The 205,259-nt window shown below is 32.6% G+C and overlaps 6 protein-coding genes across 13 annotated transcripts in view; 4 read left to right on the top strand and 2 right to left on the bottom strand.

The window, feature by feature from the left end:
* The first annotated feature begins 22,329 nt into the window (after positions 1–22,329).
* LOC115885075 (calpain-11-like) lies at positions 22,330–130,275 on the top strand. Of its 3 annotated transcripts, none has more exons than XM_030903839.1 (15): positions 22,330–22,630; positions 82,413–82,488; positions 97,645–97,813; positions 98,120–98,319; positions 110,084–110,224; positions 116,964–117,138; positions 120,396–120,640; positions 120,911–121,083; positions 121,195–121,400; positions 122,667–122,824; positions 122,890–122,971; positions 127,993–128,217; positions 129,204–129,399; positions 129,456–129,511; positions 130,138–130,275. In XM_030903839.1, exons 1-15 carry the CDS (start codon positions 22,408–22,410, stop codon positions 130,162–130,164), a joined length of 2,352 nt encoding a protein of 783 aa, XP_030759699.1. In that variant the 5' UTR covers positions 22,330–22,407; the 3' UTR covers positions 130,165–130,275. The 3 variants fall into 3 exon arrangements, with proteins under 3 accessions (XP_030759699.1, XP_030759700.1, XP_030759702.1); XM_030903840.1 differs by lacking the exon at positions 22,330–22,630 and adding an exon at positions 66,057–66,203; XM_030903842.1 differs by lacking the exon at positions 22,330–22,630 and adding an exon at positions 76,818–76,837 and having other exon boundaries at positions 130,138–130,274.
* On the bottom strand, positions 23,708–27,507 carry LOC115885076 (protein D3-like). Its single transcript, XM_030903843.1, has 3 exons — positions 27,250–27,507; positions 24,376–24,531; positions 23,708–24,076 (listed from the first exon to the last, which is right to left on the bottom strand). Exons 1-3 carry the CDS (start codon positions 27,455–27,457, stop codon positions 23,814–23,816), a joined length of 627 nt encoding a protein of 208 aa, XP_030759703.1. The 5' UTR covers positions 27,458–27,507; the 3' UTR covers positions 23,708–23,813.
* LOC115885077 lies at positions 82,638–85,934 on the bottom strand. Its single transcript, XM_030903844.1, has 4 exons — positions 85,606–85,934; positions 85,284–85,415; positions 83,332–83,494; positions 82,638–82,679 (listed from the first exon to the last, which is right to left on the bottom strand). Exons 1-4 carry the CDS (start codon positions 85,831–85,833, stop codon positions 82,663–82,665), a joined length of 540 nt encoding a protein of 179 aa, XP_030759704.1. The 5' UTR covers positions 85,834–85,934; the 3' UTR covers positions 82,638–82,662.
* Positions 130,276–135,494: 5,219 nt separating the features above from the next.
* On the top strand, positions 135,495–146,829 carry LOC115885070 (toll-like receptor 2). The gene is made up of 2 exons (XM_030903831.1): positions 135,495–135,717; positions 144,082–146,829. The coding sequence occupies exon 2, from the start codon at positions 144,112–144,114 to the stop codon at positions 146,683–146,685; it is 2,574 nt and encodes an 857-aa protein (XP_030759691.1). The 5' UTR covers positions 135,495–135,717; positions 144,082–144,111; the 3' UTR covers positions 146,686–146,829.
* Positions 146,830–146,993: 164 nt separating this feature from the next.
* LOC115885071 (H/ACA ribonucleoprotein complex non-core subunit NAF1) lies at positions 146,994–158,674 on the top strand. 2 transcript variants are annotated; one of them, XM_030903834.1, is made up of 8 exons: positions 146,994–147,050; positions 147,166–147,713; positions 147,773–147,960; positions 148,019–148,194; positions 148,276–148,531; positions 148,588–148,833; positions 158,212–158,421; positions 158,543–158,674. In XM_030903834.1, exons 2-8 carry the CDS (start codon positions 147,201–147,203, stop codon positions 158,598–158,600), a joined length of 1,647 nt encoding a protein of 548 aa, XP_030759694.1. In that variant the 5' UTR covers positions 146,994–147,050; positions 147,166–147,200; the 3' UTR covers positions 158,601–158,674. The 2 variants fall into 2 exon arrangements, with proteins under 2 accessions (XP_030759694.1, XP_030759693.1); XM_030903833.1 differs by having other exon boundaries at positions 147,004–147,713.
* A 2,710-nt stretch (positions 158,675–161,384) lies between these two features.
* Positions 161,385–205,259, top strand: part of LOC115885083 (dual 3',5'-cyclic-AMP and -GMP phosphodiesterase 11) — a 270,581-nt gene continuing 226,706 nt past the window's right edge. Inside the window, exon 1 of one of the 5 annotated variants that reach the window (XM_030903858.1) lies at positions 161,385–161,609. In XM_030903858.1, the coding sequence (XP_030759718.1) occupies positions 161,576–161,609 (34 nt within the window). In that variant the 5' untranslated portion in view covers positions 161,385–161,575. Of the gene's footprint in view, positions 161,610–162,978; positions 163,078–166,050; positions 166,295–172,014; positions 172,204–194,023; positions 194,064–205,259 lie in introns of those variants that run through there. The other 4 variants (XM_030903863.1, XM_030903856.1, XM_030903857.1 and 1 more) reach the window with 4 other exon arrangements.

Below are 205,259 nucleotides of genomic sequence, written 5' to 3'. Positions count from 1 at the left end.
ATCGACTTATCGATTTATGGATTTATCGATTTATTTATTCACTTATTTACTTTATTCTTTAGTTTATTGGTATATTGATTTATCGAATTATCGGATTTATTGATTTATCGATTTATGGACTTATCGATTTATCGATCGAATTAATATCTCTGAAAATATAAATTATAAAACCAAACTTAATAATATCTTAGGAGTATGTAAAGTAATAAAGAAGAATGCCAAAAATGCAATAATATACCAGGTATTCCGATTAAAGCATTCCCTTGTCTATTTTTTGAGCAACAAATAAACAATATAAGTAAATATAAAAAAAAATATAAGTGAGCAATCTTGTAGAAGTTAAAATATTTTCCTAAAATACTTTAGGTATAGGCCCTAGCACATACATATATGCACTTAAACGATATAATTAAGGTCATTTTCATAGAACCTAGAGATGCCCGACGCACTTTTGCAGGACCCTGTATATGAATATTATAAAATATTTTTATAAAATTTTTTTGCGATGTTCTTTATCTAATGGAGGTCAACGAACAACGTTAGCTGTCATCTATTACATTCTACGAGTACCTGCGACAATGCGACGTTGATTTTTTCCAGTGAAAACCGACATTCTTTGAGTCGTTACAGTCCATCCAGGTTGACGTTTAGCAGTAATATTAGGAATGGCAAAGCTATATCGATATCTAAAATATATCGACATTATTTATCAAATACATATTGATATGCCTCTTCTTCTTCAGATGCCTACAGATAATTCTTCATTCTTCGCAGACAAGTATTCATTCCTTGATGATGTCATCCTCTGTAGGTGTGATCTCAGCCGGCAGTGGCCCGTGTACACTGCAGTGAGCGTACGCGCTCCATTCCTACCGGCCTTTAGGAGTTCTCCTGTTCTATGTTTGGATGGCCCTGCTAGGATTTTCTTGGCATGTTCCATTCCGGGACTGTCATTCCAGTCCCGGAACGTCGCACTCCTAACCCATTCACAGAGCCTGTCTCTTGCGAGATTTTTTGGAACGCTAAGTGTCGGTTCTGGGCTCACGAATGGCGAGCCTGCACCAATTTTGGCGAGGGAATCAGCACGTTCATTTCCCTTTAGGCCGACATGTCCCGGTATCCATATTAGTGACACTTTGTTCCTATCTCCTAATACATTGAGTAGTTTCTTACAATGAAGAATTGTCATAGACGTGCTTTTCGTTGCGTCAAGTGCTTTCAACGCGGCTTGACTATCCGAAAATATGCATATTGTATTCCCAGTGTATTGCCGTTCTACCAGCAGTTGCCACAGGTTTCAATAGCATATAGGTCAGCTTGGAAAATTGTGGTGTGTTTTCCAAGACTGTGGTAGATCTCAGTCTTTGGACTGCTGCAGTAAATTCCTGCGCCAGATCCTTTTTCGTTTTTGGATCCGTCCGTGTACCAACACATTTCCGCATGTAATAAACCGTTTCTTGGCTTATCCCATTCGTCCCTGTTCGGAAACTGGACGTTGTAGGTGCGTGTTAAGAGTTGGACTGGTGGTGTGAGATCCGAAACCATTCCCAGAATCTCATCCGACTGTAGTTCGTCTACTAGTCGGTTTTGTGTGAACATGATTGTTCCTTGGCTTGCTCGTGCCATATTTAGAAACCTATATGTAGCCCATCTCGCCTCTCTTTCCAAAATAATTTGAAGAGGAGGTAAGTCGAGTAGGGTTTCCATAGCTTTTGACGGCGTGGAATGGAAGGCACCAGTCACTGCTAAGCATGCTTGTCGTTGTAGTTTCGACAATTTATTCTTTGCCGTTGTTTGTTGGCTTTCTGCCACCAGGCAACTGCACCATACGTGATAATAGATCTGATGGCTGTCACGTATAGCCAGTACATATTTTTGAGGTTTAATCCCCAGTTTCTACCACAAATTCGGCGGCATGCCCATAGAGCATAGCAAGCCTTTTTTATGTTTTTTCCAGACGAGAGGTCCAGCTAAGTTTTTTGTCCAGGTTTAATCCTAGATATAACCTCCTCCGGAAACGGAATTGTCTCACCAAGAAAAATGGGCGGTTTCAGTTTGTCTATTTTCCTTCTTCTGGTGAATGGTATGATCACGGTTTTCTGTGGGTTTACACTTAATTGTTCCAGTGTGCACCAGCCCTGAATTGCATCTAGGACTTCCTGTATTTTTAGGAGATGTCCTCTTCTTTGTGTCCTTTTACTAGGATTACCAGGTCGTCCGCATAAGCTTGTGCTTCAACCTCGTATGCATCGATGATTGTCATCAGGCCGACCATACAATTGATATAAAAAATAAAAAACATTAAATAGAAAAATAAATATCGATATATTTTATTTTTGACCGTCTCTAATCAAACGGGTCTAGATCGGGTGTATCATCTGGTTGATCGGTTTCCCACGTGCCGTCATTCGCCTTGACGGACGACGGCTGAATGATTTGCGTAAAAATTTATACGAAAACAAACGGTGAATGAATGAATAATTGTGTCAACTGTCAGACATACCATACCCGATAAAAATTATATAATATGGTCAACAAACGGTTTTTTTTACAAATATTAAAAACTAACATGGTTCAAGCTTCACTTAGATCCTCGAAATTAGTGGAATAAATTAGTGGTTTCAATTAGCGTAGAAGTTTAATTGTTCCTCTAATTTCGTTGTAAGCACTGAGAACGTCAAAATTAGTGGTAGTTAAGTATAATAAGTTAAAAGTTTGGTAACTTTTTCCACTAATTGTAAATTCCTACCACTAATTTTAACGTTCTGAATACTTACATTCAAATTAGAGGAACAAACTTCTACGCTAATTGAAACCACTAATTATACTTCATCATAGTAAATAATAGTAAAATTCATTGTTTTTTTTTCTTTTCAACTACACTAAACACAAAAAAAAAATCTAAAGAAGAGGTTAAAACTCAAAAAAAATCTTAGTTTTTCCTTGATCTAAGATGGATGTTCCCATCGTGGTGCAGAATTTTATTTGCTAAATAATGTGGATGCACCGGACCAAGAAATAATCTTGGAGTAGCATTTCTTTATGGGAGTCAGCGAACTATAAAGAAAAATAATTATGACACTCACGTATAAATATATCTACAATTTTCATACGAATGGTTAGGTTGGCAGCCGTGGCCGTGGATAACTGTTTTTTTCTTTTAATAAAGCAACGGGTAAAGATGGTATTAATCAAAAAGCTTTAAAAAACAGGGAAGTGCATTGTATTCTATGATTTTTATTATAGGAAATACGTCAATATAAAGCAATAATAAAAAGCCAACACTATGAAAAGTTGTACAGAAATTAGGCTATAAAAATGTATACAGGGTCCGGCAATAGTGCGTCGGGCATCTGTGGGTCTTAGAATAAAAAACTTGAGCATTTTATTTAAGTGCAAACCTAAAGTATGTACCAGGATGTATTTTAGGAAAATATTTTAACTTCTATAGGGTGGCTCAATAAAGTGTGAGTGGACCTTGATGATTTTTTTTAAATGGAACACCCTGTATATTATTGCATTTTTGGCTTCCTTTCAGATCACTTTACATAACCCTAAGATATGAATAAATATATTTCGATAGTTTCAGAGATATTAAAAAATAAATCAAAAATATATATTTTTCAGCCCATTCTTAAAAAAATTATTAAAAATACAAGAACTGTTCTGAAATCAAAACTATATTAAGTACTTACTTTAGATGGTCTATACTTACTTTGCTATAAATATGAAAATCGTAAATTATACAGGATGTTCAAAATTCTACGCCAAACTTTCTAAAATATAAAATAATTTTTCTTTGTTTTTTTAAAAGGGTAATTTAAAAAAATTATATATGTGTATATTATTTTTTCAATAGACGGAGAATTAAAAAATGAACATTTTTTGTATTTAGAGTATTTCAAAATTTTTAACATGTGTTTTATCGTTAAGAAGTCATTTTTTTTATAACGAGAAAACGTCAGTAATCGCGATAATTTAAAATCTCAACTTTTAACACATAACAGGCGATAACTCAAGAACCACTTTAGATATTGAAACTTTTTTTATTTTCAAGATCGGATATTTTACAATATGTTTACATAAGAAAAATTCGATAAGGTTGTTTTTTCCATTCAAAAATTGCAAACATTCTCCATCCATTTACTTTCAGAGCATAGCAATTTTCAGCAATCGTGTAATTTTTTTGTTGATAAAGATTTTCACATACTGTCTACAAAGAAAATACAGCAGAAATATTAACAAAGTTCTTGAAAAAACTACAATCTATTATTTCTAATAGATTTCGAGATATCGATTTTTGAATTCAGATTTCTAATAGCTCGACCACTATCGAACACCCACTCAATTCCACTTATTTTTACCAAAAATGCAAGTGTTTCTAGCTTGCATTTAAAAAAATTCAAGCTGTAGGGAAAATTACAACGACTCGTTAATAAATAAACAAATTAAGTATCACGAGACGTAATTAAATCGTGAAGCTGAACGCTTGATGTATACACCTTTCCCTAGAACTTTAAGTACTGACAGAGGTATTGATTGGGTCGACCGGTCAACTGCGACAAATCTGCTATATCCCCTTCCACGTCTCTTAGCGATGTGCACAGTTTCTCGGTTTATTTCATTCGTTTGGCAACGTGTTTACTGTCCTCTCTTTGTTCAGTACATTATAAACGCTTTGTACTCTTCTTACATATGGAAATCTCGACCCAAGACTAACCTTTGCCAACCCTTAGTATTTTAAAATTTGAAGTTCCGAGAATATAATTCCCAAAGATACAAACAACGCTGATGCCTAAAAAGATGCTAACGCCTGAATATACGAATAGTAGTAGTAGAATACCTACTCCATCCTTAAAATTTTAAATCAAAGGTACCATTTTAATACCCACTCAATTCCACTTATTTTTACCAAAAATGCAAGTGTTTCTAGCTTGCACTTAAAAAAATTCAAGCTATAGGGAAAATTACAACGACTCGTTAATAAATAAACAAATTAAGTATCACGAGACGTAATTAAATCGTGAAGCTGAACGCATGACGTACACCTTTCCCTAGAACTTTAAGTACTGACAGAGGTATTGATTGGATCGACCGGTCAACTGCGACAAATCTGCTATATCCCCTTCCACGTCTCTTAGCGATGTGTAGAGTTTCTCGGTTTATTTCGTACGTTTGGCAACGTGTTTACTGTCCTCTCTTTGTTCAGTACATTATAAACGCATTGTACTCTTCTGACATACGGAAATCTCGACCCAAGACTAACCTTTGCCAGCCTTTAGTATTTAGATTTAGTTGTAAACTCTATTGATCTTTTTTTCTTGATTTTGATCTTTTTTTCTTGATTTTATCTAGTGCCCTTTGACGAAAAATGTCAACTAATATCATTAAATCAATTTTCTTTTGTCAGAAAAACAATTTAATAGTTATTTTTTATACAAGACGATAAAATGGTATTTTATCGTCGACCGAAAAGATTAATGAATTAATTTCGAGAGACGATAATGCAATTTTATCGTCGTGTATAAAACAATATTTTTTCCATAGCGAGTTACGTTTTAAAAAATATTCAGAAATTATTATTTCAAAGGATATATTACGAGTAAAAAAAATATTGTGCTGGGTTGCCGTTGGTTTCTATGTAATTTGAAAAATAAATAAAGCTGTCTCTTTAGTTGTCAGTTTTGAGTCAATATTTTGTAATTATCTTTCGTGTCGATTGCTGATTGAATTGGAGCTAGAAATGACTCAAACCCAAATACGTACGATACCAACAGATATTCAGGCTGAGGCGACAAACGCCATATCCAAACTACTTCCATTTAAATCCCGAATAAATCATGAAAAGGAATACAAAAATTTTCAAAAATGGAAGCAATTAAAAAACGTGCGAGAAGAAATAAAGTTTTTAACCTATCCTCGCTGTTAAAGTATTATTTAATCTACCCTTGCGGTAAAGTACTATTTTATCTACTATTTTTGATAGCTATAAAAGCATAGGGCAATTTTAACAGTTGCTATGGAAAAATGAATTTTAATAGAGGTGAACTAAGACAAATTAATATAATAATCAAATAAAAATTAAAATTCCTAAAACCCAAAAATAAAAATCAAATAAAAAAGCGAAAATAACATACAGACGAAAAAAAATTGAGACTCAATTTACAACAAAAAAAAACTAAGTAAATAAGTAAATAAATCGGGTAAGGCAGCGTTCACAGCAATCGGATGTCTGACAAAAGGCACGATTTCTTTGTAATTGGTAGCGGACTTGCGTTTCCTGCGTACAGGTGTCTGAAATCAGAATTATGTCCCGTTCATCTCTTTAAAAGCGCCGTTGCCGCGTTGTCGCTCCTATTTTAGTTTTCAGGATTTTACGAAAGAGTTTTTTTACTAATTCAAAAAATGAGAGACTTTTTGTGTTATAATATCATTAATATAATGGTTCGGATTTTTTCTCGAGGCAAATTTTGACTATTTTTCTTTAGTTTAGTTAGTTTTTAGTTTCAGTTAGTCATCCCAACTTATTTTTTTTGCAAATATCTACACATTAAAAATAGTATTAAGTGAAGACGATATAATATATTGTTAGAGAGAAAATATGCAGAAACAACAAAAACAATGGAATACATTCTGTACTAGTGTACTGGATAGTTCTGTAAGACTATTTTTTCAAAAGATTGTAAGCTTTCTTAATGTGTTGAGGATATTGTGAAAAAATAGTTTAGGGTGTGTGATAGGAAAAAAAAAGGTACCTGTTAGGTTAGATTAGTACAAAACACCACATAAAAAAAATCTATAAAAAAACTATTTCTTACTTTTAAACTTCAAAAAACTTCCGGCATTTATAATTACGTTAATCCAGTACACCTTATGTATAAATAAAAAAAAAGTTTTAATATTGCATAGGAATAAATAAAACACGATATAAATTAAACAAAATATTTTATTAATAAATTTTCAATAATTTACAAACACTGAATTTCATACCTTAAAAGTTAGTTAGTTGACTTTTTTAAAACTAGTATCTTTTGCCCTTCATTATCATACTAGGAATTCTTGCTTCAGCCATTATTTCAATGTGTCCCAGCCATCTTCTTTCCCCTAAAAATTTTCCTCAGTATTTTCCTTTCCCAAATCTCTAGCCTGGAACTTTCCGTTGCTTTGAACGTCCACGTTTCACATGCATAAAGCACTATTGGTCGTATCATTGTTTGGTATATTCTGATTTTTAAACTTCTAGAAATGTTCTTACTGTTAATAATTTTCTTTAGTGCGCTGACACATCTATTTCCTGCCATTATTCTTGGCATAATTTCTAGAGTTACATTTGGATTCCTTAGAAATACGGCTCCTAGATATGTGACTGTATCTACTTCCTCAAACTTGTATCGTTTACCACTCTCAGAATCAATTTGTAGACATCTTCCCTTTTCAAAATCCCTATCTGACCACTCCATAAATTTCGTTTTCTTTTCGTTAAACACTAAGCTTACTTTTTGCGCTTGATTTTCTAGTCTTTTGGTCACCGATATGACTAATCTAAAAAAGGCTCTTTCCGATCTCTTGCTAAGATAACTAAATCATCGGTAAAGGCTAAGCATTGGCGTCTTTTTGTATACAGAAGGCCCTCTCTGTTGATTCCCGCATCTTTTATAACTTTTTCTAATACTACACTAAACAGTACTGGAAATAGTGAGCCTTTTAGGATTTTAGAGGTATTATATATACCGGGTGGCTAACTAAGAATGGACGCCGGCTGTATCTCGGAAACTATTTTTCGTATAACTTTGGGAAAAAAAATCTAAAGTAAATCGACCAAGAGAAATCACTGGAAATTATTTTCAAGTTCGAAAAATGTCCCCTAGGGGGCGTTTCTCTGATAGCCAATCAGAAAACAGGATTTTTCTCAAAAATATGCCGGTGAACAGGTATTTTAAATATTACTATTGTAATCAACGAGAAATTTGTAATTTTTTTGATATAGAGTATTTTGCTCTATCTCATAAAATGAAGTGGTGGGAGAATGTTAAACTTGCTTTTATTAAAATAAGGATAACTCTGATTTAGGTTAGCCGATTTAAACAAACTAGGGCTCGTTTAAAAGAGCTTTTCTTCCTTAATGATCTCCAGTATAAATGTTGTTTCCATAAATTTTTTCGTGGTAGCTAGAGGGCGCTGTTTGACATCATAACAGATATTGCGCTTTTGCATAAAAAAATTAAATACAAGACTATATTTCTCTTTGCACAGTTAAATAGAGCACAAAATTTCCAAAAAATCAGCGCAAACCGCAACTTTCTATCTTCTCTCTAGCCGGAGATGTTAAGAGATCAAATCATGTTAGGCTGCCGCTTAGGATTATATGGTCTAAAAATTATACTAGTAGGCTAGGAAACAAAAAGAGAAAAATTACAAATTTCTCGATGATTATAATAGTAATATTTAAAATACCTGTTCACCTGCATATTTTTGAGAAAACCCCTGTTTTCTGATTGGCATTTGGGATTTTCTAATTGGCATCAGAGAAACGCCCTCTATCGGATATTTTTCGAACTTGAAAATAATTTTCAGCGATTTCTCTTGATCGGTTTACTTATTAGAATTTTTTTCCCAATGTTATACGAACAGTAGTTTTTGAGATACAGCCGGCGTCCATTTTTAGTTGGCCACCCGGTACATATATTATACATCTTTTGACCTTATCTCTCTACAGTACTAAAAGCTATCAATACTATACAAACTTTATTGGTGGCTAATACAACTCTCTGGGTCTACACTAAGGTCTACACTTAACTATTTTTTGTTCAATTTTTCCTCTAACTTTAAAAAAAAACACAGAAAAGAATGCAAACGCAATATAGAAAATATTTATCATTTTCCAGGACGCTGGTTATCTAGTATAATTTGATATAGTCTAACACAAATAACATCCTTTAATTTGACACGAGTTTGACAAGTTTCAAAAATCTTAAGTCGAGTTTATACATATCTGTTTATACGTGCGTCGTTCATCGTTCCGTCACTCCAATCATATGGCAATATAATCTGTAATTTTTGAAATACATCAAGAAGACAAGAGATGACGCCATGATATTTATATACAAACCCAGCCATATTTAATTTATAAAATATTACAAACCTTTTTTACCGAAAAATTGGATTGGTGTAGACATCTTCTGCCTTTTATTTCTGTTATTGTTTGGTCGAAATCTTCGAGTCGCAAAACAGAGTATAAATGAATATTGTACCTAGACTATTATTTCTGTGATTCTAACCCATAGTATACCGAAAAGTTCCTCCAGAGCTTTGGCAACGTCGCTTCTTAAATCTATCCTAGAAGAAGCGGACTTCGTGCAGCATTTTCCCGCAGTCTTCCGCGCTGTGTCGCAGGTAAACCGAAAAAGTTGCGATCAGCTGTGGTTAACGCGCGGAATGAAGATACCGCGGAAAACGTAAACAAGATTTTGTCGAATGACATTTGGTAGTTTTTGTCAATGAAATAATATTTGTGCGGTGTGCTAGACTAGGTGTTTGAATGAACTTGTAGGAAAAGTGTCAATTTTCGGTAAAAATTGAATTAAAAAAAAAATAAAAGTAAGTCAAAATAAATTAATTTTTTAGCCCCCACATTTTACTTCTTGATATAATTAGTTATTTAATAAATATAAATAGAGACACACTTAATGACACTTGCTGATTATTTTTGCATAATTACTGACATTTTTCAATAAAAAATAATCATTTCTTAGAAAAAAATACAAAAATTATTATCGAAAAAAAAAATTAACTAAAAGCATACCAGAAACATTTTTATATAAGAAACAATTTTAAAATATCCGGTTTCTTCATTTTTGTGTTCAAAATTGTTTTTTTTTATTATAATTTTTGTCATTAACTGTTATAGAAAAATTATACCTCAAAAAATTATAAACGTTGTGAACTATTAAAACACGCTTTATTATTTTTTTATTTAGGCAGAAGCAAAAGTCACTTTAATTCTCTGGACGATATTTAAAATTTTTCGACAAAATCTGACAAAAATTATAAAAAATAGTATATTGTTTTATTAGGAGTAAAAATGACACTTTTCGTGGTGAGGCTGTACGTTTGACATACAGGCGAGCCACAAAATGTCATTTTTACTCAAATAGAACAAACATGCTATTTTTTTTTCAAACGCCACAAATAATTTTTTAAACAATTTCAAACGTAAATCAATAATATAAAAGGATTTAAAAGTAATACCTTGTAGGTAATTATATTTCGAGAAACTATGGTTACGCTCGTTAAATTTGACACTTTATGTCAGTTTAATAATATATTTTCGTACTTTTATGCCTAGGCGTTAAAATTACTTTTTTCCATTGTCAATCACGTCGCAAAAATTAATACTTTTGTGACGTTTGAAAAAAAACATAATTGTAGCTTATAAAAAGTTGCGTTGATGGTGTACACGCAAAAAGAAAAAACAATCGCAAATTTTAAAATTGTTTTTGGAAAAAACGTTTCTGGTAGGTTTAAGTTAAATTATATTTTGGTATGCGTCCCATGCACAGGAAATTCTACCAGCCACCGATGTTCTATTTATACATGACAATATTTAAAATAAATTTATTTTGATTTTTTAAATAGTGTACCTAAATATTTATAAAATATTTTATTTATAAAATATTTTATAAATAAATCATTTATATTATAAAATAAAACGTAGTGGTGTCATTGATCTGATGTTATATTAACATACAAACTTGTAATTGATTAAGTGATTGACCTGTAAAGTTTTCGGTGTATGATTTGTCAAAAAGAGTGATTCGTTTATTCCCTAAAAATTATCTTAATAACATATTTTGGTCGCAATTCAGAAAAAAAGGTTCAGTACAGTAAGTCGATCCGTTTTGTAGCTCTGGGGCATTCATAAGGGGGGAAACAAAATTCTCTATATAGTGCTATAAATATTTTAAATAACATTACTTATATAAAAATTTCAAAAATACCAAATCAGTTTTAATTTTTTCAGCGTTTTTCTGCGTAAATCAGAATAGTTCAATCTTTATAAAAATTAAAAAACTAAGAAGAAAAACAGTAATAAAATCACTCAACTATTTTACCGATAATGACTGCACTGTTCTCTAGGCTACGTCTACTACCGTTTTCGTAAAAAAATTAGGCGACAAATTTGCAAATTGCCAATGTAATGAGTGTTTTGCGTGTTCTCTGTGTTCTATAAAACATATTGCTGTTTATTACAGTTGTGTTTTGTAGTAGGTTTCTAAAAATCGCAAGATTCTATCTCTACAAATAACAAGATAGGCCTGAGTGCAGTGCTGTAAGCCTTGAATTTTTATTTTTTTTTTGTAAACGGTTAGAAATACAATAGAAAAACATCTTATTTTGTAATCGAATATCTGTGGTCACAGGTGTCTAGTTATCTAGTTACTATTTAGTAGTCACATTCGGTTTGTAAATATATCTGCGAGACTTGTGGTTTATACCTCATATATTACGATTGATTGTGACATTTTTTCCACCCCAAAGTTCATAAATTAGTCAAGTATGGTAAGGATATTTCAAATATCTTTTTAGCAAGAATTGCATTTAGCAAAATAACAAAAAAAAATACTTTATATTTTGCTCGATTGACATAAAATAAAAACAGTTGCCTTTGGTTTTAGGTTAAACATATGAATTAAAAAAAACATTAAAAATAAATAAATAAAAACAGAAAAAATTGTTATTCTTAATAATACATAATAATAAACACTGAAATTCTTTTTATTCCAACAGAAAAGTATAAATTCAACTTTAAATAGCTTTTACATAATAATAACTTTTTTACATTTGTATTTACACGTCACCATCATCTATTTCCACTTCTTCATAATCTACTCCGGGTGCATTTAGACAGACTGGCATTTAGACAATTTAGACAGACAGCATTTTTTACAGAAAATGCTGCATTTCCGATTATAAGAAGCACAAACACAGTTTGCTGTGCAAAGATCTTTGCATTTGCAAAAAAAAGGTGCCATTAGGTGTTCGGGCCCTGGATGTTTGGTGTAAGTCTTTGGGAAAAGCTCATTGCCTCATCACTGGCACCACCTCCACTCAAGTGGATCTAACTCGTTTCCTCTCCAGCTTTGCACCTGTAAATATACTCTAAAAACGTGTTGATCACTAGAGTCTTCTGTGGGAGGAAGATTTGCCAAATCGAAATTAGATCCCAAACTGCTCTGAGCTGTGTGAGAACACAAGCTCAAAGTTCAATTTTGGAATCAAATTTTTTTGGAAATTTTCCTTTTTTGCCTTTTTTTTTAAATATCTCCCATATCCTTCATTTGTCTGTAATTAGTTATACATTATTGGATAGAGCATAGGTGGTGCTCATTAACGAGATCTTTTATACTTCTTAATACAGAGTGTTGTAGAAATCGATCCAAAGTCAAAAATTTGCAAAATCTAAAAATCCTAAAAATCTCGAAAATGATAAATTGTAAAATGATGGTTGACCCCTGTGTGGATAGAGCTTGTGGAGCCCTACAATTGTCCCATTTAAACTGTGAATGAACCCATCTAAAACGAATTGTTTGTGAGATATTTCGAATAACAGTTTTCAATTGTCGATTTCCTGAGCAAAAAATTTTTTTTTTTTTTAATTTCCAATTCTTTGTACTTTTTTCACCTGAAACGTGTAAAGTGCGTTAAAATATGAATATTAATAGCATTTTTATCTTTTTTTTTGTATTATCATGTATTTTAAAAAATTCCCTAAAATTAAAAAATCGGTTTTTATTTTTTTTTCTCGCCCTGTATACGACTTTTTGACAAACTTTGTTATAAAAATAGCGTCTCTTCTTCCTTAATATGGAGTTTGTTTGAGGTAAATCGGTTAAAAAATAAGAAAGTTCCAGTATTTAAAAAAATATTGTGTCGGCCATCTTTAATTCAACATGGCGGAAAAAGCAAGCCTCCTAGACTTTTTTTTACAGAGTACTATTGATGGGTACTATCATCTGTGAAAAAATTATCTTGATTGCAAAAACTTCTCCTAAAGGCCATTATTTCACCTAACTGCCCTGGCCTATATACAGGGTTGTTCACCACATACGACACGGAGTATTGTAGCTAAACGATTAGATTTTTAAAAATTGTAAGTTTTGGGTTCGTTGAAGGACTATTAGAGCTACAATTTAAAAATATTTTTACAAGATACAGAGTGTCCCAAATAAGTAAAAATATCATAGTTGTATTTTTTTTAAATAGAACACCCTGTATATTATTCTATTTTTCGATTCTACGATTGAAATAAAGGTAAATTTGATTAAGGTTTATCACAATTAAACCTTACCGTTTTTGAAATATTTTCAATTTTAAGAAATTGCAGTAAAAATTTTAATGCTTCATTTCTCCAAGGGTTTCAAAGTTTTTAATACTAAATATTTACTGAAGAATATTTATTGATCAGATATTGTGTTGCAATAATAAAAATTTTACTACCTTATACAGAGTGCCCAAAAATTTATATTAAATAATTACTAGCTTTAAACGGCAATAACGTGTTTAAGTTAAATGTAACACCCTGTATATTTTACGTGAATCATATGCACAATTTAATTGTCTATCAAATTTTATTATACCATTTTTTACCTATCTCTGCAACTTTTCGTAGAAAATGCATTTTCCTATAATTTAGACCTCATTTATCACTATACCCATGGAATATTGACATTTCAGATTTTTTTTAAGCAACATATATGCACAAAATGTACAGGTGGTAAATATTGCAAGCCTATTGGTATACCAAAAAAATTATTTAAATCTTTATAAAAGAGTATACGAATTAAATATACCACCATTATTTCCGACCAAAAATTAGTTAATTACATACTTTTAAATTGTTTTAATTAATAAAGTATTCTAAATAAATGTGGATTTGGCTTAGAAATCAATATAATAATAAATTATGAAAATAAACGTCTCTGTTTTTATAAAACAGCATTCGTCAAAAAATGAAATAAAATTTATAAGGCCGTTACTTTTTACCACACTGTCTAATACACACACAAAATTCAGTTTTTTAGTATTTGGAGCAATTATTATTAATCAACATAAACAGTCAATTAATGTAGTCTGAATACTGGGATCATATTAATTGGTCCTTTTTAACAAAAATATTTAAACAGTTTTTTTAATTTTTTTTATTAAATAAGCGAGCCATATCGACAATATTAGTATCTGTACTCTTGAAAAATTTGTTACATCTTTAAAAATAATCTAAAATGTCAATATTCCATGGGTATAGTGATAAATGAGGTCTAAATTATAAGAAAATGCATTTTCTACGAAAACTTGAAGAGATAGGTAAAAAATTGTATAATACAATTTGATAGACAATTACATTGTGCATCTGATTCACGCAAAATATATAGGGTGTTCAATTTAAATTAAACACACTATTGCCGTTTAAAGCTAGATTTAATATACATTTTTGGACACTCTGTATAAGGTAGTAAATTTTTTATTATTGCAACACAATATCTGGTCAATAAATAATCTTCAGTAAATATTTAGTATTAAAAACTTTGATACCCTTTTAATGAAGCCTTAAAATTTTTACTGCAAATTCATAAAATTGAAAATATTTCAAAAACGGTAAGGTTTAAGTATGATGAACCTTAATCAAATTTACCTTTATTTTAATCGTAGAATCTAAAAATAGAATAATATACAGGGAGTTCCATTTAAAAAAATACAATTATAATATTTTTTACTTAGTTGGGACACTCTGTATCTTGTAAAAATATTTTTAAATTGTAGCTCTAATAATCCTTCAACGAACCCAAAACTTACAATTTGTAAAAATCTAATCGTTTAGCTACAATACGCCGTGTCGTACGTTGTGAACAACCCTGTATATAGTTTTAAATAGAGGTAATTTAATCTTCTTTAAAAATCAGACATTTTTGATGACAATAAATTAGTGATTTTCTTAATTACCTCTGAATTTCACCGTAAAATAATTGAATATAATTAACTAAAGTGAAAAAAAAATGTTTTATATAATTGTCAGAGATATGGCACCAATTAACGTTAGTGTGAGAAAGTTGAAACAAAAAAAATAATTTTCAACAAGCCTAATTTTAAGCAATTATAATTATTATTGTGAAAAGCGTCTCTTGGTTATTATGACAGCTATTTTTTCTATTAATTATTATATTTCTTTTCGAGTTTTTAAAGTGTCTAACTAACTACTAATTTTTAACTAATTTTGTCGATTTTTGTTAAGAAACGTTCTAGACCTTAGGGGTTTTTAATAGACTGTCTGTACTGAAAAACAATAGAGTTACATTTACAAAAATTCTTGAAATAGTTCAATTTAGACATGTTAAATTTTAAGTAGATTGTATAAGCTTGGTGCATTCTCCGCCCGTGCTGCCACCACAGGAGAACATCGTAAACAACTAGTATATACAAATACACGGGTTTAAATCGGGAGAATACGAAAAATTTATTAAAAATTGTGATAAAAATGTTATTCTAATAATAAAAATAAAAAAGTAAATATTTTCATATCTTGAGGAGGTTTAATAATTCTTTATTATTTCAGCTAATAAAAACTTTTTAGATGAGTTCAACTACGGTAGCGAGCATAGTTTTAATCACCGGTTTTGCTAGTGGGGAATTGTGGCTATTTCGGCTATAACGAAATTTTTAAGGTACATAATTATGATTTTAGAGGACGTTCATAAAACATTTAATAACTAACTGATTAATAAAAGTATACCATTAATATTGTAAATTATATTTTATCCTCTCATATTCCCTATAGTCTATTTAATTTTTTGATTATGTAACAAGCACTTTGTTTACTCACTTGTTTCGTCGAACTGCTTGAATCCATTTTTGCTTTTGATCAAATCGGTGTGAGAAACAATAAAATCTTGTTTCGAGAGAGTTGAATATCCGGGAAAGTTGAATTATTGAATGTTATTCCACCCAACAACGCCCTAATTATGTTCTTTACTCGTTAACATTCTTTTGGCAATTTTATTAACATTTGAAATTGGCACATGTTTACGAAGAATACGGTCAACACGCTTAGTAAAATAAGATATTTTCCCAAGCTCATGGAATCTAGCGTTAGATTAAGTAGTTATGTAATAAATACTTCGTATTTTTACTCACTCCGACTTACTACCTAGATCGCCATAACGACTCACTCCTATACACGTAAACGCCGACCTAAAGGTTCGCTTGCCAGCAAGGTATACATCCATCCATAGTTGACTTAAAAAATGTTAGAAACTGTTTTTAGTAAAAGAAATAGATTGGTATGGCCTTTTTTCTGTCGAAATCTTACCTAAGTTGTAAAATAGAGTATATACAACTCTATAAGACACGTATGTGACACGTATCTGTTCCATTTTATACTCATTCACTTAAAATAGCATGCCCATAAAACATAATCGCACATTAAAGTTACATAATCTAAAATCATGCAGATATCAGCGCCGTAATAACGGCTCTGCGGTCGCCGTTCGTTCTCAAAGAGTAACTTAAGCCCATTACACACCAGTTACGACGTTAACTTTTAACCTAATTTCGGTCGGAATTAGATTGGACGAGGTAGAGAAAGCACCTAACCTCAATATATGACGTGCAAATCGATAGTCGAGTCGAATTACTCACTCATTATGGATTGCCGGTTAATTTTTAGCCACTTTCTAGCGATAAATAGCTGATGCAGCGTTAATATAAGGAAATAAAAGTGATAAATACTTAATGGAGGTAGTAGATGGGATTGACGACAGTTTTCACTTAACTTTTCTCTTCAATAAAATGCACAGGTGTTTAAATCAATTTTTTTTAGTTGCAAATTTAGACGACCTAGAATGTCCCAATCTAGAGATCCTTGTAGTATATGCGATAATTGATAAAATTTATTTTAGGTAAAGCTTTTTTTTTACTTGAAACCACTTATAAAAAAAAACAACGCCATTGGCCATTTTAAAAGAGATTTTTAGAGAAAAAGTTTTCGAATAAAAGTTGTAGATAAACACATCTCTAATGAGTTTGTGTTCTCCGATTTTTTCTAAAGCCTGTCATTTTTGACATATAACACAAACATATGTTTTTTTTTAAATGGAAACCATAGTTGGCCATGACCTCAAAAAAGCGCTATTTTTAAGTTTTTCAGCGATATAAGCTATAATATATTTTTTTCGAAAAATTACTGAGTTATAGCCAATTCTTATCTTTCTTGAATAATTTCACTTAGTTCGGATGGTATTCTTTTATTCTGTTATGATTTATAACTTATAAAAAGACAGATTATATTATTAAACGGTTCTTTACAATTTAATTTATATTACACAAAATAAAATTTAAAAAAATAATATCACGACATACACTTTAAATTATTTTCGAAAATGTTCAAAAAATCCGCCATTGTTTTGAGCACATAAATGCATATTTTTGAAACTGAATTACTAGATATTCTCACAGAACGACCGGTCGACAGTAAACTTTTTCCGTACCGTCTCTTCGACTGACTCTCTTAATTCATAAGTTCTTTTTTAAACCTTGTTATTAACCATACCGCATAAAAAATCTAAAATGGATAGGTCAGGTGATTGAGACGCCCATACAATTGGTCCATCACTTCCTATCCCTGAGTTTGCATAATTATGATATAAATCGGTCCCAAAGGGTTTCCCAAATTCCCAAAAAAACGTTTCTCAATCTAGAGAGCCTTGTAGTATATGCGATAATTGATAAAATTTATTTTAGGTGAATTGGTTTAACGAAATTTCACGAAATTGATCGAAACGCGCCGTGATTGGTTGGTTATTTTTTATTTTTAATCTGGCGGGTTAACAATTAAAAACAAAAAGCCAAATAATGGTGGAATATATATCATTCAATATTAAATAAATATCATCGTAACCACAGCTATTTTAGAAACGTCTATATTTACTTATTTCACTGAGATTTATCAAAAAAATCCTTTGCCTCGGGTACAGATACCGCCACGTTTTGGAAATAGCTCAAAACGACGCTTTTAAGAATCGAAAGTGGGCCGAGACAAACCGAAATGGGTCAAGTCAACTGGAAATAAATCGAAATGCGACAAACTTGGGCGAGGAAATGCTACCTTGACCTGTAGAGGCTGTTTAACACTTTTAGAATAATTATATAATAAATTTTTCGTAATCTCGTTATCTAAAACCCGTGTATTTGTATTTACCGGTTGTTTACGATATTCTCCGATGGCAATGTCTAATGCACTAAATAAATATAAATAATAATAATAAAAATAATATACTCATAAACGAGAAACCCTGTAAAACACACGCAACTGGGACACCCTGTACTTTTACATGTTAATAAGATAATTAATCTAGATCTTTAGATTCTTCTACATCGAAGAGTCATCAAAAGCAGCATTGTTTCAAAGAACTTTCACTGTACCACGGTACTTTTATTTTTCTACCCAAGTGGCAAGGAAGATTTAACATTTCACTAGCTACGACGTACAAAAGAGAGACAACACCCCAATTATATTTCTTTTCCATATCCAATTGAAAAAGAAAACGTGATTTCTACTTGAAAAAATACCAGGTAGTATTCGTTATTCAAAATTACAGTACTTCAACTCTATATACATTTTTGGTTGGTTGATTTTTTAACTGTACCTCCATATACGCCGCTTATTTTTGCCAAGTGAATTAGTTAATAACCGGCAATAGTATTAATTGATGCTCCTGTAGAGCATAAGAGTGGTCGCATGGGCAAGCAAGTGCTACCTTGTTGTAGAGATGGGCCTACAAAACAGAACTTCGATATACTACAGGGTTAGGCAATAGTGCGTCGGGCATCTGTAGCTCCTAGAAAAAACTTGAGAACTTTGAAAGTATGTATTACAGTACGTTTGTCCGTTCTGCAGTTACGGGGTATCCGTGAGAGGGGAAACGATATTCTCTCGATGTTTTTCGTAAAAAAATAGACGACGCGTCCCATCAAAAATGTATACAGGGTGTTTCGAAAAATCTGGCCATTGATTAATCACGATCCTGCTTAAAGCGCTTGACGTAAAAAGTTGATTTTTGGAAAACAGATTGACTTTAGAGTGTAGAGGTTCGATAAGAAGGGATTTTTCGAAACTCGAATTCTAAGGGGGTGAAACTCTCCCTCAAATATTAAAATATTTTTTATTTAAAAACCGGTGAGTTTTTCGGAAAAACTCTTAAACACGTATATTTTATTTTGTTGTTTTACATATTTTAAGATTTTTATAAATTTATACAGGGTGTTTCATAAAATATGACCATTGACTAATCACGATTCTGCTTAAACTGCTTGACGTTTAAAGCTGATTTTTGGCAAACGGATTGACTGTAGGGTGTAGAGGTTCGATAAGGAGGGGTTTCTCGAATCTCAAATTCCAAGAGGGTGAAAACGCCCCTCAAATATTACAATATTTATTATATAAAAAACGGTTAGTCTTTCGGGAAAACGCTTGGACAAGCATAATTTATTTTGTTTTTTTACATATTTTGAAATTTTTTAAAAAATCATTCAGGGTGTTCCAAAAAGTTGGGTAATTTCTTAACCACGATTCTGCTTAAACTGCTTGACGTAAAAAGCTTATTTTTGGCAAACGGATTTTTCGAAAGCCACATTCCAACGAGACGAAACTACACCTCAAATATTACCAAGTTATAAAATAATATCGCCATATTGTTTTTTCCCATGCTGACATAAATGTGAGAAAATCTTATCCGGTTTGTATGTTAATGGCAATTCTTGCTTTGCTTTATCATCACCATTACAAATGATTAATTCGACGCGAACGAAGTCGCTGGTACACGCTAGTTCTAAAATAAAATATTAATCTACGGCATAGTATATTCTTAATATTTTGACCAAAAAGAATATCACTATGATATTAAATATCACTTACCTTTACAAAGAAATAATTTTCAATCTATCGATATTTTAAAGATTTCGATGCAACTGAACATTCCTAATATCTAGTTTATAAATTACCATCGGGTGATAAACAGTATTTAATAACGACTGTAACTGAAAAATTTTAATTATCGATATTTTTGGAAGAAAGAAAATATCGATTCGACTGACCCATCTCAACCACTGAAAAACTTATCTATGCGTTATCTAAAAAGTTATTTATGCGCTTTACCACACCGATTAGAGTAAATGAAGAATAATTATGAACCGTTGATAACCATTAAAAAATAATCTGTAAATGAAAAATTTTGAATTATCCATATTAGGGCAAGAGAAAAAAAAATATCGATACACCTTACCCATCCCTACCACTCAGATTAGAGTAAGTAAAAAATTCTAAACTGTTGATGACTATAATCATTTGTAAATAAAAAATTGAAACTTCGATATTTTTAGAAGAAAAAAAAATATCGATACTTTTACCCATCCATATCACTCCGATTAGAGTAAATAAAAAATCATAAACTGTTGATGACTATAATCACCTGTAACTAAAAAACTGAAACTATCGATATTTTGAGAAAAAGAAAAATATCGATACTTCTACCCATCCCTACCGCTGCGTTTATAAAACGGTCATAAAGCACCTTCGCGTGTCCAGCGCTCGCTTATCACCCTAATAGCATCATCCGAAGATGATCGAAGGGGCGCGTTTGCCAATTTTTCCCCGCTAATTGACGGTGTAACATAAGAAATATAACATTCCTAGTCGTATCTCTCGCTATTTATGTAAATGCGTTTTTGCTCGGTTTTGACGTTCCCGGTATTTATTTCGTCACGAACTCGGTCTAGGGTTCCGCTGCTCTTGTACCTGTAAAGTCGAGACCAATAAAAAACATTAAAACGTCACTTATATAATCGGTGTTAAATTGGATACGTCAGTCGCCTACGTGGACTGCTCGCTCGGTTAATATCGGTGAATAATTGGGCAGTTGACTAATATGATATCGAATTGGTGAATTAATGTTGTTCCTAATCAGATATCGATACTTGAAATTTTTATTTCTGTATATCTCGGATAACTGTTGAAAGAAGCACTTAGCGTTTTAAGATTCATAGAAGCAAATTTTGAGAGCCACTGGATTTTTTCTGTATCTGCATCCCTTTTAATGTCGTTTAGGTTAGGTAGAAATTATAACGTAGAAAAATTTGCGGTGAATAGGCCGTTCTATTTTTTTTAAGATATAAAGGATAATTTAAAAGAAAATGCACGATTTTCAACATCCCTTTTTGCCAAAAAAGTCCCGTTCCTGGGGTCGAAATACCGGGTGCATCTCATAAGTGGCTCACCTCTATATATTTTTTTATTTTTGCCAGATAAAAAACGAGATTTGATATGTTAGTTTGTTACAGTTAATGTCGATATTAACAGGTTAAGGTTTGGGTTTGGTTTTGTTTTGTGTTATTCTCGAGAGATTAACCGGGTAATGTCAATATTAACCGAACATCGGACCTTAACCTGTTTCACCGGAAATGACTACAACTTTTGATTTTTAAATGGCACTTCCGGTATATTTTTACTTTATTCGATAGAAAATAAAACTCTGAATAGAATGACATATGATATGTCAACTTTTAACATTTTGGCTTAAAAAAATATTGTATTTTAAATTTCAATCTAGAGTTCTCTTTTTTAATCAAGGAGCCTTGAAAACATAGATTTGATCGTATAATGTTTTTCATGTCTTGTCCTGGCCGGTTGAAATATGCCCAAATCTCAAGTTTTTCCAATGGAACAAGGGTTTGGCATTGGACTCATTAGCATATTTGGAAAAAGCATTTTTTTACGAGTAATTTGATACCACACACTTGGTATTTCGAGTCAAATTGTCGTTATGAACAGCATGTTACAATTTCAAATAAACCATATGCAAAAATGTCAAAAGTTGACATATAATAATTGATTATATAGGGTTCCGCTGCTCTTGTACCTGTAAAGTCGAGACCAATAAAAAACATTAAAACGTCACTTATATAATCGGTGTTAAATTGGATACGTCAGTCGCCTACGTGGACTGCTCGCTCGGTTAATATCGGTGAATAATTGGGCAGTTGACTAATATAACATCGATATCGAATTGGTGAATTAATGTTTTTCCTAATCAGATATCGACACTTGAAATCTTTATTTCTGTATATCTCGGATAACTGTTGAAAGAAGCACTGAGCGTGCACCCGGTATACCACCCATAAAAATATTTGCACTTATTTAAGACTCCCCCTGTATAGTGAATACTTTATTTTAAGTAATATTTTTTTATTTTGTTTCAGGTTACTTAGCGGACAAAAATAAATTAATAACGCTAAAATGTGAGCCCCTAACTATCACGAAATAAATAAAACAATTATTTCTTATTAGTGTTGCTAGTGTTCAAAATGCCGCACACTATATTGCGCGGTTTGGTCCATAACGGACATGCGCAGTATAACGGTAATGGACATCTGTCAGGCAATGGACATCTCGTGGGCAATGGGCATTTGACAAGCAATGGACATCTCGTAGGCAATGGGCATTTAACGGGCAACGGACACTGCATGAACGGACATGCAGGGATGTACCAGCAAAACGGGCACGCTAACAAATGCAACGGACATACTGGTAAGTAAAACGAATATTGTGTATTAGTTAATAGTAGTCTTAGAATCGTAAGACGGCGTCGTAAGAAGTCTTAGAATAAGAAGACTAAGGAAGGAGCATAATGCTATCCATGTATTCATGCATGGTGGGAGGAAAAAGGATTCTAGGGTGGGGATAAAAGACAGTTCTGTTTGACGATTCATTTGACACATTTGAATTTGATTTGAAATTTTGTGGATTTGTCAGTCTTTACCGAGCTTATTTTATGTTATTTATTATTTATTCTACTACTGATAGTTGTATAAATGTAGTAAATCTAGATGGAAATTGTGGCAGAACTTAAATTAACAGTGACACTATCGCAATTTATCGAAAAAGACTCAAAAATAGTTGGTTGTGTAGCGTGCGGTAGATCTCGGCAAAAATCGAATGAAATAATGGAACAACTTTTCGTTAGTAAGTCACTATATAATATACATACGTGTAGTAAACCGATCATTTATGTAATTCACTTAAATTAACTAATTATATATTTTTTCTTGCATTTTTGCTTTTATTTACTACTTGTCAAAAAATTTAGATACGTCAATTCGACTTACCTGCTTCAGTAGCGTATCGGATGTTTGTGTTAATAAATAATTATTAAAACTTATCTTTTTTTATTATAATAAAATGTTTTTATAACAATTTAAATAACTACCAACATTTATTCACAACGTGAAATAAAAAAAATTATTGAGTCTACCCCACGTCTACCCTACATCATAGTTTTATATTTTTTAAATAAAATTAGAACGGCACTGATAAACCGGAATTTAAGTCGGCCATATTTGAGTCCCATAGCGGTGTACCTAAGATTTTTGATATGCTCCTTCCTTAGTCTTCTTATTCAAAGTGTTTTTCTAGCAAATTTCGAAGTATAATTACTGGAAAAGTTAAAAGTTTGATAACTTTTTCTACTAATTGAAAATGTCTACCACTAATTTTGACGTTTGGAAGGCTCACATTGAAATTAAAGAAGCAAACTTCTACGCTAATTGTAACCACTAATTGCGAGGTTCTGAATGAAGCTTAAGAGCTCAAAAAATATTATGTTTTGATAATAATATCTTTATTTTTCTTCAGAATATAATACCTACAACAATTAAATGAGAAATCAAACTAATACTACTAATATCGAAGACAGAAACTACGAAAATACTTTTTAACCCTTTAATTGTTCGTATAATTTGGGAACGTAGTCGTCCCATTCAGCCTGGAAGAAATTCCCAGCAATTGGCTCTTCCAGATTGTATTTCTTGGCCAGTTTCTTTATGGAGAACTTGGGCCTCGATTCGCTGGAAGTGTTGGAGGTCTTGGGTTCGGAAAATTTCACTTTCCCGTTTTGTTTGTACACCAGAATGACGTAGCGATGCAAGCCACTGCCTTTTGGTGGTCCGGCACCAACGTAACCGGTCAAAACTTCGCCTAATTCAATAAAATGATATTTAGTGTGGGGCTAAGCAGTACAAATGACTATTTTTCTTGCAAATATGTGTAATATATCGTCGAATTACCGTTAACAGTTATATCAACCAAAGACATCTAAATGGGTAGATAGAACACTTAAAACATTGATGTATTTTATTATATCGATGTTCATTTCCTAGCCACTGGGCGCCGTTTTTTTAGACGGTACTTAGGACTAAATAAGATGGAATATATTTTACAAAAAAGGTTGTAGTGAAAATCTCAAATAGATGTAGCGAAAAAATCAGTTGTTTTACCTTTGGATACGTCACTTCCGGGTATATTTCCTACCAGCCAATGTCTCCATTCTCTAAACTTGGGATTAGAACGACTTGGTGCATCTGGATCGGTCATGCAAAGCGTGTAAAATGCTTCGGGTTCGGCTGACCAAGTCACTGTAGGAGCATCTTTAACTGAAACAACAATTACAGCATTGCTAAAAGTTGCTGAAGGCTGGTATTGAACTTATCAACAAAAGCAGGCATAAGAAACATGTTGATTTAACCTTTATGTAAATAAATAAATAAATTTTACAATTTATAGACAAAGGTAAACTAAACAAACAAAAGAGAATATAAAACATTATACAAATAACGTTTTATTGTTCAAAATAGGCATTTATAAACGTTTACTATGTCAAAAAATAAAAATAATATTCAAAAATATTGAGTTAGTTTATAGTGAATATCAATGACCTCCAAATAAATTTATTTTGATGTTATTGGTAAATATAGCAATAGCAAACATTAGACCAGTGTTTACAAGATCAAATTCGATTATCAAAATATAAGTCATTTACGGCGTAGAAAGCCTTGTCTAGTAAATAAGATTTCAATACTTTACGAAATGAAGAAAATGATGTTATGGATTTGATTTCAAATGACAGGTGATTGTGAATTTTTTTCGAATTGTATAATATTGAACTTTTAACTAACTCTGAGCGTGGGGTAGGTAGATAAAGATCTTGCTCCGCGTTCCTGAGTGGATAAGTGTGAGATGGCCTTTCTTGAGAAGCTGATACATGCTTACGTATTAGGCAAACGGATTCAAATATAAATAAGGAAGAGTTAATATTTTTAATTTTTTAAAAAAGTCCCAATGAATATCGAACAGTTCTCTTCTGGAAATGAAAATCTGCTTGAAAATGCGGTCAAATTGAGTCGCACAACACGTACCTCAGAATGGAAGGGCATACCTAAGGTGCGACTCAAAAAGTACATAATAAACAGTTCTAGCCACTGACAAGTTAAGCTCCTTAGAAACAGATCTTAATGCAGAACAGGCAGAGCTTAATTTTTCGACAAAGCCTCGATATGCATGTCCCATTTCAGAGAATTGTCTACAACAAGCCCTAAGAATTTTACAGATTTTACGACGTCAATGGTGGTGTTGTTAAGTACAAAAGGCTGCAGCGAGTTTTTACACGACAAAGCTTTAGTTTTAGAAATGTTGAGACTCAGGAGGTTCGAATCGCACCAAGATTTGATGGTGATTAAGTCATTTGATATAATCCTATGAATATGTATTTAAAATTTATAAATATTTCCAACCTTTTTTATTCACTGTCAACTGACATCGAATCACTGTCACAATCACTGATAAATATTAAGTCATTATTTCTAGATACTGTTTTGTTGATTTTGTTCTTTAAGGCATATCAAATTCTTGGTTCCTTTTAAACATTCCAAGCGTGAAATCCAAAGTACCACGTTAAATAATGGTCCGTTTTGTCTCTAGGTTATAAATAGGATTTGTAGATATATAAAAAGTTGTTTCAAGCTGACAGGAAGTTCTGATGTTTACAAAATTGATCTTTTGTACAATTATGGTACAATTTTGTTGTTATATCATTTAATTAAATATATGTTTGTGCTTGATGAGCATAACAATTTTGTAGAAGTACTAATAGTAGATAGGGTAAGTGGTTTTAGTGATTTAAAATTAAAATAATGATTAAATAATAAGCTTTTAAAACCTATTTCTTTTTAAATAACAAACAATTTCCATAAAATTATTGCCTGTCTGTGTATAACAGTTTAAAATTTACTATTTTTTATATTTTATAAATTATATTGAAAACTCTAAATTCAAACAGTAAGGTTCCAACCCTCAACTGTAATGCACTTAAAAACTTGATAAAATTCATATTTTCTGCAGGTTACAAACCAAAAATGGCTTTTGCAATAGAGAGGCCTGTTATCTAAAAGCTACACAAGTTTTCTAAAATCTTCTGTTTTAACTGACTTATATTTTTGTTTAGTGCGTAGATATATTTTTTCATTAAAAATATTCATTAATAAATTCTTGTCAGAAATAAACATAAAAATTATTGTAAAAAAATGAAGATATATTATTATTTATTCAGCTTGACGCGAATTTTTCAAAAGCTCAGTCTTTATGTAATCATTGCGTAACAATATGACTGAAAATGTGTAATAAGCAATATCATTGCGAATCGAGTTGTGAATTTGAAGTAAATAAATATTGTCTACGCACTTTTTTAAACTAAAAAAAATATAAGTTAGTTAAAACGATTTAAAAAAAGAGTTTTTAATTTTTTTCATATTGTTCCACCACTTCAAAAAATTCTAAAAAAATCCTGAGTGTAAAGAAGTATAAAAGACATTTTCTGACGAATTTTAGTGAGTGACATATTTCAGAAATGTTAAAAAAATGAGATTTTAATTTTGTTTCCTCAGCTAAAAATCGACTTTTCGTTTAACAATCATGATCATATTCAATCAGATTTCATGTCTTAGAGTTCTAAGAATTAGAAAAATCATTAATTCATTTTTAATTTTACTATAAAAATAAAGATAAAATTGATAAAACGGGTTTTTTTGAAAATCTCGAAAACCGTTTGAGTTAAAGAGCTAAAAATTAAGGTGAATTATTTTGATTCGATACCAAATCGATCTTTGTGTGTAATAGCATCTTTAGTTTCATAAAAAAATAGGACAGCGATGTAAAAACCTCGTTTTTGTATCTCTATAAACGAGAAGTGCCATAAAACACACGAAAATAGGACACTCTGTACATAATGAATATTATTATGTTGAATATTAAAGAAAATCGCGCGTACTTGTTATGAAAATCAAACCAAAATAAACAAATCACAAATCCTGACCTACCTTGAGTCGGCGTCAAAACATTTCCCATTTCAGCTTTTACACCGCTTGGAAAACTCACCTTAGCGGTATCACCAGGCACTTTATCGATCACGTCGGGCACTACTTGCTGTTTTTCCATGTTTTCCAGCGAATTTTCAGCGAAAATTGAGCCAAAAAACGTTAAGAAAACGCACAAGAAAACGTCTAAAAATATCTGACGTTTACGCATTGTTGTTGTGACAGTTCCAGCGAATCCTGCGCGATTGGCGAGAGAAATGAAGCCGGGTACACATTTAGTGCAGCTGTGGTGTTTTTAGCGGGAATACAATACGCCGCGCCGATGACCTCGTAATTGTTTTTTTTTAGGATTAAAATAACAGATTTTACGGTAATTGAGCAGGATTTTGTTTCTAGAGGAGAGATGCATTGTTTTATTGCATCAAAAAGTATATTTTAATTATTATACCGAGTGTTTTTCAAAAGTGGTCCACCCCTATATATGATTTGGGCGTTTTTTAGCCGCCCAGGAAAAGTCACGATCAAATCTATTTTTCCAAGGCTTCTTGATTAAAAATTAGTGGTTTCAGCCATGACACTCTAGATTGAAACTTAAAATATATTTTTTTAAGCGAAGATGTCAAAAGTTGACATATACGTTATGACATTCTACTCAGAATGTCATTTCTAATTAAAAAAAGTAAAAATATACTGAGTGATCTTTTAAAAATCAAAAGTTGTAGTAATTTCCGGTGAAACAAGAAATTACCGAAACTAATGGAATACAACAATCGATCCTGATTTATATCATATACATATGTATATGATATAAATCAGGATAGTAGTAAAGTTTTATTTTATAAAAGTAGCAAATTTTATTTTATAAAGGCTGTATAAACAGCTATATGATCATTTTTATAGGATACCTCAATTCGTATAACGTGCTATAAGACCGTAATATGATAGCTTTACAACCAAAAAAGGCCCATTTTTATACAACAGTTTAGTAGTATAGAAGTTCTATAAAAAGGGTATACAACTCTTATGCAACTATTTTACACAGCGTTATATAACTATTATAAAACTAGTTTTATTGTGTATTACGTGGTCACATCTAAGAGACAGAACAATAAAAGCATTTGATCATTTAGCGAGGTAAAAGAGTATTTTATTTTGTACCGAAGAATATTAGGAGCAAATTATATTTTAAGCGTGTCGTAAAATGAATCTAGAGGATGTGGATTGTTAAAAAGGAGACTTTACTCGACGGTGAAAATGGCGGCTAGAGCCAAAAGGTACAACAATTATGTAATATAAAAAATCATTGATAGGGTTTGAAAAGTAGGGACAATTTTTGTTGCGCCGAAAATTTTACTGGTAGATTATAGGTATGTATTTGGCAAAAAATTAAAGCGCTTTAATTTCGATTAAGGTTTACGTATAAATTTAAACAATAAAATAAAATAAAATTTTCAAAAATTCTTGTTTTTAATTTAATTAAACAGTTTATTACTGTTATGTGGGAATCTTATCACAAAATAGTTCTCAAAAATAACATGTTACAATTTATTTTGATGTTTTTAATTTTGCTTCATATAATGGCGGCCATAGGCCATACAAAAATTCTGCCTTAAACATGGCGAATTATAATGCAACCATTTTATTATAAATGAATCCCTTAAATAAGTCTTTATTGTAAAATAAAACGGTATAGGATAAATATCTATCATTACGCAGAATTTCCAGGCACTATAGAACTATTTTTGACATATTGAGATTTGTGACAAATAGATGTTGCCAAATTTCACTTGATTAGTAGGTATTTAAACTAACAAACATGATCAGATTTTCATGGATTCATGCACGCAATACATTTCATGCATGACCGACGAGTGAGCGGCAACCTAAAGACTTGGAAAAACAACAATAAAACAATACAAACATTATTACAGTAAAACTTTTACACCAACGTGGCAACAATGCTTTGAAGAAGCCAGACAACCCGAGAAGATTTTGAATTTTTTGGCCCAGGGAATTCTCGGGATTATTTGCCGTAATTTCGAGGAGTTTTTTCTTACATGCTCTTTTATAACTACCACTGCGTTTGTTAACTTTTTTCCAACTTTGTCCAGAATTCATAAGAGCTGTGATTGATTATGCTCGTACGTAGATATTACTTTTGCAACAACAACAATAACAAAATAAATAACTAGGTATACCATTTAATTTAAAATGAGGTTATATTATACATTACCAGTTTTATAATGCAGATATTACAGCGAATTTATTTTGTTAATCACAATTTTATCATATAAGGCTATATAACTAGTGTTGTATACAGCACCGTAGTTTAACGCAATAAAATATTCATCATACAGTATCATACAACGTAATACAACTTTAATAAGACAAGTTTAAGTAACTATTATATGATCTTGTGACTACTAGTTATATGAATATTATAGAACTCTTACATGGTGGGTATAAGAGTCTAATAAAATAATATGTTTGTTATCATATAGCATTGTCTTATTAAGTGTTATATCATACTAAAAGAAATTATCGTTTAATGCGTTATCGGATACGTTGTAAAAACCACTAGAAAATAGTTTAATATGACAACTTTTATTAAAAAACAGAATGGTCGAAACCAAACGCTTAATAAAATCAAGCAGTCCTTAAGACAACGCTATTCGACTGTTATAAAATAATTCAATCCTTTTAGAATTTCATTTTGCTACTTGGGATACATACCAAATATTGTTTTTTTTAACTGAAAAAATAAAAAGGTTATAGGGGTGAGCCACTTTTAGAAAAAAAACAGTATATGTATAACCTCAGCTATTTAATTAAAATGATCATTTATGACGAATAAAAGATCATTTTAATCATTCAATTATTGATTCCTTTTGTAGCCGGATATACGATAAGCTAACAATCTTCTTATTCTAATTATAGAAGAGTACTTAATACTTCTAATCGCTCTTTTCTTCTGCCTAGAGTTATTAATTAAATAAAAATGAAGAATCTGTGAGCGTTTGTATGAAGAAGCGTTCCCATGATGACGAGTCTAGAACGAAAGTAAGATCGAGGAAAAGTTTTAATAAAAACGACCTTTTATTGTTATTGTAATTAATTGAAAATTGTTCGCAGAGAATAGACTTATTAATTTTGTTATAGAGAAGGTTCTTTTTTATTATTAATTAGCAAATAATAGTTATTTTTTATACAAGGCGATAAAATGGTATTTTATCGTCGACCGAAAAGATTAAAAGTGCCAAATATTCAATTAGGTACTCGAATATTTAAGGGTACCGAATTAACTAATATTATTATAAACAATTTAGCAGTCATGAACGGGCGAGTTTTTATCCACTGGGAAATCAAAAGATTGTAGTTCATTAAGGAACATTCAGATAAAAACGAAGAAACAATAAAGAATGGAGTGTAAAAATTCTTGGCTTTATAGTCTTTAAGTAGAGTGGGAATTTTTACCGTCGAGATAAAAAATAATTACTAGGTACTTGACGTGGAGTTGTTACACATAAACATGTACTTAAAGTGTAATAAAATTATACCAACTCCTTCTTGATGTTTCCTCATAATGCAAGGAAGAAGCAGGAAAGTTAGTATAAAATGTTTGACGTTAACATTTTTAGTAATGTAGAACCCTTGAAATTACAATAAAAATCCATCCTTAAGAGTCTATTTCACTAGCCCGAAAAAGTAGCAAAATAAGCGTTCGGCATTTAACGTTTTATGTAAAACTGGCTACGTATTTTTACACAAATGAAGAAGGAAATTAAAGATAAAGGATTATACTATATCCGTATTGTAGCACATTTTTAGACAACGTCTTTATTTTTAAGATTTTGATTTTCAAACATCAACAAAATATTCTTTATGTTTGGACTAAATTTTCTCGAAAATAAAGACATAATTTAAAATTCCGTTACAATACGGAAATAGAATGAAGTTTTGTGATTAGAGTGATATATAATTTATATGGTTTTGTAACAAATTGCTCGCCATTTTATGCCAAATCTTAATCAAGCCTTAATCAAAGCACGTGTGTTTGAAATTTTGGGTCTGACTTAACACGACAGGATCGGGCTAAGCCCTAGGCAGGTTTCTGAAATATAATATATATTTCCTTCGGCCACGCACCCGTTTTACCCGACCCCTGAGAGCGACCCGAAAGTACAGCGTAATAGACTCTATATGTCACATACCGATAATAAATTTACCAAAGAACAGCCATAGATAAAAAACTTATAATAGAACAGTTTATTCAACCTAAAAGTGAATCCAAATTTTCCCTTTCAAGATGTCATGCAAAATTAAAAAAATTGTTTAGGCTATGGGCGTACAAGTAACAGTACTTATGCTGGAAGTACACACTCGCCGAGGTGACCCGAGGCGCCACAATGAAGGCCAGTTTTAACCAATAACAATGTACATACTGTTAATTTTTTGTCGCGCCTCGGGTCGCCTCAACGAGTGTGTAGGCCGAGGCGACCCGAGGCGCGACAATGAAGGACAGTTCTAACCAATAACAATGTACATATTGTTAATTTTTTGTCGCGCCTCGGGTCGCCTCAACCAGTGTGTTGGTCGAGGCGACCCGAGGCGCGACAATGAAGAACAGTTCTAACCAATAACAATGTACATACTGTTAATTTTTTGTCGCGCCTCGGGTCGCCTCAACGAATATGTAGGCCGAGGCGACCCGAGGCGCGACAATGAAGAACAGTTCTAACCAATAACAATGTACATACTGTTAATGTTTTGTCGCGCCTCGGGTCGCCTCAACGAGTGTGTAGGCCGAGGCGACCCGAGGCGCGACAATGCAGGACAGTTCTAACCAATAACATGTACATACTGTTAATGTTTTGTCGCGCCTCGGGTCGCCTCAACGAGTGTGTAGGCCGAGGCGACCCGAGGCGCGAGAATGAAGGACAGTTCTAACCAATAACAATGTACATACTGTTAATTTTTTGTCGCGCCTCGGGTCGCTTCAACGGGTGTGTACTTCCAGCATCAGCAAGATACAGTAATAGACACAGAAAAATGCAATGACTAAAGAAACCCGAGGGCAAATTGCGACGATGTTACCAAACAGTGCCGTGGCACAAATTTTTCTTAACCTAGCTATTTGAAGAGATATTTATATTTTTTGATAAATGTTTTGACTACGCCTATGGTGTATACGGTGATATCATACTAATTAATTACAAAAAAAAAACGTATTGAAATGATAACAAAAGGTACAACACTATTATCGACGTATATCACACATCAAGTACATATAATATCAGAAAAATAATTATCGAATTCAATAAGAAAACTAAGAAAACGCTAAAAAGGTGAAGCGGACTGATTATTTACATATGAAACGTAACTCCTGACTCTTTCTTATCGCTGCTGCTTTTACACTTGAAAGCTGAACAACTAATCACCATTGTAATAAAGTTTATACAAAGTTCACTACACACAAACTATTAAAAATCGCTAAAATTGTCGCTGGTGACCAGATGATGACTCATTGTTTGCCACCAAAGAATGGCGTCTAAGGTCACAAATTCTGCTGCAGCCCGTATATGGGCGTTACATCTCCTTATATTCTTTAGTCATTGGAAAAATGAAACTCTAGTTACTGAATTTAATAAATTTAAGAAAATGAAGATTAAACTAAGATTTTCCGTTACATTACAATATATTGACGTCGTTACAAATGAGGAAAATAAAGATGAAAATATGAAGTTCCCTAGTAGATTATGTACTATACATTAAACAGAGAAATATATCACTCACTCTGGTATCGACCTAATGGTTTCTAATGTCTTATTTACGTCCTCAGGCACGCATCCTTACTGTTATAATTACTCGACCTATTGGACATCTGTTTATCAGAAAGATTCTGCTGTCTATATATATCATTCTGTTGAGAATCTTGAATAGATAAACCTGTATTTTTTTAGAAAAAAGTATAAAATATGTGAATATAATTGTTTTATTGTTTCTAAGAAAGTTATTATCCATATAAATCAATATAAATCATATAAAAATAAAAAAAGCGATGAAATTATAAAATAAAATCATCTCTGGTATCAAAGTATTACCAGTTATTATAATATACCAAGGTACCTTATCTACTACGTTCTTCTATCTACTTAAGACTTAGAAACTTTTTACCAATGACTAAAGAATATAAGGACATGTAACGCCCCTATACGGGCTGCAGCAGAATTTGTGACCTTTTTTTGGTGGCAAACAATGAGTCATCATTTGGTCACCAGCGACAATTTTAGCGATTTTTAATAGTTTGTGTGTAGTAAACTTTGTATAAACTTTATTACAATGGTGATTAGTTGTTCAGCTTTCAAGTGTAAAAGCAGCAGCGATAAGAAAGAGCCAGGAGTTACGTTTCATAGGTAAATAAACAGTCCACTCCAACTTTTTAGCGTTTTCTTATTGAATTCGATAATTATTCTTCAATTTCAATTAACATCTATATGTACTTGATATGTGTTATACGTCGATACTAGTTTTGTACCTCTTGTTAACATTTTAATACGTTTTTTTCGTAATTAATTAGCGTAGTCAAAACAATTATCAAAAAATATAAATATTGCTTCAAACAGCTAGGTTAAGAAAAATATGTGCCACGGCACTGTTTGGTGACATCGGCACAATTTGCTCTCGGGTGTTATTTGTCCTTGGATTCTTCAGTCATTGCTTTTTACCAAATCACCCTATGAATAATTTATGATAATTTTAATACACAGTAGTAGAAATCTACAATCCTCTCACTCCATATTGACAAATCTTATTTGAAATGTTAAACAGCTTACCTGTACGTAGATTAGAATAAACTCGTCATTTAAATACACTGTCTGGTATTGTTGAGTAAAATACTATCGAATAAGATTAAAGGAAAAGGATAAATGAAATTATTTTGGTAATATCTAATTAATATTCAACGTGAGAGTCATGACATAAAAGTCTGTCATCCGTAAGCAATCATACTGAGATTTGATTTATTTTAGTTTTTTACCATAAATAAACAAAATAAAAAAACGAATTAATGTTCTTGTCCAAAGGTATTTTTGTGTTTTCAACATAATTATTATTTTTTTTCAAATGATCTGTTTTTTTCAATTACTTAAAAACATGTTAAAAGCACAAGAACGGTAAACTAATAAGATTGCTCATCCTCATAAGACGTACGTTCGCCTCTTCACGCGCTTCAGCTGACAGTTGTGACGTCATTGTAGTCCTTGTCAAAGCCTTCGTGGCCTTGTCATGATAGTGTGTATTATTAGTTGCCTATGGTAAACTTATAAAAATATCAGCTGAGAAATTTTGAGTTAATTATTTTGTCAATTTTAAATGTGAAAAATGTGTCTTTAAAGTTTTTAGAGCTATAGAGTGTATAAATACGTTCCTTTTGTGTTGTGGATTGTGACAAAGTGCATACTAAGTGCCCACGATTTTGTTTATTAATTATTTTAAAGCAAAATATGGAAGTACTCTAAAAAGAATGCTTGCAAAAGGTGATGCTGGTGGAACTGCTGTTCTTAAAAATGCATTATCGGAGTATTTAATACGATTTATATAGTTAATTTTCTATACTGCATACATATAAGGTGTTTAAATAAATAAACTAAATAATGAACGTTTTGCATTCGGCAACCAATAATGCACGTGTGTGTATTATTGATTGCCGGATAAAGACTAATAACATGACATAACAATGACAAGGACTACAATGACGTCACAAAGCGAATAGTTTTCGCATGCACCTGGCGGACACTTTTGGCTGAATGAGCAGTCCTATTAGGTTCACTGTTCTTGTTAAGAGCCTATATAAATCATACTTACGTGGATAAGTAAATCACTATGGAAACTGTCGCAAACATATCAACGACTTCCATTTATCTTCTTTTTTTGTTGCACACGCAGTGCTTCTACTCTATCTATCCTTGTCGAGGACCTACCGTCCGCGCGCCAAATTTCAACATTAATTTTAAAAATTTAATGTGTAAAATGCTTATATTTGAACAACAAATTGAATGTTTACTGTCACGAAAATTAAATTATATAAAAAATACATTTAGCAACTCCGTACGAATATCAATATTCTTAGGAAATCTAACCAGAAAGTATGCATGTGGCTTAATATAAATAAAAGAACAACTGAATACTTTACCTGCCTATGAAATGATAATTCGGGGACATTTATATTCGATGATGACAATGAAAAGTTGGTTTCCATAGCAATGTATAATTTGTACTTTCTAAAACCGTATAAAATTGTGATTATTTTGGAACTACGTGCAACTTTTAATGCGCATGCGCAAAGTCAGGTCCTCGAAAAAGACAAACCTATTCAACGATTCATAAGTGCAATAAAGAATGTTTGAAAATGGCATGTCGTGAGGTTGGAGACATATTTTTTAATGCGCTAAACTTATGGCGTTGATTTATCCACGTAAGTATATAATATGATCTAGTGTTAAAAGTAACACAAACTTGACTCGACAATAACAATTAACTTTAAATAATAGACATAGCATCGTAGAGTTGTTTATTCATGTAGGTCAAGATTATAAATATTCTTTTTCGCTTTAATGGTACTCGAATAGGCAGTGGAACTGCAACTAACAACTGAAGAAGTGGATTATTTATAGTTTTTTACCGTTTTACTACACCATTGTTTACTAATTTTTTACCCAGTTTAGACAAAACAGAAGAGAATAATTAAAATCCAACCAAATCAACTAAAAATATTAATTAGGTATGGTTAACAGTATAGTTTGGAGTGTTTATTAGTTTTTCTTGATACTTTAGCTTTTATTTTTTTTAAATAATATTATATTCTGTTGCTGAACAGACTATATATCAGAATCTATTATGCTGTACTTTCGGGTCGTTCTCAGGGGTCGGGTAAAACGGGTGCGTGGCCGAAGGAAATATATATTATATTTCAGAAATCTGCCTTAAGTCACACCCAAAATTTCAAACACACGTGCTTTGATTAAGGCATGTTTAACGTTTGCAGAGCTTCAGCATTTGCCATAAAATAGCAAGCGATTTGTTACAAAACCATATAAATTACATATCACTGTAATCACAAAACTTCAATCTATTTCCGTATTGTAACGGAATTTTAAATTATGTCTTAACTTTCTAGAAAATTTAGTCCAAACATAAGGAATATTTTGCTGATGTTTGACCATCAAAATCTTAAAAATAAAGAAGTTCTATAAAAATGTGCTACAATAAGGATATAGTATAATCCTTTATCTTTAATTTCCTTCTTCATTTGTGTAAAAATACCTAGCTAGTTTTACATAAAACGTTAAATGGCGAACGCTTATTTTGCTACTTTTTCGGAGCAGTGCAATGAACTCTTAAGTGTTTTCTATTTAAAGATATGGGTGAATTAGACATTTATCATTTAAATCAATTAAAGTTAATGTATTCACATAATATTCTTTGCCTATCCATATACTTCCATTCCTAACAGCCTTAGAGGATCGTAATACCCTTTATCCCTTACAAGTATCTTACCTACCGATAGAGGCACTCCTCTGACGTGTATATTACCAACGGAACCGCCCATGGGAACCATAAATACGCACCAGGGGCCTTAATTCAATCCAACACTGACTTTTTGTATGTTTACTGCCCACAAAGGACCATAATCACTGCCTAATTGCTACTTAACGGCTCAGAGAGATTCGAAAAAGAGTTAAAAGAGAATGGTCAACAGACCGGGGTCTTGTTTGTTTTGTTTCCTATTAGCTTAGGTAATCTTTTTGTGTTTTTTCAATTAACACAGTGTCTAGTGTTGGTGTAAAATAGGTTATTTGTAGGTTAACTTAACAATTGAGACTTCTTATACTCCATTAGTAGACCTAAATAAATTTAAATACGGGTGTTATGTTTCCTGCAACCACTTAATGAGAAAAAATATCTTCAAATGACGTTACATTAAGAGTCTATTACGCTGTACTGTTCCGAAGGTCGAAGGAAATACGTATTATATTTCACAAATCTGCCCTAAGGTTTGGCCCGATCCTGTCGTGTTAAGCCACACCCAAAATTCCTAACACACGTGCTTTGATTAAAGCTTGATTAAGGTTTGCAGAGATTCAGCATTTGCCATAAAATAACAAGCAATTTGTTACAAAACCATATAAATTATATATCACTGTAATCACAAAACTTCAATCTATTTCCTTATTGTAACGGAATTTTAAATTATGTCTTAACTTTCGAGAAAATTTAGTCGAAACATAAGGAATATTTTGCTGATGTTTGACCATCAAAATCTTAAAAAAAGAAGTTGTTTAAAAATGTGCTTCAATACGGATATAGTATATTCCTTTATCTTTAATTTCCTTCTTCATTTGTGGTAAAAATACCTAGCTAGTTTTACATAAAACGTTAAATGCCGAACGCTTATTTTTTCGGACTAGTAAAATAGATTCTTAATAAGTCATGTTCATTACAAACCATCCATGAAAAACCGTGTCTAGTTATAATATGGTCCAAGATTTTTGTGATTTTTTTCTAATATTTTTTAAAGTTTTAGTTGAAGTCGACTAAAGATATTTTTTGCTAGAATCATACTTCTTCAGCTAATGGTAAACTGCTATGGATACATGCCATCCAGTTCAAAAGCACCCAGTCCAGGAAAGTTTTCTCGTTATAATTCGGTTTTAATATATTTTTTTGGTGATAACAATGTTATTTAATAATGAATTTATACCCCTAACTCAAGAATCATACTTCTTCAGCTAATGGTAAACTACTGATGGACACATGCCATCCAGTTCAAAAGGACCCAGTCCAGGAAAGTTTTCTCGTTATAATTCGGTTTTAATATATTTTTTTGGTGATAACAATGTTATTTAATAATGAATTTATACCCCCAACTCAAGAATCATACTTCTTCAGCTAATGGTAAACTACTGATGGACACATGCCATCCAGTTCAAAAGGACCCAGTCCAGGAAAGTTTTCTCGTTATAATTCGGTTTTAATATATTCTCTTGGTGATAATAATGTTATTTAATAATGAATTTTTACCCCCCAACTCAAGAATCATACTTCTTCAGCTAATGGTAAACAGCTGATGGACACATGCCATCCAGTTCAAAAGGACCCAGTCCAGGAAAGTTTTCTCGTTATAATTCGGTTTTAATATATTCTTTTGGTGATAATAATGTTATTTAATAATGAATTTATACCTCCCAACTCAAGAATCATACTTCTTCAGCTAATGGTAAACTGCTGATGGACACATGCCATCCAGTTCAAAAGGACCCAGTCCAGGAAAGTTTTCTCGTTATAATTCGGTTTCAATATATTCTTTTGATGATAATAATGTTATTTAATGATGAATTTATACTCCCCAACTCAAGAATCATACTTCTTCAGCTAATGGTAAACTGCTGATGGACACATGCCATCCAGTTCAAAAGGACCCAGTCCAGGAATGTTTTCTCGTTATAATTCGGTTTTAATATATTCTTTTGGTGATAATAATGTTATTTAATAATGAATTTTTACCCCCCAACTCAAGAATCATACTTCTTCAGCTAATGGTAAACTGCTGATGGACACATGCCATCCGGCCAGTTCAAAAGGACCCAGTCCAGGAAAGTTTTCTCGTTATAATTCGGTTTTAATATATTCTTTTGGTGATAATAATGTTATTTAATAGTGAATTTATACCCCCCAACTCAAGAATCATACTTCTTCAGCTAATGGTAAACTGCTGATGGACACATGCCATCCAGTTCAAAAGGACCCAGTCCAGGAAAGTTTTCTCGTTATAATTCGGTTGTCATATAATCTTTTTATGATAATAATGTTATTTAATCATGAATTTATACCCCCCAATTCAAGAATCATACTTCTTCAGCTAATGGTAAACTGCTGATGGACACATGCCATCCAGTTCAAAAGGACCCACTCCAGGAAGGGTTTTTCGTTATAATTCGGTTTTAATATATTCTTTTGGTGATAATAATGTTATTTAATAGTGAATTTATACCCCCCAACTCAAGAATCATACTTCTTCAGCTAATGGTAAACTGCTGATGGACACATGCCATCCAGTTCAAAAGGACCCAGTCCAGGAAAGTTTTCTCGTTGTAATTCGGATTTAATATACTCTTTTGGTGATAATAATGTTATTTAATAATGCATTTATACCCCCCAACTCAAGAATCATACTTCTTCAGCTAATGGTAAACTGCTGATGGACACATGCCATCCAGTTCAAAAGGACCCAGTCCAGGAAAGTTTTCTCGTTATAATTCGGTTTTAATATATTCTTTTTATGATAATAATGTTATTTAATAATGAATTTATACCCCCAACTCAAGAATCATACTTCTTCAGCTAATGGTAAACTGCTGATGGACACATGCCATCCAGTTCAAAAGGACCCACTCCAGGAAGGGTTTTTCGTTATAATTCGGTTTTAATATATTCTTTTGGTGATAATAATGTTATTTAATAATGCATTTATACCCCCCAACTCAAGAATCATACTTCTTCAGCTAATGGTAAACTGCTGATGGACACATGCCATCCAGTTCAAAAGGACCCAGTCCAGGAAAGTTTTCTCGTTATAATTCGGTTTTAATATATTCTTTTTATGATAATAATGTTATTTAATAATGAATTTATACCCTCAACTCAAGAATCATACTTCTTCAGCTAATGGTAAACTGCTGATGGATACATATGCCATCCAGTTCAAAAGGACCCAGTCCAGGAATGTTTTCTCGTTATAATTCGGTTTTAATATATTCTTTTGGTGATAATAATGTTATTTAATAATGAATTTATACCCCCCAACTCAAGAATCATACTTCTTCAGCTAATGGTAAACTGCTGATGGATACATATGCCATCCAGTTCAAAAGGACCCAGTCCAGGAATGTTTTCTCGTTATAATTCGGTTTTAATATATTCTTTTTATGATAATAATGTTATTTAATAATGAATTTATACCCCCAACTCAAGAATCATACTTCTTCAGCTAATGGTAAACTGCTGATGGACACATGCCATCCAGTTCAAAAGGACCCACTCCAGGAAGGGTTTTTCGTTATAATTCGGTTTTAATATATTCTTTTGGTGATAATAATGTTATTTAATAATGCATTTATACCCCCCAACTCAAGAATCATACTTCTTCAGCTAATGGTAAACTGCTGATGGACACATGCCATCCAGTTCAAAAGGACCCAGTCCAGGAAAGTTTTCTCGTTATAATTCGGTTTTAATATATTCTTTTTATGATAATAATGTTATTTAATAATGAATTTATACCCTCAACTCAAGAATCATACTTCTTCAGCTAATGGTAAACTGCTGATGGATACATATGCCATCCAGTTCAAAAGGACCCAGTCCAGGAATGTTTTCTCGTTATAATTCGGTTTTAATATATTCTTTTGGTGATAATAATGTTATTTAATAATGAATTTATACCCCCCAACTCAAGAATCATACTTCTTCAGCTAATGGTAAACTGCTGATGGACACATGCCATCCAGTTCAAAAGGACCCACACCCCAACTCAAGAATCATACTTCTTCAGCTAATGGTTCTTAATAAGTCATGTTCACTACAAACCATCCATGAAAAACCGTGTCTAGTTATAATATGGTCCAAGATTTTTGTGATTTTTTTCTAATATTTTTTCAAGTTTTAGTTGAAGTCGGCTAAAGATATTTTTTGCTAGAATCATACTTCTTCAGCTAATGGTAAACTGCTGATGGACACATGCCATCCAGTTCAAAAGGACCCAGTCTAGGAAAGTTTTCTCGTTATAGTTCGGTTTTAATATATTCTTTTGGTGATAATAACGTTATTTAATAATGAATTTATATCCCCCAACTCAAGAATCATACTTCTTCAGCTAATGGTAAACTGCTGATCGAAACATGCCATCCAGTTCAAAAGGACCCAGTCCAGGAAAGTTTTCTCGTTATAATTCGGTTTTAATGAATATTTTGTTGATATTTGACCATCAAAATTTTAAAAATAAAGAAGTTGTCTAAAAATGTGCTATAATACGGATATAGTAGAATCTTTTATTTTTAATGTCCTTCTTTATTTGTGTAAAAATACCTAGCTAGTTTTACATAAAACGTTAAACGCCGAACGCTTATTTTTTCGTTCATAAGTCATGTTCACTACAAACCATCCATGAAAAACCGTGTCTAGTTATAATATGGTCCGAGCTTTTTGTGATTTTTTTCTAATATTTTTCAAGTTTTAGTTGAAGTCGACTAAAGACATTTTTTGCTACTAAAATTACTATAGAAACTATGTAACTGTCATTGCTCATAATTACATGATAATTACTTAATAACTTCCTGTCATGTAATTATACAATCAAATAAAACCAAGCTTTGTTAATTTGCATAGCATTGCGTGTGCTTTTTAGCTTTTAAATATAATATACATAAACAAATTTAATTTCCTCTAACGTTGTCATTCTATATTTATTGCTACAAATTGTTTAAACATGAAAAATATGGAAATTTTAATTTACCTCTAACATGCATAGCTTACTTGTTTTTAATTTTAGAATATAGTAAAAGCTTTGGTGTATACAGGGTGGTCCAAACTGTATTCCGGAAACTTCGGCAGCATATTCTGCAGATAAAAATAAGTAAAAAAGTTCGTATAAATGTATGGCTTAAAATGCTTAGATTTGGAGATACAGGGTGTAGAAGTTTCATTTTTATTTCGATTTTTTCCAAATAGTTTCTGAAATAACGTCAATATTTGGATGAAAATTGGTGTCTGGAAGTTTTTTGACATGAGGAATTTGATTTTGATGTCAGTATGACTCTTACTTTTAGAGGGTGTCACTCACATATTTTTAACTTCATTGAAGTGTAATAATTTTTCGTCTGTACCTGTATAAAAATTCTGTGTAAAAAAATATACATTTACGACGTTTTTTATACGTAAAAAATGTCTCTTGGTAAAAATCACTACAAGTAATGGTTCTCGAGATATTTGGAATCGATTAAACATATTGACTAAATAGTTATTTGACTTAAATTACAAACTAAACGTTTTGTGTCAAAAGTTCAACAGAAACTGTTTCATCATAATTTTTTCGAAGGAAAAATTGGGATTATTTTGAAAGAATAAGAAGTTCCCAAATTTATACCCCATATTCCCATATTTCCCATATTTATGTATCTGCGTTCTAATAATGTTTCCATGACTTAAGGTAAGCGATTTTTAAGTACCAAATTAAAGCAGAGCCAGTCGGTACCTTATTCAAGACAGGAAATCGCCGTGAAACCCATGCAAATTTGCACGAATTTTGATCCGAACAAGTACCACATAGATAGTGGTACTTTCTCCACCCGCTGATCTGCGATAGCGCCGGGTTGCTCGCTGCTACCACAGTTCCTACCACGGTACCATTATTCTCTTGATGGTTACGACTTTGTTTCAAGTTCATGACTTGTGTGTTGCTCTTGCCGTTGTTTTTGTTGGCTTAACTGTTGTTTTGCGGTACCGCGCTTTTACTATCTGACGATGTAATTGTTTCGCGTCGTGTCCGCCATTTGAATAATCTCTTCTCGATGAGTACTACTTTCGTGGCGTGTACCCAAAAGGTACTACCATCGATTTTTGTTTTTTTACTGAATAAAAAAATGTGTGTGCACTATGTGCGCATATTTGAAGTGAAGGAGGGGAGTTAATCACCGCGACCTTATAGATCTATTGTGTGTTCCGTTTTCTTGAGTTATAACGAGTTATAACTCATCATACAGTCTCAGGGCTTTAACAAAAGCCAGTATCTAAGACGGCTCTACAGAGGCCATCTCTCCATCCTCGACAAAGTCCATGGCATGAACGATGGATACATGCCATCCAGTTCAAAAGGACCCAGTCCAGGAAAGTTTTCTTGTTATAATTCGGTTTTAATGAATATCTTGTTGATGTTTGACCATCAAAATTTTAAAAATAAATAAGTTGTCTAAAAATGTGCTACAATACGGATATAGTATAATCTTTTATTTTTAATGTCCTTCTTTATTTGTGTAAAAATACCTAGCTACTTTTACATAAAACGTTAAATGCCGAACACTTATTTTTTCGGACTATAGAAATGGATTCTTAATAAGTCATGTTCACTACAAACCATCCATGAAAAACCGTGTCTAGTTATAATATGGTCCGAGCTTTTTGTGATTTTTTTCTAATATTTTTTCAAGTTTTAGTTGAAGTCGACTAAAGACATTTTTTGCTACTAAAATTACTATAGAAACTATGTAACTGTCATTGCTCATAATTACATGATAATTACTTAATAACTTCCTGTCATGTAATTATACAATCAAATAAAACCAAGCTTTGATAATTTGCATAGCATTGCGTGTGCTTTTTAGCTTTTAAATATAATATACATAAACAAATTTAATTTCCTCTAACGTTGTCATTCTATATTTATTGCTACAAATTGTTTAAACATGAAAAATATGGAAATTTTAATTTACCTCTAACATGCATAGCTTACTTGTTTTTAATTTTAGAAAATAGTAAAAGCTTTTGTGTATACAGGGTGGCCCGAACTGTATTTCGGAAACTCCGGCAACGACATATTCTGCAGATAAAAATAAGTAAAAATGTTCGTATAAATGTATGGCTTAAAACGTTTAGATTTGGAGATACAGGGTGTAGAAGTTTCATTTTTATTTCGATTTTTTCCAAATAATTTATGAAGTAACGTCAATATTTGGATAAAAATTGGTGTCTGGGAGTTTTTTGACATGAGGAATTTAATTTTGATGTCAGTATGACTCTTACTTTTAGAGGGTGCCACTCACATATTTTTAACTTCTTTGAAGTGTAATAATTTTTTGTCTGTACCTGTATAAAAATTCTGAATGAAAAAATATACATTTAGGACGTTTTTTACTTAAAAAATGTCTCTTGGTAAAAATCACTACAAGTAATGGTTCTCGAGATATTTGGAATCGATTAAACATATTGACTAAATAGTTATTTGACTTAAATTATAAACTTGAAATGTTTTGTGTCAAAAGTTCAACAGAAACTGTTTCATCATAATTTTTTCGAAGGAAAAATTGGGATTATTTTGAAAGAATAAGAAGTTCCCAAATTTATACCCCATATTCCCATATTTCCCATATTTATGTATCTGCGTTCTAATAATGTTTCCATGACTTAAGGTAAGCGATTTTCAAGTACCAAATTAAAGCAGAGCCAGTCGGTACCTTATTCAAGACAGGAAATCGCCGTGAAACCCATGCAAATTTGCACGAATTTTGATCCGAACAAGTACCACATAGATAGTGGTACTTTCTCCACCCGCTGATCTGCGATAGCGCCGGGTTGCTCGCTGCTACCACAGTTCCTACCACGGTACCATTATTCTCTTGACGGTTACGACTTTGTTTCAAGTTCATGACTTGTGTGTTGCTCTTGCCGTTGTTGTTGGCTTAACTGTTGTTTTGCGGTGCCGCGCTTTTACTATCTGACGATGTAATTGTTTCGCGTCGTGTCCGCCATTTGAATAATCTCTTCTCGATGAGTACTACTTTCGTGGTGTGTACCCAAAAGGTACTACCATTGATTTATGTTTTTTACTAAATAAAAAAATTGTGTGTGCACTATGTGCGCATATTTGAAGTGAAGGAGGGGAGTTAATCACCGCGACCTTATAGATCTATTGTGTGTTCCGTTTTCTTGAGTTATAATGAGTTATAACTCATCATACAGTCTCAGGGCTTTAACAAAAGCCAGTATCTAAGACGGCTCTACAGAGGCCATCTCTCCATCCTCGACAAAGTCCATGGCATGAACGAGGAACTTTTTCGAGTGTCTTATAGACCGTTGGAGGACACCAATTCCAAGTTACGGACGGAGTCTTCCAGATTCTTCAGTTCCGCTTTCAGTTGGTTTCCATTTGGAAAACAGAACAGTTCTGGTCCAGTTATTGGAGTGTTCGCTCCTTTCCTAGCTAGATTATTTGCTTTTTCATTGCCTTCTATCCCTTGGTGACCAGGCACCCAGAGTAGGAGGACTTTATTTTCTTTGCCTAATTTGTTGAGCTTCTCTACGCATTTTTTGACCAACTTTGAATTGATGGTTACTGAGTTGATCGCGTTAAATGCTGCTTGACTATTTGACTGTTTTCGATAGTTCCGATCTAAGATAAATTGTACGCATCTTTCGATAGCGTAAATTTCTGCCTGAAGGATACTGGGGTAGGTGCCCATTGGTTCAGAGTATTTAGTTTTCGGCCCAAATACTCCTATCCCTGTCGCCGCTTTGGTTTTGGAAGCATCAGTATACCACGTTATGGTATGGTCTTTTATATGCTGAGTAAGCGTTTCTTCCTTCCAATCCTTTTTATTACTCAGTACTACAGTGATTTGTTTCTCAAAGTTGTAAATTCTTGGTATGCCATCCACTGGGAGCTGGAGAAGCGGAAATTTCTTTTTGAGGGTGTTCCAAGCCCCTGGCCTGAAAATTCTCCCAGTACTGTTTCCGTCAATGACCATTCTAATCATTGTCGCATTAGCATAACTACCGACGACAATGTGCAGTGGTGTTAGGTCTAGAATGACCTCCATTGCTGCTGTTGGACATGTCCTCATGGCACCTGTGATGCAGATACATACCAGTTTCTGTACTTTGCACGGATTTTGCCTTGCATTTGAAGAACATGTTTGTGAATTTAATAACAAACTATAGTATTAAATTTACCATCAGTTCTTTAATTTTACAACTCGTTTGTAAAATCGTTGTATGGCTAATTTCTGGCATGTATGTAAATATGTTATAATAGTCATAAGATACCATTTAGACATCCGATTATCTTTTTCGCGTTGATAATCGTTTTCTCTATTTCTCTGCCATCAGTTCTATAAAAATATTTTGATTTAGTTTATCTAGTCTCTTTAATAAGACTATATAAAAAGAGCTAAAAGAATATGTGTAAGGAGACCACACAGATGAAAATACCAACCCTTTAGACTAATTTGCATCTGTAACAAATCCAATAAATTGAGGATTTCAGGTTGCACAAGACACGTGTCATCGCAGCACCAATAATTTAGTACCGCATTTTCATTGGAATCCCTACCGGACTGAATATTATTTATTTATTGACATATTTCGCCAATTCACTTAACACTTAACTTACTATCAAGCGTTTCTTTCCCAACTTACCAACAGCTTGTGTGGTGGTAACAAAGTGAAACTAGTAGTCGGTACCACAACAACAAAAAATCGTCTATAAAAATTTGCTACATAGACAGATGCATTGAAATATCTAGAGAAGCGATATATATAGGGTTGTTACACATACAATACGACCCAATTAATGCAGATAATTATTTTCAGCATTATTTATACACGGTGTTCTATATTTCTACACATTTTATACACGGTGTTCTATATTTCTACATATGCTGTTAAGAAGGTGAGTTTTGTTGATGTAAATAATAACTGTTTATATATTTATAATTTATTTATTTTTTCCTAAAATATTTTGATTAAAAGAAAATATGTAAAGGTGGGCAACGCTGTGCCGGTCAAGCTTAATCACGCCGCTAAAAGTTTATTAGATGAACTATATATTTCAATCATTGTTGTACGATCCGTATATACTTTTTTTTCTGTCAGATCACCCTGAAAAGCACGAGCCAATCCGTAGAGAACTCACTTCCGCGAATCTGACAAGATCATAAATAAACATATCGAGTTGACAGCCGGCAGAAAATGGACATATAAGAGAGTAAACGAATGCGCATAAGACAATCCCCGTTTGTGCCGATTCCTGTTTTGTCTCTGTGTGTGTGTGGTGTGTGTACGAAGAAAATGGCAGTTATAAAAAGCGGAAACATTGTCCGGAAAATGGCGATGTATGTGGGCCCCTTAGATCATATAACAGCTAGATACATCTGTTGTCATCTTGACTTCAAAGCGAGCTTCAAATCACCATGACGTATTTGTTAGATGAAAGTATTTATTTTTAAGGTATCTATAACGGGTGTCGCATCGTCGGTCGGGACATAGGAAATCCCATGTAAATTTTAATTGGGTCAATTACTGGCTTCCCTAATTATTTTAGAGAATAATTCTATTTAGGTTTATTGAAGAGCACTAAAACCCACATTCAAAAGAATAACTTTAGATATTTTTGATTAGCTTGTTTACGAGTTATCGCCGATTTCTTTTAAAATATTTCTCCTTTCTTATGGCCCTGTATTTACTGATGAGCACCAGTCAAGGTAAAAGATAACTGTCAAATGTAGTTGTCATTTCAGAAATTTACCTATTTAGTGCTTTATTATTATTGAAAACTCATTTCCACATCGGAAATCTTAAAGATGTATTTATAAATACAAATTAATATGAATTAAAGTAAAATAAAGTAATCAATTACAAGGTTAATTATATTATTATTACAATATTCAATAACTTATTAATTTAGGTACTATTAAATTGTTAGAATTTTAGGATTTAAGAAGAGGTTCAAATATTCCTCCATCGACGGCTAGACAATAACCCAGGCGATCATAAAATTCTCTTCTTACATTCGCTAGTTGGTAAACTGAAATTCTATTGCATTCGGCAGAAATAGCATTTTTTAACTCGTCGAGATTTGGGTATTTTTTATCCTTCTATAACCTGTTTTTTAAATGGCCCCAGAGAAAGAAATCATTTGGCGAAATATCAGGAGACCTTGCTGGCCAATTTACTGTATGATTTAGGCCAATAACGTTTCCGTTAAAACTATTGTCTAAATATTCCCGAACAGCCAGGGTACTATGTGCCGGGCAGCCATCCATTTGGTACCAAACTTCCTGATTTTCCCTAGCGGCATCATGTAAAGCAGGTAAAATATGATTTTCGCGTAGTTCCAAATAATATTCTGCATTTAAATTTCGCGAAAGAAATAATGGCCCGATAATATTGTGTCCGAATATCCCTGCCCAAACATTTACTTTTTGTGGATATTGCGTCCTTGTTTCGACAAACCTGTGTTGGTTTTCTTTGTTCCAATATCGATAATTCTGAACATTGGGTTCATTAATTAAGGTAAAGGATTAACGGTATTCGTCAGTGAAACATATGTTTTTTTTTTAAATTCCCTATCCGTGTTTGCTCTTTCCATCATATCAAAACAAAACGCCTGCCGCCGTATTTCGTCCCCATCTCGTAGCTCTTGGTGCTTTTCATATTTGAAGGAATATTATTTATGTCGTTTCAAAATTCGAAACGCTGTAGTGTGATCTATTCCTATTTCATCTTCAAAATTCCTTGTGCTGATCTTTCCATCGTTCTCTTCCAAGCACAATAAAACTTCCAAGTCGGTATCATTTCTTGCATCTTCTCTTCCTGCCTTGCTTCACATCTGCAGTTATTTATTAGGGTACCTTTGGTCTCAAATCTCTGGATATTCCTTGCGATTGATTTTCCAGGTGTCGGTCTATTCGGATACAGAGCAGCAAACATGTCCGACACCTTTTGATAACTATTTCCCTGATAATACCATTTAATCATCAATACTTTTTCTTCGGTAGTGTAATTCATGGCTAATATTTTCGATTTAGGTATGAGTTTTCAATAATAATAAAGCACTAAATAGGTAAATTTCTGAAATGACAACTTCATTTGACAGTTATCTTTTACCTTGACTGGTGCTCATAAGTAAATACAGGGCCATAAGAAAGGAGAAATATTTAAAAAGAAATCGGCGATAACTCGTAAACGGGCTAATCAAAAATATCTAGTCATTCTTTTGAATGTGGGTTTTAGTGCTCTTCAATAAACCTGAATAGAATTATTTTCTAAAATAATTAGGGAAGCCAGTAATTGACCCCATTAAAATTTACATGGGATATCCTATGTCCCGCTCGACGATGCAACACCCGGTATAGTTACAAGATGCTTTATAGATATTGGGATATCCAATATCAAATCTGGAGATTAAAAATTTAAGTGTAACATTACTTCAGTGGCTAACAAATCTCTAGAATGGTAGAGAAACCCACCAGGGCAGAGGCAGGCAAACATTTTCATAGTAGCACAATTATATTATTATTATCTACAGGCAATACTCTGTAGACTATGTTATAAGTGTGAAAGTTAGTAAGTGTTAAGAAAAAGTACTGACACATCAATTGTTCATCATTAATGTTCTGTACGACGGTACTACACGTTGATCACGCGATCGATAAACAGCCCGAGGGCGAATTTTGATATCTTGATATAGGAATTTTCTTTGGTACGGACAGCGCAGAGTACCTATCCCTTCGAGCTGTTCATTCCTATAGTATTAAAATCAGTGTGAAAGGTTGATAGCTTAATGATTCAGACCTACGTCGATTTCTTTCCGGAATATCAGCTGCTTCCTCTTTGTTTATATCTGTGAAGAGTACCACTTGCTGTTTTTTGTTTCAGTAATTTTGTTTTATTCCTTCTTAGCGAATTGGAAAGAATTGAAAATGTTCAGGAGGTAAGTCTCCAGTAAGTATGATTTCAGAGCTTTGTGAAATGCGGGAAAGAATGAAAGAGACTTGATATTCAAAGGCAGATGATTGTACATTTTTTTGGCATTGTACAGGGTGGGTCAAATTCGACGCTTTTAAATGGAAACACCCTTTTCTATAGCATATAGACGAAAACTAAGATCGATGTCTGGAGCTCAATTTTCATCAAAAACATGATGGTGAAAACCGCGCATCAATATCTGTTACCATTTCGGAGTTACGGGGTGTTTTTCAAAAATGCGCATTTTTAACAAATCGCTGTAACTTTTTTGCTATGGAAAATTTTGTATTAACATAAAAACATTTTCAAAGCACCTTTTTACGTAGAATTTAATGGTTTAAGTATAATTTTTTTAAAATTAATAATTTAAGAGTTATCAACAGAAAAATTGATTTTTTATTTGGGACACGCTCTATATTTTTAATTAACTGAAAAAAAATTAAAATTACCTTGTCAAAAATATAGCACACTTGATATTTTATTATAATCCCCTTCGAAACACAGAATTTTAAAAGTTCGCCACTTTTAACAGTAAGCTTTGGACCCCTTATTGATGATATGCCCTTAATGGAACTCGAAAACATATTTTTCCAATAAGACGACGCACCGCCTCTGAACGCTGAAGTTATCAACAAATTTTTGCAGCCAATTTCAAGAATAATTGAATAGCTAACAAAGATCGCAGCCGTTGGCCGTCGAGGCCGCCTGACTTAGTGCCCATGGATCTAATCCTATGGATATATTTGGGGAAGAATAAATGTTCCTTATTCTTCCGTATAATCTAGACAAGAATTAGAAATACTTAGCAGTTATGAGAGGGTCTTTTAGGATCTTTCACCCCCACTGAGTTAATGAATTCCGCGAGAAATGTTCAAAAACTGCCCCGTCTGTCCATAACAGAAGACGGTCGATATGTCGAAAGCCTGTAGCAAAATCTCATGTCTTGGTTTGCTATTTATTTTTATTGTTATTAGATATAGTTTAAATGTGTTGATGTTGGTTAAATATATTTTAAATTGTTATAAAATTCTGCATCTCTCATAGCAAATATTATTTTCGTTTTAATTGATGCTCACAGCTAGAGTTTTTCTTTTCATTACAGCCGGTGCCGTTCAAAGCCTACTTATTTAAAGCGGGCGAATTTTTATATACTTTTATATCGAAGAGGAATCGAGCAAAATATCAAGTGTGTTATATTTTTGGAAAGGTAATTTTAAATTCTTTTCAGCTAATTAAAAATATACAGGGTGTCCCATATAAAAAATCAAATTTTCTGTTGATAATTCTTAAATTATTAATTTTAAAAAAATTATACTTAAACCATTAAATTCTACGTAAAAAGGTGCTTTGGAAATGTTCGCATAAAAATACAAAATTTTCCATAGCAAAAAATTTACTGCGATTTGTTAAAAATGCATATTTTTGAAAAACACCCCGTAACTCCGAAACGGTAACAGATATCGATATGCGGTTTTCACCATCATGTTTTTGACAAAAATTGAGTTCCAGACACCGTATTAGTTTTTGTTTATCTCCTGTAGAAAAGGGTGTTTCCATTTAAAAGCGTCGAATTTGACCCACCCTGTACAGTATTGAGCCTTTAACTAGTTCTGAGCTCGGGGTTGGCAGATAAAGATCGTGCTCCGCATTCCTAAGTGGATGGTTGTGAGATGACCTTTCGGGAATAGCAGATAATATGTGCTTGCGGATTAAGCAAACGGATTCAAAAATGAATAATGGAGGAAGAGTGAGTATTTTGAAATTTTTGAAGAAATTCTGCCAGTGAGTTCTACTGTTCAGTGCCAATAAATATCGAACAAAGAAGCAGCTGCTCTCTTTTGAAGTTTGAAAATACTATCAAATTTTGTACCCCAGAATGGAAGGGCATAACGAAGATGTGACTCAAAAAGAGCGTAATAGACTGGTTTCCGTCATATAAAAAAATATCCACTATCTAAATTATTTTGCATAATTTTAAATGTCCAGTTACCGCTACGGCTCTGTTGACTCTACGGTATTTTCTCAATTCCAGTTTTTGTCGAACCGTTTTGTTCGGCATCAATAACATTTTAATGATATCCTTATGAATAATTTTCCCATTTTACACGTCCGCGAACAGCTGTATATATTCGATTTGTCGCAAGGAAACACTCATTTTTTGATTGCCGACTCGTAGATTTTATTAATGGACCTATATTTCAATCTATCAGAACGGTAAAGTAGCTTTTTTCTAATTTATATGAACAGGTAACATACCTATTCTGACAGATCGATGTGTTAGGTTTTTTGTGCGGGTTTTTCTTAATTTTTTTTAGGAGAAGAAACAATTTTTCCACGATCATCTTCAGATATATTAATTGTTACATCGTTACATTCTTGTATAACCGTTATTCCCTTCTTCAAAACGATTTATCTCTTTGATAGCAGGACACCGCTTCAAAGTAAGCCGAATTCAGACATTTTACTCTTCTGCAACAATAAGTAATTGATTTGTATTGATTTATTTAGACTGGTCGGACGCTTGCTGTGTAGAGCGGTCGCCGGAGGTACCGACAATAGGCACACTGATAAGTATAGATCGGGCATGAATATTAGGTAGATTCTCAAGAAAGAACCTCAGAGATACAGGTAAACATAGATATATCAAATCGACATAGGTATTTTTCAATTGTAGATTATATGTGAGTGCAGTTAATCACCGTTACCATATAGTAGATCTATTGTGTCTCACATTCTTGAGCTATAACTCATGATACAGTCTTAGGTCTTCGACAAAAGGCAGTATCTGGCACAGTTTTTAAGCGGTTACTTCTCCATCTTCGATATTAGTCGTACCAAAGTTCAAGGCACTAATGGTTGTCGTCTCAGCGCATTCAGTGATGAGTTGTTCTGGTGGTTTCTCCATTTTTCTCACAGAATCTGCATTCACCGTTGTTTTTTAGCTTCATTCCACTGAAGTGTTCAATGAGGAGACAGTGTCCTGTTAAAAACCCCGTGAAAACCCGAAGATTGTTCTTAGTTAAATCAAGGAAACCTTTGATGTAAAAAGGTCCTGAAAAGTCCTGAAACATTTTTTGTAGTATCTTAGTTTCCACTTGGGAAGTAGACATATTTCTTTGTTTTAATTGGTCGAATGTTATTTACATTTTATGTAAGAATTATACCGTATCATCGAAAAAAATCGGCGTCTACTTGGCTTGGAAATGAACATCGATGACATTCCCTAAATAATTGTACACATAAAATAATTAACTGGAATTTTACAATCTTGGAAAATTTGATATTCTTGAACCTTGTTTCTAATTATTCTAAATTTTTTGATTTTCTTGGGATTTAGGTTCTGGAAAAACGCTGATTAAGTTTTCATTTGGTTTTTCATTATTTTTATTTGGTTTAAAAAAAAAATTTTCGGCTAACATTATAGCCTTCATCAGTGTTGTGTCATATGAAAAAAATAATGTCGAATATAATCCAAAAAATTACATATAAAATATTCACACCACGCACCACATAATGTTTACTGCGTACTCCATAGTCAATGTAGATAGTTTTACTAATAATTCTAAAAAATATGTGGTCATCTTTTGATAAGTTTATATTAGTTTATTAATTGCAGTAAACATTATGTGGTGTGAATATTTTATATGTATTTTTTTGGATTATATTCGACACTATTTTTTTCATATGACACAACAGTGATGAAGGCTATAGTTAGCCAAATCGTTTTTTTTAACAAATAAAAATAATGAAAACCCAAATGAAAACTTAAATCAGCGTTTTTCCCGAACCTAAAAATCCCAAGAAAATCAAAAATTTTAGAATAATTTTCCATATAAAATGCCAGCGATCTTCATTTCATAGCCATCGCTGACGCCTTTTTTTAGATGATATTGTATTATTTGTAAATATAATTTTTGGAACATTGATACTTGCAAAATATACATATAAATTTTGTGAATGCAAATAATAATACATCACTATTAGTAGATATTGAATGTTTTTTGTTAAATTAGATCGATTTTCAAACCCCAAAATTTAAAATATATTTACATTTTACCCAATATCTTATGTAATACATTATTTATATATTGTAAAACATTTGCTGCATTTGTATGGTTCATAGTTTATTTGCCAAAGTATTTATTACTATAAATAGGTATATATGTTGTAGTTATTAACTGTATATTATGTATATTTCATGTAAACTATATCATTTTTAAAATACAAACCAAAAATCTGAGGAATAATTATGTTTTCCATGTATTCTACAACATATTTATTAATCCGTAGTATCTAACTAGCGTGACGTCATAAATCTCGCCCCAAGGCTGTTCTATTAGAGACGGCATTGGCTCAGTGATCCATGATGACACTCTTGACAGACAGACGTAAACGAGGCCGACCTAAACTCTCCTGGAATCAAGGAATTGACAGAGCCATGTCGGAAAGGAAACTACTACCAGGAGATTGGGACAACAGAGGGAGGTGGCGCATGGAGACCGGAAGTCGACGAAGGACGCTGTAAAAACCGGATACATACATACATATTCTCTAGGCATTTTTTTGACCAACTTCGAATTGATGGTTATTGAGCTAAGTTCGCGTGACTATCGGATATTTTATTTTGAAAATGAGGAAATAAAGCATGCTAAACAATAAATAAGTTAAAAAAGATAAAAAGCAAAAGCAAAAGAAATGAGAGAAGAAAACGGATAAAGGAAATAGCAGAGACTCATTCAAAATTATAAAATATCAGTATTGTAGGTAAATAAAAATACTAAAATAAAGCCTGTCGTATCTCTGACTTAAAATCCAAACTCAGGTAATTCTATTTCCAAAGAAATTCCAATCGATAAAATTTAATTTCAAATACGATGGGTCGAATTGAAAGGCCGGTTACCGCGTCATTACCATAAATATCTCGTAAACTTCGGCTATAAATCCAAACTGTGGACCTCATCGGAATCAATCTACAGTGTACGTCTGTTCAGATAAGGCCGTTTTGGATGTCCGGTGTCATCATAAACAGTAAACTACACCAAAAACAGTTAATAGTCTATTCGCCGTACCGTTCGGGTCGCTCTCAGGGGTCGGGTAAAGCGGGTGTGTGACCGAAGGAAATATATATTATATTTCAGAAATCTGCCTAAGGCTTTGCCCGGTTCTGTCGTGTTAAGCCACACCCAGAATTTCAAACACACGTGATTTGATTAAGGCTTCATTAAGGTTTGCAGAGCTTCAGCATTTGTCATAAAATAGCGAGCAATTTGTTACAAAACCATATACATTATATATCACTGTAATCACAAAACTTCAATCTATTTCCGTATTGTTACAGTTGAGGGTTGGAACCTTTGGTGTTACACAGCAAAATAAAAACACTAAATCGCCACAATACACCAAAACACTTTTACTTTTACACTGGACGCGCGTTTCGCTAACCATGTTAGCATCATCAGCAGATGATTATAAACTGGTCAGTTTATAATCATCTGCTGATGATGCTAACATGGTTAGCGAAACGCGCGTCCAGTGTAAAAGTAAAAGTGTGTTTTGGTGTATTGTGGTGATTTAGTGTTTTTATTTTGCTCCGTATTGTAACGGAATTTTAAATTATGGCTTTATTTTCGAGAAAATTTAGTCCAAACATAAGGAATATTTTGTTGATGTTTGGCCATCAAAATCTTAAAAATAGAGAAGTTGTCAAAAAATGTGCTACAATATTGATATAGTATAATCCTTTATCTTTAATTTCCTTCTACATTTATGTAAAAATACCTAACCAGTTTTACATAAAACGTTTTTATTTTGCTACTTTTTCGGACTAGTGAAACGGACCCTTAAGGCAAGAATTTGATTTTATTTTTAAAGAAACACGAGTATGTGTTTTTTCGCTCAAAAATATTTTTGAAAATTTGCAATTTCTAAAAAATCTTTTGGATTTTTTTTAGTTTTTAGTTAAAAACTTTAATCCCTTGATAATATGGCAACGCAAGTAGTTGATTAAATTTACAGAAATGAAAATCCCGTAATTCTCAAAATTTAAGCAAAGAATGTTTTTTTAAAGTAAAACAACTCGGTTATTTTGAACTTATTTGAAAAACGGTAAAGAGAAAATATGTTTTTTATCGAGATCTACCAATCATCAAAATATTTTAGAACCACTTTTAGAAAGAAATTTACAAGATGCCGAAGCAGCTTAACGGGAGTTGCAAAAAACTCATCGAAACCTTATTAGAATATTTTAAACGGGGAAGCGGTAGTAATGGCCCTTTGTGTCTTAATGCCTTTTTTTACTTTACAAATAACTGAATGTTTGTCTTTAAAAGATTCAAACACAATACTACAACTATCCAATGTGATTAAAACAGATAGTGTACCGCCACTGATTTTACAGTAACTTTATACAGTAGCAAACGATTTTCCCCGTAAATACAAGAAATATCTATAATAAAAAGTACTCCATCTAGCGTGACACGATGAATCTGCATTTTTATGTTCAATTTTTTCCGCAGTTTCGTGCTTGTTCCTCCTAACGATACCCATCTTCAGGAAGTTAACTGAAATAAGTTAACTATTAATTATAAAAGAATATTCTACTATTTCGATTACAAAGTAAATCTAAACAGTATACACATAAGAATCAGGTTTTTTAATTAGTAGAATATATTGTCATGCAATTGCCAGCTCATTGTTGTTCAGCAAGATTGTTCCTACCTAAATCAAACAACCACAGTAATAAAATTTTGACTTGTTTTGTCATCCAATTTTTATGATTATGGCATTAGTTTGTATGGTAATCGCAAAACAATTTCCGATGCAGGTGATCAACTTTGAGTGACAAGCGATGGCGACAGCGCTGCCAGATTGTGATGGATTTATGAGATGAATCTTAATGTAAAATTGGGAAACAATATATTTATTATATCATTTTTTAAAAAGTTTTACGTCTTATTTTTAATTTAATAACTAATATTTTAGTGATTAATTGATTTATTTGTTTTATAGCTTATTTAACTTATTACATATTGGCAAAAACTAGTCCATTATGAAGATTATTATAAGCGTTATTATGGGTTATTTATTTATTGATGTTCATTCTTGTTTCTCTCTATGTTATAGGGCTTGTTTCTCTCTACAATTTCCTGTCTCACAATGTACCGTTTGTGTCGGGGAAGGGATCATAGTTTCATAGTTGTCGATTTTCGAAAGAAATCAGTACATGTATAATATTATTTCTTATATTTTTCATTTTATTGATTTTCTGGAAAGCACTGTTCATTAAAATGTTGTATCCTATGTTATAGGGCTTGTTTCTCTCTACAATTTCCTGTCTCACAATGTACCGTTTGTGTCGGGGAAAGGATCATAGTTTCATAGTTGTCGATTTTCGAAAGAAATCAGTATATGTATAATATTATTTCTTATATTTTTCATTTTATTGATTTTCTGGAAAGCACTGTTCATTAAAATGTTGTATCCTATGTTATAGGGCTTGTTCTCTCTACAATTTCCTGTCTCACAATGTACCGTTTGTGTCGGGGAAGGGATCATAGTTTCATAGTTGTCGATTTTCGAAAGAAATCAGTACATGTATAATATTATTTCTTATATTTTTCATTTTATTGATTTTCTGGAAAGCACTGTTCATTAAAATGTTGTATCCTATGTTATAGGGCTTGTTTCTCTCTACAATTTCCTGTCTCACAATGTACCGTTTGTGTCGGGGAAAGGATCATAGTTTCATAGTTGTCGATTTTCGAAAGAAATCAGTACATGTATAATATTATTTCTTATATTTTTCATTTTATTGATTTTCTGGAAAGCACTGTTCATTAAAATGTTGTATCCTATGTTATAGGGCTTGTTTCTCTCTACAATTTCCTGTCTCACAATGTACCGTTTGTGTCGGGGAAGGGATCATAGTTTCATAGTTGTCGATTTTCGAAAGAAATCAGTACATGTATAATATTATTTCTTATATTTTTCATTTTATTGATTTTCTGGAATTCATTAAAATGTTGTATCCTATGTTATAGGGCTTGTTTCTCTCTACAATTTCCTGTCTCACAATGTACCGTTTGTGTCGGGGAAGGGATCATAGTTTCATAGTTGTCGATTTTCGAAAGAAATCAGTACATGTATAATATTATTTCTTATATTTTTCATTTTATTGATTTTCTGGAAAGCACTGTTCATTAAAATGTTGTATCCTATGTTATAGGGCTTGTTTCTCTCTACAATTTCCTGTCTCACAATGTACCGTTTGTGTCGGGGAAGGGATCATAGTTTCATAGTTGTCGATTTTCGAAAGAAATCAGTACATGTATAATATTATTTCTTATATTTTTCATTTTATTGATTTTCTGGAAAGCACTGTTCATTAAAATGTTGTATCCTATATTATGGGGCCTTGTTTGTCTCTACAATTTCCTGTCTCACAATGTACCGTTTGTGTCGGGGAAGCGATCATAGTTTCATAGTTGTCGATTTTCGAAAGAAATCAGTACCTTAACCAGAAATCAAGTTCATAGCCAACTATGATTTCCATTTATTTTTTTTTAATTATATTTTTTATCAAACTTAGTCAAATTTTTAGGGTAATAGAATTTTGTGCCGGGGTGATATTTTTCTCGTGAAGACAAATATGACAAAAAAAAACAGTCGGTTTTTCTTAAATCAGCTCATTCAATTATTATAGATAACAATCACCGACTTTTCTAGTCAGCTTAGAAGACTTTCAGATGTTTATCAGTCTAACGACATGAGCTTTAAGTACGTGTGTGACAGTCTGTGTGAAATTCTTACTGTGTTAAATTTTCGATTATCTCCACCAATCGTTTGGTTTGTCTTCTGTACGACTTACCGGATTCATTAGTTGAGAGAATAGGGACGTATAACGCGTATCGATAAAAAAAATATCGATAGCTGTTGGTCGTATTGGTTTGGTAGTTAATAGAAAGGAACTACATTCCAAAATGGGGAAATACTTCATTACTGAGTGCGCCGAGTCGGCAAACTTTGGTACGACTGATATCGGAGATGGAGAAATAACCTCTATCAACTCCTCTCAGATACTGGCCTTTGTCAAAGCCCTGAAATAGTACGATTAGTTAGAACCATAGACAAACAAATAAAAAGAGACTGACAAATTAAATGGCAAAGAGAGGGACAACGTTCCGGTAGCGCAACTCAGAACGCAAAATGTCGTTCTATTTATGTTGATCTGCGCATTGCGTCTATTGGGCCCACTATCTCATTCTAATATAACAAGAGAGAAAGAAGCAGCCATATAAAACGTAATTTCTAAATAGAAATTAGAACAATCGCCTTTCGTTTTCGTCATCATGACAACCAAGATGACAACATCATGACAATTCGTCATGTTTGTTAATTTTTTTTGGTGATTTACCTTTTTTTCTAAACTCTCCATTTTGTTGACTTGTGAATATGGATAGGGAACAAATTCCTTTATTTCACATAGGTATTTATATTTTGTTACTTATAATTTTCGGTTATACTATTTGTTATTTTATTTGCTACAGGAGCCAGTATCATCTATTTTTCATATGTATTGGTGTCCCCTTTTTCTGATAGATATGTTAAAGACACCCGGTAAAATAAAAGTAAGTAGTTATATTTATCATCTTATTAAGAAAAAAGTAGAAGTAGTAGTGTCAAAAATATTTTGAACCTCTCTTAACATAAATTAATACAATTATTTTTTTTTCATTTTTTGGGTAGGTAGTTTATAGCTGGTTTATAGTAACCAGAAACTTTATTAATATACCTATTTTACTTTTGTTTTAGGATTAAAACTGGACTTGAAAATGGTTCAGGATCATGATTCTCGTAACGTCTTCTTTGCTTCGATATTCACTTTGTTATTGCAATTAGGTAGTTTTTTCGAAAATGAGGTTTTTAATGCCCTTTAAAAAAATTGGCCGATCGTTTCCTGCAACAGTCAGTTCTTCTGCATTTAAAATTGGTAGGTGGGTGGAATAAACACTGTTATTTTTTGTTATTATATTATAAAAAGTTAATTTATTTTTATGTATAAATAAATATGTTTATAAAACAGTACAATTTTTGCTTTTTTATAATTTCCCTTATAATAGTAGTATTCTTTCGTTCTGAAAGAAATTGCAAATTTTCACTTAAACTGATTTATTCCCTACACCACGTTCCCTTTACGTGGTATAGGGAATAAATTAGTTTAAGTGAAAATTTTCAGTTTCAGAATGAAAGAGTACTACTAATAATGGCTAATTTAAATTTTCCGCCAGCCAGAATGTGCGATAATGTCTTAGGATGTGTTTTATACCTATCTCTTTCTTTTTCATATAAAAAGCACACATAATAAAGAAAGATAGCAATAAAGACGTACGTCCTGCCATGGTCCTGCTAATTGGTTTCAAAATTGTTATTCCTGAGTTGCGCTACGGGAACGCGGTCCGACTCTTTACCATGGGATTTGTCAGTCTCTTTTTATTTGTTTGTCTATGGTTAGAACTCAAGATCTACCTGTAATTACCAGTAAAGTATAGCAGTATAAAGATTGATTCTCATTATTAAATATTAGATATTACACTATCCGTTCTATATCCTTTCCTGCCATACATTTTTTTGGCGGACGCACTGAAGCGTTTCGGAAACAGCGTTATCAAGTTCTTACATTTGTACAAGTTCTGTTAATAGTATTTTGCTGATATTTATTTATTCTTTCACCTCTTCACTAAATCTATTATCTTTTTCAAAAGATACAAATTTTTAAAATAAAACTTTCGTAATGATATAAATTGTAAAATAAAAAGTATGGAACTGATACGGAACGGAAGCTTACGTATAGCGTCAATACACAAAAAAAATACGGAACGGATATAGAATGGAAACGCAAGGTATAGTGAGAATCAACCTTAGTAATGAAAAGCAATATTATAGTATATTACATACCGGAAGAGGGAATTATTTACAACCACATCATTAATTAAAAAGTAGGGACAGTATTTTATTTTAAAAAAATTAATATGCGAAAATTTGTCGTTTTCTGTTTTGGCATTTCCATATCTATAGTTACCGGTACCAGTGGTTGTTATGGCGCAAACCTTCAACAGCAAAACAAACAACTAAGTGACAGTTTTGAATTTCTCTTTCGCTTTTTCGAATTTATATAACATAGAAAGCCAGAATGTTGTCAGAAAGTTCTGATAATGAAGACTACTTTAATATTGATACTCCACCAGAACTTACAGAAGCTGCAAAAAGAGCAGAAGCCAGTTTACTTCCAGAGAAAAAGTAGGGGGCGATATGAAATTGCATTGAAAGTACACGAAAAATGGTGTGCCGAAAGAAATGCTAAGAATATTGCTTCGGAGACAGTCTTGATGACATATTTTAGCGACGTGGCGAGGCAGAAAAAGCCATCTACTCTTTGGGCTACGTACAGCATGATACGGACAATGCTAGAATTAAGGGAAAAGACTGACATATCAAAATATTACAAACTCGTCGGTTTTTTAAAACGCCAGAATGTAGGTTTTAAGCCAAAGAAGTCTAGCATTTTTACCTTCAACCAATAAATGTATTAAAATCTTCAATTATTATTGTTAATGTTCTTGTTTATTTTTGTTGATGTTAGATAAGTATTTAATAAAGATATTACAAAAATATTTTGCTTAATTAAATGAGGCGAGAAATAAGAAAAACCGAGTGAGGGAAATGGAACAGGGAAGAAATGTAGATAATTTGACACTTTCAAATTTTTTAAAAGTCAGTAATGTCACTATTATATAATATGTGGTTGTAAATAAAATATTATTTCATAATTTTTTTAATATATCTCAATTTTTTCGAATATCGACAAAATGGATCGTTTGTATATATCGATAAATGTTTAATATCGCAACATCTCTAGGCGGTAATGGAGTATCTCTAGGAAGTAATGGAAGAAGCCAATACACACAACAAGTACTTTTTGCCGAAAGAGGAATGGTCTGACTGGCATACTGATAGAGAGATACCGTGTCTAAATAGCTACAGGTATGCTACTTACGTCCTGTAAGCTAGATTTTTTGTTATTGTCAGTCGTATATACGTATTCTTCTGTTTCTTTTCGTATTAAATTCTGATATTATTGATGTAAAAAGTCGTCTATGACTTTTTACGTCATATCATCAGTTATTTATAGCTCATTTGTCTTAGATATGTGTCTTTCTTCTTTATTTAATAATTGGTTTTATGTAGAGTGTAGAAGTCTGGAAAGAGATCTTGTCTGACCTGTTTTTTAAGAATTGTTAGTTATAAAACATACCGAATTTCTTGATAATATGGCAACATAGGTAGTAGATTAAATTTACAAGAAACTTTGAATAAGAAGACTAAGGAAGGAGCATATCAAAAATCTTAGGTATACCCGCGATGGGCCTCAAATATGGCCGACTTAAATTCCGGTTTATCGGTGTCGTTCTAATTTTATTTAAAAAATATAAAACTATGATGTAGGGTAGACGTGGGGTAGACTCAATAATTTGTTGTTTTATTTTACGTTGTGAATAAATGTTGGTAGTTATTAAAATTGTTATAAAAATATATAATTCTAATAAAAATAGATAAGTTATTATAAGTATTTATTAACACAAACATCCGATACGCTACTGAAGCTGGTAAGTCAAATTAACGTATCTAAATTCTTTGACATCTAATCTTTGACAAGTAATAAATAAAAGCTAAAATGCAAGAAAAATATATTTAGTTAATTTAAGTGAATTTCATAAATGATGGGTTTACTACACGTATGTATATTATATAGTCACTTACTAGCGAAAAGTTGTTCCATTATTTCACTCAATTTTTGCCGAGATCTACCGCACGCTACACAACCAACTATTTTAGAGTCTTTTTCGATAAATCGCGATAGTGTCACTGTTAATTTAAGTGCTGCCACAATTTCTATCTAGATTTACTACCTTTATACAACTATCAGTAGTAGAATAAATAATAAATAACATAAAATAAGCTCCGTAACGACTGACGAATCCACAAAATTTCAAATCAAATTCAAATGTGTCAAATGAATCGTCAAACAGAACTGTCAAGGATCCCCACCCTAGAGTGCTTTTATGGCGCTTTTTCCGCCCTCCATGCATGAATACATGGATAGCATTATGCTCTTTCCTTAGTCTTCTTATTCAAAGACAAGAAACAAAACCCCTAAAAGATCCAGTGGTTCTCAAAATTTTAGCAAAACATATATTTATTGCAGGGGCCCAAAAAATTTTGAACACGGACCCGCGACTTCCTCGCTACGTCACTGCGTACAAACATTGTTGTCAAGTCCTCTGATCGTCCTAGAACTGTTCCAACCTGACTCCATCAATTCTAACATGGCTTTTACTCGCGTTACTTTCAGAAGTGCTTCTATATCAATTAGATTTAATAGAAGTAGAGCGTTTAAGGCCTACAAAGAGCTAGAGAGAGGGAAATAAAAGGTAAAAAAAGGCTCTGTTCGGAGAGGAATTCGAACACTTTGCCGACATTCGCCGGCCAAAGAATAGCAAGGCGGAATATTATTGTAATTACGTTTGAGAAATTACAAGTTAATGTGTAGTTTCCGGTTAAGAGCATAGATAAAAAACCAGGAGAGCGACACACAGTCTACCAGGCCGTTCTCCGTTAGTGGAGGAATTCTATTTTGCGTTGGTTGTTTTATTTATGTACAGTATGTCTCGTAAATTACATCAAGTATAGTCTGCTACCTATACTAATATACATGGTGGGACTTAGCTAAGTACAGGGTGGCGCCTCTCATACGCCGGCACCGCGGGGGATCAAAGGAGAACCACAGTTTGTATTGAAATGAAATTTTGTGAGCATATGTAAGTTCAGAGCACTTTTTTAAAATATGGAGAGTTCTACAGGATGTCCCCCACAAAAGTTACATATCAAAGTTGTGATTTTTGTAATGGAACACTCTATAGATTAATTGATTTTCGGATTCTGGGAGAAAAATAAAGGTGAGTTTGAGTAAAGTATATGACTAAAATGTAAGGTTTTTGACATATTTAATATTTTCTAGAATTAAAGAACAATTTTTAAATTACAATAACAGCTACCTAAATTGGAATTTACCCGGTATAACCTAGTATATAGTTACATTAACTTATTGAACTTTAAATCAAATTAAAACTTGATCCAAAAAGCTATACAGGGTGAGACAAAATTAATATTGAACATCGGTCACCTTCAAAAGTATTTTACTCTTTTATTTTAAATGGAACACCCAGTATATTATTCCGATATTCAATGGAGAATTCATGTCTCCTCAAAATACTATTCAGGTTGCCTACCCCTCAAACAAAGACTTTCCTAGATATTTTCATTTACATGATTTGATCTGAGTAGATCTTTATTATTTGATAAAATCTAGGTGGCTGTGATATGTCTGACGTTATTTCAACATAGCTGTCTAATTAGTCCAACTTTAACAACTAGTTATCATTTTGTGTCAGTTAAAACAAAAAAATATTCTTAGAAATTTGCCGAAAATGCAAACTTATCCTACATCAGAAAGAACTGATATGATTCTATTAGTTGGTGAATGCTCCTGATTTTATCTAGTCTGTTTTTTTATGGGGATATGTTAAAGACAGTGTTTACAAAACTGGACCAACCATTGTCGACAACATGAGAGAAATTATTGTAGCTGCTTTTCGAGTTAAAGGGTTAAAGATTTTGCAATCATTTTTGCGTCAAAAGTTGTCCCCCTCACAAACAAAATTGACGTGATTTTGGATTTTTTGAAAAAAAATATACCCTGGTCGTTATGCCTTGCGGAACGTTTTCGATGGGCCACCCTGTATATAAATTCCCCATTGAACACCGGAAAAATATACTGGGTATTGCGTTTTAAATAAAGGAGTAACTTGCTTTTAAAAGTGACTAATGTTCCATATTAAGTTTGTCTCACCCTGTATAACTTTTCGGGTCAAATTTCAATTTGGTTTCACATACAAGGGTTACTGTAATTAAATATCAGGGTGTACAAGGTCAGCTAAAATTTAGGTAGCTATTATCGAAATTTAAAATTTACTCCTCATTTTCATAAAATGTGAAATATCTCAAAATCCTTAGGTTTTAATAGCTTCTTTAATAAAACTCACCTTTATTTTTTTCCTAAAATATAGATATTGGCTTTTGTCAAAGATCTGAGACCGTATAACTTAAGAAAGGGGGACACAATAGATCTGTAAGGTCGTGATGATAAACTTCCATACATTCTACATCCTACATTCCCAGCCGTCTTTAACGTCTTTTTTTTCGATCATATGGTATTCTAGGACACCAATACCGATTTTATCTATTTATAACGAAATATTTCTCGGTCAGTACAAATATAAAAGTTAGTTAAATATGTAATTATTTAAATTACCAGCAAAAATATGCAGGTATAAGCTGCAAATAGTGCAAAAAACTCGTGGTTATTATCCTTACGAAATTACGATAATCTTAGATTTAATTATGTAATAATTATCTTCAAATCTGAACTTGCGTATCTTATTAACCCAATTTTTCGGAAGACCCGTTAGATTTTAATTGTTTTTTAGTGGAATGCTCAAGAAGCAGCTACATAACAAGTTTAATTATGGGCTTGGACCAGACCACTCACAACAAATTAAAATATATTTTTTTAATAATAAAACATGGATATAGTAGAACTTGTTCTAATTAATTTAATGCTAAATATAAACATTTTCTTACTTAATATGGATAAGAATGTTTTTGTAAAATAAATTTAAAGTTTTTGACATGGATGACATTTTGTACAGCCCCTAATACACGGTGATTTGGTCCCTGTTTGATCAAAACATTTATCAAAAATATAAATATCCCTTCAACTAGCTAAGTTAAGAAAAAAATATGGCCACGGCACTGTTTGGTGCCATGTTTTGCTCTCGGGTGTTATTTGTCCTTGAATTCTTTAGTCATTGATATGAACTATATTTACCTATTATCTCTGAAATGTCTATGAGACCTTCGAAAAATAACGTTAAACGTAATAATTAGCAAGCCTATTGCATTAGACCCATCTCGACAATAATTACTATTCATTTTTTTCCTTTCAAAGTCCGACTTATGTTCGTATCTCGCCGCATTTTTTCGCAAAGACCTTGGCGTTGTTTGATTACAAATTATCAAACGGCGAAAAAATAATAATAGTTTACGGTTTTTTACGCCAATTTTCTATGCTCCTCGTCTACTAAACGATCCTCTTTCATGTCGTTCCGAATAATTTGAATAAAAAAACGAGAAAAGTATGTTTGAAGAAAACGAATGCGACGGGTTTGTGAGTCAAAAAGTTCAAGATTCGCACACGATGGTTTTTAGCGGTAAGTCCTTAATGTTTCTTTAATATTTTGATGTGTTTTTGAATAGAAATAGGTTGTTTTTGGGTAGAATATCAATAAAAAATTCGACCATAAGACACGTAGACACTGCTTGTCATTAACATCTTGTAGCCAACATAAATATTATTAATCAACTTTAAAATGCGACAACTTTATGCTCTAGCGCAGTTTATTATGTTATTATGGGTTAAATTATATACCTTGTTGGCGCAGTGTTCCAATAAAACGCTCTATATGAGTTGTTTTTATTAGATTTTTTGTCCAATCGTTTTTAAACCGGGTGCGTCTAAAAAGTGGCTCACCCCTATAACAAAGACTACACCTATAAATTTTTTATTTCTTCAGTTAAAAAATCGAGATTTGGTATGTTAGTAGATAATATAAATTAGAATTGATTGGACGTATTCAATTGTTTTTGGTCACTTCCTGTTTCACCGGAAATTACTACAACTTTTGATTTTTAAATGGTACCATCGGTATTTTTTTATTTTATTCGATAGAAAATGACATTCTGAATAGAATGACATACCATAAGTCAAATTTTGACATTCTCGCTATGTTAAAAACACTAATTCTTAACCAAGAAGCCTTGGAAAAATAGATTTGATCGTCTAATGTTTTTAGTGTCTTGTCCTGGCCAGGTTAGAAAATGCTCAAATCGTATTTATAATCATATCTCAATTTTTTCAACTAACATACCAAATCTCATCTTTGATCTGAAAAAATAAACAGTTATAGGGGTGAGCCACTTTTGAGACGCACCCGGTATAATATGGAGTCAATACGATTTTTAAAAATATTTTCATATATAAGGGGTGGTAGATCTCCATAAAAGAAACATATTTTTCCTTTACCGTTTCTCAAATAAGTCCAAAATAACGGAGTTATTTTACTTTGAAAATTTCCAAAAAAAATGATTTTTTGGTTAGACTTTGAGAACCACAGGATCTTTTCTGTATTTTCTTTCTTGTAAATTTAATCTACTACCTATGTTGTTATATTATCAAAAAATTATGTTTTTTAACTAAAAACTAAAAAAAATTCCAAAACTTTTTTCGAAAAATTCCGAATTTTCAATTTTTTTTCACTTATAATATCACAAGAGCTTAAATTATTTTCGGAAATTTTTTTGAGGGCACGAATATTTTGAAAATTATTTTTAATTAATTAATAATTTTCCTAAAATATTCGTGCTCGAAAGAAAATTTCCAGGAATAATTTAAGCTTGCGTGGTATTCGGTAAGAAAATTTCACACCTAAATTTGAAAAAAAAAATATTAATCCAACATGACATTTTAAAATAATTTCAATTTGTTAAGTTGGCCAAGATATTGATGTTTTTGACATATTATGTGTTTTGTCATTTTTGTTTGCGATTCTGTCATTAAGCTATTACTAGTTTTAAAACGTCTGTACGTAGAGTAAGAAGTGTATAGCGAAATGTCGCATTTTCGAAAAGTAAACCAACAAGTCATTAAAGAAGAAATTGAAAATATAAAACCAGATAACACCCGAAAATCAAAATCAAGTGTATGGAAACAGTTTGTTGAATTTTGTGATGAAAAGTCGTATAATATTCATGAGTGTATGAGTGTAGTACAGCTGGCTACTATACTGGAGGACTACGCATTTAATATGAAAAAGAAAAATATGAAGATTATAAGGAAAGTGTGGTCAAAGTGATGTGGAACTCTACTGCTAAGCAGTTGCAAGAAATTTATTACGAAAAATATAAAATAAAATTTAATCCGTTTTCTGATGTGGAATTTGTGACCGCCAGAGCTGCACGCGATGCTAAGCGCAAAATACTACAGAGAGATTCAGCAAAAAGAAAAGTGAGTGCTTCAGCCTTAACCAGTGACGAATACAAAAAAATTATTGAAATGTGGGATGAAAATACTCCAGATGGGTTGCAGCGTAAATTTTTTCACATAGTTTCACATGAGCTGGCATGGAGAGGAGGGGAAGGACATTCTGCTTGTATCCAATACTTCAAAGAAGAAACTGATAATTTCGGAAACCCAAAAGGTCGGATAGAATATAATCCAATTTTCTCTAAAACCACACAAGGTGGTTCTAAAAAACTGTCGGATAGTAAATGGTTGATTAGAAATTTCGAAAATCCACAAATGTGTCCGGTTCGCTTGTTTAGAAAGTTGATGGAAAAAAGGGGAAATCTTATTCAAACCGACAGACTATTCTTAACACCAAACCCATACTGGAATCAACCCAATTCGAAAGGATGGTACAAGAATAGCCCAGTTGGTAAGAACATTGTATCTTCATGGTTTAAATCAGCAGCTTCAGATATAGGAATTGACACTAAAAAAGTTAAAATAACCAATCATTCTGCAAGAGCAACAGCTGTTTCGAATTTGGCCAAGAAAGGAGTTGGTGAACAACAGCTCATTAAAATTACTGGACATAGTAATAGTCAGTCGATCAAACCTTACTTACAGTTGGACGCTGAACATCATCAACAGATGATTGAATCCATGAGGAGCATTTCATCAAGTACTAGCCAGTTCAATCATGATCAGAGCACAATGCAAAATAAAACAGAAAATACCCAGATTCAAACCACCAATTCAAGCCAGCCTACAAACATTTACAATAATTGTGTTTTTAATATTAATAAAACCTATAATTACTAAATGTGTTTCGTTATTATTTTGCTATATTAGTCGATATCATTAAAGATTTGGCATTGAAGATAATTCAACATGAAATAAATTCTAAAAAAATCATATAGATATATCCATCATATTTCGTTAAATAGAAAAATACCAGCTTTAGTTAAATAAAGGCGGCAGAACTATATTTTTTAGAACATGGCAATTTCGAAGAAATTCATATGTAACATATTTCCTTAAATAAAAAATATTACCAACCTTAGTTACATCAAATGCTAAAACTCAAATGGGTAATATTTCAATATATAGACATTGTAGTTCATTCACATTATGATTGTAGATCTTATGTTTACCTTTTCAACTGTCAAAAAATTTCCACTAAAGTTTCGTGGCGCCTCGAAAAAAATTCCGGAATTTTTTTCAGTTGCCATGGTAACTAGTCAACATTAAAGCATGTTATTGGTTGAAAAGTAGAGGTGTGAAATTTTCTCAGAAATTGCTGGAAATTATCTTCAAGTGTGTAGAACGGCTGCTAGAGGGTGGAACTGCTATGGAAAATAAGAAAATGCAATTTTTACAAAATTCTAGCTAGATAAAGGATACTACAAATAATAATAGCTTCATTATTTTAAACAAAATTTGGATTCTTTTTTGTTTGAAAAATTTTGCGCTATCTGTTTTAGATCTGTTTTTATTTAAATGATAGTAACTCCGGACTTTGTAAGAGGAATGAATGAACTAGGACTCGTTTAAAAGAGCATTCTTTACTCTATACTTTACCAGATAAATAATAATAAGCATTTAACAGTGGACGCTAGGGGGCGCGACTACAGGTAATGCACTAACTACTAATTTTTACAGAACAATAATTATTTAATTTTAACGTTTGTATTATAGTAATAAATATTTCTGTTTGAAGCAATATGTATAAGAATGAAGTAAAAGTTAAAATAGTAAAGCAATAATGATGCACTTTATATTAATTCAGTGTTTGTACACAAGCAGAAACAAATCTTCTCTTTGACAGTTGAATAAACAGTCTCAGCGTGAACCACATAATTTTAACCAGAACAGAGGGAAGGCGATATCGTAACAAATCGTACCAATATAGATGCAAATTATGGTCAAGCACGTCTGTAGAACCGCCACAGGTTCAACGGTATATTAAATTAATGATGACTGCTAATTCTCAGATACCATTTGATTCAGATCCATTTAAATCCATTCGTATTATAAGGAACTTTGTCATAATATGACATGTTTTAAAGTATGTTTAAACTTTATTTTAATAAGACTATACAGGGTGAGTCTTAAATAAGTGCAAATATTTTGAGAAGGCTGGTAGATCACGACAAAAGAAACATATTTTCTCTTTACGGTTTTTCCAAAAACGGTGAGTTATTTTACTTTGAAAATTAAAAAAAAAATATTTTTTTGCTTAAATTTTAAGAACCTTTTAATTTTTTGTGTTTTTTTTTCTGGTAAAATTAATCTAATACCTATGTTGCCATATTATGAAGATATTGTATTTTTCAACTAAAAATATTGGAAATTTCCAAAGATTTTCGAAAAATACCAAATTTTAAAAAAAAAATTGCTATATTTTTGGGTGTCCCCAAAAAAAGTTACACATCAAAGTTATGTTTTTTCTAATGGAACACCCTATATATTAATTAATTTTCGGATTCTAGGAAAAAAATAAAGGTCAGTTTTATTAAAGAAGTATATACCTAAAATATAAGGATTTTGACATATTTCACATTTTGTGAAAATGAAGAGTAAATTTTAAATTTCAATAACAGCTATCTAAATTTTATTTGACCTTGTATAGCCTGATATTTATTTGCAGTAACCATTGTATGTTAACCCAAATTGAAATTTGACCCGAAAAGTTATACAGGGTGAGACAAAATTAATATGGAACATTAGTCACTTTTAAAAGCAAGTTACTCCTTTATTTTAAATGGAACACCCAGTATATTTTTCCGGTGTTCAATGGGGAATTCATATATCTTTAAAATATTATTAAGGTTGCCTACCCCTCAGACAAATATTTTCCTAGATATTTTAATTTTTATGATTTTGCTTCAGTAGATCTTTATTATTTGAAAAAATCTAGGTGGCTGTGTGATATACCTTTTGTTAATTTAACAAAAAATAAAGATTGTAGAGTAAAATACTCAACGGTAATAAAAAGATACACGTTTAAAAATAAAATATTTTAATTATTACAGAAATAAAAGTAGATATAAACCTATAATTATATGACAAAAATTAGTTAGATGAAATCCAATGCTCAAAATGCTTCCTTTCCTGTTAACTGCATAAAATAATTGTCTTTTCAAAAGGATCTTTTCATTTTAAAAGGCATATATGTCGAGTTCAACCTCGCAAAGCAGCTACAATATTTTCTCTTATGTTGTCGATAATAGTTGGTCGAGTTTTGTAAACAGTGACTTTAACATATCCCCATAAAAAACCCAGACTAGATAAAATTAGGAGCATTTAAGTATTCTATTAATTGGTGAAGGCACACTGCTTATAGCCAAACTAATAGAATCATATCAATTTTTCCTGATATAGGATAAGTTTGCATTTTCGGCAAATTTCTGAGAAATTTTTTTGTTTTAACTGACACAAAATAATAACTAGTTGTTAAAATTGGACTAATTAAACAGCTATGTTGAAGTAACATCAGACATATCACAACTACCTAGATTTTATCAAATAATAAAATAAAAATCTACTCTGGTCAAATCATGCAAATGAAAATATCTAGGAAAATCTTTACTTGAGGGGTAAGCTTTACTTTTTGGTGTAACAGTTATATATATATATATATATATATATATATATATATATATATATTAAATATATATATATAGCATATATATATATATATATATATATATATATATATATATATATATATATATATATATATATATATATATATATATATATATATATATATATATAAATAAATTTTATCGCTACGACACTCTGTGTGCAAGCTCATAAATTATCGCAAATAACTATTATTTTTGCATCATGTTTACTATAATTTTATTGTTAAATATTATTTTATTTAAATTTTACGATTAGGCAACCAGATATACACCGCGATATTATACAGCTACAGCTACTAAAGGACGCGGCATTGGATCAAGTTTTAATTCGATTTAAAGTACGCTAGTTAATTTAACTACATATTAGTCTATACCGGGTAAATTCCAAGTAAGGTAGATTTTATTGTAATTAAAAAAATTGTTCTCTAGAAAATGTTAAATATGTCAAAAACCTTACATTTTAGTCATATACTTCTCTTATAAAATTCACCTTTATTTTTCTTCCAGAATCCGAAAATCAATTAATATATAGGGTGTTCTATTACAAAAACACAACTTTGATATGTAACTTTTTAGAGATACCCTGTAGAATTCTATATATTTTTAAAAAGTGCTCTGAATTAACCTAAATATGCTCACAAAGTTTCATTTCAATACAAACTGTCGTTCTCCTTGGAACCTCCGCGGCGTATGAGAGGCGCCACCCTGTACACTGTGTCCCTGTTTGGTTGAAATCATACGGTATCTCCGTTATTAGTGAAGATAGAAGGGTGCGGTTTGCACAAACCTGTCCCACTTTTTTGTCGAACGAAAGATGCTGTAAACAAAATTTTCATAGCCCTCTTTGTTTCTGAGCTACAGGGTCTTTTTGAAAATTTTGCAATTTGGGACACCCCCCGTATCTCTGTTACTGCGAAAGGTATCGAGAAGATTAAAACTGTTTATTGTAGAACTTTTTACGGAGAATACAGTGGCGTAGTATGTTATTCTACGAAAATAATATTTTCGAAGATATGAACTAAAGTTATGTTTAGTTAAATGGAACACCCTCTATATTTATAAATTATATGATTTGGCTTGCCATAAGCTTGTCAAAAATATATATCACTCTATATTTATTTTCACTATTTACTGCAATATTTAAAAGTTTTTATTTTTAAAGATCATATTTACTAGTAGGCCATGATTGATAACAAAAGACAATAAAGAATTATTAAAGGTATACTGCTATCTGTCCCTTCTTTTATTTTAGGGGCCATTGATATTTTTTTTATATATTAGGAAAACTTAACTCTCTACCGCTATTTGTAAATCTTGGAAGTTATCGTAACTTCCAAGATTTACAAATAAAACTTTAGATATTCCTTTAGCTAATTTACGTGAAATATACGTTCAGCAAGATGGGGCTTTCCCTAACGACTTTGAAAATATTAGAATTTTGTTAAATTATTATTTCACAAATCAATGAATTGGAACCAATGGACCCAGATAATGGCCTCCCTGATTCCCGGATTTGTCCGTTCTCGATTTCTGATTTTGGGGATTTTTAAAATATGAAATATATCGTGGCAACTACAACAATGTCGAACACCCGGAAAATGCTTTAATAATGCAAGCTTTTAGATATTTGCAAACCCATCCCGTTATAGTAAATTCCGTTATAAAGAAAGAAAATTATATTCAGAGATTCAGTGCTAACAGTTCAAAAGTAAAATATATCAATCCCAAATAACATGTTAATGTGTGTATGACTATTTTAGTAAATACCATTTTGATTTTTATGTTATTTATCACGGCCTACTAAAAAAAAATGATATATTTTAAATATTAAAGTAAAGAGAGAAAACAAATATTGAGTGATATATATTTTTGAGAAGCTCGTAGCAATACGAATCATATGATTTCTAAATATACAGGGTGTTCCATTTGAAAAACCATAACTTAAGTTCATATTTACAAAAATATTTTTTCTGTAGAAAAACAGACTACGCCACTGTACTCTACGTAAAAAGTTCGACAAGAATCAGTTTTCACCTTCTCGATATCATCCACAATAACGGTTTAATTAATTATTATTAATAATAGTAATTAAACGATCACCAAAAAGTTTGCAACCAGTAACCACTGACAACTTTTTATTATTGAGATATCAAGAAACCAACTCGAATGAAATGAAATAACATGCTCAAACTTCAATTTACTCAAATGAAACCAGTTTAGATTGGAAAGTGCCCATAAGGACAATATAAAAACTGTTTGGCGCTATTCTTGCAACGGTCGCGACCCAAAGCTTTTGAAAATTTCGGAGCGGTTCGGCTTTTTCCGGAATTATATCGCCAAATATTATTTAATCAAATTTATTATTATTTCGTTTTAATTTTATTAATAAAATACAGTGTGTTGCATACAAGAAACTTTATTTTATATAAGGAGATGTGGAAAATACCTATGAAACATTGAAAACCGACGTTATGCCACGATCCACGATGGTTTTTGCAGTTCTTTTTTAATGCCACTTTTTCACAATTATCACGGGTTTGAGTAAATAAAACTGAAATTAAGCTCACAAGATAGCAATAATTACTTTGAAAATGGACGCTTTAAACACTTTCGGAATTATTTCAATGAGAGCGGTTTGGATACCGAATTATACCGCCGAATTGGATACCGATATGAATAATGAATTTATACCCCCAAACCAAACAATCATACTTCTTCAGCTAATGGTAAACTGCTGATGGACACATGCCATCCAGTTCAAAAGGATCCAGTCCAGGAAAGTGTTTCCTTTATAATTCGGTTTTAATATATTCTTTTGGTGATAATAATGTTATTTAATTATGAATTTATACCCGCCAACTTAAGAATCATACTTCTTCAGCTAATGGTAAACTGCTGATGGACACATGCCATCCAGTTCAAATGGATCCAGTCCAGGAAAGTTTTTTCGTTATAATTCGGTTTTAATATATTCTTTTGTTGATAATAATGTTATTTAATAATGAATTTATACCCCCAAACCAAACAATCATACTTCTTCAGCTAATGGTAAACTGCTGAAGGACACATGCCATCCAGTTCAAAAGGATCCAGTCCAGGAAAGTTTTTTCGTTATAATTCGGTTTTAATATATTCTCTTGTTGATAATAATGTTATTTAATAATGAATTTATACCCCCAAACCAAACAATCATACTTCTTCAGCTAATGGTAAACTGCTGATGGACACATGCCATCCAGTTCAAAAGGACCCACTCCAAGAAAGTTTTCTCGTTATAATTTGCTTTTAATATATTCTTTTGGTGATAATAATGTTATTTAATAATGAATTTATACACCCCAACCGAAAAATCATACTTCTTCAGCTAATGGTAGACTGCTGATGGACACATGCCATCCAGTTCAAAAGGACCCAGTCCAGGAAAGTTTTCTCGTTATAATTCGGTTTTAATATATTCTTTTGGTGATAATAATGATTATAAATCTAAAATAATTATAAATTAATTATAATTTTCAAAAAGACCCTGTAGCTCAGAAACGAAGAGCGCTGTGAAAATTTTGTTTACGGCATCTTCCGTTTGACAAAAAAGTGGGACAGGTTTGTGCAAACCGCACCCTCCTAACTTCACTAATTACGGAGATACCCTATGATTTCAACCAAAATGGGACACCCTGTACATATACATATAACATTTTACTGTTTTTATTATTAGATACAAGCCAATAAAAATTCGAATTACTTATATTTATTAACAAACAATAGAGCAAAATCAGATTAGCCAACATTGCTGATAGCGTATTATTTGCAACATACAAATAAATCAGAGAAAAATGAACAAGACATAACGAAACTGGACATTGCTATAAACAAAACGGCGAGAATGGAGAAAAAATCGTGACGAATGGAGGTCGCCGAGCACTAACAGCTTGAGAAAATATTTAGATCAGATGCCTGTACGGAAAATTGCCGATGTAACTGCACATACCGCCATTACTGTTGCACAACTTAACTATATAGAATTAACAATAATTCCGGACATGCTGACATTCTTAATCTCATTTCGGAGAATAATTAAAAATGCAACTTGAGTAAGTCATTTTAATATTAAAATATACGCTGAAAAGTGCAATAAATAAAAAGAACGTGCTAAATCAATATCAAACAGCCCATACGAAATCAAAATTATAATTTTAGAAGATGTTCATAAAATATTTTTTAATCACTAGTTGATTAAAAAAGTATACCATTAATATTGCAAGTTATTTTTTTATGCTCTCATAGTATATGTCTATTTAATTTTTTGATGATTTCATTAATGAGCACTTTGTTTACTCACTTCTTTCGTCGAACTGCTTGAATTCATTTTTACGTTTGATCAGATCGCTGTGAGGAACTATGAAGCTATACTCTGTTTTTTTTCTCAGGTAAGATTTCGACAGACGATGACAGAAGAAAAGCAGATGAAGTCCCATACCAATCTATTTATTTTACTAAAAAAAGTTTCTAATAATTTTTAAGTTAACTATGGATGGGTTTAAATATAAATTCGTCATGCGTCGTCACTTGTTGTTTTTAACCAGTTTTATTGGTTTATTTCAAAAATGACAGATCGTAATTCAATTTTATTGGTTTGACGGAACGATGAACGAGAAACGGACGCCGATGCGTATGAACTCGCCTTTAGATTTTTGACGTTTGTCAAAGTCTTGCCAAATTATAGGTTATAATTTTGTGACAACTTTTGTCAAATACCCTGAGTTTTGGAAGATGATGCATTTTGATTCGTGTTATTACGTGTGTTTTGTGTCTTTTGAAGTCAAGTGGAGGAAAAATCGAGTGAAAATTAACTGTAGAACCTAAAGCACAGTTTATGGTTAATACTCGCTGCCCAGGAGGAAAGTCTTATACAGATACACCAATAAAGTTACTATCAATAAAGTTCGTATACCATCTCGTCGTAGATAAGTGCATTTCGAATATGGTAGAAGGACCATACTGAGTAGCTGTAAAATATTGACATCACACGATAGGTAAATAATGGATTTTAGTACTGCAGAAAAATAATGTCAAAAGCTACTGGATTAAGAAAATTAAGATTAAAGTTAATTAATCAACCTGTGAGGTATAAAATTTGGTAAGTGTTATTATTAATAAAATAGTTTGTTTTATTTATGTTGTTTTATTTATTCCTGCGGGATATTACAAATTTGTATTTGTAAATAAGTTATATTTATAAATATAATCATAAATGCGGGAAGTTTCATAAAGCTTGAAAGTAAGAAATAGTTCTTTTTTATATTTTTTGGTATGTGGTGTCTTGTTTTTGTTTGTTTTGTATTAACACATACCGTTTTTTATTAAATAAAATAACTCGATTACATTTTTTCAGTTTTATACAGTTTTTTTCACAACATTTTGAAGTTATTTGTCAGTCAAATTTTAAATACATATATTAATTTCCTTGTACCAACTTATTTCTTTGTAAAATAAAATAAACTACTTTGAAATTAAAATGACAGCACATCTATCACTGTCAAGGATCTTCTCGTTGAACAGACTATATAAAATGTTGTTTCGGGAGAGTTGAATATCCGGGAAAATTCAGCTATTGAATGTTATTGCACCCAACCACGCCTTCATTACGTTCCCCGTTACGCTTTAAAAATTTTTCGTTAATTTTATTAATATTTGAAATTGTCACAACACAACACAACCTAGTTCCGATTCTTTTTCACTTATTTTTTACTACCCGAAACAGCGTTACATTACACAAACCTCGAAACTGAGTGTTTTATAGTTTCTATAGCTGTACTAGCAAAAAACTAAAATACCAGGTACTTACAGTTGAGGGTTGGAACCTCTGGTGTTACACAGCAAAATAAAAACACTAAATCACCACAATACACCAAAACACTTTTACTTTTACACTGGACGCGCGTTTCGCTAACCATGTTAGCATCATCAGCTGATGATTATAAACTAAACCGGGTCAGAGTGCAGTACATAGTAAAAATTTGTGATTTTTGCCGGATAGAGCTCTGCGGTCGGAATTTTTTTAAATCAACTGAAATGCTCCAAGCCTGTATCAGACTAAGACACTATTTTGAGTCTCGGTTTTACAGTATTTTGATTCTCTAAAATTACATTAATCTACATACTTATAAGGCAGGATTAGTTTCTCAAAGCAACATCAACAAATCAGTATCTATCAGTGTTCGACACACTACTACAAAACATTAAAGGAATATCAAAGTTCTATTACACAAACTTTGTAAAACTACTAATATCTCTTGAATATCTCTCTGTACCAAACAGGACACCCTGTATATTTAGAACGATTCCAAGATTTTCTTCTTATATGTATAGGTATACTAGTGATGTCTATGCAGTTGGAATTTCCATAGCGTGTACAGTGGTGCACATAAAGTTGTCGCGAACAAAATGGCGCTTTTCTCCGGGAATTTTGTGTAGAGCGTCGTGTCCAATACCTAACCTATGTTTGTATAGGGGAGCTGTCTGAGTTATTGTAGCTCTTCACTCGTTAATAGTACACCGCTGTGAGTTAACAATAGTCGCCGTTACACATACATTTACGTATAAGAATCTTTCTGTAATTGTATTCAAATTCTTTAGTATAGTTTCAGAATGTATTCTAAATATTTGAGACAAAATGCACTCACCTTGAAATTTTCATGTATTTAAAAGTTCAGTATATTTTGTTCTAGTCGGCTGATTTTGATGATTTTTAAAGCAATTTGTAGGTAAATTATTTAAATTTTTTAGCATATTTTTAAATTAAAAATTTAACTCCCTATATAAAAATAAAGCTATTGAGATGAACCAAAAAACAAACTATCAAGAACAGATGCACTTTAATGACTAGGTGGTTTTCAATTCCTTACTTTACTAAAACCATCTCACAGGGTGTTTGGTTTAGCTCAGCAGGGAAATACCCTGGGAGTTTTTTGAAAAAAAAAACGGATTTTTTGGAAAATCAATTTTATTTTTTCCTGTCGTTACTTTTTACAAGATCAAGAAAATAATTACACATTCTCGTATCCACTTTATTAGGACTATCTGATCTGTAGTTTTAGATCTTCAAATTAGCTGATAATTCTTCCCCTAGGAGATGCAAGACCTTGTCGTTGGTGGGAAAGCTCCTGGTGCTGGGGGGAATCCCCTCTAGCACTTGGCTTGGTCTAAGAAGCATCTCACTCATCATCTTGTCCCTGACTGTAGTGTCGTGGCCAGGGAATTGCACCAAGACATATAACGATACCGGGCGGGGCTACGGACAGCCTCAACCTTGGGGCACCGGGGGCACCCCATTGTATTTACCCCCTTACTTCTACATGCGGGGCTCTGTAGAAGTGGACCGATAGCGACTCATATGAACACTATGAGATCTGATAATAATAGTAATAAAAACATCACCGGTGAAGCTGTGGGGAAACCCCCTAGCGACACTGGGAACAGTAACAATGAAAGTTCCAAGGGGCCAAACCCAAAGAGAACTACAGGAGAGGTGTCTGACACTTGCGTGAGACCATCCTCCGCAAGTGGTATACAAGCTACCACCTCCACCAAGGGTCGGGAGCCTACCTCCTACCTCTAAACCCAACAGGCGACACAAGCTACCGTTTCGTCTATCCGGCCTGGGTCGTAGCTACTCGACTGTGAGGGACACGGGTCTCCGTAGGAAGTCCTGGGACTGTATGATGAGTTATAACTCAAGAAAGGGGGACACAATAGATCTCTAAGGTCGCAGAGATTAACCCCCCTCCCACTTATTCTAATTCTAATTCTAGCTGATAATTTGTGAGATACAGATACATTCGGAAGTATAAGAGGAATCCTCGTACCTCGTACCTCGAATTTGTAGCAGCCTGTATAAATTTGTATTTTTTACTTTTCATCACAGCTGGAATCTGATAATATCACTCCTTAGATGCTGGAAGTTAAGGACCGCAAAAACTCATCTTAGGGCAATTTGGGGTGTAAAAACCTACAGTATAATCTAATAAAACGTGATATGGGGTTGACATATTGCTGAAATTTTATTTTACGCTGATCATTTTGGGGACAGAAATTTAAGGAAACGAGTTTTTAAACTTGTTAGAAATAATTGGATTTCCAGAATATCTCAGTGAAGAAAAAAAAAACGATTTTTTATGGTTTCTTTAATTGAAGAACGTTTTCCAATTACAATTTTTAGCAGACCATACCAACAGGTATGGTAGGCTATTAAGATCGGCAAAAAAAGTTTTTTTAATTTCACTCAAAATGAGTTATTTCGGTCATAAATGACCTAAATACAAAATATTTTCATGGTGTCTGTCTGTCCGTCTGTCTGTAAAACGATAACTCAAAAACCGCTAAACTGATTTTAACCAAATTTGGCACAAAAATACTGTGGCACCCGAGAATCTGGCCATTAGTTTTTGGTGGGGGTGGGGGGTTGGTAAGGGGGTATGGGAGGAGGTTAAAAATTTTAAAAAATCGTAACTCCAAAATTATAGTAGCTAGGAATAATATTTGCAACAAAATTTGTAATAACATCAAAATCAGTCGAAGTCGCAGTTTTTGAGATTGGAAAATTGGAAAAATTCCTTTACTTTGAAACTAAAAGAACTGCCTACCAACTTTTTATGGTTTCTTTAATTCAACAACATTTTCCAATTACAATTTTTTTATAATCATGTTGAAGTACCGAAATAACAAAAAATAATTAGACTATTAATTAATGTATAGTCATCATCATCATCATCATCATGTAGCCATCGTTGTCCACTGCTGAACGTAGGCCTCCTCCATATTTCTCCATGTCTCTCGATTTTGGGCCGTCATCATCCAATTTCCAGCAATCCTCTTTACATCATCGGTCCAGCGTGTCGGTGGTCTGCCTCTGCTACGTTTATCTGCTCGAGGTCGCCATTCTAACAATCTTCTAGTCCACCTGTCTTTAGATGTTCTCGCCACATGACCTGCCCATCTCCATTTCATTCGAGTTACGTGTTCCACTATGTCTTTAATTTTGGTTTTTTGTCTGATAGTGTTATTAGGAATTTTGTCTCTTTTAGTTATTCCAAGCATGGCTCTCTCCATGGCTCTCTGGGCTACTCTTAAATTTTCTGCTGACTTTTCGTTAATGTTAGAGTTTCCGCTCCATATGTAATTACCGGCAAGACGCATTGTTCATAAACTTTCCTCTTCAAGCATATGGGTATATCACTTTTAAAGGTCTCCCGCAGTTTGCCAAAAGCAGCCCAACCCAAACCTATTCTGCGCTGTATCTCGTGTGTTTGGTTGTTCTTTCCAATTTGTATTTCGTGCCCGAGATATTTATATATATATATATGTGTTTCTTTTATGTCAGCGTCACCTATTCTGATGTTCTGTGTCAGCACTAAGTTTGTCATTATTTGCGTTTTACTCGTATTTATCCGGAGACCGACTTTTAATGAGGCCTGCACTAATTCTTCGAGCATCTGCTTTGAATCTCCGATGTTATCTGAGACAAGGACGATGTCATCTGCGAATCTGAGATGTGTCAACCTTTCACCATCGATATCTATGCCCCTATTCTCCCAAGAGAGTGATTTCATTGCGTATTCAAGGACAGCTGTAAAAAATTTAGGCGAAATAGTATCCCCTTGTCGAACTCCTCTGCCTACCTCAATTTTATCTGTTGTTTCGTGAAGTTTTACAGTTGTGGTGGCATTACTATATATGTATTCTATAAGCCTTGTATACCTATAATCTACTCTTCCCTGCTCCAATGCTGCTATTATTGATGTTAATTCTACTGTGTCAAATGCTTTCTGGAAATCAACGAACACCAAAGCTAGGGGCCTGTTGTATTCCACAGATTTTTCTATCAGGACTTTAATTACTTGAAGATGATCGTTTGTTCCATAACCTTTCCTAAATAAATATGTATGTATGTATAATGTATAGTAGTTGATAGAAATTATGAAATATTTTACTACAATACAAATTCACAGGAATGGATTAACAAATATCTTGATTATGAAATTATCTTTAACACAGTTTAATAGAGAATTTATATCAACGTGAATAACCTTTTGTCTTGTACATTGAACAATATAATCTAAAGGAGTTATTTGGTAGAGGTATTTGCTAGATAAGCTCGAATATAGCATTGCGTGGCATGTAAAAGACGGCATTAGGAAATTATAGACATTAATTTCACCCAAAGGAATTAACTAGACAGAATAATACCTACACATATATACAAAACGGTCATAGTTATTAAAGATATATTTCGTTTAACCAAACTTGAAATATGGTTATGTGTTTTAGGTTATAAGTAGAAACTGTTAGTTCCCACACCTATTTCAAAGTTTAATAAATTTTGTTCTAATGCGGGCCGTTTCTGATTACTAAGCTAAGAAATTAAAGACTTAATTTGCGTAATATACGAAAGAAAATAAAATGTTGTTATTTTAGTAACGAAAGTTTGAAACACCACAGCATCTGCCATTCCACAGCATCTTGGTGAACATCCAAGGCGCATATAGTGTAGTTTTGTTTTAAATACATTTAATAAACACATTTATTTTTATGATATATTGACAACAAAAACGTTTTTTTTTTAATAATTTACTTTTAATTTTTTTTTTTGGTTCTTAATGAATATATATGACAACTGTATTTTTTTATCCATAACTCTTCTTTATTTGTTTCAGCATTGAACGGTACTGCTCGTGCATATCTAAACGGCCATGCAAACAAATTCGAAGACAAGCAATCCACAATTTCAAGGTAATTTATTTTTACAGTAAATTTATGGTATAAGTATATACATAACTATAATTTATATTTATATTGTTCCATCATTTTTACCATCTTCTTTATGACATGCCTGACATATTTTCGTACGATTTATCAGGTTTATTTGTCTACAATTTTTCTCTTTTTGCTGGTGCCACAGACCATTTACAGTACCTTTTCGTCTACAATAATATAATATAAATGCACAGTTAGAAAAACAGTAAAAAATACACTTATAATATTTTGTACGGTTAACTTAAACATAAAATTATTCAAACAAGAAGATCTGTACAGTATGTCACTCAAAAAGATGTTTAAAATCAACCACAAAAAGCATCATAGGTTTAAATATATACAGGATGAGTCTTAAATAAGTCCAAATATTTTTAGGGGTAGAATATTTCGACCCCAGAAACAAGTCTGAGATAATTTTCGGAAAAAAAATTGGAATTTTTTAAAAAAAATATATTTTTTTTAGTTTTTAGTTAAAAAACATAATTTCTTGATAATATGACAACATAGTAGATTAAATTTACAAGAAAAAAAAACTGAAAAGATCCAGTGGGTCTTAAAATTTAAGCAAAAAGTATTTTTTTTTATTTTCAAAGTAAAATAACTTTGGACTTATTTGAAAAACGGTAAAGAAAAAATATGTTTCATTTATCGAGATCTACCAGCCCTGAAAATATTTGCACTTATTTAAAACTCGCCCTGTATAACAGCTCTAATCCTACAAATATCAGTTATCCTTACAGTCTCTGTTTTTTTACTATAAAATTGGGTTTTATTTAGTCTTATTATACAGGGTGTCTCAAGAAAGACGGAGATGCATACCTGCTAAAATGGCTTTTTTAACAAACTCGTATCCATCGTTTCCAACGTTTCCTTCGATATTATTGAGCATCCCTGTATAATATTTGACGTTCTCGTTTACTTCTTCCCTTAAACGAACTTGGCGTTTCTTGTAATCTTCTATCTGATGTCTCAGTTCGTTGATCTGTAAAATTTTAGTCAAGACAATATCAGGATCATGCAATTAAAGTTTGCCTAAAGAGTCTGGGAAGGTTTTGACAGATGCCATGTAAAAATTGACAGAAAATAGAATTTTCCTATGAATTAAATTGACGAACATAACTGTCACTTAGAAATATCCTCTCTTTGAATAAACTACACACACCGGAAAAATCTAGGGATATCATTTTATTAAAGTTAAAAATAAATGTTTTGAATAAACAGCCACATATTTGTAGGCCGATTCTTTCTACTTCGATTGAAACGAAGTAGTCACACTAGTTATTTCTAAATTTGGGATATTTGCAGAAGTGTTTGTGCATTTTTTGTCAAATGTATAAAAGCACCTAGCATCAATTGTTCGAATTTAACCTGTACTGGCTATGTTTTTATGATAACTGGCCAGAATTCATTCAAATAACTCTGTTTAGTATTAAACGACATTATGGAGCGTAGACATCTTAACAGAGACGAAATGCTAAGGGCCATGGGTATGCTCGAAGCTGGAATGCGCCAAATCGATGTAGCTAGAGCATTAAATACAACGCAAAGTGTAATATCGCGATTAAGTACACGGTACCGTGAAAGTGGTGATGTTGCTGAAAGGCACACAGGGCGACATCGCATTACTACCCCTCAGCAAGATCATTTTTTACAATTAAATGCTCGACGCCGACCGACTCTTACAGCACCATAGCTTAGTTTAATTCTCCAGGAAACACATAATGTAACCGTTAGTCCTGACACTGTTGGCAATAGATTAAGAGAGGTTAACTTAAGAAGCAGACGCCCCTGGAGAGCTCAACCCTTAACGAGAGAAATCGAGAGGTACGATATTTGTGGGCTCAAGATCATGTTCAGTGATCGAATGAACAATGGGCAAATGTTCTTTTCACGGATGAGTCACGCTTTGGAATTCATCCAGATTCGAGAAGGCTTAGGGTATGGAGAGAACCGGGAAATCTTATTCGGTTGGATCATGTTCAGGAAGTGCACCCTTATCAAGGTGGAACAGTTATGGTCTGGGGAGGAGTTCAGTTAGGCCGAAAAACCGATCTTGTTTTTCTTGAAAGGTTTCTAACAGGAATCACATATCGTGATTTAATTCTTGAGCCTGTCGTGTTACCATATGCCATTGATTTTGGGAGAAACTTCATTCTCATGCATGACAATGCACGGCCTCATACAGCCAGAGTGGTAAGTGAGTTTATCAATGCTCATCAATTAATCTTACCCTGGCCGGCACAATCTCCTGACCTCAACCCCATCGGGCACGTATGAGACGCGGTCCAAAGAAGAATTTTGAGAATGGGTATGCCTCGTGAAACTCGTAGGGATCTGGTTCGGACCGTGAATGCAGCGTGGCCGGCTGTACCTCAAGAAGAGATCGACAACCTGATCAGGAGCATGGAGAGACGATGTAGGGCTGTAATGAACAGTAGAGGAGGCCATAGCCTTTATTAAGTAAAAATGATTTTATCTTTTTTTTTTAATTCACAGTTCAGAATAAAAAAAAACGTGTGTATTTTTTTGAGTTCAATAAAAATCAAGGTAAATTTGAAAAATTCGGTAAATTTCGCATTTTTATTTCCAATACGTCCTGTAAACTATTTGTTTATTTTAATTTTATTATATCAGAAATGCAAATAATAAAATTACTGACAATGGCTGGATAAAATTATAATATCCCTAGACTTTTTCGGTGTGTGTATATAACATGAACAGCAATATTAAAGTTTTTTGGTTGTACAAAAATGAAACTAGGATATAATTACTTCTGATTCCGATTTGTAGATTTCCGATTTGAGCTTGATATAATATTTCTTGATCTGGTTGGTTGTATCTGTCAACTTGTCCAGTTTTTCACAAGTTGCCAACTGTTTTGTCTTTGATTCTTCAAGTTCTTTCTAAAAAAAACACAAATTAATATAGTACCTAGACTAATACTATATGCTTGGTGCCCTCGAATAAAAAAAATTAAGAATAGAGCATAATGCTATCCATGTATTCATACAAGGTAGACGAACAAAGGGTTCTAGGGTGGGGATCCTTGACACCTCTAGATTTACTTATTTCTCTGAGATAACTAACTGATACCTCTTTCTCCTCCAACTGATTCTCCAAAAATTCCAACTGCATATCCAGATCCTCAACAGAATTCACGATTTGTCCAGTGGGTGTTATGATGGGCAGCTCGGTAATCCTCGGAGCCCTCTGTGACCATGTTTCCTTAAACTGTTTCAAACTGCCCGACGTGACGAATAAAAATATGACAATAGTCAGGCTGGTGGCAAAAAGTACAGATGCCACATAGTAAGCCAACATATTTTTCGATCAATTGAGAAAAACTCTATTCAAAGAAAAAGTAGAATTGAACAGAAATTTTGTTTTTGACTGTGTTTTGACGTTTTGAATGTTTCTGTCAGGGATTGTGTCAGATGAAAACTATGGAAACACATTTTGCATTATTGTTTAATTTGATAATGTCATCATAAGTCCATGTTATAAGGATGGGATCCATGATCATAGAATGATCGTAGATTCCATGATTTAAGAGTCTATTAGTCTGTTCGGGTGTGTGACCGAAGGAAGTATATATTATATTTCATAAAGTATATATTATACTTCAGAAATCAGGTTTAGCCCGATCCTGTTGTGTTGTCACCTCTAAAATTCCAAACACACGTTCTTTGATTAAGACTTGATGAATGTTTGCAGAGCTTCAGCATTTGACATAAAATACCAAACAATTTGTTACAAAACCATATAAATTATATATCACTGCAACCACAAAACTTCAATCTATTTCCGTATTGTAACGGAATTTTAAATTGTATCTTTATTTTTGAGAAAATTTAGTCCAAGCATAAGGAATATTTTGTTGATGATTGACCATCAAAATCTTAAAATAAAGAAGTTGTCTAAAAATGTGCTAAATGTTGTCTAAATGAATGCCTTTATCTTTAATTTCCTTCTTTATTTGAGTAAAAATACCTAGCCAGTTTTACATAAAACGTTAAATGCTGAACGCTTATTTTGCTACTTTTTCGGACATTCGAATGTAACGTCTATAAAACCCTGTATCTTCTCTAAAAATTGAGATATCAGAATGAATAAAAAAGGAGAATATTTGTAAAACTCTTTGAGCACAGATTAGGTTACTATATGTAGACAGATAAAAATCTTATCCCTAATTCGTGGTACGAAAATTGTCTTTTATGACGATGTGCAAACGAGTAAAATTTCCTGTGTTTTCAAAAACAAACTCGCGTCAATTCAACAATAAACAGCGTAATAGAGAGATTGTCTAGTAAACCGAATCAATGCGTGCATGGACGTTAATAAGGCCAGGTGTTATATCCTTTACGTCAGGTGGTATTAACTTTTCGAGTTGTATAACAATAAGCAACAAATTCTCTTAGAAGGGCTAAGCTAACATCTGCTGTAAACCTAAGCCTCTTTTATAGGTTCGATTGGAAGAGGTGGAATCTACATTGAGAAGCCATATTTATTGTTTAAAACTAATCCCAGCAACTTAAATATCATAAATACCTAATAAAACTCAAGTAATAATTAAAACAATTCAAACAGTCCCTAAATTAAAAGATCTGCCGTTTTAGGCCCCGGATGTCAAATACTCGCACATGCCCATTTAAGCAATTTTTAAACGTTATTTAGAAACACGTACCCCAGAATGGAAGGGCATACCTGAGGTGCGACTCAAAAAGTGCATAATAAACAGTTCTAGCCACTGACAAGTTAAGCTCCTTAGAAACAGACCTTAATGCAAAACAGGCAGAGCTCAATTTTTTCGACAAAGCTTCGATATGTATGTCCCATTTCAGAGAATTGTCCACAAAAAGCCCTAAAAATTTTACAGATTTGTGCGCAAACTACTAACCTAACTAGTACCCGATTCCGAAAATTGGAACCACGAAAAACAACAAAGAAAAAACAAAGTTTATAATCTGTATAATCTGTGCTTTGAGGCTACAGAATGTCTTCAATTATCATTTGATCAGTCTACACAGTGTCTTAAAAAACATTAAAAATTCCCGAATTTAACTGACTTCTATTAATACTACATTTCCATCGACATCTTCAAAAATAAACCACTAGAATCGTCCAAATGGAACAGGCAAAGGAAGAAGGAAGTGCCTCTTAATCATTTCAATATAATAACCGGCAATTTTCCAGATGGCGTCTGCCATTTTTAGCCACACGCGCCTTCAAATTGTTTTATTTTGCATAAAACGTAAATGGTATAATATAATACAGGCCGCTTAACTGTATTAGGGGACTTTGCCGTTCGGTAGTACTCCGTCATTAGCCTATCTATCCGGCAATGGAGGCGGTGGTTCTAGACTAAGCACTCCGTAATTGATTTTCAATTTTAAACCGTTCCTAGAAAAAAAATAGGTCACGTTATACAGAGTGCATCTTAGATAAGTGCAGATAATTGGTTAGAAATTTAGATGTAGCCCGACAGGGGAAAAAGCTTCATTGAGAACCTCCAATTAGTGGTTTCAATTAGCGTAGAAGTTTGTTCCTTTAATTTCAATGTAAGTCAATGTAACGTCAAAAATAGTGGTAGATATTTTCAATTAGTAGAAAAAGTTAAGCTTCATTCAGAACCTCGCAATTAGTGGAATAAATTAGTGGTTTCGATTACACTTTATGCTTTTTTTCCATAGCAACTGTTAAAGTTACCTTTATCAAAAATAGTAGTTAAAGTAGTACTTTAACCGCAAGGGTAGATTAAATGATACTTTAACAGCGAGTATAGGTTAAAAACTTTATTTCTTCTCGCACGTTTTTTAATTGCTTTCATTTTTGAAAATTTGTATTCCTTTTCATAAGTTATTTGGGATTTAAATGGAAGTAGTTTGGATATATATGGCTGTCTCTTTAGTTGTCAGTTTTGAGTCAACATTTTTTAATTCTCTTTCGTGTCGTTTGCTGATTGAATTGGAGCCAGAAATGGCTCAAAACGAAATAAGTAAATTACCAAGAGATATTCAGGCTGAGGTGACTAAAGCAGGGCGCTCATTGAGTCGGATCGGATCGGCACGGCATCGTTCAGTCCGGAAACACCCGTTCACCAAATCGGTATGCTTCAGTTTATCAGTCGAAATATAATTTTTGTGGCGTGTAGTTTATTTTAGTTCGGATTAGAATTTTATAAACAATACTTAATAATTTATATAATATGAGCTCTTCATCTTCTTCTTCTCAGGCATTTTCCTTTCGTGAACTGTAATGATAATAATTACTAGCTTGATCATAGAGGTGTGGATATTCTTTAACAGTATCAATTAAAAGTTCTTTATCCATTGTAAACAATACAGCACACAAAATAATCAACTACAAGGTAGTACACACTGTTTACATCAAACACAACGAGAAAAGTGATCGGACCTTCGGAATTTTTTGTTCTTTCTACCAAAAAAGTCTGATTCCGAAGCCAACCGATGATGGACGTTGCCGAGCGGGACTGAAGCAGTGCGCGGATGTCAAACGTATTTCAAATCATTCCGACAGGACTGTTCCGTGCCGATCCGATCCGATCCGACTCAATGAGCGCCCTGCTTTAGTCACCTCAGCCTGAATATCTCTTGGTAATTTACTTATTTCGTTTTGAGCCATTTCTGGCTCCAATTCAATCAGCAAACGACACGAAAGAGAATTAAAAAATGTTGACTCAAAACTGACAACTAAAGAGACAGCTTTATTTATTTGTCAAATTACATAGAAACCTTGAAATAATAATTTCTGAATATTTTTTAAAACGTAACTCGCTATGGAAAAAAATATTGTTTTCTACACGACGATAAAATTGCATTATCGTGAATTTCGCAGGGCGAATCAAAATTAATGTTGAACCATAGACTTAAAATAAAATATAGACTGAGCATCTCATTCATAAATAGCTGGAACATGCGGTCAGACACTGTCTTGTTATTGTTGTGTTATTGTTTTAGGTTATAACGAGTGCGACACGAGCGATAGATAGGTTGTCTCTGTCGTAACGGTCGTTCCCTGACGACTCTGCCGAGAAACACAACACTGTCTTTCGTTTCTCAAGTACACCTGAACTCTCCGTATCATAGCCGGGTAATTTTTTATTTTAATGAAGCTATAATTAAATTAAAAATATATCGTATTTAAACTTTTTTATATTTTATTAAGATTTAGGACAGGTTTTTTAAATAAAACTTTAGAAAAAACAATTTAGAGTCCAAAAAGGATAAAAATAATAAAATACACGTTATTGAAGAAATTTTATAATCGAAATTAGGTAATTTTTGAAATTAATAATAAATTATTAATTTTAGTCAAACATTTACAACCCCTAATATTAATCAAAACAGGATCTATTCCACAGATATAATAGAATCGGCGACAGGGAGAGAAAAAAAATATGATTGTTGTAATTTTTTTTCTGGTTAAGTGATGTCTTATTATGTAAATTAGAGATAACATAAATCTGTTCCATTAAAGCAAGGAAGGTGATAGGAAGTGGATAAAATAAAAACTACATTTATTTAACTCGGTACTGTCTTTATTATACCGGGTGCGTCTCAAAAGTGGCTCATCCCCATAATGTTTTTATATTTTCAAATAAAAAAACAAGATTTAGTATGTTAGTATATGAAATAAATTAGGATTGATTGACGCATTCAATTGTTTTTGGTCACTTCCTGTTTCACCGGAAATGACTATAACTTTTAATTTTTAAACGGCACCCTCGGTATATTTCTACTTTATTCGATAGAAAATGACACTCTGAATAGAATGACATATCATATGTCAACTTTTGACATTTTCGCATATGGTTTAATTGTAATTGTAACACGCGGTTCATAACGACAATTTCACTCGAAATACCAAGTGTGTGGTATCAATATATTCATAAAAAAATGCTTTTTCCAAATATGCTAATGAGTCACCCTTGTTCCATTTGAAAAATTGACATATGTATGATTAAAAATACGATTTGTACATCTTTTAACCGGCCTAGACAAGACACGAAACCTATTAGACGATCAAAACTATTTTTCCAAGGCTCCTTGATTAAAACTTAGTGGATTGAAAAAAACTGGATTGAAATTTAAAATAGGATATGTTTTTAAGCGACAATGTCAAAAGTTGGCATATGATATGTCATTCTATTCAGAGTGTCATTTTTTATCGAATAAAGTAGCAATATACCGAGGGTGCCTTTAAAAATCAAAAGATGTAATCATTTCGGTGAAACAGGAAGAGACCAAAAACAATTGAATACGTCAATAAATCCTAATTTATGTCATATACCTACTAACATACAAATCTCTTTTTTATCTGAAAAAATAAAAAAAAGTTATAGGGTTGAGCCACTTTTGAGACGACCCGGTATATTAAAAAATATTGTTTCATAATGTAATATCATTTTAAAATTCTTGTATGTTATTTTAGATTCTGAAGATAATTTTAGAATAAACCGGAATATATTTTTAATAAAAACATTATTAATTTTAACAGGGTTATAATTATGATTTTGTTACAATGTAAGTAAGTAAATAATGTAATGTAAAAGAAAAAATTCAGATTTTACATTTTACTAAAATATTATCTAAATAAGCGCCTTTCTACAACAACGCCACTGACTGCCAATGGGTAAATTGAGAGTTGCCTACCGGTCCAAAGTCGTTTCAAGACTTAAATGGATTATTTAAGTCAAATTTCTTGCAAATTTGGCACTGGCGAACCATATTTTATAGTTCCTGAACAGAAAAAGTCAATAAAATAAACACTTAAGGACTACAAGCTAAGAGAATGCGTTAATACAGCCGGGGAGATAGCGGCAACAAAGCTTTACCGCACACGTGCGACACGTACTACAAGGTAATAAATGAATGAATAGGCTCCCTCGCCTCTAATCGGTGTTGTCATATTGTAAAGAACTTATCCTTATTAAACAGTATCCGACTTATAATTTAGTAGTATAAGGACTATTTAATACATCTATGGAATATTAAAACCTACTTTATTAAACTGTAGTATTAATATCTCAATATATGTGTATAACAAGAAAAAAAATATTGATAATATTAAAGACGTGACAACATAGGCTGGATGAGGAAGGCTCGGTCGACTGTACCCAGAAGTAAACATGTGTACAAAAAAGGTTGTTTGTCCGCGTTGAGATGTAAATAGTGTAGTCTATATTTTATTTTAAGTCTATGTGTTGAACATTGGTCACCTTTAAAAGCATGTTACTCTTTTATTTTAAATGGAACACCCAGTATGTATAACGAAATTTAAAATTTACTCTTCATTTTCACAAAATGCAAAATATGTCAAAATCCTTGGATTGTAGGTATATTATGCTTCTTTAATAAAACTCACCTTTATTTTTTTCCTAGAATCCGAAAATCAATTAATATATAGGGTGGTCCATTAGAAAAAACACAACTTTGATGTGTAAGTTTTTTAGGGACAACTTGTATAATTCTATATATTTTTATAAAATGCTTTCAGTTAACCTACATATGCTGCCAAAATTTCATTTCGATTTAAACTTTCTTGGAGCTTCCGCGGCGTATGAGAGGCGCCACTCTGTATAAATTACTACCCTAAATTGTGCCGGTATGATTGAATAAACCGAATAATTTTTACACATTCTAAGAATACACGATAAAATTTACATACATTCTAAGAATGTGCACCGGTATCGATTTAAAATGCATCCCGTATCGATACCCCGGTTCGGTACGTGAGAGCGCGCGTATCGCTACGAATCCCAAACGATCGTCGTCAATAGTACCAATGGTGGTACCTGCTGCCGATCGATTCGGTTCCACGTCATTAACGGCACCGCGAACGGGACATTGATTTATGGTACCGCGATGCGTTTTTGCATGGGGATCGATGTGAGAAGCAGATAAGTGTGGCCGGTAATGGGGAAAGGTACCTATCCGTCGATATTTCAATTACAAAAGTACTAATTTCGCCCCGGCGCGATAAGGACTGGCCTACACGGATTCGTTGTTAACGCGAACGACGGGATAGCTTTACCGTAAACACTATTAGTTTTCCTTTGGAGTATCGATTTGTTTATGGTTCTATTAGGTAATGGATTATGGAGGTATAGGCAATAAATTGAAACACTTTTCAAAGCTCTCTTATCTTACCACAAATGCTGAGAAGCTGAACAATTCAGTCAAAGAAAATAAAGTTTTCCTACTCTTGGTGCCTGACCACAAAGGGATAGAAGATCATGAAAAAACAAACGTAGCTAGGAAACAAGCGAACACTCTGTTAATTGGACTGGAACCGTACTGCTTCTCAATTAGAGACGAACTTAAAGCGGAATTCAGGAACCTCGAAGACTCCATCCGTAACCCTGAATGAGAATTCTCCAACGATCTAAAAGACTCGAAATAGCTATTTATGTAACAAGTTGCGAAATGAGTGTGTTTTAAGCACGGGACGCAAAATTGACAATGCATCGAGTGCTTAAAACACTCTTTTCGCAACGAATTTCATACAAGATTTTTTGTGAAAGCGGATAATTTGAGATTTTCATGCTATTATTATTATTTATTTTTAAACATTTTTTAAAATGTTCTGGTAATCGGTTTCTAAGGTATTGTTTATGCATTATTTAATGACAAAGTTCCGTCAGATTCAAACGTCGCCGTATTTCCTACAAAGTTTTGTGAAAAAATGAATGATAATGACGAGTCTTTGGATATTCAACAAGCTGCTGAAACTGCGCTATCCACGTTAGTGCCCGAGAAGTCGAAAAACTTATACTAGACCACCTACAACAACTTTGAAACCTGGGTCAAAGAAAAACATGTTAAGATTTCATAGAACTAGCTTATTTCCTGAAGTTATCCACTACCTTAAAGCCATCAACTGTGTGGAGTAAATATTCGATGTTCCGCACCAGAGAGAAACTAATAACTAAAGCATAACTAAAGTGAGAGGGCTTGGGCATTTCGTAGACAAGTTTATTTTGTCACCGCGCATCCCAGACGCGCATAGCGTTTAGGCGGTCAAAAAGGGAAGTTTTCAACTTTGCAAGTTAAACATTTGACACGATTAATTAGATTGTCAGTAGCTTTTTCTATTTCTTAGTTCTAGAAAGAGATAACTATAATCTATTGATAATCGGAGCAAATCGGAGTAATAAATTGTTTTTGACTGAATGTGCCTGTTCTTTTAGCTTGTGAGAAGAGAAGATTATTGTCATTATTGATTATTTCAGATCCCACGATTATTCGGCATCTGTGTAATTTTTGTTTTGTGGTTGAGACCTAGACAAAACGTTTCCTTTGAAGGTAAGTTTTATTTCGGTAATTATTTTAACATACCTAATAGTAACAGTGAGTGCACATAATAATCGTACATTGCTAATTTAATTTTTTTTAATTTAAAACATCACATTCTTTTCTGATACCTATGGAACGACTAGGTATTATACCTGGTATTATTTCCAGTAATACAAATTATTTTCAACTGCTAGGTTCTTGTTATAGAATAAAGACTCTCAAAAACATTGAATAACTACGGGATACCTACTGATACTCTGTGCGAGCTCCCAACCGTGCTTCCCTGTTCACTCCCAACCAAGTTAGATAAAAAAGATGCTGAAGATTGCAGCCTTGAGTTGGAGTATGGCAAGGAGTATGGATGGAGTTAAATAAATTATTATGTTCCTACACAGTATTTTATTTATAGGTTTTAATGCTTTAAAGTCTAATAATAAAATTTTCGTTGTCAACAAAATAATCTATAAAAACTACGAAGATTTCTAATTATAAACTTGAAAGATTAAGATTGCATTTTTAAAAAAAAAGCTTCCGGATATCAGGCAAGGAAATCAAAAGTATTTACAAAACTAGAAATAGAACGCTTTATGAAAGAAGCCGATGACAAAGAATTCCTGTTAGCTAAAGTTGTCTTAATTTAACGACATCCATTTGTGCATGAATTTTGGTACCACTGATATCGGAGATGGAGAACTAACCTCTGTAAAACAGTCTCAGATACTGGCTTTTAGCAAAGGCCTGAGACTGTATGATGAGTTATAACTCGTTATAACTCAAGAAAGGGGGGCAGAATAGATCTGTAAACTGTTTGTAATGACAAAAACTGCATTAAGAGCTTTAGCATTTTTTTACATTTTATGTTTTTGACGGGATATAACTTATCTGAAATATGTAAATATCTCATTCAACGACTGTATTCTTGAAACACGTTTTAACAATCTTTAATGGTAATAATATCGGAAATGTTTATCCGTAGATTTTAGTTTATCTAAGTGTAATCACATACATTTATTAATTTTCCATCAGGAACTGTATCTTGCGTCAACGATATACCTTTTAATTGATTAATGATAAGGAAATGCTTGTGCTGCAAAACGGCAGATGCGTACGTATAAATAAGAGGAATAGTCTTCTCATTTACATCTTCTTCGCCGCAAATATACAGAGTGTTCAAGACTTCGCATTGCTCACTTAAAAATAAAGAAATAATATTATGATATACATAGGTATAGTTCAACCATAATAGATAGTTACGATACAAGTGAGTTAACAGCATCATTAAGAATACGTGTGTAAAAGTTGCACAACGAGTGCGTAGCACGAGTTTTGTAACCACACAAATATCGTAATGGAGTTAACTCGCATGTATTGTACAGGGTGAGTCAACGATAGAGTAATTATCTCATTTGTTTCGAGGTTTACAAAAAAAAATTAAATATAAAAGTTATAGGGACGGTTAAGATACACATTTTAAAATTATTATAGAGTATACAGGGTGCTTCAAAAAAGTGTGGCGAATATAACATATGTTTTTTTAAATACAACACCTTATTTTTTATTTTATTTTTAGATTCTGCATAAAATTTCATAACTTTTTTATATATCATGTTATATACCTAAAATTAACAGTTTTTGTAATATTTGAATTTGTTTAAACAAATGTTATATTGCAGTGTGATAAAAAATTGTCGGTGATGCCCTTGTTTCTTAAGTTGGACAACTAAAATTTGGTAGGAGAATTTTATAGAGATATAGAAAAAGACCTATGTAAAGATATTTTAGTTAGATGGTACAGGGTGTTCAAAATATATTTATGAATTTCAACTACTTAAAATTAAGAAATTTCAAATTTTTTAAATGGTACACCCTATATATTATTATTTGATATTTATTATTATGATAATGTATAGGGTGTCCCATAGTTGAAGTTCATAAATATATTATGAATACCATAACTTATCAAAGACTGTACATTGGAGAAGTACAAACTTCTTAAAGTTTCCAGAAAAAGTTCATCTTTTAAACGCCTGAACAATCCGCAATATTTATTGAGTTTTAATGAAACACTGTTTGTATGGTTTTGATATGATAGAGTGGAATCCAAATATATTCCCAGAAATTTCACACACTCCTGCTCAACTACCGATTTCCCGTTGAGTGTTACATAAAGAGACTCACTAGTCTTGCACCTACTGAACGTGACCAGTCCTGTTTTTTCTGTGTTTAGTTTTAGTTTTTTTTCCGAACACCATTGCCTCATCCGATCAGCTGCCAACGAGCACTTACGTGACAACTGATCTACTGTTTGCTCAGATGTTGAAGCCGAGCTATCGTCAGCAAATTGACATAAAATGTTAATATTCATAATTTCTTTGAGATTGTTCACATACAGCAAGAACAAAAGCGGCCCTAGGATGGATCCCTGAGGTACCCCCCGCTCAAGGGAGACAGACCCCGAATAGTGCCTAGCACCCAACTCTGTAATGCAAACTAGTTGTTTACGGTTTGCTAAGTATGACTTTATGAGATCGTAACATGTTCCCCTAATGCCGTATCTGTATAATTGCTCCATAAGAATTCCATGGTCAATAGTGTCAAAGGCCTTCGACAAATCAAAGTACAAACCTGCCACTTTTTGATTTTGGTCTAACTGATCCATAATAAATTCTACTGTCTTAAATACTGCCAACTCTGTTGATTTGTGTTGTTGAAAGCCGTATTGGGTATTACTTAATATATTATGTCTACTTATAAAAACTACTAGGCGGTTGTAAATTGATCTCTCGAAAACCTTTGACACTGATGGAAGGAGCGACACTGGTCTATAGTTATTTTTGAGCTGCGGGTCACCTTTTTTAAAAATCGGGACAACTTTTGCCATTTTCAGGGCTTCTGGGTAGAGACCCGTCTGGAACATTTGATTGATTATTAAGCTTAGAGGTTTACTAATATATTTTGTTACTTTTTTAATTATCATTACAGGCACGGCATCGGGTCCCGATGAGTATTTGTTGGGAAGTTTTGTTAAAATGTCATATATTTCGTCTGCGCTTGATGGGCTTAAAAATATACTAAGCGGTATCCGCTCCCGAGAGTAGGAAGCCTCACCAATCAAGGTGAAAATGATCGCTAAAAATATTAGCTATTTCAGCTGGGGTTTCGATCACTTCTCCAGTGCCTGATTTTAGCGACACGGATTTTAATTTATTTTTTTTTGTTAGTTAAATTGTTTAATAGGTTTAATAACGTTGCCTTCTTTTGATTTAAACGACAAAAAACTATAAGAGTATAAAATGAATATGAATGAACTTATACCATATCTTATACACTGACTATTTAAGATTTTCTTTATCATTGTAACTATTATTTACTAATACTATAATATGTGTTTACAGTTAATGATGGTTCAAGCAATTTGAGACATCCTGTATATTAATTTATAAGGAACAGGAAACGTCGATTCGATACCAAAACGAGATATAGCATCGTAATAAAATAATACATTTTCAGATAGTGTTGGTATAATTTCGTAATTAACTGGAAAGATCAGTTGATGAAACTTGATTTTTTAGGGGGTTATCAGGCCTAGTAGTAAGGATAATGGTAATACATCATTTCCGACATTTTACGTATTTGTATAAAAATATATGATTCACAATAATCTTATTGTAATTAAAATCCTGACAGAATATTTTCCAGATTTAAACACTTTGCATAAAACTAACTATACATATAATAAACAAGAAATAATACCAAAATTATGATCTTTCACTATGCTCAGTTTAAAAGTAAAAAAGTAAAATAATTTTCTTTCCAGGTATTGTACAACAGAAAAAAGAAGACCTCCATCTAGTTATGCGGCCATTAAGAGATCCTGTAGAGAAAGGGGGATGCTGTACGAAGATCCAGAATTTCCAGCTGGATCAAAATCGCTCTATCACCATAAAAAACCATCTTTGACTCCCATAGTTTGGATGAGACCTCATGTAAATAAATATCCATATCTTTTTTAATTTTTTTTAAGATTTTACTATAAATTCTACTAATAATTTCTTGCTTCTTAACTTACACTTAAGTTTGTTTTACACATTTTGTTTCATTCTGTACCATAAAACACACCTTTTCATACTTGATTTCAGTCAGGAAAATTGTGTTTTATAGTATTATGTCCTGTAAAATCAATTTGTCTCTAAGACTTTTCCGGCATGAAAAAAAAAGTTGATTTACCATACTTTTAACGTAAATATCTGTTATTATATATGTTATCTATATTTGTATCTCTCTATTTTCAGGAAATATGCCAAAGACCGACGTTTTTTTCTGAAGATTCAGATGAAGATTCGTTCAAATTCTCAATAGAATCTGGTGAACTAGGTGACCAATGGCTATTGGCAGCCGTAGCTTCTCTGGTACTAACACCCAAGTTCTTGGATAGGGTCGTACCACCTGATCAAGGATTTGACCCAGCCCATAACTATTGTGGAGCATTTAGGTAAGTTCGAGATACTTCCTGTTTCTTCGGTAAAATTCAGTTCATAAACGTTTAAACTATCATCGTCTTGAATTATCCTGTATCAGTGATGAGTAAATGCAAAACCAAGACCACCACTCTCTTGGTCTCGGTCTTGTAGTCTAATAAGTATAGAATGTACAGCCATCGTTCATCGTCACGTGATATACACACAACCAAACTTTATCCTTGCAAGAAATTTAGTCAGAAATAAAGAGTGATCCAATATAAGTTTGGTTGTGTGTATTGTCGAACTCTCTCAATCACTTGCCAACCAAATGCAAGAGATATTAGTGACGTCATTACGGCATTTCGTAAATTACTGTATATAATATTCTGTTTAGTAATTGTCATTGCCATTTGATTTGGGGTTATAATTTTATTGACGGACATCGATCGATGTCAAAATTATAAATCGACTGTTGCTGTCAATCAAAATTCAATTTTATATTGCAAAAATTTCTCAAAGATTTAATCGAAATGAACAAGAGTATGTCCGAACTTGTGTATAGTGCTAATAATAAATTACAACAATTATTAGGTAATCCGAAGGATAAAACACCTCCACCGGAAAGGTCGGGTATTTATGAAATTTCTTGTAAAAATTGTAATCAGAAATATGTTGGGCAAACTAGAAGATCAATATTAACTAGATTTAAAGAACATTTAGCTCAGATAAGATATGGTAGACCGGATAAATCTTGCGTTGCTGAACATATTGTTGATAAAGAACATTGTATAGATCTTAATAATTTAAAATTAATTAAACAAGTCTCAAATTACAGGCCATTAGATGCACATGAAAGCATCAGAATTAATAGAAATATAATTGTTACGCTCGGTGGGCTCTGACTCGGTTGGCTAGTGTAAAATCAAAATTTGTCTGAATAATTTTTTTATTCATTTTATTAGTAATAATAATTTCTTATTATTTTTTTATGATTTTGCAAAAAAAAACTCTTTAACGGTAACATATTATAAAAAATCTATAAGAAAATATTTATTTTTATTTGACACCGGAAGAATCGTACAAAGCCGTTTATTTGTGGAGAGAATCCTACGCAACGACGAGAATCCATTGCTAAGGACAAGAGAGAGTGGCACCGGCACTTCTAATCTCCGAAAAAGCTTTTAGAAAGAGCATTCCTCGTCCGATACTAAATTAACATTCGAAAATTTATTGGATTAAGTCCCTCTAATCCGGCTCGTAGCGTATGTTTAAGCTATTTAATTAGATTTACGACACATTCGCGGCCGATACAAGAGGCAGCCGAGTGGCCGATAAGGACCACTGTTCGTGGCTGGCGGCTCTCACCAATGGGCACATATCGTCACTAAGGAGGTTTAACGGTGCGTTATTCCAAAATCCTTATTTTCAAACTCTTTTAGAAGCTCTTAGTCCATAAGTTATAGCTTCAATAGTCGACAGGATTGGAATTAAAGGGATCATAACTGATGAAGAGCTTATAATAAATTTATTTCATAATGAGTGAAAATCAACAAAAATAAATTTCATTTTATACAGAAAATACCCAAGTAGCATTTTCACGACTTGCGACCACATGTTTACTAAACACAACGTTGGATTAGTTACAAAAAATAGTTAGCTCCCTACCTTGGGTATTAAAATAAATTTAAACGTTTTTATAACGTTGTGCCGACGTTGGACTAGTACTACAGCAAAGTAGAAGCTTCTGCGACGTCGAATAAACGTTGTCTTGTAACCTTTTTTGCTTAAGTGATCTTTGGGTGATTCGGACAACGTAGTTACAACGTTGGACAATATTGAGTTTTCCGACGTCAGTTTCAGGACCTATTCCAACGTTATGCAAACGTCGTCTGTTTTACTAATTCCAACGTTGTTTAGATTTCCTTATTCTTACGTTGGTAGGACGTCGAGTCACTACCTTTTTTTGCAACTGTATTGAACCATAACCTTAAATCTTAAATTTTCACTTCATTGTTCTGTTCAGTCAGACAGTTCAGTGCTGTTTTGTTTTATAAAAAAACTTAATTAAAATGGGACATAAGAAAGGTACATATAAAACTAAATTTAAATATACATCGACATATATTACCGATAGTTTATCCACTCCCTCGTTTATTTAGATTATAGAGGGCGGCACAAGCTAGACTCTAATGACTAAATTAGGCAATCTTGCGTCTAGTATACTACCTGTTAAGGCCGAACTGCGACTTTATTAGTCCAGTATGCGACTACTCGAACTACTCCATCTTAATCTCCAAAACAACAAAGTGAAAGCCGCCATGTTGTTAAATAAGAAAATGTTTCGTTCCTAAAATAGCAATTCCTGCTTTTTGAATACATTAACTTGAAATATTTGACCCCAAAAACACGCGGAAACAATTTTTCGACTGCGAATAAATTATTCTCATTTTACTAAAAAAAAAATTTAAGAAAATTTTTAAAACTTCTTTAAATTTTAAGGCCCATTAGTATTTTTCAAAGTAGAAACAATACATTTATCAATAAAGTTGTTTGCGTTTAACTTTTTTGCCTTGGGTAACGAGTTACAGAGTCGGTTAAAGTGTTTCAATAATTATGATCTTCAAACATCATCCACACTTAAATACTTTTGTTTTGTTTTCCTTCACTGCCATCTGACATATGTCTCTAACTAAATCATAAAAATAATATTTTTACTATAATTATCCCAATTTAGGATAAAACGCGACTTAGACGCCATATTAGTTTTGTATTTCTATGAATTAGGATTTTAAACAACGTTGCAGTTTGTACTAAATTAGGCTTCTAGCCAACGTCGGTATTCAACGTCGTTTCGACCCAAAAATTATTCTCCAAACTAGTGCAGACTAGGGTTGGCACGAGATTGTGCCGACGTTGCGCCCCGACGTTTGGTCGCGTGACACAACGTTGTCCCGACGTCCAAATGCTGCTTGGGTATTGAAAATAATTTTAATTATTTCTCACAACTAATAGTCTGTATTGCCTCCTCGAGCCTCAATGCAATATGTGAGATGACGTGGCATGCTCTCAATTAAGTTGTCCAGAAGATGTTGAGGATTGGCTTTCCATGTTTCGCGGATCATTCCTTTTGGCAATATGGCGTTTTAGCATGTCCCAAGCATGCTCGATCACATTCATATCTGGAGACATCGGTGGCCACCACAGTTTTCTTATACCCTCTTCCTCACAAAATTCGCGAACCGCTAAAGTGCGATGGGGAGGATCATTATCGTCCATGTAAACAAATTCATCCCCCACTGCCTCTCGAAATGGACGCATAATAGGCTCTAAAACGTCTCTAAGATATGAGGCACCTGTCATTGTGTCGTCAATAAAAACAAGAGGAGTTCGAGCTCCGTGCATTATACCTGCCCATACCATAATGCTTTCCCCTTGAAACGGGACACGGGGTTGAGCTGTATTCAAGCATGCTCGTCTTCCAGGCCAAAGTTCGTCGCGAGTCTGACACTAGGCCTATTCTTGTTTCATCACTAAACATGACGAAATTCCAGTTAGGTCCATTTGCTCTCATCTTCTTAGCCCATTGTAGTCGCGTAATTTTGTGCTGTAAATTAAGCTTCGGAACACGTAGAGGCCTCCTTAAATGAAATCCTCTCTCATGGAGTCTTCTTGCTATGGTCTTTCTTGAAACAGTAAGTAGCTACATTCTAAATCAATTCGCTGGCCGAGTCGTACTTTGGCACGCAAGCTTATCTTATGTACTTATGTGTACTCATTCACAACAAAATTCGACGCCAGAGTGCAAGTTGAAGTTGGATTGAAAGCTGGCAAGCTGCAACTTCCACTTCAGCACGGTTAATTAAGTTTTCCAAGTTTTTATGTTTAGAAAAATGGAAACAAAAACGTCACTTATTGATGATTTTTTTCTGAAAAATGTGTCTCAAGCACCCAAAAATGGGGTTTTCTCGCCATTATATAATGGCGGAGAAAATTTTTGGGTTTTTGTAAACACATTTTAGAAAAAATCAATCTAATAATTGAGCTGCAACAATAATTGCCATTTGCTTGACCGAAAACCAAGGGGTTTACCAAAACCCAAAAAATGGGGTGTCCGACCCATATTAATGGCGAGAAAAAGTTTTGGGTGCTTGAGACACATTTTAGAAAAAAATCATCAATAAGTGACGTTTTTGTTTCCATTTTTCTAAACATAAAAACTTGGAAAACTTAATTAACAACTGTCTCGGATTTTGACTCTTCCAAAATCAAAACCAACAACTAACCTAAAAAATGCCATGAGAACGTTTAAACACGCATGCGCAAAATTCGAATTGAAATTTGTTGTGAATGGTTAATTTCGTGCCGACTTTAACGTCAAAGTGCCACTCGGCCAGCGAATTGATTTCGAATGTAGCTTAACTCCTTCAAGGCGAGCTAACTCATTTTTAATAGCAGTATTAGAAAGCAGGGGATTGCGTCGTGCAATTAGGGATATTTGACGGTCTTGCACAGCAGTAGTAACTCTCTTTCTACCTCTTCCAGGCCGGTCTGTAACCTCGTTTGTCTTCCTGGTTTTTTTTAATATTCGCGAAACATTTTTTTTAACATTTTTTTTAACATTCGCTTTAGTTAACTCCTACAATTTCCGATATTGCAACTTGCCGGTAGCCCTGTAGACTGTATTAAACTAAGAAATAATGTTTCTAGGCATTTTAAAGCCCAAATAATGGTCAACTTTCTTCAGAAACCCAAGAGACCACACATCGAAATGTGCAAGAATTTGTAAAAATATTGGGTCTGAACGATAAACATTCTTTACCATATCCATTTTAACAAAAAATCGTTTATTACAGATTATCAAAGCTATGTATAAAAAAAGATTCTTTAAATTCCTTTCCGTATATTTTTAAACGATATATGCAATAATTTTGGCCATATGTTTAGATTTTTAGATGTTGTTGAAGAAATATATTAAAAGTTCATCTAGGTTAGGTTAAATTGTTTCAATGTGATAAAATTCGATATCGCTCTACTCTCGCCCTATTCACCTTCTTATTTATTCACTTCTTCTTCTCTTCTTCTTCTTCTTCGTTTTTTTCTCTCTACAGCGATTGAACTTTACGGAGTAACGTCACTTAGCCAGTGACAGATCGTGGAGTCGTTCAAGATATACACCGGTAGCGCTCCTATCTGAAATCGACCGCGAGCAATTTGTGATCTTGTTAAACAAATTGAACTAGAACACAATCTAGATAGCTGTTCGCATACCGACTTTGCCCGACGTAAAAATCCGCCGTCTAACATTATCTGTTATTCTGGGAAGTATTCGGAAGCGTACTAAGCAAGTCTTTTAGGAAAAATATCCGAAATCTGCTTTTTATCTAAATATACAGTGTGTACAAAAAAATTATCTCCAAGTGTGAGCTTTTAATTTTAATAGGAAGGTCCTTCGCCTTTCATTTTTCCATATTATTAGAGAGAAAAATCCATTTCTCGGTATCTACTATTTGGAAAAAATATCTCGTCTCATGTATTTGTAGAAAATTGAATTCTCTACAAAAAACGTCTCTTACAATTTTTTTGTAAACCTCACCGTTTTTACTAAAGGTTGAAATTGAAGTTGTCGATTTTCGAAAGCAATCAGTACATGTATATATTATTACGTATATTTTTCATTTTATTGATTTTATGGAAAGCACTGTTCATTAAAATGTTGTATTCTATGTTGTAGGGCTTGTTTTTCTCTACAGTTTCCTGTCTCACAATGTACCGTTTGTGTCGGGGAAGGGTTCATAGTTTAATAGTTGTCAATTTTCGAAAGAAATCAGTACATATATAAATGTATATTATTTCGTATATTTGTTATTTTATTGATTTTATGAAAAGCACTGTTTTCATTAAAATGTTGTATCCTATATTATAGGGCTTGTTTCTCTCTACAATTCCCTGTCTCACAATGTGCCGTTTGTGTCGGGGACGGGATCATAATTTCATAGTTGTCGATTTTCGAAAGAAATCAGTACATGTATATTATTTCGTATATTTTTCATTATATTGATTTTATGGGAAGTACTGTTTATTAAAATGTTGTATCCTATGTTATAGGGCTTGTTTCTCTCTGCAATTTCCTGTCTCACAAAGTACCGTTTGTGTCGGGGAAGGGACCATAATTTCATTGTTGTCGATTTTCGAAAGAAATCAGTACATGTATATTATTTCGTATATTTTTCATTTTATTGATTTTATGGAAAGCACTGTTCATTAAAATGTTGTATGCTATATTATAGGGCTTGTTTCTTTCTACAATTTCCTGTTTCACCATGTACCGTTTGTGTCCGGGAAGGGTCCATAGTTTCATAGTTGTCGATTTTCGAAAGAAATCAGTACATGTATATTATTTCGTATATTTTTCATTTTATTGATTTTATGGAAAGCACTGTTCATTAGAATGTTGTATCCTGCGTTATAGGGCTTGTTTCTCTCTACAATTTAAATCTTTAATTTTTTTTAATTTTTAAAATGAAGATATTCATCGTCAATGCACAATAATTTTAACAGTTTTTGATTAATAATTCCAATTTATTTTATGAGCTTGGGGAAAATTTGTACAAATTTGAGTTTCCATGAACAAAGAAATGCTTTTTTTAGTCCGAAGCATGTTTGGGTGCATTGAAACAAAAAATTATCGCATTTTTTCTAACTTGAGTCAATGTTCATCAAAATTTCACACCTCTACTTTTCAACCAATAACATGCTTTAATGTTGACTAGTTACCATGGCAACTGAAAAAATTTCCGGAAATTTTTTCGAGGCGCCACGAAACTTTAGTGGAAATTTTTTGACAGTTGAAAAGGTAAACATAAGATCTACAATCATAATGTGAATGAACTACAATGTCTATATATTGAAATATTACCCATTTGAGTTTTAGCATTTGATGTAACTAATTAAAAATATAATAATATTTGTTAATATTATTAACAAATTGAAATTATTTTAAAATGTCATGTTGGATTAATATTTTTTTTTTCAAATTTAGGTGTGAAATTTTCACTTATAATATCACAAGAGCTTAAATTATTTTCGGAAATTTTTTTGAGGGCACGAATATTTTGAAAATTATCCCGAGTCGAAGACGAGGGATAATTTTCCTAAAATATTCGTGCCCGAAAGAAAATTTCCAGGAATAATTTAAGCTTGCGTGGTATTCGAAAAAATTTCCGGAAATGTTTTCAGTTGCCATGGTAACTAGTCAACATTAAAGCATGTTATTGGTTGAAAAGTAGAGGTGTGAAATTTTCTTACCGAATACCACGCAAGCTTAAATTATTCCTGGAAATTTTCTTTCGGGCACGAATATTTTAGGAAAATTATCCCTCGTCTTCGACTCGGGATAATTTTCAAAATATTCGTGCCCTCAAAAAAATTTCCGAAAATAATTTAAGCTCTTGTGATATTATAAGTGAAAAAATCGAAATAAACATTAAATTTCTACACCCTGTATCTCCGAAACTAAGAATTTTAGGAAATAAATTTATACGAACTTTTTTACTTATTTTTTCTGTAGAATATGCTGCCGAAGTTTCCTGAATACAATTCGGACCACTCTGTAGAGAAAATACTTGATTTGTCTGGTACACGGTATACACACTGTATATTCTATTGCGGTTTTCATTTAAATTAATTTTAACGGATATCCTGCCTTGCTCTTGACATCATTCTATTTGTAAACAATACGTAAACGTTGTCAGAATATCATTATCATCTCAAACCTATAAATAGGCATTAAAATAATATGCATGCTATTATTAATGAGGTAATTACATAATGTTTTAATTAGGTTCATTCATTACCGCTACTTTATTTTTGTTGTAAAGCCTGAACATCGGTTGTTATCAAACTAAAGGAGGTAATTTGTCAAGAAAGTTGATTTTTTAACGTTTTTTTAATGAAAGAAAAGATAAAATTCGCCATTGTTTCCATCCAGTAGTAGATAAGCCGCCTCGTAGAGGCGCTGTATCGCAAATCTTATTGTTTCTAGGATTCTTGTTATGATACTGTTCCATACAGGTGAGATTCTGGTATTTTCTTCGTTATTTTGGATTTATTACAGTCACATATGTGAGAAAGAAAATGACTTTTGTAAGTTTATACCCTGAGTCTATCTATATATTTTTTCAGTTTAAAATACATGATGAAGAGATTTTAAAAAAAGCTTGTTATTTTAACACTGTTTACAATATATTCAAACTTGTGAACAAACAATTTCTTTAATTTTCAACATATTAACAAGAACGGACACAAAAATAAAGTAAAACGCATTTTTTTAGGAATTTTTGACAACAGAAATATAACTTAGAGGCTAAGAAACCCATAGCAATTAAAAACATATATATTTTATAATTTTACTGTATTATTAAAAGTACAAACAAATGAAATGTGAAACTAAAGTAGTAAACATAAATTATCTTCAACAAAATTGCAAACCTGGAATGTACATTACTTTTTCAAATACAGTTCATACTAATATAGGATCTGCATTTGCCGCACATGGATCGTGCACATTTGACTCATATTGATTTATATATATAAATTCGGGTCAGAACGTCCTACGACGTTGTCCGATGCCTAACTTCCACCCTGTGCGATTTTCCCATTGATCTTCGGTCAGATTTTTCTCGCTCATCGACCTTCTTATTCCTTCCATCCATGTTTTCTTGGGACGTCCTCTCTTTCGTTTACTAGGTGGTATCCAATGAATGACTTGTTTTGGAATTCTTTCATTGTGCATTCTCTGAACGTGGCCGTACCATATTAATTGTTTTTGTTCTATATCATTTACTATTGTTCCTTCTGTTCCCATCTGTTGTCTAATGTCTTCATTTCTGATCTTATCCCTCCATGAAATTCTCATTGCTCTTCTAATCGCGTCCATTTCTGTTGTCTCTAATTTCCGTTTATTCCTTTCAGTCAGTCGCCATGTTTCACATCCATAGAGTAATATGCTTTTAACCAGTGTCTCGTATATATTATATTTCCTGTTTTTTGTAATGTCAGTGCTCCATAGAATGCCATTTATGCATCTGATAACTCTTCGTGCCTGTATTACTCTGTTGTTTATCCCTCTATCGTCCGTTCCATCTCCTGTAAATATCGATCCCAGGTACCTGTAATCTTCACATGCCCTAATTTCCATATTATTGTCTAAAATAATATTTTCTGTATTAGCTCCAATTGGAAGGTATTTTGTTTTTTCTGTATTTACTGTGAGACCCTATTTAGCATATTCTTCAATTATTTTCCGCACCATATATTCCATGTCATCTTTGTCGTTTGCAATTATGGCCTGGTCGTCTGCAAATTGCAAGGTGTATAGGCATATGTCATTTAGTTCTATACCCATTCCGTTACATTTTCTTTTCCATAGATGTAAGGCCTTGGCAATATAAATTTTAAATAATGTTGGGGATATACAGCAACCCTGTCGGAGCCCTTTAGTGATAGAAATTTCCTCTGAGAGACCGTTGACCGTTTTTATTTGTGATTTTCCTCCATGGTAAAGATTTTGTACAGCTTTTATCAGAGCTGCGTTAATTCTTGATTCGTGCAATACTTCCCATAGTTTTATTATTGGCACTGTATCATATGCTTTTTGTAGATCGATGAATGTTATATGAACTTCCTGGTTCATTGCAGATTTCTTCTCGATGATCTGTTTCAATGCAAAGATATTATCTGTACATGATCTTCCGCTTCTGAAACCATTCTGCTCTTCTTCTTCGTAGCTGGAGTATTCCTTTTCAATTAAGTTCCTCAGTATCCTTTCATAGAGGCGACTCATAGTGCTTACGACCGAAATTCCCCTGTAGTTATTGGGATCCTTCCTCATGAGCCCTTTTTATATATAGGAGATATATGCTTTTTTCCACTGTTCAGGTACTGGATGACCATTTAAGCACTGGTTAACTATGTTTGTTAACATTCTAAACAGTTTTTTGCTTCCAGATTTTATGAGTTCGGCATATACTCCCTCTGGGCCACATGCTCTTCCATTCTTTAAAGACATTATAGCAGTCTTTATTTTGTTGGTATCCATTTCCTCTCCTTCAATGTTTATTTCTGGCTGTGGCGGTTCTTGATACTCAGGTCTGTTCTCTGACAACAATTTGGAATAATATTTCACCCATTCTTTGTTGGTTATTATTTCTATAGGGGCTGACTCATGTTTTTCAGTTGTTGTTGTTTTTATAAATCTCCATACTTCCGTATTCCTTCTTCCGCCTATATACGTATTAAAAATGAAAGTTTCCATCTGTCAATTATACGAGGGAAAACAAAGTGTTGATATTTTGGTAAAAGTTTGAAACACCCTGTAGAATATGCTAACAAAGCAAGGAATTTAAAAATAATTTTATCATCTAGGTACGTCTTTTCTCGATAGTTTGTTTTTGGTTCATCTCTATCGCTTTATTTTTATTGGAGATATTCGTTTTTGCATAAGACAGTAACAATTTACAGCAATTTTAGCAATGATTTTGGATCCTCATAGCCACACTTATGAAATAGTGTTTATTGTTTTTGTAATGTCACTGTCATTTAAGTCATATTATTATTGTTTATCAACGTTTACTCTAGTAGAGATGGTTTTAATTTCTCAAGTATCGGCTATTGTTGCTTTAATTGGTCATGCTAGAGATTAACTTTTGGACTTAAAACGTGGGCGTGGCAAGATCTAGCCAACCGAGTCAGAGCCCACCGAGCGTAACAGTTAGATTTCCGCCACTAGAGTAGTAGGAACAAAGAACTTGAAGAAATTGGACCGTTGTCTCTGTTCATACTATCTTTACATTTATTAATTCTGATGCTTTCATATGCATCTAATTGCCTGTAATTTGAGACTTGTTTAATTAATTTTAAATTATGAAGATCTATACAATGTTCTTTATCAACAATATGTTTGGCAACGCAAGATTTATCCGGTCTACCATATCTTATCTGAGCTAAATGTTCTTTAAATGCAGTTAATATTGATCTTCTAGTTTGCTCAACATATTTCCGATTACAATCTTTACAAGAAATTTCATAAATACCCGACCATTCCAGTGGAGGTGTTTTATCCTTTGGATTACCTAATAATTGTTGTAATTTATTATTAGCATTATACACAAGTTTATAATTGACATTCTTAAAAATTCCTTTTAGACCACGGGATAACTCTCTATCCAACGGTATTGAAAAATATTTCGACGTATCTTCATCCACTTGAAAAGTAGAATTTTCAGAAATCATTAACTTATACCTACGTTTTCTAATTATTTTATCAACTAGTGAAGGAGAATATCCACTACACTCCTAATGTAATCTCTTTCTATTTCATATTATCTTTCGTTGGTAAGTGGAAAATTAAGTAATCTCTGAACTAAGAAATTTGAACTAGCCATTTTATGTTCAACACTATGATATGATTCATTAGGAATATATTTGCGTGTAGTGGTATTTTTCATCAAAATCGTGGTGGAAAAATCATCAAAATCGGACCACTAGAACAAAATACCGTATGATCGAAAAAAAAACGGCGTCCAGTTGGCTGGGAAATGAGCCTCAATGACATTTCCCATATAAATTTACATATAAAATGACAGCGATCTTCATTCCATAGCCATCGCTGACGCCGTTTTTTCTCGATCATACGGTATATTAAACTTTAAAATACATGAAAATTTTAAGGGACCTGTTTTTCGTGCATGTGAGTGTATATGTTCTTATGTTAACATTTTTTTTTTACTTTTTCTTCAGGTTTCGTTTTTGGCATTTTGGAGAATGGAGAGAAATAGTAGTAGACGACAAACTCCCAACTCACAAAGGACGCTTAGTGTATTTGCATTGTTCAAACTCCACTCAGTTTTGGGCAGCCCTATTGGAAAAAGCTTATGCCAAGTAAATTAATTTCTTTTTTTTTATCTCTAAAGGGGCGACCAGACCGGATGAGCGAGCAGGAGCGAGCAAGAATTCGGGTATGTTCTATGGGAACGCTTAACTGGTGTGGACGGCTCTGCGAGCGAGCGAATGATTACTTGCTCGCGCTCGACGCTGTCCCACGCCGTGTCGGTACATCAAAGAAAATTCACGCACGTTCGGTTTGGACGGGATTTTGTTTAACACTTTGCTCGCGATCGAATATCAAAAATGGAATGGCCGAATGAAGTTGTTTTAGAACTAATAGAGGAGTACAAAAATCGCCAAAACCCGTAAGGTTATAGCTAGCCTTTCTCTAGGTGAAATTGCTTTTCGGTAATTGGTGTCACTTTTCATTAGTTTCATGTCAATTAAATCTAATAAGGTATTAAAATCTGTAAGTGTTCTTAAATTTTCCCGAATCTTCTGTTTCAACATCTTTTAGTAAATTGTTACCACCATGAGAAATTCAATTTATAAAAAGAGTTATGTTCCACCATCTCCTCTGCAGTCGTTTTCTCTTTTGACGTTTCAACAATTTATAAAATACAATGAAAGACGCACAAGCAATAATTTTTCCGACATTATGAACATGAAGTGTCACACACCGATCAACAACGAACATACAAATAATCGCTAGGTCTGGACCTTTGAATAAGAAGACTAAGGAAGGAGCATAATGCTATTCATGTATTCATGCATGGTGGGCGGAAAAAGCGCCATAAAAGCACTCTAGGGTGGGGATCCTTGACAGTTCTGTTTGACGATTCATTTGACACATTTGAATATGATTTGAAATTTTGTGGATTTGTCAGTCTTTACTGAGCTTATTTTATGTTATTTATTATTTATTCTACTACTGATAGTTGTATAAAGGTAGTAAATCTAGATGGAAATTGTGGCAGCACTTAAATTAACAGTGACACTATCGCTATTTATCGAAAAAGACTCTAAAATAGTTGGTTGTGTAGCGTGCGGTAGTAGTATCTCGGCAAAAATTGAGTGAAATAATGGAACAACTTTTCGCTAGTAAGTGACTATATAATATACATACGTGTAGTAAACCGATCATTTATGAAATTCACTTAAATTAACTAAATTATATATTTTTCTTGCATTTTAGCTTTTATTTATTACTTGTCAAAGATTAGATGTCAAAGAATTTAGATACGTTAATTTGACTTACCTGCTTCAGTAGCGTATCGGATGTTTGTGGTAATAAATACTTATTATAACTTATCTATTTTTATTAGAATTATATATTTTTATAACAATTTTAATAACTACCAACATTTATTCACAACGTAAAATAAAACAACAAATTATTGAGTCTACCCCACGTCTACCCTACATCATAGTTTTACATTTTTTAAATAAAATTAGAACGGCACTGATAAACCGGAATTTAAATCGGCCATATTTGAGGCCCATCGCGGTGTACCTAAGATTTTTGATATGCTCCTTCCTTAGTCTTCTTATTCAAAGGTCTGGACGGAAGCCGATCATGTGCTCGAGAGCAGCAGAAATCACGAGTGAATTTGAATAAATGTTTGCTCGCGCTCGTTACTGCTCGCTCATCTGGTCTGGACGCCCCTTAATACTTACATTTAAATGTATTAAAAAAAAGTTCCAAAGAGTGGTCATAAATAATAACGTACGGTGGGTTCGTTTTTGGAAAACAAGCTGAGTAGTTTTTTGTCTATATTTCATACCAATTAAACTTTTAGTTACGTAATCGAGGGCGCGATTTTTAAATTCATTGTTGCCAACCATGGACATATTCGGCGCCGTGCTGACTAACTGGAATTTAAATTTCGCGCTGGGGATTCAGGTGGTAGCTCTGCTGTAAAAAATGTCAAGTTGCCGCATTTATTTATTTATTTATTTCCTGACATTCGTTTTGGCACTTCAGTTTTGTTTTACGAGTCTTTGGTTTAAATCAGTAGTTCCCAAACTTATTTTTCTCGTGGACCACTTTCAAAATTTTACTGGTTTCGGTGGACCCCCTGCTGCTACATTTCTACCACATTCTTAAAGTCGCCAAAAAATAAAAATTGTGTCACTTCTGAGTTCTGTCCCTATATTCCGATATGTAAAATAAAAACGAAAAATGGTACATTTTATATCCACTTTATTTATTAAAAGAATAGAATTACAAGAAAAATATTAAGGTAATATAAGGTTCAGGTCATAATTTTAATTAATGGGAAGGATGTATCTGATGGGAGTGTCAGCAAACGATGATCAATGTTTGGCTTTATTTTTGTGAGAGCAATAACCGCAAATCCCCCAGCTCTGTGATGTTTAATTTGCTCTTTTTTTTGTTAAGAGGTTTGTAACGGCACTAAAACTCCTTTCGACAAGGTATGACGAGGGAAAAGCTATTAAAAATTTCCTTGCGATTTCCCACAGTCCAGGATATTTTTCGGGTATTTCTGCTTGCAGCCAAAATGTTGGGTAGCCTTTTCTAAATTTCACCTTCAGCTCCTCATTAGTGCTTAGCTCGAGCAGCTCCTCTTGTAATACAACATTGGCCACTTCCGTTTCATCAAATGGATTTATGATCCATGGTGGTATATCCATCGTCAGTATATCTTCAAACCTGGTTTTGAAGTCATCATGCAGAGCACTTAAATGTTGACTGTAGGTATGGATATCCTCATCAATACATTCTACCTGCGACAAGTTTGGAAATTGAGAGAATTCGCGCCGACTAATGTTTTGCTTCATAAATTTCAATTTCCCAAGAAAAGCCGAAATTATCCCCTTTGTTTTTATTAAATTCAGGCTGTCCCCTTGTAACTGCAAGTTAATATCATTAAATTTTTTAAACAAATCTGTCAAATACGCAATGTCTGCTTTGAATTTGATCAAGTTTTCTTTTAAATCTGGATCTCTACTTTCTAAGAACTCTAATATGGAATCGAAAACAGAGTAAAATCTCGTTAAGCATGCACCTTTCGACAACCAGCGTACTTCAGTATGTAAGAGCAGTCGTTGGAAGTCTTCATCATTTTCGTCGCACAATTGAGCAAATAAACGCGTATTCAATGCATTGCTTCTGATTTTGTTGACAGCTTTTATTACAAAATGAAGAGATTGGTTCAACCTGTCACTTAAATGTTTTGCCACAAGATGTTGTCGGTGGATTACGCAATGAATAGCTGTAAGTCCTGGTATAATTCTTTTGAGATGACTTATAAACCCACGATATCGCCCGACCATTGCAGGAGCTCCGTCTGTTGCCACTGAAATAATGTTTGTAAATGGGATCGATTTTTCCGTAAAAAAATTACTCAGGACATTAAATATTGATTCGCCTTTAGTGTCAGTCTCCAAAGTTCTGGCAAATAGCAATTCTTCGTGAATTTCTTCCTCAACAATAAATCGGACATATGCCAATAGTAATGCTTCATTACTGGGTAACGTTGACTCGTCCAGTTGTATAGAAAAATGAGTTTTTTGCAGATGATTGCACAAAAAGCTTTCGATATCAGAGCTCATTTCATCAATGCGTCTTTGTACAGTATTGTTACTTAATGGAATTCTTTTTAGTACGTCAAATGGAGATTTGTGCAAAACAGTTTTTAAAACCTCTTCAACAGCGGGTAAAATTAATTGTTCTCCGATAGTGTGCGGTTTTCCAGATTTTGCTATAAGTAATGAGATATTGTAAGATGCCCGCAAGCCATCATCGTTACTTTGAGATGTTGAAGCGAACATACTGTGCATGGTGGGTCTCTTTCCATATTTTTCTTTCAATGTTTGAAAATATTTTAAATCTTTACCTATTTTATCAGTATGACACCTTTTTAGATGATCTTCGAGCTTTGATGGTTTCATAGAGTCATTGCTCAAAACTTTGTTGCATAATAGGCACATGGGCAATTGTTTGTCTGCCTCTGATGGAACAAAACCATATTTCAAATAATCGATACTATATTGTCGACATTTTTTCTTTGCTGTAGCCATGTTTCGTGTCAGTTACCTTACCTGTAAAAAAAATGTTTTAGTAACCAAGTTTTTCTGAATATAGGTATCACACCGCAGCCTTTGTCAGCACGCGGAAATAGAATTACGGCTTGTAAAGGGACCAACTAATAAACCGCTGAGACAAATACAGACGTTTTCTACAAAACGGTATCAATTTTAAAGTACATAATTTACCACTAATTTTTAATAGTATAAATAAAAATTGGTGTACTCGGTATCGAATACTGATCATATTTGTGTAGGGAAAAATATAAAAGTCGAAATCCCAAAATTGTCCATAAAAACGATAACTAACATTTTATTAAATCAATGAGTTCACGCGCTCCGTGTATTTGCGTATTTTTGTCTGCGGCTTCATTGTTAAAACGTGACAAACTGGCATCGAAGTCCAAGCCCCGCCCTTTCCCGTCGCCCGCGCCGCTCGCTCTTTCGAAAAAGGAATAGTTTTGATAAAATAGTTACTTCCAAAACCAATTTAAAATGATTATGAAATTACTGTTTTATAAAATTAGTAGTTATTTGCAAGAAAAATTACAAAATTAATTGCTCTGCAATATTGCTTATTCGGCCTTTTTAGAGAGGCAGTGTTTCTCTCGTGAAAAACAATTGAATAAAACGTGCTGTGTTTGTCTTCAAATCCGAAAGAGGACAATTAAAATATCTATGTAAAGTTACTAAGTTACCTATCTATACAGGCCGTTGTGATCAACCGACTAGGTACACGTAAAACAAAATACTAAGTACTATAACAAAAAAGGTAGGTTACTTACTTTTCTCCGGCACTAGCAAACACAGATATAAATTTTCTCACAACTTTTTTCCAAATTCCGCCTTTTTTTCGAAATTCCAGGAAACAAATGAATGCGTTTGCCTTTGTGCATCAAGTATTTATGTGGTGATCAAGTTCATGTCTGAACAAGCATTAAGCATTGTCGGGCGGATAGCGCTTTGCAAGTCTGTACAACGAAATTGTACGTAATATCAACTGAATACCGCAAGTTTGGACAAGTAACAGTCGCTTGCCTTATTAAAATATTATCTGCTTAGATAGGTGCCAAAACAATGTAGGTAGGGCCCTTATAAAAATCTATGCTTACATTTTTGCTCTTTACTATCAAAAGCAGATAGAATTTTCAAATGGACCCCCCATTAACATCTTATGGACCCCCATTTTTTGTTCACGCCTACGTAGACCCCCAGCAAGTCTCCCGTGGACCCCTGGGGGTCCACCTGGACCACTTTGGGAATCACTGGTTTAAATAAATAGTGTTGTGATACTTTAAGCTTAAGAATGCTTACTAGCAGACCTTGCAATCGAACATTGTTTGTTCTTTTTAGAACCTCTTTTAGTGCGAAGTAGGTAAAAGATAGCTTAATAGTTATAAAAAATCATCAGCAACTTTAACAGAGTACTTTGAACGGAAAAGCATTAATAATGGCCCTTTATGTCCCTGAACGAGATAATTCTAGGAGTAAAGGCTAAGCTTGTGAGATGGAAAGAATATATCGAAACACTTTTTAATGATGACAGACCCTGTTCCCCACCACCGATAGATCACATACTGAATGAAAAGGCTCCAGCAATAACCAAAGACGAAGTTGTTCATGCAATAAAAGCGCAGAAAAGCGGAAAAGCTACCGGTCCCGATAAAATAAACGTTGAAATACTTTAAACTCATTGCAGATAACGAAAGTAGAAGTCTAGATTTGGTAACAGTATTATTTAACAAATTATATAGCTCAAACAAAATACCGTCAGATTGGCTTAAATCAACATTCGTAAACCCTGCTAAAGAAACCCAACGCCTCACAATGTGATGACTATCGGATGATAAAGTCTTATGTCCCATGTCCTCAAAACCTTTCTTAGAATCATCCACACTCGAATCTACAAGAAGTGCAGAAAATCAGATGGACAACACCCAGTTTGGCTTCAGAAACGGACTCGGAACGTGAAGCACTCTTCTCTCTCCCTTAAATGTAATGACACAGAGGTGTAGAGACATGAATGTGAATGTATTTGCATGCTTCATAGACTATCGTAAGGCGTTCGACTGTGTTAATCATCAGAAGATGATCAAAATTCTAAGAACAACGAACAACCGGAGTTGACGAACAAGACCTACGTTTCATATCGGAACTTTATTGGCATCAAACGGCGGTAGTTGAGACGAAGCAGTCAACATCGGAAGATATACAAATCAGACGGGGTGTTCGGCAGGGTTGCGTCTTGTCTCCGCTCCTCTTTAACCTGTACTCGGAGACTATATTTAGAGAAGCACTGGATCGAATCCAGGGCGGAATCAAGTTCAATAGAATCCCAATAAACAATATCAGATATGCCGATGATACGGTTATAATAGCCAACGATATACAAGAACTGCAAAGCATTATAGATTCCGTAGTCCACTATAGTGAGATGTTTGGACTGCATCTCAATGTCTCCAAGACCAAACTATTGGTCTTTTCTAAGACTCCAATAAATGCACACCTGCGTGTCAAGGGACAAACAATCGAACAACGCTGTGCCGGTCAAGCTTAATCACGTGACTAAAAGTTTATTTGGTATGAACTGTAGAAGTGCAGAATCTTATAAGTATAAATTATTATAAAATTTTAAATCTAACATATAAAGACTCAGTGAATCCTCTGCTGAAAAAGGCAATTCAAGAATTGAATTAAAATCTGTTGTTAAGTTTAAATACATTTTTTTATTGTTTATTTACAGATTTTATGGATCTTATGAAAATTTGTTGTCCGGATCCACGACCAGAGCGTTACAAGACTTGACAGGTGGAATAGTACAAAGTTTCGGGCTGACGCATCAGGACCGCTTTTTGACGTTTCAAGTACTCAACTCCGCAGTTCCTAGATCTAGTCTTCTTATTGCCACTATTACTCAGGTGAGGAAAAACCACAGCCTTTTCATAACCAGCCCGCCAATCATTTGCATGAAAGTCTGTCTTACAAGTCGGTCTCTGAGCTGTAATGAAGCTTCGTCGAAAGAAAAAGCCATTTGTTAAAACTCGATAACAGGACAGACTTTTCGTTGACGATACTCAAACGAACATATTATCATAGTAGAAGGCAAAGAGTAGTTACACTCCCCCAAATATTTTCTGCCAGTTTTTACAGTCTGTCGAATATCGGCAGATTGCAGAGCGTTTCAGTTGAGTTCCGTCCGTCGACCTGCGAGGTTCGAGCGTTGCGTCCCAGCACAGAGACGGATTGGCAAAAAATGAGTGCCTTACTATGTGCTGCTATTGGTTGAAGTAATAATTCAAACAATTGCGCTTTGAGTTTTTTTCAGAGTCATTTGTGATCATGTTTGTGTTCAGGTTAATTTTCTCATGACTGATTACTACTTAATAATTTGATATTATTTTCATGTAAACCTCAATTTTTTATCGATTTTACTTTTGACAACCATCCCTTGCTTGCGGTTTAACGAACTGCACCATCATATTGAACAAAAATTTGCTAGTACCGAAAGTAGAGGCATGGTACCGAAATTACCGGTTCCGAAAAACAGCTCCGGTTCCGGAAAGGCTATAACGTACCATAACCGTGAATCGCCCTATACAGGGTGAGTCTTAAATAAGTGCAAATATTTTTAGGGGAAGTATATTTTGGCCCCAGAAATATGAGGATTTTTCTGAGTAATTTTTTTTTTGAAAAAAATCTGGAAATTTTTTTAGTTTTTAGTTAAAAACATAATTTCTTGATAATATGGTAACTAGGGTTCAGAACCGGAAGTTCCCGGTTCTTTTGAGAAATCGAAGAACCCGGACTTGAAATTATTAATTCCCGGTTATTTCGGTAACTTCGGGACTCGGTAACAATAACTAAAAAAATATTCTTTTATTACGTGACAAAGTAGTGATGGTATTTCTCATTGTTCTTGCTTCTTTTCTCTTTTGAAATTTCTGTAATGTTTATCAGCAATAATTATTGAAGTTTAAATATGTTATTTTATTATTTAGTACAATATGTTGTTCAATGTATTAGTTATGCAATGAAAATCACCTAACCAATTTTCAACAATTTTCCTAAATACATCTCTGTGAAACTATGGCGAGTGCCACGACTATACCACCTGTTCTGTGACTATACTTTGCCTAGTTATAGACCACGACTATACAGCTACGTCAGTGGTCACGGGATGCGGGAGCAAGGTCATATAAAGTGGCAGAAAAAGAACAAAGGATTTGACAAGGAGTAAAGCTACTACTAGTTTCCTTATATTATGATATTATACCGTGCTGGCAACTCTTACTTTTGGGTCGATATTCACATGTGTGGAAGTAAATCGCATAGGGATCTATTAAGTCGGAGTGAGAGAAATGCGACGGTGTGCTGTTGCGGCGTTGCCATATTTCTTCGGTACGCCTTTCCCTATCAAGTAAAGTAAAATCACGATCGCAAACCGCTTATTTTTAAAATACTTTTTTTCGAAAAGTTAACTAGATAAAATCATTAGATATGTTTCTGAGCATTTGAAATGGAATTATAAGGATATTGTTAGGGTGTCCATTTTTTTTATAACGAGAAAACGTCAGTAATCGCGGTATTTTAAAATCTCAACTTTTTAACACATAACACGCGATAACTCAAGAACCCCTTTAGCTATTTTTTTATTTTGAAGTTCGGTTCTTTTACAAGATGTTTAAATAAGAAAAATTCGATATGCTTCTTTTTTTAATACAAAAATTAAAAAAAAACATCCATTTACTTTTAGTGCATAGCAATTTTCAGTAATCATGTAACTTTTTTATTTATAAACCTTTTCACATCACTGTCTGCGCAGAAAATATAGCAGAAATATTAAGAAAGTTTAAAAAAACGATGTACTTAAACAGCCGTTAAACGGTAGCCTACTAAAATGCCGTTAATAGATATTGTGACGTCGGCGGAAAGTAATACCTAGCTATAAGCATTTTGCAAGAGCACCTGTGGCTCCGTGGCTGAGGCTATCGCTTCGTGAGCGAATGGTCCGTGGTTCAAATCTCACGCCGACCAAGACTTTTTTATATTTATTTTTTTTTGCTTATAGCGTGATCTTATTGCATTGGTTTCACTCTTTTTGGTTGGATTGGTTTTGTTATTTGGCGGTTTGGTTAGCGTTGTTATTTGGAGGGTGTTAATTCATTGGTTAGTTGGTTATTTGGTGGTGTTGGTTGGTTTTTACTAATTTATATTTGTTTTTTATATTTTTTAACAGTGTCGAGGTTAGTTGCGTTGGTTAAGTTGTTTATTTGGTGGGGTGGATAGCGTTGGTTAGTCCTTATAAAATTCCTATATTTCATAAAGCCGTCAAGTGCGTCACATCGACGACGTCATACCTTTTAACGGCATTTTAGTAAGTTACCGTTTAACGGCAGTTTAAGTACAGCCTAAAAAACTACAATTAATTGTTTCTCTTGGATTTCGAGATATCGATTTTTGAATTCAGAGCTCTAATAGCGCGACCGCTGTCGAACACCAACTCAATTCCACTTATTTTTACCAAAAGTGCACTAACTTGCACTTAAAAATTTACAAGCTACAGGAAATTACGAATCGTTAATAAATAAACAAATAAAGTATTACGAGACGTAATTAAATCGTGAATTTCCTAGAATTTTAAGTACTGATTTGTCTCTGTACTAATTGGATCGACCGGTCGACCGCGACGAATCTCCTATATCCCCTTCCACGTCTCTTAGCAATGTGCACTGTTTCTCGGTTTATTTCATACGTTTGGCAATATTTTTACTGTTCTCTCTTTGTTCAGTACATTATAAACGCATTGTACTCTTCTTACATACGGAAATCTCGACCCAAGACAAACTTTTGCCAGCCTTTACTATAGGACAGTTATAATCGATCATTTTAATTCAAAACCAGATAGTGTTTTTCTGTCATGTGTTTGGACCTCTTACTCGGCAGACTTTACTAACATTGATAGCAGTAATTTTATAGAATGAATTTTGACAGATAGTTTTTATGATGAATTGTGAATTCTTCCGAAATTCTTAACTTTGAGGTACATTAGATCTTTGAGATTACATTGATGAGTCTCCAAAGGTCTCTTACTTAGTAATGACCAAAAATTATCTGTTGATGGATGGTCAGTTATTTATTTCATTTTCTGTTATATTAATTGTTATATTTTGTTTAGGAAAAAGATAGCAAACGTCAATTGCGACTGAGAAACGGACTGATAACCCAGCACTCGTATTCTGTGACGGGATTGGCTAGAGTCAGAGCTGTAAGTGGAGAAACACCACTGGTAAGACTGAGAAACCCATGGGCTAGAGGAGAGTGGACAGGAGCTTGGAGCCAAAGAAGTTGGGAATGGGATGGGTTATCCACTAGAGACAAAGACTTGTTGAGTGTCAGAGTAGCTAATGAAGGAGAATTTTGGTAAGAATTTTTTATAGATATAGATTCTATATTATATGTTCTGCATCTGCTGTCGATAGTTGTATCAGTCTCTTTAACAGCTGCTTTCATGTCAACTGAAAGTAGGAATACATATTATATATTGAATAGTTTCACTGAAATCGTGTTCTTCAGTCTTTTTGATCTTCTTTATAAGAAGAAGTTTATTAAGATATATTAAGATATTGCTCTGCCTGTAAATATTTATCATCACAGGCCAGGCCAGACTGTACAATTTAATTTTTTTTCTAGGATGTCCTTTGACGATTTTGCCAGACATTTTACCCAGCTGGATCTAGTCCACATAGGTCCAGACGATTGGATGTTGGAGAACGCTCTACATTCGAAACAACCCTGGAGAGCTGTTCTTGCTAGGAGAAGATGGAGAGCTGGCTATAATGGCGGAGGAGGACCCTGCTATGTAGGTAAGTGAATACTGTATAAGCCAATGAAAATGTTAAAATTTAAAGATCGTATAGATTGTTTTGGCTGGTTTAGCGAAACAACGTACTATAAAATATATTTTTCTCTTCCAGAAACAACATCAATGAATCCACAGTTCCACGTACAAATACCTCGAACGTCCACCAACAAATGTCACGTGGTGGTCTCGGTGATACAGTACTACGAAACGAATATCACAGACTCCAAAAAAAGGAAAGCCCCAGTAGCTATAGGTTTTGCCGTCTTCGAAGTACCTCATTCCATGCAGAGGTTAACACCTAATTTCGTAGCTGAACAAGTAAGAACAACATCCAATTTTACATCTTCAGATTGTAGTTTGTTTTGCTTCACTCCATGTTGAAGCAACGAATCGCAGTATACCTATAAAACTGGACTTATATGCATAGATAAAAGAAAATAATCTACTATTAAGATAGATATGAAACTTAATAGTAGAATTTTGGGTCAAAGCGCCCTTCCGTGTTTTTAGTAGAGACTACCTTTAACCCAGCGCCTTCGCCTTTTCTGCTGTAAATGTTTTTAATTTTTATATTTGAATTCAAAGGATTTATTTTTAAAGTTACATTGATATATTAGTATATCAGAGTAACTTTAATAAAACATAAGAATATATATATTTTACATTTTTTTTTATTTTACAGAGTTTCATGTAAATGATCGTAAGTCGACTGGCTGTCTAATGAATAGACCGAGATTTATAGATTTTAAAGCGAACGAAAAAAAAAATCAAACAACGAATACATACCATATATTTTTCTTTTATCTAAGATACATACCTTATCGTCTTTTGGAAACACGTGCATTTTGCAGTTTCGTTAGTTTCTTTGCAGATGCAACACAACAAAGAAAACACCATTTTTACAGTTAATAAATAATAAAACTATTTCTGACTATGATATTTAAAATTTAGATAGATAGAAAATTAAAAAACAAACCAGTATTTGCAGACGCCGGCCCAAATTCAATAAAAATCAAAAATTTTCCTGCGAAAATCAGGCTTTTTTCACTGAAAGTCATTGTCAAGTTGACAATATACAGGGTGTTTTCGAATTAGTCTAAAAAAATATGGTGTGATTCCTCATGTGTTCTTAAAACAATTTTTACATAACCATTGAGTCTAAAGTACTTCCTTTCTGATCTACAGGGTGTTAAAAATTAAAAAAAAATCGATTTTTTTGCTTAACATAAATGGTACACCACTGCTTTTTTAAAGAAAATATATTTCTTTCTTGACTGGCCATCCTTTTTCAACAAAATTGATCTTTTGATTTTTTCTTGTTCATCAAACGGTTGTCGAGAAAAAAATAAATATACTTATTAAGAACCCGCCTTAATTCGTTTTCTAAGGATATTTTATTTTTTAGATTAATTAGGAAACACCCTGTATATGCATATCACAGGCAACCAAATAAACTAGTAACCTCTAAAAGTTATTTTTCCTACCACTAGCGACATACCGTGTTTTTAGTATGTATTAAATTATTTTATCAAAATTTCACCATATAAGTTTCCAGGCAATGACTTTTATGGTATTTTTTTTCAGAAACCTCTTGACGTCACTAACCATTCTGTAGCCCGAGAGGTGGTGACTTTTTTTACCCTGCCTCCAGGTGACTACATTGTAGTTCCCCAAACGAATATTCCTAATATAGATGGCAAATTCTTGTTAAGGATACTTACAGATGAACAAAGTAATATCTGGTAATAAATTAACTTTTTTTAAGTTAATTCTTTGCTCAATTTACTAGATTAGAATATAATTTTAGGGAAGTTAACGAAGATAATATGTTGTTCAAGAATATATCGATGGAGTTTTCTGGTGATGAAGGAAGCTCGTCGCTTTTAGCTGTAAGTGATAGTTTCTTACCAATGAAAATTATTTCTTTATACTGGGTTCGCGGCAATCGTGCGTCGGGCATCTGTAGCTCCTATATAATAAAAAATTGGGAATTTTGTTTAATTACCCTGTGTATTATTGCATTTTGGCTTCTTTTTAGATCACTTTACATAATCTTAAGATATGAGTAAATATATTTCGATAGTTTCAGAGATATTACCCACCAAGCAAAAAACCTCACATTACATTTGCAACATTGCAGTTAATCCCCAAACAGTTTGCTTTGTAATGTTGATTTCTAAACGTTGTGTCGTGATTGATGAAACCTTGCTACAGAAACGTTTTGAATGGTGATTAAAACGTTTTTTCTGCAACATTGCAACAAAGATTCAAATGAAAGATCCGCGCAAGTGAATATTAATTAATAATATAACAAATATACCATATGATCGAAAAAAACGTCTAGTTGGCTTGGAAATGAATATCGATGACATTCCCCATATAAAATAACAGCGATTTTCTTTTCATATCCATCGCTGACGTCTTTTTTTTCGATCATACGGTATAAGAAGTTAACGTACTTGTTTTTTTGCGTTTTTGGTATCACATTTTATGCTTTTTGAATGAGATTTTAACGAATCTAAATGTGAGTATAATTTTATTATATGTGTGTTTTAATAATACTTAGCCATGAATAAGTATAACAAATTTTGTTTAGTTTAGTTTGTTTTTAAGCTAAATTTTATGTTTTAGGTTAGCTTTTACCCAATTGAAAATTGAAGTAGATAAAATCAGGATACGAGTATATCAATCTAATGATAAAATCACAAATAATATTCAGTATTAATTATTCTCAGTAATATTTTTTTAAAGATGTTATAATCTTTAGAAATTTTTAAAATAAGGACATCAAGGGGCCTCAAAGATTACTGTCACAAGAGGTAAGTTTCTCATTGCTTTATTTATTACAACTGATTGTTTTTATTTTTACTACTTTAGAAATGATTGGATACAGATTTCAAAACTTTACCGAAGAGGAATTTGAAACCACGAATAAGGCAATTCAACATGCGAAGACAAAATATGAAAGATCCAAAAAATCAATTAAAATATAAGTTTGCTTTTCCTTCTACATACATTTAATGTTATACTTTCCTTTTGTATTTTTGAATAAGAAATATAAAATAATGTTTATACTGTACCTATATATTTTGTATTATTTCAGACATTCAACTTTAAGATTTTTTTTAGAAATTCGACTCGGAGGTCAGAGTTGAATAATTCCTTATTTAATGAGCAGCCGAAAAGATCAGTAAGTTCTCAGTACTTGACAGTATTTTTGATATTTTTGTAACAAGTAAAAGTGATAAATTTCTAATTTTTATTTGTTTTCTTTTTCAATTTGACAAATTCGACTTTCTTGGTAGGGATATATTTACCGAGCATTTTTAATTTTTCTAAGTCAATGGATATAGAGATGTACCTACATATTTTTTATCAATATTGTTTATGTTTTTCGTCAATACAATATTAGTAAAAGTATATTATACCTATCTGAAAGTCTACAATTTAACCCATTAATGTTTCTGTTGATTATAACCTATTACTGGTGTATTATTGTTAACATAAAATTGCTAATATTCGCAAGAAAAAACTGTTTCATTAATTGATAAGTAAATATTAAAAAATAATTTTTATATTTTCCCTCTGATGAATGAAATGGTTTTTTAATGCAAACCTTATCTATTTTTTGCTATATTATTTTAGCAATAAGTCAGTTAATTATAATTAATAATATAATTTTACCAATATTGTATTGACGTAAAATTAACAATATTGCTAATACATCCCAAATTAGTACCTTCTTGAACGTTACATTAGCAACGTTTCAATAATATTGTGAAATGCAACCTTCCACTGCAATGTTATTTGGCGGAAGATTAAGCTACCCTGAAACCTTGCATAAACCTCCCTACAATGAAAAAAGCAATGTTACACCTTGCTTTGCGAAGTTTTGGCAATGTTCCAGCAATAAATTTTGCTTGTTGGGTAATATATAAATAAAAATATATATATTTCAGCCTTTCTTAAAAATATTATTAAAAGTATAAGAACTGTCCTAAAATCAGAACTCCATTAGGTTTTTACTTTAGATCATAGACTTAAAATAAAATATAGACTACACTATTTACATCTCAACGCGGACAAATAACCTTTTTTGTACACATGTTTACTTCTGGGTACAGTCGACCGAGCCTTCCTCATCCAGCCTATGTTGTCAAGTCTTTAATATTATCAATATTTTTTTTCTTGTTATACACATATATTGAGATATTAATACTACAGTTTAATAAAGTAGGTTTTAATATTCCATAGATGTATTAAATAGTCCTTATACTACTAAATTATAAGTCGGATACTGTTTAATAAGGATAAGTTCTTTACAATATGACAACACCGATTAGAGGCGAGGGAGCCTATTCATTCATTTATTACCTTGTAGTACGTGTCGCACGTGTGCCGTAAAGCTTTGTTGCCGCTATGTCCCCGGCTGTATTAACGCATTTTCTTAGCGTGTAGTCCTTAAGTGTTTATTTTATTGACTTTTTCTGTTCAAAAACTATAAAATATGGTTCGCCAGTGCCAAATTTGCAAGAAATTTGACTTAAATAATCGATTTAAGTCTTGAAACGACTTTTGACCGGTAGGCAACTCTCAATTTACCCATTGGGAGTCAGTGGCGTTGTTGTAGAAAGGCGTTTATTTAGATAAAATTTTAGTAAAATGTAAAATCTGAATTTTTTCTTTTACATTACATTATTTACTTACCTACATTGTAACAAAATCATAATTATAACCCTGTTAATAATTAATAATGTTTTTATTAAAAATATATTCCGGTTTATTCTAAAATTATCTTCAGAATCTAAAATAACATACAAGAATTTTAAAATGATATTACATTATGAAACAATATTTTTTAATATATCGGGTCGTCTCAAAAGTGTCTCAAAAGTTTTAATATACCGGGTCGTCTCCAGCTCACCCCTATAACTTTTTTTATTTTTTCAGATAAAAAAACAGATTTGTATGTTAGTAGGTATATGACATAAATTAGGATTTATTGACGTATTCAGTTGTTTTTGGTCTCGTCCTGTTTCACCGAAATGATTACATCTTTTGATTTTTAAAGGCACCCTCGGTATATTGCTACTTTATTCGATAAAAAATGACACTCTGAATAGAATGACATATCATATGTCAACTTTTGACATTGTCGCTTAAAAACATATCCTATTTTAAATTTCAATCCAGTTTTTTTCAATCCACTAAGTTTTAATCAAGGAGCCTTGGAAAAATAGTTTTGATCGTCTAATAGGTTTCGTGTCTTGTCTAGGCCGGTTAAAAGATGTACAAATCGTATTTTTAATCATACATATGTCAATTTTTTCAAATGGAACAAGGGTTACTCATTAGCATATTTGGAAAAAGTATTTTTTTATGAATATATTGATACCACACACTTGGTATTTCGAGTCAAATTGTCGTTATGAACCGCGTGTTACAATTACAATTAAACCATATGCGAAAATGTCAAAAGTTGACATATGATATGTTATTCTATTCAGAGTGCCATTTTCTATCGAATAAAGTAGAAATATACCGAGGGTGCCGTTTAAAAATTAAAAGTTATAGTCATTTCCGGTGAAACAGGAAGTGACCAAAAACAATTGAATGCGTCAATCAATCCTAATTTATTTCATATACTAACATACTAAATTTTGTTTTTTTATTTGAAAATATAAAAAAATTATGGGGATGAGCCACTTTTGAGACGCACCCGGTATAATAAAGACAGTACCGAGTTAAATAAATGTAGTTTTTATTTTATCCACTTCCTATCACCTTCTTTAATGGAACAGATTTATGTTTTCTCTAATTTACATAATAAGACATCACTTAACCAGAAAAAAAATTACAACAATCATATTTTTTTTCTCTCCCTGTCGCCGATTCTATTATATCTGTGGAATAGATCTTGTTTTGATTAATATTAGGGGTTGTAAATGTTTCTCTAAAATTAATAATTTATTATTAATTTCAAAAATTACCTAATTTCGATTATAAAATGTCTTCTATAACGTGTATTTTATTATTTTTATCCTTTTTGGACTCTAAATTGTTTTTTCTAAACTTTTATTTAAAAAACCTGTCCTAAATCTTAATAAAATATAAAAAAGTTTAAATACGATATATTTTTAATTTAATTATAGCTTCATTAAAATAAAAAAAATTACCCGGCTATGATACGGAGAGTTCAGGTGTACTTGAGAAACGAAAGACAGTGTTGTGTTTCTCGGCAGAGTCGTCAGGGAACGACCGTTACGACAGAGACAACCTATCTATCGCTCGTGTCGCACTCGTTATAACCTAAAACAATAACACAACAATAACAAGACAGTGTCTGACCACATGTTCCAGCTATTTATGAATGAGATGCTCAGTCTATATTTTATTTTAAGTCTATGCTTTAGATAGTCTTACTTACTTTGCTATAAATATGGTAATCGATGTTCAAAATTTTACGCCAAACTTTCTAAAATGTAAAATAATTTTTCTTCGTTTTTTTTTTAAATGGAACACCCTGTATATTATTTGTTCAATAGACATTTTTTGTATTTAGAGTATTTTAGACTTTTTAACGGTTTCACATTCAGGGTGTTCCATTTAAAAAAAATCCATCCCGATCCATTCACACTTTTTTGAGCTACACTATAGAAGTATTTTCCTGGACGTCGCGTTTCCTTATCGTCGTACATACTTCAGGTTTGCACTTAAACAAAATTCATTTTTCGATTATACTGCCGTATGATCGAAAAAAACGGCGTCTCTTTAGTTTGGAATAAAAGGGAATAACCATCGCTGACGCCGGTTTTTTTCAATGAAAAATATTGATTTTGTTAATACAGTATCTATAAACTGGATGATATTTCAATTTGATATTGTATATTAACTTCATAATTTCTTTTAGAAAGATTCCAAGACTATTACCTCCAAGTACCTGATGAAATATCCCCCAGAAATCGACGCAGGGCAGCTACAGAAGCTTCTCAAATCGAACTGGAAAGCCTTTTTAACAGAAAAACCTTCGTTAGAGTTGTGTAAAAGCCTCATAATGCTCAGAGACTACAACATCAGCGGAAGAATCAATCTTATGGATGTTCCAGTTCTGGTTCACATGCTTCAATTTTGGAAGGTAAAAAAAACTTTTACAACCATGTTAGCATCATCAGCAGATGATCAAGACTCCATTACTAATTCACTATTAATTGGTGAATGCACGCTGCATTCACCAACTAATAGAATCATATTAATTCTCTCTGATGTAGGATAAGTTTGCATTTTCGGCAAATTTCTCAGAATTTTTTTTGTTTTAACTGACACAAAACGATAACTAGTTATTAAAGTTGAACTAATTAGACAGCTATATTGAAGTAACGTCAGACATATCACCAGCCACCTAGATTTTATCAAATAATAAAGATCTACTTATATCAAATCATGTAAATGAAAATATCTAGGAAAATCTTTGTTCGAGGGGTAGGCAACCTTAATAGTATTTTGAAGAGACATGAATTCTCTATTCAATATCGGAATAATATACTGGGTGTTCCATTTAAAATAAAAGAGTAACGTGCTTTAAAACTGATCAATATTCAATATAAATTTTGTCTCATCCTGTATAACTTTTTGGATCAAGTTCTCATTTGATTTAAAGTAGAAGAGTTAATTTAACTACATATTAGGCTATACCGAGTAAATTCCAATTTAGGTAGCTTTTATTGTAATTTAAAAAATTGTTTTTTATTTCTAGAAAATGTCAAATATGTCAAAAACCTTACATTTTAGTCATATACTTTTCTTATAAAACTCACCTTTATTTTTCTCCCAGAATACGAAAATCAATTAATATATAGGGTGTTCCATTACAAAAAACACAACTTTGATATATAACTTTTTTTGGGGACACCCTGTAGAACTCTCCATATTTTTAGAAAGTGCTCTGAATTAACCTACATATGCTCACAAAATTTCATTTCAATACAAACTGTCTTTCTCCTTGGAACCTCCGTGGTATTACACAATTTCTAGCATGGATAAACTGCTCCCCAAAAGATGACTTATATAAAAAATAACTGTTATCAAATCCAAAATAAATAATATATTATTTATTTCTTGTAGTTTGCGTTCCAAAAATTTGAAAGAAGTCATGGCAGTGGCAAAACTTCTAGTTATAACTTAAGATCACTCCTTTGGGAAGCTGGGTGTACAGTCAGTAATAAAGTTCTCGAATGCCTGGTCCTGAGGTTCGCCAAAAACAGAATAGTAACCACAGAAAATTACATAATGGCCTTAGTGAGGCTGCATCTTGCCCATGGTAATATAATTACTTCAAAATAATTTTTGGTTTATTTATTTTACTTTATTTTTCAGAAAGATACCATAATTTGGACACCAAAATGAAGAGTAACCCTATATCACTTGAAGAGGTAAAAAATAAATGATGATAATTTTTTTTGAAGTACATACTGATTTTTCTATGTTAATATACGGTATGATCGAAAAAAAAGGCGTCAGCGATGGTTATGAAATGAAGATTGCTGTCATTTTTTATATGGTAATTATCATAGATCGTCATTTCCCAGCTAACTCGACACTGTTTTTTTTTTCGATCATACGGTAAAAATCAAGTGTATTTTTTAATATTTGAGTACTTATACAGGGTGTCCCAGAAATAAGTGCAAGTTTTTTAACTGGTATAATTCAACCCCAGAAACTAAAAAAAAATTGAAAATTCGATTTTTTTTAGTTTTTAGTTAAAAAACATAATTTCTTGATAATATGGCAACATATAGGTATTAGATTAAATTTACAAGAAAGAAAATCCAGAAAAGATCCAGTGGTTCTCAAAATTTTAGCAAAAAATCATTTTTTTGGAAATCATCAAATTAAAATAACACCGTTATTTTGGACTTATTTGAAAAACGATAAAGAGAAAATATGTTTCTTTTATCGAGATCTACCACCCCTTAAAACCCCTTAAAATACTTGCACTTATTTCTGGGACACCCTGTATAGTACTTTTATATATTTATAGAAATTTTTCATGTTTCAGATGATTCTAATGACAATCTACTCTTAAAGAAGCTATGAGACCTTGTTGTTCATCAAATGCCAAAGATTTTTCCTGATTTTTTTTATAATAAAAAAGTTATAGTCATTTTTATTTTTTATACCTACTGTATATATATTGTAAATATGTAAAATCATGTTAAAATATTTTATTTATTTTAAATAGAGTGCAATTACTTATTTCTTTTTAATGTCTACTGAGTAATATATTGTGAAACTTTTAAAAATATAAAGAATTGAAAAAGATAATGAGTAGTTTTAGTTTAAAAGTAATATTAATATAATTAATTATTTAAAAAATTAAATAAATAATCTATACTAATATATAAAATCCTTAAGTGACTGACATACTGATTAATCACGATCCTGCACAAACCACTCAACGTAAGAAGCTCAATTTTGGCATACAGGTTGATTCTAGGGTGTAGAGGTTCGATAAGAAAGGATTTTTCGAAATTCCAGTTCCAAGAGGGTGAAACCAGGGGGGTGACAGTAAACCGGAAAATTGGAAACAGTTATGGCGCGGGTCTACCCAGGCAGAAAGCATGGCCTTCTAGACTGTCCTAGACAAAAATCTGAATATTTCTATATGATTTCTGTCAATTTCTGCTACGGAACATTTTTATGCACGTCGGCGTCCTGTTCTTTTGTCTTTTGTCTGTGTGTCAGCGTCAGCTCCCGAGAAGTCCCGAGGCCTCTGGCAAGGTCGGGCGCCATTTTAATTTTTGCCGTTTTGATTTGATTGGAAGTTTGTTTCTGATATTTCGGCTCAAATCTATAAGTACAAAGATGTTTTTTGATATAAAGTTCCTTGTTAACACTTTAATAAAGTATATATGATATTAATTACATGAAGAAAATGATGAAATCGACGTTTCTGCGTGTAGTAGGTATGGGCCATATTATATGTAAAAATAGGTAATATATTAACTGTTTTTATATTTTTTAACTTTAAACCCAAGGATCTTGGGATATTCTTTGCCAAGGATTTTTCCGTATCTCTACTTTAAAGACTGATCGGTGATTTTGAGCAATTGAAAGCAAGTTATACAAGGTAAATTATGATTATTGAACTATATTAGCCTACATTAATTTTCTACAAGATGAACAGAAATGCGTAATTACATATCACATAGGTACCTATTATGTATTTTCATAGCAATAATGCTACAAATCTATGTATGTAGATTATTTTTAAAATACAAATGAGGTATTAGATGTATATGTATCATATTTTTTATTCATTTTATTTTCATTCAAGTCCTGTTTGATTTAATTCACAAAAGTCTTATGTACCTATATTTATGTTTTTTTACATATTTTTTTTTGATTCCAGGTTTTGTGTGGGTTCCGGTTGCCTTTTTCCTGCTTCCAGTTATTTAGTTTTATGCCCGTGAAGCTGTGAAAACATTTATTTATCTTCAAGTTTCTGTAAGTCAATGCACTCTGTTACTTTACTAATTCACTTTAACACAGCATCTCTGATATTATTTAAATATTTGATATTGATACAGTAGTTTATTGGTTTATAGCTTTTTAATTGTGTTGATTTGCATATTTACATTGTTCTAAATTCCAAATAAATATTTTTGAGTAATTTTGTTGTATTATTTACTACTAGAAAGAGTAAAAAGTATATTAACCCTCATTTAAACCTCCTGAACAGAACGCCATTAAAAACCGGAAACGGAAATAAATTTCATAAAATTGAAATTGTCATGTCTATGTCCCATGTCATAGTCATGTCAAATGTCCCAGCCGCCATATCTGAAAATTAGTTACCCAGGCAGCCACGCTGTTTCCATAATTTAACATTGACTTGACACTTCTTCTTGAATTTATTATTTTATGGGTGAAACCACCCCTCAAATATTACCAAGTTATATAATAATATCGCCATATTGTTTTTTCTCATGCTGACATAAATGTGAGAAAATTTTATCCAGTTTGTATGTTAATGGAAATTCTTGCTTTGCTTTATCATCACCATTACAATAAATGATTAATTCGACGCGAACGAAGTCGCTGGTACACGCTAGTTAATATATAAAAATTAAAATAACTTTATTGTGATTATTCTGTGTTTATTATTCTAGTAATTAAATGCTTCCCCAGTTATTTATAAACATCCCAAGCAGCATTTGGACGTCGGGACAACGTTGTGTCACGCGACCAAACGTCGGGGCGCAACGTCGGCACAACCTCGTGCCAACCCTAGTCTGCACTAGTTTGGAGAATAATTTTTGGGTCAAAACGACGTTGGATACCGACGTTGGCTAGAAGCCTAATTTACTACAAACTGCAACGTTGTTTAAAATCCTGATTCACAGAAATACAAAACTAATATGGCGTCTAAAGTCGCGTTTTATCCTAAATTGGGATAATTATTGTAAAAATATTATTTTTATGATTTAGTTAGAGACATATGTCAGATGGCAGTGAAGGAAAACAAAACAAAAGTATTTAAGTGTGAAGGATGTTTGAAGATCATAATTATTGAAACACTTTAACCGACTCTGTAACTCGTTACCCAAGTCAAAAAAGTTAAACGCAAACAACTTTATTGATAAATGTATTGTTTCTACTTTGAGAAATACTAATGGGCCTTAAAATTAAAGAAGTTTTAAAAATTTTCTTGAATTTTTTTTAGTAAAATGAGAATAATTTATTCGCAGTCGAAAAAATTCTTTCCGCGTGATGTTTAGGGTCAAATATTTCAAGTTAATGTATTCAGCAGGAATTGCTATTTTAGGAACGAAACATTTTCTTATTAAACAACATGGCGGCTTAAATTTTGTTGTTTTGGGAGATTAAGATGGAGTAGTTCGAGTAGACGCATACTGGACTAATAAAGTCGCAGTTCGGCCTTAACAGGTAGTATACTAGTCGCAAGATTGCCTAATTTAGTTATCCTAGAGTCTAGCTTGTGCCGCCCTCTATAATCTAAATAAACGAGGGAGTGGATAAACTATCGGTAATATATGTAGATGTATATTTAAATTTAGTTTTATATGTACCTTTCTTATGTCCCATTTTAATTAAGTTTTTTTAATAAAAACAAAAACAGCACTGAACTGTCTGACTGAACAGAACAATGAAGTGAAAATTTAAGATTTAAGGTTATGTTATGGTTTAATACAGTTGCAAAAAGGTAGTGACTCGACGTCCTACCAACGTAAGAATAAGGAAATCTAAACAACGTTGGAATTAGTAAAACAGACGACGTTTGTATAACGTTGGAATAGGTCCTGAAACTGACGTCGGAAAACTCTATATTGTCCAACGTTGTAACTACATTATCCGAATCACCTAAAGATCTCTTAAGCAAAAAGGTTACAAGACAACGTTTATTCGACGTCGCAGAAGCTTCTACTTTGCTGTAGTACTAGTCCAACGTCGGCACAACGTTATAAAAACGTTTAAATTTATTTTAATACCCAAGGTAGGGAGCTATTTTTTGTAACTAATCCAACGTTGTGTTTAGTAAACATGTGGTCGCAAGTCGTGAAAATGCTACTTGGGATCTGATTAAGTATATCAAAATAACAATTATTTAAATAATAATAAAAGGCCCTTTTTATTAACTGGAATATACCGAGTGCGTCCCAAAAGTGACTCAACCCCTATAGCTTTTTTATATCTTCTCATATGAAAAAACGAGATTTTAGAATGTTAGTAAATGAAATAAATTAGGATTAATTGACGTATTCAATTGCTTTGGTCACTTCCTGATTCACCGGAAATGACTACAACTTTTGATTTTTAAATAGCACCCTCGGTATATTTTTACATTATTCAATAAAAAATGACACTTTGATTATATTGTCATATTTTGACATTTTCGCATATGGTTTATTTAAAATTATTGTAACATGCGGTTCATAATAACAAAGTGATTTGAAATACCAAGTGTGTGGTACCAGATTAGTCGCAAAAAGAATATTTTTCCAAATATGCTAACGAGCCACCCTTGTTCCATTTGAAAAAATGATTAAAAATACCACTTGGGTATCTTTTAACCGGCCAGAACAAGACACGAAAAACCCTAGACGATCAAATCTTTTTTTCCAAAGCCCCTTCATTAAAAATTAATGTTTTTAACACAGTCACGGCCTTCTAGAATATAATTTAAAATACGATATCTTTCAACCGTAAATATCAAAAGTTTACATGTGTCATTCTAGTCAGAGTGTCATTTTCTATCGAATAAAGACTTTGAATAAGAAGACTAAGGAAGGAGCATAATGCTATCCATGTATTCATGCATGGTGGGCGGAAAAAGCACTCTAGGGTGGGGATTCTTGACAGTTCTGTTTGACGATTCATTTGACACATTTGAATATGATTTGAAATTTTGTGGATTTGTCAGTCTTTACGGAGCTCATTTTATGTTATTTATTATTTATTCTACTACTGATAGTTGTATAAAGGTAGTAAATCTAGATGGAAATTGTGGCAGAACTTAAATTAGCAGTGACACTATCGCGATTTATCGAAAAAGACTCTAAAATAGTTGGTTGTGTAGCGTGCGGTAGATCTCGGCAAAAATTGAGTGAAATAATGGAACAACTTTTCGCTAGTAAGTGACTATATAATATACATACGTGTAGTAAACCGATCATTTATGAAATTCACTTAAATTAACTAAATTATATATTTTCTTGCATTTTAGCTTTTATTTATTACTTGTCAAAGATTAGATGTCAAAGAATTTAGATACGTTAATTTGACTTACCTGCTTCAGTAGCGTATCGGATGTTTGTGTTAATAAATACTTATTATAACTTATCTATTTTTATTAGAATTATATATTTTTATAACAATTTTAATTACTACCAACATTTATTCACAACGTAAAATAAAACAACAAATTATTGAGTCTACCCCACGTCTACCCTACATCATAGTTTTACATTTTTTAAATAAAATTAGAACGACACTGATAAACCGGAATTTAAGTCGGCCATATTTGAGGCCCATCGCGGTGTACCTAAGATATGCTCCTTCCTTAGTCTTCTTATTCAGAGAATAAAGTAAAAAAAAATAAAGTAAAAATCAAAAGTTGTAGTCATTTCCAGTGAAAGAGGAAGTGACCGAAAACAATAATTGAATACGTCAATCAATCCTAACTTATGTCATATACTAACATACCAAATATCGTTTTTTATCTGAAAAAATAAAAAAGTTATAAGGGTGAGCCACTTTTGAGTAAAATCCGGTAAAATAAATAGCTAAATCACGTCTTCAATACGTCATTCTTTTGACACCAAAAGATGAAAAAACTTGTAACGTCACTATTATAGCCTACTTTCCCCCAAAAAGATCCAAGCCTTACCGATTATCGCGCGTTTTATTATGTCTGTAGAAGGTAGACAGCATGTTATATGCTAAATATGACAGTAGCGTATAGCGATTCAAGGAGTATTCCGCACATCTAGTAAACCTGTGATTCCGATTTTCGTTCCACTGTTCCGAGAGAATAAAAAAAATGAAGGATGCGTGCAGTGCATAGAGAGTGGCGATTTGAGTTTTAAGAAAAGATTTTCTTTGATTTTAAAGACGGGTAAGTTATTTAAATATTTAATTATTGAATAAAATATCATAAAATAATTATTAATCAAATTTTGTTTAAGTAATTTTGAAAATTTTTTATTTGAGTAAATTGTGTTTTCTAGTATTGGAAATCAATAAAATATAATTTTCTTTCTTACATTCCAATACTTTTTCGTAGTAGGAAATTAAAAAATAATAGTTAGAAAAAAGTAAGAAAAAACAAATGTTGTTATAGAAAATTTGTTACATCTATATACTATGTGGTATTATATGCGGAATTTATTTTATTATTATTCTCATTAACAAACTTACGAGCGAAAAAAAAACGGCGTCAAAGTGTGCTGGGGAACGAAATTCGATGATAATTTTGGCGAGGTCAATCTCTAGACGTCATTACTTGTCCTGTACCCTTCCTTATTTCTTAAAGGCACTCACTTACTGCTAGTTACCTTTAAGAAGGTGGTAACTTATTTTTATATTGACTACAAATGATTTATTTTTAATTAGTGTTAACTTTTGACAAGTTTTATCTCAATTTTAAGTAAATGACGTCTCAAAATTATCATTCCCGAGCTGTCTTCGACGCCTTTTTTTTCGATCATACGGTATTAATATATTTATATGGTAATTTAGTAAAAATTTCAAAGCAAGACCTTGTGTGATTTGGATTATATTAACCCTGAATTAAATACAAAATAATACAGGGTGAGTCTCAAATAAGTGCAGATATTTTCAGGGCTGGTAGATCTCGATAAAAGAAACGTATTTTCTCTTTACCGTTTTTCAAATAAGTCCAAAATAAACGAGATATTTTGCTTTGAAAATTAAAAAAAAGCTTAAATTTTGAGAAACACTCGATCTTTTCTAGGTTTTCTTTTTTGTAAATTTAATCTACTACCTATATTGCCATATTCTGAATGTTTTTAACTATAAATAAAAAAAATCCAAATTTTTCCAAAATTTTCGCGAAAAAAACTCATAGAAGTGTTTATAAAATATTTTCACTTATTTAAGGCTCACCCTGTATAATTTAAGAATTATAATAATTAATAAGAGAGTAAGAGTAATATATAAAAAAATAAGAATAATATACATCAAAATTAAGTAAAATATTATTTTCCATTATTTTACATTCAAAAAGAAAATTTAGAAATTATACTTTTATTTAAAAAAACATATTCTTAGAAGAGATATGAATGTGAACAATAGCTATACAGTTACCTGGGTTTTCTTTGTTCAAATTGACTAAACTTGTTAAATATCTTTAGGCAATATTGCCATATTTTCAAGATAGTTCATTTCGTTGAATTTATAACCATCAACTTTTTATTTTATTTCCAATACAATATTACCTACTTAGAACAGTAATTAATTTCTCCTAGTTTAAGATCCTTTAACAAGTAGCCTAAAAATAACCCAACTATACAGGGTGTCCCAATATTTCGTGCACATAGAACTACAACGTACTTTTGGAATCAATATAAGTGCTTTTAAAAAATAGTGCTTCAAAATAAACACATTTTTTAAAATATTTTCAGAACAGTTATTACGATTTGAATGAGATTTAGTGTGGCTTTGTTTTGCTAAGTGCTTAAACGTTTGATTTTCACAATAATCAAGAAAAAGTACGGGGAGAGTTAAAACTACCCCCACCCCTACATAAATGTTAGTAGAAATATTTTCACTTTAGTAGAAATAACACCACTGACGACTGTTTTTTTTTTCACATAAAATGGTCCACTTAGTATTTACCACTTGTAAAAAAACGCTACATTGCATATTTTTTTACCTAGCAGACCTACAAAATATACAGGGGTTCCAATATTCAATTATTTTCATGTTATACTGAAGAAGAATACTTTATTATTAAAACATTTTAGAGACATTTCTTATGAAAAATTCTGAATAACTGTATTTAAACATTGGCTAAAGGCCAGATGTTGATTTAAGATGTTAAAAAAACTGCTAGATAATGGTCTAACGAACCTATTAGATTGTTTGAGTAAACATTCAAGTAATAAAATGAACATATAGTTTAGAGAAAAATATGTCGTTAAAAACCAACATCCACTCTGCTAAAAAATTATCATTTAAAAATTTATATTAGCACAATCTGAGATGCTTACAGGAATTTTCAATTTCAGTTTTGTATATGACCCGGATGTAAAAAATCCACCAGCTTTTTTTACTGTAAATATTAATTAACAAGAACTATCTAATTTCTATTTTGTAATCAAATATTAACTTAAGAATTCCTGAGTTCAAAAATTGATATGTTAATAGCCGTTTTAGATAGTTAAACCAAATTAAATAAACATGTATAATTAAAATTTTCAGAACTGAAATAGGTTCTAAATAAACCCGTGTCTTTCATCTGTGGCAAGGCAAACAGAAAATGATTAAAAATACCATTTATTTGATTTGTTTAGGTGATTTTATGGTAAAAGCATAAATTGGTAATCAACTTTTGTTTAGTTCTTATTTTAATCTCTCACAGTGGCGCATCTAGAGATTGATTCTGGGAGGTGCCAATATTTAAAGAAAATACTGGATTTACATTAAATTTTCGCTATCGAAAGATATTATTGTGACTGTGAAAAAAATTAACTTGATTAGGTCTGGATATTCCATGTTGATTGGTATTATTAATTTCATTCGTAAGTATCTTCTTTAGACCACATTTTTTATCTTATTTATAAACTTCTTCCTGGGAGGGGTAATTACTAGTAGTGGGAACTATCAAATGAATACTATCGAAACATTCGATAGTTGCAATTCATTCGAATAATTCGATAGCTAGTAAGAAAACATTCGTTGAAAACTATTCGAATAAAAAATATCGAATAGATCCGTCAGTAGGAGATATTAGCCGATTGGGCTCCTCCACATGCGCAGTTCGCTTGACCTTGACATATGTGGCTTTCAAACCTCCTTGAGTGATTCCAGAAAGAACCTTGTTGTGAGACCTTAAACGACCTTTAAGGTTGACTTTCAGATGTATTTGAAATGCTCGCCCGGCGACGTAGGTTTCTTTCCGAGAAACCCGACAGCGGTTGGTGGCAATGCTAAGTGAAAGAAGCCGGCATCTTTGATTTTTGCGGAGTCAGATATAGATAAGGACACATTATTTTTTTATTGAGGTGCTAGTATTTACACAAAAAATACATTATGAAGGGCGCTGTTGCCATATTTTGGTATTAGTTGATATTAGCAAAGAATATTATTGTTTGGCTTTTTAGTTAGTTAGGGAAAGTATGTCTATATATTCTGCATTTTTTTTATTAATATTCTATTGTTACACTGCAATAATACTTGTTATTTTGGATGTAGGAAAATAAGTTTTAATGTTTTTAAGCAAAGACTGGTTTAATAAATAATAATAACAGTAATAATTTGTTATACCTATTAACAATAAAATTTAAAATCATTTAATATAAATATTTTTTTTTAGTCTCTAAATTTTTTGTGTGTGGCAACGTTGGTTTATTAAATAATAATAATTACAGAACTAATTTGTTATATTAACAACAAATTTTAAAATCATGAAATATAAACATTTATTAATTTTCTAAGCATGCAGTGTAATGGAAGAAAAATATAAATAAAAAATTAGAAATCAAAATTATTTATATTAGGTGCTTTATATTACTATTTAAAAATTATATTTACTTTTACTGGCATTTACTTTAAAAAATAAATGAAATATTTCTTCGCAAAAAACTACATGTAAGAGAATTAGCATAAACAAAATAAAAACATCGTTAACTTTTTTTTTAATTGGCACGTGTAAAACTTTCATTTTAATTTTCTCACCCCATAGTTTGAGTTCGATAACCATTTACTTAACCACATTACTTAAATATGATTATTAAGTTCAACTAATTCATATTATTAAAACATCTAAAATACAAATATGTATTTTTAAAATTAATTGTAAGTTCATCTCATCTCTCTTAAAAATTGCTACTTCTCAAAATTTCCCATTAAAAAATAGACCATATACCATATAAAATTAAATAATTGAAAGATCGGTCTACGGAAAACCACACAAATTTTCGGAAAAATTTTGACCACCCGCACATGCACACAATCATCAATAAATAAAATTAAAAAATAACTACTATTTTAATAAACGCAAAAATAGCACAGTATTTATACGGCGAAGTTATAAAAATTTGGAAGAACTAATAATGCACTGACGCATACAAAAATCAAACGAATACTAAATTTCATTTGTCAAAAGCATTCGATAGTCGTGGCTCAACGATAACCATTTAGTCGCACAGCGAGGTTGTCACATATGCTTTAGTATACAAATGAATGAATGATTTTATTCGAATAAAACCATTCGATAGTTGAAATCATTCGTTCATTAACCATTCGATAGTCTAATTCATTCGATAGTTCCCATCGCTAGTATTTGTATTAACCGCCGAACAGAACGCCGACTGTCAAAGTTGACGTTAAATTTTAAGGGCTCCGATAGTTTCCCGTAAATTTTTCGAAGATGATTTTTATCACTTTTTGATATTTTTGTGGGAGATTTTGTGTGTTTACTTAGTTATTTGTGATTTAATTTGTGTTTAAAATGCCGTCCCGTTTTAGTGAAACTGTTTACGATGTAATTGGACAACTACCGAGTTAATATTTTCTAAATAAATCGAAAATATTCACGAGTTTTTATAGAGAGCATCGGAGGCTTTAGGAATTTCACGCTCGACTATGCAAAGAATAAGTTCCAGAGTAATCGTGAAAGATCAAGAACAAAAAGCAGCAACAAGTTACACATACTGTGCGGGAATTCACTGGGGCTTATGTAACTTTTTATTTTGTACATCGTACTATCTATTTACATCTTACAATTATTGTAGATAGTGCAAAAGCCAAATTTAATGTTAACGCTGTAACACTATCATGAATACAATAGCTCCCTACTAATAGCGATAGCACCTTAAATGTTTACATCTAAAGCCCCGTTCTCAGAACAGCGACTGTCGCCAGCGACACGTCAAAAGGACCAATGAGATTTGTACAAAATTCAAACAGCTGTCAATTTTAAATTTAGTACAGCTCCCATTGGTTGTTTGAAATGTCAAACTGTGTCGCCAGCGACACGACGTCGTTCTGAGAACGGGGCTTAATGGATCAACTCAGGAATTACGTGAAAACCAATATGGCGCCGAAAATGATGACGAAAGTTCCTAAGTTCGCAAATTGGACCGTAGGTTAACTGAAAGCATTTTATAAAAATATATAGAATTATACAAGGTGTTCCCAAAAAAAGTTTAACATCAAAGTTGTGTTTTTTCTAATGGAACACCCTATATATTAATCGATTTTCGGATTCTAGGAAAAAAATAAAGGTGAGTTTTATTAAAAAAGCATATATTATACCTAAAATTTAAGGATTTTGACATATTTCACATTTTGTCAAAATGAACAGTAAATTTTAAATTTCGATAACAGCTACCTAAATTTTAGATGGCCTTGTATAGCCTAATATTTAATTACAAACCAAATTGAAATTTGACCCGAAAAGTTATACAGGGGGAAACAAAATTAATATGGAACATTAATCACTTTTAAAAGCAAGTTACTCCTTTATTTTAAATGGAACGCCCGGTATATTATTCCGGTGTTCAATGGAGAATTTATATATCTTTAAAATATTATTAAGGTTGCCTACCCCTAAGATAAATATTTTCCTAGATATTTTAATTTTTATGATTTTGCGTTAATAAAAAAAAATAAAGAATGGTCAAGCAAATGACGTCTAGGGGCTTTAGAGCTTGACCTCGCTAAAATTATCACCTATTGTCATTCCCAAGCCGTTTTTTTTTCGATCGTATGATACTTCAGAAATACCAAAAAGTCAGTTATAGAGATTTTTGACTAGAGGACCCTAGTCTACTTTAAACCAAATTTTAATTACAAAGTCTAGCAAAATGTGTTTTAAAAAATATTGCTAAGGGATTTTACAGTTTTTAACAGTAAATTTTTATCTACCTTCCGTTATCTAGCCAACAATGTTCATATCGTCAACATACATAATTTTAACTTTAAGTGATACTAAATATTCCAGTAAATTTTGTTGCTATGTTTCAAGCCTACTCATCGAACAAATATAAGAAAATTGTGATTATTTGACTTGGTATGAGAATCATAATTATAAACTAAACAATCCTTGGTATAAGTATATTCATTTAGGGTATTTATCATCTTAAATAATTAGGTAATTAAACAACAGCTATATACGAGGGATACCAAAGAATACTAAGGGTACCGTCTAAAGATATTCTATGGGCTGGCAAAGGTTAGTCTTGGGTCGAGATTTCCGTATGTAAGAAGAGTAAAATGCGTTTATAATGTACTGAACAAAGAGAGGGCAGTAAACACGTTGCCAAACGTATGAAATAAACCGAGAAACTGTGCACATCGCTAAGAGACGTGGAAAGGGATATAGCAGATTTGTCGCAGTTGACCGGTCGACCCAATCAATACCTCTGTCAGTACTTAAAGTTCTAGGGAAAGGTGTACGTCATGCGTTCAGCTTCACGATTTAATTACGTCCCGTGATACTTAATTTGTTTATTTATTAACGAGTCGTTGTAATTTTCCCTATAGCTTGAATTTTTTTAAGTGCAAGCTAGAAACACTTGCATTTTTGGTAAAAATAAGTGGAATTGAGTGGGTGTTCGATAGTGGTCGCGCTATTAGAACTTAAAATTCAAAAATCGATACCTCGAAATCTATTAGAAATAATAGATTGTAGTTTTTTCAAGAACTTTGTTAATATTTCTGCTGTATTTTTTTTGTAGACAGTATGTGAAAATCTTTATCATTAAAAAAATTACACGATTGCTGAAAATTGCTATGCTCTAAAAGTAAATGGATGGATTGTTTACAATTTTTGAATGGAAAAAACAACCTTATCGAATTTTTCTTATGTAAACATATTGTAAAATATCCGATCTTGAAAATAAAAAAAAGTTTCAATATCTAAAGAGGTTCTTGAGTTATGGCCTGTTATGTGTTAAGAAGTCGAGTTTTTAAATTATCGCGATTACTGACGTTTTTTCGTTATAAAAAAAAATGACACCCTAACGATATCCTTGTAATTCCATTTCAGATGCTCAGAAACATATCTAATGATTTTATATAATTATCTCTTGAAAAAAAGTCTTTTACAAATAAGCTGTTTGCGATCGTGATTTTACTTTACTTGATAGGGGAAAGACCTACCGGCAACGCTGCAACAGCACGCCGTCGCATTTCTCTCACTCCGACTTAATAAGATCTCTATGCGATTTACCTCCACACATGTATATAATGCCGACCCAAAAGTAACAGTTGCCGGCACGGTATATAATGTTTAATAAATAAAAAAAGTATTTTTCTTATTTAGTTATGCCTATGAAATTCTATATAACTTTTTAACAAAAAATAGGAAAGGTATAGTAAATATAAAATTTCAAAATAGCAAAGTAGTATGTATAATTAAATAAATTATTAGTCTCCAATACTTGTTACTGTATAATAAGTAATAATTTGATTTTAATCTAAGCTCCATAGGCTTTGATTGTTATAAATCGAGAATATATCTATATAGTAAATAATTACAGGAAACTAGATTTGCTATTATCGTCACTCAGTTGGAATTCAAAACACTAATTAATACAATTACATAATTTTTACACGATTGAACATTTTGTCTGTTATAATTCACAGCAGAAGCTAGTATGTTAACGCCATATATATTATTTTTAATTAATTTTTTAGGCATTTTTTACGTAAAAAACGTCGTGACTGTATATTTTTTTACTCAGTAGTTTTATACAGGTACGGACAAAAAGTTATTACTCTTCAAAACAGTGAAAACACATGTAGCTGGCGCCCCCTACAAATAGGAGTCATATTGACATCAAAATCAAATTTATCATGTCAAAAAACTCCCAGACACCAATTTTCATCTAAATATTGACGTTCCTTTAGAAATTATTTGAAAAAAATCGAATTAAAAATGAAACTTCTACACCCTGTATCTCCGAAACTAAATATTTTAGGACATAATATATATACAAACTTTTTAACTTATTTTTACCTGTATAATACGTTGCCGAAGTTTCCGGAATATCGGTAGATTTTAAAAAATATCCAGTAAAAGTTAAAGGGTGGTCCAATTTTCAAAAAGCTTCTGTATCGGGCTTCCTATTTGAGATATTCATTCCAAACTAATTTAATAAAATATGAGGGCAATGGTGTAAAGGATATTTTACAACATTACACTACATTTTTAGAGATATACAGGATGATTCAAATGATTTTTTTCTTTTTCATAATTTTATTATTAAATATCCTATTTTTATCTTTACAGATCTGAAGTCATGACACCCACGAAGAAATTATGCACTTCCTCTGGCTTCTTTTAGCATTTTCGAGTTTCAACTTGTCCAACTGCTACGAAGAATGCGACGAGGACATATGCCCCCCAGTGGTGATCAGACAGCAAATCCCCAACCTCGAACAACTACCCCCGCTGCTTGGAGAAGACAAAGCCACCGGTTGCCTATGTCGAGGCTTCAACGACACGCGTTCGGTATGTTTTGGTCGAAGCGGTTGCACTCGCATGCCCAAATTCATGAAAATACAATCGCCTTGGTTCAAACTCACCAATACCCACATTACCAAGCTGCTTCCAGGTGATTTCGACCAAATAGAGCATTTGAGAGACTTACAGATTGAGGGAAACTACGAATTGGAGTTTATGTCACCTGGATTGTTCCAAAACTTATCAAGCTTAGTGAATCTTTCCATTTCTTTCAACACCAAACTCAAAACTCTATCTCCTGACACCTTTACAGGACTAACAGCTTTAAGAAGATTATTTTTGAAGAAAAATGGCTTTGATACCATACACGACATCACTATAAACCTAAAACCAAGCATGGTACCAAATATAAAAACATTAATCTTGGATTGGAATAGTTTTGCCGCTATACAATCAAACGATTTTCTACCTATGACCAACAGCACTCTTCAAGAACTGAGTTTAATATTTTGCAGAATTGACAACATAGATCAAGAAGCCTTTGTTCCATTAAAGAACCTGCGAGCGCTAAGATTGGGAGAGAATACAATAAGCAGCGATCAACTCTCAGACCTTTTCGAGAGAATGTTTGAAGCAAACATAGACCTCAAGGTGCTTAATTTATTTTATATGGGTTTCAAAAAATATGTTCCTAAACGAATGATGGAAGTGATAGCTAAGATGAACGTATCACACTTGAACTTGTCAAGAAACAGGTTTGAAGTACTTAAAAACGAAAGTTTTCCATACATGCCCAACTTAGAGTACTTGGACTTAAGAGAAATTCTTCCTTCAAACATCAGTGAGGACGCTTTTTTGAATTTTCCCAACTTAAAAACACTTCTGCTAAGTGCTAACAAGCTAACATCAATTCCAAAAGCAGTTTTTGTCTTGCAGAATTTGATTTATCTGGATGCACAAGAAAATTCACCCGCAGTCAACAACGAATACTACTTCAGGCTTCAATATGAGCAGTTTTCAAACATGAAGAAACTGGTTTATCTTAATATAAATTTCAACGGGCTGTCTCATTTGTTCAATACATCTTTCGTAGGTCTCACTCACTTGGAGGTCTTGGAATTGAAGAACTGTTCAGTATTTCATATTGAAAACAACACTTTCCTTCCTTTAGAAAATTTGAAGATGTTAAACCTCGCAAATAATTATCTTTTACATGACGATACAATTCCTAATGTGTTTTGGAGTTTAACTAAGTTGGAAGTGCTACTTTTAGGTGGTTGTAAGTTGAAATATATTTCGTCTGGACCAAGCAACCCATTTAGAAACCTAAAAAACCTAAAATATTTAGGCTTGGATAAGAACTTCTTTACAGCAATATCACCCACAGATTTCCTACCATTAAAATCAATCATTCAAATTGATTTATCATCCAATCTGCTCAATTCTTGGGAGCACAGGATTCTAAGCTCTAACGAAAACATCACTAAGTTGATCGTATCCAGGAATAAAATCTCTGATATAACCTTAGCAATGTATCAGGACTTTTCCAGGCTAAATAGTGTGGATCTTGATCAAAACGTCATACATTGTAGCTGTTTTTTCACTTACGAAGCTTACAGAACTTTTACCAAAGACAACTATAGTCCAGGAATCAAAAATGGGTCGGTTTTTCAGCCTCCTTTAGAGTGTACTTATCCAGATAGTCTGGATAACGTTACCTTGATGGATTACTTGACCAGAAAGGAGTACGCGGAGAGTATATGTGTTCTAGTTCCCGAAGGAGTGTACTTATTCTTGCCTTTATCCATAATTGCTATACTTTTATCCATACTAGCTGGGCTGGCTTTTTATTACAGGTGGCATATAAAGTACTGGATCTTTTTGTCCAAGCTCTACTTGAGTAGAAAAGGAAAAATTCGTCCTAAAAGGGAGAAAACTGGATATACGAACTACGAATATGATGCTTTCGTGTCTTACAGCAACGAAGACAGGGATTTTGTAGTGAAAATGGTTACAATGTTGGAAAACAACGAACCATTCTTCAGACTTTGCGTCTATGAGCGAGATTTTCAAATAGGAACCATCATTTCCGAGAGTATTCTGGAAAGCGTGGCCAAAAGCCGGAAAACTTTGCTCGTAATCAGTGATAACTATGCTAAATCACAATGGTGTCGGTGGGAGAGTCAAATATGCGACCATCACAGGCTATTCTTCGAAAACGAAGATGGAGAATACGTAGATGATTCTTTGATTCTCATCAAACTTACTTCTGTGAGCGAACATCATCTCACACCCACATTGAAGTACTTGTTGAAAACCAGAATCTACCTGCAATGGGAATTTGATGAAGGAAAGCAACGGACCTTTTGGGATAGACTCAGAAACACTTTAGGGCCAACAAGACTACTGAGCGAAGTAACTCGTATGTAAATATTGTGTAAATAATGTGATATTTTTTTAAATAAAATTGTTTTTGTTTAAATTACTTTTTATTCAAAAATAAATATGAAAAGGTAGCTCACCAGTAAAACACCTGACGTGTATATTTAGTTGCCTATAAAAATAAATTTGCTGATTTTATTTTATAAATTAAATTAAATATATATTAGATACTTTACCATTATAAAAACACACTAAATCGAATACTGAAATATTTTATAATCTTTTAATGGTATAATTCGTTTTCACTTTAATATATATTTTTTATGAAGTTTCTCGTTTAAAATCTAACCTCTAAATTTCATTAAATCACGTTCAAAATGGTCGATGAAATGCCTTAATGGATCGTTTTTAATGTAAGTTTGCCGGTAAGGCGTTTTCTAATAATCTATTTCAAGTTTAAGCATAGTTTTATGCTGTCCTACTATTACTAGTGCTTTCTGCAATAACATACCATAATGTCATCGACAGAAACCGACAAAATCGAAAGATTCGAAAGTGAAATCATGGATGAAAACATGCCTTCAGAAAATCCAATTCTTGAAAATTCCATAGAAAATAATAGTGTACCTCATGAGAGAGAAATTCAAGAGCTTTCTGGTAATGTAGTTTCAAATAAAGAAGTTGAGGTTGATTCAGATAAAGTATCACAATGTAAAAATAACGAAAATTCATCTGAAGAAAATGGTGATATTCCGACAGAAAAACTAGTAATACATGATACTGTATTAGCAATGCCAGAAGAGAAAAATACTTTGCAATGTAATAGTCAGGCTGTACTAAACAATGAAGGCAAGACCTGTGATAATAATACTGAAGTTTCTGTACCTACTGAATCGAAAGTATTAAAAGAACATGATAGTACAAGTTTTAAAATTGAACCTGAAGTATTACAGCAGGGTATGAACAAATTAAACATAACAGAAGAGACTATGCAGCCGAAGTCAGAGGTGATTGTTAGAAAACAATCGGAATCTTTGAGACAAATTCTGGGTTATAATTCCGACAGCTCAAGTGATGTAGGAAATTTTTTTCTCAAATTGTACCTATATGTTTGGTTAAAATTAATCATTTTTAGGATGAGAGGTTTAAAGAAATGGATAAAATAACTGAAGTAAGTTGGAAGAAAGGAAAAAAAACTAAAATAAATATTAGCTCAGATAGCAGTGATTCCGAAAGCGATTCATCCACAGCTACTTCGATATCATCCGAGTCTGACTCTGAAACTGATTCAGCATCAGTTATTATCACAGATGATACATTTAGGTATGTTAATAATAATGATTTTTAAAACATTTGTATAAAGATATTGGTAAATTTTAAGAAACGGAAATGCTACAGATCATACCAGCACAGGAGCTGTCAAAAAAACTCATCAGGCTGGTTATGATCCCAATGAATTTCTATCCCCTGTACCTGATTTATCTCAACTAAGTATAGATACAGAGAAGGAAGAATTTTTACATATTGGCTATGTAAAAGTCATTATTTCAGAAATAGGTAATATTAACGTTTTTTTCAGTCACACTGTATTATAAAGCTTAAAAATGCAATATTTTTATGGTTTAATATATTTTTTAGTTACTATAGACGCCGTTCCTGGTAGTCCAGCCTTTGACATCGACACCTTACTATTTATAGACAATGAAAACGGTGGTAAAAAAATCTTAGGCCCGATTTTTGACGTTCTTGGCCCAGTGTCTGAACCGATGTACTGTGTACGATTTAACACAGCGGAAGAAGTGAATTTGTTCAGCTTAAAAGGCGGCGCAAAAATCTATGTTGCCCCTAAAAACGATTGCACTACCAAGTTTGTTTTTTTGAAGGAACTTTTAAAGTATGTTTTCAAATCAACACAATAATATTTTTAAGTAAAATGAATATTTTTTTTAGGTTGAAAGGTTCTGATGCTTCGTGGTTGAATGACCAAGAAGAACCGGTAGAAATGGGTGATTATTCTGATGATGAGAAGGAAAGAGAGGCGAAACGAGTGAATAAGCAAGGGCAGCTAAAAAGGAAGTTCGATGACAGCTTGGAGCGACATAAACGCTATGAGAAGACGATGAATCAGTGCAATATATTAAATACTAGGGTGTCGAAGTTGAGAGATGCCCATCACAATGTAACACAGCAAATTAGGTAAGGTTTAAAAACTTTTACTTGTTTATAATGTTGTCATGGCTATTTTTTTTAAGTTGGCTTTTGAACGTCAAAAAAGTCGTATTTTTTTCACTGATTTTCACCAAACATCCCCTTTAGAACATTTTCAAAACAAAACAAAATCTATACTGTGCGAACAAACACTAGAGGCGCTGCTAGTAAAATAAAACACTAAATCACCACAATACACCAAAACACTTTTACTTTTACACTGGACGCGCGTTTTGCTATGTTAGCATCATCAGCAGATGCTACTCGCATGATACTCGCTCAGTGGGCACCGAGTGGGCATAGCAAGATCTAGCCAACCGAGTCAGAGCCCACCGAGCGTAACAGTTAGATTTCCGCCACTAGAGTAGCAGGAACAAAGAACTTGAAGGAATTGGACCGTTGTCTCTGTTCATACTATCTTTACATTTATTAATTCTGATGCTTTCATATACATCTAATTGCCTGTAATCTGAGACTTGTTTAATTAATTTTAAATTATTAAGACCTATACAATGTTCTTTATCAACAATATGTTCGCCAACGCAAGATTTATCTGGTCTACCATATCTTATCTGAGCTAAATGTTCTTTAAATCTAGTTAATATTGATCTTCTAGTTTGCCCAACATATTTCTGATTGCAATCTTTATAAGAAATTTCATAAATATCCGACCTTTCCAGTGGACGTGTTTTATCATTTGGATTACCTAATAATTGTTGTAATTTATTATTAGCACTATACATAAGTTTATAATTGACATTCTTAAAAATTTCTTTTAGACCACGGGATAACTCTCTATCAAATGGTATTGAAAAATATTTTGACGTATCTTTCTCCACTTGAAAAGTCGAATTTTCAGAAATCAGTAACCTATACCTGATTTGTTTGAATATGATTGTGCAGTGGACTGTTGATTTTTGTGTGTATGTTGTGGATTGAAAGAAGTTGTAACTTCTATGAAACTTTATTTTTTTTTGTGTTTTACAAGAATATGTGTACATTTCTTTTTTTGAACATGGCTGCTATGTCATTCTCTACGTCACCAATATGGCGCGCTTTAGGCGCTAAATTCAAATTCTCTATTAAGTAACAAACATGGCGCCGGCCTTGAAATACTTAACTATTTCAATATATAAAATAAAATATTAATTTGAATTAACAATATTAACTTATACAATATCAAAAATGGCACATATTACTAACATATCATAACTTATATTAGTATATCTTAGCTTAATAATACATATCTAGTCTGCCTGAGGCAGCGGACAAATTTTATGTATCGCTCTTCTAACAATACCGCCACGGACACGCACCAGCACTACCCGAACCTTATCGTCTTTGCCGGGAATCACCTCCATGATTCTACCCAGTTGCCAACTCATGGGGGGAAGATTTTCGTCCTTGAGGAGAACCAGCGAGCCGATGATAATGTTGCTGTTGTCCTCCTTCCATTTAGAACGTTGTTGTAGGGTATGCAGATACTCATTTGACCAGCGGTTCCAAAAACTCTGCACCATTTGTTGTAGTTTCTTGTAGTGGGACAATCGGTTCAATGGTAAATCAACTACTGCTTGTTGAGGAACTGAGACCAGAGCATCGCCAATTAAGAAATGTCCTGGGGTTAATGGGTAAAGGTCTAAAGGGTCATTTGAAAGAGGGGATAAAGGTCTGGAGTTTAAAATCGCCTCTATTTGAGTCAAGACCGTGTAAAATTCCTCAAACGTTAAACTAGCATCGGTAACAACTCGTTTTAAATGATGTTTAAACGATTTTACTGCCGCTTCCCACATGCCTCCAAAATGAGGAGATCTTGCAGGTATGAAATGCCATTCGATAATATGATCTTTAAAATAGTTATAATACTTTTCATTATCGTTTAAGTTTTTTAATATCTTATAAACGTCTTGCATGTTGTTATGAGCACCAACAAAGTTAGTACCGTTGTCAGTATAAATATGTCGACATAGACCTCTCCGAGATACGAATCTCTTAAACGCGTTCATAAATGTTTCAGTAGTAAGATCGGAAACTAACTCAACATGTACGGCCTTAGTAGCTAGACAAACGAATATACATAAATAACATTTAACTAAAGTCCGTGTTCTTGATTTTCCGTCTTTTAAATTGTAAAATCCAGTGTAATCAATGCCACAATGATAAAACGCCCTAGAAGGTGTGATTCGCGATTCAGGTAGATCACCCATTTTTTGAACCGCTGTTTTTGGATTGGTTTTAAAGCACGTGAGGCAATTCTTTAATACACTGCGAACAGCATTACGACCATTAATTGGCCAAAATTTAGTACGCAATCGTGCAAGAATTAATTGACTACCGGCGTGTAAACATTTATGATGCTCGTGTTTTATTAAAAGCTTTGTTAATATGTGTTTTCCGGGCAACAAAATAGGATGTTTTTGTTCGAATGTTAGAGATGAATGTTTAAGTCGCCCTCCTACTCTAATAAGACCATCCTTATCTATAAAAGGATCTAATGATAAAATATTACTATTTTTATGAATCGACTTGCTCTGACATAAAAGAGCTAGTTCTACTGGAAACTCCAGTGCCTGAACCATTTTACACAATACCAGAGTAGCTCTTTCCAACTCGTTATGGGAAAGACCCTTATCTAGTTTATCCTTATTTCTAGAATTATGATTAAATCTTAAAATATAAGCTACTACGCGCTGTAGTTTAGAAAAACTAGAATATCGAGAAAATATTGAACTGTCAGTAATTGTATGATACGTTAAAATAATCTTTTCCTTGCGCATTTCGGGAATTGTATCTATTTTAATTTCACCTTTTGATGGCCAATGATCTATGGATTGAGTAAGCCACTCAGGGCCATGCCACCACAATTTAGAATGTATTAATTTTGAAGGTTGTAAGCCACGAGATACAATATCCGCAGGATTATCTGGGGAAGGTACATGATACCAATCGGAATGTTCACTCAAGCACTGAATCTCTGACACTCTGTTGGCTACAAATGTTTTCCATCTGTTAGGTTGATCATTTAACCATGCCAACACGATTTTAGAGTCTGTCCAAAAGTAACAAGTAACATCAAGTTTCAATGCTTGTCGAACCGTGTTCATTAATTGAGCTAACAATAACGCTGCACATAGTTCTAATCTCGGTAAAGATATGGTTTTAATCGGTGAAACACGTGATTTAGAACATATTAAATTTGATAAACTATGACCACTGTCATCGGTCGACACAATGTAAATGCAAGCACCGTACGCTACTTCTGATCCATCAGAAAATCCATGTAAATATAACCTTGACGGTTTGGTCAGTATAACATGTCTCGGAATCTGTATTTTATTTATGTCTGTCAGGGTATCGATAAAATCTCTCCAAATGTCTTGAAAATCGCCAGGAATTTCTTCATTCCAGTCTATTTTTAATTGCCAGAGCCGTTGTAGGAATAATTTGCCTCTTATAATGCATGGGCATATGAGACCCAGTGGGTCGAAAATAGTGGCTATTGTAGATAGTATAACCTTTTTTGTAATTGGTTTCTTTAAGTCTTTATATGTTATAAGATACTGAAATATATCAGTTTTTGTATCCCAATATATACCTAATGTTTTTCCTTTCATATCTGATGATATCACGTACTGAGATTGGCTTTCATTTTCTGACTCTTTCTTTAAACTTATATTAAGAACTTCTTGTTTATTTGATCGCCATTTCCTCAGCGTTAATCTTGAATTCGACAAAACTTTTTCCAGCCCTGATTTTAGCTCTATAGCTTCTTCAATGGTGGATGCTCCGAAAATTAAATCGTCCATATAAAAATTATTTAAAATTGTATCACTAACTATAGGCTCAGTATCCTTGCAATTAAGCCCAATTTGATGTAGAGTACGTGTGGCTAGAAAGGAAGCGCTAGCTGTTCCATAAGTAATTGTATTCAACTGATAATGTTTAACTTCTTGCGATGGTTCTTTGCGCCATACAATTCTTTGTAGATTGCACTGCGATTCATTGACAAATATTTGTCGGTACATTTTTGCAACGTCCGCTGTAATGACTACATTAAATATGCGTAAGTGTACTAAAATATCAAATAAGTTCCTCTGAACAGGACCTATCATCATCACATCATTCAAAGACAACCCTGATGCCGTTTTAGATGATGAATCAAAAACTACTCTTACACGTGTAGTACTACTATCTTCTTTTACTACCGCGTGATGTGGTAAATAATTATGTATTTCATTGGATTTATCCAATTCGATATTAACTCTTGACATATGTCCTAAGTCTTCATATACTCGCAGAAATTCATGATATTGTTTACGTAAGTCATCATTGCGTGCTAACTTACTTTCCAGGTGCTTTAAACGCTGGATTGCTGTACTTACTGATTCCCCTAATTCAGTATGATTGCTCTTCAACGGAAGTTGTACTGTGTAACGACCGGTAGTGTCCTGTTCAAAATGTTTTCGAAAATGTATTTCACAATCAAGTTCTTCATTTGATAACTTTGTATTATCAGATGACAGATCTTCAATTTGCCAAAAAACGCTCGAGTTGTTCGTTTAGAAGTTTATAATTTGGCGTAAAAAGACAATTGGAACTACATTAGAACAAGAGACTATTTCAGAAGAGCTTGACTCAGGAATTTGTAATGGACCGGCTAATATCCAACCTAATTTAGTTTGCTGTAAGATAAGACCATATTTATTTAGTTCGATTTTGCCTGATGATAGTAAAGAAAAGAAAACTCCGCTGCCTAACAGCATGTCTATCTTACCTGGTTTATTATATTCTGGATCTGATATTTCAATATTGTCTGGAATGTTCAACTCGGAAGGACTAAAATAATACTGTGGCAACTCACTTGTTATTTTGTTTAAAATTAAAAATGACAGATTTGAACTATACGAGCTATCAGTTGACTTAACTTTGGCAAAAACTCTTTTATTAATATTTAACTTTGTTTGATTAATTCCTGTTACCGGTATTTGAATCGGTAAAGCGTCTAGTTTAAGCACTTTGAATAATTCATGAGTCATAAAATTCGATTGAGAACCTGAATCTAATAATGCTCTACATTTGAGAGGCTTATTATTTATATCAAAAACATGTATTTGTACGGTGGATAACAATACTTGCTCATTTACTGATTTGGAATGTAACAAATTTTGTTCTAGAGAAGTCACGCTCACGATGGAATCTTCTGCATTTGACAGAATCTGACGTTCTTGTGATATGTGAACACTGGAATGTGTTGGTTGAACTGTAGATAATTCTGTGCAATTTGATGTAGGTGATTCTGTAACGTTTTTTTCTTTGACAATATAATTATTGAAATGCAGTACAGTGTTATGTCGTTTATGACATTGCTTACAAGCACTACTACTTCGACATGTATTTACTGAATGTCCGAATTTTAAACAATTACAGCATATATTTAATTTGTTTAATTCCGTATATCTTGCCTTAGGAGAAAGAGCTAATAATTTATCACATTTGTAAATCATGTGATTATCTCTGCAAAACCTACAATCAGTTCTAAATTGATCATTGGCTTTGGTGACTAAATGACTTGATGAACGCATGAATGATTTATCTGACTTAACTCCTACTACCCTATTTGTTTCACGAGTGTCTAATGTTTCGAGCAATTGTGCTTTATTTTTAAGAAAATCTAAAAATATAGTTATATCTGGTAGCTGATCTGACTTTAAAGATGCTTCCCATTCGCGTCTTGTATGATTATCTAATTTATTGCTTAAAATATAAATCAATAATGTATCCCAGGTACTGATTGGTTGTCCTAATGACTTTAAAGCTCTCTGATGTTTAGAAAAACCGTCTATAATTTTTCTTAAGATACCGTGATTTTCTTTGCTCATAACGGGGAGCTCAAATATGCCTTTTATATGATTTTGAACAATTACACGTTTGTTCTCATATCTGTCCTTCAGCAATTGCCATGCTATATCAAAATTGTGATCGCTGATTTCTAGTGACCGAACTACCTGAATCGAGTCATTCTTTAAAGCCGAAAGTAAATAATAAAAGCGTTGAATATTGTTGAGTGACGGATTATCAAGAACAAGTGCTTTAAATCCCTCATAAAAGGGTAACCAGTTCTCGTATGTTCCATTAAAATGCGGCAGGTCGATTTGAGGTAGTTTTATGTTCATTGACGGATTTAAATAATTATTAGGAACTACTTGATTGTTGTTAGAGTGTGTTTTATTAGTGTTAATTAAATATCTGAATCTTGAAACTAAATAAAAATATTTGTCTTCAAACTCATTCCTCTCAGCACAAATTTCGTCAGAATTGTCAATTAATTCTATAGAAAGTTGTACAGTTTGGAATTCGTTCCATGTTTCATCTAATCTTTGTAAACGAATATCAATTTCATCGATTTTCTTATGATTCGCTGCATCATCTAAAAATAGTTCAAACCGAAATAATCGATTTTTAAGCATATTGCATTGAACTTTTAATGTTTTGAATTCTTCGTCCGACATTGTTACTATTTATTATAATTGTTTAAATAAGTATGTAACTGATTTATGTTTAAATAATTATGTTTCTAATTATTTTACCTATTAATTTAAATTTTGACCCCCATGCAAACGTTAGCGTGAAAAATTGTTCGGAAGTCGTTTTGAAACCGACATGTAAACGAATAATATCCAGAAATAACCGGCTAAATTGAATGCTATGATTTTGCTTAAATAATTCACACTTTGTATGTCAAAACTACTGTAAATGCTTGAAATTATGTTAATTATACAACTATCCTACCTGATACTATGCTAGTTTAACGACTATAATGTGTTTTTTATGATATATATGAGATTAAATTGACTTTTATTGTAAAATCAAATATTAGCTTTGGTTTAAATGATTGTATGAGCTAGGATATAAAGGAATGGACCTACTTGATGAATTGCTGTGTCTTGCTGAATGAATTCTGTTATGATTTGGCTTCTTTTGTTTGTTGTAAATGTTAGGTTCAACTCCTTTTTCGTGTATTCTTGCTGATTTCTCAACCGCTTGATGCTATCCGGCTCGAAGGACCAATGATTTGTTTGAATATGATTGTGCAGTGGACTGTTGATTTTTGTGTGTATGTTGTGGATTGAAAGAAGTTGTAACTTCTATGAAACTTTATTTTTTTTTGTGTTTTACAAGAATATGTGTACATTTCTTTTTTTGAACATGGCTGCTATGTCATTCTCTACGTCACCAATATGGCGCGCTTTAGGCGCTAAATTCAAATTCTCTATTAAGTAACAAACAATACCTATGTTTTCTAATTATTTTATCAACTAGTGAAGGAGAATATCCACTACACTCAGCTACATTCCTAATGTAACCTCTTTCTATTTCATATTATCTTTCGTTGGTAAGTGGAAAATTAAGTAATCTATGAACTAAGAAATTTAAACAAGCCATTTTATGTTCAACACTATGATGTGATTCATTAGGAATATATCTGCGTGTAGTGGTATTTTTCCTATAGATATAAAATTCCAGGCAATTATTAGTATTTCTAATAACTAATATATTGTTACGGATTCCGTGGGTCCACTATTTAAACTCACGATAAAATACTTAACAATTTATTTGTCTCACTCTGTACACACAACTTATACTATTTACAACACAATTTATGCAACTACTATTACTCTAACGGTATTTCGCGGTATTATCAAACTTCAGACTTCAGACTATCTTCAGACTCGTCCAACTGTCAAAGCGCGAGCCTTATATACCCCCTGGCGATGGTTTCTGGGATTTTCTAAAGAATTATATAATTTTCTTTTACTTTCTGGCGAATTCGCCAGGTTCCTCAATGCACGTTGCGGTTATGTAGCAATAATGCAGTTATGCAACCAGTAATACACCTTGACAATATCTAGAAATAGTAATCTGTCATTGTTCTCAATTTCATGTGTAAATTTAATGGAAGGAAAACGATTATTTAACTTAGAAATAAAATTATCTATGGTGTCTGAATGTGTGTCAAAAACAGCAAAAATATTATCCACATACCTAAACCATACTCGTGGAAAATACTCAAACTGATTCTTAGCCTCCACTTCAAACCTGCTCATGAATAAATTAGCCAAAAATGGAGACAATGGATTACCCATTGCTGCACCTTCCCGCTGTTCAAAAACGTTGTTATTAAATTGAAGACAATTTTGTTTCATACATATCGACATAAAGTTAACAAACATTCATTTGTTGTTTAAATATGTCAATATTTTTATTTCGTCGTGTTTTGTGAGTATTCGGTGTGTGATTTTGGGAATTTCCTCATTAATTACTGGTGTATTTGTACTTATTTTACCAAGTCCATTTTATTTTAATTATTTTATTTTTGCGACAAAAGAATGGCAGTTTTTTTCGTTTTCCAAATCCCCGGAAATATTCTAATTGTTTTGTACATTTTTTTTCAGTTTATAGGTATGTAAAACACATAATTTATAATAACATAATAATAATTTTTTATTTTTTATTTTTATAAACGTTCGATCGGTATTGATATAAACATTTCTTTTTATTGTGACAAAATAGGTATATTAAAATTAAATTATTATATGTTATATATAAATTACAATTTTTAATTGTAATTTTTAATATATAATGTAATTTTAATATACCTATTTCGTTACAGTTAAAAAAATGTTACTATAATATTCAAAAAAAAATAAATTAAATATAGGAATCTATATTTCATGAATTTAGTGCGAACAAACTCAAGGGGGCGCTTTTTTAACTTTCATTTTATGACATATAAGTCAAAATTCTAAAGGGGGATGTGAATACATATACACATATTTTTTTATCTACATTATCACTTTGTCTTTTCATTATTTCAAAAATTCTATGTTGCTGAAAATTATAAAGTTCCCATAATTGGTTAACATTAGTCTGGGTAACAAAATTCTCTGTTAGGGAGCAATTTATGGGCGTTCTATAAATATTTAATATAACATTACTTAAACAAAAACTTCAAAAATACCAAATAAGTTTTTTTTTCAAGGTTTTTCCACATAAATGAGACATAATCTTTAAAAAAAATAAAAAATTAATAAGAAAAACAATACAAAATTAATAAAATCATGTAACTATGTTACTTATAACGACTGCACTGTTCTCCAAGCTCGGCCTACTACCTTTTAAATCGATGTTTCTTCTTAGAAAATTAGACGATGTTAGACGACGCGTTTAGAGATTTTTTTCGACTGTTTATTTAAATGTGTTTTGTAGTAAATTGATCATGCTCCAATATTCTGTCTGCATTCTTGAAATACCTTCCATAAACACAAATCCAGTAGACGTACTTTAGAATAAAATGTTTTTTTGTAGACCCTGTAGAAGGGATTCCAATGCAGCCCAATTCTTTCCATCGTTTAACCCATCCATACCACCTCCAGGATTTGGCAGGCCTGCCAACTACCATTTTCCCTCGTATACAGCGCCGCCACCAGTGTTTAGCCAGTCCCAAGTGTTTAGTCAGTTGCCTACTCTACCCGTGGTGGGATCCATGACAGATCAGTGGCGTTGGAATGACTTAAAGTAAGGTTAATTCATTTAATAGTTATTTAAGTTTGTTTTAGCAAAAAAATAGCATTGAACCAATAACTGAATAAAATTATTTTATTTAATGACAATGTAAGTAATCTGTTATTTATTTCAGCATGTCTGCCAGACCTCCTTATCCAGAGGAACAGCGCGATCTCAACAATAGTTTGTAAAATTATTGATTTTGCTGTCATTTTTTTTAGTTGTTTATGTCAAAAAGCCGCTTTGTTTTTATTGCTATATTTTCGAAAAATTAAAGTAAATAATAATTATACTGTTATCTTACTGATTAGTATCACACAAAATATTTTCTTAGAGGTCGGTAGAGATGGCAATTATCGATAAATTTTGGCAAATATCGAAGCATTTGTTACCGTAGGATTGAAAAAAACGGTGTCAGAGTGGTCTTATTGTCGAATGTCATTTCAAGGACCACTGTGACGCCGTTTTTTTTTCTCGATAATATTGAAATTTTTGGATTGTGAGTTAAATACATTATGTAAGGTTTTGTTAATGTCTGGATTTAATGATAGTAATAAATAAAACAGAAAAAAGGGTAGCTAAAACTGTTTACTTCAAACATATAAATATTATTTCAAAATATCGATTCGAGGACATATCGATATTTTAAATATATCGATATATAGCGCCCATCTCTATCGACCGGATGTTGTTTCTTCACACTGTTATTATCAGGAAGCAAATACAATGTTAGTTTATAGATACTTGAAGAATGTGATAATGAAACCATATAATGATAAAAAAATACAGTGAAGTAGGTCTTAATTTCTGATCAGACCCAGTATAACAAATGATCGAGAAAAAACGGCGTCAAAGTTTTACATAAAAATACAGTAATCTTCATTTCAAAGCTCACTCTGAGGCGTTTTTTTTCTCGATCGTATGGTAGGACAAAAAACGATTTTAGGACCAACTTCGTTATTTTTTTATGATCATCATATGGTATTAATTCTGATAAAACTAAAGATTAAGGTATGATGTATGAAAACCGACGCATGTATTATGTTTTCCAGTGGCGTTCTGAGGGTAATTTTGTAGGGTTGAAATACAAAAAAAAATCTTATGTGGAAGATAGTTTTGTTTATATGATTAGTTATTTTTGATGAAGGAATATTTATTTTTATATAGGCTTAACTGGACATTTTTAGTATATATCTTAGAGATAGTGTTTATAGTGTTTAAGAATGTTTGTTTTATTACACAGTTGACAGTTAAAAAATAAACTCAAAGAATTTTGGTGTTTTTGTGACAACCTGTGAACACACTGTATATAGTAAAAACTGAAATGACAATATCAATGACATTTCCCATATAATTTTACATATAAAATGACAGCGATCTACATTTATAAGCCTTCTTTCACGCCGTTTTTTTTTCTTCCATAGTATAGTACTATAATTTTAGTGCGAAGATGACTGAATTACCCTATATTGTAAAATTTTATACCGTATGATCGAAAAAAAAACGGTGTCAAAGACGGATAAAAAAGGTGTCAAAAAAAGGATAGAACGTTTCCAGAAAATGTTTTTTCTTGAATATAAAAAAACAAAATTACAACTTTCTTAAGGCCAACTGACAGCAAGCGCCATTAAAAAATAAAAAAAAGATGAGTAAGGGCTAAGTAATGACGTCTAGGGCTTGCCCTCGCCAAAATTATCATCGATTGTCATGCCTCAGCCTTCTTTGACGCCGTTTTTTTCGATCTTATGGTATTTTTTAAATATGTTGTACGACTGTTGGCATGAATTATTTTTAATCCTGGTAAAATAAAACTAACTTTTAAAATATCATGGAATAAATAAATAAAATATCAATTATAGTGGTCTTCAGACTAGATCTTGTGGTTTTTAACTAGTTTTCTTGTTGTTTACGCCAGTGGTTGAACGAATAGATATCATACATTTATCGCTGATATTTAAACAATAATTTTATTATACCGGGTAGCACAAAAATATGTATTCCTTGTAATATTTAATAATTCCTTTATATATTGATATAACTCTAAAAAAAGAAGTTTTTAAGCTATATACCACATCTAATATTGTATATCTTCGTGGTTAATTACAAAATCGAGATTTTTGGAAATTTTCAAAGGATTGAAACGAGAATAATGGGTCACCCTGTATAGGCAAGGACAAGACGCTTCAAGAATATAAAGCTGATGAATTGGAAAAGGTGTTGCTGTTAGGTGCGTACGTGTGTAAAGTTACGTTCAGCTTCATTGTTTTTAATCATACGTGCATTTTTGTTTGAGGTTATTTATTACTTTTACGTGGCGGCCATTTTTATTTACTGGAGTTTTTGCATTGCAAACTTTCCTTTGATTAGCGTTTGTAGTGTATGGTAACCAATAGCATGGATTCTCAATTTTGTATCATGGTTTAGGAGAAGTTTTTATACCTATTTTGTTCTGTATTATTAAAATTAATGTAATAATATGATACAAAGAGATATACAAGGTATCCCAAAAACACTAACCGAGAAAAAATGCTTCAAAGTTGCTTTTGAAATGACAATTAATTATTCACTTCTGTGAGGCAATCCTGCCTTACCATGCGTTGTTAGTAGACCCACTGCAGCTTTGAGTGTCTTTCTTTCTTTTTTTTATAACGCCTGGAATTGTGTGCATGTTCTACTATAAACTATTTCAATTATTCTAGAGATTTGTTGGCCTATCCACTATTTTGTAGCCATTCTTGTGACTGCTTTTGTGGCAAAAAAGTTCTGGTCCTACGAATAGCATGTATCAGAGCCTCATTTGGCTCATTTAATTTAAAATACCCGGTAAAGAAGTTATTTCAAAGGCTACCGTGACAGCGTTTTTTTGGCTTACGTTAACTTTACGAAACAAAAAACTGAATTAATTTATTCTATAATAAATGTTCTTTAAAGAAAAGAAAAAACGTTTGAATTGCATTGCAAAAACTCTATTGTCGATGTCAACTGCCCGTTTTAGTCAGTTCTTGTGACGTGTATTAAAACTAACTTGGAATACGTTTTGGCGTAAAGATCTCTCTTATCGGCCTGTTTGACGTAGAGAACGCGGAAATTTCAAGTGAAAAACGTTTTTAAGAAGGGAAATTATTTTTCTTGCGCGCGTGCATGGTGATTGACGGATATTTCCTACATGCTGAGACCAATCGAAGAAGACATGAGAAAACGTAAGTGGAAAATAGTAAATAAATTTAGAAAGCAGCTTAGAAACGACTTCATATTTTTGTCAGTCATGCAAAAATATCGAATTTGTATATAAAATGTCTTATATTGCATGAATTAATATCATGTACTTTCAAGTACATGATATATTTGCTCTACTGGGCTGATTTTTGAGATTTTTTAAGAAATTTGTAGCTAAATTATTTGACTTTTTAGCCTCCTCTCCTCCTCTGTCTGTTATGCCAGGAGAAATAAAATGTTATTTTGGTGAAAGTTTGAATCACCCTGTGTATTGGTTTAACAAAGTAAGGAATTTGAAACCCACCTTATCATCAAGACGCATCTTTTTTCGATACTTTGTTTTTTGATTCATCTCAATAGCTTTATTTGTACTGGAGATATTCGCTTTAAAAGACGACAGTAACGATTTAAAGCAATTTTAGCGTTAAGCCTTTGATGATTAACCGCCATGCCGTGGCTTTCGTTCTCATCAACACACCTATGAAACAATGGTTAATGTTTTTATAAAGTCGCTGTCATTGAAAATGTATATTAGAATTTTTTTATTGTGAGTTACTATCGCAGAGATGTTTTTAAGTGTAGAAGTTGATCTCTACAACGTAGATATGCGAAAATTCGTAGTGAAAAACGCTTTTAAGAAGGGAAATTACTCTTTTTGCGCGCGTGCATGGTGATTGACGGATGTTTCCTAGATGCTGAGACCAATCGAGGAAGAAATGAGAAAACGTAAGTGGGAAATAGTAAATATAAGTTTATAAAAGAGCTTAGAAATGACTTAATATTTTTGTCAATCGTGCAAAAATATCGACTTTGTATATAAAATGTCTTATATTGCATGAATTAATAGCATGTACTTTCAAGTACTACATGATATATTTGTTCTATTTTTTAAACAATTTGTAGCTAAATTTTATTTAGCTTTTTTAGCCTCCTCTGTCTGTTATGCCATGAAAAATAAAATGTTATTTTGGTGAAAGTTTGAATCACCCTGTGTATTGGTTTAACAAAGTAAGGAATTTATTTACCCACTGTATCATCAAGGCGCATCTTTTTTCGATAGTTTGTTTTTTGATTCATCTCAGTAGCTTTATTTTTACTGGAGATATTCGCTTTTAAAAACGACAGTAACGATTTACAGCAATTTTAGTGTTAATCCTTTGATTAAACGGCATGCCGTGGCTTTCGCTCTCATCAACACACCTATGAAGCAATGGTTAATGTTTTTATAAAGTCGCTGTCATTAGAAATGTATATTAGAGTTTTTTTTTGTTGTGAGTTACTATATCGCAGAGATGTTTTTAAGTTTTGAAGTTGATATCTACAACGTAGATATGCGAAAATTCGTAGTGAAAAACGTTTTTAAGAAGGGAAATTACTTTTCTTGCGCGCGTGCATGGTGATTGACGGATATTTCCTACACGCCGAGACCAATCGAAGAAGACATGAGAAAACGTAAGTGGAAAATAGTAAATAAGTTTAGAAAGCAGCTTAGAAACGACTTAATATTTTTGTCAATCATGTAAAAAATATCGACTTTGTATATAAAATGTCTTATATTGCATGAATTAATATCATGTACTTTTAATTGGATTTTTGGGATTTTTGAAACAATTTTGTAGCTAAATTATTTAGCTTTTTAGCCTCCTCTGTCTGTTATGCCAGGAGAAATAAAATGTTATTTTGATGAAAGTTTGAATCACCCTGTGTATTGGTTTAACAAAGTTAGGAATTTGAAACCCACTGTATCATCAAGGTGCATCTTTTTTCGATAGTTTGTTTTTCGATTCATCTCAATAGCTTTGTTTTTACCGGATATATTCGCTTTAAAAGACGACAGTAACGATTTACAGCAATTTTAGCGTTAAATCTTTGATTAAACGCATGCCGTGACTTTTCGTTCTCATCAACACACCTATGAAACAGTGGATAATGTTTTTATTGTCTCTGTCATTGAAAATATATATTAGAATTGTTTTGTTGTGATTTACTCTAGCAGAGGTGTTTTTAAGCGTAGAAGTTGATCTCTACAACGTAGATATGCGAAAATTCGTGGTGAAAAACGCTTTTACAGGGAAATTACTTTTCTTGCGCGCGTGGAGGGTGATTGACAGATGTTTCCTGCATACTGGGACCAATCGAGGAGGAAATGAGAAAACATAAGTGGAAAATATTAAATAAGTTTAGAAATCAGCTTAGAAACGACTCAATATTTTTGTTTTTGTTTGTATCGCCTTTGTATAATATGTGGCGTCAAGTTGCAAAATCCTTCTTATCCCAAAAACGTTTGTTACGAGATAACATGCAAAAACAGTTTTATAACAAAATTTTGAAGCGTTATTTTACAAAAAAACGTGTCCATTGAGTGGATAATCATTGTTTTGTATTTCATTTAAATAAAAATGAATATTTAAGAAAATTAATATATAATTTTGAAAGAGGAAAAGCACAAAAATAATTCGGATAAGCAGAAAAAACAGATTGACTTTAGGGTGTAGAGGTTCGATAAGAAGGGATTTTTCGAAAGTCGAATTTTAAGGGGGTGAAACCACCCCTCAAATATTAGAATATTTTTTGTTTAAAAACCGGTGAGTTTTTCGGAAAAACTCTTAAACTCGTATATTTTATTTTGTTGTTTTACATATTTTAAGATTTTTTATAAATTTATACAGGGTGTTTCGTAAAATATGACCATTGAGTAATGACGATTCTGCTTAAACTGCTTGACGTTTAAAGCTGATTTTTGGAAAACGGATTGACTTTAGGGTGTAGAGACAATTTTATATTATCAACGGTTACTCGTTTTTTTACCAAGAGACCTTTTGTACGTAAAAAACCACGAAAATATATATTTCTTTACTCAGTAGTTTTATACAGGTACCGACGAAAACTTACTACTCTTCAAAACAGTTAAAACGCATGTAGGTGGCGCTCCCTACAAATAGGAGTCATATTGACATCAAAATCGAATTTCTCATGCCGAAAAACTCCCAGACACCAATTTTCATCCAAATATTGGCGTTACTTCAGAAATTATTTGGAAAAAATCGAAATAAAAGTACGATTAGTGGAGATTCAATCAATAAATCTTCATTTAACAATATTAAATATTGAAAATGAAATGTTCTTCCGGATACTTCATTTTTCACAGACTTCGTTTTCAAATAAATTACCATTATTTTCGTAAAAATCGTTTTTCAACAACTTTTATGTGTTACGATTCTAAGCAATAAATCTATTTATTCATCTGGTTGTTTTAGGCTATTAAAAAATCTTGAATGACAGCCAAATCACATTTACAAATTCTACAAAATAATCAAAACAGAAATATCTAATGTAGTGTTTAGCGGATAACAAAGTCATGTAGTTTGTTTCTTTGTGCTAGTGTGTTATTAATTGTGATTTTTACTGTTGAATGTTCTTAAAGAAAAGTTGTGTTTGTTTTAAGTAATTTAGAATTTTTTTTTACTAGAAATGCAGCCAAATAATTGATAGATATTCCGGGGTTTTTTTAAAATGTGCTTACCCCTATAATTTTTTTATTTTTTTTTTCAATTGCAATTATTTTCGGTCACTTCCTGTTTCACCGGAAATGACTAAAACTTTTGATTTTTAATGGTACCCTCGGTAATTTTTTACTTTATTCGATAGAAAATTGACACTCCGAATAGAATTATATCACATGTCAACTTTTGATATTTTCGCTTAAAGAAATCATATTTTAAATTTCAATCTAGAGTGCCATGGCTGTGTTAAAAACACTAATTTTTAATCAAGGAGCCTTAGAAAAATTTATTTGATCGTCTAATGTTTTTCGTATCTTGTCCTGGCCGGTTAAAAGATGCCCAAATTGTATTTTAATCATATATCCCATTTTTTACAAATGGAACAAAGGTGGCTCATTAGCATATTTGGAAAAAGCATTTTTGTGTGAATAATTTGATACCACACACTTGGTATTTCGAGTCAAATTGTCGTTATGAACCGCATGTTATAATTTCATATAAACCATATGCGAAAATGTCAAAAGATGACATATGTTATGTCATTCTATTCAGAGTGTCATTTTCTATCGAATAAAGTAAAAAAATACCGGGGGTACCATTTAAAAATCAAAACTTATAGTCATTTCCGATGAAACAGGAAGTGACCGAAACTAATTAAATACGTCATTCAATCCTGATTTATATCATATACACACATACCAAATCTCGATTTTTTTTCTGAAAAAATAAAAAAGTTATAGGGGTGTGAGCCACTTTGAAAAATAAAATACACCATGTATAAATCGAAAAATATTTTTTTACGCATTTTCTTCAAAACAATTTGCGTTTACCATTACCCGAACAAATACAATTAAAGAATTAGTTTTATCTTTGTTACAGTGATTACATTACACTCGTTACGCTGTCATTTACTTAGATCTATCAATCTACCGTAGATTAGAACCGTATCATGAACTGATTAACGGACAATAATGACGAAAGGGCACATTTTTCCGTAGTGGCGTGGTAAATTTCATGGAAAGTTAGTGGAAAATGAGTTTTCTTTCGTGGTGATAGTGAAACTAGTGCGTTATTTATCGTTATTGGCGCTTAAAGGATTTATTTTAGTCTTGAGATGAATTCTAGGAGAAGAAAAGGCCCTCCTATGCCCTTGCTCATCATTAAAGGTGAGAATTTGTATTAATCTGCTACTAATTTCCGTTATAGTGATGATATTTTTAATTTAAAAAAAAATATATTTTTTTCAAAAGTTACGAAAGTGTTAATTTTTGCGACATGATTGAATATATAAAAAAGTCATTTTAACGCCTAAGCACAAAAGTACGACAATATATTATTAAACTGACATAAAGTAAAATAAAACACTAAATCACCACAATACGCCAAAACAGTTTTACTTTTACACTGGACGCGCGTTTCGCTAACCATGTTAGCATCATCAGCAGATGATTATAAACTCTAGATGATTAGAAATAGTGTAAAAGTAAAAGTGTTTTGGTGTATTGTGGTGATTTAGTGTTTTATTTTGCTGTGTAACACCAAAGGTTCCAACCTATGGTTCCAACCAAAGAATATACCTAGCTAGAAAAAGAATGGACTCTGCCATACTGAAAAATGGTCCTACAGAAGTGGCGCCATCTATTGAGTAGGGCTTGTTTTAAATAGATCGAAGCGCGGGCTTTTCAAATGAGCGTATTTATTGAATTTTGCTCTAAAATAATTAAATTTGATTATTAAATCTTATTTTTTACACAAATTCAACAATACTAATAACAAGTATCGTTGTGATGTGTAAAAATAAGATTTAACAGTATAATTTATACAATTATTAAATAAAATTAAAGCCAAACATGCGAAATATTATTTATTATGTAAAGTTTTTATTTATAAGTCAAATATTTAAACATCGATAATTATAATAAAACAAGACCAACGTAATACGCCCAAAGTTTTGTAAATGGAGTAAATATAAATAGGTACTTAAATGATGGCAAAAATAAAAGACTTACATTATAATTTTAGGGCCACAAACAAAAGGAATTCTCTAATTAAAACACATATAAGAAATTATAGTTTGAAAAACGTTTTGATAATCATTTATTTGATAATATTATGATTGACGCTATGACAACGACAATATTTTTTGAGAATTTGACAATAATATGACAATGGCCGTTGGAAACTATGGAAACTACAAAAAATTCTGATTTAACGCCATCTGGCAAAAACTAGTAGCAACTTCTTAACCTAAAAATTAATTGCACTACCACCTAGTGGCTAGGGCTGGAACTATTTTATTTGAGATTTCCGTGGAAACGGTGGAACCGCTTTTGCTATTTCACTTTCCCGCCCCTGGTTCCAACCCTCAACTGTGACATAAAGTGACAAATTCAACGAGCGTAACCATAGTTTCTTGAAATATAATTACATACAAGCTATGACCATGCTATGACTTTTAAATCTTTTTATATTATTTGGAACGTTTGAAATTGTTTAAAAAATTATTTGTGACGTTTGAAAAAAAATATCATGTTCTATTCGGAGTAAAAATGACTTAAGGCTCGCATGTATGTTAAAACCTACAGTAAAAAGGGGTGTAAAAATGACCCTTTTTACTCCTAATAAAACAACATATTATTTTAAATATTTGCAAAAGTCAAAAAACCATAAAAGAAGACTTTGCATTTCGCAGGTTATGAGCTTTCTAATGGCAAGTGCACACTTATCCAAAAAATGTTGTTTCTTTCTTTTTAATCAAGGCAAATTTGTTGGATTTTGACACAATAAAGTTAAAACCTGCAACAAAACAGTGCGCAATTTTTTTATCAAAATAGTTATTAACGTAATAAGGCCGATAAACAACAAATAACGGCCGGGCTGAAGTTTGTGATCCGAGGCGATAGCCGAGGATCATAAGCAGCCAAGGCCGTTATTTGTTATCGGCCGTGTTGCGTTCTAGATTTTTCGTCATACTGTTTTTTTTTAGAGCAATAAACACTACTATTTAATAACAAATTTTATTGAACAATAACACAAGTAAGGATAAAAATACATAATGTCTTATACTAAAATTCATTTTTCATGATAATGAACATGGAAATTAAAAAGTGCACTTAAAAAAGAAATCTGTAATCTTTCCCAGGGATTTACAGATTTTATAGAAGAAGATGATGCTACTGAAGAATGGCAAATATTTGTATCCACTAAAGACACATTATTTTTGGAGCTATCATGAAAAAAGTTGATTTGTTATTTTCATTCTTTTGGAAACTGATTTTTCTATGTAAGTTTCTGCCACTGTTGAAGACTCCCATCCTCCTAGCTCCTTTAGCGATAGTAAATCACCACCATTTTCGGCGAGCATGGTTGCTGATGATCTACGAAATGAATGCCCTGTATAACGTTCTGGGTTCTCCAAGTTCAAAAATTTTGCAATTTTCTGCGGTACGCTCCCGATGGTATGTATACCGACGATTTGCTTAACACACTTGCCTTTCTTGTAACCAATGAAAATTTTGGATTGTCAAAGTTACGAGGACGCAGGTTGATGTTTTTTTTGTATAAACCATAGGCATCAAACGGAAGGCCTGTTTTGGAATAAGAAATTCCTATCTTTCTTATTTTTAGTATTTCAATGAGACAAGAATATTTTTCTCCGAATCTTCGAAATCATCAACTGTGAGTGACCAAAGCTCGCTGCGCCTACAAGCTCCAAGAATACCAAGCACCAATACAATTTTTCGAGTAACCAGGTGTAATCATCGGCATCCAGTAGAAAATTATTTATGTCATTCTCCGACAGAACTTTGGCTTTTTTTTGGTGAATAACCTTCGTTTTTGCGCCTCAGAAACATGAACAGTTTACCAAATCTATGAACAAATATAATTTAGATGAGTATGATTAAATATCGAAGAATATAATGGCTTTTTACCTTGATATGTCGATGTTTTCATATACTCTCAACGCAAGCTTCAGCATGGATATCTTTGTCCACAGTGATGTAGGAGAATACATTTCAGACATTCTTTTAGCATAAGCCAGCAATACCGCTTCATTTACGCTGTTTATACTTCTATCCTGCCGCCACTTCAAAAAATTGTCATATTCCTGCTGATATCTCTCTCTGGTTATAGTCGGAAGTATAATTTTGAGTAGCCGCAGCCGCTTCCTCCTGTATTTCCAACGGAATTTCTCGCGACATCTCGCTATGGTCTATTTTCCCAATTTTTGAAAAGTCCAACTGACAATAAATAGTCATTGTTGCAGGTGACAGACGTTACGATTACCTTAGAAACTTAACGGCCGCCGGCCGTTATGATAACGTCCGGCGGACGTTATATGCATCTTTTCCATTCTGATTTTGCTTATGTTATAATAATATAACAATATAGTATGACGAAAATATTATTAATGTTGACAATACAACCAGTGTTATTGACTATAGAGGGTGTTCCAGAATAAGTGCAAGTATTTTAAGGAGTGGTAGATCTCGATAAAAGAAACATATTTTCTCTTTATCGTTTTTCAAATAAGTCCAAAATAACGGAGTTATTTTACTTTGAAAATTTCCAAAAAAACTGATTTTTTGCTAACATTTTGAGAACCACTGGAACTTTTTTGGATTTTCTTTCTTGTAAATTTAATCTAATATTTATGTGGCCATATTATCAAGAAATTATGTTTTTTAACTAAAAACTAAAAGAATTTCCAAAAAAATTTTTAAAAAATTTAGAATTTTCAAATTTTTTTTTCGGGAAAAAAATCTCATATGCGTGTTTCTGGGGTTGAACTATACGACCAGTTAAAATACTTGCACTTATTTCTGGGACACCCTGTATGCACCCTAGTGATGATCAAATGAAAGACCAAGTCTTTGTTTTGCAGTTAATAAGTAGTCGTAGTCTTGGTCTTGAAGGTCCAGTCTTGATCTTGGCCTTGGCCATGCTGCAAGTTTGTACAGGGTGGGTTAAATTCGACGCTTTTAAATGGAAACACCCTTTTCTATAGGAGATATAATAATATTGGTGTCTGGAGCTCAATTTTCATCAAAAACATAATGGTGAAAACCGCATATCGATATCTGTTACCGTTTTGGTGTTACAGGGTGTTTTTCAAAAATATGCATTTTTAACAAATCGCTGTAACTTTTTTGCTATGGAAAATTTTGTATTTTTATGAAAACATTTCCAAAGCACCTTTTTACGTAGAATTTAGTGGTTTAAGTATAATTTTTTTAAAATTAATAATTTAAGAATTATCAACAGAAAATTTGATTTTTTATATGGGACATCCTGTATATTTTTAATTTATTGAAAATAATTTAAAATTACCTTTCCAAAAATATAAAACACTTGATATTTTGCTCGATTCCTCTTAGAGATATAGAGTATATAAAAATTCGCCCTCTTAAAATAAGTAGGCTTTGAACGGCACCGGCTGTAATGCAAAAAAATTCTAGCTGAGAGCATCAATTAAAACGAAAATAATATTTGCTATGAGAGATGCAGAATTTTATAACAATTTAAAATATATTTAACCAACATCAACACATTTAAACTCGATTTAATAACAATAAAAATAAATAGCAAACCAAGACATGAGATTTTGCTACAGTTTTTGAAAATTTCTCGCGGAATTCATTAACTCAGTAGGGGTGAAAGATACCCTCTCATAACTGCTAAGTATTTCTAATTCTTGTCTAGATTATACTGAAGAATAAGGAACCTTTATTCTTCCGCAAATATATCCATAGGATTAGGTCCACGGGCACAAAGTCAGGCGGCCTCGACGGCCAACGGCTGGGATCTTGGTTAGCTATTCAATTATTCTTGAAATTGGCTGCAAAAATTTGCTGATAACTACAGCGTTCAGAGGCGGCGCGTCGTCTTGCTGGAAAAATATGTTTTCGAGTTCCATTAAGGGCATATCATCAATAAGGGGTCCAAAGCCTACTTGTTAAAAGTGGCGAACTTTTAAAAATTCTGTATTTCGAAGGGGATTATAACAAAATATCAAGTGTGCTATATTTTTGGAAAGTTAATTTTAAATTCTTTTCAGTTAATTAAAAATATAGAGAGTGTCCCAAATAAAAAATCAATTTTTCTGTTGATAACTCTTAAATTATTAATTTTAAAAAATAATTTTCCATAGCAAAAAAGTTACAGCAATTTGTTAAAAGTGCACATTTTGGAAAAACACCCTGTAACTCCGAAACGGTAACAGATATTGATGTGCGATTTTCACCATCATGTTTTTGATGAAAATTGAGCTCCAGACACCGATATTAGATTTCGTCTATCTCCTATAGGAAAGGGTGTTTCCATTAAAAAGCGTCGAATTTGATCCACCTTGTGCATAGGAAATCTTTAAATAAATTTCTTCTTCCATTAGAAATTATTTATTCTTCCATATGTAATGCATGCCAAATCAATTCTTCTGTTGGATTACATCATAATTGGACATTATTGAATGGTGATTGATAATTGTATATTTAGTTTGAATATCTTCGGTTTTTTTGTTTTGTACAATAGTTTGTCCGTTTGTATTATTTGCATAAGATTGCCACCATAATGTATTTAAAAAAATTCTGAATAGAAAAAAAACGACTTTTTGTTTTGTTTAGTTTTATTAATTCTGAATTAAACGACACACCTGTAGACACATGTCATAAAATTCCTCATTTGTACGCAACAAATACTACATCCTGCTAAGTACAACCTTTCATTGACACTAGATGCACTCAACTGATAAAATCGTGAACGAGGTACATACAAAACTCGTACAAAATAAATTATCTATTCAATTACATCGTTAACAACAGTACGCTAATTGTTCTAAGGTGAAACTATGAATTTTAATAATTTTAGTAAGGTTCAAGATACGTTGAATTGCTGCAGCTTGTGTGCTTTTTCGTGACAACAGTGAATACATCAGTGACTTTGTACCGTGTTTTTCTTTCAAAGACTTGTTTTGTGTGAGTTTTTTTTTTTGGTTTAGTCTGAGTGGTGTATGGGAAAACCAAAATGAACACTAGCAAGAGACGCAAGATACCTATAACACTGCAGATAAAACAAGGTACATTTTTTGTGTTTATTAAAAGGCCCGTTTACACTCACATAACGTTTTACCTTAAGTCATATATCTGTTCAGTGTAGATCGTGTGTGTAGTCGACAAAACGGAGCTTTAAAGGTCTCTGCACATTAGGGTGAGCCAAAAAACTAACCTATCGAATTTATGGGATAAAATGAACCTAATAACCGAGAAAAAAATATCTCCGGAAGGCAGGATTTTTAGCTCAATTTTTTTTATTCATTTAAATAACACGTAAAAAAATCTTTTTCCATTAAAACTACCATAACTTTGAAACGGTTTACGATAAAAAATTGTACATCGCGGATTCTTGTAGAGCATAAAATTTTCTGAAAAATCTATCTGAGAGCAATTTTTTTCAGTTCAATAATTCGTATACAGGGTTGTTCACCACATACGACACGAGTATTGTAGCTAAACGATTAGATTTTTACAAATTTCAAGTTTTGGGTTCGTTGAAGGACTATTAGAGCTACAATATAAAAATATTTTTACAAGATAGTGTCCCAAATAAATAAAAAATATCAAAGTTATAGTTTTTTAACTGGAACACCCTGTATATTATTACATTTTTAGTTTCTACGATTAAAATAAAGGTAACTTTGATAAAGGTTTACTACACTTAAACCCTACCGTTTTTGAAATATTTTCAATTTTGTGAAATTGCAGTCAAAATTTTAAGGCTTCATTTCTCCAAGGGTGTCAAAGTTTTTAATACTAAATATTTACTGAAGTTTATTTATTGATCAGTTACTGTGTTGCAATAATAGAAATAATACTACCTTATACAGAGTGTCTAAAATTTTATTTTAAATAATTACTAGCTTTAAACGCCAGTAACTTGTTTAATTTAAATAGAACACCCTGTATATTTTATCAGAATCAGATGCACAATTTAATTGTCTATCAAATTGTTTCATACCATTTTTACTTATCTCTTCAAGTTTCCGTAGAAAATGCATTTTCTTGTAATTTAAAACTCATTTATCAATATACCCATGGAATACTGACATTTATGATTATTTTTAGAGATGTACCAAATTTTTAAAGAGTACAGATACTAATATTGTCGATATAGCTTGTTTATTTCATTAAAAATTAAAAAAAAAACTGTTTAAATATTTGTTAAAGAGGATCAATTAATATGATGCCAGCATTCAAACTACATTAATTGACTGTTTGCGTTGATTAATAATAATTGCTCCAAATACTAAAAAACTGAATTTTGTATGTGTATTAGACAGTGTAGTAAAAGTAACACCTTAAAAATGTTATTTCATTTATTGCCAAATGCTTATTTATAACAACAGAGACATTCATTTTCATGACTTATTATTAATATTGATTTCTGATTTAAATCCACATTTATTTAGAATAATTTATTAACGAACATAATTAAGTATGTAATTAATTAGGATTTGGGCGGAAATAATGGTGGTATATTTAATTAATGGTATACTTTTTTATAAAGATTTAAATAGTTTTCTTTTTGCATATAAATGGACTAATAATATTATCATTTTGCTAAAAACGATAATATTACTAGCATGTACATTTTGTACATTTGTTGCTTTAAAAACAATCTAAAATGTCAATATTCCATGGGTATATTGATAAATGAGGTCTAAATTATAAGAAAATGCATTTTCTACGAAAACTTGCAGGGATAGGTAAAAACTGGTATAATACAATTTGATAGACAATTAAATTGTGCATCTGATTATCCTAAAATATACAGGGCGTTCCATTTAAATTAAACAAGTTATTGACGTTTAAAGCTAGAAATAATTTAAAATAAATTTTTAGACACTCTGTATGAGGTAGTATTATTTTTAGTATTGCAACACAATAACTGACCAATAAATGGACTTCAGTAAATATTTAGTATTAAAAATTTTGGTACCCTTGGAGAAATGAAGCCTTAAAATTTTTACTGCAATTTCATAAAATTGAAAATATTTAAAAAATGGTAGGGTTTAAGTGTAATAAACCTTAATCAAATTTTCCTTTATTTTAATCGTAGAAACTAAAAATGTAATAATATACAGGGTATTCCATTAAAAAATACAACTTTAGTATTTTTTATTTATTTGGGACACTCTGTATCTTGTAAAAATATTTTTAAATTGTAGCTCTAATAGTCCTTCAACGAACCCAAAACTTACAATTTGTAAAAATCTAATAATTTAGCTACAATACTCCGTGTCGTATGTGGTGAACAACCCTGTATTTGAAAGCTTTGAAAAGTGACAAAAATCACTAAATAAACTCTAAAACTGCATTTTTTCCCAAAAATTTATATATTTAATATTTTTAGGGTAGTATATTTCGACCTTAGAAACACGATTATGAGGTTTTGCATCATTCAAAATTATCATCAATTGTTATTCCCCAGCCGTCTTTGACGTCGTTTTTTTTTCGATCGTATTGTATAAGGTTTAATTTTTCCAATCTTTCTATAAAATGCGCACAATTATAGTAGCCTGTTTTATAAATGTTTTCATTACGGAGGCTAAAAAAGCTTTTTAAGCCCCCCATAGTTTTCATATAAATATGTACAAAGTACAGAATGAGTTAAAAAAACGAGAATTACTACAAATTGTTAAAAAGAAAAGTTCTAGGTTCTAGAGAAAGTTAATATACACAATTCAAAATTATTTTTGAGTATTTCAGAAAACTGTGGTGGCAAAAAAAAACAAAAAATAAGTACCAAAAATAGATCAGCAATTTTTGATACCCCTGTATAAATTTAAGGAAGCAATAACATTTTTCAGTAAAATTTATTTCTCTACCTTTAAACTCAGTACAAGAATTAATTCTCAAAAGTAATGTACAGGATGTATTGTATTGTAGCAAGCATAATGTACAGGGTGTTGATGTGTTGATAATCTATTGTATTGTAGCATGCATATTTACATATCTTTAAATATCCCAAAAACCAAAGCTTGTAAACATATTTAACTTTTATAATAAATGCCTTATTTTATGTTCAATAATTCAAAAATGAAATAAGTTATCAGGTGTTACACAAAAAAATATAACTTTGGTATGGATCTTAGTTTTGACACACCTTGTACATTTCAAAATAGTTTTAAATTATGAACATTGCCTTCCCACATATACCCATAAAATATTTTATTTCTACAGCTATCCATTTTTGTATAATTAACCGAGGCGAATGAGGTGCGCCACCACACAGTATATAAAATAAGTTAGAATTGGAATTGGTTTTTTTCGCGAAAAAAAAATTTGAAAATTTGGAATTTTTTTTAGTTGATAATATGGCAACATAGGTAGTAGAATAAATAACAAGAAAGAAAATCCAGAAAAGATTCATTCTCAAAATATTAGCAAAAAATCATTTTTTTTTTGGAAATTTTCAAAGCAAAAAATATCTATTAAATATAATAATATAAAAATAATATTTTAGATTTATTTGAAAATATAAAGAGAAAATATGTTTCTTTTATCGGGATCTACCAGCCTTGAAAATACTTGCACTAATTGAAGACTCACCTTGTATAGTGGAACTGTAATTTTATATGCTTTTTTCTATGACTGGCCTAGAAAATGCAGTTTGACACACGGAAAACTCGATCTGTTGTATGCTAAGGATTTTTTTTATATTTCGTTTAATATACTATTTTACAAGAAAAAATGGGAAAAAATCACTTTACTGAAGTAAACTGAAACTCTTACTTCTAGTATTTGTTTTATTATTTATCATAAACATAGTGTAAAATAGATACGAGGAACTATTTCTAAAAACTGTAAAAATTGCCATTCTTTGCTCTGTATGACGCACTAGAACACACGGTATAATGGGTTCATGTGACTAGATCTCGTGACGATCAAATTCAAATCAAAATATTGATTCCGCAACCACAATACAAACAGATCATAAAATTTGATTATTGCTATTGCCAACATCCTCTATTGTAGGTGCTATAGCGATAAGTAATGGCTATTTAAATTTTTGTTTTTCTAAATAATATTTTCTTTTTGTTAAGTTTACAAATCTTATTTAGCTAAGCTAGTTAATTTGTTAGTTGTTTATTGAAATTATTGTTTCTTTTGCGGACGCTAATAGTTTAATATATTTGTGGAAAACTTTGATGTTTATATTGAATTTAGCATAAAAAATATTTCAAAAGTATTGAATAAAAGTTTCATGCAGATAAAATACGAGTAAACATATACAGGGTGGTCGAAACTCTATTCCGGAAACTTCGGCATCATGTATTTTGTGGGTCCCATGGGACCCTCCACTGCGGCCGCGAGGGCTTATTGTGGCTCAGTTTCTACAAGCTCTTATATACAAGAGCGTCAAAGTTCACCCTCAAGACCCAGCCTCTTAATATAGGCCGTTATGTCTGAGGACGATATGTCTCCTAGGTCTGATAGGTCTAGCATCGGTTTGCCAAACATCTCAAACCTGGTCCTGCCCCCAGCGGGGCAGGTACACATAACGTGCTTCATTGTTTCGTCATCTTCCATACAGAGTCGGCATTCGGCGTCTTCCACCAGTCCCATCCTCTGTAGGTGAGATCTCAGCCGGCAGTGGCCCGTGTACACTAAGCGAGCGTACGCGCTCAATTCCTACCGGCCTTTAGGAGTTCTCCTGTTCTATGTTTGGATGGCCCTGCTAGGATTTTCTTGGCATGTTCCATTCCGGGACTGTCATTCCAGTCCCGGAACGTCGCACCCCTAACCCTTTCACAGAGCCTGTCTCTTGCGAGATTTTTAGGAACGCTAAGTGTCGGTTCTGGGCCCACGAATGGCGAGCCTGCACCAATTTTGGCGAGGGAATCAGCACGTTCATTTCCCTCTAGGCCGACATGTCCCGGTATCCATATTAGCGACACTTTGTTTCTATCTCCCAGTATATTGAGTAGTTTCTTACAATGAAGAATCGTCATTGACGTGCTTTTCGTTGCCTCAAGTGCTTTCAGCGCGGCTTGACTATCCGAAAATATGCATATTGTTTTCCCGGTGTATTGCTGTTCTACCAGCAGTTGCACACAGGCTTCAATAGCATATAGCTCAGCTTGGAAAATCGTGGTGTGTTTTCCAAGACTGTGGTAGATCTCAGTCTTTGGACTGCTGCAGTAAATTCCTGCGCCAGATCCTTTTTCGTTTTTGGATCCGTCCGTGTAACGACACATTTCCGCATGTAGTAAACCGTTTCCCGGCTTATCCCACTCGTCCCTATTCGGAAACAGGACGTTGTAGGTACGCATCAAGAGTTGGACTGGTGGTGTGAGATCCGAGACTATTCTCAGAATCTCATCCGACTGTAGTTCTTCGGCATCATATTCTGCAGATAAAAATAAGTAAAAAAGTTCGTATAAATGTATGTCCTAAAATGCTTAGTTTCGGAGATACAGGGTGTAGAAATTTCATTTTTATTTTTTTATTTCAGATTTTTTTCCAAATAATTTCTGAAGTATATTGACGTTACTTAACTACGTTTAAAGGTACGCGCACACTGACCAGAGCCGCACTCGCCGCACGCGCCTCACGAGTCGCACTTTTTTTTCTTGTCGCGCACACTGAGCCGCACCGAACGCGCCGCATTATTCGCTATTTTGTTTCTTTTTGCCCCTAACACACCCGTATTTGCCAATCGAATTTCTCATCAGTCGCTTCCGGAGTCCTGTTTGCGGTGATAAGCGTGTATTTTAATATTTCTCGACAATGAATGACAACGAACAAGAAATAATTATAAGCTCCTTGCTAATAGAAGAAGAAGAAATCACGAGAAAGAATCGAAAGTTATAGGTTCACAATATTTGCAAAAATCCACATTATATCCATATTTAATTGAGGATGAAAAATTTGCGAACTTTCTTAGCATATTGAATTTCTAATCTCCTCTTCGGCTACCTACGTAGAGTGGAAGGAATTGCGTGTGACGTCAGCAGCACTAGCCGCATTTATCGAAAATCATTCTGCCCCAACAATGCTGGCCGCATTTTCGTCGATGCGATTCGTGCGGCTCTGGATAGTGTGCGCACCATAGAATAACTAACTGAAAGAAATGAAAACTCCTATGTTAAAGCTTGGAAACACGCGCTCGCCGCGATCCAAGCGGGCTACTGGCAGAACCAAAGGTTCGTGCCATATTTTTAAATGGACCTTTACTGCCAGTTCATAAGTTTTTTACTTATATTTGGTAATTTCAATCTTGATTATTAATTTATTTGTAACAAAACATTTACAAAATAAAAATAATGTATTTTGATACAAATAAATTAATAATCTAGATTGAAATTATCCCTGAAAATAGAATAAAACACGAAAAATTTGTAACATGATTATTTTATTATAACATTTGTTAATAAAAATACATATAACACATTCAATACTATACAAGTATATATAAAAGTTATCAGAATTTATACGATCAGTTATAAATAATTATAAAAAAAGGTTATAAATTATAAATAAATAAATCATTATATAAAAGGCATATTAGTTAACGTGTATCTAATTTGGTATAACTTTAATCTAAACTTTAATAACCTATTCAAATAGAAACATCTTACAATTCGCGTTGTATAATACAGAAAGTAAAGGGATAAATTTGTTAGTAAATCTATTCTCGATGACCCGAAACATTTTTTTACACACAAAACAGGACATATAAAGCTTATCAATAATACAAGTGTATAGAAAATGTATAAATAAGTAAATAAAAATATATTTTCAAACTAAATGATTAATGATTATACTCGTTTAAATAAATGAATAATCTTTTTAAAATTACTTGTTTGTCTTTGCAAATTTGTATATTTCATATGTATTTAAAACCGTACCCTTCCCTTAAAATTACTGCACAACCTTAAAAATTAAGCTTTTAATATGAAATGTTATACAAGTTCTTGATTCGATCCTCATTTAAATAAAACTTTAAATTGATATTCTAAATTTCTGAGACAGCCATTTTGTTGAAAGAATTTGTTTTGATTATGCGAAATTTCATAAAAATTATCACAGGGATTAATTAATCTTATATATTGAACTACTTGGCTTTTAAATTTCACAATCCTATCGTCCAAAATACTCTAAATTCGCGAAAATCCGTAAAATATTCCCATAAAAACAAATCACAATTCACTTTCACTTTGAATCTGACTGTGAATCTGACAGACTGGCCCACGACTGGCCAAATATGGAATGACGTTTACTTTTCAATTTATTTTATTAATCTAACTGATCCGGGTCACTTAGAAATTAAATTTTTATTAAATTATTTAATTATAATTGTTTCTGGCGAAAGCAACTTTATACCAATATTTGTTGATAAGGTAACAAAGCACATCACTGTTAAATTATCAACATTTTATATAAATATTTCTATTTTTCAACTACTCCAACTACTCCAATTACTCCACAGAGAATCAAACAATTTCGTTAATTAAACTATACTCTGTGGATAACCTAATTAAATCATGATGAAATTAAAGTCCCTAGATGAATATCTAGGGACTTTAGATAAAATTTCTACGCAGCGCCATCTATCCCTCTACTGGCAGAAACTCCGCCGCGTTTTCAAAATTCAAATGCCAGTTTCATCCGCCTGGTGCGCACCTTCATTGAAAGTAACACAAACAATAGTTTTCTTCGGTCGGTGCGGCGCGTGCGGCTCTGGTCAGTGTGCGCCTACCTTAAATCAGCAGAATATGCCGCCGAAGTTTCCGGAATACAGTTCGGACCACCCTGTATTTTGACCTGAAATATAAAGAAAACGTTTTTTTCTAAAACCATGTTAAATTCAGTAGAAGTTATGTCTCGTTTATACAAAGAATTAAACCCAAATTAAATTGGGCAATTAATTTACTGAATGAACCAGAATTGACTACGGCCGTGGGTGTCGCAGACATATATTTTGACGGTAGACAAACATGGATATTTTCTTTCCATCGTATCCCTACAGAGACAAAGCAGGGAGATCCTCTCCAATGGGATAAGAGGTCTGACCCAATTCTAGCGACCGAGCCGTCGAGAAGTCTATTTTGGGTAATTCGATTTTGTTTCGCAAGTTTTACTTTAAAGTGGTTTATTCAAATAAAATATTTTCCGAAAATTAATTGAATTTCATTAATTTTAGGGCTTTAAATCTTATAACATACGATCGAAAAAGAAACGGCGTCAAAGACGACTGGGAATAACAATCGATGATAATTTTGGTAGGGTCAAGCCCTATGCATCATTACTTGGCCCGTACTCTATTTTCTAATGGCTCTTACTGCCAGTTGGCCTTAAAAAGGTAGTAATTTATTTATACCTACAGATTGACCTCGCCAAAATTATTCAATGTCATTCCCCAGCCCTCCTTGATGCCGTTTTTTTTTCGATCATACGGTTATCTTTTTCTATAGCGCTTTGCTGTTTATGTTTAATTTGTTTGTTACTAAATTAAATAATGTCATAATTTGGAAATATTTTATATTTCATAACTAAAAAAAAATACATTTTGTGGGAAGTAATCATAAAGGATATTATATATTCCCTGTATTTTAATAAGTTCATTAAAAAGTTTCACAAAAGTTTTTCCTTAAAATTAATGGGAAAACTTATATTCATTACGGCATTTAATTTATGAGATTTCTAATATATTCTAAAAAAAAAAATTGATATAAACATAAAATAATAGTGCAATATTTTTCATTGGTACAAAATTATTTCATCCTGCTTATTTTCAACACGTGCCTATTTTTTAAAACTTATTAAACCTGGACCAACTAAATTCCACAATTTCAATCAACAAAAATTCAGTTTTATTTCAAAATAAACTAGTATTTTTGAGATATTCTAAAAAAATTGCCGATATGTTTTAAAAATAGACACTTGAAAATAACATTTACCAGCCTAAAAGCCCCCACAGACGATCAATTCTTTAGCACAGGCGGATTGTGCAGAACAGTTTGCGCAGTTTAATGCTAAATTATTACTTTTAAGACTTTGTTTAGCTTTTTTTTTCTTAAAGAACTTCTTAAATTATCAATATTTTTGGTTTCATATCAATATCATTTAGTTTTTGTGCTATATATTTTATATTTTAGTCCTTATTTTTATTAACCGTAAACATGAAAAAAATTGACGCAACTGAGATGTACTGTTGGCGACGAATGCTCAGAATTCCCTGGACTGCCCGGCGAACCAATGAATCCATAATCCAAGAACTGAACATCACAGAACGCCTCTCAACTTCTATACAGTCACGTATACTTAAATATTTCGGTCACGTTATGAGGAGGGATAAATAAATAAATAAATAAATGCCTTTATTGTCAAAAAATTTTTCAATTTGTAGACAAAGGTAAACTAACAAACAAAGTAAAAAAAACAAGGTACACAAACAAACAAAAGATAATACAAAACATTATACAAATAATATTGTCAGTCTTATTGTTAAAATAAACATTTATAAATGTTTACAATGTCAAAGTACAAAAAAAATTAAAATAATATTCAAAAATATTTAGCCAGTTTATAGCAAAATATCAATGACCTCTAAATAAATTAATTTCGATGTCATTAGTAAATATAGCAATAGCAAACATTAGACCAGTGTTTTCAAGATCAAATTCGATTTTCAATTCAAATATAATTCATTTACGGCGTAGAAAGCCTTGTCTAGTAAATAAGAGTTCAATGATAAAAATGATGTTATGGATTTGATTTCAAATGGCAGGTGATTGTGCATTTTTTTCGAGTTGTATAATATTGAACTTTTAACTAACTCTGAGCGTGGGGTAGGTAGATAAAGATCTTGCTCCGCGTTCCTGAGTGGATAAGTGTGAGATGGCCTTTCTTGAGAAGCTGGTACATGTTTACGTATTAGGCAAACGGATTCAAATATAAATAAGGAAGGAAGAGTCAATATTTTTAATTCTCTAAAAAAGCCCCGGCAATGAGTTCTGCTGTTTAGTCCCAGTGAATATCGAACAGCTCTCTTCTGGAGCTTGAAAATGCGGTCAAATTGAGCCGCACAACACGTACCCCAGAATGGAAGGGCATACCTGAGGTGCGACTCAAAAAGTGCATAATAAACAGTTCTAGCCACTGACAAGTTAAGCTCCTTAGAAACAGACCTTAATGCAAAACAGGCAGAGCTCAATTTTTTCGACAAAGCTTCGATATGTATGTCCCATTTCAGAGAATTGTCCACAACAAGCCCTAAGAATTTTACGGATTTTACGACGTCAATGGTGGTGTTGTTAAGTACAAAAGGCTGCAACGAGTTTTTATACGACAAAGCCTTAGTTTTAGAAATGTTGAGACTCAGGAGGTTCGAATCGCACCAAGATTTAATGGTGATTAAGTCATTTGATATAATCTTATGAAGTGCCGCGATGTCCTTGTTGCTCCAAGTGAAGCTAGTGTCGTCCGCCAAAAAGACCTATTTTGCCACTGATGTTTATGTTAGCTATGTCGTTAATAAAAAGAAGAAACAAAATAGGGCCTAGTACTGAGCCTTGTGGTACTCCACATTCTATTGGCTTGCTAGAAGACAACGTGGTATCCACCCTCACAAGTTGACTTCTGTTACTCAGATACGACTTAAACCATTCGAGAGATGATCCCTTGAACCCATAGTGCTGCAGTTTATTAATTAGGATCTTATGATTTACACAATCGACCGCCTTAGAAAAATCACAGAAAATTGTTGTTGTAGAATGATGGTTGTTTAGGCTGGAGTAAACTTTATTAAGGAGGGAAAACATAGCGTCATTTGTGGACTAGTTGCTTAGAAATCCAAATTGATATTTACTAAGTATTTTGTACTTAAACAGAAAAGATACCAGCCTGCTTTTAACCAACCTTTCTATGATCTTAGATGGCGTTGGAAGGAGTGCAATTGGGCGATAGTTAGAAGCTTCATCTTTGTCTCCTCCTTTGTGCAGAGGAATCATTATTGCCGTCTTAAGACATTTTGGAATGAAATTAGGAATAAAGACAGATAGAGAAATATAAAAAAATACTACAAGAGATAATAAAAACAGAAAGCCAGGTTTCAAAAAAAAGTAAAACATCCAGCAAAGATATAAAAATTTTGTCAATAAGTATTTAGAAATTATACAGAGCATTTATAAACAGAAACTTGTATATTATGGCATAAAATCACCTTGAAATGGCGAAAATACGACGTCAAAATATAGGTCTGTAACACCCACGCTCGGATTCATTGCAAGTCCATTCAGCAACTCAATCGCCCCATTTAATTTGGGTTAAACACTTTGTATAAACAAGATATTACATCCACCCAATCGACCAGAGGATTAGAAAAGGTAATTTTTCATTGATTGCATAAAATAACTTAGAACGTAGTAAAAGTTCACTCCAAATTATTTATACTTTTATACAGAACAAATTAAAGTTTTTAGTTTGATTAATCAGTTAATTAAGATGGAAATACATTTTTTTACTTCTGTAATTGCAAAATAATTCTTTAAAAAGAAAAAAATTGTGTAAAGAAACCGTCTAACATTGATCTTAAATTGTTTGGCTACGTCAATAGATGGAAATTGTTCTATAAATAGACACCCCCTATTCTCTTTTCTCAGATAATTAATTTTTCTTTAATGGTTGTTGTATCTTAGAGACAATACAGAGCTTAGTTAGGTGTTAAAACAGTCTTACTATTTTAATTTAGCATTCTCTTATTGATAGAATATAAATATAAAAGTTTTGTTACGATGTAGCGGAGATGTTGCAGTTATTACTAGTTTTTTTTTCAGCAAAATTCTTGTTTTTTTTTTTACGAAAATGGGAAATGTTTTGTTGGTTTATTATTTTCCGTCAGGGTAAAATCAAAGTTGGCAAGTTTTAACTGAGTTTGAGTTGTGTAAAAAGTTTTTGGTTTGGTCAGTAGAATTTTAAGCGTCGAAATTTTAAAATTGTAGAAAGTTTCCAATTTAGTGGTTTGTGTTTTATTAGGAACAAAAAGATTAAAGGATTTATTAAATATGAATAAAATGAAATAAATGAGCATCAAAAAGGTATAACGAATTTTGAAATAAATTACTCAGAGGAAAAAAGGTAGAATATTAGATTTAACTGGTTGTTATCATAACTTAAAGATTTATGAGACACGTTTTGTATTTTTTTAATACATCTGAAAAATTACTAAATATTTTTGTTCTTATTTACATGCCGTCTTTTTCGTGGAGGTTGGCGATTACATCGGCAAAATATTCACGATTCTCGGCTTTCCTTAGAGTTCTTCAAAAGTTAGGTGAGTTCAATCTCTGATGTTTCTCTTCCTTCCGAGACCCCTTTTTCCTTCAATTTTACTCTTAACTATTAAGTAAGACGTGGTATTTTTTGTTTCTCAATATATGCCCTAAGTATGATGTTTTGCTTATTTTTATGATTTTGAGCAATTCTCTTTCTCTGTCCATTCTGTTGTAAACTTCGGTATTTGTGATATGGGCTGTCCATGGAATTTTAAGCATTCTTCGATATATCCATTTTTCGAACTATTCCAGGCGATTCATTTCTGGAACTTTCAGTGTCCATNCTAAAAATCATTGAAATAAAAAAGCCAAAACCCAAATCCCATTTTTTTTTAAATTGGTTAAAAATATTGTATTGATAAAAATGGCTTCGGTTGAACAAATTTGTTAGCATCAAAAGAATTAAAAATATCAATAAAAACTGTCTATTGAAAAAATATAAATAAAAAATGCATCCCTATGAAGGCTATGAAATTAAGGTTCTGCATATTTTTATTTAATATTATTTTACTTTTATAGGGAATTGAAACAAACCCAATCGTTGTATCATTTACCACTAAAGTATGTATCTGCTACTTCTTTACGTATCGTCTCTTTCGTGGAGGTTGGCGATCACATTGGCAGAATCTTCACGAGTCTCGGCTTTCCTTATGAGTTCTTCAAAAGTTAGGTGAGTCCAATTTCTGTTGTTTCTCAACCATGATAGTTTCTTCCTGCCAAGACCTCTTTTTCCTTCAAGTTTACCCTTAACTATTAATTGTAAGACGTGATATTTTTCATTTTTCAATATATGCCTTAAGTATGATGTTTTTTATTTATTTTGATTATATTGAGCAATTCTCTTTCTCTACCTATTCTGTTGTAAACTTCGGTATTTGTGATATGGGCTGTCCATGGATTTTAAGCATTCTTCGATATATCCATGTTTCAGTGTCCATGTTTCTACTCCGTATAATAGGATTGACCAAACATAACACCTGACGAGCCTAGTTCTCAACTCAAGGTCCAATCTGGGGTTCTGGAAAACGTTCTTCGTTTTTAAAAATGCATTTCTCGCTTGTTCTATTCTGGTTTTTATTTCCACGTCGCTGTTCAAGGTGTTAACTATCCAGGACCCCAAATGTTTGAACTTATAGACCTGCTCTAAGGTATTACCCTCTATTTTAATAGAAATTGGTACATTTTGGTTCTTTCCAAATACCATGACTTTGATTTTAGAAGAATCGATCTTCATCCAATATTTCTTACAGGAGCCTTCAAGTCGCTCCACTAAACTCGGGAGTCCAGTATCAGAGTCGGCAATAAGAACTGTGTCATCGGCAAATATAATATTGTTAATGACTTCGCCGTTGACTTTAATACCGCAATCTGTTGAAGAGAAAGCTTCCCGAAAAATCGCCTCAGAATAAACATTAAATAACGAAGGAGACAGCACACATCTCTGTCTTACTTCTCTCTGTATATTGACTGGATTGGAATTGTCATTTTCAATATTCATGTGGGCTGTTATATATTTATAGGCCAATATATATTTTTCAGAAGTGTTACATCTTTGCTATCAACTCCCAACTCATACAACATTTCGATAAGTCTCGTATGTTTGACTCTATCGAATGCTTTTTCGAAATCTACGAAACACACATACATTGGTTTTTGTTGGTCTGTACACTTCTGCGTCATCAATTGTAAACAGAATAAGGCCTCTCGTGTTCCCAATCCACTCTTAAAGCCAAACTGTTCATAGCCGCCATATAAACTATGTATCACTTAACCTAAAATATCTGACACGCTTGTTGACGCCTTTTTTTTCACTCCAGAATTGTTTTTCATGGAAGCCCTCGAAATATTTCGAGGTTAGTTTGTAGAAGATTTGTAGACATAGGTTCTAATTTTCATGATGTTTCTAGGGTCTCATAGGGTCCTACTCTTAGCATAGAAAGGGTACTTAACGATCAACATAACTTGTTAACATAAAATTGCTAATGTTCATGGATTAATCGATAAGTAAATATTAAAAAATCATTTTTAAGTTTTATATTTAGTCTCTTATATTCTGATAGTAAAGCATTAAATAATTCATTTTTTTTAATCACCAAAATTATTTAATACTTTACCTATTAGAATATAAACGAAAATAAAATAAAAAAGAGTTTCCCATGAGCCGGTATTGAACCCTGGACTTACAGGCTGAACATTTTCGCGCCGCGCTATGGAGACTTATTTTCGATTTATATTCAATACTACTATACATAATTAATATATAAACAAGGCTACTATTTAACGGACTAAACAAAAAAAATAGGATATTCTTTCAATACGCAGTAGTGACCACAACGTCTATCGACAGCCAGACGACTCGCACCCTGTTCCAGAGAGCATAGTAAAAGACATATTAAAGAGAATAATACAGTTTCTTTCTTAATACAGTTTTCCATCTTTCTTAATACAGTTTTCCAGAATAATAATAATACTTGTTTTCCAGACGTTGCTAACTCTCGTACTATATGGTGTTAAAGTGTTTTACCAGTGCACATTTTAGTAATAGAAAAATTTCAAATTAAAAATCAAAAAGTCAGAATTAAAAATTGTTTTATAGCCCAATCAAATTCTAATATTGACGTTGATCGATGTCGGTCGATCACAATTACTAAAAACAATGTGCAGTAATTTACGAAACGCCGGAATGATGAAGGAAATCTTTTTGTAAAATGTTCTTATATACAGTATAATATATATAGTATAATATATCTGCGATTAGCATATAATAAGTCTGTATAGGTATACCAATTATTGTATGAAGTTAAACTATAATTAGTTTTGAAATTGTTATGCGCTTGTTATGTTTGGTTTGGCTCTGAGAACTGAAGTAACTCAGTTCTCAGAGATCATTACTTTTAAATTTAAATATAAATGAGAGGGATTTAATCTTTGTATGTATTTAGTATCACGATATATTCTTTATTGCAAATGTTCTAGTGAGTTTTCTAATTTTACAAAATCAAATTTATAAACAATAATAATTATTGCATGAGGGTCTACAATTCAAAGAGTCAGAAGACTATAAAAAATTAATATGTGTTATTGTATAGGTGTTTGTACATAAGTCTAACTTGAATTTATTTGATCTTTTTTATATATCCCACTCCCAAATATTTCTTCTGTCTAATTATTTATTATTAGCTCTAATGCTTCGTTCAGAACCTCAAAACTAATGGATTAAATTAGTGATTTCAATAAGCCTAGAAGTTTGTTTCTCTAATTGCAATATAAGCATTCAGAATCTCAAAATTAGTGGTAATAATTTTCAATTAGCAGAAAAAGTTAACAAACCTTTAACTTTTTAACTAATTATAATTCAAAATTTAAGTAACTTAAGTACCGTCATTTTGGACGTAGTAAAAGTTCACTCCAAATTATTTATACTTTTATACAGAACAAATTAAAGTTTTTAGTTTGATTAATCAGTTAATTAAGATGGAAATACATTTTTTACTTCTTAATTGCAAAATAATTCTTTAAAAGAAAAAATTGTGTAAAGAAACCGTCTAACATTGATCTTAAATTGTTTGGCTACGTCAGTAGATGGAAATTGTTCTATAAATAGACACCCCCTATTCTCTTTTCTCAGATAATTAGTTTTTCTTTAATCGTTGTTGTATCTTAGAGACAATACAGGGCTTAGTTAGGTGTTAAAACAGTCTTACTATTTTAATTTAGCATTCTCTTATTGATATAATCTAAATATAAAAGTTTTGTTACGATGTAGCGGAGATGTTGCAGTTATTACTAGTTTTTTTTTTCAGCAAAATTCTTGTTTTTTTTTGACGAAAATGGGAAATGTTTTGTTGGTTTATTATTTTCCGTCAGGGTAAAATCAAAGTTGGCAAGTTTTAACTGAGTTTGAGTTGTGTAAAAAGTTTTTGGTTTGGTCAGTAGAATTTTAAGCGTCGAAATTTTAAAATTGTAGAAAGTTTCCAATTTTGTGGTTTGTGTTTTATTAGGAACAAAAAGATTAAAGGATTTATTGAATATGAATAAAATGAAATAAAGGACCCACAAAAAAATATAACGAATTTTGAAACAAATTATTCAGAGAAAAAAGGTAGAATATTAGATTTAACTGGTTGTTATCATAACTCAATGATCTATGAGACACGTTTTGTATTTTTTTAAATCATCTGGAAAATTACTAAATATTCTTCTTCTTCTTTACATGCCGTCTTTTTCGTGGAGGTTGGCGATTACATCGGCAAAATATTCACGATTCTCGGCTTTCCTTATGAGTTCTTCAAAAGTTAGGTGAGTTCAATCTCTGATGTTTCTCTTAACTATCTCTTACTCCCTTAACTATTAATTGTAAGACGTGGTATTTTTTGTTTCTCAATATATGCCCTAAGTATGATGTTTGCTTACTTTTATGATTTTGAGCAATTCTCTTTCTCTGTCCATTCTGTTGTAAACTTCGGTATTTGTGATATGGGCTGTCCATGGAATTTTAAGCATTCTTCGATATATCCATTTTTCGAACTATTCCAGGCGATTCATTTCTGGAACTTTCAGTGTCCATGTTTCTGCTCCGTATAACAGGATTGACCAAACATAACACCTGACGAGCCTAGTTCTCAACTCAAAGTTCAATCTGGGGGTCTGGAAAACGTTCTTCATTTTAAAAAATGCATTTCTCGCTTGTTCTATTCTGGTTTTTATTTCCACGTCGTTGTTCAAGGTGTTAACTATCCAGGACCCCAAATATTTGAACTTGTAGACCTGTTCTAAGGTATTGCTCTCTATTTTAATAGAAATTGGTACATTTTGGTTCTTTCCAAATACCATGACTTTGGTTTTAGAGGAATTGATCTTTATCCCGTATTTCTTAAACTATGGACTCCAGTACTAGTCGGCAATCAAAACTGTGTCATCGTTCTAAAACCTAACTACAACTATAATAAATATAAGTAACAAATATAAGTAAATATTACAGTTAATACAATTAAATATAAGTAAGAAAAATATTCGGATTGTAACGGGATTTTTACCAGGGCACTGTCTTATCAATATGAACATCTCAGTAGATTGAAGCTAAGAATCAACGACGAATGCAGAATCTGTGGGGAGAATGGGGGAATACCAGAACACCCCATCACTGAAGGCGTCGATATGATAACTATTTGTGCCATAAACTTTGGTACGACTGATGGAGAACTAACCTTTGTAAAACAGTCTCAGATACTAGCTTTTGTCAAACCGTCGAAAATGTTGAGTTATAACTCAAGGAAGGGGGATAATCTACAATATTATTCTTAGCAGTACATATTTTCATAAATAATCATCAAATATAATAATTAAATGAAAAAACAGACCTTAAAAACAGGCATATCATCTTAAACCTATAGATTTTGTAATAGCACACCCTTTATATTTACAGCCTTCCTACTTACGTGAAATATTATTCGTCAAAACGAATCCCGTTATACGATACCTACTTCTCCGATTCCACAGGGAAAAGAATCTTCTCCAATATCTCTTCAAGATCGACGGGGTGGGAGGGCAGAAGAGGGGGGAATACAAGGAGGGCAGAGGGTAGGGGAAAGTACGCGGAATATCGGGAAGAATGGCAGATGGGTTGAGCTGGAAAAAAGGGCCATTTGAGACAATCTGTGCAAATCGAAAATCGATACGAGCACCACCGCGGAGGACACGATACGATTTGAGGAATGCGGCTTATCAAATCGCAGTTTTATGGGGGTTGTACGTGAGCCAATTTAAAGTATTGTCGTGGGTTAATAGTAACTCAATAGAAGTTCACCTTAAAAAATATACCTTTTGTTAGCTAAATTATCTGGGGTGACGATATTTTTTTAACTGATGGAACTACAAAACGTGAATCATAAATCGTTCTGTTATGTTGTACCTTCACTGAGTAGACAGTCTTCTGTTAAAAATCTTGTGACAATCCGAAGATCGTACTTACTTAAATCAAGGATCCTATCCTTACGATATGGGCTAAATGATGACGTTGTTAAATTATACAATAATGCAAAATGTGTTTCCATAGTTTTCATCTGACACAATCCCTGACAGAAACCTTCAAAACCTCGAAACACAGTCAAAAACAAAATTTCCGTTCAATTTCACTTTTTCTTTGAATAGAGTTTTTCTCAATTTATCGAAAACTATGGTTGGCTGACTATGTGACATCCGTACTTTTTGCCACCAGCCTAACCATTGTAATTTTTTTATTCGTCCCTTCGCACACGCAGCAAAATGATTCCTTTAACTTGACAAAAATCGAAATTTCTGATAAAATCTGTGGATCTAATTTTAAATTTTCCGAAGAACTGTAACAAACGCTACCGAAAGTTGATGGATTCCGCATTTTGTGGGAAGAGAGTTAGCCTTGCACAAACATGGAGCGCAAAAGAATGTCATTTACACCCAGCTCAGCCATTTGATTATTGATTAATTTTTAATCATCATTATTGACAATATAGCTACATACAGACATGTAGTACAATTAAATAACATCAATATAATAAATTTGAACTGTTTTGAATGTAGATAAAATATATTTTAAACACACTATTTTGTGTTTATTTTTTTAATTTTTTTTATAATGATGTATAGTAATGAGTTCAACGGACACAGCTTCTTAACTCACGAATTTTCATTGCCGCATTCCTTGTTTAGATGACTACCAAAGAAAAAAAAATTGTAAAACATTTTGCACTAAATACCTACTAAATACAAATAAAGTGTTGTATTGATAATAATTATCAAAACATGAAAACTTATTTATTATAATTGTTAATGATACAGTTTGAACAGTCTTTCAAGTAAATGCCTGATGAAGCAAATATATTCATTTCAGATATCATAGTACGTATATCATTGAATAGAAAGCCCAAAGAGACGAAGGCTTATAGCGGATAAATTGGAAAAATATGTTATGAGTACCTTTCCATTTCCATAGTTGAGTACTTTTTTTCCGGTGCATTGTTTTTCATACTTAGAGTATGTATATTCATATTTCTGTTTCGATCTTGCTGGAAGCAATCCAGCAATGGCTCTGAATGCCTCTTCTTTAATGTCAGAGGGAATACTTTGCGAATCGCTCATTTTTTAACTAGTGATATTAATATCATTTATTGTCATAGTGACATTGCCACGCATGGTGTTATTTGAACAAATGTATTAAGGTAATTGATTTTTGGTTAACGAAACGTGGGATCCAGATCAGGAGATTAAATGCAGGATCGAACAAGCAAGATCTACTTTTCTGAGACTGCGAAGATTTCTCACAGATAGGAATTTGAACTTCGGCTTTAGATACAGAATGGTGAAATGCTATGTCTGGTCCGTTTTGTTATATGGTTTGGAAGCATGGACACTGAAGGTAGCAACAATAAACCGAATTGAAGCCTTCGAAATATGGACCCTGCGACGAATGCTAAGAGTGCCCTGGATCGACCGTGTGAGGAATGAAGACATTCTCAGAAGAGCTGGTCTGGAACAACGTGAACTCTTCGAAATCATCAAGAAGATGAAAATAGCCTATTTGGGACACATACTACGTGGAGAACGCTATCACTTTCAGCGTCTGATTCTCCAGGGTAAAATAGAGGAATAGGGGCAAAAGGGGAATAGGTCGAAGGAAGCTATCCTGGCTGAGAAATATTCGTCATTGGACAGGCATACAGGACTTCCAAGCACTCCAAGTCGCTGCAGTTAACAGAACCATTTGATGAGGAAGAAAAAGATGAACGCCTACGCAGGAATCTGCACGGCACCTTAAGAAGAAGAATTGATTTTTAGGATAGGTATATAGTTAAGTACAATAATTTTTAAAATTCGTTGTGTCTTTTTATAGTTAGACGTATATAAAATATTGTACAATACACGCGAGTTAAATCCATTAAGATACTTCTGTGGTTACACAACTCGTGCTACGCACTCGTTGTACAACTTTCACACTTAATCTTAGTATCTTAATGATGCTGTTAACTCATTTGTACCGTAAATATCCATTATACTCTGTTTTTTTTCTCAGGTAAGATTTCGACAGACGATGACAGAAGAAAAGCAGATGACGTCCCATTCCAATCTATTTATTTTACTAAAAAAAGTTTCTAATAATTTTTAAATTATCTATGGATGGGTTTAAATATAAATCCGTCATGCGTCGTGTCTTGTTGTTTTTAACCAGTTTTATTGGTTTATTTAAAAAATGACAGATCGTATTTCAATTTTATTGGTTTGACGGAACGATGAACGACAAACGGACGCCGATGCGTACGAACTCGCCTTTAGATTTTTGTCATTTTTGACGCTTGTCAAAGTCTTGCCAAATTATAGGTTATAATTTTGTGTCAACTTTTGTTAAATACCCTGCGTTTTGGAAGATGATGCATTTTGATTCGTATTATTACGTGTGTTTTGTGTCTTTTGAAGTCAAGTGGAGAAAAAATCGAGTGAAAATTAACTGTAGACCCAGAGCACAGTTTATGGTTAATACTCGCTGCCCAGGCAGAAAGTCTTATACACCGATGAAGTTGCCATCGATAAAGTTTGTATACCATTTCGTCGTAGATCAGTGCGTCTCGTATATAAGGATCAAACTAAACACATACTAAAAACTGGAGTAGCTGTAAAATATCGACATCACACGATAGGTAAATAAAGGATTTTAGTACTGCAGAAAAATAATGTCAAAAGGTACTGGTTTAAAAAAATTAAGATTAAAGTTAATTAATCAACCTTTAAGGTATAAAATTTGGTAGGTGTTATTATTAATAAAATAGTTTGTTTTATTTACCTATGTTGTTTTATTTATTCCTGTGGAATATTACAAATTTGTATTTGTACATAAGTTATATTGATAAACATAATCATAAATGCGGGTAGTTTCATAAAGCTTGAAAGTAAATAATAGTTCTTTTTTATATTTTTTTGGTATGTAGTGTCTTGTTCTTGTTTGTTTTGTATTAACACATACCGTTTTTATTAAATAAAATAACTCGATTACATTTTTTCAGTTTTATACAGTTTTTTTCACAATATTTTGAAGTAATCACTTGTCATCTTGTCAATCAAATTTTAAATATATCCTGCTATGCGTTGCAGTTGTACCAACTTATTTCTTTGTAAAATAAAATAAACTACTTTGAAATTAAAATGACAGACACATATATCACTGTCAAGGATCTTCTCGTTGGACAGACTATAGATAATTACTCTTAAAACTAGTAATTTGTAATTACAGTCAAATCGATATCCAATTTTTAATTTCTCTCTTTTTTTCTCTTATTAATCGAGGTAGATTCGTAAGAGACGTTCCGGATATTAGAGAGACATGACGTTTTTAATGAGGCATTTTATTATAATTATGAGTCGTACGCCACTGGGGAGGCATCTCGTGCGTCGCCATGTGACGACGCGGACGCCCGACGGCGGGAGGTTAGTAGTTGAGCGATCCCGCGTCGCGGAACTCCATGGTTTTGTCACAGTTTATTGCATTACATGCCTGTCGCGTTAACGAAATAGGGTAGATGCCGGGTTAACTTACAAATTGGTGGCTATGGAACGGTTCCTGTTTGAGGAAGGTGAGAAAATACACACACACAAATAAAATAATAGCTATTATATTTATGACTATTTACCATAATAAAATAATTTAACGAAAAAGTTATGTAAAACACGATATTAGTTTATACAGGGAGGTCCGAACTGTATTCCTGAAACTTGGCAGCTTATTCTGCACATGAAAATAAGTAAAAAAGTTCGTATAAATGTAGGTCCTAAAATGCTTAGTTTCGGAGATACAGGGTGTAGAAATTTCATTTTTATTTCGATTTTTTCCAAATAATTTCTGAAGTAACGTCAATATTTAGATGAAAATTTGTGTCTGGGAGTTTTTTGACATGAGAAATTTGATTTTAATGTCAATATGACTCCTACTGGTAGAGGGCGCCACCTACATATGTTTTAACTGTTTTGAAGCTTAATAACTTTTTGTCCGTACCTGTATAAAACTAACGAGGGAAAAATGTACATCTCTGTGATTTTTTACGTAAAAAATATATCTTTGTAAAAATCGCTACGGGCAACTGTTCTCAAGATATTTAGAATGGAAATAGTAAATACATGCCATTATTGACGAAAAATAAGCACGTTGAGTAGATAGTTAATTCACTGAAATAATAAATTTGGGAAATTTTTATGTTTTTAAATTCATCATATTTTTTTCTGCAAAAAAATGATGCTAAAACAGTTTTTGTTAAACTTTTGGTACAAAAACATCAGTCTAATAACTATTTAGTCAACATGACAAAGTATTGATAATTTCGATTCTAAATATCGAAATTATGAAAAGCGTCGCAAATGTATATTTTTTTACTCAGTAGTTTTATACAGGTACGGACGAAAAGTTATTATCTTCAAACCAGTTAAAAAATAAGTAAGTCGCGCCCTCTACTAGTAGGAGCCATATTGACATCAGAATCAAATTTCTCATGTCAAAAAACTTCCAGACACCAATTTTCATCCAAATATTTACGTTACTACTGTAGCGTTTTTTAAACCACTACCACTGCGAACGGCAGCTTTTCATCGGAGAGCAGTCGTGGATAAGGTATTTCACTAGAGAGAAAATTAATCAGTAATAATTAACAAAAGATATATAGATATTGGGCGCCAGGCATGTACAGAGAAAGAAAACACAGTTGTATAATACTTAAAACTAATGACTATATTTATTCATGACGTTCTTTGCTGATAGGTACATGACATTGTAGAGTTCTAGTAAATATATAGTGGTTATATGTCAAAGAAAGTGGTGGTAAGAGTCGTACTAAATATCAATGAAAACAACTACGAAAAATACAGGACATGTAAAGTTTAAGAGAAAATATGAAATGTAGCATTACTTTAATTAATTTGATATATTCCATATGATGCTAAATCGAAGATGTTACAACCTGTAGATTCTAGAATCTATGTTTGATTATCCATCTATTAAAATAGTGCAATAATATCTATGAAAGTAATACCATTACAAGACGTAATGCAATGAAACCTAAGATCTAAATTATATTTTAAAGATTATATCGACAGGAATGTTCTTAACAATCTAACCACTGAACATAGTCTGTACGATATTACTTAAGATGTACGTTATTGTTTTAGACTGAAAATGTTTTAGATGTTAAATGTAAAACTAGAACTTAAATATACACTTAGCTGTTCTTTTATGTAACCTTGCTTCAAACAGTAGCAGCGTGAGGTGGTCTCGCATCTCTGTACTGTCTGTCGGCGATCCTGTTGGTCAAGACAACAAAAAAGGGGCCAGATTGAGGACACCATGAATCCTTACAGCCGTAGCAACTGACTAGGCTTAGAAATGGGAGTGAAGCAGAATGGGACTCAAGCTACATCCACGCTGTGGCACTTAGATGTAAGAAAAAATCGTTCTTACTGGGGACACTCGTCCACAGGACATCTGTACATAAGATAATGTCTGTACATAAGACACTACCCGTACCTTGGACACAGTCCGTACCTTGGACACAGTCCGTACCTTGGACACAGTCTGTATCTTGGAAATAGTCCGTACCTTGGACACAGTCCGTACCTTGGACACAGTCCGTACCTTGGACGCAGTCCGTACCTTGGAAATAGTCCGTACCTTGGACACAGTCCGTACCTTGGACACAGTCCGTACCTTGGACCCTAAAAATATGAAACTCTTGTTTAAAACCAAACAAGGTCTAATAAACAAAATAAACCTACCTCGAAATACTTCCGAGGGCTCAATAAATAATAAACAACATGTCCTTTCTTCCATGTGACACTCCAGAAAAGGGATGCCAACGTGCCAGCAAAATACAAATACAAGTTGGGACATCCGTAACTCTACCCTAAAAATATTCAATAATAATATCGAATCGATAAAAGGTAATAACTATCTTTACCTGTAGCCTCGAAATAGCAGCTGATTCAAATTATACAGCAAGATTTAAATAATCACTATTTCTAAAAGCTGGGATACAACAGAGCGTCAAAACAAATTGAGGTTAAGCCCAGAGACAGTTGACAGAAGCGATGTTGACAGCGCCTCCTCAGAGCAATAACAGGGTTGTGTCGAACGATAACAGGGTTGGCGACTAGGGAACGTAAAAATTACGCGTCAAATAAACTATCCGGCCTGAACGAGATGGAATCCGGTGATGATAGGCCCAGACATCATATATTATATATAAAAAAGACATGTAACGAACTAAAAACGTTACACTACATAAATTATTTAGAAAAAATCGAAATAAAAATTAAACTTCTACACCCTGTATTTCCGGAACTAAGCATTTTAGGACCTACATTTATACAAACTTTTGTACTGATTTTTATGCTGCCGAAGTTTCCGGAATACAGTTCGGACCACTCTGTATAAAAACTCGAAAATATATTTTTAATTTATCACAATTTGATTAGTGTTTAATTACTAATTTAAGAATGTTTTAGGTATTGAAAATACCAACTTACTATTAGCGGAAAATACATTTTTATTTTTTACTTATTTTCCAATTGGCGAAGTTTTACGTTTTACGAGTTGAAATAAGACATAAAGTTACGTTCTAACAAACACTTTTTGTATAAAAATTCAAGGTACGTAGTCTAATATATAGGAGAAAGAACGCTGAACAAGTGAAGGGTAAATAATATAATAATAAAAGTGACAAACGAAGTTACTTCCAGTCCGCTACAGAATACAAATAAGCCAAGATTTATTTATAGTAAAAAACTAAACTGTCTAGGAAGAAAATATAAAGCATCTATCCAACTTTTTTACCAAAACAATAAATAAATCAAAAACATTACGTTGCGCATTGGTGAAACATCTAGACCCTTAAATGTTTCTAATTAGAGAACATAAAGATTATTTAATAAAGGGAGATTTTCACAAATCTAAAGATTTGTCAGCATTCATGGGACACAGGGTACAGAATAAAATTTAATAACGCCAAAATTGTAAAGAAAGAAGCGATAGCCTCAAAAAGAAAAATAAAAGTGGCTTTTTTAATACAATCTAATAAAAATAAATGTATTGCTCATGCATCTGTAGATGTTAGTAATGTATGACAATCGGTTCTTTGATTTTAAAGAACATAACATACCTACCTAAAAATTAAAAATAATCATACAGAAAGTTTGGGGCTTTTTGGTTTTACCTTATTAAGTAATTGTTATCAGGTAGTAATTGTTAATTTTTAAGTTTAACTAGATATAATGTCATTTTAACAGAACGTCAACAGTTTTTGTAGACGTATCTGTTTAAAAAAAACTAAAGTGTTCTCGAATAGTTGAATTTAAATATTTTAAATAGATTTTTTTCTTTATTCTTTGTATTTTTTTGACGACGGAAAGAGTAAACTTTCCGATACGTTAAGCTTTTTTTGTTCGTTAGGCAAATTTTTATAACTGTAAACCTAACTTCTGACAAGTAGTTTCCGTTTGGGTTTAACGCAGAAGTGTTTACAACAAGTAACTATTTTATTTTGTAGATTTTCTTGCTGTAGCGAAATACCTATAGAGGATTTTTTGGAGCAATAAGTAGATCGAAATTGTTTTAACAATAGTTATAACCAGTCATTGGCGTTTTTAGTTTAAGGATTTTCGTTAAAAACAATAAAATAGTTTTAAATAAGTATCTCTATTTAGATTGTATGGTAGAGGAGGCGCAAAAAAGTTTTGTCAAATCAAATTTTGAAATTTTTTAATTCTGAGTTATGTTATTTTAAACTATTGATACAGAAGTAGTATTATTCTGTATACATCTGTATTATACAGGTTGAGTATTAAATAAGTGCAAATATTTTTAGGGCTGGTAGATCTCCATAAAAGAAACATATTTTCTCTTTGCCGTTTTTCGAATAAATCGAAAATAACTGAGCTATTTTATTTTATTTTTTTTTTTCTACATTCTGACTGGATCTTTTCTGGACTTTCTTTTTTGCTACCTATATGTTTTACTACCTATGTTGCTACCTACGCTATCAAGAGATTATGTTTTTTTAACAGAAAACTAAAAAAAATCCAACAAATGTTTCAAAAAATTCGTCATAATCCTGTTTCTAAGATCGAAATATACTATAGTCTGTGGAACGAATAACTTTGAATTTGACAGTTCCCGCGGGCTTTTCTAGTATTAATTTTATTAGGTTAGCAACTTGCGGCCATGCTAGCGCAATGCCGTCTCTAATAGAACAGCCTCGGAGCGAGATTTATGACATCACGCTAGTTAGATACTACGGATTAAAAATATGTTGTAGAATACATGAAAAACATAATTATATGTAATAATAATAATAAATAGGTATATATATTGTATTTATTAACTGTATATTATGTATATTTCATGTAAACTATATAATTTTTAAAATACAAGCCAAAAATACGAGGAATAATTATGTTTTTCATGTATTCTACAACATATTTATTAATCTGTAGTATCTAACTAGCGTGACGTCATAAATCTCGCTCAGTGGCTGTTCTATTAGGGACGGCATTGCTCTGATAGAAATGTCAAAAGCTGATGACATTTTACTTTTGACAATTATAACATTTCGTGTTGATTTTTGTAAGAAGAGGAAGAACTGTCACTTGTTTTTTTATTTTCCTTTTCTACTTCACGAAAGTAAAAAGAGTTACCTATCTGATTCGTTCAGCCACTCAATTTAAAGAATATTAGTAACTTTTTTGACAGAGGGATTTTGTATTTGCCATGTTGGTAAAAAATGACGGTCAAAATTCAAAGTTATTCATTTTATAGACTATACCAACTAAAAATATTTGCACTTATTTAAGACTCACCCTGTATATCCTTGGATACTTTTATTTGTACAGTCCAGTAGTTTGTCTATATTATATGTCTGATATTTTAACAAAATCAAATTTCCAGATTAACAATATTTTTATCATAAACAAAAAAGGAAGATTCTCCAATATAATAATTATTCTTCTGCTTAAAGATTCATTCAGAACTTCGCAATTAGTGGAATAAATTACTGGTTTCAATTAACGTAGACGTTTGTTCCTTTAATTTCAATGTATGTAGTCAGAACGTCAAAATTAGTGGTAGACATTTTCAATTAATAGAAAAAGTTATAAAACTTTTAACTTTTCCACTAATTATACTTCAAAATTTGCGAGAAATGTCATTTTGGCCTTTGATTATCATCCGTTAAGAGAAATTGTGGTTATAAATCAAAAGTTTATTGTTTTATCGGCTAAATATTATAGTCTAAGAGCTAGTAACGTTTTTGAAAAAGTATTTTAAGACGTATTTTAAGACGCTCTTTGATATATCTTTTACTCTGCTCTTTGGAACAGCATGCGGTCCGTCTGGCTGCCGATACCCGTTGCGTTCACTACTGCGCATCGGAAAAAGATCCTATATTTTTTATTAATTTAGTCCTATAAATTCTAGTATTGAATATAAATCGAACATGTCTCCATAGCGCAGTGCGTTGAGTTTCCGACCACGAACCGATGGATAATTCTGGTAATTAAAAAAAAAATATACTTTACTATCAGAATATAAACAAAAATAAAATAAAAAAGTCTTTGCCCTGACCCGGATTCGAACTCTGAATCATCGGTTCATGGTCGGAAACTTTACGCACTGCGCTATGGAGACACGTTCGATTTATATTCAATACTAGAATTTAAAGGACTAATAAAAATATAGGATCTTCTTTCAATGCGCAATAGGAAAAGCAACGTTTACCAGCAGCCAGACGGGCCGCATGCTGTTCTAGAGAGCATAGTAAAAGATATATCAAAGAGCCAGACGCCTTAAAATACTTGTTTTTCCGACGTTGCTAGCTCTCGTACTACACACACCGGAAAAGTCTAGGGATATTACAATTTTATCCAGCCATCGTCAGTAATTTTATTATTTGCATTTCTGATATAATAAAATTAAAATAAACAAATAGTTTACAGGACATATTGGAAATAAAAATGCGAAATTTACCGAATTTTTCAAATTTACCTTGATTTTTATTGAACTCACACTCACAAAATACTCACATTTTTTTTATTCTAAACAGCGAATTAAAAAAAAAGATAAAACGATTTTTACTTAATAAAGGATATGGCCTCCTCTACTGTTCATTACAGCCCTACATCGTCTCTCCATGCTCCTGATCAGGTTGTCGATCTCTTCTTGAGGTACATGCCACGCTGCATTCACGGCCCGAACCAGATCCCTACGAGTTTCACGAGGCATGCCCATTCTCAAAATTCTTCTTTGGACCGTATCCCATACGTGCTCGATGGGGTTGAGGTCAGGAGATTGTGTCGGCCAGGGTAAGATGTTTAATTGATGAGCATTGATAACTCACTTACCGCTCTCGCTGTATCAGGCCGTGCATTGTCATGCATGCGAATGAAGTTTCTTCCAAAAGCATTGGCATATGGTAACACGACAGGCTCAAGAATTAAATCACGATATGTGATTCCTGTTAGAAACCTTTCAAGAAAAACGAGATCGGTTTTTCGGCCTAACTGGACTCCTCCCCAGATCATAACTGTTCTACCTTGATAAGGGTGCACTTCCTGAACATGATCCAACCGAATAAGATTTTCCTGTTCTCTCCATACCCTAAGCCTTCTCGAATCCGGATGAATTCCAAAGCGTGACTCATCCGTGAATAGAACATTGGCCCATTGTTCATTCGACCACTGAACATGATCTTGAGCCCACAAATATCGTACCTCTCGATTTCCTCTCGTTAAGGGTTGAGCTCTCCAGGGGCGTCTGCTTCTTAAGTTGACCTCTCTTAATCTATTGCGAATAGTGTCAGGACGTAGTGTAGTAACGGTTACATTATGTGTTTCCTGGAGAATTAAACTAAGCTCTGGTGCTGTAAGAGTCGGTCGGCGTCGAGCATTTAATTGTAAAAAATGATCTTGCTGTCACCTTGTGTGCTTTTTAGCAACATCACCTTAATCGCGATATTACCCTTTGCGTTGTATTTAATGCTCTAGTTACGTCGATTTGGCGCATTCCAGCTTCAAGCATACCCATGGTCCTTAGCATTTCGTCTTTGTTAAGATGTCTACGCTCCATAATGTCGTTTAATACTAAACAGAGGTATTTGAATGAATTCTGGCCAGTTATCATAAAAACATAGCCAGTACAGGTTAAATTCGAACAATTGATGCTCGGTGCTTTTTATACATTTGATAAAAAATGCACACTTCTTCAACACTTCTGCAAATATTCCAAATTTAATAATAACTAGTGTGACTACTTCGTTTCAATCGAAGTAGAAAGAATCGGCCTACAAATATGTGGTTGTTTATTCAAAACATTTATTTTTAACTTTAATAAAATTATATCCCTAGATTTTTCCGGTGTGTGTATTAAGCTTTCTCTTCACAGCTGACTAACACAAGTTTTTGCTAGGATTTTCTATTAATTTTAATTGTATTTTTTAAACATTGTGAATGATCGTAAATTAAAAAGTATGAAGTGTAATTGAAACCACTAATTGCGAGGTTCTGAATTAAGCTGTATGCATAAGAGAATATAAATAAAAGTAATAACTGGATATTGGAGTGTAGAAATCCTTAAGAGCCAGTAGAAAACACTTAAGTGCTTTTAAGCAATTCAATTCTGTTTTGGGTTACGAATATATCTATACCTGGTTTTACAATGCTCATGAAATTTAATTTTGTAGAGATTTTCAAGTATTTTAAGTGAGACTTAAGACCAGATCTCCAACCGATTAAATTAACCCATTTTTAATGTTGTCTTCAGGACAAATTTATAGGGCAAAACGAAACAGGAGTACTATAATTAATTAGAATACGCGAAATATGTACTTGTTTTCATGTTTTATGGCCTTATGTTTCTGTTCATTTGAAACGATCACTTTGCTAATTGACACGCGAAATGGAGTTTATAAAACGGGCATTAAATTAAAGTCAATTAAATTCTATTTTTATTGTTTATTCTCACGATTGTTTTGATTTGATGTCCTGTTAAAATAAATTTACGACAGAGTAAAGAGTTCATGAGAGAGGAACAGACAGAGGCTCAGGCATAGTAGAGGTACGTTGTAGTTCGTGAACGAATTAGTTCCAATGAACTATTCCGAAACCGGAATGAAAGGAACTAGTTCCTGGTTTCTTAAAGAATTAGTTCCTCAGGACCTATTCCGGGATCGATAGTGTGACTGATATTTAATAATACGGCTCCGGGACCTAAAGGAACTAGAGGAACTAAATAAAAGACTAGTTTACGTACGGATCGGCCAGCGCGATTGATACTAGGCAGTCGTGGGGAGTGCCAGCCGTATGTTATTGAATCCGGTGCCAGCCGTATGTTATTGAATCACGATTATTGAATTCACGTTATTGAATCACGATTATCGCAAATTCTTCGAGGCTGTAAAAGAAGTATACGGCCCAACTAAGAAGGTAAGCTGTTCAATCATGGCTCAAAATGGCGAACTTCTAAAAGAGGAAGAACAAATTAGAAATCGCTGGAAAGAACATTATAGCCATATCCTTAACCAAGAAAACAACCCCAATATGGAAGCATTAAACACAATACCTCAGTATAACAGCCTCGATGTATTAGACATCCTAATAACAGAACAAGAAATAAAGACCTCCATAAAACAGCTTAAAAACAACAAATCAGCTGGCTGTGACGATATTCCGGCGGAAATCTATAAGTGTGCAAGTAAAGAACTTATTGGTCATCTTAAGGCTCTCTTTGATGTCGTATGGGAAAGCGGAGAGGTACCTCAGGATTTTCGCAATGCGAATATAGTGAATATATTTTAAGAACAAAGGAAGTGCATCAGACTGCGGAAATTACCGGGGAATTTCGCTATTGGCTATCGGCGGAAAAATTCTTGCAAAAATAATGTCAAACCGCCTGCACCCATATATAGAAAAAATCCTTCCAGAATCGCAAAGGGGTTTTCGTACCAACCGCGGCACCGTCGATTCCATATTTTCCATCCGTCAACTACAGGAAAAAGTAAAAGAGCAGGAGTCTAAACTTTATGTTGCATTCATCGATCTAACAAAAGCCTTCGACTCTGTGAACAGAGATGCGCTTTGGGCAATTATGGAAAAGTTCGGAGTACCCAACAAATTTCTTACAGTGTGTAAAAGCCTCCAAAACAACAAGTCAAGAGTGTCACATCATGGATCACTGAGAGACCCATTCCTAACAAATACAGGAGTTAGGCAGGGATGTGTCTTAGCGCCTCTCCTATTCAACATATTCATGGCAGCGCTCTCCATTATAGTGGACAGCAAACTGCAGGAGAGAGGATTGGGCATTAGATACTGATATGACGGCGGTCTGTTCAACATAAAAAGACTCAGGGCAAAAACACGTACAAAATTTATCACAGAACTTCAATACGCTGACGACTGCACTCTAGTTGCAAACACGGTACAACAATTACAAGAAATGTTGAACACATATACCTGGGCATACGAGGCTTTGAGCCTTAAGCTAAACATCGACAAAACTAAAATCATGTGCACTCACCCGGAAGATCACAACAATGCTATAAAAATCGGAGAAGAACTATTGGAATATGTGGCGGAATTCAATTACCTTGGCAGTTTGATTTCGGAAAAGGCCAATATTGACTCTGAAATTCAGCACAGGATTAGTAGCGCCTCAAGGGCATTCTGGAAATTAAAAGACAGGGTTTTCTACAATCATACTTGAGTACAAAAACAAAACTTGCAGTATACCGAGCAATTATAATCCCCACCATGATATATGGGAGCGAAACCTGGGTGCCTTACCGCCGACACATGAACGCATTGAACAAGTTGCAACAGAGACACCTTAGACAACTCTTAAGAGTCCGGTGGTTCCATCATGTCTCAAACGTATCGGTCCTTGAAAAATCTAACTGCGAGAGTATTGAAGTCATGGTCACAAAATCCCGCTTAAGATGGGCTGGTCACGTATGCAGAATGCAAGAAAACCGCATACCAAAATCTCTGCTTTACGGTGAGCTTGTGGACGGTAAGAGTTGTTGACATTTTCCACGAAAATTTAAAGGGAATTAACATGCAGAATGAGTGGGAAAAAGCAGCTCACAATAGAACTCAATGGAGAAGGGTTGTAAACTCAGTTAACAGCGGCAACCAAAAAGTAGAGAGGCAACAAAGCAATGAGATTTTTGAATGTCCGGAGTGCGGTAGGCAGATAACATCACGTATCGGGCTTTTTAGTCATAGAAAAGCTCATGAAAGAAAACGCCTCGCGTGACCATTTTCTTTATGTGTGTCGAATACTCGTCAGCGAGTAACGGCTGTATGTATGTATGTAGTTCCTCAGGACCTATTCCGGGATCGAGAGTGTGACTGATATTTAATAATACGGCTCCGGGACCTAAAGGAACTAGAGGAACTAAATAAAAGACTAGTTTACGTACGGATCGGCCAGCGCGATTGATACTAGGCAGGCCAGGGGAGTGCCAGCCGTATGTTATCGGATCCGGACATAGAGGAACTATTAAAAGACTAGTTCACGGGAATCTATTCAGTCTGCATATCCGAGATATAATACAAGGCGACCACGATGGATTCGGCCTTGTCTATTGCCACAGTCGGCGTAATTACGAATAAAAAATTTTCGTAAAATTTTTGTAATATTTGCTCCAGTTGATTTGTGATATAGTTTTTTCAACTCTGATTTGAGTTTCTTTTTTAATTTTTTCTTATCTGCAATAAAACTTACCTATATGTTTTTA

This window comes from Sitophilus oryzae, unplaced genomic scaffold, assembly GCF_002938485.1.
Source record: "Sitophilus oryzae breed Bouriz unplaced genomic scaffold, Soryzae_2.0 scaffold_360_pilon_pilon, whole genome shotgun sequence".
In the NCBI taxonomy this organism is placed as follows: Eukaryota; Metazoa; Arthropoda; class Insecta; order Coleoptera; family Curculionidae; genus Sitophilus; species Sitophilus oryzae.
The sequence above is the reverse complement of the archived record's forward strand: the minus strand, read 5'-3'. Positions and strand labels throughout refer to the sequence as shown.

What these genes read in the sequence shown, in the direction of transcription:
- LOC115885075 (XM_030903839.1), top strand. Translation starts at nt 22,408, where the DNA reads ATGCCGCACACTATATTGCGCGGTTTGGTCCATAACGGACATGCGCAG. An exon ending in CAAATGCAACGGACATACTG is followed by an intron (nt 22,631 to 82,412) that starts GTAAGTAAAACG and finishes TATTTGTTTCAG; the next exon opens with CATTGAACGGTACTGCTCGT. An exon ending in GCTAATGAAGGAGAATTTTG is followed by an intron (nt 120,641 to 120,910) that starts GTAAGAATTTTT and finishes TTTTTTTTCTAG; the next exon opens with GATGTCCTTTGACGATTTTG.
- LOC115885076 (XM_030903843.1), bottom strand. Translation starts at nt 27,457, where the DNA reads ATGCGTAAACGTCAGATATTTTTAGACGTTTTCTTGTGCGTTTTCTTA. An exon ending in TGTTTTGACGCCGACTCAAG is followed by an intron (nt 24,532 to 27,249) that starts GTAGGTCAGGAT and finishes TTGTTGTTTCAG; the next exon opens with TTAAAGATGCTCCTACAGTG. An exon ending in CGGAAGTGACGTATCCAAAG is followed by an intron (nt 24,077 to 24,375) that starts GTAAAACAACTG and finishes TTATTGAATTAG; the next exon opens with GCGAAGTTTTGACCGGTTAC.
- LOC115885077 (XM_030903844.1), bottom strand. Translation starts at nt 85,833, where the DNA reads ATGTTGGCTTACTATGTGGCATCTGTACTTTTTGCCACCAGCCTGACT. An exon ending in ATCAGTTGGAGGAGAAAGAG is followed by an intron (nt 85,416 to 85,605) that starts GTATCAGTTAGT and finishes TGTTTTTTTTAG; the next exon opens with AAAGAACTTGAAGAATCAAA. An exon ending in TCTACAAATCGGAATCAGAA is followed by an intron (nt 83,495 to 85,283) that starts GTAATTATATCC and finishes AAAATTTTACAG; the next exon opens with ATCAACGAACTGAGACATCA.
- LOC115885070 (XM_030903831.1), top strand. Translation starts at nt 144,112, where the DNA reads ATGCACTTCCTCTGGCTTCTTTTAGCATTTTCGAGTTTCAACTTGTCC.
- LOC115885071 (XM_030903833.1), top strand. Translation starts at nt 147,153, where the DNA reads ATGTCATCGACAGAAACCGACAAAATCGAAAGATTCGAAAGTGAAATC. An exon ending in AATGTAACACAGCAAATTAG is followed by an intron (nt 148,834 to 158,211) that starts GTAAGGTTTAAA and finishes GTTTTTTTGTAG; the next exon opens with ACCCTGTAGAAGGGATTCCA. An exon ending in TGGCGTTGGAATGACTTAAA is followed by an intron (nt 158,422 to 158,542) that starts GTAAGGTTAATT and finishes TATTTATTTCAG; the next exon opens with CATGTCTGCCAGACCTCCTT.